Source organism: Eretmochelys imbricata, chromosome 6, assembly GCF_965152235.1.
Source record: "Eretmochelys imbricata isolate rEreImb1 chromosome 6, rEreImb1.hap1, whole genome shotgun sequence".
NCBI classification, from domain to species: Eukaryota; Metazoa; Chordata; order Testudines; family Cheloniidae; genus Eretmochelys; species Eretmochelys imbricata.
The window spans coordinates 19193501-19437293 of record NC_135577.1 but is presented as its reverse complement, the minus strand read 5'-3'; the positions used below and the strand labels follow the sequence as shown (position 1 = coordinate 19437293).

The window sequence follows — 243793 nt, the reverse complement described above, 5'->3', positions numbered from 1 at the left end:
GCTTGGCAAGGAATCTCTCCGGGGTGCTGCATTTACCAGCCCATTCCCTCCCCCCTCAAGCGTGACCAGGCCCAGGAAGCAGCGCCCTGAGCCTGAGCTGCTGTCTGGCTCACCCCCAGGAACCGCAGCGTCTCACTGTGCTCGAGAAGGGCTGAGCTGTGGGACACGAGCCCTTTGGACGTGGATGGAAGAGAAGGGGACAGAGGTGGGTTTGTAGCTCATCTCCCACACTGCCCCCGGGGGCGCGCTGAGGACGCCCCTCCCAGCCGGATTCATGAGGAGATGCCCGTTGAGAGGATCTGGGCTCCAGCCAGGGGTAGGACAGCTCCCAGCTGCTGGGCAGCTAGGCACAGTGAGCCTGGATCAGCCGCTCCGCCCGGCTCTGCCTCGGGCCCACCTCACCAACGGCTTCAGGAGCTGCCCGGGTTGTCGCATCCCACCTGTGTGCTGACTGCAGATCTGGGGCCGGGGGATTTCCTGACTGGAGAGCTTGGGGCCCATAGGGCACAGCACCCGCCTCTGAAGGTTACGGGGCAGCGAGCCACGAGGCACCGGCACCATACTAACCCCCTCACTCACTCCTCCCCTTCTGAGTGCGACAGGGCACGGGGCCGGCGAGCTGCAAGGCCCTGCTCACAGATCCGCCCCTCGCCTGCCCCCAGACCTCCCCAAAGCAGTATGTTCGTCCAACGAGCCACCGCGGAGGCACGTCCTCCAGTACCCAGCGAGGTTCCCGTCTCCCTAGGGAGCCCTGCACGGACAGTACATGCCCTGTGCGTTTGCCTCCCGGCCCCGCTACGGAACAGGGAGCTCTGCCTCTCCTGGCCACACCAAAGAGGGGTGCATGGAAGCTCGCTGCGACTCATGCTGCCCCCAAGGGGTGCCGCAGTGGTACAGGCAAGCAAGTGTGCCACCCTGTGAACCTGGGCACCTCCCCAGCGTTGCTTACCAGGGCTGGCCCCGGGGAGCCTGGCCCAGGAGGGAAACCTGGCTGCCAGGCTGATAAGCACCTTCTCCACCTCCTCTCCAGGGGATGGATCCTGTGTCGGTTCCCAGGGCAGCTGGACTGGGGCCGTTGCCTCCTCCCCTCCCGCCCCAACACTGCAGCTGAGCGGTAGGGTTTGCTCCAGGCCTTGTTTTACTGCCCCGCTCCCTGAGGGGCTGGGGGCAGCGTGAGGGGTTGGTTGGCTCCCTCCCTCTGACAGGATCCCTGACCCTCAGTGCTAATGAGTTAATAAACTGGTTTCTCACTAAGAAATTAGAAGCCTTAAGAAAAATCACAATCTCCCCCCCACCCCCCCCTCCCAAAGTAACTGCGGTTTGTTTAGAGAGCTCTGGAGAAATCCCCAGCTCCGAGGGCCTCTCGCTCCAGCGTGGCGTCTAGAGGCCCTGCCAGCGGCCTGGAGACGACTCCCACGACTGCGTGGGCTCCAGGGGGCAGAGCCGAGGCAGCTGGCTTCGCTGAACAGCCTCCTCCCGCCCCGGGGTGCAGAGGAGCCCTGGGCGTGGCTGGCAGCAGGGCCCAGGCCCTAGTCCTTGGGCGCCTTCTTGCTGCGGGCGTTCCACATGCCGCGTTTGGAGTGGTAGTAATGGTAAAAGTTCCTGAGACGCAAGCGGTCCACCTCCAGCCCGCTCTGCAGCACCCTGCGCAGGGAGAGGGAGACAAAGCTCAGGACAGAGGTGAAGAGGGCACAGCCACAGCAAAGCCTCTGGGGGTTTTTCCCCCCGTTCCTCAAAGGCGCGTGAAACCTGATTCCCTGAGAGAGGAAGAGGCTTTCATTCAGCGTCACAAGCGCACGGCCTTGGGGCTGTGCTTGCTAACACCCATTGAGCTCAAACACCTCAGGAACATGTCGGAGGAAAGCTCTCTTTGGTACAGTCAGCGCTCCCCACTCAGTACAATGTCCATCTCCGAGACTCCAAGGAGTCCTCTGACAAAGCCAGGGACGCCCCAACTTGGCCTTTCCGAAGTCTCCAGATGCTGTGCCCTCCCCACCGCCGTCGGGGTAATTTATATGTCAGCGCGGAGGGAAAAAAGGGGAGAGCACAAATCTATTTCCCCCCCTTTTAAAGGAAAAATGTACTGGAAATGTTTCAAGCAGATTTGTTCCACACAAGTCCCGTCTCTCCTGCTAGTGCGCCGGCTGCTCCTGGCTGCCCACGCCAAGCTCTATACCGAGAAACACCCTGCAGCCCCCCTCCATTGTGGGGTACCACGAAAAAGCCCCTCAGACTCATAGGGCCTCAGAGGGGTTAATCCCCCCGCCCCCTCAGCATCTTCTCTCCCAGGTCCCTGAATCAGCCACGTGTGTCTGGAGGGCATTAGGCCAGTCTCCATGCCCAGCCAGCACGCAGCTCCCCCTGGCAGGGAAGAGGCGCTGGGCGGGAGGCCCCACCAGCCGTACCTGTCCAGCAGCTCCCAGTCCTCCCCGCCCCAGCGGTCTCGGAACTCCTCCGTGTTCATGCCCCCGACGCGGTCAAAGTCCGACTTGTAGATCCCAAAGAGGCCGAACCCATTCACCTCCCAGTAGCCTGAGGAAGGAGGGAAGAGAGGTGACTCGCTAGGTCTCAGGCGGGAAGGGGGCTCCCTGCAAGAGGGGAGGGGAGGCCAAGGAGCGGGGCTGCTCCAAAGCCCAGCCAGGCGGTAGCACCGAGATTCCTCCGGGCTCTGCCATCCTTTGAAGCCACGCTGCCCTCTGCTGGAAACCAACAGCGGCACGCAAGCACGGAGAGGCCTCTGATCCCGGTCCCATAGAGGGAACCGGTCTCCCTGAAGGTGGGGCTGCAGTCCCATCCTTGCACACGAGCTCCTGAGTTCGCGGGTCCTGGCACTCGGCTAACTGCTCACTGCGGGGCTGCTGCACCTTCCTCTGAAGCAGCAGGTGCTGGGCCCTGTCAGAGGCAGGATGCTGATGTGGGTGGGCCGCGGGTCGGATCCAGCCTGGCACTGCTACATGCATGCAACCCCCGTGGAAGGAGAAAGGCTAAGCTGGCCATGCACTAAACACCCAGCCGGCTCTCTTCCAGAGCGGGCACTCGCCTGAGAGTGCAGCCGCCGAGATCCAGAGGGATCCAGTTTAAAGGAGCTGTCTCACACTCAGCCAAACGTACGGCATGGGACCAAACCAGCCCCCCAGCTCCCAGCCAGCATGCAGGGGCAGGCGTGCTGCGGGGACAGAGGAGGGAGAGCACTGCTCCAGCTAGCTCCCCAGGGGAGGCTCCGGAGGAAACCACTGCCAATCAGACCCTGAGCAGCTGACCGGGCAGCTAACCATGTGGGAAGGAGGCAGGTAGACCTCAAGCAGCTGGGATTTTTACTGGTGATGAGCCCTGCCCCCCAAGCAACTCCCTGGGAGCGTAGCGGCAAAACAGGCTGAGGAAGCCTGCGTGCGGGCAGGGCCGCTGTGTGGCTCCAGCCTGCTGACCAGCTGACCCGCTGCTCCCTACGTTGGGGTCCAGTGCCAGGCTCCCTGCACACACAGGCTGCCTGCCATCCTGCAGGCTTCTCAGTCCCCCACCCACCCACCCTGCAGTCCGGTCAAGGCAGCTTCTCATCTGCCACAGCGCTGCTTCCATCCCTCTCCCCGCTCGTCCCCCCCTGTGCTCCCCGAACTCAGCCCCAACCCCTCTCTGGACTGTCCCCGTTGCCTCCTTTGCTCACTCCACGTCTCCCACCAAGGTGCCCCCTTTGCTCAGAACAGCCCCCCTCCAACAACAAACGCCCAGCCCCTCTGTCTCCCCCAGGATCGCCGCTAAGAACACCTCCGATCGGAGAGTCTCTGTGCACCAATGACCACGCCCGGTGCCAGGGCTGGGCTGGGTTGTGCATTTAGGCCAGGAATTTCAGAAGGGGCTAGTAACTTGGGATGCCCGATGGGAGACACTTTAAAGAGGCTCGATTTGCAGACAGTCTGAAGTCAAACAGAGGCTCATGACTCCGAGCTCTTTGGGACCGAGATTCATTTTTCTGTTCCGAGAGAGGCTTCAACCTCCGTATAAAACCACAGCGCTGCGGCCCCCAGTCAGCACGGGGCTGACGCGCGGGCCTAACTAAACACATGAATAGTGCCACTGATGTCAGTAAGCACTTGGGTGCTTAAAGCTCCTGCACTGGGGGCTTGCTGAAGCGGAGCCTAAATAAATAATACCAGCATCGGAACGTGCTAGCACGCTAGAACTATGCCCTGAAAGCCAGCAAGAGGCATGGTTATGATCCCCAAAGCAAATCACCACACCCCGGTGGGCCTCAGTTTCCCCATCTGTCAAACGATAGCTGATCCCTTCCTCTGGAGAGCACGGTGAGATCTAAGGGGATCCAGTGCTAGATAAGAGACAAAGATTATTAGTCCTTGTGGCAGAGTTCTGGCAGAGCACTCTGGTCACTGTTTAATCAGTTAGGCTCCTGGGGACAGCCTGAGCGAGAAGAGGAGTTGCTGATTACCAGATCAGATTGGGACCGGGCAGCTAACCATCTAATTAGCCCATTAACAAGGAGAGTGGATAAAAGAGCCCAGGACGGCAGAGCAGGGCAAGGCAAGCTGGGTCTGATAAAGGGAGCTCTCTGTGTGGGTAGACCTCTTCCCACCCCCAGCCCTGGGAAAACTGGCTCTGTACACAGTACGGCTGCGTGAAGATGTAGAAGGTGGTGAGGGGAGGCTCTGTAAATAAACGACATGATGGTCTCTCCGAAAGGAAGGTCTCTGAGCCGACTGTGTGAGAGCAAAGATGATGGGGGTGGAGGGTGCCCCGTCACAGTGCTGCTCAGCTTCTGTGTGCCTCTCTTAACACAATGTGCTGGATTAAGCTACACACTGGACAAGGGGAAAAGCAACAGCAAATCCTACTGGTGAAAACTGTATCTGAACAAACCAGCAGCCTCCCCCCTCCACATTCATTGGGCGACTGCACAATCCAGTGCTGGGGAGGTCGGAGTCAGTTAAAGAGGCAGGGCTGGGCGGATTTACAGCAGGAGTCAGGACTCTGGGTTCAATTCCTGCCTCGCTGTAAGGCCTTGAGCAGATCACTCCCCGTAACTGGAAAGGGGGACACTACACTTTCCCTGCAGGGGCTGCGTGAGTCTTAGTTAAGGCTCCAGGAGTAGTCCGCCACCCTCCCTTAAGAAGCACCCAGCATTATTATTCCAGCTCACCCCCCGGCCCCCAGCCTTGGGGCATAGCAGTAATCGCAGAGGGGAAGGACGTGCAGGTTTAAGGAGGAGCAGGGAAGATGCTGAGTTTCTAACACCAGCGTAGCCCAGCTCCTTAAAGCACCCGGCCAGGACTGGAACAGACTTTAGGTAGCAGCAGGCTGCTCAGATAACAGGTTTCAGCAGCACCGGGCTGAGTGGCTGCGTCAGGAGCCTTGCCACGCTCCCTGCACCGCTAGCTGCCTCAGTCCATTAGCAGCTCCCTTCCTGGGGCTCTGGCTCCCTGCATTCGAAAGCCCAGTGCGTTTCCCGCTGCGAGAGCACCTGTGTGCGGGGGCGTTACCGTTGGGGTCCCGCGGAGAGCTCCCGCAGCCCAGCCTCATGACGATGGGCGCGTAGGCCAGCTTGCCCTCCACGCAGTGCTTGCGGATGCTGTCCAGGATGTTGAGGGGGAAGTGGATGTGCAGGTCGCACAGGAACACGATGCTGCGCCCGTCCTGAGGGAACCAAGAGCAGAGAGAGGCCGTGACCAGGGGGCACAGCCCACGGCAAGCCCCTGGGGGCAGGACGGGACAAGGCCAGCGGCTCTGGAGAGCCAGAGCCCTCCCGCCGTCTCTCACCTCGATGGAGTCCACCCCAGCCTGCAGCCCTGCCGAGCGCTCGAAGTTCCCCGTGCGCTTCAAGTACTGGTACCTGAGAACAACGTGGACAGTCAGCGGCAGCAGGGAGAGGGGAGCCAAGCTGTGGGCTTTGTTGGGACAGAGCTCAGTGGGCACTGCTGGGCTGAGCGACCGCAGGGAGTCTCCAGGCGGGGAATCGTCTGGAGGGTACCAGGGGCCACTGAGCCGAGGGAACCCAGCTGAGCTCCAGGAAGCCTTTCGCAGGCTGACACAGTGTGACTCTCTGTCCCCCTCTAGCCGGTAGCCCCCGGTTGAGCGTCCATTACAGCCTTGCGGTTCTTTAGCTCAGGCAGCAAAGGCTCTTGCTTCTAGATTGAAAGGTCTCGGGTTAACCCCCCCCCATGTCATCCCCCACCTGGGGGTGCTGTGTTACACTCATGGTCAGGTGGGCTCACGCCCCCCGACCACTGCTGGGGACACTCGCGTAGCAGCGGCTTTCCAAAGAGGGAGAGCACAGGGAGCGCTGGCTGCCCAGAGATGGGCTGGGGGTGTGGGGAGCCAGGCAGGGCATCCACGGGGTTCTGTGCACAGACTATTAGCAGCTACACGGCTTTCTTCCTCCACCCAGCGCGAAGGCCCCGCTTGCCCGCTGAGCCAGCTGGCTTTGGGGACAGCAGCTAGCCCCTTTGCAGCCTGCCTGGCTCCGAGATCACCTGCAGCATCCGCTGCGCACTGATGCAGTATCAGTCTGCAGGGCAGATCCCCCCTTAATCAACCAGACCCTCAATACCCAGAAAGGTTCAGGGGTGTCCCCTCCCACATCCGTTGGGTAATCACGGTCATGGCTCATCTCAGTGCCAGTCAGCAGGGGGCACACTCCACCTATGGGATGCTGTCTCCAGAAAAAAAACCCGATTGCTGTGCCAGGTCTGTGGATGGCAATGCGTCCTGTGGGTGCAAGATGCTGGGGGCTAAAGGCACAGGAGAAGGGAGGGCAGTGGGGTTGGAGACATGCACGACACTATAGATGAGTACAGCCGCAAGCAGCCAGCCTGCAGACTCACTGGGGCAGGGATGGTGTCTATCCGCCTGTTTGGATGGCACCTCGAATCCTAGAATCTCAGGGTTGGAAGGGACCTCAGGAGGTCATCTAGCCCAACCCCCTGCTCAAAGCAGGGCCAATCCCCAATTTTTGCCCCAGATCCCGCTACAGCCCCCTCAAGGATTGAATTCACAACCCTGGGTTTAGCAGGCCAATGCTCAAACCACTGAGCTATCCCTGCCCCCCCCCGACACAATGTGACCCTGATCTTCAGGGGGGCCTCTGGTCACCCCTGTGACACAAACAACAGCAGCAGCGAGAGTGTGTGTGTGTGTGTGTGTGAGCAGCAGTCTCACTGCCATGGCCAGGGATGCTAGAGACCAGACCCAGTTGGCTGGGTGGAACGAGGAGGCTCATTGCGAGGAGGGCACTCAGCGATAGCCCCCCCCGGAGCAGGCGTGCTGCTGGAACAGCTTTGCTGCACCACGGGGTGCGGTTCCACACAGCGTCTGGGCCTCGGGCTTCCACAAGCGCCAGGGAAACCAGGAACAAAGCTGCTGCTCTGTGCTCAGCTCCTCGGGCCGTGCAAGGACTCCGGGAGGGAGGAGAGACGTCACCTCCGTGCTGCCTGGGACTCCCTTGCCCAGCTGCTGGAGGGCTTTGCTGTGCGTGTCTGCCACAGATGAGGCCAGGAGTGGTGGGGGGCACTTGGGCCCAGGCTCCCGTTCCTGTGGGGCTGGGGATGCGGCAAGGAGAAGGTGCTGGGCTTGGCACTGGTGGGGAGGGACAGCGGCAAGGAAGGGCTCTGGGGCTCCCCGCTCCGTTACCGAGGCAGCCGGGCTTCCCGCAGCGCCTTCTCCACATCCATATCCTCACTCTCAAAGTCCACCAGGATGACATTGAAGTTGGTGTCCTTGGTGTCCCAGTAGAGGCCGGCCATGTCCGCGATGAACTGCTGAACCCAGCGTGCCTGGTTCTTCACTGCCACACAAGCAGACACCCCCTGGGTCAGCCCTTCCTCAGGGATCCACGCCCCGCCCCGGGGCTGAGAGCCAGACCCCCCCCGCAGGGATCTACTCCCCATCCCCTGGGGTGAGAGCCAGACCCCCAGCCACTCCCCAGGGATCCACTCCCCGTCCCCATGGTGAAGAGCTAGACCCCCAGCCACCCTCCAGGGATTGACTCCCTGCCCCCAGGGCCAAGAGCCAGACTCCCCAGCCGCACCTCAGGGATCCACTCCCCATTCCCAGGGCCAAGTGCCACCCCCCCCCACACACACACCATTCCACACCAAGTACCAGGTGGATTTAACTGGGTTGCTTGGGGGCTGGGTTTTTGTCCCCCCGAGTGGTGTCGTTATATTGACCTAATTTCCTAGCAGAGACCAGGCCTGAGTCTCTGCTGCTGGGGAGCCCTGGAGGAGCAGATGTGGCCTGTGTGCACAAGGGGACCAGGCCTCCCGGATGATCCCATGAGCTGCCACAGCCCGTGCGCCCCACGCAGCCAACCGCCACCCACTGGGGCCTGGGCTTTGGGCCCATCTAATGCTCTGAATGACCCCAGAGGTCCTGGTGCAGGTGGGAGCTTGGGAGGACCTTTGGTCCCTGGGAGGAGGGTGCGGATAACACCCCTTTCCCTCACCTGGCACCACGAAGTGCACCATGACGTCCTGCCTCCAGCTGAGCCGCAGGGGTTGGCACAGGATGGGCTTCCCGTAGAGCAGGCTCCAGGGGCTGGGCTGGGGCTCTGTGGCCAGGGGCGCGGGCCCCTCGGGGTTGGCCTTGGTGCTGTCGTCCGGCCTGCCCTGGTGCAGCAGGACGTAGACGTACTCCGAGAGCCGCACGGTCCTCTGGCCCCGCTCCAGCAGCTCCAGCTCCAGCAGGTACCGGTTCCCCCGCGCTGTGTCTCGCCGCTTCTCCACGTTGACTATGCGCAGCAGGGTGTAGATCCTGGAGGGAGGGCAGCGCCGATGCTCTCACCTTCCCAGGCGAGGCCCAGGCCCCCACCCCACACCAGGGACCCCTCCACCGCCTGGCTAGCTGAAGGACAATGGGCAGCCCCGCTCCCACCCTTCCAGGTGTCATCCAGGCCAGGAGAGCACCCCCTCCTCCCAGAGGGGAGGCCCTGTGGTGTGGGAGAGCAGGGTGGGGAAGCTCCTGGCTGCGTGCCCCCTCATCCCAGGAGGTGCAGGGCTGAGGACCTGTTGGGGGAGTGGCGTGCGTGTAGTCAAGGCTGGATGACCAGGGAGACCACCCTGCTCTCTTGCCTGCCCAGGGTGGGGCAAGACTGGGCAGAGCTTAGCCCCACTGGTCCCCCTGGCCCTGGTGGCAGCCCTGGGCCTAGCTCCATGTGGCATGCCCTGCAGAAGCGCAGTACCCCCCCCCCCCCCGACCCCGATTTCTCTCCCTACCCCCCATTCTTCTCGTTGAGTTTCTCCATGTACTGGGCCACCACGTCCACCACCTCGCTCTCGCTCAGCTGCAGGTTGCCCGAGACGTTACAGCGCAGGTCATTCCAGTCGGAGCGCAGGAGCTCAAAGTCCACCGAGCTGACGCTGAACGTCCTCTGCCAGTTGATGGAGTCCTCCAGCCAGCTCGGCTGCAGCTCCGAGTTCTCGTAGCTATAGTCCGACAGCTCCTCCTCCTCCTCCTCCTGGGCCTTGCCCGGGACCTCCTGCTGCAACGCAGTCACCTCCGACATCCTCAGGAAGGACGTCACCCGCACCCCGGCTGACAGGGCCGCCTCCGAGGAGTTGTAATCCAGGGCAGCCGCTGCCGCAGTCCTGACTGGGGTGGTGGTGGGGACCTCCAGGGCCTCCTTGCCGAACAGCCCCTCAGCTGGTGGCGGCTGTACGCTGGGCCGTGTCCTCCGCTCGCTCACAGCCTTGGGGTCCTCTTGCCTGTACAGCTGCTCCCACTTCCTGCTGCTGGCCCTGGGGCTCTTCCTCTTGGAGGGATACGTCTCCCTGGAGCTGTTGCCCGGGAGCCAGGGCACCCTGTGGCCAGGGACGGTGCGGAGCTTGGTGGAGGGGGCGGAGCGCCTCTGGGGGGCCCTCGAGTTCAGGTGCACCCTCCTGAGTGGCTTAGGGTAGAGGAAGACACTGGGGAAGGTGGCCTCCTGCACTGTGGTCTTGCGCTTGCCAGGCTGCAGCCGGGTCACATACACCTTCTCATGGGGCTTCTTGGCCTCCTTCTTAGCCTTCTTCTCCCCCACGGGCACCAGGAGCCTGCTTGGGCCCTGTGGCTTCGCTTTGCCCCCAAAGATGGGCACGGAGAGGTGGGGTTGGCGCTTTAGGACACTGCCCCTCCTTGACGGTGCCAGCAGCCCCAGCTCGTCTTCCTCCCCGGCGTTCGCCTGTTCCGGCTCCTTGAGCACCCAGCTGAGGGAGCGCCCCTGTACCAGGGCCTGCTCTCGTAAAGGGGGAGTGTTCTCATAGTCCTGGGAATCCCTGGCTGTGGCCGCGGAGCTGCGGCTGGCCCGGTTGCGTACATCCTGGGTTTGCGGCTCCCCTGGTGCAGCACCCTCATCATGAACTGGCTGTTGGTGGTGGCGGAAAGCATAGTAGTCTACGTCGCCCCCGTAATCCCTTGCAGCGAGAGGGATCTCTTTGCCTTTGGTCCCAGTGCCCTGGGGTGGGCTCGGCCCCCTGGGGCTCTTCTCCTTGGCGTCGGGAGGCGGGTCTGTGGGCTCAGGACTGTCTGCTCCTTCCTCCTCCTCTTCCAGGAAATCTGCAAAGCAAACACACCTTGGGTAGGCCAGAAAAACACATGAGATCCCTGCAGTGTAATAACCCCCAGCAGTGGTTCACAGCCAGAGCATTTCAGGCCAAAAGGGACCAACAGGCCCTCTAGTCTGAGCCAATGCGCATTGCAGGCCATCAAACCCCACCCAGCTAGCAAAGCAGACAAATTATTACTGCATCCTAAAACGTGGAGCCCGTGCAGGGAGGCACTGATCCTGGCAGCCAGTGTCCAACAGCCAGGTTGCTGTGGGGGCTCTGCGAGAACATGATCGGGGGGGGAGGGGGTGGCTGCCTAGCTACCCGCACAGGTGGGACTGTGTTCTCACGTTCCACCAAACCCTGCAGTCCCTGGGCTTCAGTTGGCTGACAAAGGAGCTCAGGATCCAGCCCCTTCTTGGGACGGCAAGGAAGGACAGTCCAGTGGCTGCGGCGCTATCCTTGAACTTGGGAGGCCCGCGTGCAATTCCCTGCTCCAGCACAGACTCCCTGCGTGACCGTGGGCACGTTACTTAGCCTCCGTTCCCCGACAAGAGCACTGCCCCGCTGCACAGAGATGAAAACATTACAGAATGGGAAGCACTTTGAGATCTCCCGCTGAATAGGGCTAGAGAAGAGCAAGGTGTTATTCATTTGTTAGCATTACTCAGGTATGTTTTATTGGCCAGAGAAGTGACCCTGAGATGTCCAAATCAGCCAGGAATATGGGATTGGACCCTTGATTGGTCTGCTTACAGTAAGTTCACTGGGGCAGCGACTGTCTCACTAGGTGTACGGACAGCACCCAGCACACCCTGAACATAGGTGGGGCCTCCCCTAAGACAAGTAATAAATCATAACAACAACTAATACTGTGTCCATTTGTCAGCGGTATCAATCTCTGGTTCTTGGATTGACTGGCAGCAACTCTGATGTGTCGGCTCCGTTCCCTTGTTTCAACCCCATCACCAAGGGAGAGAGTCTTGATTTCGCTACTGGACTAAATAACTGCAATGGTGTTTCAGTCTTTCCAGCAGAGGATCTGAAAGATGTTTCCACAAGCTAATGAACTAGCCCTCGCACCCCCCCATGGGCACATGTGAAAGGTTAGATGGGGAGGGCTCTGAGTTACTACAGGGAATTCTTTCCCAGGTGTCTGGCTGGTGGGTCTCACTCACATGCTCTGGGTCTAACTGATCACCATATTTGGGGTCAGGAAGGAATTTTCCCTCAGGTCAGATTGGCATGGGGAGCAGGGTTTAACCTTCCTCTGCAGCCTGGGGCATGGGTCACTTGCTGGTTTGAACTAGAGTAAATGGTGGATTGTCAGTAATTGAAAGCTTTAAATCAAGATTTGAGGACTTCTGGATCTCAGCCAGAGGCTAGGGGCTATTGCAGGAGTGGGTGGGTGAGGTTCTGTGGCCTGCGATCTGCAGGAGATCAGACTCGATGATCAGGTCCCTTCTGGCCTTAAAGTTGACGAGTCTGTTAGCGACGTGCTATAAATGGGGAGTGCGAGGTGTACAGTTGCCTCAGGGGTCCATTTGTGCCAAGCTGGACAGACAAACAAAGGCATCAAACAGCAACAGAGCCAAAGCAGAACAAAGCAAAGGATAAAATGATGCAATTCATAGGTGTTGATTTACACCAGCAATTGCATGGTTAAGACAAGCACGCTGGACCGAATTCAGCCCTGGCGGAAGACCCACTACAGGCTACACAGCATGTGCTTACATGACAGCTTGATTTGCCTTGCCATTCCCAGCTTTGATAACACAATGCTACTACCACCCCCCAAGGTTTTTATGATGCTCATTTACGATTTGTATGATGGTAGCAGCTAGACACTGCAGTTGAGATCAGGGACTCACTGTGCTGGGCACTGTTCAGCTCTACAATAGAGACATTTGAGGCAAGGACTGTCTACACAGCAAAAAACCCCAGCAGCGACTCTCAGAGCCTGGGTCTACAGCCTTGGGCTTGCAGGGCCCCCGTGTGGTGCTACGAACAGCTGTGTAGATATCCCGGCTCGGGCTCTGAAACCCATCCCTCTCTCCGGGCGTCAGAGCCTGGGCTCCAGTCCAACCCTGAACATCTACACTGCTATTTTTAGCGTTGCAGCAGTAAAGTCTGTAGAGTCGGGCTTGGAGACTCGTTGCCATGTGAACACACCCAAAGAGTTTACATTTTATACCACTTGGTATATCCCGAAAACGCTCTACAGACATGTACAAATTAGCCCTTACAACCCCCCCTGGGGATACGGATTATTATCTCCATTTTACGGTGGGCAAACTGAGCCTGAAAGATGCAATGACTGGCCCAAGAGCAGACAGCAAACGCGCGGCAGAAGTCGGATGACATCCTCCCTCCCATCCAACCCTGTGCCCATTTCTCAGACTGTCCTGCCTTCGTTCAGAACAGGAGCAGTTCCTCCTTGGGGAGAGCTCCTGGTCGATTGCTGCTCAGGAGGTAGATGAGTGGGAGGGCCCTGGCACCCCTGGGTATATAAATCCTACCCCCGGCACAGCCCACAGAAAGTTGGGCAGGAGGATTCATGCTGCTCCCAGCCACAGAATTCTTCGGTGAACTCACTTGGAGAAGCTGCAGATCAAAGGGGCAGCGAAGCTCTGAGTTACTCTGATTAACACCCTGCACTCACAAAGGGACTTGGAGGGGAAGGAAATGACCGACGCTGTTTTAAGGCAATTAAGTCTCAGCAGAAATCAGCTTTGGCCTGGTGCTGATTTTCCCTTCCGGATGCCGAGGACGCATGTGTGGGTGAGACGAGGGAGAGCTCTTGGGAACACACAGCACAGCTCAGGAGGGGTCGTGCGCGTTCGTGGGTGGAGATCAGCGTGGCGCTGCCAGTGCAACCTCCCCCACAATGAGATGGGGACCCAATACCGGCCCAGCCAGGCTGCCGAGACCGAGTGAAAGGCCCTTGGTGCAGCCAAGGGGAGGAGACCCAGAGGCATGTGCAGGAAACCCTCTTTTCCAGCTGCACTGATTGATTCCAGTGGGCTGATGGAAACAGTTCTACACAGGGGTTCACCACCAGCTCAAGGAGCATGCTGGGAAAGTCAGCCACAACGTGATCATGCTCAGAGGTGCAGGTCCGAGCGCCCCGAGGGGGCAGGGAGGGGGAATGCTCCCAGGGGTGTGTTGAAGGTGCAGGTCTGAGCGCCCCGAGGGGGCAGGAATCCTGCCAGGTGTGTGTTGGGGGCGCAGGTCCGAGCGCCCTGGGGACGCAGGTCCGAGCGCCCTGAGGGGGCATGGTGAGGGAATTGTGCCGGGGTGTGTTGGGGACACAGGTCCAAGCGCCTGGAGAGAGCAGGGTGAGGGAATCCTGCCAGGGGCGTGTTGGGGGCACAGGTCCGAGCGCCCCGAGGCAGCAGGGAGGGGGAATCCTGCCACGGGTGAGTTGGGGACGCAGGTCCGAGCGCCCTGGGGACGCAGGTCCGAGCGCCCTGAGGGGGCATGGTGAGGGAATTGTGCCGGGGTGTGTTGGGGGCACAGGTCCAAGCGCCTGGAGAGAGCAGGGTGAGGGAATCTTACCAGGGACATGTTGGGGGCACACGTCCGAGCGCCCCGAGGGGGCAAGGAGGCGGAATGCTCCCAGGGGTGTGTTGAGGGTGCAGGTCTGAGTGCAGGAATCCTGCCAGGCGTGTGTTGGGGGCGCAGGTCCGAGCACCCCGAGGCAGCAGGGAAGGGGAATCCTGCCACGGGTGAGTTGGGGACGCAGGTCCGAGCGCCCTGAGGGGGCATGGTGAGGGAATTGTGCCGGGGTGTGTTGGGGGTGAAGGTCCAAGCGCCTGAAGAGAGCAGGGTGAGGGAATCCTGCCAGGGTCGTGTTGGGGGCACAGGTCCAAGCACCCCGAGGTGGCAGGGAGCAGGAATCCTGGCCCTAGTGTACAGGGTGAGCAGCACTTGGAGGCTGGCAAGGCGAAGCCGTGAATCCGAGAGGATTCAGTGGCGCGGCAATCAATAAATGGGAACACAGATTCAGTCACCAGTGTCCAGAATTGCTGGGAAAGAGGCAGGAAGCCTCCATTCCCACACGGCCTTGCCCCAGGGACACTGACTGTCTAAGTGGGCTCACGCCTTCCTTTCAGTGTTGTGATCCTCCCAAGTCCTGCCTGACTTAGCAACTTCCTCCCCACCACCCGTCTGGTGCCCAATTCAGCAACCAGGGCTCCAGCGCCGAAGCACAGAGCCTGGGCGCGCCAGGCCGTGAAGCACCATCCCTGCTAGCGGGCGGCAGGACAGACTAGCACGGCGCACCGGAGCAAGCGGCGTTGGCTGGGCGTGCGAGGGCTGCTTACTGTCCGAGTTCAGGAAGAGAAAGGCTCTCCGGCGAGGATCCTCCTCTTCCTCATCCATCTTCATATACTTGTAGAAGCCAAACCTGGGGGGCGGGGAAAGAAGCAAAGGACAACGTTGCTGAGACGTGTGCACACAGCTGCACTGATACCGGCCCAGCCTCTGGCAAACCAAACCAAACCAGGGCACCTCTTTAGCTCCATATCGTCTCACCCGGCAGGACCAGAGATGAGATCCCCAGACTCGTTTTACTTTGGGGCTCGGGGGCGAGGCCTGATCTGCCCACCCACCGCTGCGAGCCCAGAGCGATGGGCTGCTCAGACACTGGGTGGCCCCCACATTTTTCCTCTCAATCTCTCGCTGTGAATAGGTTGGTAGAGGAAACATGCTTCCCTGCTCCTGGCGAGGCACCCTGCGGGGATGCAGGGGAGGGAGGGGCAGAGCTGATGAAAAGTGGGCATCTGCCCCTGGTCTGGCATTTCCTGAGCTGGCTCATGGGGCGGGAAGGCTTCTGGCTGGAAAGGAGCCTGGCACGGGATGCAGAGCCTGAGGAATGGGCTTGGTGGGTACAGTCTGGTTCCCTAGGAATCAGGGTCCATGTCTCAACCACCCTGTGGGAAGGCCCAGGCCGCCTCAGCACCCTGGCTGAGCCCCTGGCAGAGCAGGGCCAAGGCTCAGTGTCTGGTTCCTCCCTGCCAGCACCTGGGCTGGGGACAGAGATTCTCTGGGGCTGTCCCTGCCCTGGCACTAAGAAGCCCTATGCCCAGGGGCTCTCTCTGTCCTTAGCAGCAGTGCCAGCAGAGGGCCCCCACTGAACCTCCCTGCCCACCCCCCCCACTCACTTCTCCAGGTAGAGAGGGGACTCTCTGTAGAAGCACTTGTTCTCCGTCTCCATGTGGGTGAGGCGGGTGAAGTCGTTGGGGTACACGAACGAGAGGTAGACCTGGGGAGCCAAGCAGAGGAGTCACCAAGAGTGTTTGCACTCCAAGGGCCTGGCGAGGTACGCGCACGACCAGCGTCCCCCGGGGGTGGCAGGAGAGAGGGGGTCCAGGCGTGGGCACGCCTGGTGAGGGCTCTGAGGATGCGAGGTTGTTGGCGCAAGCTTCTTGGACTGTGGTGTCTCCTGGCAGAGAAGCCTGATGCTCATCAGCCCACGGCCCGAGCTGCCTCTATGGCATCTGCCAGGCCAGCGCTCAGCCGGCTCCATTGAGGGGTCCTAGAGCCAGCTTGGGGCAGGGGAGGGGACTGGAAGGAGAGGGCCCATTTCAGGGTTGGTGTCACGACTCGCCGGCACTGCAGCCGCCTGTGCCAGACAGGAACAGGGCCTGGATGGGCACTGCCTCAGAGGAGCAGCAGGCATGTGGAGCCAGCTGGTGCGTGCATTGGGAGGACTGGCAGGGGCCTGGCACCTCTGGAACAGGTGAGAGATGGGGGACTTCATGGGCAGGGCTGGAGGGCCGTAAAGGGATCTTTACAAAGGGACCCTATTGGACGGTGCCTCCCCTGTGTGTCAGAGAGCCCCACCCCTCTGCCAGCCTATCTCATTTCAGTCCCCAGAAGCGCCGACAGATTCGACAGAGAGAGAGCAAAGACCCCTTTTCTACCAGCCTCCTTGGCAGCAGAGCGAGCCCATCAGCTGCTGCGTGGGTGAGGAGAAGGCGGCCAGGCTGCAAGGGGCGCCAGGGGTCGCGTCACAGCCGGTCGGTGGGCGAGCCGAGGGAGGGGTGCTCCCCACGGAGCGCTCTGCTGGCGCAGGGAGCCTCCCACACCGCAGCAGAGTTACTGGGAGCCCGTAGTGACTGCAGAGCCGGCAGGATACAGAACAGGGGCCCTCGTGGCATGGCTGCTCCACGCACACCCGACCCCCCCGTGCTGCAGCTCTGCCAACCTGTGCTTGGCCACGGCTGCCTTAGTCAGGGCTGAGTGGTGGAGGCCGGAGGAGCTGTGCCCATGGGCCTGGTCCAGAGCCCCAGAACCAATGGGAGGTTTTCCACTGCCTCGGGCAGGCCCTGCAGCCCGTCCTGGGGGCACAGACACATGGGTCTCCCGGTGACCCCCACAGGGCGAGGGGCGGGAAGGGGAGCGGAGACATGGCTGAGCTGGACACTTACGAATTGCAGGCCCTGGTAGCGGGCGATAGGGAAGTCCTTCACCACGTAGGTGGGGCTGTAGGCGCAGGGCACCAGCACGTTCTCCACGCGGGATGCCTCGATCTGGGGAGCTGGGCAAGAGGAAGTCAGGGCTTCGTCTGTGTTGCGTGGGGGGCCCTCAGCCACACCCATATGCAGAGAAAACCCACATGGCCCTCTAGAGTCCAGCCCAACCTGGACGACTGACCTCGCCCACACTGTTCCCTATAGACCAGACCAGCTCCTATAGGCGAGCCCAGCCCAGACTATCCCCTATAGCTTACTGCAGCCTGGGCAACCACCCATCCCATCCCCTATAGTCCAACCCAACCTGGGCAACCGTCCAGCCCAACCCAGCCCGGCCTAACCTTTACAGCCCAGCTCAAACCCTATAGGCCAGCCCAGCCCATCCTATCCCCTATAGCCCATCACAGTCTGGGCAACTGCCCATCCTATCCCCTATAGCCCAACACAACCTGGGAGACCACCCAGTCAAGCCCCTACCGGCCAGTCCAGACTAACCCCTATAGCCCACACCAGCCCCTATAGCCCATCCCATCCCATCCCGTATAGCCCAGCCTGGGTCTGTGAGTGGCCACCAGGGCATGGAGCTGAAGGGGCACAGGGGGTCCCTGGGTACCTGATCCTATCCAGCCTCATTTCCTCGCCTTCTCTGAACAGACTAACAGTTCCTCTCCCAGCTTAAATCCCAGCCCCAATCTCCTCACGCTCCCCTGCCCCACTTACTGAGGAAGAAGGTGTCTCTGGGGTCAGGTTTGAGCATGTCGGCCCCGTGCTCATCCCTCTGTGCCTCCCACAGGTAGCTCCCGGCGTGACTGGCGAGGGACTGAGGGATGTGAGCCACGTGGTTCATCTTCAGAGGGGACTCGTCTGAAGGGGAGAACGAGGAGAAAGGCCACAGTGACCCCAGGCCTTGACTCAGCTCCCATCGAGCCAGGCCCAGGGCCAGCTGGTCATGCTCTGCGGGTGGGAGCACCTAATGATCCCATGTCTACTCCTGGGTGACGGGGCCAGACAGAGATGTTCCATACGGACCCTCCCTAACCACAGCTTTAGCACCAACCCCAAACCTCTTCACCCCACCCCAATCCCTCGACCCCAAACTAGGCCTCATGCCAATCCCCCATGACCTGCAGCTTTATCGCTGCCCTCAAACCCCATCCCCTGCACCCCAAACCCTGCCCCATCCCCCTGCCCTGACCCCACCCCAATCCCCCCGCCCCATCCTGATCCCCTCTGACTCGCAGCTTTAGCACTGACCCTCAAACCCCACCCCATCCCAATCCCTTCACCTCAAACCCACCCCATCCTGATATCCCCGCCCCGAACCCCACCGCATCCCGATATCCCCGCCCGGAACCCCACCCCATCCCCATCCCCTCCGACCTGCAGCTTTAGCACTGATCCTCAAACCCCACCCCATCCCCATCCCTTCACCTCGAACCCACCCCATCCCGACCCCCCGCCCCGAACCCCACCCCATCCCCCCGCCCTAAATGCCACCCCATCCCGATCCCCTCCGACCTGCAGCTTTAGCACTGATCCTCAAACCCCACCCCATCCCCATCCCTTCACCTCGAACCCACCCCATCCCGACCCCCCGCCCTGAACCCCACCCCATCCCCCCGCCCTAAATGCCACCCCATCCCGATCCCCTCCGACCTGCAGCTTTAGCACTGATCCTCAAACCCCACCCCATCCCTTCACCTCGAACCCACCCCATCCCGACCCCCTGCCCTAAATGCCACCCCATCCCGATCCCCTCCGACCTGCAGCTTTAGCACTGATCCTCAAACCCCACTCCATCCCCATCCCTTCACCTCGAAACCATCCCAATCCCCCCCCCACCCCATCCCGACCCTCCCCCAATCTGCAGCTTTAGCGCTGCCTCTTCAACCCCATCCCATCCCAATCCTGATCCCACCGGCCCCAAACTATGCCCCAGGCTAATCCCTCCTGACCTGCAGTTTTAGCACTGCCCCTCAAATCCCACCCTATCCCCATCCCCCTACCCCATTCTGATCCCCCTGCCCCAACCCCGCCCCTTGGTCCAGAGGCTTCCACTGGTGCCGTCACCCGGGCCCCTGCCGCCTCACACTCCTTCCTGCCGGCGGTTGAGATGTCTGGAGCAATGCAGTTCCACAGGGTAGGCCCCAGGCATAACATACCCGCTGGCCACCTTACAAATGTCCTGCATAGGCGCTTCTCGAGGAGATGCTACTGAGCTCTAGTGAACCGGGCCCTCGCCTTGTCCGGGGGGGAGGGAGATGTGCCACCTGATAGCAAAGGAGGATACAGCCAGAAATCCACGTAGAGAGTCTCTCAGCAGGCATCGTTTGTCCCCAGGCTTGTTCCGCTAGAGCGACAGATAGTCTAGCTGATTTTCTAACCGGTGTCATTCTTTGCGGGTAGTATGCCCGTGCTCGCCTGACATGGAGGGGGCGAAGTCTCCTCTTCTTCTTGGAGGTTCAGGAAGCATATCGGTAAGTGAATCAGTTGGCTTATGTGGAACTTGGAAATTACCTCCAGGATGAATTTCAGACGGAGGTGCAGGGATACCTTCTCTTGACAAATATTAGCATATGGCGGGTCAGCCATGAGGGGCCCCAGCTCACCCACTTTCCTGGCCAATGTCATGGCGACCTTCAGAGACAGGTGGGTCATTGAGCAGGTGGCCAGTGGTTCCAAAGGTGGCCTCGTAAGCATTGAAAGTAAGAGACTGAGGTCCCACTGAAGCGTTGGCTCCCCTACCGGTGGGAAGGTCCCAGGCCGACCCTTTAGGGACCTGGTTGTTACTGGGTGAGTAAGAACAGAGTAGCCATCTACTGGCGGATGGAATGCACTGATTGCCGCTAGGTGGACCTGCAGAGAGGTAACAGAAAAACTTGATGTCTTGAGAGGAGGTGGGCTAAAATAGCAGGACTACCTGCTGGCTCTGATAGCTGGTTCCATTGCACCCAGGTACAGAAACATCTCCATTTGGCTAAATAACATTTTCTGGTAGACTCTTCCCTGCTGTGATTAAGAATAGTTTGAATGGCCTGCGAACATGAATGCTGTAGGTCTGATGACCATCCAAATGCCAAATGGCAAGGAGAAGAGAGTCCGTGCTGGCATGTCTGATCCTGCCGTTCTCCTGAGTTAGCAGCCAGGAAGGGCTGAATACTGATGGGCTGACTTTTGCAGGAAGTCCGGAAAGCAAAACTGTCTGGGCCAATTGGTTGCAAAGAGGATAACTCATGCTTTGTCATGACAAATCTTCCCGAGACCCTGGGGGAGTAGTGGGATGGAGGGGAAGGCTCATCCAAGTCAGTAGGAGGGCACTGCCCCAGGAGTCCTGGCCTTGTGTGGCTCTGAAACAACACATGTTGAACTTCTTGTTCATCTGAGAGGCAAACAGGTCCCACAATGACGTCCCCCACTGAGTGCAGATGCCATTCAGCCCTGAATTGTCACTCCCACTCGCGACCGGTGTTGAAATACCCGCTGAGGCTGTCTGCCAGTGAGTGCTGGGCACCACCAGGGTACGTCACAGAAACTGTACCATAGGATGATGCCTCGATGCATGCTAGCAGGGATCTTGCCCCTCCTGGTCAGTGGGAGGAATCTGGTACAGGCCTGACTGGCTGCTCTTAGTTCCAAGAGACTGATAGGCATCTCAGCCCCCCCAGGGGTGGCTGCGATAGGTGATCCTGCCTTCTCCAGCGGAGTGTGTCTGTTACTGACTGGATTGGCCTGAGGCGACCATATTTTATCGACACAAATGGCCCTGCAGCCCCTGCGATCGGTGGATCTGGATCCCAGCCACGTGACAGAGGTGTAAACTTCTGCTGTGCCGTATGGCCAGGGGCGAGCACACCTGCCTGTCACGCGTTTAACTACAGGAGCCAGAGAGAGCCGGGGCGCCCTAGGTAATGCGAGGTCAGAGCTGCAGTGAAAACGCTGCTGACAAGCTGAGCCCTGTGTGCTGGAGCGGGGATTTTTCAGAATATTTTGGATGACTGGTGTGTGGGCCCCAGTTTCCCCTATGTAGGGCGTGGCTAACTAGGCGGTGGGAAAGGATTGTTTACTTCTTGCAGAGACCCAGAGATACAGGTGTGACCGACGCCTAGCTGCTTAGGTCACCATGCCCATGGAGAGTCTCAGAAGACAATGGCCACTCCAATCACCCAGACATTTGGCACCTAGCTACAAAAGACCATGAATGGCCCACCCTCCTTAGGAACCCAGCTGAGTGTGACCAGCTGCAGAACAAAGGACTGAGGAGGGGCCAGGTGAGGTTGTTAAGTGTAGGTTGTTAAGTGTGGCAGGGGACACTTCTGGACTGGAACTAATGAGGGGTCAGAGGGCTCTAGTCTGACCCAGATGGGCTAGGCTGTAGCTTTCTGTTCTCCATGTTAACAAAGGACTTTCTATGCTGTGTTCCAGATATCTAAGAAACCCTGCTGCTTTTACAGCGCTGGCTGAGAGTCACTCCAGAGCAAGGAAGCTGGGGGTGCATTGCTCCCTTTGGGCGTGCAAGTCTCCGGCAGGTGTCCCATCCAGGTGGACTTGCTGCAGGTCGGTCCCAGGTGGTGGTGAAGCCAAGTGGCTTGCCCCAGTGAACGAGTGTGACCCTAAGAAGGGGGTCTTACCAGGGACTGTTCCAGGACTGTACGACAGCACCAGACCTGTGGATCCGCGGCAGCCTGTTTGTTGCACTAGGAGACTGTCCTAGCCTTCATACCCAGGGAGGAAGGGCTGGTTTGTTACTCCACGATCAGTCATTTCCCTTCAATAACTCTCCCGCTTTCGCAACCCTGCCCCCTTCTCCCACCTTGCATTCTGAGCGCAGGCTGGCTGCAGTCCCAAACCGTGGGGGAGGGAGGGAGCACGGGGGCAGGAGACACCCACATGCTGACTGATAGCGTGCAGGAGGAAATACATGCGTGCACCATCTGTCTTGCCGGCACCTGTGTCGATATCCCAATTGCTCCACCATCCCTCTTCTCCACGTCGATCCTAGGTGTATCTGCACCTCCTGCCTTATCAACCCCTTCCAGGGGACACTTAATTACCAGCCCCTTATGTAAGGAGAGCTGGGCCAGGATCTATCCATCAAGAGGCTCCTGCTGCCGGGCTGGGTTGTGGGGGGAGCAGAAGATCTATAGATTTAAGTAAACTCCACACCGTCCATCCTTGCTTACAAGACAGGTCATCGGTGTTGTTGTAGGTTTCAGAGTCACAGCCGTGTTAGTCTGTGTTCGCAAAAAGAAAAGGAGGACTTGTGGCACCTTAGAGACTAACCAATTTATTTGAGCATGAGCTTTTGTGAGCTACAGCTCACTTCATCGGATGCATCCTGTGGAAAATACATGTAGCCATGTCAGTCCCAGGATGTTAGAGACAAGGCGGGGGAGGGAATAGCTTTTACTGGACCAACATCTGTGGGTGAGAGAGACACGCTTCCGAGCTACACCGAGCTCTTCTTTACGTCTGGCCAGGGCCTGGGCCAGGAGCTGCTCGGCTCCCCTGTCTCCCTAGGAAGCCAGGAGGAGTGAGGACAGGAGCTCTAGGGAAGGCACCTTTCCCCAGGCAAGGAGCTCTGGGATCGGCTGTCCTGTCCAGGGACAGGGCCCTCTTGCTGAGAGCCAGCCGTGGGAAAGACAGGGCAGATCCTGACTGGCTGAGAAGCAATGGCTGCCTGGCAATAGCTCCTTCTCCTCAAGCCCAGGGTGGGGGTGAGTCTGGAGGGGAGACCAAGCCGCTCCCAGCAGGGGTCCCACCATGGCTGTCAATGGAATCCGCCTGGCCGCGGGCGTCAGAGGGTGGGGCAGGCACTGGCATCTCCTCCCTTCCTGAGCTCAGCTCTTCGGCTGGCCCACGGAGGCGGCTCCTGGCTGGGCTCTCTGTAGCGGAGGGTGGGGTGCGCTGGAACCAGCACTGCAGGACACCGTCGCTGTGCTGGCATCTGTCCTGTGACGGCACCAGCCGGCCGGGCGCCGCTAACTCCGGGCTGCCTGCAGGGTTTGCTGCAGCACTGGGGGAAGATGAGGGGAAAAGCGCCGACAGCTGGAATTCCTTCCGACTCAGCCCTCTGTGGGAAGCACATACGGACACACGCTCCCATCTTACCACGGCCACACGCCGCTCCCCAGACACGTGCCACCAGCCCTGCTCTGCCCTAGGACAATCTGCCGCACCAGCCTGATCCATCCCATAGCACTGCGCCCGCCCTGATCCGCCCCACAGCACCACGCCTGCCCTGCCACACCCCACTGCCCCAGCCCTGATCCACCCCATAGCGCCACGCCTGCCCTGCCACACCCCACTGCCCCAGCCCTGATCCGCCCCATAGCGCCACGCCTGCCCTGCCACACCCACTGCCTCAGCCCTGATCCACCCCATAGCGCCACGCCTGCCCTGCCACACCCCACTGCCTCAGCCCTGATCCGCCCCATAGCGCCACGCCTGCCCTGCCACACCCCATAGCGCCACGCCTGCCCTGCCACACCCCACTGCCTCAGCCCTGATCCACCCCATAGCGCCACGCCTGCCCTGCCACACCCACTGCCTCAGCCCTGATCCACCCCATAGCACCACGCCTGCCCTGCCACACCCCACTGCCCCAGCCCTGATCCGCCCCATAGCGCCACGCCTGCCCTGCCACACCCACTGCCTCAGCCCTGATCCGCCCCATAGCGCCACGCCTGCCCTGCCACACCCACTGCCTCAGCCCTGATCCGCCCCATAGTCCCACGCCTGCCCTGCCACACCCCACTGCCTCAGCACTGATCCACCCCATAGCGCCACGCCTGCCCTGCCACACCCCATAGCGCCACGCCTGCCCTGCCACACCCCACTGCCTCAGCCCTGATCCACCCCATAGCGCCACGCCCGCCCTGATCCGCCCCATAGCGCCACGCCTGCCCTGCCACACCCCACTGCCCCAGCCCTGATCCACCCCATAGCGCCACGCCTGCCCTGCCACACCCCACTGCCTCAGCCCTGATCCACCCCATAGCGCCACGCCTGCCCTGATCCGCCCCATAGCGCCACGCCTGCCCTGCCACACCCCACTCCCCCAGCCCTGATCCACCCCATAGCGCCACGCCTGCCCTGCCACACCCCACTCCCCCAGCCCTGATCCACCCCATAGCGCCACGCCTGCCCTGATCCGCCCCATAGCGCCACGCCTGCCCTGCCACACCCCATAGCGCCACGCCTGCCCTGCCACACCCCATAGCGCCACGCCTGCCCTGCCACACCCCACTGCCCCAGCCCTGATCCACCCCATAGCGCCACGCCTGCCCTGATCCGCCCCACAGCGCCACGCCTGCCCTGCCACAGCCCACTGCCCCAGCCCTGATCCACCCCATAGCGCCACGCCTGCCCTGATCCGCCCCACAGCGCCACGCCTGCCCTGCCACACCCCACTGCCCCAGCCCTGATCCACTCCATAGCTCTGCGCCCGCCCTGATCCGCCCCATAGCGCCACGCCTGCCCTGCCACACCCCACTGCCTCAGCCCTGATCCACCCCATAGCGCCACGCCTGCCCTGCCACACCCCACTGCCTCAGCCCTGATCCACCCCATAGCTCTGCGCCCGCCCTGATCCGCCCCATAGTCCCACGCCTGCCCTGCCACACCCCACTGCCTCAGCCCTGATCCACCCCATAGCGCCACGCCTGCCCTGCCACACCCCACTGCCTCAGCCCTGATCCACCCCATAGCTCTGCGCCCGCCCTGATCCGCCCCATAGTCCCACGCCTGCCCTGCCACACCCCACTGCCTCAGCCCTGATCCACCCCATAGCTCTGCGCCCGCCCTGATCCGCCCCATAGTCCCACGCCTGCCCTGCCACACCCCACTGCCTCAGCCCTGATCCACCCCATAGCACTGTGCCTGCCCTGATCCACCCCACTGCCTCAGCCCTGATCCACCCCATAGCGCCACGCCTGCCCTGCCACACCCCACTGCCTCAGCCCTGATCCACCCCATAGCACCACGCCTGCCCTGCCACACCCCACTGCCCCAGCCCTGATCCACCCCATAGCGCCACGCCTGCCCTGCCACACCCCACTGCCTCAGCCCTGATCCACCCCATAGCGCCACGCCTGCCCTGATCCGCCCCACAGCGCCACGCCTGCCCTGCCACACCCCACTGCCTCAGCCCTGATCCACCCCATAGCGCCACGCCTGCCCTGCCACACCCCACTGCCTCAGCCCTGATCCACCCCATAGCACCACGCCTGCCCTGATCCGCCCCACAGCGCCACGCCTGCCCTGCCACACCCCACTCCCCCAGCCCTGATCCACCCCATAGCGCCACGCCTGCCCTGATCCGCCCCACAGCGCCACGCCTTCCCTGCCACACCCCACTCCCCCAGCCCTGATCCACCCCATAGCACTGTGCCTGCCCTGATCCACCCCATAGCGCCACGCCTGCCCTGCCACACCCCACTCCCCTGGCCCTGATCCACCCCATAGCGCCACGCCTGCCCTGATCCGCCCCACAGCGCCACGCCTGCCCTGCCACACCCCACTCCCCCAGCCCTGATCCACCCCATAGTTCTGTGTCCGCCCTGATCCACCCCACAGCGCCACGCCTGCCCTGCCACACCCCACTGCCTCAGCCCTGATCCACCCCATAGCGCCACGCCTGCCCTGATCCGCCCCACAGCGCCACGCCTGCCCTGCCACACCCCACTCCCCCGGCCCTGATCCACCCCATAGTTCTGTGTCCGCCCTGATCCACCCCACAGCGCCACGCCTGCCCTGCCACACCCCACTCCCCCAGCCCTGATCCATCCCATAGCACTGTGCCCGCCCTGATCCGCCCCATAGTCCCACGCCTGCCCTGCCACACCCCACTGCCTCAGCCCTGATCCACCCCATAGCTCTGTGCCTGCCCTGCCACACCCCACTCCCCCAGCCCTGATCCACCCCATAGCACCACGCCTGCCCTGATCCGCCCCACAGCGCCACGCCTGCCCTGCCACACCCCACTCCCCTGGCCCTGATCCACCCCATAGCTCTGTGCCTGCCCTGCCACACCCCACTCCCCCAGCCCTGATCCACCCCATAGCGCCACGCCTGCCCTGCCACACCCCACTGCCTCAGCCCTGATCCACCCCATAGCGCCACGCCTGCCCTGCCACACCCCACTGCCTCAGCCCTGATCCACCCCATAGCACTGTGCCTGCCCTGATCCACCCCATAGCGCCTCGCCTGCCCTGATCTGCCCCACAGCGCCACGCCTGCCCTGCCACACCCCACTCCCCCAGCCCTGATCCACCCCATAGCACTGTGCCTGCCCTGATCCACCCCATAGCGCCACGCCTGCCCTGCCACACCCCACTCCCCCAGCCCTGATCCACCCCATAGCGCCATGCCTGCCCTGATCCGCCCCACAGCGCCACGCCTGCCCTGCCACACCCCACTCCCCCAGCCCTGATCCACCCCATAGCACTGTGCTACCCTGATCCACCCCATAGCGCCACGCCTGCCCTGCCACACCCCACTCCCCCAGCCCTGATCCACCCCATAGCGCCACGCCTTCCCTGCCACACCCCACTCCCCCCGGCCCTGATCTGTCCCATAGCGCCACGCCTTCCCTGCCACACCCCACTCCCCCGGCCCTGATCTGTCCCATAGCTCTGTGCCCGCCCTGATCCGCCCCACAGCACCACGCCTGCCCTGCCACACCCCACTGCCCCAGCCCTGATCCACCCCATAGCGCCACGCCTGCCGTGCCACACCCCACTCCCGCGGCCCTGATCCACCCCATAGCACTGTGCCCGCCCTGATCCGCCCCACAGCACCACGCCTGCCCTGCCACACCCCACTCCCCTGGCCCTGATCCACCCCATAGCTCTGTGCCTGCCCTGCCACACCCCACTCCCCCAGCCCTGATCCACCCCATAGCGCCACGCCTGCCCTGCCACACCCCACTGCCTCAGCCCTGATCCACCCCATAGCACTGTGCCTGCCCTGATCCACCCCATAGCGCCTCGCCTGCCCTGATCCGCCCCACAGCGCCACGTCTGCCCTGCCACACCCCACTCCCCCAGCCCTGATCCACCCCATAGCACTGTGCCTGCCCTGATCCACCCCATAGCGCCACGCCTGCCCTGCCACACCCCACTCCCCCAGCCCTGATCCACCCCATAGCGCCATGCCTGCCCTGATCCGCCCCACAGCGCCACGCCTGCCCTGCCACACCCCACTCCCCCAGCCCTGATCCACCCCATAGCACTGTGCTACCCTGATCCACCCCATAGCGCCACGCCTGCCCTGCCACACCCCACTCCCCCAGCCCTGATCCACCCCATAGTGCCACGCCTTCCCTGCCACACCCCACTCCCCCCGGCCCTGATCTGTCCCATAGCGCCACGCCTTCCCTGCCACACCCCACTCCCCCGGCCCTGATCTGTCCCATAGCTCTGTGCCCGCCCTGATCCGCCCCACAGCACCACGCCTGCCCTGCCACACCCCACTGCCCCAGCCCTGATCCACCCCATAGCGCCACGCCTGCCGTGCCACACCCCACTCCCGCGGCCCTGATCCACCCCATAGCACTGTGCCCGCCCTGATCCGCCCCACAGCACCACGCCTGCCCTGCCACACCCCACTGCCCCAGCCCTGATCCACCCCATAGCGCCACGCCTGCCCTGCCACACCCCACTGCCTCAGCCCTGATCCACCCCATAGCTCTGCGCCCGCCCTGATCCGCCCCATAGTCCCACGCCTGCCCTGCCACACCCCACTGCCTCAGCCCTGATCCGCCCCATAGCGCCACGCCTGCCCTGCCACACCCCACTGCCTCAGCCCTGATCCACCCCATAGCGCCACGCCTGCCCTGATCCGCCCCACAGCACCACGCCTTCCCTGCCACACCCCACTGCCTCAGCCCTGATCCACCCCATAGCGCCACGCCTGCCCTGATCCGCCCCACAGCACCATGCCTGCCCTGCCACACCCCACTCCCCCGGCCCTGATCTGTCCCATAGCTCTGTGCCCGCCCTGATCCGCCCCACAGCACCACGCCTGCCCTGCCACACCCCACTGCCTCAGCCCTGATCCACCCCATAGCGCCACGCCTTCCCTGCCACACCCCACTGCCCCAGCCCTGATCCACCCCATAGCACTGTGCCAGCCTCGAACCACTCCACACCTCTACACCCGCAATGATTTAGACAAAATGCCAGAGTTGCAGAAAGCATAATGGAAAACAGAACATTTTGGGGGGCAATTTTTTGAGGGAAGTTTTGGGTTTCGGAAAAAAGGCCGTTTGTCGACAAGAAAACCATTTTGTGTAGAAAATTCCCACCGGCTCCCAGGCTCTGGCCTGCTTGCAGCTGTACCCAGCCATGCGGGCGCAGACATGCCAACGCCTGTCCACGTGGCACACCCACATGCACACGCCCAATCTCACGTGCTCCCGCGGCCATCCCTATCCCATTGCTCCCTCTGCTACGCGCTCTCCCCCACAAGCACACGTGCATGAGTACATGGTCCGATGCGGGATCGCGTCTGTTACACGCGCAGCCTGCCGTTCCCACGGCACATGCACTTCTGGGCACACGCTACCCCCAAATGCCCGGCGGAGGAAGGGTAAGCGGATCTGGGGGAGGGCAGCATGCTGGGGAATGGCTTCACCTGTGTAGAGAGAGATGAAGGGGGAGTCGATGACCTCGAACTTCAGGCTAGGAAGGAACACTCGCCACTGGAAGAGAGAGAATGAGAATCACAGCTGGGGCTGGGGGTGTCACGCTGGCCCCCCTGCCCAAGAGGGGTCAGGTGTACAAGCAGGAAGCCAGAGGCTGCCCCGGTGCCCGCTCAACGCTTCTTCCCTCTGTGTCTCCTCTCCTGGCTGCCAGGGATTGTCAGGGAGAAGAGGCTGCCCAAGGGAAGCCGAGTCCGCAGCTTGCTGCCCGCGCCTATCTGAGCCTTCCCATCTCTGGGTAGCAGGAAGTAGCCACTCCCAGTAGCCAGCTGCCAGGTAGCACGCCCTTAGGCCCCAGCCCTGTCCGTGTGGGGAGCAGGGAGGTGCCGTTCCAAGGTGGCTGCGCCAGATTGTGCAGCACTGATGCCCTCCAACTCAGACTGTGGCCTGGGACACACCAGTGTAAATCCAGAGTGACTCCAGACTGGCGCGCCGGCCTTGTCTGTACAGGGGCGGCTGGGGTGTTTGCACTGCTGTCGCCATACATGCATTGCCCCAAGATTGGGCTTGTACAGGTAGGACTCACTGGTAATTCACCAGGGCATCTGTGCACACAGCCTGCTTCGCACCAAGGCAGCCAAACCAATGGGGTTGCATTAGTGCTAGCCTCTGAAGTCTAGAGAAGCCCTTATACACCACAATGGCAGGAGCCTCCGCCTGAAGCCAACAGGAACATCTCCGGATTTACTCTGGTGTAAACGAGGGCAGTTTTTAGTGACTAGGAAATTGCAGTCTCCCATTGTGGGATTGTGACTCAGAACCAGGATTTCAGATGTGCAGAGAGACCTTTGTGATCACAGTTCCGACGGAACAGGCTTGCCACTCAGTCGCTTATTGTGTTGCGTGACAAGGGCAGTTTTAATCCATACCCTGTACTGCGTGCGTGTGCATCTCTAGAACACACACACTCTCCCCCGTGCTGCTAATCAAGCCAGGCTAAGTGGCAGCTGAGCAGAGAGACCCACCTTGCGTGGGTCTCTCTGCCCCTCAGGGGAGCTGGGCTGGTCCATCTCACACCCAAAGAGGCGGCAGCGCCCCGTGAGAAGTGAGCTTATTTTCACATTTCGTGCAAGCGTCTTCAGGAGTGCAAGCCTGCAGCTTTTGCCAGGGACTTCACAGCAGCTCCAGCTAGCTGAGCAAGGAGGGGAGGGGGCGGGGGAGCGTTTGCCATGAATGGCTCACCTCCCTTCCACTTCAGAAAGGGATGAACTGAACCTCTTTAAAAAGGCTAATAATATTTCACCTCCAGCGGCCCACAGAGCTGGAACGGCCTCCATGAAAGGAGCAAGGCTCTGCAGAGAGGGATCAAAATGAGATTGTTCAGAGTCTCTAGGAGACGAGGAACATTTTATCTCGAGGAGAAAGAGTTTTAGATGCCCTCCTGAAATAAGCACCCAACCCTGTTTGAGCGGATGGCTTTCTCAAGCACAGAGAGCTAGCTCTTCATTATTGCCTTTTCCCTCTTGGTATATTTTTGCAATACTAGCCAAGAAAGTAGAAAACAACTTTTCTCAGGGCCCCCTGCCCACCTCTACTGTTTGCCAAGCATGGATCCCCCAAACTGGGTTGATACCAGGACCTTTTAATTAACAGACCTTGAGCTACAGATGTCAGTGTAATTGTGCGACGATGGTGAACTGTGCCGCAGCACCAGCAGGGGGAGCACAAGACATTAGTGTAAGGGTGGGCAAACTTTTTGGCCCGAGGGCCAATCTGGGTATGGAAATTGTATGGTGGGCCATGAATGCTCACATAATTGGGGTTGGGGTGCAGGAGGAGCTAAGGGCTCTGGCGGGGATGCAGGCTCTGGGGTGGGGCTGGGGATGAGCAGTTTGGGGTGCAGAAGGGTGCTTCGGGCTGGGATCGAGGGGTTCGGAGGGCAGAAGGGAGATCGGGGCTGGAACAGTTGGTTGGGGCATGGGAGGGGCTCAGGTATACAGCCTCTTGGTGGTGCTTACCTCAAGCAGCTCCCGGAAGCAGCAGCATGTCCGTTCTCCGGCTCCTATACGGAGGCGTGGCCAGGTAGCTCTGCGCCTGCGGACGGAGCAATGCACGGAGCCCCCTGGCTGCCCCTAAACATAGGAGCTGGAGGGGGACATGTCGCTGCTTCCGGGAGCTGTGGCATGTGCACACTGAGTGGCCCCCGACCCTACACCCCAGCGGGAGCTCGAGGGCCGGATGAAATTGGCTGGTGGGCCGGATGTGGCCCGCCGGCCGTAATTTGCATGAAGGTGCTACCTGAATGGAGGTAGTTTCTTGTTTCATTGCTCAGCTTTTTAAGGAGCGCGGTGGATCTGAGACCAACAGCACCGAGTCATTGCTAGGGGCACCCCTCACAACATTAAACATCAGTTTGGAAGTCAGCCGCACAGTATTTTGTGCTTAAACTATTGAAATCAAAACGAGCCAGAAGCCCCACTGAGCAGCTGGGCACGTTTCCTTTCCTGAAGACAGCTCTTACTGACGTTGCCAACTCGGGACCTGATCCAAAGCCAACGGAAGTCAGCAAGCTTTGGCTCAGGCCCTAAAACAGTGCTCTCTTCCCCAGCCTCTCTTCAAGCCTGTCTATGCACAGAAGAAGCACTGCATCAACTTACATGGGTGATTATACCAAGGCTGTTATGTTGACCCAGAGCCCTGGGTCGATATTTCTATTGCTATCTGTGAGTGGCTTGTTTCAGTTGAATTTAAACCCCTTTCTAATCAACTTAAGCTAAGTTTTATATCACTTTGCAGCCAGGCAGCCTTGGGCATTGGTTTAACTAAAGCCACTTTAAATGATCACACCTGTAGCTAAATGGGTGCAGTTTTGTGTATGGACCAGCCCCTAAATCATAGCGGTACAGTGGGGAACTGCCAAGGGGAAGATACCCCAGGGTTCCTCCCTTCTTTACGATCCCTTCAAAGGGATCTCCCTCCCCAAAAGGCTTTCTCCCGCCCACCCCGCTTGTTTTTCCCCTTTGAAATTCAAAGTCTTGCTTGTGCTGAAGGCATTGGGAGACTTAGGGAGACGGTGCCCTCAAAAGTGCCAAAGCTGAGCCGCTAGGAGGGGGAAGGGAGGGGGGATTATCAGACTGTCTAGAACTTTGTGGTGTTTTGTCTGCACACATTTAACTCCAGTGCTAATAATAGTGGGGGAGGGATAGCTCGGTGGTTTGAGCATTGGCCTGCTAAACCCAGGGTCGTGAGTTCAATCCTTGAGGGGGCCATTTGGGATCTGGGGCAAAAATTGGGGATTGGTCCTGCTTTGAGCAGGGGGTTGGGCTAGATGACCTCCTGAGGTCCCTTCCAACCCTGAGATTCTAGGATTCTATGATTACACACTGTGGAGAAAGGAAACCTTTGCTGAAGACCCAACATCCAGCCGCGCCCATTGAGGCGCCTGTGTTCCCAATGCACACACTCCGAGTTGCCCAAGAGGTCATCCAGCAAAGACAGGAGATTGGATTTGACACTCCGGACATTCCCCAGGTGCACAGCAAGCAGGGAAAAGTGCCCTTTCCAGCCATCTTCACATGCCGCAGAGATGTGGAAAAGGGCACCCGCTCCGTTTTAAAAATCCCTTGGCAGGTCGCCTTTAATGCTCCTCCTCTGCTAGGCAGCCACCTGTTCTCTCCTGCCCCTGCAGAGCAGCCCTGTGTGAGCTGAGCAAAGGCCATGCTCCAGGGGAAACGGATGGGCCCAAATGTCCAGGTGGCAGGTGCTAGGGGAGACTGTCAGTAGCTGTCAGTGCTGCCATCGGGCCCTGTATCTCCTCACAAATGCCAGGTGTTGAGGGTGGCAGAAGGGAGCCCTGAGGCTGAGGGAGGCAGGTTTGAGGCACAGCCCCGGAGCTGAATGAGGCGGGGAAAGGGGAATCCAGGCTCCACAGGAGGGTCAATAGGCTCCCGTACGCTCTGCGTACTCTTTGTACGCAGCCAAAGCTTCCATCTGCCCCCGCTTGCTGGGACCCTGCCCAGGCCAGACCTTGCGAAGCGATGGGGCAGGAGAGGCGTTCGGGAGACTCCACTGCGGGTAACGCTCTGCAGGTCACTCGAAGGCACAGACACCGCTCGGTGGTTCTGCAGACAGCGCTGCTTCGCTCAGCACTGGCTTCCCATGGCAGGACAGGGGGGAAGGGATGCTGGCTGGCTGGGTGCTTGTCTGTCCGTCCGTCCCCACCTTTCTCGACAACTCACAGCAGACCAAGATCTCAACTGTATCAGCTGCTTTCCACAGTCTCCCACTGACAGGTACGGCCCCGAGCCCCCGGCATGGCTCCGGCTCCTGCACACCCCCGTCTCCCACAAGCAGCCCAAGCACCCCGATGCCCTGGAGAACGCCCAGCGGAATGTGGGGACGCGCCCCCTGCGGAGGCTCAGGGGCAAGGCAAGGACAGGAAGCCCAGAGCAGCACCCAGGGCTGGACGCACCAAGGGCAGCAGGTGTGTGTGCACCAGAGCCTGGCGACCTGAGGGGCACAGGCTGAGCACAGAGCAGCCCTCACAGCTAGGGAAGCGCCTGCCTGCCTTGCTCCCAGCCCCAGCGCATGTCACTGCCTAGCTAAGGCCCGGCCTTCCCCAACAGCTCCGAGGGCCTCAGGAGAGCACGTGGCCCCGCAGAGCCAGCGCAAAAGATGGCTGTGCCTAGAGGTGGGTTCGCCCCTCCTCCACCGGCCGCAGGGAGGTGCCCAGCTGGCAGGGAATGCCTGCTCTAGGGATGACAGATGGTCTCCAGGAGAGGAGAGAGGCAGTCCGGCCAGGAATGGCTGGCAGATTCACTGCCGAGTCCTGGAGCCAGGACTCCTCTCCCGGGGACGCTCAATTAGCGTTCGTTATGAGAGAAGCATTGAGGCCAGAGCAAGGCCGTTAGCACTGACAGTCCATCGGATGCCCAGCGTGTGAAGGGAAGAAACCGGCCAGCGCCAGGCTGGGAAGACGCACCCCGCTGACCCGCGCTCTGCCTGCTCATAGCATGGGCAGAGGGAGCAGATACCCCTTTGGGGCTGGCCCTTCAACGCACCCAGGGAGGCTAGAATCACAGGCTCAGCTGGTGTCACTCCACTGGGGTGTCTCTGAATGACACCCGCTGAGGTCTGGCTCTCGGAGCCTAGAGATGGGTGAGACCTATTAGAGCGCGCCCTCCCATCCCCTCCAGCCAAGGCAGGATTATCCCCCTCCACCAGTGCTTCGCTCACGCTTGGCTGGACGGTCTCAAGTGGAGGAGTCCCACCCTGTCCCACAGGGACCACGCCACAGCCAAACAGGGCGTCTGCACTAGCCATCCCTTGGGCCCTTTTGCCTTTTGGGGAGGGGCTGGCAAGCGACAGCTTTACTCACATCCCTGCCGAAGGCCTGAGATGCCCCCCTCTGACTGACCCGGGCAGCAGGCAGCGCTTCCGAGGGCAGTACACACAGCTCACGGTGGCACCCTCCCGTTGAGGCAGCAAGGCTGGCTAGGCGGCTTCTTTATCGAAAGAGGAGAATGGGCTCTGTGGACGCAGTGACCCCCCCTTGGGCAGGGCCAGGCCAGCCTCCCATGTGCTCCAGCAAAGGCCCTCTGCAGCCATCGGGGTTTGAACTGGATGAGGTGGGAGTTGGGAATTTGGAGGAGAGACAGGGGCAGGGACAGGGGGTCCCTGAAGACACACTGGGCTCCAGCAGTCCCCTCCCTGCTCCACCCCGAGCCTGCAGAGATTTCGGGCTAGCTCGAGATGCAGAGAACCTGATCGTCAGCAGTGCTGAGCAGCTGCCGATCCCACCGGCGTCAGCTGGAGACGTGGGTGCTCAGTGCTGCTGAGAACCAGGCTCTGGGCCTCTCACACCGAGCCCCCTGAATCGGGGGCCACCGCTAGAAGATTTGACCCTGATGCCCTGTAGCGTCTCAGTCCCGGAGAAGGCTGGGGCATTACAGTGCAATGCTACGAAGAGACGCCAGTCACGCACCATGTCCAAGGAGGATGCCCTACCCGGAACACACTACGTGCGCAAACAACGGGGGAGGATTATCTCTAGGGAAAGCTCCAGGGAGAGATGGGAGCCACAGGGCGCCCGGGAGTGTAGATGAGGCGGGAGGTCAGGGATCTGCCTGGGGGAATCTACAGGGTTCAGACACAAGTAAGTGGGCGGGGGATGTACTCCAGGGTTGCAGGGAAGAGATGGTAGGAGCTGGGGCTCAGGCCTCCCACAGGTTTTCTCTGAGCTGAAGTTGTGGGGGTGTGGTGGGGGAATGGGGGATTCAACTGCAGGTTTCCCATTGTCCTCTGGCAAACCTTCACCCTTGGAACAGATCCAAGTTGAGGCTTTGGCAAGGGAAGTAGCAGAGCCCAGCGAGGGGATGGAGGCCACTCAGGGACGTGCTCTTGATTCTCAGAGCGTTTCCCCGAAGGTAAGCAGCCGTGAGAGCCGGGGCCTGGCTAAGCCAGCACCACAGAGCAAGCCTGGCAGGGCCCAACCAGAGGTTACTCACGCCTACTTCCACGTGGTCCGACCCGCGGTCATCCTGCTTGTGGAGGAGCTCAAAGTAATAGCGTCTGGAGGACATGAGGCTGCACGAGAGGGAGAGAGGCTGGTTAGGAACCAGTGACCCTGACAAGGGTCTTCTAGCCCTCCTTCCGGGGGGAGCCCGCAGCCCTCCGGCCCCAGAAGTTCGGCTCTGGGAGCGGGGGAGCACTTGGAGACGGCGGCAGCAGCCGTGTGCCGAGGGGTTTTATCGCCGGCTGGGAGATCAGCGTGTGGGGCAGTTCCCTCACCCCCACTGCAAGAGCCTGACGCACTGGCGTGGGAGCAGCTCTCCCATCACCCACGCAGAGGAGACCTCTCCTGCATGGGACATGGCGACAGGTCCTGAGGGGATTTCACAGAGGGCGTGAAGGAGCTGTGCCCCCTTCCCAGCTCTCCTCCCCACCTCCCAGGATGGCCCCCGCAGAGCCCCCTGTCCCAGACATGCACTGTCCCTCCCAAGCAAGCCGTTGGCTGAGGGTCACCTAGGGATCTTCCCAGCTCTCTCTCCACCTGGGGCTGGGCCGTGCGGAGCAGCTGCCAGAGCTCCACGGCTGTGTGAGATGCCTAGGTTCCTCCCGCTGCCGCTGGGCATGGAGCGGGACGCGCGCTCTGACAGTGCTCACAAAACCCCTCTGCTATTGCCTTTCGGCTCTCCCCGACACCTCCTGGCTTACCATGGGGCAGTGTGGAGAAGGCTTCCCCGACACACGGTACCCCCCGCTCACCCCAGCAGGGAGACCCTCACTAGTCTGTGTGGCGGGGATCCAGCTGCTGCTACAGGTTACAGTGATTGATTCTGCTGCCTCTCTCGCATATGCCCAGGGCCTGTGCCTGGTTTCTGCCTCCCGGCTGCTCCTGGCATGGGAGCGGAGATTGACACGGTGTTTTGGCTCAGGGATACGGTGAAGGGAAACACGAAGTGATGCTGTCAAGCTGCAGGCATTCTGCAAACAACCTTTCTGGGGGGAGCGGTGTGCGGGGGGGCGGGCGTTGTGGGCGATGGGGGAAGGGAGGGTACGAGGACGCAGGAGGGGGATGGGGAAGAGAGCGCTGCTGACAGCTCCACTCAGGAGACAGCAGACCCTGCGCCGAGCCTGCTGCTCTCTCTGTGCTGCCTGTCAGTCCCCGGTAGCGAGCTGAACCCTCCCTCCCCACTTCCTGGGGGGCTGCGTGACACACTGCCATGGGAACCCTGCCCAGCGCCCAGCGAGGGGAGCGCTGTCTGCCCAGATGGCATGAGTCAGGGCCAGGGCCTGGCTCGCATTGCAAACGTCCTGCCTCAGGAGAAACACGGTGCTTCTGGGACACTCGGCTTTGGGATGTGCTGGGAGGGAAGCCAGGTTGTTAACCTCTTCGGCTGGCATCTCCTAGCCCGCCCACTGCCCTGGGCCCCGGAGACACCCCATGGACAGGAGAGGGGGCTGTTGTCCCCAACCCCTCAGCATTCAGTGTGATGACACTGGGATCACTGACCCCAGCTACTGGTGTTCAAATGCAAGGGTGGGAAGAGACCACCCGGAGACCTGCCTCCACCCTCAGCAGCCTCCGACTGAGAGGGAAACAGATGGACAGACAGCCCCGCTGCAGCTGCCTCCGACGGGTGTTCGGTGACCCCGTCGTGTAACGCCTCTGAGGGCCTGAGCTTCAGTAGCTCCAAGGCCAGGCTGGGGAGGGGGATTAGAGGGCACTGGGCAGGGCCGTGGCCCTCAGAAGGGCCCTCAGAGGAACTAAGGGACCCCAATGCCGGTGTTTTCTGGCTAGGACGATACAGGGGCAGTTTCCTGCAGCTGCTTGTGCCAGGGCAGGGACCCTACACGCTGCCTGGGAGAGACTGCGGTGGCAGACAAGGATGCAGGACAGGGCGAGGCACATGGAGGTGCAGTGGCTGTCGGCCAGTTCTCTCAGTTCTAGGGATACACAGTTCCTCTGGATGATGCCAAGCACGCACTGGGGCCCAGACATTTCAGAAAGAGAGGCTGCCAAGCTAGCAACCTCTGCTAAGGGGGGTTCCTGGACTGGAGTAGCAGGGGATGCTGCAGCTAGGAGATGGAGTACACTGGCAGAGCTGCGTGGGCCCCGGAGTGGGGATAGCAGGGGGGCTGAGGTGCCCTGCATAGGGGTAGCTAGCAGAAGCCGGCGTTACCCAACTCTGCCGCCTAGGTGACTGTGACACCCAGGAAGAGTCAGCACTGGGCCTGGTGCGGTCCCTGTGAGAACAGCACATTTACCATGCATCACAGGATTATCTGACCTCCCCAGGCTTTGGTTGAGTGCAACATGGTGCTCTGATTTCCCCTGAGAGCTCCGGGAGATCTCGCTCTCATGGCTCCAGGCTGGCCGGCCGCCCACCGGCTGGGTGTAATCACGTGTGGCCTGTGCGCCCGAATGCCCCTGCCACCAACGCTCCCCTCCCCCCTTCTTTCACTGCCATCCGAATTAGATTAAGAGGATCATATTGTCCCCGGCTAATCATCTGCAAGGGCAGCTGCAGCATATGACACCCGAAGCCTTCAGGGTGAAGGGACGCGGGCTGGGACTTTGGGCTAGCCCCAGGGTGGATGGGGGTGGTGAGTGGCAGGGTGCAACTGTTCCTGGGGAGGGGCACACGTTAGTCCCCTCCCACTGCACAGTCACTGGGAAAGCCCAGGGTTGGGAAGGGCCCCCCACGGGAGTGAGGGCAATAAGATCTGGTGTAAAGGAACCTGGCAGATCACCTGTCTGCGGGAAGCGGGGTACACACTCCTAAGCCCTTAGGTTTATTACCTCAGCAGTGGTACAGTTTCTGTGGCCACAGACCATGCTCTATGAACTACTACAAAGGGGAGGGGCTGTCACCACTCAGTTAAACCAGAGGAGCTCTTCCCTTTCTCCCCTCCTTCAGGAAAAATGAGACTGACAATGTGTCTTTGGACTGTGGAACTCATTGCCACCAGGTGTCACTGAGGCTAAACACTTAGCAAGACAGAGACTGGACCTTCATGTGGATCACAGGATATCCAGAGCTCTAATACTAAGAGAGGGCTTGGGAAAGGAGGTGAAGCATCATGCTTCAGGGCTTACGCCAACCTCTAGCTATTAGGGGTTAGGATGAGACATTCATAGGGGCCAGATTAGCCCACATCTGCCTACTGTGGGGTTTCCTGCACCTTCTTCTGCAGCATCTAGTGCTGGTCACAGGATGGTGAACTAGAATGGCCTGGGTCTGCCCCAGTCTGGCAATCCCTGCATTGCTGTCAGTACTGTCAGAGAGCAGAGTTAACAGCAGGGAGATCTATTCAGGTGAAATTAAAAGAGAGGAGAAGAGCCAAACACCTGATGCTACAAATCAAGCATTCCCAGGCTAGGAAGGACGGTCTTGTGGTTAGAGAACAGACTGGGAGCCAGGACTCCTGGGTTCTATTCCTGGCTCAACTTCCCTTCCCTGTGGCTCAGGTCTCCCATTTCCAGAGATAATACCTCCCGGGGCACTGAGAGGCTCAGTTCCTTAGCATCCCCCCTGTGCTGGCAGATTCCCCAGACTGATGCAGTACAGTTATTGCACACACAGGGGCCATGAGAAACAGAAGGGATGGAAGGAACTCACAGCCAGCTGCTACCAACGTGTCAGCAGAGAGGCTTGTCATGCCAGGAAAGGGACAGTCAGAGCAAGGGATGTGGTTGGATCTGTGGCCTCTAGCGCAGGGGTACCAGACTGTGAAGCCCATTTACCTACACACAATCTCCTGAACATGGAGACATGCTGAAATTAAAAGAGAGGCCACTGGCCCTGCTGAGCACTTGCTGAACTCAGGGGGGCCTGCGGGGCCCCAGCACCTCCACAAACAGGGCTACCTGTGACCTAGCACGTGCTGCTACGTTGGATCCTGGCAACCTTCCCTACTGGCCCCACCAACAGCTAATGGGGGAGGCTGCTTAGGCTGCACCCCCCGCAAGCAGAGGAGCAGTGCTGGCCAGCTGCCTGCATGGCTCATGGCCAGCCCTGGTTTGAGCGGCTCTGCCCTGCACGCAGGGTCCCTGCAATTCAGAGTCCTTCCTGCATTTGGACGGATTCCCTCTTGCTTTTGCTTGGCTCTCTTCTCCTGCCTCCTTGCCAGAGGGGGATGCTATAAGCAAGCCGAGTGCACCTCTGAGCATCCTGCACTGGCCATTAGTGCTATTGGCAGAGCAAGCTCAGAGTCCTGAGCCCTGCAGGAGAACTGCGTGTGCTCAGAGCTGCTGTCTGTACCTGTCTCTTCCAGCACCCCCCAGAGAGCCAGGACAGGGGCGAGGGTTAGGGACAGTGCTGGGGCAGGGACAGGCCCCTAACCCAGGACAGACCCTCCTATCTAGCACAGCTCCCCAGTCGCTGAATTCTACCTGGGCAGCCCCAGCGCCCCCTGATGCTGCCGGAGAGGGGTTGGGGCTGACCCAGGAAAGCTGTCAGCTCCGGGAGCCCTGGTGCAGAACAGAGCGAGCGTGGCTGTGACATGGAGCTGGAGGAAAGGACCCCCTCAGCCCAGGCGCTAACGTGCTGCCTGACAGCAAGCTGATGGAGCAGGCAGAGACAAGCCAGAATAGAGCTGTCAGCTCCAGCTAAAGCCATGTTGACAAGCAGCGCAGGTGGGTGGCGGGAGAGGAACCCCTCGCTGACAGAGCAGGATGACACAGCAGGACGTGGGTTGGTGGGCGGGTGTGGGGGAGACAGACACAAGGGGAGGGGAAGCAGGGCCAGATGGGAGGGGGAGGAAGGGAGCGAAGGAGAAAAGCTGATGGGGAAAACAAAGGAGTGGGGCTGGAGGCGGGGTTTGCTTGCAGTACACTGCCCCGTTTCCCCATTCCCTCCATCCCCCCATGACCCTGCTGGGGCTGAAGCTGGGCAAGGAAAGGACTGAGCAGGCGCAGGGAGGGTCCCACCTACCGGATAGGTTTGGAGACTTGAGAGCTGAACTTGGTGAATTCCCCTGGCGCCGTCCACTCGGAGCCCAGCTGGTGAGGGAGAGAGAGTGCATGAGAGCTAGTGATGGGCGAGCGCCAAGGCGGAGCCAGGGGGCTGAGGGACCCCTCTAGCCCCAAAGGCAGCACCCAGGGGACTTGGTGTTCTGCGTGCCCCTTCCCCAGCTGCTTTATCATCACCACCATCTAGCTGTGTTCGGGCAGGGCCTGGGAACCCGGCCAGGGATCAAGGCCCCTCCACGCTCAGTGCTGCGTCAGACAGGACGTTACCCACCAGCTCTCCCTTGCCACGGCTCCGTGCGGAACGAGCGCCACGGACAAGGGCTCCACGCAGGCTCAGGCAGCTTTTGCTCCCTCAAGAGCCAGCAGAGACCATTCCAGGCCCCCAACGCCCCAGCGAACATCACCACACCTGTCCTGCTGAGAAGGACAGCAGAACGCCCCTGCCTTGCCGAGGCGCATGGCTGAGCATTGGCTATGCATATGCACAAGGGCTTCAGGCCATACACTAATCACCCACTGGGAGAAATCAGGACAAGAGCTATGGCTGGGGGGTAGGGAGGGAGATGGTCCCACATCTGCCTACTGTGGGGTTCTTGCACCTTCCATGGAAGCAGCTGGCGCTGGCCACTTCTGGAGAGCAGACATGGGACTGGATAGACCCTTGATCTAAAACAGGGGTTCTCAAACTTTTGTACTGGTGACCCCTTTCACATAGGAAGCCTCTGAGTGCGACCCCCCCTTATAAATTAAAAGCACTTTTTTATCTATTTAACACAATTATAAATGCTGGAGGCAAAGTGGGGTTTGGGGTGGAGGCTGACAGCTCGCGACCCCGTCCGTAATAACCTCGCGACCCCCTGAGGAGTCCTGACCCCCAGTTTGAGAACCCCTGGTCTAAAACAACCTGACTGTTCCTGTGTTCCTAAGACACCGGCGAAGCCCTCACAGCTGGTATAATCAGCAGGGGTCCTTGCACACCCGTTGTTGGAGCCATTACGGCTGAGGTGCGTTTTAAGAGATTTGAAAAACAAAGTTGCCCGTGCATCTGACTGCCATTTCCACGAGCGCCGAACAGCGCTCCTTACCCTGTGCATCTTCCCAGGGCAGCAACGCAAAGCCTGAGCCGAGCGAGAGCACGGTTTCCAATCCACGCTCATCAGACAGTTATTAAAGGGCAAACCCCCAAAGCTTTCCAGGAAGGGGAAGAAAAGCCCCCTGTTCCCAGAGTTTCCTTATTCGCCTAAACAGCTGGCCAGACTCTCTCGCCAGGCTTGGTGCCCAAGAACAGATTCACTCTCCAGGATCAGAGCAAGGCAGAACCATTTCAGTCCCAGAGTTTGCGGGACATTTCTAAGGTGAAGAGCACAAGCAGCTGGTGTGAGAGTGCTGCTCCAGCCCTACTGCAGCGCTGCGGCCGTGACGCAGAGCCTGAACACCCATGCACGATGGCGTTTGGTATCCCAGGCTCTGGTCGTGACAATGTGGCCTCCAGATGTGATGGTCACAGCTGGATTTGCTCAGGTTTTCTATGGCAATTATCCCGGCTCCATTTGCACTTTAGCATCCCAGCACAGGCTCCTCCTCTCCCAGCAGATGGCATTAGTTGCGGGGAAATAATAAAGAGCATTGCTACCCAGAGGGACGAGCCCAGGAGCGTTCACTGCATAGGCTGAGTGCTGCCAGGGTATAGAGGAGTAGTTGAGAGGAGATCGGTACCTTGCCCACAAATGCCACCAGCCGGGCATTGGCTGGGATCTCATCAGAGCTGAGCCAGAACTCCGAGTTGTCGTCCGACGCTACAGAAAATTGGAAGTCCCCTGTGGAGCAAGGAAGAACGTAGTCGTTAATATAAGCCCAAAGAATGGCCATACTGGGTCAGGCCAATGGTTCCTCTAGCCCAGTACCCTGTCTACCGGCTATGGCCAATGCCGGGTGCTTCACTGGGAATTAACAGAACAGGGCAATTATTGTTGTCCCTTGTTGTCCAGGCCCAGCTTCTGGCAGTCAGAGGCTTAGGGACACCCGAATGTGGGGTTGCGTCCCTGACCATCTTGGCTAATAGTCATTGATGGACCTCTCCTTCAGGAACTTCAGTCATTTTTTCTGAAAGCAGTTATGCTTTCACAAGGCCTTCACAAAATCTCCTGGCAATGCGTTGCCCAGTTAGACTGTGTGTTGTGTGAAGAACTACTTCCCTATGTTTGTTTTCAGGCTATTAATTTCATTGGGTGACACCTCAATCTTGTGTTATGGGAAGGAGTAAATAACAATTCCTTATTCACTTTCCCCACACCAGTCACGATTTTATAGACCGCTTTTTTCCAAGATGAACAGTTCCTGCCTTTTTAATCTCTCCTCCTACAGAAGCTGTTCCAAAAGCTAATCACTTTTGTTGCCCTTCTCGGTATTTTTTCCAATCCTAATATATCTTTTTTGAGATGGGGCGACCAGAACAGCGATGGAGCAAAGTAGCAGCAGCTGCCCCTGACGAAAATCCCCAAGACCCACAGGTTACAGTGTGGAATGGCGGCAGGTGAGCAGGGGTGACGGACGTTCCCCGCACTGCGGGACAACGGGGAGGTGGGGTGGTGATGGTGGCTGGGTCAGCAACACCTGTGTAACTTGCTAAATTAGGGGTCCCTGCCAGGGCACTCTGCAGCTACGCTGCTGTCCCAGGAAGGATCGGAGGTTGCTCTCTGTACCTCAGAGCCGTCTGGGCTGGTGCGGGGAGTGGTATGGGATCCCTGAAGCTACATGGCTGCTCCTGCCTTGTGCCTGCGAGTGAGAAGGGGGCGTAGCTTTATGGAGCTCCCAAAGCTGCATGAATCATCTCAGGCTCTCTTCTGGCCTTCGAGTTTAGGAGTCTCTGAACACCCCTGCCCAAGAGGTAGGCAAGGGCAAAAGGTAAGAGGCAGTGGTTCGGTGCAGCCCCCAAGCCCAGCCCAGTCCTGATAGGTGGGGGGCAGGGGAGATGCTCACCATCCTTGAAGGGGTGGATGTACCCAAAGATCCGCAGCCCGTAGTTCTTCCACTTGGGCGACACAGCCAGCTTCTTCACCGTGGTGCGGGCCTGCACATGCCGGGATGAGGGAGAGAGAGAGAGGGACACATCACACCCAGGCCTCGCTCTGGGCCGGGTCACACAAGCACCCACACTCCTGGGGGAGGCAGAGGAGTGTGCCCCACAGCCCCGCCTCCGCCCCACAGCCCCGCCGGGTCCCTAGAGAGGGTGAAATTCCACCATCAGGGCAGCAGCCTCGGGCCCACTTCAGTCCCACACCTTTGACACCCCACATGGGGCTTGAGTGGGCCTCCTGATGGAGGGAAATTCCGCCCAGAGAGAGGTCCCATGGATCCCACAGGAGTTATCTGTCCAGGATCAGTCCCTAGGGGATCCCCGACTCACAGGCTCCCCCGCACTGCAATGGGCTTTGGGTCAGGCCCTCAGGAAGCCAAACACTCTGGCAAACAAAGGTACCGGCCAGAGCAGATCAGCCAGCAACCCCCAGCCAAGCCGAGCCGAGGGGAGGGACAGTGTGGCTGCGACCCAGTGAGGGGCCTGTACTCACGTGGGGAAAGAGTGGGAAGTGCAGGTTCTTCCTCAGGTGCCTCACGGCCCCTCCGCACCAGTCCTCGAAGACGTGAAGGTTCGCCTTCCCCTTGTACTGCAGAATGGACAGCCCCCACGGGGGCATGAGAGCACGTCCTGGGCCGGGCTCCTACCGGCTCACGTGCACCTCCCCATCGCCGGCCAAAGGCCACACCCAAATCCCACCCGAGGCCGTGGAGAGATCCCCATGGGCGCCAGATCAGACCCCGCTACACCAGGGCTCAGAGCTGCACAACACCAGACCAAGGCTGGGGCCAGCACACCGGGAGGGGAGCAGCTCAGGGGGCCGTGGAAGGGAAGGGGGCACGCAGCCCAGCAGCACATGCCCCCACCTGCGCTCCAGGGGAAACGTGGGTGCAGGTTGCTGTTTTTCTGGGGCATTGCATGTTTTTAAACACCCGTTACCTGCCCACCCGGCCAGGCTGCACCAGGGGTCAGAGCAGCCCCAGGTTCCTCAGCCAGCCCATGTTACTGCCAGCTCAAAGGAAGATCAGTTTCAGTTTAAGCCACGCCAGCTCCCCAGCCCTGGCGCTGTCTTCAGCCACTCCCGAGCTCTCCCCAGGGTGCTACGCAGCCACAGCAGGGCACAAATGCACTGGTGGCTCAAACCGGGGCAAATCCCCAGTCTACAGCAGGTCTTAGAAGTCTGCCCCCCGCGGATACCGCCAATCCCTGGCTGATGGGAAAGCCAGCTGCCAGCAACGGGCCTAGCACCATGTCCTAAATGCCCTAGACACAGCTCAAGTTCCAGAGATCAGACCCTGACCAGCCGTCCCACTCCTTCTGCTCCTTCCTGGGCCGGCTGGGCCCCACGGGTAGGGACCCAGGGATTGTTCCACCCTTGACCCCCATTTCTTTCCCCTCTGGCTTTGTATTTTTGGCCACCCCCTTCCTGTGAAGTGGGATGGCCGCCATCTTGGCCAACCCATCAAGGACTCAACTGGGGACCCCCAGAGCTAAAAGTAGGAATCTGAGCGGCAGCTCCCCCCTGGGGCTGTACCAGACTCATCACCTAATGAATAGGCCCTGCAAAGCAGACACCAGAGAGTTCCTGTTTACACCCCCAGGCCCAGGCCGAGAACAGCAGAGGAGCGAGCGAAGCAGAGTTCCCAGCTCCCGGTGGGCCTCCCGTCAGAGGCCACCACTAGCATGTGCCAGGGGGGCTGAAATCAGGCCCGTGCAGGGGGATCCCAGGCAGGGGTTCGAAAGGCCAGGATCCCTGGGCAGTGGCCATGCTCAGGAGGGCAGGACACACAGGAAAGTGGCTGGGAAGCTGGGTGCCGTTATTCCCTTTCCAAAGGCTCTGAGGAGAACCCAGTCGTTCCCTAGGGTGGATGCTGGCAGGGAGCAGAGGAGAGATCTGGGGCTGGTGCTGCCCACCACCCTGCCCATCTCCCCCATGCCGTGGCCTGGAAAGGCCTGTGGGTGGCAGAGCTCCAGAGCTGTGACTGATGGACAAGGCCGATGGCGGGACGGCTCATGTCACCGGGGTGACTCTGAGGCAGAAGAGGGATCCCAGTGTCTGCTGTGGGTTTACTGAGATGGTCGGTCAAATCCCCCAGCATCCCTTCATCCCCAACATGCTGCTATGGGGCACCCTCCCAGCTGGTGCCCCGGCCCCCAGGTGCCAGCTGCCTGCAGTGACCGCCGCTCCACACGTGCCCGCGGACACTGGCCAGGCCCTGCAGCTGGGGAGGAAGGAGAGGGGGTGGGGCCAAGGGCAGCTGAAGAGGCAGGAAGGCAGGGACGCAGTGATAGGCTTGGAGCAGGCCTGTGGACTAAGACACTTCCCGGGGTGGCGGGGGCACAGGGGAGGGGAAGGGGGCAGCGTCTCTGGGGAGCAGTCCCAGCAGTCTCCAGTCACTCCGCACGGGCACACACTGCCCTGGCCATGCACAGCCCCAGCCCTGGGCGCCTCGGGAGGTCTCGGCACCTGGCAGCACACTGAGACTGGGAATGGTGGGTGGGGAGACAGGGACCCCTGAGCCCTGCCCTGGAGATCAAAGGGAGCCAGCTAACCACGAGAGCCGGCACAGCCAAGGGCTCCCTCCCCCCTCTCCGGTCCGGTCGGCTGTGCAATGTCCCCCTCCCCAAGGGCTCGCAGCTCTCCTCCCTGCTGCTGGCTTTCACGTCAGGGCTGCGGTCGGGGTCAAAGCAGCTAAGAATTGAGTGCCGGGTCCCCGTCTCCTAGAGCTGCCCCCACTTGCAATCACTAGAGAAGCCGAATCTCCAGGCTGTCTGTGCGGCGGGGACGCAGCGGGACAATGGACTCCAAGGTCCCGGCTCCCATTAACACAAGCGGTGTTATTAATGCCTCCCCTCCCGCTCAGGCATAGCCAGGGGGCTCGCTCACTGCACAGCCCCCCCTTGCCGGGGAAGCGTGACCACTATCTGCTCCACCATCATCTGCCGCGTCGATCACTGCCATGGCTCACTGCCACCACCAGCTCCCGCGCCTGTCTGCTCAGTGGCCTCAGAAGAGCACCAGCAGGGAAAAATTCCCTGCCAAGAGCCATGTCCGCTCTGCCAACCCCATCACGCCCTCCCACCAGCCGTGCCAACCCCGCCGTGCCCTGCCTCCTCTGCCAACAGCCATGCCCTGCCACCAGCCGTGCCAACCCCACCGTGCCCTGCCTCCTCTGCCAACCGCCATGCCTTGCCATCAGCCGTGCCCACCCTACCATGCCCTGCCACCAGCCGTGCCAACCCCACCATGCCCTGCCACCAGCTGTGCCAACCCCACCATGCCCTGCCACCAGCCGTGCCAACCCTGCCACGCCCTGCCTCCTCTGCCAACTGCCATGCTCTGCCACCAGCCATGCCAACCCCGCCATGCCCTGCCACCAGCTGTGCCCACCACCACAGCCTCCCAGCAGCTGTGCCAACTGCCCTGACCTGCCAATAGCCACACCCCGCCAGCTCTAACAACCACATCTTGTGCCTTGTCCCTAGAACTCCACCAACCACGCCCTGCCAACAGCCATGCCATGCCTACTCTGCCATGGCCACGTCCCACCTGCTGTGCCAACTCCCACACCCTGCCAGCAGCCACCCCCACCAGATGTAACAACCACACCACGTGCCACGCCCCTACAGCTTCACCAACTATGCCCTGCCAAGAGCCACGCCAGGTCCACTCTGCCCACCGCCACATCGCACCAGCTCTGCCAACAACCATGATGCCCCAACAGCCACCCCACTACAGCGGTGCCGACCACGCTGGGCCTTCGATACCCGCTGAACCGCAGCTGCGGCACAGAAAGGGGCTTTTCGCCATGTGCCAACGAACAATAACCCCCAAAACGGGGAGCTCTCGCCGTCTGGGAACCATCAGGGGAGGTGTGCAGCATCAGGTGTGGGGACGCTTCCACACCCCAGGCAATGGCTGCCTTCGCTTGCAGGGCTGCCGTCCCAGAGGGTTTACTGCCCCTCACAGCCCTCGGGATCGGGTGGAACTAGAGCCTAGTCCACTTTGGCCCGTACGCCTTTGGGGTTATTGCCACGCTTGTGATCCAGGGCCAATCCTCGATCGGGGTAGCCCGGCTGGATGGGGATCTGACCCACGATATCGGGGAGCAGCAGAGACCGGCAAGGTGAGAGCCACTCCCCTCTCAGTGGCGGATGCCAGCCACAGCACCCCACCAGGTCACAGCGTGCTGATCTGCAGCCCCGGTTGCTCTCTCCAAGTTGTAGGAGCTCCCAGCAGAGGCCTCGCCCCCCCGCCCCCCCCAGGGTGTCGCTACATCCACCAAACACATTGCAGGACGCGGGACTAACCTCCCGAGGCGTCTAATAGGCCACTGGATCTGGTCCCGGAGCTCTCAGCATCCCCACTTCCTGACCACACTGGGCTAACAAGCCCCTCCCAGCTACAGCCCCGGGTCTCTCAGCGATTCCCCTGCCCCAGGGGGGCAGAGGCAGCGGAGACGCCGCGGGCATACGGCATGAGCTCGTTAGGCAGAGAGATGCCTGGCACAGGTTTCAGGCCCCGCTGCGGAGCTCTGGCCCGAGCCCTGCTCTTACTCCAGCTCTGCTGGAGGGCAGCGCAAAGGGAGCTGGGCCAAGCTGCCTGCTGGCGGCGTTTCCTACCCCGAGCCATGATGGATGAAGAACTCCACGGCTTCTGCTCTCCCCGAGCTGGGTGGCTGACGCGGTCACAACTGCCAGGCCGGGAGCTCACACGGAGGGAGGCCTTGACCCCCATGGAAAACGAGAGCGGCCGCCAGCTGCGCGCGCCTTTCCATTAACCCAGCACTGCGCCGGCAGAATCAGTCAGAGGGGAAAAGCTGTTTGATGATCCCGCAAGTTCTCCTACGCCCGTCCCCCTGCCCCAGCACCGTCTCCGCAGCTCCCGCGCAGTCAGCGAGGACGGCTTCCCCCCGCCCCTCGCGACTTGCCCCAAAGACGTGCCCTGCCCAGCTCACCTGCTCGTTCCACGGCAGAACACGCTTGGTCACGTTCAGCCTGGGGGGCCTCCCGGCTCCATCCGCCCCTGGGCCTCTGGAGAGCCAGCCATCAAAGCCCTGCCCTTCGCCCTGCTGGGGAAACCGAGGACAAGGTGAGAGAGCAGCATCCCGGGGAGGGGCCAGGGCAAGAGGAGGAGGGAAAATGGGTGACACCGACACCTAACGTGCCAACAGGCTTTGCGATCACCCGGCCCAATTCTCCACGGGTGTCCAGGACCAGCGGCGCTGCCATCGGTGGAGTGGGACCGCTTTCCCCCAGCAGAGCTTTTGGCCCAATGGAGCATTTCCCCGCCCGGAAACGCGGCCTCCTCCTGAGGCCGAAGGCCGCGCAGCTCAGTGCCCCAACGCCATGCCGCAGGACGGCTCAGGGCAGACGGTGAAGACGAATCCCACCTCCGGGGGGGAATTTCAGGCTGGTTAATTGGAACGACCCCAACGGGGCGGCTGGCAGGGCTGACTCATCTGCAAGAAGGGCCAGGGGATCTAAACATCTCTTGTGAGCGGCCAACACCCAGGTGACGGGGCCGGGGGCCCTGTGTGTGTGGGAGAGCAGAGAACTTTCCTGTCTAACCTAGAGATGGCCTCGGGCACCTCCCCAGCACCCCGAAACACGAACAACGGCACAGGACTGTTCTTGGGGATCATTTGTATTGCAGCAGCATGGAGAGGCCCAACTAAGGGATCCGGGCCCCACTGAGCAAGGTGCAATGTATCCCCAACAGAGACAGCCCCCACCCCACAGAGCTTACAGCCCAAGCATGAGACCGGAGACAAGCATGTAACTCGACAGGGTGATAACAGCAATGGTGATCGCTGTCACTTCCGGCTCAGCCAAGAGGAGGGAAGCAGACAGATTGAGCATGTTATGGTTACATGTATCCATTAAAGGAAAGGAAGCCAGAGGAGGGAGTTGTCCATGCTCTGTACTAGCCGGAGCCATCTCCTGGCATGTGGGTTCGTTCCCAGCGGCAGGGAAGTTGAGGGAGCAAGGGTAGCTACCCCTAGAGAGGGAGGAGACTGGCTAAGAGCAAATGGTATGTGCTCAGCGAAACAGGGGATGGGCCAATGGGACCAGGCGCCGTGAGGCCTGCTAATTCAAAGTCCGGTGCCAATGACCATCCGAAGGCTGTGCTGGCAGAGGTGGATTTCAAAGCAGGGGCAGGTCAAAGCAGGCGGACGGAGAAGAGGGCTGCATGGGGAAGATGAATGCAGACGGGGGTGCCCCCTGCTGCCCACTTTCCTGGCATGCGCAGGGATGAGGCAGAGGGAGGCAGGCGATAAACCAAGCCTGCCCCAATCCGCTTGTGCCATGCGCTCCTCATTACATGGAGACAAATTACCGTGGCGACTGGGGTACTCGAGAAGGAAACAAAGCGCCTCAGCCCATGATAAACGACTCCTTGTCAAGCTCCCTGTCTGGTGGAATTAATTCCCAGCCAGCTGCGCCCAGCGCGGGGAGGGAAGCAGGGACGGAGCCTGGAGCTGCAGACACTGCAGCGTGGCTGCCCAGCCAGCCCCGGAGCAGCGCTGTTTGGGTCCACGGCAGCTGGGGAAGGAATCTGGCTGGTGGCCTGCGTGGCCCAAGCTCGGGCGGCTCCAGGGGACACAGCGAGCGCTGCACCAACGTGCAAATGCAACGTGCAGGCAGGAGGGCGGGGAGACGGGCCCCTATGGCCCAGGAAGATCTTCACAGGCTCTGGAAAGAAGAGGCTCCATTTGCGGTGTGCAGCAGTGGTGAGACTAGTACAGGGCGTCATGACAGGGGGTCCCAGCCCTGATTCACAGTAACCCACTGCGCAAACTCGGAAAACTCACTTAACCGCTCGGTGCCTCGGTTTCCCCATCTGTAAAAGGGGCAAAGCACAATCCCGACCCCTGCTATCCAGCACCGGGTGAGAGGCCCTCTGATGAGAGGTGCTCTCTTTGTGTCGCTATATCCCCTGCCGCAGCCTGATGCTGGCGGATAGCTGCTATTTGATAGGTCTCAGGATGGGCTCACAGTCTTTGCTGTCCGCGACCTTTCCCCAGACACTGCTCTGGATTCCATCCCCCTCTCCCGAGGTGATCCGTCCGCCAGCAGCAGCACCGGTGAGCTTGATCCAGACGCTGGGTGTGGAGGAAGAATAAAAGCACAGGTCAACCCCAGCTAACCGCAGTTACTCTGAGCTGATCCCCATCCAATCCCAGCGTCTCCCGGCAGCGAGTGAAATAAGGGGTGGTCTTGTGTCTTGGAGGCCACAGGAAACCCGCGCAGGATATGGGATAAGATGAATAGGCTCAGTGGGTGTGAGGGGGAAAAGCTCAGAAAAGTGGGGGGACAGGTTACTGGTTTATGAGAGCTACTCTCAAGACATTAAATGTGAAGGGGGCAAGCAGGCTGTGAGTGACTGCTGTAGTGCATTCCCTGGAAGCGGAGCCCGGGAGACACCAGCCTGGTCACTACCCACGTTCTGTAGTTCACTGGTGTAACGCTCGTGCAAGGGCATGAGCATGGGGCCATCAGGGCTCCACGTACAAACTCTAGTTGGCTTTGGCGAGTGGCGTGGGTCCTGCCCCGCAGCACCAGGCGCCAGGGAGGAGAAAGCGTTTCCATCTGCTCCATGTCTCCCTTTTCTCCGGATACGTCACGTCAGTTTCACAGCACGGCAAGAAACGGACAAGGGCCGACAGAGCGCGGGATCCCAGGGCAGCAGGGGACAGAGCGCTGCGGCCTTCGGAAATGGACGCCCCCCCACCCCCCACCCCCGGGGCCGCTGGCGTTCGGGGCTGTAACAGGTAACGTACACCTGGGTCACAGAGACATAGATGCAGTCGTTGATGGAGCACACAAGCTGCTATTCACGAACTTGTCCTTGAGCAGCTTGGCTGACAGGGAGCTCAAACCCCGGGGCTGTCACTGGACTCCACTGAACATCTTTCCCAAGGCCAAAGGAGCACAAGGAGCCACCTGGACAAAAATACACAAGCCACCTGAGGCTTTTTGTGCACAGAGCTATTGATCTCCAGCTCGGGCGGTTGGCTACAGTCACTCCCTGTTCACAGAGAGTGACAACAATCCCTCATATACAGCCGCAGACCTGGAGAATCGGGAGTTGGTTCGTATATCGCAGACACCTCCAGTCTGTTTCGCTAGGGCGGGTCTAACAGCTATTTGTGACACCATCCCCACACCTGCGCCATAGCCAAGGCTGGCATCACGTTACTATAAAGGCACCGCTCCTCCGAGAGGCTGACCTCCAGGGCCGGGCTCAGCTGCTTCCAACCTCAGCTGTTTTCCCTGCTGCCTTGTTCAAAACAATGGCTGGTTAGATTTTTGTTTTACTTTAAACAAACATGCAGACGCACCCCCCCCCCCAATCCCCCTTTCTCCTCACTAGAAGGGATTCCACTCAACAATTCCCTGTCAGGCAGAGAACCGGCTCTTCCACCGTCAAGGCGAATGCTTTGAAAAGCTGACAAACAGGCTGGTCTATTGGAAACTGAGAGGGGGCAGGTGATCAGAACAAGAACAAGAACGAGGAGCAATGGTCTCAAGTTGCAGTGGGGGAGGTCTAGGTTGGATATTAGGAAACATTATTTCACTAGGGGGAGGGTGAAGCACTGGAATGGGTTACCTAGGGAGGTGGTGGAATCTCCATCCTTAGAGGTCTTTAAGGCCCAGCTTGACAAGCCCTGGCTAGGATGATTTAGTTGGGGTTGGTCCTGCTTTGAGCAGGGGGTTGGACTAGATGAGCTCCTGAGGTCCCTTCCAACCCTGAGATTCTAGGATTCTATGATCAGCATACTCTGGCTGACACCAATTCCAGCCAAAGAGATAGACAGGGGCTCTGATGTAACATCCTGGGCTAACTCGGGGGCTGGGAATCCCAGATGGGAATGTCTCTTTGCCAATCACCAAGTGAGGTGGGGGTCTTTGCTGGCTGGTGAGAGCAGCTGCCTGTGGGCGAAGGGTTAATAAGTAGCTAGTTTGTGCAGCCAGGAGAAGCAAACGGGGAAACTATTACCTGTGTAAACGTTAAGGCAGCTGGAGAAGGGGATGTGATTATTATTGATAGTTTCTCTGGCACCCGGAGTGTGAGGTGCTTGCTGGAGCTGGGCAGAGGCACCGATCTGTTTTATTCCCCTAGGGCAGCTGACGTGGATTTGCTGGCCAGCGTTACCCATAGGGCCCTGTACCCAGTGCCCTGCAATGGGGAGCTCAGCCCCCTCTGCCACAGCTACCCCCATTAAAGAGCCTCAGTGGCAATGAGAAGGTTTGAGTCATCATTACCGCAGCGGAGGGTTCGCGCTGCACCAGCCCAGGGCGCATCACCGACTTTCCCTGGCTGGGGGCCCAGCCTTATGAAGCCGGCGGGGAGCTGGTTTTGGGGACATTCCGCATTCCCACCCCGGGTCTCCCTTTCCGCTCTGTCTAAGCACTGATTTGCTCGATGAGCGTCTGGCTCTGAGGTGGGACTTATCGATCGGGCTCTGGCTAATTGATAGTGGGCAGTAAGTGGTATCGGTAATCCATCCATTCACCATTTCCACTCGCTGGCTGCTCAGCTGCAATCCCATCACAACCAACGTTCACCTTGGTGCGTCATTGCTGTCCCAGGCCCCAGGGCTGCTCCCCGCACCAGCCATTCCCAGCATCACGGCTTGGCTTGTATTTGTTTCTTGGCCTCCCTACGCTCCCTCGGAGGCTGGGCTCTCATTAGCCTCATTCTCCATATGAGGCAACTAGGGCCCAAAGAGGCCAAGTGACTTGCCCAAGGTCACACAGGAAGCACGTGGCAGAGCCAGAAACTGAACCCTGATCTCCTGACTCCCACTCCAGTGCCTTAATAACAAGCCCACCCTTCTTCCCCCCGGCTGGTATTGCCAGTGAATGCCCCACTGGGCTCAGCAAAGGCAGAGATACAGTCTGCCCAGCAGAACTCGGGGCGGGAGGAAGTTGCCAGCTCCTGATGCTGTATGAGGAGCTGCTTGCAGAGAGAAGGGGCAGGAAGTCTGAACGGTTGCTCCTGCTTGACAAGCCATGGGTTCTCTCAAGGAGACTCCCCTTTCCTTGGCACGTAAGGTCCCTGGGCCCTGCCTGTGATGCTGTTAGCCCTGCAGTGAACACAGCTGGTGGAGGAGTCCACTGGGACTGGAGATCTCGCCTGATACGGCTCACGCTGCCCCCATACCGGGGGTGACGCAACAGTGCTTCTGGGGGGGCTCTGTTATCCCCAAGGGACTGGTCCCCAGTGCTGGGAACAAGAGAAGCCCAGCCCACCCTCCATTGCCACGGAGAACTTGGCAGAGCAGAGCCAGGGCACCCAGCGGCTGGAGCAGAAGGGAGGCGCGGGGGTGACATTTGCCCACTGGCTGAAACAGGGCACGCCCCCCGCCCAGTCACCCCCGCGGTGAGTCGCTGGGCTATGGAACAGGCCACCCGGAGGCGGGATTCCTTTCTGGTTCTCCTCTTCCTTTTAAAGGGATCGGGCTAATTCAATTGCAGGTGTGTGTCTCACAATTTAGAGGGACTAGGCTGGCGCTCGCCTTCACGCCAGAACTCGGGATTGATTCAATTGTGATCGGCATGGACAGTGCAGTAATTCCTATGCCTCTCTCTGGGCCCGCCACACTGCGCCAGCAGTCTGTTATTAACCAGGACAGCTTGTCCTGGGGGTGTAACCCCACTTCTCTTCCAAGAGGGGCCCCCTGCAGCATCTCGCTCAGCCCTTTCAGCACTGGGCCATGCACGGCTTTTACTGCAAGCTGATCTCTCAAGAGGTATTCATTTCAGCAGAGCTGGGAGCTCCCCCCTCAGCAGCGCTAGCTCCCAGCCTCGCCCTTTCACCACAGCTTCTTCCAGCCCCGAGCCTCCAGCGGTAGGACCTCGTCAAGGTACACCCAGCCAAGCAGGGCCCACAGAGCCCTGCTGGCCAAGCGGAGCAGCATCTGGTAGAGCTTGCTGAACGGGTGCTTGTCATTAACCATGCCCTGTTGGTACACAGCACTGCCCTCCAGTGCACAGAAGCAGACCCGCTCCTGTGGGGGCAATTCTCTTGCTCTCTCATGGCTGACGGGAGTGCCACTGCCGCGAGTGTGCAGGAGAGTGGACAAAACGTCCCACACATTTCTTTGTTTCCATTTGCTCCTTGAAGTTTTCCACCTGCTGCCAGCGGAGGGAGATTCATCGGGTCTCTCTGAGCGGGGGACCAGAGTTCAACTCGTGGGCCTGGGGCTTGGGCTGGAGTCCAGCTTGCAACTGGGACATCTGCAGACGAGACCCCTTGTGGATCAGTTGTGCTCCCACCCTCCCCAGCTGGAGACAGAGGTGGCAGGTGCATACATATGGCACCTGCATGCCTGGCCATTCCCCGTGCACCATCTCCGACAGGCAGATCCTACAGCATCTCCAAAGGCACCTTGCAAAAATTAAAGCCCCATCCATGGTAACCGCAGGAGAGACAGAGCCACTGAAGGGACATCGCCCACAGAAACCTCTCTGGCACCAAACCTTCTGCCCGGTGCACGTTCAGTGAGCTGCACTGCGAAAAGAGACCAGAAGGTTTGCTATGGACTGGGGACTCTCTTCTGCATGGATGGACCTCAGGGGTGGGTGAATCCAGCAGCCAGACTGCTTCCCACGCAGGAGATTGCTGAAGTGAAGGCGGAGAGCGGGGCAGGTTTTTGAAGCCGGTTTCGTTCATATTACCCACTCCCGTCTGGCTCTGCAGTGATTTAGAAGCAAGCAGTGGAGCAGGGGATCCAAAGGCAGTGTGGCTCAGGGGATCAGAGACACTGGGCCTTGGAGGGAACTAATGATGGGAGAAGGGGAGGTCTAAAATGCTCTGAACCCTTCCCCTTGGATACCGGTGGTTTCTTCTTTCATCCTCTCTAGGGCCTATTAATCGCCTCCCACTTGGCATTTTCGGGGGCTTTTGGGAGACCCTGGCAGCTGGTCATTGTCCCCCGAGCCTTTGGAACACAGATTAATAGATTCCAAGGCCAGAAAGGCCCACTGCGATCATCTGGGCTGAGCTCCTGTGGGTCACAGACCAATGCACTGCCCCGGAATAATTCCTAGAGCAGAGCTTTCAGGATAACCTCCAACCTGGACTTTAAAATGGCCAGTGCTGGAGAATCCACCACAAGCCTCTGTAAATTGTTCCAGGGGCTAATTACCCTCGCTGGTAAAAACGGGTGCCTTATTGCCAGTCTGAATTGTCTAGCTTTGGCTCCCAGCCGAGCCACAGCCCCTCGTAATGATGGCCTGGGGGGAAGTCTGTCTAGACTTACCCCCCCCAGTGGCCCTTCAGTTGCTGATGCTGGCCCCTGGCAGGCTCCATGCTGTGGGTTTGATTTAATTACCTGGGCACCTGCGGTTCTAAGATGGCAAAGAAAAATGGACGGGACAGAAAAAATAGCATCCCACTCTTGAGTGCGACAGGGAAGAGGAAAGCTCCAATGACCCCCTCTCCAGAGCTCGCCCTGCTCCTGACACAACCCACCTTGGGGGAGACTAGGAACACTCGGGCCATCCACGGGCAGCACAAACATGGGCACGGAGGGGGAGAAGTGACTTGCCCAAGGTCACTGAGCGAGTCCCTGGCTGCATCCATCTGAAAGCCTGCATCTCCCAGCTCCCAGTCCTGTGTGCCAGGTCCTAGCCCATGCTGGGTGTCCTGCCCTGTTTACAGAGATACACCCACGCAGGTGCTGGGCATTTCACAGCTGGGGATGTGAGGTGTGGCGGTGGTGCCCTGGCACGGGGACTCAGACGCAGGAAGTTAGCGAGAGCAGGGACATGAGGGAAGTAGGGAGGAGGAGAAAAGATGGAGAGAGGGGAGGAAAAGGAAGTAGTGTGTGTGGGGGTCCTAGTCTTTTAATCTGTGTCTGTGCAGTGCCTGGCACAGCCGGACCCTGATCTTGATCGGGGCCTCCATGTGCTACTGGAATTGACAATGCTGAGCTATTCATTATTTGTAGGCAAGCCAAGAGCCCAGGCTGCCCTGGGAGCCCCATCACACCAGGCCCCATACACAGCACAGTAAGGGCCAGACAGACACTACAAACCATCCCCGTTTTACAGATGGGGAACCGAGGCACAGGGACACTCAGGGAGTCTGTGGCAGAGGTGGGAGTCGAACCCAGATCTCCCAAGGCCAGCCTTCCTCTCCAGCCCCGGCTTCTCCAGAGACCCCTGCTGCTGGGGGACAGTGAGCAAAGGTTCCCTGAGCGCATCGGGCCGCAGAGGCTGAAGGGACCAAGCAAGAGGGCAGCCCCTGGAGACTTCAGGGAGGGCCACTGCTGTGGCCAGCTGGGAAGGTAACAAGTGCATCACACGCCGGAGCGGAGACAGATAAATGCTGTAAACAAAGAGGAGCCTATTAGGATGCGTGGCACTACGGAAGTAATTAGCAAACTTTGTCTAAACGAACTAATTAAAGCCCCAGAGGAGGGGAACAATGCCCTCTGAAAACGTGATTAGACAGGCGGCATAATTAGGCTTTGATTGTTTGAAAGGAAGAATTCCTTCCGCTCCCTTGGAAAGTTTAGCCCGAATTCCGGAGCAGCCTTTGGAAGATGTGCTGCTGCGGGTGGGGGACGGGGGGGGGGGTCTGAAGGTGTCAGCGCAGGGCGGCGGAGGGGGCAGCTGGTACGAGCGCCGTCCAAGTCCCTCCCACGCGCTGGTTCCAAAACTCGGTGGCACTTCCGTGCCGACTTCTGGAGGATTCGCTGGGGTCCCCGGGGACGGTGAGAGCTCCGCGGTGCTACAAGCTCGGTGCCCCCCGCCCCGCGGCGCAGGCCCTGCGGGAGGGAGGGAGATGATGGGTGGGATCCGGCCACGTGGCGCTGGATTGATACACACCAAAGGGGGGAAGCCGCATCGACTGCGGCCCACGTCGAACGAGCCTATTTCTCGCCATCTCATGGCTGCCTAGCGTGCAGCTGGCTCTCATTAGCAGCACACGCTCGGGAAACCCAAATAAATGGCTCTCTCCACTCCGGGGCGGCTGAGCTGTAGCAGATAAAAGCTTCTCTGTCCCCTGCCACAGCGGGGCTGCGATGGCGCCGTGCCACGGCTAGGGAGAGCGAGGGGCTCTGCTGGAGGAGGGGCTGGGCACTGCCTTGCCCTAGCTATAAAGGAGCTGCCTGTGGACAGCAGCCTCTGTAATTAACACACCGCCGAGTTTCAACCGCTCTGGGCTCCAGTTTTCCATCTCTGGGTGTTTTTAGCCCGATTAGTTTGCTTTGGGTCCAGGGAGCTATTTCAGCCATGGCTGTTTGTCTTTCCAACCAGTGAAATTTCCCCCTCCCTGCACTGACAGAGGCAGCAATTCATAGCCTGGCTCCCCTGAGCTGGCAGCTGCTGGCGGGACAACTCTCCTGTTTGCTTACAGTGCTGGCGGGAAGACGGGGCATGTTAAATTCAGATGGGCCAGGGCTCCGGTAATCTGTGAGATGCCCCTCCCGGCCTTGCTCAGGGGGCCACCACCACTGAATTGATGGGATGATGGAGAACAGGCAATGGGGCTTTGCTTTGAGGCAGCCCCGCCCCACCCTGGCTGGCAGGGAGAGCTGCACCCCCCACATCCCCACCTGCCTCCCACAGGTCAGTAGGGCCTGCAAAGCGGTTTGAGACGGTCAGGTGACAGGGCAGGAGACGCTCAGGGTTTCTGCTCGGGAACACCCTGCGGGGGCACCCTACGACTGTGCCGATTCCGCGCTGGAGACCGGGTAGCGCTGTCTGATGGGCGGCAGCACTGGCAACCTTTGCAGCCAAAACCGGGGTCCTGTCTCTGCACCCAGCTCGGGAGCGATTTCAGTTCCCTCAGTAACCCCTGCAGGAGCCAGCCACCTGATTTTCAGCCAACCCTCCTTGTTCTCACACAGCCAGGGAGGACGTGCACCAAGAGATCACTCTCTGGCTGCCTCGGCTCAGCAGAGAGAGCTGGGGCAGGAAGGGGCTCATGCACAGCACCCAATCTATGCTCTGTAGTTCAATGCGTGGGGCTGGGGAAGGGCAGCACCACACAGATCCCCATGCCAGGGGCTGCAGCGTGGCGTGTAGAGAACCTGGCTGCACTGGGGGAGGCAAGCAGACAGGGGTGAGAAGCAGCTGCCCAGGGCCGCTGGCTGGGTCCCGCTTAACAGCCACCTGTGCTCCAGTGACGTCCCCGAGATGAGATGGGGGCCAAAGCCACAGAGAAGCTAAGTGTTCAGCTCTGGCCTCTCTCCATCCCCACAGGGAAGAAGAGCCATTAGTGCCCCAGGGGCGCTCCCCCCGCCAGCAAGCATGGGACAGAGAAGGGCACTGAAGCTGCTTCCATGGCCTGAGACCACGCGATGCCCGCACCTTGCCCAGTGCCGTCAGGGCTGGTCCTTCCTCTCTGAACAGCACAGAAGGGGAACAGATGCAGGCAGAGCCTCAGAGGGAAGGGGAGGGGTCACGCAGGAGGTGAGGGAGACAGCAGGGCTGGTCAGGGTGCAAAGGATGAGGGGAAATAGCTGGGATAGACCACGCCAAGCAGGCTTTCCTGCTGCCCCAACCCTAGAACACAAAGGGGGGTGCGATCCAGCGGAGGCAACACATGAAATGTGGCTAAAAGGAAATATCTCTGTTGTGCCATGATAAGAAACCTGTGGGACTCCCTGCAGCAGGGCAAGGCTGATGGCTTGGAAACCATGTAGGAACATCTGACAGAGGTTTACTTTGTCTAGTGGATACAGCAGGGAACTGGGTGTCTGGACACCTGGGTTCTACTCCTGTTCCCTGGTTGACCCGCAAGTCGTGCCGATCTCTCACTGTCTCCACTTCTCTGGGTGTGTCAGAGAGGATGCTACAGACCCACTTTAATCAGATGCTTTGGCAGCCTCACGTCAAGGGTGTGCAAAGGGCAGAAGAGCAGGCTGGACTTTTGCACCAGTATCAGCATTTCAAGAGCTCTCAATCCTCATGCTTCAGGGCAGCAGCTTGGCCAGGAAGAAACGGCCCCGGCCTGATTTGTCCAGATTAGCTGCATTCTGGAGGGAGATGGAGTTGGCTCTGATATCTAAACCCCCTGGAAGTGGCCTTGGCTGTAGACGGTCCATTGCTCTGCCCTGTACAGAGTCTGCAGTTAGCTGGGGCCAGCACAGGGCTCCATTAACCCAGGTCTCTGCGTGTGGCATGTCAGTCTTTCCACACGGTGTGCTAATTGCAGGCACGATTGCCATGCCAGTGCCGTGGCTGCCAACGCCTCAGGAAAGGGGCAGCAATCAGTTAACGTCACCGTTATCGCAGTGAGGGGAAATGAAGCATCACTGTCAGGCAGTGAAATATGAGCTTTCCTTCCGCCGGGCTCCCACGCTGCCAAGCCTGGCTCGGAGCCTGCCCGAGCCCCAATGGCACGGTCCTGGAGGAGCAAGCCAGCCCCAACGTGCTCCTTGCGCTGCCCTTGGCGAGGGGTGCTGCATGGCGCAGGGCAGGCCCCGGGAAAGGCTGGTACAGCAGCAGCGCCCAGGTACCCTCCAGCCCCAGAGGCCCACAGCCAGATCCCCCGGCCCTGACAGCCCTGGGGGCGGCAGGAGTGCAGGGCTCGGGCTGGGGTGCTCTCACAGCCCTCGACCGACACTCCTGTCCCCTGGGGGCAGGAAACACCCTGCATGGGCGACTGCCGCGGCTGCCCCCGCACACGGGCTCTCGTCGCTGAGGTCGAGTGGGACAATCCCAGCTCTGCCCCTAACCCCCTTCTCAGTGCCCCGTGCTGGGAAGTTCGCCCCACCCTGGGGACGGTGAGAGGGGAAGGCCCCAGAAGGTTTCTCTCTCTGTCCCTTGCGTCGCATCCTGAACCCGAGAGGGGTGCGGCCCAGGGGCCCCTTCCCAGGGCAGGCTTCTCTGGCCCTTGGGGAGGCAGGCGGCCAACTCAGCTGCAGCAAGAGCATCCATTTCGGGTTTCGGACGACCCCGCCCGCGGCAGGCTTCCAGGGAGAGGGGAGCAGCAGGGGCGGTACATCAAAGCCGCCATGGCAGCCCCCGCGCTAAGCACATCGGAATCTACGGAGCGGCAGGTGCAGCCCGGGGCTCGAAACGCCCCCTCCCCCTTCAGTAACGTCAGGAGCAGCTCACTGTGCTCAGACGACAGCCGGGCTCTTGGCCCCGGAGATTCCAGCGGGAGCAGGGCCACGTCCAGTTCAACCACCCCCAGCCCCGGGCTCCATCCGATGGGCCGGCCCCCACGGCCTTCCAACAGGGCAAGGCCACCTGGAGACCCAACCCCACTGCCACAGCCCCCTCCCTGCTCCCCACCTCGTGTTATCTCCCAGGGCAGGCTGAGCGGTGCCCTACCCCTACTCTGTGCTTCCCAACAGGGCGATGCCAAGCAGGGGCTGCCCCACACCTCCTGCCACGTGCTTGCCAAGAGGGCTCCTCATCGGGACCCCCGGACAGCGCGGTGAGCATTCCGACCCAGGGATCCCGTCAGAGATCCCCACACACATCGCCAGGGGGATGGACCCATACGAACCAACACACACGCGCCTACGTGGCTTCCAACAGCACAGTCCCCTAAGGACTCCTGTTTTTACTTCCCACCGAGGCCATCCTATGCCCCGCACTATGGGTTTCCCACCAGGGCTATCCCCCCTCCCTTCACAGGACCCCTGCCTCCCTCAGGGCACCCTCTGTGTCCGGGCAGCGTCAATGGGGAGACCCCTTTGCCAGCCCAGCTCCAGGAACCCATGCAGGGCGATCCCAAGGTGCATCGGCCCCCTCCCCCAGCACGCACACGGCTACAGCCCCTAGGCGCCTCCAGCCCAGAACTGGAGCCGCTAGGAGCTCATTTCCCGTTTAACAGAGAGAGAGAGAGAGAGAGAAGACAGGCCAGCCTGTGATTACCATCTGCTCATCCTCCCGGCTCTCGCTGGAGTCCTCGGCCTTTCTCTGCTGAACCGCTGCCCGGGCCCCGGCCACACGCCTGCCAGCATCTGTCACCTCACCCAGCCTCTCACCATCTGCAAACAACAAACAGACGCAGCGGGGCGCATGAGACTACAGCGCCCTGGCCGGCAAGCCAGCACCCACCCACCGCGGCCCTGGGGAGATGGGAAGGGGACTCTGCCCCCCGGCGCAGTGCCAAGGAGCACCCAGGTCCGAGCTACCAGCACCACCACCTGTGTCTGTCGTGGGCTCAGTCCACAGCCCCGTCCATAGCCAGGGCCAGTCTGTTCCTTCTGCAGCGGCCACCTTCCTCCCAGCACCACAGAAAAGCCCTGGCTGACATTTTCAGACTTGGGTGCTGCACGGAGGACGCCCAAATCAACGACCTGATTCTCAGAGGCACTAGTACCCGGGGGTCCCGCTGGCCGCAGGGGCCCATGGGAGGGTTAACTTTAGGCACCCAAGTTTGAAAAGCAGAGCCTAAACCTCTAGTGGCAACAGAGCTACACCCTGGCTCAGCCCTGACCAGGAAACCCAGTCACTGACGGGGACCCGTGGGGAGAGGAAGACATGCGGCGGTGTGTATCTGGCAGGCACCAGGATGCCGGATGGGACACTCTCCCAAACCAGAGTCTAATAGGGCAGGGACCATCCTTCTATTGTGGGTCTGTACAGCGCCTTGCACAACAGGGTTCTGGCCTAGGCCTGGGGCACTCCTAGGGGCTCCCGCAATAGAAACAGCTAAATCCCATTTCACCCCCCGTGGTGCTCTGCTCCTTGTACCCCCAGGGGGTAGGGCCTGGCATAGGTGATTGTCAAACGGCTAAGAGAATCCAAGGCTGCCAGTTAGGAGTGGGGGTCTGAAGGAACTGGAGAGTCCTTAGGATAAGAGGGAAGGTCCTTTCATGGATCAGTAACCGGTTAAAAGATAGGAAACAAAGGGTAGGAATCGATGGTCAGTTTTCAGAATGGAGAGAGGTAAATAGTGGTGTCCCCCAGGGGTCTGTCCTGGGACCAGGACACCGAATGATCTGGAAAAGGGGGTAAGCAACGAGGTGGCAAAATGTGCAGATGATACAAATTACTCAAGATAGTGAAGTCCAAAGCAGACTGCAGAGAGTTACAAAGGAATCTCACTAAACTGGGTGACTGGGCAACAACATGGCAGATGAAATTCAGTGTTGAGCAATGTGAAGTAATGGAAAACATACTCCCAACTCTACACCAACTGATCGGATCTACCTTAGCTGTGGATCTCTCCTCACGGGGAAGCTGTTCCAGACCCCTCAACATTTCTGTTGCCCTTCTCTGTACCTTGAACAATTCCAGTATAGCTCTTTGGAGCTGAGGAGACCAGAACCGCACGCAGGAGAGTTACGCAGCTCACGCCCTCTCTGAGCACCCAGGGGCATCAGTAAGAACGCTGCACAGTGGGACCCTGCACCAGGATCTATTGCCACAGCCCGTGGTGCCCCTTCACCATCCACCAGCAGCCTCCCGAGACACTCTCCCCCGCCCGCTCGGCAAGATGCACCGGCACCAGAGATGCCCCCCAGCACCCATCCACCCCAGCTCCCCTGTGTGACTGGCTGATAAAATCAAATGACATGTACCTGGGTGCCCAGAGGGAGCCCATGAGGGGGCACTAGCTAGAACCAGAGGCAGCTGAGGGAAGTGCTAGGACACGCTCAGGGCTGCTTCATCCATGACCTGCAGCTTCACCTGGGTGCTCAACTCAGCTCTGCCCATGAACCCCAGTGCTGACATGCAGCCCCCTGGTATCCCAGCCCCGGGCCCCACCCAGCTCTGCCCATGAACCCCAGTGCTGACCTGCAGCCCCCTGGTATCCCAGCCCCGGGCCTCACCCAGCTCTGCCCATGAACCCCAGTGCTGACCTGCAGTGCCCCCACCATCAGCTATCCCAGCCCCGGGCCCCACCCAGCTCTGCCCATGAACCCCAGTGCTGACCTGCAGTGCCCCCACCATCAGCTATCCCAGCCCTGGGCCCCACCCAGCTCTGCCCATGCACCCCAGCTGTAGCCTGCTCCCTCCCCACCACACAGCTTTGCCAGTGGCCCCCAAAGTGCCCCCAGGCTCCCCTGCTATTTCAGTGGTGGCCTCTCCTGAACGCAAGCTGCCAATTAAGTTAAATGGGACCAGGACACACGTCAGGCTGGGCCAGGCCAGGACGTGGTCTTGGGGCCCTGGGAACTTTTGCCAAGTTCTGAGATTATTTTTGGTGCGCAGCTGCTGCGTCCCGGCTGCTCTCTGCAGATGAGGTCTGAGCTCAGTGGCCACCACAAATGCCTCCTCAGACCACCAGCCGTGCTTGGGCCACCAGCTTAACCCAGCTGCCTTGGGCTCTCTCAGCCTTTGGGCTGGGTACATGGGGGGCACCAAGAGAAGCAGAATCTGGGACAAGTGGCAATACCCAGGCCCCACTGAATAGCTTTCAATGCCCCGCCCAGAGCAGCTGCTGTCACCTGCTGGCCCTGCCACAGCCTTGGAGGGGGAGCCCCCGGCACCTGGGACATCCTGCCTCACAGCAGACACTGCTGGGGGAGTATCAGGGCCAGGTGATGGCACGGAGCATGCAGCCAGGGCAGGGCTAGGGCAGCTGATGGAGAGAGGGGGCCTCCCCAGAGCCCAGGCAGTGTGGGGCAGAGAGCATGTGTCTCTGGGGGCTGAGCACTCGCCTGGAGAGGGGCTGCAGGGGAAGGGGTTGCCCTGGTCCCGGGAGGCACGTGCCGTGCAGACAGAGGGGCTGGCCCTGGCGCTGAGGGGAGGAGGCAGGGGAGCAGAGGGCACTGCTCTTTGGCCAGGGCTCCTTCACCACATCTGTGCCGAGCGGCTTGCAGCGGCTCATCAGTGTCAGCTTTAATTACACCTAAGGTAGCCCAGCCTGCAGCCCTGACGTAAGAGCAGGGATGAGCTGCAGGCTCCTGGCTCCATGGCTGAGCATCCAGCCCCAGAGATGGGGCAGCGGGGCCCCCGTGCACCCGGCTGGCCAGCCGCTGCCTGCCCCACAGCACTGCAGCACAGAGGGGGGAGCACTTCTTCTAACACTCCTGTTTCTCCCCCAGCTGTCCCCAGCAAGGCACACAGTGGATTCCCCAGCCCCGACGGCCCCTGGGTTCGCAGCATCCATCACCCCCCACGCCCACAGCCAGATCCCCGACAGCCCTGGGGGTGGCAGGAGTGCAGGGCTTGGGAGCTCTCAGAGCCCTCGACCAACACTCCTGTCCCCTGGGGGCAGGAAACACCCTGCATGGGCGACTGCCGCGGCTGCCCCCGCACACGGGCTCTCGTCGCTGAGGTCGAGTGGGACAATCCCAGCCCTGCCCCTAACCCCCTTCTCAGTGCCCCGTGCTAGGAAGTTCACCCCACCCCGGGGATGGTGAGAGGGGAAGGCCCCAGCAGGTTGCTCTCTCTGTCCCTTGCGTCGCATCCTGAACCCGAGAGGGGTGCGGCCCAGGGGCCCCTTCCCAGGGCAGGCTTCTCTGGCCCTTGGGGAGGCAGGCGGCCAACTCAGCTGCAGCAAGAGCATCCATTTCGGGTTTCGGACGACCCCGCCTGCGGCAGGCTTCCAGGGAGAGGGGAGCAGCAGGGGCGGTACATCAAAGCCGCCATGGCAGCCCCCGCGCTAAGCACATCGGAATCTACGGAGCGGCAGGTGCAGCCCGGGGCTCGAAACGCCCCCTCCCCCTTCAGTAACGAGCCAAACAAAGAGGAAACCAGCTGGGGACTAGAGGGGACTGGGCCTGTGGGATCCCACGGGGCTCCGGTCCTTTCTGATCCGCTTCCTTCCCATCCAGAGGGGGCCTCCTAAAATGGCTCCCATGCCCAGCGTCAAGACAGGGCCCCAAACTCCATCCAGGGCCACACCTTGGGCACCCGCCCTGACCCTTAACCCCAACAGGAGCAGCCCGTGGAGGCAACGCTTGCTTTCCCAGTATGCCATGCTCCACTGGGACACCAAGCGATCTGCTGCAGGAGGCTGAGCATGGCTGGGCAGGGCCTGTGGTCTCCATGGGTCCCAGATCTGCAATAGCGATGGGACTGAACCAGAACCCTGGATCCTATGGGGACGTTTGGATCTGATGCAGACGGGGCTCAGGCCCCTCCCTGGTCTGTGGGGCTCTCTGGGCAGCACTCGCTAGGCAACATGAGTAGCACTGAGGAGGGGGGGCAGTCACCCCAGCCAGGGTCTGGAGAGCGTTTCTCAGCCTGCTGGGGGAGGCTTGGCCACAGCAGCCGGCCCGGCTCTGTAATTGCATATTGGCAGGAGAGAGCTGTCCTGCAGGAGCCGAGTCTTTTTGCCGGAGAGCCCCCATCATTCAAGCTCACATTTACCACACTTGAAGGAGGGAAGGACTCAATCAATTGCTCCTGGGAGGAGGACTCTGCAAACACAGCTCTCACTCAGGCTAAGTGGCCTGGAAAGGGCTGCCCGCTCCGGGCATCAATCCTGGTCCCAACCCCAGCCTCGGAGGTGCTGGGAGAACAGCAGAGACTCTCTCTGAGCTGGGGATCCATGGGGGGCTGCTACCCAGGCCCCATTCACACCCAAAAACCAGACAAGCCCCCAAACTCTCTCTGAAGCGTCAAGGCTCAGGCTTCACACAGGAAAGCACAAGCTGCCCCCCGTGTCTCCTCTCACCAGCCCAGGTGGGCCTGGAGCTCCATCCCACTAGATGGGGAGGTCCCCTGTCCGGATGTGTGTCTAGCGGTCAGACCACGGGCAGGACTCTGGGGTTCCAGGCCCAACTCTGCCACTGGTTCCGCTTGAGTGGCAAAACAACCTTGGACGCTGGTTGGAGTGGAGAGCTTCGAAGCAGGCTCTCAAAGGAGCCCAGAGCCAGGTGTCCAGTTCCCAAGGCATCCCTGACAGCAGAGCTCTCAACCTGCTCCCTGGCAGCGTGGCACAATAATGATTTCCAAGGTAAAAATTTCCCTCCAGAGTTTTTTTTTATACTGATCCTTCTGCTCTGCTGAGCAAAGGGAGGTTTATACAAGTCTCTACTTACAGCATTAAAATAATCGGCTTCCCAAGAATAACATGGCAGGGATTTTGAAAATGGATTAGCTGTTCACTAATGCACCCTCTACCCCTCAGACCTGTGTAACTGACACCTCCGAGCCTTTCCAATGAACGGGAAGATCTGGAACCCAACCAGGGTTGCTAGGAGGGGGAAGTGAGGGATCACACCGGGCAGAAGGCAGGGGAGTGAGGAGTTTGTTTTCACATAGCAGAGTGGGCAGAGCCAATTGTGGAGCTGCCTGGGTGTTTTTGTGTAGAGGAACCATATGAGGCGGGTGCTTAGAACCCGTGATCGCCAGCATAAAGCTGAGTTCGATGCTCTGCTCCATGAATGCACCTGACGGGGAGAGAACTAAATGGCCATAAACTAGAGAGAGAGAGAGAGAGAGAGGCAGGTCATGGGAAACAAGCAGGAGGCACCATGCTCCCACACGTCACTTTCTCGCTCAGAGGTTCAGCTCCCCGGCCACCCTCAGAGTCACACTGGCAGGCTCTACCGGCTGCAGCTAGACCTCACTGCTTTCCACACCCCTTGCCCCTGCGGAGGGCGCTGGACCCTCTAGCCCTTCTTTTAAGTTATTAATACAAGTGCCAACCCAGCGCCCATCAGGGCCCCGTTCCCCGCTCTCCTGCACCTCTCTCAGCCCCTCAGCTGCCCCAGCGAGCAGAATGCCGCCACTTGCCCTGGAGCAAAGGGTGACACTGGGCACCCGGGAACGAGGGATCAAGCCCAACCGGTGTCACATTCGGCGTAGCTAGGCCTTGCAGAGCCTTTAGCACTGGGGAGGATGCCCTCGAGGATCGTGCCTGGCAAAGGTTGGAGGAGCGCAGCTGAATGGGGCTGACCCTCGCTGGGGGTCCAGTTCAAGGGCCGGGCAGAGGTTCAGGCAGGCCCGTATCCTGGCAGGCCTGCTCTGCTCCGGGAGAGGAGTGACAGGGGGGATGGATGGGCAGGGACTCCTTGGCTGCTGTAGGTTCCTAGCCCCCACCCCTGCACTCCTGAGAGAGAGACACACACACACACACACACACACAAGCGCAGCCTTGCTGCGACACGAGCTGAGGTGCCCAGAGCAGGGTGTGGGCGCTGCTCCAGCATTCCACCTCCAGGGTTACCCGAGCATCAGTTTTGTGGGTGAGAGAGAGTCTGGGTGGCAGGATCTCCTTCTGCATTGTACAGCATGGAGCAGAACAAGCCTGGCTTCCCCACATCTATGCCGGGCCCCCCGCGGGCATACCTACCCTGCAAAGACTTGTGGTGCCGAGTCTCAGAGCCTGGGTCAACTGACTCGTGCTACAGGGCTAAAAACAGCAGTGTAGATATGGGGCTCGGGCTGGAGCCTGGGCTCTGAAATCCCACCGGGGGAAGGGTCTCCGAGCCCAAGCAGGGACGCCCACATTGCTATTTTTAGCTCCGTAGCACCAGCCCCGCAAGCCCGAGTCAGCTGACCCGGGCTCTGAGACTTGCTGCCGCGTGACGGTGGAGTCTCCTGTCGAGTTCGACGGATGAGCGACAGTCACTTATTGCAGGTCCTGAGATGAGACCGAAGACCAATTTCGGACCTGCAGCCCCAGTCTGCAAGTGCCACAGACAAAAACAATGGTCAGCGAATAGGCACCTCGCACATCTTTCCTTGACTGCAGCAGCGCACCAGTTCTTGAAGCCTTTCAGTCCAAGTTTCAGAGTGGCTGCCATCGGGTCTCGGCGTGGCTGAGGGCTCCCAGGTGTTGAAGCCAATGCTGTAAGGCTGGAGGTTGGCCTTGAAAGTGTCTTTGTAACGGTTTCTTGTTCTATTCTGCGATGCTCCATAAAAGATGGCCTTCGGCATTCTGCCATCACACATACAACCCACAGGAGCGCACGTCTCAGCTGGGCGCTCGCCATAAAAGCTTCTATGCCGGCGATGTGACAGCACTCAAGAACCTCGGTGTTTGGAACCAAAACTTGCCATTCAATTCCCATTATCCGCCGCAGACATCATAGGTGGAACTGGGCCAAGCATTCCGCGTGACGTTGATAGCATCGCAGCCGGAGAGGAGTGCGGTGACAACCACGGTGTGGTAAACATCTATTTTTTTGCAGTCTGACACAATGTTCCTTCCAGAGACAACCCAGATGTATTCCAAAGGCACCGATGGCTGCCCCAGTGAGCTTCATAATGTTGCCAGCAATCCCTGCATTTTATGAAACGACACTGCCTCGGCAGCACAACTGGTCAATTACCTCGAGTGGCAGCTCGTCGATGGACACAACTGGAGGAGTTGCAGTACTTCCAGGTCAAGGCCGGACCATGGCTTCTGTCTTCTGCAGGCTGAACAGTTTGCTGCATGCACAAAGCAGTCAAGAAGCAAAAATGTCCCTGAGGTCATTGGCCAGTACAGCACAATCAGCAGCAAGCAGTAATTCCTGAATAATTATCTTCATAACCTTTGTCTTCACACGCAGGCAATGCAGATTCAAGTCACCTCCACTCATACGGTACTGCATATAAATGCCACAATCAATGTCTCTGAATGCATGTATCAGAACAGCTGCAAACACAATACTAAATAATGTCCATGCAAGAACACAGCCTTGTTTTCCTCCATTGGTGACAACAAAGGGAGCTGAGAAGCAGACTGGGTGAAGGACAAGAACCTGCATGGACAGATTTAATAATGTTGACAAACTCACCGGGGCAACCGAACTTGGAGGACAGTCCACAGGCTATCTCGAGTTACACAATCAAAGGCCTTAGTAAGAGCGACAAAAACAACATACAGCTCTTGATTCTGCTCATGACATTTCCCCTGAATTTGGAGGAGTGTGAAGATCATGCCTGAAGTACCGCACCCAGCACAGAAGCCACACTGGCTTTTAGGCAGCATCTTCTCCATGAGTTGATCAATTAACATGACTACGGCGAGTATCTTTCCTGCTTTGGCAAGGAGTGAGAGGCCATGATGGCTACTGCAAGAAGCATGATTGCCTTTCCTTTTGTCCAAGTGAACAGTGTTTGTTCCTGGGGCATAGCCTCCAGGCCCCAAACCTTAAGTAGAGGCCAGTGAAGTCCCTGATTAGCTTGTGGCCCCCACATTTGAAGATCTCCCCAGGAACACCCTCTGGACTTGTTGCTTTGCCGTTTGGCATTTGCTTGACAGCTGTCCATATTTCAGAGATGTTCGGCAGGATTGAGAGTTGGCCTGGAATTAGAAGTTGCTCCAGATCACCGGGCGCTGATGCTGAGGTGGTGGCCAGTGACCACTTTTAAACCTTGTTGAAGTGCTCAGCCCATCTTTTCAGAATTTGCCCACGACTGGTCAGTTGCAGCGATGCATCTGCACTCTAGACAGGGCTGGTACCGCTAGATAGTGGGCCATACGCAGTCTTCAGCTCAGCAAAAACCTGATTGGAGACTTTTTGGTCTGCTGCTTATGGAAGCATTTTCCACCAGCTCCCCTTCCCATGGCGAAGCTTAGCTCACACACTGCACTCCGTATGGTAATAAGCCATCTTTTTAAGAGATGAGTTTTTATTGTTTATCTAACAATGTGCGAAGAGGAGGCGTGGAGGTCAGCAGTTGCTTTATCTCATCCGATCAGTTCTGATTAGATCCTCTTCACAAAGCCGAGGACGTCTTTAGACACACTGAACACTATTTCCTTAAAAGACGACCAGGCAGAGTCAGTGTTTATTGTATCTGACTGAAAAAGTGCGTCAAGAACTTCATCAACTTTTTTAACAAGCCCTGCACGCTCAAGCTTGGCTACTGGAGATTGAGGATACCAGCACTGTTTTAATTGGAAGCTCAGTGTCATTTTACATCTCACAAGTTGACGATCAGACCACACGGACGCTCCCGGCATTGCATGGGTGGTCCTGACGGGGGCGTTGATGTGCAAAGACAGTCAGTTAAATGCCAATGACCAGAGCAGGGATGCATCCATGTTGCTTGGTGCTCTGTTGTTGTTTTGTGCTTTGTTGCAGTGTAGACGTACCCTGTATGACCAACACCACACCCTGGCCAGTCCTCGTTTCCTAGCCTGCTCGGCAGTCACAAGAAGGAGCTAGAAGGCAGCCTGTCCTGGGCGAGGCCCCCTGCTGTCTAATGTGTGCACTGCACCACTCACACAGTGGGATCAGAAGAGTCCCAGACAGTAATACTGAGCACCAGCCTGTTGGCACTTGCCAGCTTCAAAGCATTGTACAAACGCCAGTGGATCCTTGGGAGGAAGGCAGCCTCCCCCACCTCCCAGGAAGGGTGAAGTGATGGGTCCCAGCCACACAGCAAGGCAGGCTCAATGTTGGGATTAGACTTCGCCACTTGCTGGCTCCCAGCTTGAATTCAGACCGCCAGGGCCCACACAGCCTCCCAGTGGTGATGCCAACCCCTTGGCGCAATTCGCTTCCCTCTTCCCATACGGTTGCTGTGTGCTTGTCTTTTGCAAGCCTGATGCAACACACATTCCCCCTCGTAGAAAGCTCCCCCCACCTCTCCCCCTGCCACTGCCTGCCCCAGTAGGAGCCTCCCAAGTCTGTTTGAAAAGAGATTCTCTTTCTTCTCCCCTAGCAAACACAGCTGCAGCCAGTGCTGTGATTCTGTTGCGGCGGGGGAGATGTGCTGGTGTCCTTGGCGATCGTTCCTTGGCAGGGAAGGAGGGTGGGAGAGAGATCCCCCATGTCAGCTTCTCTTCCCATCTCTTCCCACCAAGATACCACCCCGAGGAGATGCTGAGGGAGCCCGGGCCTGCTCTGGATCTCTGCCTCAGAGTGTACTAGCCCCATTGGACCATCTCCCCAAACAGAACTCCATGCCGCAACCCGACCCCCCAGCCTCAAGGGAGGCGGCTTCATGTGAACATAACTGAAAACCCCAGGCCCTTCCCAATGGCAGGGGAGGAGGCACATGGCCTCTCCCCCTGAGATCATGAATGGCTCAACCAGAGCCTCGGTGAGCACCCAGGTACCACATGCAGCCATAGCAATCTAGGATACGGTGTTTTCATGGCACGTCAACGCACTTGAAATGTGACCCCTCCCCAAACATCAGATCCCGGCAGCTCCCAGCTGCCACCGGCTACCAATAAGGAAATCAAGAGAGGACAGACCATGCTTGGCAGCCATACTGAGATCGTTGGGCTTTGTTGCTGGCACAGCCAAAGTCAGGAGGCAGGTGCTCGGAGGGGCTGGTTGGGGGTGAAGGGACAGATGCTGCCCCATGCTGGTGTTTGCTGGCCCCTCAGAGGCACCAAGCCCCCCCCCCCCGGCTCATTCCAAAGCTTCCCTGCTGTTCTCAGCAGCCCCTGCCTCCCCCGCCCAGCTCCCCAGTGCACGGCCCTGCTCCCATTAGTATTCCAGAGGCAGCGCAGCCCCTTGTGTCTCCTAGGAGATGGAAGCAGAAATATCATCCACACCACATCTCAGGAACAGGAAATTAACTTCTAAAGTCCCCTTATCCTGCTCGCTGTCATTAGCCAGCCCTGACAATCCCATTCCTTTTCTCTTGCTTGGCACCTCTCCCCACTCCCCTCCAGCTCGCCACCCAGCCGCTCCCCCTTCCTTTTACATCGAGGCCGCGCGTCCTTTCACTCGGCGGGGCGGGCGAGGGACGATCAATGGACCCACAGAGCCAGGGGGGAGGTGCGAGGGGCACAGCGCACAGGCAGCCATTCAGAGCTGTCTGGCACTAGCTGCCCTTCAGAGGAAAGCCCAGAGAGCACAATGAGCCTTCTCAACTGGAGCCGTTAGCCAGGCAGTCCCAGAGTCCCCTCCTTCCTTTCATCGGCGCCGTAATGCCCACGCTCCGCTCCCCACGCGGCACTGACGTTCCTCTGCACCCCTGACTTCCGTCCAGAGAGTAATTAGCCACGGGTCAGGGGTGCTGCTGGCTCAGTGCTCAGCTAAAGGGTCCCCGGAGCGGAGGATGCTCTTGCAGTCCCTGGGGATGGGGATAGCCCGCGGAAGGCCAGTTTGCACTAAGCCCAGTTCCAGAGGCAGTGGGAACAATCACGGTGGGTCAGTGCCAAAGCCACGGGCTCTCCGCTGCCCAGACGGCCTGCGAGCCATTAGGTCACTGCTCAGCTCCCAGCCCTGGGGCAGTCTGGTTTCTCTCAGTGTCAGTTTTATTAATTAATAATGGCGCCTAAAGCCCGTGAGTCCTGTTCAGGAAGTTTAACAGGGCATGTGACATTCCTAAGGGTAGGAGTACTTGTGGCACCTTAGAGACTAACCAATTTATTTGAGCATAAGCTTTCGTGAGCTACAGCTCACTTCATTGGATACATCCGATGAAGTGAGCTGTAGCTCACGAAAGCTTATGCTCAAATAAATTGGTTAGTCTCTAAGGTGCCACAACTACTCCTTTTCTTTTTGCGAATACAGACTAACACGGCTGTTACTCTGAAACCTCTCCTTACAATGTGTATGATAATCAAGTTGGGCCATTTCCAGCACAAATCCAGGTTTTCGCTCCCCCCCGCCCCACCCCCCACCCCACACACACAAACCCACTCTCCTGTTGATAATAGCTTATCTAAAGTGACCACTCTCTTTACAATGTGTATGATAATCAAGGTGGGCCATTTCCAGCACAAATCCAGGGTTTAACAAGAATGTGGGGGGCGGGGGCGGGGTAGGAAAAAACAAGGGGAAATAGGTTACTTTAGATAAGCTATTACCAACATGAGAGTGGGTTTGTGTGGGGGGCGAGGGGGGGGGGGAGAGAAAACCTGGATTTGTGCTGGAAATGGCCCAACTTGATTATCATACACATTGTAAGGAGAGTGATCACTTTAGATAAGCTATTACCAGCAGGAGAGTGGGGTGGGGGAGGTATTTTTTCATGCTTTGTGTGTATAAAAAGATCTTCTACACTTTCCACAGTATGCATCCGATGAAGTGAGCTGTAGCTCATGAAAGCTTATGCTCAAATAAACTGGTTAGTCTCTAAGGTGTCACAAGTACTCCTTTTCTTTTTGCGAATACAGACTAACACGGCTGTTACTCTGATTCCTAAGTGTAATTCCCTTAGCTGAACACAGCAAGGGACAAGGGCTCATCTGCCCAGGACACACCTGGGACAGTCTGTGAATGCAGATACCTCGCTGGAGAGAGATCAAGTGCTCTCTGCACGCACAGGACCAGGGTCCCACTCATGCAACGGCATGCCAGCGCCTCTTGGCACATGCAGCTCTAGCCTGCAGTTACTTCCAAGGCAGCTAGCTGCTCTCCTCCAAGCAAACCCAGGGTGGGGCAAAGAGGCCAAGTTAGGCTAGCTCCTGAGCTCTCTCCTGGATCTCACACACACAGAGCTGTTTTCCTGTCCTGTTAACATCCATCATCCCTGGTTTCAGGCAGGGGAAATGAGACACAGAGGCTGAGTGACTTGCCCAAGGTCCGGAGGAGAATCAGTGCCAGAGGGGGAATTAGAACTCAGGAGTTCTTGCCTCCCGGGTCCTGGTGACACCACCCTGCCTCCGACACGGAGAGGGCATTGGAGCTGTGCTTTCCTGGGTGGGCTTTTTCTGTGCCAGGCTACCATTTAGCCAGGGGTGAAAGTAAAATTGAAAACTTACTGGTACAGGGGCTGGCTACACGTGCCCCCCTCCTACTCCACCCTGCCAGAAGGGGCGGGGCCTCGGGTGGAAGGAGCAGGGCTGGGGGCGGGTGGGGAAGGGGTCAGCAGCGGCTGGAGCCCCGGGCCCTTTTAAATCGCCGGCCCCGGGGCAGCTGCTCCTTTTGCCCCCACCCCTCAGGGCAGCGACAATAAAGCGCTGCCAGGGAAGTGCTTTAAGCAGGGTCCTTTGCCACGGCAGCGCTTTAACGTCATTGCCCTTTGTGTGCTCCCCCGGTGGCAGCCCTGCCACCAGGGACCCGGCAGAGCCGCCGACGGGGGTGTGTGTGCAAAAGCGGCAGCGACTTTAAAGTAAGGCGGAAGGGGCCGGTACTGGCAGCCGCTTGTTACCGGTATGCCGTACCGGCCCGTAACACCTTACTTTCTCCCCTGCGTTTAGCCCAGCAGAGGAGAGAGCATTCGCTCTCTCTCAGCAGGGCTGCTTGAGTCTCAAGGACAGAGCCAGTTCCCCTGAGGCCGGGCGGGCCTGCTGCTCCATGGCAGTCACTGTCTTGCCTGTGCAGCTCCCCGGGACTCCCGGGCACGCGGCAGCCCTGCCGCCGTGTCCGAGCGACTGGCGGCTCCAGCGGCTCCTTTCCCCAGGTTAGGCACCGCCACTAATGTAATGAAGCAGGCAGGGAGCGCCTGAGGGAGAAACAAACCTGTCTCTGACCCAGGGCCCCAGCTGGATTTTCCAGCTCAGCCACCATTAGAAACGTTAACTATGGCTCATAGAGCTGTGCAGCCTACCTGCCTGCCTCCCAGGCAGGGCAGTGGTGGGGGTGAACCAGACCTCACCCCGACCGATAGCCCCTGATCTCCCCACAGCAGAGTGCATGGCAGCACCCCGTGCTCCTCAAAGGCTTCTGAAACATGGGCATACAGTGGGGGATAACTCACGTAAGGAAACGATGCACCCCTGCAGAAGTGCCCGGGAGCCATGCAGCGGGGCGTGAGATCAAACCCCAAACAGAACAGGACACCCCCATGGCTGCTGCTGACCAGCTGCCCCCTCTGCTTTTCACCTCTGCCAACCCCACTGGGGGCCTGGTTCCCAGCCAAGAGCCGGGCACACTGGCCTCCTTCATGTGGGAGCCCACTGCCCACTCATGGCCATGCAACCTGCCCTGTCTGTCTTGGCTGGGCCTCACCAATGGCTAAGCACCGCCGCCATAGTTGCAGACCCCCTGGCCTTCCCCTCGGCCACCCTCGTGGACCCCACTGGCCGTGTCACGCGGTTGGATGACTGGTCCCCCCCGCCCACCCACGGCTCACTCTCCTTGGGGGCTCTCGCTACATTGCACGAGTGCTTTTCAGGCAGCCAAGGGGGGAGGGACCGAGTTCTGGAACTCCCAGTTCTGTTTCCTCGCCCATCCCTTTCTCTCCCCCGACATCCCTCTGAAAGAGCAGCATCTTCCCGCCTCCCTCTCCCCTAGAACCCTTCCGCAGAGGCAGGACCTTCTTATGAGCAGCAGCCCCTCTCCCTCTCCCCGACAGGAGCTTCCACCTCCCCACGCGTCACACCCCTGCCCAGCCAGAGCAGGCCCCAGAGCAGTAACGATCTCTTGGGGACCGATTCAAAACTTCTGTGCCCTGGAGCTTTCAGAAAGGAGCCACAGAATTCTTTCATTAATGGAACTGTTCCTTTCCCTCCCCTCCCCTCATCCCCCCCTTTCCCATTTTGCTACTTGAAAACAAAAGGAGGTGGGGGAAGGGGGCCAAAACAGAAACCAAAATCACGCCTGCTGCTTTCCCTCCAGCCAACTGCATAAGCACCAAGACAAAGCGCTCCCCAGGCGCCTGGTGGGACTTCATCCTCATCAGCACCTGGCGCTGGACACTGGCCATGGTTACACAGCCACGTCCCCTTCCATGCCACGCCTGGGGCTGCAGCACGCTCCACTGATTCACAGATCCCAAGGCCGGAAGGGACCGTTGTGATCATTTAGTCTGACCTCCTGTCCAGCTCAGGCCAGAGAATTTGCCCAGACTTCCCAGGATTGTGAGGGACACAGAACTCGTAAGTTACCTGGGAAAAATCTCATTTCACCAGTTGGAGGCACACAGAAAAAAAATTCAGAGATAGAGGAAAAAAACCCACCTTTGGTGGGAGTGTAAAATCCTTTTGAACGTGGGTCTTGGTCTGCAGGGTTATTCCAGCTGCCTTCTCACGCCTGTAAAGTGTGGGGACTTGGGAGTCGAGAACCTCAAAGGTATTTAGGTGCCTAACTCCCACTGACTTCAATGGGAGCATCTGAGCTGGAGTGCCCTGAATTTCAAAGCAGGGAGAAACGGGGCTTATGTGGAAGGATCACTTCTCCACCCCGCACAGGAGAGGACACCATCTGTCCAGGGTCAGGCTTAGGGAAGTGGGGAGACACCACCAGACTGACCCCCGTGTCTTGCTGAAGCCCCACAAACTTCCCTCTCCAGCTTGAGCCAGGGTCTCTGGGTCTGGCCCATGCAGGGAGGACGTGGGCAGCATAGAGCAAAGGGCCTTGGGGAGATGGAGTTTGATACCCTAATCCCTGGGCTCCCCCACACAGAATGAGCCCTTCCTGGCTCATTCCCTCTCCCACCGGGAGTGTGGTCCCCTCCCCTGGAACCCGCTTCTTGCAGGGCAATGCGCCCCTCCCACCCACGCTGCCCCTGTCCATCAGTAGAAAAGAGAGCTGGCTCCTCACTCACTGGAACAGAAGGTGCCTTCAGACCCCTTTGGATGCCTGCATCCCCACCCTGCGAAGCACTCAGCTGGAGGCCAAGGGTGGGGAGTGCACCCTTAAGCCATGCCCATGGGAACGGGGTCCCAGGTTGTGGGGTGAATGATGGACAGTCTGGGGATGCTCATCCACTGGCCAAAGAGCTTCACTGAAAGGGCTGGCGTTGGCTCCGTGCCGCCTTGCCCCGCATCCTCCGCAGCTCAGAGCGCGGCTGTTACAAAGCCAGTCGGGCAGGGTTAATGGTGCAGCTCGGCATCTCAATTCACACCTGCTGTGGCATTTCAGTCACACTGAGGCCATGACACTGATCAAATTAAAGGCCCGTCCCTCCAGAATCAGGGAGCCCCCAGAGAGGGGTGCTCAGAGGTGACGCCGTTCCGGGAGAGGGCAGAGTGCCACCACCGGAAGGAAAAGCCGCTTACTCTGTGCCACTACCATGATATTTGTTCTTAATCAGTTCAAACATTGGACAGGAAGCCAAGGACAATATTAGCCAAAAAATCAAACACTAATAGACACAGCTGCGACGTGTTAGAACTGAAAATTAACACCCCCTTCTGAGCACAGGACAGACACCATTGAATAGCCACGGAAAACATGCAGCGGTCTGGGGGAGAAACAACCAGCACCAGAAGGTATCAGCGAAATCCTGACACCCTCCCCAACTCGCCCCAAGTCTGAGCCTCACATGCTCCAGAGAGAAGCCTCCACTCAGCCCACCCGCTCCAGGAGGAGCAGAGAACCGACATCCTGCATACTGCAGCAGGGACAGAACAGTCACACCATTCTGTCTGTCTGCAGCCCTGTCACAGCGCAGGAGACAGACCCCCACAAAGATCGGGAGACTGGCATAATAAAAATCAGATTTTTTAAATATAATAAATCACAGGGTGGGGTAGATCTGCTTTCTAGGGTTGTAATCTTGAGCATTCACCTTGTGAAGCTTTTCTCCACAATCAGGAGGGCTAGAAACTTCATTTAAAGAAATATGAAAAGTAAAAAGGTCTGAGTCTCACATAATCCCCTGACTCCAGGAGCTGGATCTTTAAACACCAAATATCACAAGACTCATGATAATATCATGAGAGTGGGCAACACTACAGCTTGCTGAAGGACTTTGTGCTTTCGGAAACACCCTCCATTTCCACAGTGGGACGGTCCCACACTCTCACAGATCTCACTGTTAAGACAAACTGGTGTTAAGCCTACGTTTCTTTTGCTTGTTTCCGCCCCACGGCTCCTAATCACACCCGCATGGCTCATCCTGGACAGTTCCTCTCTACGCAATTTATAAAAGGACAGGATCCACAACACACAGCAGCATGGGGAGTCCCAGGGCTGGGATAACAGGGGCTGCAGGCGGGATCATGGTGCCTTGGCAGAGCTGGGTGGGAGCTGGGCCCTGGGATAGCAGAGGGGAGCTGGAGGGAGGATCACGGTGCATTGGCAAAGCTGGCTGGAGAATCAGAAGTATGGGCGTGCGCACACATGTGTGAGACAGCCTGCTCCCGATTCCCTAATCTGCCCTGCCAATCTCGGGCAGCAGGGGCTGGGATGTCCTTGAAGCCAGCAGGATGTTGAAGGAGAAGCCACTGAGCTGGAGGGGAGTCAGCGGGTGAGTGGTTCACGCTGCCTAGGAAGATAATAAATCCCCACCACCACTCCAACCCAGCTCCATTTAACACAGGGCCTCCCTCCAGCACTTGGATGGAGCTGCGCCACTCCCCCCGCGAGCTGCAAGCAAGCTGGAGGACGGGGCCAGGGGTTAATGGAGAGAAGGGAGAACTCATGATGACAAAGTTAACTTGCCGGGTAATTATCTGCGAAGCCAAGGAGACAGCAGGGAGATGGTTCCCAGCTCCTTAACTCCACAGCTGCTGACACACACACGCCCCTGCATGCAGCACCCCAACAGAGCCCCTGTGGCATCTCACACGCCATCGCACGCCGCAGCTCTGCCTGGCTTCCCCTCCCAGGCCTCCCCGATTCAAGGTCCATCCCCCCCACCCCCCGGGCATGTTAGCTGCAGCCCTTCCCCTCTGGCCAGCCCTCGTGCGCAGGGGGGAAGATCTAGTGGAAAGGCCCCCAGTGCGAATGCCCCTGAAAGCCGACAGCGCAGGGCAGAGGTGCCAAGATACCACAGGGATGAGTGCAGAATAGAGACTCCAGGTTGGAGCAGATGGTTGGGAAGAGCTCAAAGAGGGCAGGGAGGGCCAGTTTCATCCATCCCCCTGCTCCCCTTCCCCAGGTTTCTATCTGACAAGCAGCAAGGGTCCCGTCACTAGGATGCTCTGCCCCAGCAAGGGCGCCGTGAATGACTACCCCGTCCACATGCCTGAGGGTCAACTCTGAAACTAATCTCCGCTGTCCCAGCAGCCCCAATTCACAGCCATCAGGAACAGGCTAAGCAGGGGGCCGAGAAGCAGTTCAGGGGGACATGAGCAGGAGGTGTTGTGCAGTCCTGCCCTTGCACTGATTCCCTGCCACTCTCCACCCCTAGCGTCCCATCAGACATTAGCACGTGGCTCTGGAAGATCCCTACCCAGCACAGACTGCCCTCGAGAGCTGGCAATTATCCAAACCCAACCATGGCAGTGCCCCAGGAAATCAGTGTCTCAGCTCACAGATCCAGCAGCAAAGGGAAGGTCAGGGACTGCCATGATGGCAGGCCAGCAGGGTCATAATTCCTAACCAATTTTGTTAATCACCTGCCCCTTTGCTGGAGATGGAAGGAGATTTTGAATGCAGTGAGCACTCCTGGCTTTAAATCTTTCACTGTGAAATGCACCCAGGCCAACGGCTAATACCCTGCTGCAGAGTGGGACAGGCCCGCTGCAGCTCCTGTCTGCCACCCTTTATGCTCCAGCACTAGGCAAACGCCTAACCCAGCCCGTAATCCTCCCACAGAGGTGCCATCAGCTTCACTGAGCGCGGTCAGCACTTCCTACCCACCTCAGAGGAATTGTGGATTCCTCTCATCAGCTGAGCTCACAGCTCAGAGCACATGGGAGGAAGGGAATAAAAACATGTAACAAGAAGGAACTGGATCGCTATAATGTTTGGACACTGGGGGCAAGGTTTTCTAGGCATAAGAAAGCGAGCCCCATTGCTTAGCCTGGGTGAGCCCTAAAGGACACATAGAGCTTGCTTATTATAGCAACTTTTATTACTTTTGAAACTTAAGATTGGAACTCATTTATGCATGTTTACCTGCTTTAACCTTGTAAATAACTCTCGTTTCCTTTTCCTATTTAATACATCTTCAGATAGCACTGTCTCTGGGGCGAGATGTAAGGTGCAATTGACCTGGGGTAAGTGACTGTTTTTTTGGCACTGTGAGTAACCTGAATATTGCTGTGATCCTTGGTGTAAGAGACCATCTATCACAAAGACAGGCTCACCTGAGGCAGACTGGAGTACCCAACTGGACTGTCTATCACTCCATGTTAAGGCTGTTACAGTGCCCGAGGCGTTTACACTTGACAATTGGTTGGTGAAATCTACCTCACACCCCATTTGGGGTTTGTGCCCTGCTTCCTGATAGCCTGCCCTGACACTGGTACTCCCGCTCTCGAGCCACGGATGGCTTGACTACTGTATTTCCCAGCTCCGCCCACCCACTGTATTTCGCTGCTCACGCCTACCTCCCACTCCCAGATTGGCCACCAGAGAGTCCTGTCGGCTCTTAGCATAGAGCTGTGAACAAGGAGCCTCTGGGTTGTAATCCCAGCTATGCCTATAACTCGGTGAGCTTGGGCAAGTCACATCACCTCTCTGAGCACTGCCCCCTTTTCCCCCCGTAGAACAGGCATAAAAAACCTGCCCTGCAACTCCGTTACAGCACATCTGCAAAGCGCTGGGGCAGCACTAAACCCTACCGAAGAGCTCAGGAGTATTACAATGCAACACCACAATCCCTAGGAACTCCTGGCTGGAGGACATCCAGCCAGACCAGTGGGAGCATCCGGGAGCGTCCGCTCTGACTCGTATGCCTTTGCCACCAGCAGGCCGTGGTGGGAAGTCAGAGGCTCCTGCCTGTTTACTGCAGGTCATGACTCCAGGGCGAAGCAATGCTGCTTGGGAGCCAAGGCACTGGATGCCCTTTAACCCTGCTGGAGGGGGAGTGGATATCTGAAAGGCCCACGGCACCTGCTCTAGCCCATGGGCTTCCTGCAACATCTCGCCAGGCACAGCAAGCGCGGGGCACCCAGTCCAAAGCCCAGTGCTGAGCAAAGCAGCTTTTGTGGCGAGCTTCCTTTCCCACGCCATGCTGGCCGGCTCTCTGCTGGTTTCATTGTCTAGCCGGCTGCTAGCTCATAGCTGGGCTACGCAGGCTCTTAGTGGTTCGTGCGATGCGTACACCACCTTTGTGGCTTTTGCTTCTGCTTCCTGAAAGGACGAGAACAGACACACAAACAGAGAATCACTTGTGGTCAGGCCAAAGCACAGCAGGGGAAGTGGGAGGCACTGGGGGAGGGGACTCACCTACCCCAGCTGTTCAGCCTCCCTTGGGAGTTTACTAGCTGGGGATTCCAGCAGAGCTGCTCTATGCAGAGAGGGTAACAGTGAAGCTAACTCATCCACGGAGCAGTGACTGGGGTTTGCTCCTTGTCTATGCACAAGCTCTGCAAAGTGTGGCATGCACTATGGCCCAAGGGGAATGGGCCCGGCCAGCCTTAAACACATAACCTGGCTGAGAAATAGAGAACCCAGTTCTCAACAAGAAACAGAACTCAGAGAACATCAAACAGGCTGGAAAAGTTTCAGGGGGGCATGAGTACAATGGGGTTGGAAATGGCCAGTGGATGGTCCCTGGATGGTTAAAGCACAGAGCTAAGAGAAAGGAGATCTAGATTCTGTACCAGCTCTGCCACCCACTGCTGGGGCCCTGACCGAGGTTCTCCTTGGGCGGGGGCCTGCCAGGGGCAGTCATGGGCAGGTCACTTAATTGCCTTCTGTCTCAGTTTCCCCATCTGTCCACTGGGGACAATGCACCCCTTATCCCATAGAAGTGCTGTAATTTATTGAGGTATGTAAAATATTTTGAGATCCTGGAATGGAAGTCACTATAGAAGCATCATTAGTAAGACACAGTATTTTAGGGTCTTCGTTTGGATCTGTTCTTAGACACAAAATGTGAACCTGAAGGGTTGAAAAGGCTTATCATACCTCTCATAAAAATGGTCATATTCTCTGCCTAATGCGGATCTCCTGCTGGAAAAAAAGTCCAGCAGAAATCCAGTTCCCTTTGCTATCTTGGGGTGGAGGGGGAAGAGATCAAGATCTGAACCAAGTGATAATTTAAAAATCCTCCAAATGTGTTCCTTTTGATGAAAGGAACTACATGATCCAGGCTCTCTCAGGGCAAATGTGAGGGAGAACAGGAGATATTGAAACTGGATGTTCTCTGAGCTGGCACCAAGGCTGGGGCATCTCCAGCCAAATGAGGAACTAGCAGGAGTGCAATACATTAGATAATTTTGTATTACTACTACGATGCAGACCTGAAGTCAGAAATCACACATATGCATGCACACACTGAACAGCGATCAGAGTTTCCTTCAAGAAGTGAAATCATATCTACAATCCCTCCTTTATCTTTTCTTTCTGCTTTGCTAGATAAGGCTGCATACATTTGTCTTTAATACAGTCTCTCTTTGACCGGATTTTTGAGGGTGAAATTTCCTCTGCAGTTGCTGGATTCTTTCCAGACTTGTCAGTTTGTTTATTGACACTACCTGATTACATTTTCTTCTTTGTTTTCTAATTGTTCTTAATGCAATTAAGTGGTAGCTTGTTACATCTTCTCCCCCCCCCCCCCCAAGATATAAATTGCATGTATCACACCTCCTAGGGATAGAGATAGAAAAGTGCAAATCCTATTACATTAAAAAAAAAACCAAGGCCCCGATCCTGCCAACACGGACACATGCTTAATTGAACCCATGTGAGTAATTCCACCGAAGCCACACACACAAAGTTAAGCATGTGGTAAAGCCTCTACAGCAGGATCTAGGCCTTGACTGGCATATCAGCTAATCAGCTAACACAGCCCAGTGGGCAACTAGACTCCCCGTGCACACCTAATGCCGAAACCCATTACTGAGGGCTGGATCCAATGTCCAGACTCACACTGACTTCAGTAAGCAGTGGCTCAGCCCCTAAATCAGACTGTTCCTCCAGGTTATTAAGGATGCATGGGCACTGGTGCTCAGCCTCTGTTGAGATGGTTCAGATGCCCAATAGCCAAACGCTGGGATTTTCAAAGGGCCTAGGAGAAGCACCCAACTCCCAGCTGAATTCAAAGGGAGCAGGGTGCTTACCTGCCTCTGGTGCCTTTTGACACTCCTGCCATTGAGGAAGCGGATGGCTCAGGTGATGAGCAGCAGGTCACAGAGCCTTCGACCTCCAGCTCAGATCTGGCACAGGCTAAGGGTGCTCCAGAGTCATCACCAGCAGATGGCTGTTCAGTGGCCTACAAGCGTGGAGTGAGTGGGATTTCCCAACCCAGCTCCCAGTCAGCGAACATCCCCATCACGAGAAGCCACCCCCACGGGTGGTGTTAGCCAGTCCCCTGCTGCCAGCCTCTGATTCAATGAAGGAGGCTAAGCCCACCTATGGCCACTCCTGGCCAAGCCTCGCGGGGGGGATTGAGTCCCACCTCTCCCATGGCTGTCAGGAACTCAGGCCACCATGACCAGACCCCTCCTTCGGCTCCCCCCACATGTCCCACTGATGGAGTGACCCATGGATCTACCCCTGCTGGAATGGGCCAGAAGCCAGGGAGGTCACTGCACTCCCACCCCAGCTGGGAGCAGGGGGTCTGGGGCAGGATCTCACTGGGATTCGGTCCCACATCTAAGCACAGTGAGCACATGCAGCATCCCCGCCCGCGCCCCCCCATGAGTGCCCTGAGCTCTCCAGCTCCACCACAGCTGCAGCGGCTGCTCCTGCTCGAAGCTCCAAGCCCTTCCACACTAGGTGGCAGTGGGTCCACGCCCCACACTCCTGGAGCTCGGATGGCCCCCCTCCCGCAGGTACTCAGGATCTCTGGGGAGGGGGCCCGCCCATGGCTCTGTATGGCTGCTGCTGGAGGACGGGCTGTGGCCAAGAGCCTCCCTCATGCTGGGCTAACCCTGCTCCCCCCAGCACAGCCCGCTGGGGCAGGAAGCTGTCAGACAGTCAGGTAGGAGCGCTCAGCCTTCCTCCCTCTCCGAGGTCACAGCTGGGTCACTCTAATCTCTCCTGCTGCTTCAGGCAGGACAGACCTTGGCAGCCCTGGTGCCAGGGGGCTAGAAAACAAACGCAAGGCAGGTAAAGGACATGCAGGCTCCCTTCTGCTAGTGGGGAGAGGGCCAAGGCCACAGGCTGGATACATTCAGGCAAGGCCCACTGGGGGTCTCCAAACCCCACGCTCCCCTCCAGCTCATCTGGGTCTCTGCCAGCAAGTGACAGGCTCCCTGCGGCATGCTCATCGAGCCTGCATCTTCCCTCTCCTCCTCCCGACAGGGAATCCCTTGCAGTGCAAAGCCAGTGCCCCCCTGCAGCCCGCCTGACACTCACCCACAGCATCCTCCTGCCCCTAGCTCACCAGCAGCCGCTGGTGTTTCGTCCCCTCGGGCCCAGGGCTGCGTTCGGCTCACGGCTGCTCTCGACACAGAATCACCAGGCCAGCAGGCTCCCAGAACCACCTCTCCAAGTACAATGCACTGGGTGGCAGAGTCCAGGCCTCTGCCCACGAGCCAGCTGGCATGAGGACAGCCAGAGTAGAGGTAGTTATAAAGGGAGGAAGCAGGGAGCTGACCCAGGTGAATGGGGTGGAACGAGGGTGACTGGTGTTGGTTATAGGGAGGGGCAGAAGGGATGAAAGAACTCAGTGTGACACTCTATAACCCAGGGGAGTGCCCCAGACCCCCATATTCCTGGTTTTTATATAACCGTGATATTGCATATAAAGCAGGCCATGCAAGGTATCAGGGGAAAGGCTATGATCTGCTGAAAGTCATTTTTCTATCTAAAAATGTATATCATTAATGCATATGAAGTTATGAGAATGTGTTGTATGGTTGTCACTAAAATATGCTGTGGGTTTGGGAGGTGCCCAGATACTTGCTCTCCAGAGACAATGATAAGGAAGGTAACCAACATCCGGGTGGGTGCTGAACAGACATCAGCAGCCATCGTCCAGCAGAGGAGTTAGACACAACAGGTTATCCCTTCACCTTGGGACTCAGCCATGCCCACCAGACATGCCTGGACTTGTGTTCTCCAAGCACGTGGACTACGAGTATAAAGCAGAACACAGGGGGCCCCCGGCTTGGCATTTTCTCCTCCCTCCACCTATGCTGCAAGCAACAAGGACACTCAGAAGACTGAAGACTCCAGCAGAGGGGACTGGCTCAGGTTTCAATGGTGAAACCTGTGTACTATGAACTGCAATATCCAATGGGGTGAGAAAAACTGCTTAATCTAGATGTTGCCCAGTCTAATAGGGTTGAGAATTTAGACTGCGTGATTTTATTTTGGTAACTCTGACTTTTTGACTATCATAGAATCATACAACTGGAAGGGGCCTTGAGAGGTCATCTAGTCCAGTCCCCTGCACTCGTGGCAGGACTATCTATCTAGGCCATCCCTGACAGGTGTTTGTCTAACCTGCTCTTAAAAATCTCTAATGATGGAGATTCCACAACCTCCCTAGGCAATTTATTCCAGTGCTTAACCACCCTGACAGTTAGGAAGTTTTTCCTAACGTCCAACCTAAACCTCCCTTGCTGTGATTTAAGCCCATTGCTTCTTGTCCGATCCTCAGAGGTTAAGAAAAAACATTTTTCTTTCTCCTCCTTGTAACAACCTTTTACATACTTGAAAATTGTTATGTCCCCACTCAGTCTTCTCTTCTCCAGACTAAACAAACCCATTTTTTTTCAGTCTTCCCTCATAGGGCATGTTTTCTAGACCTTTAATCATTTTTGTTGCTCTTCTCTGGACTTTCTCCAATTTGTCCACATCTTTCCTGAAATGTGGTGCCCAGAACTGGACACAATACTCCAGTTGAGGCCTAACCAGAGCAGAGTAGAGCGGAAGAATTACTTCTCATGTCTTGCTTACAACACTCCTGTTAATACATCCCAGAACGATCTTCACCTTTTTTGCAACAGCCTTACTTACACTGTTGACTCATATTTAGCTTGTGGTCCACTATCACTTAATCTATCTTTTGTAGTCAATAAATTACCCATGAGTTTGCCTGAAGTGCGAAATCTGCTCAGGTTTTGCAAAGGCTGGTGTATATCCACTTTCCATTGATGAAGTGCTGAACTAATTAATAAATTTTCACTGCTCGTCTTGAGCAGTGCAAGACGGTATATTCCTGAAGATCAAGACTGGGAACTGGGGGGATTTGGCTGGTGCCATTCGCTTTGTGATTCATGAGTGGCTCTGGGAGCATTCATGCAATCTAGCTGGGCGTGGGGCTCCACATACTGTTGTGCTGAGTGATCACAGCGCCTGGAGGGGTTTGCTGCTGGTCACCAACAAAGTGCTGTGAGAGAGAGCCCAGGCTGGAGAGTTAAGGGGGCACAGCAGCCCCACAGTTCCAGGCTGCAACCTGGGGAATCCCATCACACTCAGGACTTCAGACACCTGGTCACTGCTAGAGCACACTGCCCCCGATTCCTTCCTGAGGACACTGGCCTCTGCCAGCTGGACAACTGCATAGGAGATGTAACCAGCCACCAAAGAGTTAAATCCCAGCGAGTAGACTCTGGGCAGCTACTACCACCAGCACCAACCCTTCTAAACCAGTTCTGCAGGGTCTCCGTCCAGAGGTTTGCAACACCTGGCTCTGGAACCAAGCAGCGCTGCATGGTAGGCATAGGAGGTTCTCCAACATGTCAGGGAGGGCTTGTTTTCATTTGTCCAGGAGGGGCAGCTCTGAGGGCTGCCATCCCATGCTCTCTTCCCTCCCCAGCCAGCCTGCCATGTGCCTTCTCAACAGGGCAGGATGAACCCATCCAGAGAGCTTTGCACACAGCCCTGAAAGCAGCGCCCCGGCCAGCGCTCACCCCAGAGGAGCAGGGCTTTGCAAGCAGGGTGTTATTTTAAGCAGCGAATTGTTTGGGAAGCAAACCTGCTGCCAGGAGCCAGCTGGCGTGCTGCATAGAGGCACGAGCGAGGCGCCGGAATCCAGGGTCTGCAGTGACCTTGTCATGCACGTGGGCTGCTCTCCCCCTCTGGAGGGAAATGTTCGGCTGCCCTGGGCCACACCAGGGCACAGCTCTGGACAGGGAGGGGGAGTCCTGCTCCTCTGAAGCACACTCAGCCCACAGCAATCCACGTGGGGACACGGGATAAAACCCTGTGGATATACACCAGACCTGCAGGTCATTTCTCTCTGGGCTCAGAAGAGGAGGGCAGCGCAGGTTCGGGGTGCTGGCACATGGCTCGGACCCCAGAGGGGGTCATCGATTACAAACGCACCAATCCACTGGAACGCAGCCACCTCTGAGGTGGAAGGCAGCAGCTATCACGTAGCCTGCTGCATAACATCAGGGCATGACCCGCTGCTGCAGGTGTCGTATACCTGCCTTAGCTCCCTACCTCGGAGGATGGGCATTCCCCGCCCGCCTCTTGCGCGTCACAGAACAAGGCAAAGGTCAGCAGGAAAGGCCGGTCGGGGATTCCCCACAGCAGCCTGGCCCACAGAGCAGGGGGCCTCCATCTTGAGTACTGGCCTGGCAAATGGTTAGAATCCAGCACAGCACTTCTGTGGCTGCAAGGAGATGAAGTGAAGCACTGCAGGCCCACCAGGGAACCCAGCCCTCCCTGCCCCCTCACCTAGCTTTGACCCAGAGAGCAGAGGGAACACGTACCTCGGGCCCTGCTAACAGACGCCGAGATCGACAGCCTGGCGGGCCCTATCCTCGACAGGGTACCAAGCTGCCAGCAAACTGCACACCTGTTGATGCTTCTTTTTCTAGCCAATACTTCTTGGGGAGAGGCATGGCAGAGCATGTGTGTGTCCTGTACAATCTCAGTTTTCATTAAAAGGAAAAAAAAAAACAAACAAAAATTTCTCGCCCTCCTGGCCGGGGGAAAAGATCCTTCCCAACGGGAATCCAGCGTAGCCGATGCCGTATTCACTGACTGAGTCTGCAACAGCACCTCAGACAACTCCTCTGCATCCCCCCGTCACCCCCGTTCATCTAGCTGAGGTGCTGACACTCAAAAATGACGACTGCACCAATGGCCACCATAACCCTCTTCCGGTGCTCATTGCTTGGGAAGTGGATGGGCTGGAGAAGAGGCAGGGAGTCAAGCCAGCCCAGGTGGACTGGATGCTGCTGCAGGGAAGGGAGGAGACAGGGAACAGGGAGAGAAACAGGCGAAGGCGGATGGGGAAGAAAGAGTAAGAAGGGTCAGAAATAGCCGTGGTCTAACGGTGAAGTATATTTCCCCACTGAGTGATGCTGAATGTGACTATAACAATGATTATAACCAAGGCTGGAACTTTCTTAAGTGCTGGAGGGAGCCAGGCAAATTCCAATGGGGTCTGGTGCCTAACTCCCTTGGGCTCCTTTGATGAACCCACCCTAGGAACAGTGTTTATCCACAAAGCCCATGTTTTAGCCTCAATCTTTGCGCAGACTCTCCTCCCCCATTGCTGGCGGGGGTAAGCCCTGCTATGGATCGAGGGGAGCACAGAGCCCATGATGCATCCCCCAGATCACTGTGAGGAATGAGGGCCAGCCATCTGCACAGAGTGCGTCTCACACCTCCGGCCTAGATGGGCCTCACAGGGCAGGGGAGCGGCTGGCTTTGTTTGGGGACAGAGCAGTGGGGAAGCAAGCTACCTACTCCAGGTCCCGGGCAGGACATCAATCTACATTTACAAAATGCGAAAGAAACAAGTAATTAATTATATTGTTAATGGAGTTTGAGTAATAAAACGGTGCAATCAAACAGCAAGCAATGGGCCGATGAAGGGCCATAAAATTAAACTCATTAGTGAGCTGTGGGTAGCTCCATTCCACAGAAAGCCGGACCTCAGCGGTGCAGACCTGCGTGGGGCAGGGAGTCCCTGCCCAGAGGGAGACCCTCTGCGTCCCAGCCAGCAAGGCGGGCACCAGCAAAGAGCCCAGCAGCAAGGAGCAGACACAGCAGGCCTGACAAGTGGGATGGAGATGAGCCACGGGCAGCTGGATTTACAGTCTATTCCACAGGGCTGGATGCAATCTCATGGTTTAAATCAAAACCAGAGCGGTCCTAGAGCTTCCCACTAAAGCTGCAGTTGCACACCCCACCCCAGGAGATCCTGGCTTGAGAGGCTCTCAGAGGGGCCCTACTTTAACTTGCCCCTTCTGCGGAGGGGCTGGGGCCCAGTCCAGCTAATCCAACCCTGCTTATGATCTGTCCGGTGCAGTTACATCCTCACAGCTGCTCCCCTCCCTGCCCCACATAGGGCACAGACCCCTCAGCGCTGGACCACGCAGCACCCAGGCTGGTGTGGGCAGAGACGTTGCACAGCACTGGAGGGCAAGAGGGAACGGAGGATGTGGCACGTGAGCCGAGCCCTCCTCTGCCTCGGTTTCCTTTTACAAACCCCTTGAGCGTATGTAGCGCTCCACGTTGTGTGTGGCCGTGATATCCACCCTGCCCCCTTGTACCAGCGAGATCAGCCAGGCGACCCGAGGGCAGCCACTCATGCCAATAAGCCAGGATTTAGTAACCCAGCCAGGTACCATATTGTTCCCATAGCTCGTGCCGCGTCACAGGGGCATAATAACCCAGCCTACAGGGCAGGGGAAAATCCACACACCCAGAACGCCTGTGTCATAACCATAAGGGTAGCCTAAAATTCCTCCTTACCTGTAAGAGGTTAGGAAGCTCAAATAACCTGGTTGGCACCTGACCAAAGGAACCAATGAGGACAAATGGGGGGGGGGGCAGAAGAGGAGAGAGAGGTTTTGTTTTGGGTTCTTTGTTTGTGTTCGTTCGCTCTTAGGACTAAGAGGGACCGGACATCAATCCATGTCCTCCAAACCATTCTGAACCAGTCTCTCATATTATAGAAATTGTAAGTACAGCCAAGCAAGGCGTGTTAGTTTATCTTTGTTTTCTCAACTTGTGAATTTTCCCTTTGCTGGAGAGAGGTTTATCCCTGTCTTGCTGTAACTTTGAAACTAAGGCTAGAGGGGGTTCCTCTGTGTTTTGTGCATCTTTTGTTACCCTGTATAGTTATTTTCCAACCTGATTTTTACCTTTTCTTTTTTTTTTTTTTTTTAAAAAAATTCTTCTTTTAAGAACTGATCGATTTTTTTTCCAGTGTCCAAAGATCCAGGGATTTGGGTCTGTGTTCACTTTGTAACCAACTGGTTAGGATATTATTCTCAAGCCTCCCCAGGAAAGGGGGTGTAAGGGCTGGGGGGATATTTTGGGGGAACAGGAACTCCAAGTGGTCCTTTTCCTAATTCTTTGTCTAAATCACTTGCTGGTGGCAGCATGCTGTTCAAGGACAAGGTGGAGTTTGTGCTTTGGGAAAGTTTTTAACCTAAGCTGGTAAAAATAAGCTTAGGGGGTCTTGCATCTGTACCCCAGAGTTCAGAGTGGGGAAGGAACCCGGACAGCCTGCGACCAAGAAATGCAGCCACTGAACCATCTCAACCCCATGAAGTGCTCTGAAGTGGAGAGCTCAGGTGTGGGCTTCGGCTTTCACCTCCCATCACTGGGAGGAACAATCTGGCCGCCAGGCCATGGTCCCTAAAAGCGCCCTGTGACTGGAGCCGCCATTTCAGAGCCCCCCGTGTCAGCGCAGGGCCCGTGTTTAGAACCAGGGTTGGATTGCTACTCCAAGCTCCCTCGGAACGGTCCAGTGCCTAATCCCCACCACCCCCATTCTCGCCCAACCGAAGGCCAAGATGCGAAGCCTATTTACAGAACGGCCGGCGGGCCTCACCTCAGAATCGTAGGCTGTTAAAAGCAGAATCCCGCCTGAAACAGGCTTGAGCCTGAATGGGGAGACAAAAGCAGCTTATGGGGGTATTGTTCAGTCCAGGCCTGGAGCCCCAGCTCCACAATGCCGGAGCAGGCAGGGCTGTTGAAAGGCCAGGTCCAAAGGACTTCAACGGAGAGAGAGAGACAAAGCAGATAATGCAGTATAGTGCAGAGAGAGATGAAAGGGGGATGCGGAGAACTCAGCAAGGCCCAAGGGAGCAGTCAGATAAAGAGCAGGACAAAATAAATGACTCATAAAGGTCTGGTCCCCCTAACATCTCAGAATGCCAGGCCTCTGGATTTGGGACCGGAGGGGAGAAGGGGAATAACTCCTCTTTCTCCCAGAGCCGACATCTCCCGCAGCCCAGCACAACGTCCTGATATGTATAAAGTTCTCTCAGCTCTGGGCGCATGGAGGTGAGGCTGGATCCCCCTCTCATCAGGCCGCCATGTCCTTCTCAAGGCCAGAATCAACTCTCCAATCCGATCAGACCTGCTGGTGCGTTACAGCTTCACTGCACCTTCCCCAACCAGCAGCATTACCCACCTCCCCACATGCTCTGGTGGGGAAGAGGAGCCAGCCACCTGCTCCTCTCCCCCACACCACGGCGCAAATGCTAATGAATCTACTTACCACCAGCAAACAGCAAAGCAGAGTTAAATGGCATCCAGAGGGTTAAGCAAGTGACTGCACAACTTACAACTCCTGGAAGAAACTCGTAGCTGAGGCTAAAATAACAAAAACCATAAGAGAGAGACTGCTCTCAGTGAAAAACCAAACCAGCCTGTAACTCCTAACCCAGACAGGCAGAATGGTTTCATCCCAGCCCCTTGTTAACCAATTTCTGCATCTAAAGCTCAGCAGTTCCTGGAGAAACTGGGGGTGTGTATCAAGGAGCAGATACAAGCAGCGTTTCAAAACACAACAAAGTCAGGCCACTCTCCAGTGCATTTACAAGCCCATTGTTCAGATACCACAGCAGCTCGGCTTTGCTGTTCTGTACCTTGTACAAAGCAGGAATCCCTTCCCCATCAGGAAGGCCACCTGTTCTCTAAAGGGCGGGGAGATTGCGGGTAAGCCCTCCGCTGGTGGTGATTTGTAGACACGTATCCATGCATCTATATGTATGGCCATCCTGAGCTGTGCTGATTTACATGAGCCAAGGGTATGGCCCAGGACACACATGGCTGACTCTGGACTAGAGCGGACCAGAAAATGGTTTTTATTTTCCATGGAAAATTTTGAGTTTTCAACAAAAAACCTGAAGCTTTCTGGCTGAAAATGGAAGTGTCAATTAGGAATATCACCACAGTACCTCCTGGTAGTTGTAGTTTGGATGCCTTGGGCCCCCATTTTTCCCTATGGGCTGGACTCCGTGGCTAGACTACATCTCCCATGATGCACTGTAGTTGCTCACCAAGAGGTGAGACATTATTGCATCATGGGAGAGGTCGTCTGGCCAGAAAGCTCAGTCCATAGGCGAAAGCGGGGAGCATGACGCACGCAAACTACAACTCCCAGGAGGAACCATGTTAGCATTTCCAAGTTGGAATTTTGGATTATTGGCAGAAATTTTTCAGGGTTTGATTGAAAACTTTTTGGTTTTCAGGTGTTTTGAGTTTTTTTAAATGAATAAATGGGAAACATTTTCCATAGGAAACAGACTCTATGCAGTGCCTCAGAACACTTTGGACTGACCCTGCTCTGGACAGGCCATTTCTTCCCATGAACAACTGCAACTTTGTAACCCACACTCTAAAACCAGCAGCAGCAGGTGGGGTAGGAGTTCCAGGTACGGCCATTTGCACAGACCAGGATTTCATTCTGCGTGCGCCAGCCTGGTGAAGAGGAGAGGTCAGCGGGCTCAAGAGATTGGCACTGGGCACTGCAGAGGTCTCCACAGCTAGATTTCCAGTTCCAATCCAGCACAGGCCAGCAGTGACCAGAGGGCTGACACCTGTTATGTAGCTTGCAATATGTGAGAGAGGGGAGGGGAGGAGAGAGAGCAGCTCTGTGTGTTCATTGAAGCCAAGCCCCCTTGAAGCAGGGAACGCATTTCTGACAAGGAAACAAGGAACCCCAAAGAAGTGAGAGAGTCCTCAAGGAAACAGCAGCACTAGGCCTGAAGCCCTGCAAGTCACGCCTGAGCCCTGGTTTGGGGTCAGAAGGGTGAGGCCCCCCGGGAGGCAGACTCCGGTGCGCTGGCAGGGGAGCTGACCCCTGGACATGTGGGTTGGGACAGCTAGGAGGGAGCCCATGCCCGGGCGCCATCACGTGGGCGGCTCCTGAACAAGGAGGCAGCTGTAGTGAAGCGAGCAGTGACCTTTCCCTGCAGTAAATAACAGCAGAGCTGGGCATATGGCGGCCAGCGTGCACAGAGAGTGATTATTTCCCGACCGAGGGGCGCTTTGGTTCTTTGTGAATGCAGCACCATCACACAAATGGGAGGCAGTATCAGCCCATCCCGAACTTCTCTGCCAGGACAAGAGAGCCCAGCACAGCCTGCCCAGCCCCCTGGGCAAGGCCGGAGGGGGGACGGGGGAAAACGACGAGACAGCCCCAGGGATCACTGCTCTTTCTTGTGCTAGGAGAGGCCTCCTCGGAAGATGCTCTGAAGATGCTGTAATTACGGATCCTGAGCCCTCCCAAGCTTGGATCTGGGCCTTGGCCGACACGGGAGGGCCACTCTCTGCAGCAAAGGCAGTGGAAGCTGGCCATCACTTGCCACCTCCACTAATCCCAGTCAGTCTGGTCCTATCTACCTGGGGAGTGGGGGACCCAACCAACTCATCCCTAACAAGAGGTTAACTGCTATCGAGTCCTGTGAGTCCGCTGCCATGAACCCAGTACTTTCAGGCAGGCAAACAGCTCAGGCTTCGGAATCAATCGAGAGCCGGGAGAAGGAAAACGCACCTCCTTGCAACTCCTCCTCCATGCATACATCAGGCCAATTACTTCTGGCTGGTGCACAGGGCCTCCAATGCGCTGAGGGAAGTGCGACCAAACGAAGGTTAATACCCTTGGCAAACTTACTTGATACCATGCAGGGGGAGCGGCTTTAATACAGCATTTGCACGCCACATCCATTTTATTTGCTGCACGCTCACCTCCTCACGCCACTGACACCAGCTCTCCAGGGCTTTCAGCAAAATGTCTCTGTCAGGAGGAGGTGGGGGAGGCAGAGAAAAGGCGAGATTCGAGGCTGGTGTTTCATGTTTCCCCACTGTCAGGCTCTCAAACGCTCTTAAACACGTACAGAACTGCTGAATATTCATTGGATCTGCTGACAAAGCACTTCCCACGGACTCAGCCTGGGCCAGGCGCGGGAGTGCAACATCTCATGGTCCCGCTGCTTTTCGCTGAGGCCTCCCCACCAGCCCTCCCTCCCCAAAACAAAGCCGGCACCTTTGCTCCTTCCAGGAGACAGGATTGTTCGGCGGAGATGGCAAAACTCCCACTGGCTTCAATGGAGCCAGGGCATGACCCACTACCCCGAGACAAACACCACCACCCCAGTAATGCTCTGGCTTTGTGCTTGCTCAGAGAACTCCACCTCTCACAGATGGGAGAGTGACGGCAAAGGGAGGGTAAGTGACTTGCCCAAGGTCACTGGCAGAGTCAGTGGCGGAGCAGGGAGTAGCATCCAGGATCTCCCAGCTGCTACACCTGGGCATTGCAAAGAGCAGAGACAGGGTTCCCAAGGGGTCAGGGAGCACAATCCCAGCGGCCAGGCATCATTCCGAAGTGCAAGATTCAAACACAAGTGCTGCAGCTTCACACCACGAAGGTAGGGCTGAGCTACCCACAGAAGCAAGGCCAATGCAGAACCTGGGTACAGGCTTTTCCCAGTACTCTCCCACTAGTGAGTGCATCACTGTGAACAGGCAGTAAGAGGGTCACCCAGGCCTCTTCTAAGCAGAACCGATGACATGGGGGCAAAGAGGCCGGTGAGTGGCCTGCACCACTGCGAGCACCAGGGCTAGCAAGAGTGAGGAACATTTACAGAACTATCTCGCATAGACCCAGGCAAAGAGAGTGGTTCCAGGGTGCCTGCTTTCTCACGGCTGGGTATCAGAAGGCATGCCCCCCCGCACGTCCCTGTTTTACCACGCCCACCTCAGCCCGGGCATTGAATTGCCGAGAAAAAGCTGCTTCTCACGCGTGACCGCAGCAGCGCTAGGTTTGCTGTTCCTCCAGACTGCACCATTTGTCACAGCGCAGTGCTGCAGGTCACCAGTCACCCTCAGCTAGGGTGGCGTGGGACCGTTTACAATCTCCACACTTGCTCCACTGTCTGGTTGAGGTTTGCCTGTCACCCTACCCATAACGCTTCCAGGTGTGTCACCACAGCGAGCAGAGGGCAAGGAGGGTCACCGTTCCTCCCTGCTACACACAGGAGCTTTTATTGCAACACCCGATACCCAAGCAAACAAGCCGAAGCCACAGCGATGCAAACAAGGAGGCTCTGGACAGATTTAGATCCATCCTCCTGCCACAAAGAACCCGAAGGGCTTCGCCATCTGCTCCTCAATACAGCCTCCGACCTGAGCCATGTGCAGCAGGGCACATTCTAATCCCTCCGGCGAAGCCCCTAATGAATTGGTGAGGCCAAAGAAAAATAAGCTACGCCTCACGGCTGGCAGCTAATAGCCCATCTACACCCCCCTGCATGCCAGGGGATCAGATCAGAGCCAGGACCAAACCTTGTTATCCCATTATAGAACCGCGTAATGGCCCCGCTTTGTACAGCAAGGCCCGTTCCGCCGAGGAATGCTGGCTAGGTGCCACTGTGTTACAACACAGCAACACGTGGGGCAGCCAGCCCCACACACGCAGCACCTGCCTCAGACCCGGTTCTAGATCTGAAGGCTGCCGCCAGCCAGAGGCCCAAGGTCCAAAGAGGTCAGAGATTGGCACATTCAGGGGACCCGGGGACTTTCTGTGAATTTTCTGCTTGCAGAAATAGAAGCCTTTGCCTTGCCTTGCTCTCTACTGTGTGCAAACCAACCCTTGGTGTGGTACATGTCAGCCAGTGACGTCCGATTAGCACAGGCCATCAGGGCCGGGGAAGGAATTACACCATCAATCTCGCCTGCCGGCCGATGACATACACTACTACAATGCGCAGGCACCAATTAATCCCAGCCTTTATTGGCCTCCAATGCTTGATAGCCGTGTCAGAGCCAGTGCCGCAGCCTGGCAATGCAGCAAGCCCGTCACTCCCAGAGCTGGGTGCAAGTACCCAACGCAAGTTCTGCCTCTCCTCGCCCAGCAGGGACCCACCACTCACAGACACTGTCAGAGCGCCGGTCTGTCTGCCATAAGCACCCTCTGTTAGTCCAGTCACCCTGACCACCAGCACAGTGGGTCTGCCCCCCTCCAGTCCTGGTCCCGGTGTGAGGTACAGGGGCTGTCACAGCTGCCTACTAGGGGAGAAGAGTTGAGTCTCAAGCTGGAAGTGGGAGTTGCCAAATTCAATCGCTGCTGGAGTCCCCTGCTGGCCCTTCATCACGCTTCCTCCCGCTGCACTTCACCGTCCCTCTTCTGGCCACGACCCGGTGCCCCTGCCCGCCCCGATTCCTGTAAGGGAAGGTGTCCATTCGAGTTGCACCATAGGCCCTCTTCATCTCTGCTCCGAGAGAGGGGGCCGGTCAGGAAGGCACTAGGTTTGGAAACGGGGCTGGGTACTTTTATTGCATTGCTGGGGATTGAGAGGGGTGGCTAGTTTATTGCTACGGCTCTCGCTCAAATTCCTCCTCCTCCATTTCGCTGCACCACAACAGGCATTCCAGAGCCCGTGAGCAGGGGGCCAGGGGCGATCCAGAGCAGAGGGACCCAGGCAAACCTGAGGCCCAGGTAAACAAACGGACTTGTGCTTGGGTCCCTCCACTGCCTCGGATTCCAGCTCAAGGTCTTGGTCCTAATTTTCTAAGCAATTAATGGCTCAAGCCCCACCTACATCAAAGACCAACTTTCGATCTCTGAACCACCGTGACGGCTGCGTTCCTCTGGCACAAGGCAGATCACAAAGCGTGTGGGAGCTGGAGCTGACAGGACCTGGCTATGGAAAAATCCTCCAGAGGCGACCAGGCAAATTCGGAGTCTGGTTATTTATGGGAAATGCTGCAAAAACACGCTGTGGAAAAACCCTTCCCACAGGCAAATGACATGGACAACATTGACACCCCTTCCACCAACCAACCAAAAATATGGGGGGGAGGCGCAGAATTAATCATACCTAAAAACCCATCTCATGCAGCGTTTTCCCTGTGCCCTCCATGCACCAGCTCCCTCACACCCATTCTGCAGGCCATAGGCCACGGCGTCCAGGAGGGCCACCCGGGCCATTGCCCAACCACTTTGAACAGGTACATGGGAAACTGTTTACACTGGGGCAGAGGCATAGGCCCCAACTTCTGCTGGTGCCAGTGGGTGCTCTGCCCTGACTCCACCCTTGCCCCGCCCACATTCCAATCCCTTCCCCCAAATCCTCACCCCAACCCCACCCCCTCCCTGCCCCTATTGGACTCCTTCCCCAAATCCCCGCCCCAGGCCCGCCTCTTTCCCACCTCCTCCCCTGAGTGCACTGTGTTCCCGCTCCTCCCCCCTCCCTCCTGGAGCTTGTTGCGCTGCAAAACAGCTGTTTCGTGCCAGCAAGCGCTGGGAGGGAGGCGGAGGAGCTGGGACGCAGCGCACTCGGGGGAGGAGGCGGAGGTGAGATGAGGTGGGGAGGGGAGCTTGGCTGCCGATGGGTGCAGAGCACCCACTAATTTTTCCCCATGGGTGTTCCAGCCCTGGAGCACCCACAGAGTCGGCGCCTATGACCAGGGGCGCTGAGAGACATTGAATCAAACTGTAAACCCCATATATGAGGGGAAGCACTTCAAGCCAGGGGGTGCGGCAGCCCCCTTAGTCCCACCACCCATGCACTGGAGGGCATCCATTGGGGTGTCTGGGTTTGGGCTGAGCTATGCATCCCTGGCCAGTGCCGGTGTCCTAGCCCAGCTGCCCCTGCCCACACCAAGTCCAGCCCATAAGCTGCCAGGGAGTTGCAGGGTAGGAGGACATGGCAGCACAGCCCGGGGCTCAGACTGCACAGCCCATAGCCAGCAGCTGCTGCCAGCAGGAGGAGCACCCACAGAGGGGGCAGAGTTCAGGCAGTGGGCAGAGTGAGTGTCCCCAAGGGACCCCATCCACCCTGCATGTGTCCCCTCCCCACCTACAATCATCTGTGTGTGGGGCCCCCACTTTTACTCCCTCCCCTAGATTCTACGCCTGCTCCCCCCTTTCCTTCCTCCTTGGACCCTGCTCCTGCCCCCTTTTCTCTCCCTGCCCCCCAAGACTGTACAGTATGGAGCATACTTAGGTGTCCCCCCCGCCCCACTTTAAATGGCTCGCCGCAGCCCCTGCTGCACATAAGAGCAGGAAAAAGGCAACCAGGGCCCCAGGGAGATGCGCTTCATGAAAATAAGCCAGATCCTTGACCTATGCAAGTTTCACTGAGGTCAATGGAGCCACACCGATTTAGACCAGCTGAGGATCTGACCTCTTCTTTCTACTGCCTCTGGGTTACCTTGTTTGGGTAATTTTGCAGGCCTGCCAGCTAGTTTGCAAATAATACAGTAGCTCTTTGTGTAACTCTGCACTTCAAGCACTCTGTTCTTTAACAGCTACGGATCAATTGCACTCCCACACCCAGCATCACAGCCCAAATCATTAACGGAGCTTGGGAATGACAAATGGACAAAACCATGAAATGTCTCCTCTCACCCCACCTCAAAACTCAGACAAGCACCTCTCAGCAGTGACCGCCCATAACTCCTTCCCCCTTGATACAACACAAATCAAACCCGCCCTCATCAAGTGAAGCAGGAGATCTGGGTAATTAATAGTGGTTACAAAGCAATACGGTAGGAGAATGCCTCCTCATAAAGAATGCAGGGTCATACTGAGTTCACATATCCATCCCCAGCTCCCCCCATCTGTGGGCACGGGTGCACAGAGCACTTTAATTTAGGCAGCATGCTGAACTAATAGGCAGCAGCCCCAGTTGCAACAGAGCTCTTTGCTATGTATCTGTACAGCTCCTAGCACATTGGGGCACTGGTACACGACTGGGGCTCCTGGGTGCTACCAAAACACAACAACAACAGTGTCCCTCTGGCTATGCACCAGCTGCTCCAAGTCCTGGCACCTACCCCTGGGTTGTTCATTAAGAATCTCATCTTTGCATTTAAAAAAAAAAAAAAAAAAACAATCAAGCACCAGCAGGGCAGACACTATGATCTATCTGTTACTGAACTGTTACTGCAGGTCAACGGACAGCTGCGTCTTGTGTTCAGTCGCCCTTAAGCATGCTTCAGCGCTCCTTCTCCCTGCATGGGGACAAGCGGAGTCAGGGTAGGTCTACCCTGCCCACGTTACAGGGAGGCCGCAGCAGCGCTGTGACGTGGGCAGGGTGGTCACGCTTTATCGCCGGGGGAGAGCTTTCCCAGCAATAAAAAATAACCACTCCGGACGAGGAGCAGTAGCTTGCTCCCGGCGACACAGCGCTGTCTAGATTGGCAATTTTCAGCGCTAAAACTTTTGTCGCTCAGGGGGCTGTTTTATCACACCTCTGCATGACTAGTTTTATCACACTCCTGAACGACTAAAGTGTTAGCGCTGAAAGTGGCCGTGTCGACAAGGCCTCAGCCTCTTTGCGTTTGTCTCATCTGGAGGATGGTTTCGTTAGGGAGGGTCCCTCCAAAGTGACAGCGGGGACGGAGGCACCATTTCATGGCAGCTTTTCCCTGTGGGAAGAGTCCCCCTCTGACCAGTCATGAAAAGTCCCGAGTTTTTGAATGTTCTTGTGTCATACACTTTGCCTGGCCTTGAACCTGCCAGCTTCCCCAACTCAGACCTGCAGCAACATTAAGCTGGTCCCCTCTTGGTTAATAACGCCCTCCGGGGCTTGCTGGGGAGCGCAACATGGACACACAGCTTCCATCCACAACTGCTGATCTCCTGTGTGGAGCTCAGACGCACCCATAGGTGCCGACTCTGTGGGTGCTCCAGGGCTGGAGCATCCACAGGGAAACATTGGCGGGTGCTCTGCACCCACCGGCAGCTCCCTGCCCCGCCCCAGCTCACCTCCGCCTCCTCTCCTGAGCGTGCCACGTGCTCGCTTTTTCCCCTAGCTCCCAACACTTGCCACCGCAAAACAGCTGTTTCACACGGCAAGGCTGGGGGGTAGGGAGGAGGAGGGGGAACACGGCATGCTCAGGGGAGGAGGCGGAGGTGAGCCGGGGGAAGGGGGTGAGCGGGGCAGGGAGCTGCCAGTGGGTGCAGAGCACCCACCAATGTTTCCCTGTGGATGCTCCAGCCCTGGGAGGAGGTAGGGACGGGGTGGAGATTTGGGGAGGGGTCCAATAGGGGCAGGCACGAGCCCCTGCTGGCTCCATGAGAAGTTGGCGCCTATGGACACATCAGCCACTTTGGTCACACGCCCAGACACACCTGGCCCACCTCTGCAACAGCAAAACCCACCATGGCCTTCCCAATCCCAAACTGGTGCCTGAGCCATCCTGGGTAGTCAGCTTCCACAGGGTGATCACTGCTCTCAGCCTGCACTCCCCCACCACAGGGTGCCACCATGGCTCCTTCCTGGTACTGAAGTTCTGTAGCCACTGCTGCTCACCCTAGGGCTGAAGGAAGACCCAGCTCCATAGGCCTGGGGTCACGGAGCAGACACCAGAACCAGCCCTTCCACCAGGGAACTTCCAGCTCAATTTGCGCATGGGAGCCGGCTAGCCCAGGGGTATGGGGGGCATTCCAGCCACTGCTGGGCTCCGACTCTGGCTCCCGGCAAGGCCTGCTCCAATGCCCTGCTGCTCAAAAGCCCCACTGTAAACCTCTCGTGCCAAGCAAGGAGTCATGGTGGACCACAGCCTCCATTTAGAGAAAAGGCCAAGGAGTGGGCCCCTGGACTTGGGGAGGTTCCCGGGGGACTCTGGGAGCGTGACGACTTCTACAGTTCCTGTGGCCTCCCCAAGGCCTTTCAAAATCTCCCAGAAGCCTTTGCTTCAGGGAGCGGTCTCAGGCCCATGGCATAGCCCAGCAGAAGCTGGATGAGGGATGAAATCTGTACCCAGACACGACAGCTAACGAGCTGGTATTTACATCCCTGCTATCCCACTGGTTTAATTACCAAAACAGCTCAGCTCTGCAGCGCCAACACAGAGCTTGAGTCAGCAGCCAGACAAGACCGAGACAACAGCACTCAGAGAAGTGCGAACGTCCTCCATTCATCTTAATGGGCTGTTAAGTGATTATAATTAGGCTTTAAGATTAAGTGTCAATATTATAAAAGCTTTTCACTGCTGACGGTTGCGCTAGAAACAACCCGCTGAATTCGAGTATAGCTGGGAAATCTCCATCACGCCTCAGGAATCTTCATCCTCCTCATTTAATAATTGCATTACAGGGGCACCAAGAGGCTCTGTCTGAGAGCAGGGCCCCATTGTGCAAAATGCGGTGTATACACATGAACAGCAATGGACGGTCCCTGCCCCAGAGAGCTTACAATGGTCACAGACAAGACAAGAGGGCGGGGGGGGGGGGAGAGAAGAAGCACAGGGGCTTGCCCAGAGCAGCCGGGAAGATCAGCGGCAGAGCCCAGAAACTCCTGAGTCCCAGTCGATTAGGAGTCAGTGTCCACTAGACCACACCGCCTCTGGTATTAAAACGAGAGCGGGGCCCATCAGAACAGACGGACGACTCCCCAGTGATTCCTGTGGGCGGGTGGGGGTTTGGGATTCTCTCTGCGGGCCGACAGCCAGAGAGCTCTACGATGCCAAGAAGGCAACAGCACGCTCAGCCCTGCCACCTCTCTCTTGCTCCCCAGCCTGGGAGACATTCAAAGAGCGCGGCTGAGGTCTGAGGAGAGGCTTGTCTGGGTCTGGCAGGGAAACGGTTCCAGTCTGCCTCATTCCCACTGCCTCAGCAGGACAGCCCGTGCAGCCCAGACCGGCGCCCCATTAGTGCCTCCAGGGACCAAGCCGGTTAAACAGGGGACGGGGCTGACGTGAATGGGGCTCTCCGCACGTACTGGAGGGAGGGGGACACATCGTCATTTGCCAGGCTGATCTTGCAGCGGGCACCCCAAGCGGAAAATATCCGCGCAGACCCAGGGAGCTGGGCGGAGTCCCCGGCAGGGCTAGGTAGGGTCTGCAGGTCAGTCACTGCTGTCTGCATGGATGGCACATCAACCGGCACAGGACATTTAGCTCCCAAGCAGCCCCCCAGCTGGGAGGGAACCCCCTCTCCAGAGGGAGGAGGCGGCATGACTGAAAGTCCAAACTGGGACTCTCCAGAAGAGGAATGGAGAGAACAGGTTCAGTTCAGATGCTCCCCCCAGGCAAGGCAGTGTCTATGCGGCTGTTACTGCCTATTCCCTGCAAGCCTCTGCTCCAAGCACAGACAGCTAGTGCAGGGGAGGTCAGCCCCTAGCCAACAGCATAAGAGAAGTCACCAAGGCCGGAAGCAGCACCTTGGAACATGCATGCTGTCTGACTCACATCCTCCCATGCCGCTAGCACAACAGGTACAAGCAGTGAGGCCTACTCATCTGACGTGAGCCCAGTGAGCACACTGCCAGTTCCAGCCTATTTCCATCATGGACTTGTACCCATCCCAGGGGAGAGGCAGAGTCCCGGTGCGCTTGATAACCCAGCAGCCAGAGTTAAGTCACCACTCCTCCCTGCCTCTCCCCACCGATCTCTCTTTACCTGCTAACTCCTGTATATTAAGGCAAGTACAGAGAATGCGTTCTCGTTTCAAGAAAGAAAGGTCAGCCAGCCATGCTCCTGGGCTGATCGCAGCTCTGGGAACCAGGAACACTGCCCCGTTCTGATCCCAGTGCTGACACCAACTCCCTCTGGTCTCATCTGCCCGCGGAGCCGGATGCTCAGGAGGGCTAAGCCACCATAATCCCAGCTGAAGGCAGTGGGAGCTACAGCCCTCAACTCCTCTGAAAGCCTTGGCCTTTCCGTACCCTTTGGCCAGCTTCACCTACACTAGCAATGGTGCAACGTTGATGGGCCTTTTCACTAGTGCGTCGTCTAGACCTGCTCAGATCAGGCTCTCTACCTCACCGGACCTCAGACCCCAGAGTGGGGTTGGACACCAGCGTGGCAAAGATGCCCGAGCCCTGTCTGCATTGCAGCTTCCACCACGGCTCCCATGGGCGGAGCTGCAGCAGTGGGCCCCAGGGAATTTTTGCCAGTGCCGACGCAGCCCTGGTACAGCCACGCTGAGTGGGCTTGGGCAAGTTACTTGGGCCTGCTTTTCAGAGATCCCACACGGCGTCCGCAGCCAATGGGAGTGCTGCACGCTCAGCACCTTCCAAGACCAGGCCCTTATTGCTCTGTGCCTAGTTCACCAGCCAAAAGGTGCTCACTCCTGGCACTGTTATGGCAAGGTCCTCATAGGGCATTACCAAAACCACTGCTGACACCAGAACCGGAGGAGGTGGTAAAATCCAATTCCCTTTTCACGATTTCTGCTGTTAACTCACTTCTGTCGTTTCTCTCAGGTGGAATGATGCCAATCAACCAAGTCCGTGTCAGTATTGGCTCTGGAGCTGCCATGTGAAAACCTTAGAGTTTAGAACTGAGCTAAGGTTGCATTTCTCAAACAAGGCACCCAAAGCCCTCTTCATTCTGCTCTGCGAAGATGCCTGCCTGCCATTCTCCCTCCTAGGCACTGAAAAATGCACCCCACGCAAACTCACTCCATACGTATGCATCTGTTGCCTCAGTAGCCCTTTCTCTGGTCAGGTCTGTGCTCTGGGTTCATAATCAGGGCGTAAGAAACTTGCATGGGGACCCCATCCTAACTGCTGCTGGTAGCAGCATCGTAGCATCCTTGATTGGACCAGAGCTATGCTGATTTACCCCAGCTGAGGATTTGGCCCTTCACATTAGAGACTTAGTTCTGGGTTTTATGATTTCCACGCGGCAGCTTGTAAAGGACCACGTGCCACCTGTAAGGGACAGTGAGCCTTCAGTGCCTTGCAAAATGAGGAGTGGTTTGGCAAGTCAGGAATTTGTGAGATATTTTCTGTGTATAAAGCAGCCCAGTTTTTACTGACCTACTGAGGTCAGAGATCTTTCTTTCCATTGCCTCAGTTCCTAACAGATTATGGCAGCGGCATTCTGATTTGCGGTCACTGATGAGGTGAGTCTCCTATTTTCTCAGGGCTTAGCAGCAGGGGCAGAGTTAAGGTGATTAAGTGCTTTGTTTGAGAAGCCTTAACTCTGCCTTTCATGGATTTTTGATCTTTTTTTTTAAAGCCTCAAAGGTTCTTGAAACAGAACGTGTGCTCAAGCCCCTGATTGGCACCTACAACCTCCACTGCCCTCTGAAGCATCTTGTGTCAGAGTTCACAATTTCACGTCCCAGTTTTCAGTGCTGCGATGTTCAGGTTTCAAATGCTGTAGGAAACCGGTTGAAAAAACACAACTGTTTCTACTTGCTTTTATTTTTAAGTTCCTAGAACCACTTCTGTTGGCCTTGGGTTTTGTAAAAGCTTCTTTAAAAAAAAAAATCTGAATTTTGGGGTAAATTCAAGTTGACGTTTTCCCTTTAAGAAGAATGTCAGACACAGAACATCCGCTTCCATTCCTCTCACTGTATAACCCTTAACATTCCCCAGCACTGACTTTTCTTGTGCATCACACGCACACGTCCATCCGTCAACACCCGGACCCCATCATGGTCAATCTCATCACACATCCAGTCAAATTTCCTTCTGCATTGCTGTCGCATAGATAACCAGCACACAAACAGGGATGGCGCACCGCAGAGGCAATCCACTGAAATCTCACAGGCAGCGGCTAATTCCCATGCAACCCTTGCAAGGAGCAGTCAGAGAGCCTTGTCTGGACAGACATGGGGGAAGCGGAGCTGTTTGCACAGAATTATGTTAGTTTAAGGCTGGAAGGTTTGGGTGCATTGTCTCTCTCGAATGTATGGTTGCCACAGATGCCTTTCCCCTCCCTTCCACCACCATGCTCAACTTCAATGCAAAGGCTGTCAGTACGCTGGAATGTACTGTACGGTATGCTCTGGAAAAATGTCCGCCCGCCCCCCAAGCACTTCCAGATGTATGGAGACTATGCCTTATAAGTAGATTCTTCACTAATGAAAAACAACATTCCTTCCTCTCTCCTCACATCTGCCATCACCTACCCGAACGACTGCATCACGCCAGCAAAAGACACGGGCTGCACACAGGTTCCCTGGTTCTCACCCCAGCTCGGACACAGCCTCGTGTCAGCTTTCTGTGCTTGAGTTTCCCTAGCTCTAAAATGGAGATAAGCACTTCTCAACCTCGCAGGCATGCGGAGAGGAGGGTCGGGGAGTGTAAAGAGCTCTGACAGGACAGGTGCTGCTGAATGCCAAGCATTAATAGGACTGCAGAGGATAAGCAGCAATTATCACAATTAAACATATTTGTGCGCACACACACAATACATACCCATCTGCAATTATCACAATTAAACATATACATACATATGCATGACATATATACACAGACGTGAATGTATACTGTATATTTATTTATATAGATATATAGATAGAGTACGCAGATATGTTTAATTGTGATAACTGCAGCTTATCCTGATGTTACAGACACCCACCCCTTCAAACATCACACCCAGCGTTTGCCCCAAAGCCACCATCCCCTCCCAGAAAACCTCAGAAATGTTCCTGCTTCTAAGTCACATTCCCTGGATTCCTCACTCTTTTAGAAGCAAGGAGCCTCCATAATAATAGAGTCCACCTGACATCTGAATCAGATGTTTGTGACATCAAAGCTAGCTGCCGTGGAAATGGTCTGCATGGCACAGAGAGGACTGTGACTACACAGACTTCGCTTTCACGCTGAGAGAGAGAGAGAGAGAGTACACACAATCCTCTCTGTGGACACACACAGGGAAGAGATAGGGGTCTGTGTGAAAGAAACAGAATGTACACTGGGGAAGCAGGATCACATCTGTTTCTGAAGTTTGCTGACAAGTGGCAGCTGCTCTGATTTTAAACTATGATTAAGCCCCTTCGTTTTCAGTTTAAACTGATTTTTACTGAAAAAAATCCTAGGTTTTACAAAAAGCATTAATCTTTTTTCCTCCTGATTTTCACCCTACTTTTGTATCATTCAAATACATAAAAATAACTTGTTTTATTAGGAAAATACATACATCTCATGCCGTGCATTGTATTACGATAATACATTAGTCTGTGTGTATATGCAAAGCTGCCTGTTGAAGTAAGGCCATGCATTAGTCTAGAAGATACATGCTACAAACAAACAGGCACGCACACAAGCTCTGAAGTACGTGTGCATCTGAACGTACTGATAAATCTCATGCCCACCACATACACATTTCAAGCTGTTAGCAGATAACGGTTTAAAGATTTGACACACTAAAATGGGAAGAAAACAAAAATCTTATCAGAATATGTATCAGAACATAAGGAAGTATTTGAAAGTTTAAAAAAACAGGAGAAAAGTATGAAGTTGAATGTATGCGCTGCAAATGGCGTGGCATCAAAGTTCTAGGCTAATAGTTCTAAGTCTACATCAGTAAACTGTTTATTCAAATGAAAAGCTTTATTTGGGGATTGGAGATCTATTGTTTTCTTAAACTCAGAGGTCACATTGTGTTTTGAGTTCTGTAGCAAGCCACACTGAATTCTGTTCATCAAAGCATTAATCTACTGAATACTTTTTCCCCCGTCCTTCCATCCACCAAAATAACCCCCGATATTTACCCAGACAAATTATGAACAGTTTTTGCACCAATTTTCACCTGTTTTTGTTGCGGTGGTAATAAACACAGATACATTCCTGGGAAAAATAAAATAAAATAAAATAAAATAAAATAAAATGAAATGAAGGGCCCTAACTATGATGAAAGTTGTGAAGAAACAGAGCCGCTGGCAGAAACTGTCGGATTTACAAAGCGAAGGGTGACTTCTTCATCCTGGCCCTTTCATGCGTATGGGGTGCGGCTGTAAAGCTCACTCCAGACCAAGGGCCTTATCCATGCTCAACTGGTTTCCTCATCCGTTTCCCTTGTGTTACTACACCTGGTGGGGCTGTTCAGGTGGGAAATTTGAGGAGGATGTGAGCGGGGAATGGTGGGGAGAGAGTCTAGGCCCAGGCGAGCCGTCCGCCTCTTCTGACGCCTTGTCTAGACTGGGGATTTCCCCCGGTTCTAGCCATCGGAGAAGCCCCAACACAGACAAGCAAACCTACCATCTGCAATAGTGCCACCGCCCCCTGCTTGAACCCAGGGCATGTTCCGTCAATGCAGACGGCAGCTTTGCCGGCCTACAATAGGGGTTTGCACTGGGGCAGCGAGGCTGGCCACTAAGGGCTGCCAATCCCCAAAGGCCTGAGTCCCGGGCTGTCCTATCACTGGTGCTGATCTCTGCTGCTTTCCCCTCTCCTGCCAGCTGTGACGGCCACAGCAAGTAAGGGGCTGACAATAAATGGACTGCTCAGCAGATCTAACAGAAGTGCAGCCACTTTGGCCCAGGCCCCTTTAGGTGGCCCCTGGAGGCAGAAGGTTGTCTGACAAGGGTGAGGTCATGTTAGTCTTACACAAGCAGGAGGAATCCGAACAACTAACAAGGGCGTGTCTCTGGTTAATCTTCCCTCCACACTGGAGCTTGCCAAGGCTGCATCCCGGGAACCGTCCTTCCGCCAAACAAGGACTCCAGCTGGTGCCCATCACCACCTTGACTTCTCTAGCAGCTCAGCATGTGTCAGGGACACGCAGGCCTCGCCTCTGTTGTTCACTTGTATGGAAATGGGTCCTGGCTCTGCTTGTTTCTTCTCTTGCTGTTCATTACTGATTCAATAAGAGCAGGTTTTAAGGAGGCTCGTAGGAGCCGTTTGTAACATGAATCCAGGTGACTGGACAGTTGCTCCGGTTCCAGCATCTCTGTTGCAGCCTTGCAGAGCTCAGGAGTAACATCTGGGCGGAAGAGGCTTTGGGAAATGACTGAGTGAGGAGACATAGGGGATCAGATTCCAGAGGAGGCTGCCTGCCTTTCCCAGCAACGGGGGCTAAAGCCAAGCCGCGGGGCTGGATTCTGATCTCAGCTGCGGCCAGGTAAACTCGCTGGAATTACACCACATTTACATGAATAGAACGGAGATCAAAATCTAGCCTTATTAATGGGACACCTACAAGCGGCTTTTGACTTCTGGAAGCGATGGAAAAATCAGGGCCAAGAAGTTCAGAACTATGGCTTTGGTTAAAGGGTGCCTGTGTCAAACCTCCAGGTCCAGCTCTGGGCTCCAGCAGGACCCATGACCGGGCAAAGCGGCGACTCATCACTTTCTCACCCCAGCTCTGGGGCTGGCTTCACTGTAGAGCATCTTCCAGGTTGCTCTAAATACCTGGCTGCCCAAGGGGCCATACCTGCAACCAGGAACAGACAGAGCATAGACACTAACCACTCCCCTTTCCCCAGGCCACTTGGCAGAAGTGGCAGGGATCTACAGCTGCTCCTCAGGCTCAATGCCACCTGGGGATTCCCCCCTGCAAGGAGAGTTGCCTGCTGCAGCACTGCGGGAAACATCCAGTGGAACCCAGGCAAGAAGCTGACGCCGCAGTGGGAACCAGCCAATGGATCGGTTTCCTACCATCAATCCCAGATGGGGCTCCGAGCAGCGTTGGGGCTATCAACAACCTATGGCGATGCTTCACCCCCACAATGCCAGGACTGAGAGTGACTTTAACACACTTCTGCTGTTATTACTAAGCACCAGGCTTTGCTCTGGGCAAGACACAGAAGGAGATGCACACCGCCCCTGCCCTGGAGATCATCTGAAATGCTCCTGGCTCTTGCCAGGGGTGCAGGGAAATGTTTTCAAGCCTCAAGCAGCCATATAACCTCAAGGTGAAACGGCCTGAGCCCTGCACAGCCCCATCAGCCCAGAGCGATGACACCACAAGAACATGACGGGGGGATGCTGCCCGGCTGGCGCCCGGCTGCACCCCCAAACACACAAGCAATTAGAAAGCAATTCGCAAAAGCCCTGGGATTTATTGCCATTCTGAAAACGCTCCCGACCCCAGTACAGACATCGCCACTCCCTGCACCGGCGAGTGGAAAAAACACAGGCAAACACCCTCCCTTCCCCTCCCCCACTGGTGGATGGTGATCCCCGTCTGTAGGCTGCAAAACTCTGCTTCAGACTCGGCCCCCAACCTTCACCAGACTGCCCCTCTCCCGCAGCCTCCACCCAGCGCGCTCACTGTTCTGGCCATGTCTGCAGCTCCGGCCGAGCCTGTCCCGGCAACGCCTTGCCCACACGAACAGCTTCTCTGCCATCTGGCTGAGAACACGCTGGGAACCTGCCGGCAACAAATGAGGGCGATTTCAGCTCCTCGCTGCTGCGGATCTGAGCACGGGGGAGAAGAAACAAACCATACCAGAGAAAACAACTTTAAGGGTAGACAAGGGCCATAAATTACTGGAACCGGAGCACTGCAAATAAGGGTCTGCAGATGCCTTCCAGATTGCTGGGGAGCTCTCGGTGGACTAATGCGGGGCCCTTAGTCCCCAGCAGACACAGGGCGGGGAGCTCAGGACCATCGCACACACGCACGGGGCAGACAAAGTGAGACATGAGGTGGGGAGGGGGGCAGGGCCAAGAGAGGGAAAGGCAGGGAGAGGAGCCCCGTCGATGCTAGCTCTGCTTGTCAGATTTCCCAGTCACAACTCCACCGGCAGTGGCAGGGGTGAGAGAGTCCACTAGCCTTTCAGCCAATTATCACCATAGCACCCAGACACCCCGATCAGGGTTCCATCGTGCTAGATGCTGTACAAATGCACAATGAGCCCCTGCCCCAAAGAGTTCACAATGCAAGTAGATGAGACAGGGCCGGAGGGGAAACTGAGGCCCAGAGTGGGTAAGCGACTTGTCCAAAGAAACTCCACAGGTCAATGGAAGGGACGGGAACAGACCCCGGGTCTCCTGATTCTCAATGCAGTACCCTATCCATTAGACAACGCTGCCGCCATGCGCAGAGCAGGTCTACACGTGGGGGCTGATATGAACAGTGTTGTTATGGAAATGTCTCGCCCCAACAGAGATGGGAGCCCAGTGATAGCGAATACTGCAGATCACCACATAATAAGAGACAGCCCCTGCCCCGGAGAGCTTACAGGCGACAGACAAGAGAGGCAAAGGGTGGGCGAAAGGAGCACCACACACAAGTGGAGCGATTGCTGGGCGACAGGCTCCATCCCCCGTCAGTCCCACTAGCGCTGCCCACTGGCAGAGCTACGCTGGAGCAACTGCAGCAGTGGGAGATCGCTAGAAAAACGCTGAGCAACTTGTCGGCCTCAGGTCCAGAGCTCAGCTCGTCAGGGTTTCCAGCCCTGGCCGAAAGCCCCTCTGCTTCCTTCTCCCGGCCCAGGACAGAGTATCGGGGGTGAACATGGGCCGCAGCAGACAATCTATGGCTCTCCAGTGGAGAGAGAGTCCAAATTAAACCCGATGAGAAGGGAAGCGCGGCAGGAAATTAACTGACACAAAACCCACATTTTACAGCTGCCAGGACTCTGAGGAGCCTATGGGGCCATGGAGCTATGACCTGCTCTCCAGCCCCCTGGGCAGCATGCACAGACCTCTGTGCAGTGGGGGTTGGTGGTCTGGAGAGATTCACTGCCCTTCCTGCCCCTGGGAGTCCTAGTCCTGAGCCCTCTCCTGTAATTTCCTGAGTCCCTGGGACTGACTGAGCCGTCGCATTGTCTCTTTTGGAGAGATGGTGAGACCCAGCCATTCCCCACACCCCCAAAAAGGTACTGAGTCCCAGCCAGCTCTGCCCATCCTTTCCAGCTCCAGCTTGCTTGCCCAGACAGGCCTTAGAGGAATGACACTGATGCTCACTTAGCAGCGTACAGAGAGCACACATCTGGAGACACCAGCACCGGCCCAGTGCGTTCCCTGTGCCAGGGGGGTGCTGGCTAGACAACAGGGGCTGACAGGCCCCCTTTCCACCAGCTCAGGATTCCTCAGCCAATCCTTCATCTAAGGGGTTTCTAGAGCACACATCAACACAGTATCTCGGCACCAGAGCTGGAATGGGGCGTGCATACACACAGCCTGCAGCATGACAGAGCTGTGTCCCATTTTCATGCCACACAATCCCTGAATCTGACACTCCCCCCCACCAGTTCACTGCATTCCCAGCCCTACTCTGCAATACACCCCCATACCGGAGTGACCCCCCTCAGCCCCGGCTAGCATGCCCTCAAATCCCCGACTTGTCCAAGGAGATGAGCAGCCATGTTCTGCAAGATCCACAGGCCCAAGGGACACAAGGCAGGATCCTCCTAGTGCAGAGGTAGGCAAACTACAGCCCACAGGCCACATCCAGCCCACGGGACCATCCTGCCTGGCCCTTGAGCTCCGGGCTGGGGAGGCGAGCCCCCAGCCCCGCCCCTGCTGTCCCCCCTCCCATGGCAGCGTGACTGCGAGCTCCTGCCACTCTGAGCAGCATGGTAAGGGGGCAGTGGCGCAAGCATGCAGTGGCAGTGGAGGGAGTTGGGTAGGGGGTCCCGGGGGGCAGTCAGAGGACAGGGAGCTGTCAAGGTTTCTTCCCCACTCTGAACTCTAGGGTACAGATGTGGGGACCTGCATGAAAACCCCCTAAGCTTATTTTTACCAGCTTAGCTTAAAACTTCCCAAGGTACAAACTATTTTACCTTTTGCTCTTGGACTTTATTGCTGCCACCACCAAGTGTCTAACAAATACATATAACAGGGAAAGAGCCCACTTGGAAACGTCTTTCCCCCCCACAAAATCCTCCCAAACCCTACACCCCGTTTCCTGGGGAAGGCTTGATAAAAATCCTCACCAATTTGCATAGGTGACCACACACCCAAACCCTTGGATCTCAAGAACAATGAAAAAGCAATCAGGTTCTTAAACGAAGAATTTTAATTGAAGAAAAAAGTAAAAGAATCACCTCTGTAAGATCAGGATGGTAGATACCTTACAGGGTAATCAGATTCAAAACAGAGAATCCCGCTAGGCAAAACCTTAAGTTACAAAAAGACACAAAAACAGGAATATCCATTCCATTCAGCACAGCTTATTTTATCAACCATTTAAACAAACAGAATCTAACGCATATCTAGCTAGATTGCTTATTAAGTTCTAAGACTCCATTCCTGTTCTGTTAGCAGCCAAAGCATCACACAGACAGAGAGAGCTTTTGTTTCTCCCTCCCCCCAGCTTTTGAAAGTATCTTGTCTCCTCACTGGTCATTTTGGTCAGATAACAGCGAGGTTATCTTAGCTTCTTAACCCTTTACAGGTGAAAGGGTTTTTCCTCTGGCCAGGAGGGATTTAAAGGTGTTTACCCTTCCCTTTATATTTATGACAGAAGAGGTTGGATGGGTCAGAAGTTCTGGGGCAGGGCAATCAGGGGTGTTGGATAGGGCGTTGGAATCCCGGGGGGCCTGTCAGGGAGTGGGGGTCTGAATAGGGGTTGGGGGGGCAGTTAGGGGACCAGGGAAGGGATGGATGGGTTGTGGGTTCTGAGGGGGGCAGTCAGGGGGAGGGTGCGGAGAGGGGGCGGGGGCCAGGCTCTTTGGGGAGGCACAGCCTTCCCTACCCAGCCCTCCATACAATTTCACAGTCCAATATAGCCCTTGGGCCAAAAAGTTTGCCCACCCCATCCTAGTGGAACTCTCTAGGGCTGGTCAGCAAGCACAGAGCCTGCTTCAGCTGTATCCAGGCAGATACCTTGGTTTGTCATGCACATCTCTCATGTTTGTTAAGGTTCAGGAGCGGATTTGCTGCTCTCTAGCACGGATCTTGGTTTACTGCACCCCATGTCCCTCACCCAGCTCTGTCAATACACCCCAGTCCTGCCCTCAGCACCCCCCTCCCACTATTCCGGACCTGCCCTCCCACCTCTGCCAAATGCACCCTAGTCCTGCCCTCAGCCCCAACTCACAACTCTTCCAGCCCCACTGCTGGCACTGATTTGAAGCCAGAGCTCAGGAGAAGCCAGAATTACGTGTCTATGGAGTGGGCACGGGGCTTTTACTAGAGAGGCAGATTGGGGTGGGGGATTAAGTACAAGTACAAATTGGAAGATCACTTGCATGGCAGAGGATACTGCAGCACCCCCTTATGCTCAGCAACAGGACTCCCAGAAATCTGATCCCACCCAGGCATCCCCCTTTCTGCAGCCCTGTAGCAAGGATGGCCACGGACACCCTGGACTAGCAGCGGCTGGCCTAGCATGCTCAGTGTTAGAAACAGCTGGACCCAGAGGGTCAAATCCCAGCAGGCTCGATATCGCTCTTCGTCACCTGTGCAAGGCTGAGGAAGGGAATCCGTGGAGTTTATGCCGTGGGGACTTGCAGAGATATTAAAAGCCAAGGGCCCACCTGCGCTGCATGAACATCAAATAATAAATAGTCCTGCGCTCTTGGGTGATGCTTTTCAGGAGGCTCTGTTAGCAAATCAGAGACGGAGCAGCACGATTATCCCCATTTGACAGTGCGGGGAGAGAGAGAGGCGCCCAGGAAGGAGGAAGTGGTCGGAGACCCCACAGGCGATCTGTGGCAGATCTGAGAACTGAACCCTACCTAGCTCCCCGTCCAGTGCCCTAGGCTGCCTCCCCTTGGCATGGCACTGCAGAACCCCTTCACTTTCCAGAGCAGCAGCTGTGTGCCCTGGAGTCAGAACTTCACTCCCCTTCCAGTATTGTATTGCATGGTGGCCGGTTACTGTGGGCCACCCCAGAGCTGACTGCCTGTTAGTGGGGCTGTGCATACATGCAGGGGAGCACTTCCAGTAGAGCTCTGCAGGTGAGTTAGGGCTGCGCGTCTGCTCTCCGAATGCCACCCGGGCTGTCCCCAAGCATGGCTGGTTGCTGGAGCACCCCAGAGGAGCCTGGCATCTGCCCTGGCCCAGGCCTCTCTAATCAGATCAGGGTCTTTCTATGGGGCCTGGAGCGAGCAATCCCATCGCTCCCCAGGCTGCCGCAGAGCGGATTAGGGCAGGGCTCCTGTGTGGCACAGGCACTGCAGGGGGTCTGAAGCTGTCCAGGGTGTGTGCAAGGGGAGAGGGGTGGGGGAGAGCTAGCTCTGGGGAGTTAGACAGGACAGCCCCTCCCTTCGCTATCAGAGAAGGTCACTGACGCTTCCATGCCAAGCTTTCCTCAGGTCCCCCCAAGGGCTGCCATGGAGCCCGGCTGAGCTTTAGCTGGGAGCACAGCTGCTTGCCTGCTGCCAGCTTCAACGTGCTTTAATGCATTTAGGAGATAGACAGGAGTGGGGCAAGATCCCCATGCCGCTAGCACCCCATGTGCCTGCCTTCCAGCGAGCTAGAGGCAGCACTAGCCCTGCCCAGGGACTCTCAGACAGTCACACAAAGCCCAAAGCTCCTGCTCCCTTGCATGGGGATGCGGATAATGCCAGGGAGCAAGGGCAACAGCCAGGGAGCATGGCGTGGCAGGATCAGCCCATCAAGGAACTGACCAGGGATGCAGCAGAGCCCAATGCAGCATGCTTCTCCCGTTGGCCCAGAGCACAGGATCGTTCAGGATGGTGTCTTCCCAAACAAAAAGGCTCCCAGAGTCCATGCCCAGCGTGCACCCGCCTTGGCACCACTGCTGGGAGCGCTCTGTCCCGAGCGCTCAGCCAGCGTGTGTATACCCGGTACTATGGTCCCCGCTTGATCAGCAGGGGGCGCTGCTTCAGGCTTGGCTGCATCAAGACCCACTCCTGGGCAACTGACCTGCCGCAGAGCAGAGTGGGGCTCTCCCCTTTATCCCATTGCATCTGCAGAGGCCTTTGCCAGTCCCATCCCCTCTTCCTGAGAGAAGAGATCAGCCACCCAGAATTGGGAGCCTTAAAACCTTTACTCCTGTCAGTGGTGGGGCTGGGTTCCCGTGCTGTTAAGCCAAGCACACGCCACTGCTTAAACCATGGTTTGAGACATTTGCAGCCCCAGCTAAGTGCTAGAATATACAGGATTTGAGCCAGCACCAGCCCCAGGGCTCTGATCCAACAAAGTAGCTAGAATTTAACAGGACAGTGGGCTCCAGTACTGCCAGGGATACAGAAAGGATGTGACGGAATGCACCCTGGTATTCACACCCTATAGCCCCCTGAAATAACCCTTGTACAAAATATGCCTGGTAAGGTATCCTCTGAACACTAAGAACTCACTGGTTGAGAATATCCTGGTGGAATACAGGGAGCAACCTTATATGTAAAGTGATGAATTCTCCCTGAATGATGCTCTTGGCCCATGTTCAAACTCACCCGAGTCCCAATTAGGCAGAACTGGTCAAGCAGGTCTTAAACAAAGGGATGTGTGTTTACCTCCATTTGCCTATACGCTGTAAACAGAGCCCTCAGACAGCAAGAGAGAGAAGACAAAGAAAAATCTCCATTTCAGGATACACAGGTGAAAAACGGCATGACCCTCCTTCCTCCATGTCTCCTTGCTCTGGGCTGGAAAGAACTTTAACGAGGGATCACTCTCAGGAAAATGCTTTTCAAAGGGTGACAGAGCTATAAAAATATGGGGCAACCTGCCAAGTGCTCTCTCTCCCTGTCGACCGCTCTGTCTTTCACCTAAGACGACAAAAGAAACAGCCGCCGGACCTTGGGAGCAGAACCTGGCCTGAGAGTTTGGTCAGCAATGTACTAAGAATCTGTGGTAAGAACTTCACTTTGAACCAAGTCTAGTCTGTTAAAACATTTCCTGGTACTAAATTTATCTTTATTTTAATCCAGCCTTGTGGTTAAACTGGGCTTTGTGGTAACTCCATTTAGAAGAAGCAAACTGTTGTATATTGTTCCCTGACAGGGACAATGAACCTAAAATATCTGAACTGTCCAGGGGATGGGGGGAAGACACAACACAGAACATACATTGTTTGAGGGGGGTGATTCAGGACTGGGAGTGTGTTGGGGTCACCCTGGAAGTAGTAACCCAGGCTGGTGGGAGCCAGAGTGTGGCTGGTGTTTGCTGGCAGGCTGCTGGGCCAGGGCTGTGACTACACACCGACACTCAGGGTGGGACCTGCAGGCTCACTGTGAGGAGCTTAGGTTTGGAGCTACGGCATTAAGGTGTTGTGAGGCACTCTAGGGGTGATACAGCCTCTCTCTGGTCTGGATTACACCCAGAATGTCATAAGGGTTAAAGGGTATAAATGGCACCCCTAGAGGCAGTGCAGTCCCCCTTGCTCCAGGGCCAAGACCCCTTTGTCTCCCCACGCCTGGTGCTATCCTGCAGTGTCACACACAGCATTGCTTCTGGGAAAGGACCTCATGGAATTAAAGCAGCAACAGAACATACAGGTGCTGCTGGGAACCAAACCGAACCCACTAAGGTTGAATCTAGGATAGGAAGATTCTCCCTGAACAGTGAAGGGGTAGACAACGTACGGTTCGGGGGTTTTGACTCCTGGCCAAATCCACCTTCGCAGGAGTCAAGGGAAGAAATGGACAGTTACTGGCGCATTAGCGCAGGGTAAAATGGTCATCTCCAGGGATCCCCACTCCTACCTGGGATTAGCCTTTGCGGAGCTGGGGAGGCATTTCCTGCTATAACCTAGGTGGATAAGCACATCGGACTTGGGGGACGGGATGGGAACAAGCGCCCCTTGCTCCGGCACGCTGCCTGAAAAATGGTCCATCAGGGTCATAGGGTCCATTGCCCAGGGCAGGGGAGAAGGATGTTGGGATTGGGGGAGGAGGGTGTCTGTGACATGCTGTCAGTCACAGCCGTTACATGCCCACCTGTGGAGAGAGCATTCTGGGGGGACTAATCCCACTGACAGAACAGAGACACGGAGCTGGGGGCCTGGGTAGTGCTGCTGAGAAGCTGGCTTTGGGCGGGGGAAACAGTGCAGCCACATAGGCTGGTAGATTATAAACCAGGACTGTTGCTGCCTTTAAACCGGTTTTGATTTAAACAGATTCAACGGCTCCTGAACACACCTGTGCGATCAGGAGCAGCATCAGCACAGCTCAGAGCATACTGCGGCCAGAGAGCCCAGGCGAGAAAGTGGGTAGAAGGCAGCCTTCAATAAGGACCCCTTTCCACACTACTCTGGCCCCGAATATCCCACTCCTGGGCCGCTTCTGCGATAAGCAGAGGGCTCCAGCACTCAGAGCCGTCAATCCAGCCCCTTTCTCCAGCCCTCCGTTCACTTTACAAGAGTGCAACTAAAGCCGCACAGAGGTAAGGCCACTGCTCAGGTTCACCGGCCAGAAGCAGAGACTGGCAGCCTTCCCCAGCATGGGCGCTACGCTACGCTGTCAGGGATACCTTACAGCGGCCTCGCTAGCTCCCATGCAACCCGTGCCACCGCTTGGGAAAGAGAAGCTGCCATGTGATTACCTTGTAACCCACAGCTCCCAAGCAGGGTCCAGAGACAGCAGCTTAACAAATCCCAGCACCCTCCTCTTTCCCAGCAGCTGTGAGGAAAGTGGGCTTCTCACTGGCACACTGCCCCACTACCATCCCAGCAGAGCCGCCTCCTCCTCCTCCTCCACTGCTGCACAGCATCCTCGGGTCAGCAAGGGCCGAGGTGGTTTTCCAAGTCTTGCTCCCAGCCACCTCTCCCGCCATGCGCCAACGTCCTTATGTGAGGGGGCCAATCCCCACGAGCAAATTCTTTCCTTCCCCACCACCTGCCTGTACTGCGTCCCACGGTCAATGGATTTCAGTGAAGTTCAAAGGGACCTCAAAGTTTTCCCCCCCCTCCAGGGACCCCATTTAGACTTCACCGCCTGTCCTCAAACACACGTGCCCGCCCCCTTGCCGCCACTCTGCTGCCCAGGGATGGAATATCACTACTGCAACAGCAAGTTCATTCAACCTGCTCTTTAAATCTCCTGACAAATAAACCTGTCGTGTGCTCGGCTCCTACAGAGCCAGCTCACCTCCCTCAGCACGACGCCTGCCAGGGAAGTCTCTGGTGGGCCCAGAGCTCCCATCTCCCATTATGAATCATTTCATTTTTTTTTTAATTGTATTTTTTACCTGGCGCGCTAACGTTTCTGCCCCATTGACTCGGAGCGGTTTCCAGCCGGGAGAACACCGTAATGGCCTCATTATTTCAGCTGAGGAATCTGTGTGTTAAATTAGGCAGAGAAGGGTAATTATCTACTTGTAGATGATAAGAAAGGGATTTATTTTATCAGGAACATAATGTCTTTCTGGTTCGGAGCCAGCTCCCCAACCCAAGCAGCCCCTGAACACGCCAGTCCAGGCTGCACCGTATCGCTGCTGGAGGGGGTGGGCGCCAGACGGAGCGCACAGGTACACATGTACCCCCCAACCACCAGGCATGACAACTTTGGCCTAGCACAGGGACACCGGGTTGCTACCCAGAGGTGCCAGATCCCCAGCTGGAACCACCTGCCGTGGGCCCATTTGCGGCACGGCAAAGGCCACCCTTTTGCCACTGTTAGCACAGCCTTTCGCGTGGAGCGTCTGGCAAGGGATTAGGCAGCCAGCAGGAGATACACATGCCCAAACCCTCAGCCTGCAGAAAGGGCATCTGCTTACAGCCAGTTAATTTAACATCCGCTGCCAGCCGATCTGGGATGGGGAGAGCGGCAGGCGCAGTCTAGAGTCTGAAGCCCAGCAGATTCGTTCCCCGATGCCCAGAGACCTGCTTTTGCCTATGCATTTATGGGGGGGGGAGGGGGGGGTTTGCAGGCTTCAGCAGAGGAGCTCCCTGCTGTTCCTGCCCAAGACCGCTCACGGCCTAAGCAGGGGAAGGGGCAGATTAACTGACTGTCTCCCCTCACTGCTTCCATGACATGAGCTTTCTCCTCTGTGCACTACCCACAGCAGGGTGCCCACCCGCAGCCCCGCGCCCTTCCTCCAGCCGCCCAGGAGGCCCTCACGCCCCCGTACCTCGTTTCTTCCTCACAACAGCACTCGCCAACCCTTCCCACAGCCCCCCGCATGACAGCACGCCCACGCCGGCAACCAACCTCCAGCCCCACATGACGGCACGCCCACCCCGGCGACCCTTCCCCCACCCCCTGCCACAGCACGCCCACCCCGGCAACCTTTCCCACAGCCCCACCCCCTCACGATGGCACGCCCACCCCGGCAGCCCCTCGTGACAGCACACCCACCCCAGCAACCTGCCCCCTGCCCCCACGATAGCACGCCCACCCGGCAACTCACCCACAGCCCCACATGATGGCACGCCCACCTCCAGCCCCCACGACGGCACGCCCCTCCCGGCAACCCTTCCCACAGTCCTCCGTGACGGCACACCCATCCCGGCAACCGGCCCCCGGGATAGCATGCCCAGCCCAGGCTCCTGCCCTAACCATCGAGCCCCCACAACAGCACATCCACCCAGAGCTCTCGGGATGGCATGGACATACCCCCGCAACCAGCCCCAGCCCCCCTGTGATGGCACACCCACCTGCCTGCAGATCTGCCAGTCACAGCCCCACACAGGGAGGTTTTCCAGAGATCCCAATGGGGGAAAATGCCTATGGCAAGTGGCCTGGGGCAGGCCAGCAAAGCTCTCTGCTCAAGGAGACAACTATTGCAGGCAGGGTCGAATGAGGCAGCGAACAGTCTCTGACTCAAAGAGCCACCCCAACATTGTAGGTTCCACAACACCCCCCTTCCTATTCTGAGTGCAGAACACTCCCTCCCACACTCAGAGAGGGCACCCCACCCCCAGTTAGAGCCAGATTGTCCATCACGCCGCACCCCCAGCCAGACCCAGGTTTCCAGCAGCTCTCCGCTCTCACTTAGGCACCTAACCACAGCCCAGGTTTCAGCCCTCAGCAGCTGCCACTGTGACACTCACAGGCAGGTTTTCAAAAGAGGTCACACCCAAGGGGCTTTTGAAAACTGGCCCTTAGAGCACCTTTCATCTGGGATGAAAGCAGAAGAACTCTGGAGTCAGCAGATTCCTCCCCCTACTGCTAAGCAGCCTCTGTCTAGCTGGCATTAGCCTCAGCTTGCCTACTGCCCCCCACAGCTCTCTCTCCAAGGGCTTTCCGCAGCACCTGTCACGGCAAGATCTAAGTGCTGGGAAGCAGCCTTTTCACATTGTGGAAGCTGATGTGCTACACCCAACCGCAGACACCAGGAGTCAATGAGACATTCTGGGGGAGCACCAAGAACAACTCACCGGAGTCTCACCTTACAGAGCTCTCCCCACCTCAACAAGCCAGAAGCAGCCTCTGGGGTCATCAATCCCATGAAGTTGGAGGCCGAAATGCTGGGCACTGGGACAGAGGCGCCTCTACACCGGGGTAGTCAAGAGGTAAACCACTGGCCAAATCCAGAAAGCTAGACGCTTTTGAACGGATCCCGAAATCTTTTTATTTACTAATATCATTATTGTTTTTTTAATTACTTTCTTCTCTGGAGTCTGGACCTTGACAATGCCTGGGCCAAGAAATTTGGACCTCGACACAAAAGAATTGACTACCCCTGCTCTACACAGAGAGCTGTATAAGACCAGACGAGACCCATGTGGCAGCCAACTAACTCTCCCTCCCGCCCCCTCTGCTTCCAGCCTATTAACACTAAATTAAATGGATGTCAGATCTGGAGATCTTCCCCTTCGCTGCTCTAGTCAGCTGACCACCGATCTGTCTGCTAGGCAGAGCATAGGACTCAGCTATGTGGTTGGTGCACCAGATGGTCTTCAGAATCTTTCCCCAGAGCTAGAGGTCAGGGGAAGGTTACTTCTTCCTCCTCTGTGCAGATTCCTTGGGCCCTACACAAGGTCAGCGACAGATGAAGGCACAGGGGAGCCCAGCAGCCTAGGATGTGCACTGAGGAGCAGGCTGCATTCCACCTGATCGCAACCGTCTCCTGCTTCCTCACTGCAGGACAGAGGCATCTGCTGAACTTCATGACCGAGCACACACCAGAGCAGGACGCAAGCAGCCATAAGTTAGTGGTGAGGCACCCAAAGCGGTCTTTCAGCAGCCTCAGCTTGCTGCGGCATTTAAGCCTCCAGCTGCTCCACAAAGCCTAGGAGGCAGAAGGGAAGTAGAATCTCAATCACTGGAAATACCCACAGGGCTACATGGCTGCCTGTCTATGCAGAGTATTTACAGGGCACTTAACACTGTAGCACAGACATTTGTCCTAGCACAAAGTCCAACCCCTAAAGAACCCTGAGCTTGCTGCCTCAAATGCGGCCACTTGGAGTAGATTTTTAATCAGACTGTTTGGTTTGACCTGACCCTTTTCTCTCTCTTCCTCCTTTGGCGTCTGCTCTGGCATGGCAGCTCACCCAACAGGCCTGAAATCATTGCAGCGTAGGGTTATTCAGATGTCACACAGCAGGGAGTTCCACAGGTAGGCAACTCCCACCCTCCCAGCCCTAATGCCCATGCTGCCAGCTCCCAGAAACCTCACCCTGGGTCTGCACAGCTCCAGCCGCCCTGCTAGAAGCTGCTGTCTGTGGGTCACACAGTCGGGAGGGTGGTCTCTCACAGCTCAGCCACAGCCCATGGTCGCATGTGGGACCCAAAAGCAAACAGGCAGCCAGTGCAGAGCATGGGGGAAGATGTTCTCTCGCCGTCTGTCATTCAACGGGTGGGCTGCCATGGTTTGCGCTGTTCGGCGCTCCTGTGTAGCCTTGCTCGTCAATCACACAGAGGGAGTTACAGTGATGAACATGCGCATGGTGGTAACTAGATCTCTGACAGTTCCCACGTCCCAGCTCACCTTCCCTGCCATGATACGCCGCCGGCTCCTAGACAGTGGCCGGAACAAACTGCCAGACAGGAGTACCACCCATTGCTGCCACCACAGCCCGGTCTTGGGTTGCAGTGACGTCTGTGCTATTAACGGCCGTGTCTATGCTGTAACAGAGTCACCTGGCACACAGCCACAGCGCAACAGCGTCTTAGACACATGGGTGTATGCTCCGGAACCTCCCCCTGCCCCAGCCCTTCCGTGCACTACCTACAACAGACCCTGTCCCCCATGGAGAGGCGCCATCTCCAAACAAGGGTCAGGTGTTGCTCCTTCCCAAACCAGTTTGAACAAGAGTTGGTTGGGCCCAAATCAAGACAAAAAATCCTTCTCTTTTCAAAGCAAAAAACACACTCCCCACTACCCCCATCTCCATCTATACATTGAAGCTTGGAAGAATGTAGTTTCCAATGTATGCTTAGGAAACAGTTTTGGATACAGTTTATCCCAGTAGCCAGAGCTGGTTAGAAAACAGCTTAGAGAAAGCCATGTTTTGAAATCATTTTCAAATCTCTCTCCCCCTCTCCCTGGAGAGAGCAGAACTCCTGTATTTAAACAGCAAGGCCTTGGGGGCAGTCTCTTACTGTGTGTTTGTACAGCACCTGGCGCACCGGGGGCCTGAACTTGACTGGGACCTCTGGTCACCACTGCACTGCAACAGGATGGAGCCATAGAACAGAACAAGGTGATAGCACGAATGGGAGAGACAAGAGAGACTAGGACAAGCGCCATGCCAGATTCTGCTCTCACATCCACCTTCCCAGCCACTCCACGGGCCTTTCCTTACCTGCTGCATCAAACATGAATGCCTTCCCCTCCCCGACACACATTCAGATCCCTCTCTTCCCGCATATCCCCACACCCTCCTGTTTGCTCAGTTGACTCCATCAGCCTCACCCCCCTTTCATTTCCTTCCCCCACTGCCTCCCAGCCCTCTGCTCCTCCAAACCCATATCACTCCATTCTTCTACAAGGCCTCCATCAATTAAAAAAACAGAAGTCAAGAATATCTGAAGAATCCTAAAATTACTCCTTCTGGGTCCCTCCCCACAGTCTGTTTTCTACATCTCAAGCTACATAGGGCACAGATGCCTTGACAGCTGTTCACCGTACAGTGCAGGGCATCAATACGTAATATCTGGGGCAGGGCTGTGATCTCCAGGTAAGCAGCAGGTGTTCTGTCAAGCCACCTTACGGCCTCCTTCAAACTCTCCTTTGCCATGATGCCTGCTAAAAACTTGACAGTGCTTAGACAGCTGGTGTGCTGATTGACAGCATCTCATTATCGTCTTGTGCTGTCTGTGCAGATCTGCTCTCGTCTTATAGTTCAATTATAAGCTCTGTGGGGCAGGGACTGTGTTTGTACAGCATCTAACACACTGGGGTCCTGGCCCATGACTGGAGCACTCCTAGGTGCTCCTGCAATACAAATAGCTAATAAGTGTGGATGACAGACCGACACCATTATAGAGATGGGGCCAGATTCACTGCCCCACCCCACTGGCTGTCACTTACACTAGGGCAGGCTAGGTATAAAGTTTTAGACTCAGATCAGTGGCTAACACAGAGAATTCCTAACCTGGCTGAGGCCTCTCAGTGCTACCATAATATAAATGTTAAATAATACTCTTATTCTGATCTGGTGGCATTTTACACTCCCTTCACACTAGTCTCGATGACAACACAAAGTACTGGGTATGTGTGAATCAGCACGGGTGCAACTTAAACTCACTGATCCTGGTCTTTACTTCATGCAGTTACAAGCAGCTCATTAGTTAAGGCTCAGCTCCTCAGGCTGGTCCTGGTACCATCACCTTTGAGCTCTGATTTTTCAGAGTTTGTTCAGCTGCATTGTGACAGCAGGGTTTTCTGCTGGGAGCCAGAGCGTGGCAATGCATTTCCTCACTGCTCTGGGTAACACTTGAAATAAATAGCCACATTCTATTTGGGGTTGGGAGATTTTGGGGAGTGTGTCCCAGATGGCATGTCAAAGGTTGCGTGCGCAAGGGAGGGGCAGTCATAGAAAAGACCAGACCCACATCCTCTTCGGCAGATATCGGGAATAGCCCGATCAGTCTGACCAATTGTTTCCAGAACACACCACCTCGGCTGGACAGGCAGGGCATTCTGAGCCTGCGGGGAGATCGATGCTATAGCACGATCTCCGAACTTCCTCTGGTCACACTGATGGGTGGGTACTTGGTTAAATTTAGGCTTCAAATGTTGCTATCCCACTATTAATATTTTCCACTGCTGATCACCAAACCCCGCCCCTGCAGCTAGTTAGCATGCTCACCCAGGGCGGCAGGAACAATCTGCCACAGTCTTACAGCCCGCACACTGCACAGGCTGAGGCTGCAAGGTCTGAGCAGACAACTAGTCAAACCTTCTTTGAACTGGGTCAATAGTTTAGGCAGTGGCTAGACTCTTGAGGTTAGGCTTACATGACAGGTTGGTTTTTTAGTGGGACAGCAGCTGAGAAGGCAGCTCACTTAAAAGAAAACTAACAGGTGTTTAATACACAAGCAAAGGAGTTTCATTTCCTGCTTTGTCACATTAGCTGTATCTTGACTTTCCTGTTTTTGCAGCATGGATAGGATATCACAGTGGATTGAAATATTGTCTTCCCTCATTCAAGAGGGAAGGAAATGTTTAGACGCACTCTTTAAAGCTATTGGTTTTAGTGGTTAAAAGCCATTTAACTCAAACATGTAACAAACAGCGCGGATAAAAGCTCTTTGTGAAAAAGTGAGTCATCTCCCACTCAGACTTCAGCCTGCATCTCCAACCCTGCAAACACTTGATATGTAGCTTTACTCTCATAAGTAGTCCCAGCAAAGACAACAGGACTATTCCAATGAGTAGCATTACATATGTATTCTGTTGGATTGGGGGCCTACATTATCCCACTCTAGCTCTCCAGAAACCATAGGTGCTGGAACTAGGGCTACAGGGGTGCTGCAGCACTCCCTGGCTTCAAGTGGTATCCATTCTATCCAGGGTTTACTGTTTGGGTAAATGGCTCTCAGCACCCCCACTATACAAATTGTTCCAGCGCCCCTGCCAGAAACCACAGATAAGTCAAGTCTCAGTGGCCTTTACTTGCTTCTCACTCACGTTGGCACTAATATGGAGTAACTTCCCTGACACCAATGAAGTTATATTCAGTTTACACTGGTGTAAGTGAGAGTAGAATCAAACCTGATTTTGCCATTCGGAAGAGTCTTTGAAACCATAAGCATGGAGCAGAAAGGGCACAAGCAAGAACTGGTTTACCCCTTTGCAGTTCTCTTTTTAAAGGAGAGAACAATTATTTTTAAATGGTCCGCATTCTCATAATAAGGGCACGGGATACAAATGAAAGTTAAGTGGAAATAGAAACATGAAAATCCCTGCTGATGTTCCCCCTCCCAAAGATTTCCAGAAGCCATGAGAATAACTTTCCAGTACTAGACCCATCACAACGCAGCGAATGAGAACAACAACATATCCTTCTACAGCACGGCTTCTCCACATGGGGGTCACAAACAGACGTCCAGGGAGCATAACCCCACTCCCCTGAGAGGGAGGGGATCCCAGCTAGATGGAAGAGGGTCCTGGTATGGAAGAAGAAAAGGAGTACTTGTGGCACCCTAGAGACTAACCAATTTATTTGAGCATGAGCTTTCGTGAGCTACAGCTCACTTCATTGGATGCATACCGTGGAAACTGCAGCAGACTTTATATACACACAGAGTATATAAAGTCTGCTGCAGTTTCCACGGTATGCATCCGATGAAGTGAGCTGTAGCTCACGAAAGCTCATGCTCAAATAAATTGGTTAGTCTCTAAGGTGCCACAAGTACTCCTTTTCTTTTTGCAAATACAGACTAACACGGCTGTTACTCTGAAACCTGTCGGTATGGAAGAAGTGTTTGTGGTATGGAAGAGTTTGAGAGCCCCGCTGTTCTGAGGCCTGGAAAGTGTACTCCTCAAATAACTGGTTTTATCTAAGCAGCCCCAGGTGTTGGGATATGCCTATTAAATCAGGGTTACCTTTCCACCCAGTTTTTCCTGCCCTTCTCCCTTCCTGCCTGGTGTGCTGCATCACAGGACTTTACAGCTTAGCCAATAGGAAGTGCCAAACAAGCTAAACAAAGAGCACCAGCCCATAGACTTACCAAAAACCCCTCCTTCACGGGAGCCAAGCCACCTCCAGCACCCCTCAGACTGCTGGCATGAAGGACTAACAGTCTCCAGACACTGCCAACAGGGCTCTGGACAGCTCAGCCACCGGCCCGGTTAGTTTGGTTTGTAAGCGATCTCTAGCATCTCAGAATTCTCTCTCTGATCCACACACTGGCGCTCTGTGCCCTGGACTCAGGAGCCATTATCTAGCTCTGCTCTAAAGAGGAATTGAATTGCTGCTAAAAACACTTCGCTGCCAAGACTAAAGACATGGAGAGTTTGGACAGCTTATTGGCAATGCAGCCAAGTGTCTGACCTGAGCTTTGCAACCCAGCCAGCCTGGGGGAAGAGTGTTCTGTACATGCATCTCTAATGTAACCGACAGTGCCCAATTCTTCCCGGCTCTTGCCAAAGGGAGCTATTCCAGTGATAGGGACACTTTCATCAGCTTCAGAGGCTCAGGGCTGCCTCTCTCCCACAGCCCTTCTTGGAGCACTCCTTGGATGTAATAAAGGCTCATTATTTCAGAAGATCTCAATCAGGATAGATAGTAAAACAGAAAATATCACAATGCCAAGATATAAATCCATGCTACACCCACACCTTGAATAGTGCGTGCAGTTCTGATCGCCCTATCTCAGAAAAGATATATTAGAATTTGACAAAGTAAGGAGAAGGGCAACAAAAATGATCAGGGTCTGGAACAGCTTCATATGAGGAGAGATTAAAAAGACAGACAGTTCAGTTTAGAAAAGAGATGATTAAGGGGGACATAGTCTATAAAACCATTAACTGTATGGAGAAAGCGCATAAGGAAGCATTATTTACCCCTTCACATAACACAAGAACCAAGGGTCACCCAATGAAATGAATAGGCAGCAGGTTTAAAATTAACCAGAGGAAGTATTTCTTCACAAACTGCAGTGCCAACCTGTGGAACTTTTTGCCAGGGGATGTTGTGAAGACCAAAACGACAAAAACAGGGTTCAAACAGAATTAGATAAGTTTGTGGAGGAAGCATCCCAGCAGCGGCTATTAGCCAGCATGCGCAGGGATGCAACACCACGCTCTGAGCATCCCTAAGCCTCTGACTGCCAGAAGCTGGGAATGGGCGAGAGGCGATGGATGGATCATTTGATGATGACCTGCTCTGTTCACTCCCTCTGGGGCACCTGGCACTGGCCACTGCTGGAAGGCAGGATACTGGGCTAGATGGACCATCGGTCTGACCCAGCAGGGCCAGGAGTCCTGGCTAGACCAAACTCCACCCTAAGAGAACCCACACGAGGGCGGAAGGGGGGGCGCTTCCTTTTGGCCTTACAAAGGGGGTTGCCTCCCCTCCACAAAGTACGGAGGGGGGCGCAGGCGACACCGGCAGCCCCGGAGGGCCTGCAGCAGGAACTTGGCTGCGCTCGCCAGCCCCTGCCCGGCTGTGGAAGGGGGCAGGAGGGGCGCGGGGCCCCCCTTACCTCGGCCGTAGGCGAAGTGCAGGCGCAGCGCCTTGCCCTGGCGCACCAGGCTGATGTGCAGGTAGGTGAACCACGCGGCCAGGGTGAGCAGCACCAGCAGCAGCAGCAGCTTGAACTGCTTGCGGATCTTCTTCACCGGGAACCACAGCATCCTGGAGGCCGCATTACCGGCCCGGAGCACGGCACCGCCGCCGGGCTCCGCACGGGACCGTCCCCGCCGGGCGGGGCTAGACGCCAGGCGGGAGCAGCGCCCCGGAGCTGGGGCACGTGTCGGGCAGCGCCGGCGAGCGCAGGGCGGGCAGCGGCCCCGGGACCAGGCGGCGGCGGCAGCAGCAGCAGCGGCCCCCGGAGCGGGGGTCCCGGCCGGCCGGCCCCGTCGCCCCCTTCCCCGGCCGAGCCCCCCGCCGGAGGGACAAAGGCATCCAGGCAGCCCCGCGCTCCCTCCCCGCCCGGATCCACTCGGCGGCGGGAGGCGGGCAGAGGGGACGAGGCCGCTCAGCCCGTGCCGCGCTGCCCCAGCCCGCACGGCAGCGCCATGGAGCGGGGAGCTCACACGGCGCCCAGGCGGCAGCGGCAGCAGCGGCGGCGGCTCCCTCCTCCTCCCGCCCGGTGCATTGCGCGCCGCCCGCCGCCCCGCTCCGCGATGAAGGGAGGCAGCCCGCAGCTCCCGCCCCGCAGCGCCCGCGGGGCCGCCGGCCCGCAGACCAGCCCCCGCCGCGCTGGACGCTTCGGCCGCCGCCGCGGCACCGTCCCCCCCAACCCGCCGCTCGCCGAGCAGCCGCCGCCGCGCTGCCACCGCTACCGAGCCTGAACTGGGGCGAGCGGATCGACAGCCGCCCCTGGCCCAATCGGAGCCCGGCGCTCCCTCAGACAGCCAATCGCCCGCCTCCGGAGGCGGGGCCCGAGCCAGGTTAGGCTGCGCGCGGCTTTTCATCTCCACGCCAACGTGCAAACATCCACCTGGTGAGTGGGACAGGCGGGTGCGGCCACTGCCCCGGCGGAGGGGGTGGCCCGGCCGGGGCGTACCCTGCCCGCCCCGGCGCGGCGCCCAGGCCGGGGCCAGGCAACAGGGGAAGGGCCGCGAGGGGCTCCCCTGGCCGGGGAGCTCGCTGGGTTGGCGGGCGCTGCTGCGCTGGTGCAAAGCCGGCACCAGTGGCAGCAGAGCGTCCCCCGCGGCAGGGATGGTGCCTTCCCGACAGCTGTAAGCTGATGCTCCGCTGGGCTTTGCCAAGGCTGCAAGGATGCTCCAGGAGGAGGAAGGCGGGTGGAGGAAGGGGGGGCCCCTGTTCCACTGGGGCCACAGGTACAATTGCACAGCTCGGCTCCTGCAGCTCGCCTGTGACAGCAAAGCTGCCTGGGGCTAGCTGCGTCCTCCCAGGGACAACACCAGATCCAAGCCTTCCGCCCACGGATCGCAACTGGCAGCATCTTATTCATCGCCAGCTCTTGTGCCCTGGGGTTCGGGCAGCCCTCTCCTGGAAGGCAGCAGGAGCTTAGCTGAGTGAGCCTCAATAAGTGGGACAAGCGTTTTCTATTCTACCCACTCTGGCTGGGTGACCTGGAGCAAGTCATGTAACCGCTATGGGCCTCGCTTTCCCCACCCATACCAAGGGGATAGAACGCCTTCCCTGCTAGGCTTAATGAAATGCTTAATGAGATGAGGTTTAATTCATTAATGACTGCCAAGTGTTTTCCTCGGGTTAGACAGTGCAGCGTGGCACTGCACTGTGGGGATTTAACAACTGCGCCATGCACAGGGTACATCCAGTGTTATAGCCCTAGACGTTCCAGTGGGAATGGAAACACGGCATGGGTCCAGAATAAGCCAGGCTGCTTGCGGTAACCAGCCACATGCTTCCGTGGTGTGGGCAGAGAGCAGCTTACCTTCAATGGGAGAAGGTCACAGTGACAGTCCTTCTCCTTGTGGAAGGAGCAGGGATTCTGCCTCAAGAAAGCAGATCTCACTCCAGGCTCTTGTCTCCACACTAGACGCTTTTCCCCTAAGATTTCCCACCCTAGTCTCTACCAGCAACTCTGCTCCAGTAGTAGCAACAGTGTGAAATGTTAGGAGAAAAAAATCTAGCACTAGAAACAGCCTTGAAATATGCCAGGTACCCCCATAATCAGCATCCTGGCCTGCAAGCAGTTTCGTAACCCTTTAGTAGTCACACTGAACAAACCTCTTCCATTTAACCCTTTCCAAGCTGCCAAAACCCTGCCATGTCGCCTCTGACTTTCTCCAACTCCCTGCTGCCAATTCCCCCACCCCCATCCCCTATCTCATCTGTGCCAAACTGGCAGCCCTAGTGACAAGCCACCCACCTAGAATCCTCTTGGGATTACTCCAATAAATGCAGGCTGAAAAGATGTCACAGACAGATGGGTATGTTATAAGCAACTGGCAGTGGAGTTTAGAAGGAGAGCGCTGACTGGGTCAAACCAATCATTGGTGCCATGAGGCTGTCATACACTGATGCAAAGATGAAAGGGGAAACCGCTTTTATTAATAACAAGTCTGGATTTGGAAGTGTAGCAGAGCAGGCTCCACCTGGGTTTTTCAGGTGACTGACTAGTGACTGATGGGTGTATTTTAAGCCCTGTGCCAAGGTACAACTTAGCCTGTTCAGGTTACATTGTTCAAATACTTTGAAATAGGAGCTCTGTTTTCCTTCAGAGCATCATGACATTATTTCCACCAGTCTGGGTAATGGTTTCCCACAACCCACTGGACAGCCTGTTATATCTCCGGGTGTGGTTAACCCACGCAGCAGAGGAGTCTCTCTAGGAGCCGAGAGCCAGTGGAGAGGACAGTCCCCCACATCTCTCTGGACCTATCTGCCTATAGAGTGCTGGTTTTAATGTGTCTCTGAGATTGGGTAGCCCACAGCATAGAGGCCCCGGTGGATTGGGGAACAGCAGTTCCAAGTCTCGCTGGGACCTGGAGAACCATTGTGCTTGGTTTTGCCTGATTGAGATCCTAGACCACATCCTTATCTGGAGCAGGTAGGCACAGCTCTCTGATGTCAGTGGATCTCCACCTATGTACACCAGCTGAGGAACTGGCTCATTATCTCCTCCCCTAATCAACTTCATCTTTCTGCTAAAGAAAACCTGGCAACCTCAGGCCTGTGTGCGTGTTTCCAACCAGGGTAGAGCGTGCTCTGGTCCATGGCAGGCATCACTGGGCTGGCATCACTTCTTCAGCAAACCTGGGTGCTGGCTCAGATTGGAAGGGGTTTAGCGCTTCTCAGCAAAGCAGGGCTGGCTTCCACCATCGGAGGCAGGAAGCATTGTCCTGGGTTGGGGAGCAGGGAATTCCTGACAGGCCTTGGGTATCTTCAGCATGAACCCAAGCTTTAGTTAAAACTTTCTCTGAGGAGTGATGGGAATTCAATAAGCCTCCTCGTTATTTTTGACAGAGAGAAACTGGGCCATGCTGGGGGCCACATGGCTGGACTGGAACCTGCTCAAGGTCTCCTTTGTTGCTGCGCCAGTGACTTCAGGGGCCAGGCCCACTTCTCTTCTTTCTCCTATTCTAGGGTTTTGTTTCCCCTTTCAAATGAATTGAGCACTCGCGAGAGGTGCCAGCCTGAGGGCCTTGGAGAAGGTCATCCTCTCTAATTACACTCAGCTGTGGTACCTTCCTACACCTACCACTGCACGTCAACCCCACTCTGGAGCCCTGCACCCCAGAAAGGAGAGGGGTGTCCAACCTCCCACGCTTTCCATCTCTGGCATCTCTCCTCAGGATGCCAGCAAGCCTGTAGCCTTTGTGACGGGGACACCTGTCCACTAGAAGCTGGACTGAGAACACCAGGGCTATTTCAACAGGCTCTTAGTAATGGATACAAAGGTAGTTGGCTAGAGGTGTGGGGCTCTCTCTCCTACTCCAGGCCTCGGAGCCAGTGAGTCTCCCTTCTGTTTGCAACTCTCGGGTACTCTAACCACCAGGCTACGCACTCATTTGTGCATTCTCACTGGCCCATTGACTGTCTGATACACAGGGGAACAGCTTCCACGGGGAGACCAAGGGAGGCCCACATCAGAATATCCCGTAACTCAGTGGTTAGCGTGCTCCTGAGAGGCAGGGGACCCTGTTCAAATTCTTTCTCTGGCAGGAACGGGGGATTGAACCGGGCTCCCTCACGTCCCAGGGGAGTGCTCTAACCAGGGCGGTATGAGTTATAATGTCGCCACCACCTCCTCCAGCAGAGATTTAATGGGGCTCAGGCCAGTTGGTGGCCTCTGAGTTGGGCTCTGCATGCAAGTTAGGGAGATGAGCATCTATCTTCTCCCCATTCATGGGTCTCACTGGGGCTTAGGCAGGAGACAGGCACCCAGACAGCGAGAGGGAGACAGCAGCACACATGCCCAGAGGCAGAAATTTAAGTACCTAGGGAATGTTTTCCCTGGAAACTTAGGTGCCGAGTGAGTTTAGGAATCTACAGGGTTTGGTGGGAGTTTTGTGGATCTCAGTGGAGCCTAAAATTGGGACTTGGGCACCTAAATACGTTTGCATCTCTGCTGCAGGAAGAAAATAGACACTGATCACAAGTGAACAAACCAGGTGCCTGCTAAAGGCAAGCTGCACAGGACAGAGAGTTAAGAGGGCGTGAGTTCACATCTACACTGCACCCCCATCTAAGCTGGATCCCAGGTGTCTGCACAGACCGCAGAGATCTCTTTGCCCACCCACCATAGAAAGGAAGCCACCCTTGGGCTGGGAATAGCAAGGCTACACAACAGTTTAGGTCGGGGAGTGAAGCAGACTACTTCAGCTGGTTGAAATGACAGGGGGATTAGATGGAACCAGAGTGGAAGGACCCAGAGGCAGAACTTGACCAAGACACAGGGACCCAGCTTTTGTAACAAGTTTCATGGGATTTTCAGTGGCCTCTGAATGACAGCCCCTGTAACACTGCAATGGGAAGAGCGCCACCTACTGACTCACCAACACATCCAAGAGCTGACCTGGACCAGCTCTTCTTCGCTTGCGAGATCACGCAGGGCGAGGGGGGCAGAGTTTCAGGGTAAAATCACAGCACGCCTCAAAAACAGGTGAGGACTTGTGAAGTTCGGCATTTAAGTAGCAAACCAATCGGAGGGTATTTTCTGGGCCCTCCATATAGCATGGTTTGCATCAGTTGTTTCACACTCTGCGTTCCCGATTGTCAGTGGTACGCTGCTCCCTAGTGGGGAATTGATTCCGAGAGCTGCAGCGTGGCAGGGAATGGGCGCTCGGGCACGCAGAGCTGAGATGACAATACGAATCATGATTAATAGCTGCACTTGGAAAGCACCACACTCATGGCCCAGGCACCGCACAGGTAAACCACCACAACAGGCAATCAACAGCAACAATTAAAACGGCATAAAAAGGGCCCTATAAAAATCAAATCACTGAGAAAAGGAAACGATGTAAAGCATACCATTGATCTTGGTGCATTTAAAGATCTATGTGTCGGAGCTTGTGGGGAGAGAGCTGGGAGACAGCGGTGGTTTGCCACGTGTTAACCCCAAGTTACTTACTTTGTGTGAACATTTCATTGGCAGGTGGGTGTGGCCAGGACTGGGCAGGGGTACTCAAGGGTACTTGAAGCAGGCAGGAGAGCAAAAGGCGCCCTGAGATGACGTGCGGGTGATTACAGAGGAAGCGTCTGTGAATCTGCTCCAGGGGCCTTTGCGACTGCTGATGTCAGGGGTAGTCAAGGGCACTCAGCACTGTCCCATCTCACAGGATCAGCCCCCAAAGCAGGCTCAGGAGTCCTTGATGTCAGGGCTGGATTTTCTGATTCAGCTACAGCTTCCCTTTTTCACTGCTTCACATTCAGAAAGCTCCTTGGACCCGGCTGGGACCCTGCATCTTACCATTGCCCAGCCCCCATCCGTCCCTCTGATACTGCGGGCTTCCCTGCCCAGAGTTCTTAGTCACGCCCATGGCAGCATCTGCTGGACACTGTCCAGGATGACTAACAACTGTGGAGCACTGCTCTCCCTGGTCAGGTGCAATGGATCTAAATGAGCACTTACCAGGGTCTGGAGAGCGTCCCATTGGAGGGAGGCAGAGCTGCGTTGTGCTGGTCCCTGGATGCTTTCTTCTCTGCACTGAATTGCTAGGTGATTTGAGCTAGAAAACGCAGACACTTCTCTCCTTCCAGAGCATCTCCACAGCATTTCAACTTCTCGGCCTCTCCTGAGGTGGAGGCCATCCCTGACTGGATGTCCCCTTTGGTCCTCCAGGATGCTGGGCCAGCTGGAGACTGGTTTGACTCTGAGTGGAAGCTGATGCAGCCCCCGAGGTGGTTCTAATTTATGTCCAGTCGGCAACCCCAAGCAATCCCTCTCTCAACATGCCCCCTCCTGCCCCTACGCCAGCAGCTCCGAGGGGCTGGTACAGGCTCAGGGGCTGTTTAACTGCAGTGTAGATGTTCAAGCTGGGGCTGGAGCCTGGGCTCTGGGACCCTGCAAGGTGGTTTCAGAGCTTTTCCTAACAGCCTCTCTATTGATTTCAGGGGTGGAATATCAGGAACTGGCCAAAGTCAAGAGCCTGAGTGGATTCTTAGCTTTTTCTGTAACAAAAGCCTGGCCTAGTTTACTAGTCTTTGCCCCAGATGCACTGCTTGTCCATCTGCATTGGGAGCTAGAGTGGGGCTGAGACTCCAATGGCCTGGCGAAAGCTATGCTCGCAAGGAGGAAAGATACCCCTGCAGTGAGAGCAAAGGCTGGGAGGCAGAAGTATGGGTTCTAGTCCTGGCTTGACCAGAACCTACCAGGCTGATGCTGGCTTAAGCCAACATGTCAGGCTCAGTCCTTGTGGGCCCTGGCTTTTCAGAGGTGCTGAGGCCCAGATCCGCAAAGGTATTTAGGTTCCTATCTGCCATTGCAATCCAAAGGACTTAGATGCCTCAATCCCTGAGAGATCCATGCCTGAGCACCCACAACTCCTATTGAAGTCTGTGGTGATGAGCAACCATAGAAATGCCAATCAGTGAAGTGTCACCTGACTACAGCATTCCCCTCCACTCCCGGCCTCAAAGGATGGCTGCTGCCTGCCGCCCCCAGGAAGGCTTCATTTCCGGGCGGATGAACTGATCCCAGAGGACCTCGTCTGTCATTATGCTGTCATGTGTTGCGGGCTTTGGCTGAAGGATGTGGGACAAGTGTCAGTCGTCGTTATTACTGTTGTTACTAATTTGGATGAAGTGGCTCTGTGCAGTCTCAGGCTCTTGGCATCCTGTAATCAACAGCATCTGCCTGGAGCTCATAGCCAGAGCCTCAGCCTGTTGGCGGCTTTCCTTCCTTGGTTCCAGCTCCCGCTCCAGACAGGCACCTGCGAGGCAAGCAGCAGACAAACCCAGCATCACATGGAGCCAGCCCCACTCCTTCATCCTCGATCCCACCATCAATGCAGAGGAAGGAACAAAAACCAAAGAGGCAGCACAGAGAGAAACAGAAGAAAGGGGGGAAATTGAGAGGCCGAATCCAGCTCTGATCTACACCCAGTAAAATCCCACTGAGAATAATAGTGTATCACTACTGGGAGCCACCAGCTGGCACAATTGCACATAGCGTTACATGTTCAGTGTGAGAAGTTAGTTCAAAGGGGAATGCTTATTGTCAGCTGTGGTGCAGTTCTCTTTAGATACCGATCACGTCGCCAGTATGTTAGTTCTGCCGTGGTCTCTCTCTGACTGAATCACTTCTTAGGGGCACAGGCGAAGAGCTACATCCAGGCAAGCAAAACGAAATAGGACCAACATCTGCTCAATGGCAGGGGCAGTCAAAAAAGCTAACAGAGTGATAGGGACCATTAGGAAAGGGATAGATAAGAAGACAGAAAATATCACAATGCTGCTATATAAATCCATGCTATGCCCACAGCTTGAATACTGCATGAAGCTCAGGTTGCTCTAGCTCAAAAAAGATCTGTTAGAATTGGAAAAGGTACGGAGAAGGGCAACCAAAATGACGAGGAACATGAACCCGCTTTCATTCGAGGAGAGATTAAAATGACCGTGGGCAGGTCTACGCTTCAAAGGCAGCAATGCCGCAGCTGCACCACTGTAGTGCGTCAGTGACGTCACTAGTGCGCCCAGGGGAGAGCTGCTCCCCTCGGCGTAGTTAATCCACCTCCCCGGGAGGCGGTAGCACCCTCCCGTAGACACAGCGGGATCTACGCTGCGGGGTTAGGTCAGTATAACAGTGTCGCTCAGGGGGGTGGATTTTTCACGCCTCTGAACAACGTAGTTGTACCGATGTAAGTTTATAACGTAGGCCTGGCCCAAGATTGGTCAGTTTAGAGAGAAAAAAAAAAAAAAAACAGTGAAGGGGGGATATGCTAGAGGTCTATAAAATCATGACTGGTGTCATAAACATATAGCTAAGGGTAGCATAAAATCCCTTCTTTACCTGTAAAGGGTTAAGAAGCTCAGATAACCTGGTTGGCACCTGACCAAAAGGACCAATAAGGGGAGAAGATATTTTCAAATCTGTGGGGGGGGGTGAAGGTTTTTGCTTTGTCTCTTTGTGTGTGTTCTCTTGGAGACAAGGAGAGAGACCAAGCAAGTAATCTAGCTCCCACTGAATGATCCATCTAACTTACAGAAATAGTAAGTAATAGCAAGGAAATGCGTTAGAGTATCTTTTGTTTTAGCTTGTGAATTTTCCCTGTGCTAAGAGGGAGGTTTATTCCTGTTTTTTGTAACTTTAAAGTTTTGCCTAGAGGGGAATCCTCTGTGTTTTGAATCTTATTACCCTGTAAAATTACCTTCCATCCTGACTTTAGAGGTATTTCTTCTACTTTTTTTTCCTTTATAATAAAGTTCTGTTTTTTAAGAATCTGATCGGTTTTTAGTGTCCTAAAAACCAAGGGTCTGGTCTGTGCTCACTTGGTTTACCTATTTGGTTGGTAGATTGTTCTCAAGCCTCCGCAGGAAAGGGGGTGAAGAGGGTTGGGGGGATATTTTAGGGAAACAGGAATTCCAAGTGGTCCTTTTCCTGAATCTTTGTCTAACTCACTTGGTGGTGGCAGCAGTACCCATCCAAGGACAAGGAAGGATTTGTACCTTGGGGAAGTTTTAACCTAAGCTGGTAGAAATAAGCTTAGGGGGTCTTTCATGCGGGTCCCCACATCTGTACCCTAGAGTTCAGAGTGGGGAGGGAACCTTGACAACTGGTGTGGAGAAAGTGAGTAAGTGTGGTGTTTAGATGTTGCTTGTAATTATTAGAATTGGAAGCACTGGCTGTTGGGAGTCTGAAAGGACAGGAAACAGGAAGGAGGGGGGAGGAGTTGAGAGGCTGGGAGAAAGTTACAGAGGGTGCAGCAGCATCTTGGTAAAGAGGTTTCCACTTTGAAAATAAAGTCCTGTTGAAGCTTGTTAGTACCTTGCCTGGTTGATACAACATTTTGGCGACGAGGATGGATCTTCTGCCTCTGAACCCACCTGCACCCTTTCTGCAAAGCCCAGGTGAGCGTCCAATTGTTTTTACTACCTGGATCCATATGTTTGAGACTTATCTGCTTGCAGTCAGTGCTACAGAGATTTCTGAAGTAAGAAAGTGTGCTCTGCTAATCCACTGCCTTGGAGCAGAAGGGCAGCGTATATTTTACACTTTTCCCCTTGCAGATGATAAATCTGAGACTGCACTCACTGCATTAAAGACTTTTTTTGTGCCAAAAGTGAATGTAGTAGCTAATTGCTACAGATTTCGCCAGCATGAGCAGAAACCAGGGGAAACTATAATGCAGTATATTGCTTCCCTTAGGAATCTGATTGTAATTTGTGACTTTGGGAATATGGCAGATGAGATGATTAGAGACCAGCTCATTGAGAAAACAACCATGTTTTGTGTAAGAGAACGCTTACTTCTAGAACCACAACTTACACTAGAAAAAGCAATAACCATTGCTACTCAGATTGAGTCAACTACAGCTGAAGCCAAAATAATGAGCATGGATACAGGAGGCACAGTCCAGGCTGTGACTCCTTTGCAGAAAAGTTCACTACCACTGCCCACACACATTTGCAAGAGGAAAACTAATGAAAAACCACCAAATCAGCAAATTCTAAATACAGTAAAAGCATGCTTTCGCTGTGGATCCCCACAACACCTTGCAAGCTACACAGGATGTCCAGCAAAAGTAGCTCAGTGCAATCATTGCAAAAAGATTGGGCATTTTGCTAAAGTATGTCGCAGTAGCCAGTTCAATCAACAGGTGCATGCAGTTATAATACTAGATGTTACTGTGCTGAGCGTGGACAAAATCACTACTGCACATATTCCAGAACAGATAAAGTGCACTGTAAACATTTCCGCCATACCCTCAGGCAAACCACACTCTATTCAGCTAATGTTGGACACTGACTCAGCAGTATCTATACTACCTGATTCCATCTAGATGCATTACTTTAAAGATGTGCCTCTTCCTGAACCCAAACTTCACTTGGTGTGCTATTTGAAAAACCATATGCCAGTACATGGCTGCCTGCCAGTAATAGTTACTTTTGGTGATCGCTGTGTAACTGCAGAGTTCTACATTGTCCACAAAGGCACTCCTATCCTTGGCAGAGATTTATTGGCTGCTTTAAATCTCAGGGTAGTTAATGGACGAATTGATCTTCCTCAGCAAAGCACTCTTGCGGTACACACACCAGTTTTATCTGGGACCCAACACCAAGTTGAGGAGAAACTCGGCTGTGCTTATGGGTTTCTGCATAAAGTTAAAATGTGGAATAATGTGATGCCTGTACGACAGAAGTTAGGGCGCTTACCATTTTCAGTCAGGGAAGTTGTTTCAGAGGAACTTAGAAAACTTGTTCAAAAGGACAATATTGAAGAGATCGACTCCTCGAAATGGGTTTCACCTATAGTAGTGACGCAGAAGAAGGGTGGAGACATTCGCCTTTGTGTGGACTTAAGGGAGCCAAATAAAGTGATTGTGATTGACAGCCATCCTCTTCCTTGCATAGAAGAAGTATTTGCAGAACTCCGTGGAGCAAAAATGTTTTCTACTCTTGATTTGCAGAGCGCTTACCACCAGGTTATGTTGCATGGAGATGGCAGAGACCTCACAGCATTTATTACACATGAGGGACTATTTAATTTTAAACGTGTTCCATACGGTCTCACATCTGCCCCAAGTGTCTTTCAAAAAATGATGTAATTGATTCTGAAGAATCAATATGGAGTTCAGTGCTGTCTGGATGATATTATCGTGTTTGGAAATAGTCCTGAGGAGCATGACAATAACCTGCAGTCTGTACTAAACTAGAAAAATGCAAATTTAGACAAACTGAACTCTCCTTTCTGGGGCATACCATTTCACAGGCTGGACTAAAACCTGATCCAGATCATATCCTGGCAATTTCAGATGCTCCTCCTCCAACAGATTTGCAAACCTTACATTCCTTCTTGGGTCTTACCTCCTGGTATGCAAAATTCATTCCCAATTATGCTTCTGTCGTTGAACCGTTACGGGAATTACTACGGAGAAGTTCAACCTTAGTGTGGACAACGGATGCACAAGCTAGTTTCGAAACGGTGAAAGACTTGCTTGTACATAGTCCAGTACTTGCACTATTCCAGTCCTGCACTGCTCACAATTTTAACTACTGATGCTTCTGATTATGGACTTGGAGGCTGTTCTCACACAACTGCATGAGGACAACACAGAGAGGACTGTTGCATTTGCTTCAAGGACACTAAGTAATGCTGAGAGGAAATATTCTACAGTCGAAAAAGAAGCACTTGCTTGTGTCTGGGCTACTGAAAAAATGGAGAACTTACCTGTGCGGCCGCGCGTTCAAGTTGCACACAGACCACAGCCCTTTGACAACGTGGCTCACCACGAAAGGACTGGGAAGAGCAGGATACCATATTGCTCAATGGCTTGCAAGACTACTCTCTTTCAATTATGAACTGCAATATACGCCTGGAAACCAAAATGTGGTCGCTGATTGCCTTTCTCGCCTGCCTTTGCCTTCACCAGATGGTCCACCGGAGGATGAGGATGTAGGGGTTGCGCTTATTACAAGCACTCTCACTGCAGTTACAAGAGAACAATTTCAAGCTGCTTGTTCAGCGTGTCCAATTCAACAAAAACTATGGGAATTTCTGACAAAGAGATGGCCCAGTTATCCTAAAAACCTTGACCCAGTTTTGCTGTCTTATTTTAGATTTCGGGATGAACTTCCTTTGTTTGATGGCTGTGTGCTACGAGGTACACACCGGCTCCTTGTGCCAGAAGAATTACAGTCAAAACTCATACACCTGGCACACGGTACTCATCAAGGAATTGTCCGAACCAAACAACGACTACGGGATCTGTATTGGTGGCCAGGGGTGGACTCTCAAACTGAAGCACTCATAAAATCCTGTGTCACTTTCCAAATGCATGATAAGATAGCAGTGACATGTACCCCTCCATTACAGCCTGTTCCTCTTCCTGAATCTGCATGGGAAAAAGTGGCAATTGACATTGTAGGACCCTTTGATACTGCTCCAATTGACTGTTGTTATGCCATCACCTGAATAGACTATTTCAGTAAATGGCCTGAGGTAGCGTTTACATCGCAAATCTCTTCAGCTACAGTAATTAAGTTCCTCTCTTCAGTTTTTAGCAGGGAAGGTAACCCCACAGAACTGGTTTCAGATAATGGCAATTTACTTCCCTGGAGTTTGAAACTTTTCTAGCACAGAGGAACATTTTACACAGAAGGTCATCCCTATATTACCGTCAAGCCAATGGGGAAATCGAACGGTTTAACAGAAGTTTGAAAGAGTTTGCAAATGGCTAAACTGGAAGGGCGATTGTGGATACCCTTCACTGCCGATTTCTTGCAAGCATACCAGGCTACATGACATGCCACAACGCAAAGATCACCCGCAGAGTTACTGCACGGGAAACAGATGAATACTAAACTGAACATTGCTGCGTTGTTAAAGGCACAACCTGATGCCCCAAACGAGGATGAAGTGATAAGAACAATTGAACAGAACCAAGCAAAGTCTAAGGCTTTCACAGACAAGCAGCGGGGTGCTAAGGAACCAACGTTTGAGAGTGCTTCCTTTGTTAAATACGAAAACCTGGAATTTTACGCAAAAGGGACAATTAATTCACAGCTCCTCTTAAAATCATAGGTGTAAGGTCCCTTCTTCTCTATCGACTTTCTAATGGGCGGATATGGAATGCTTCTTATCTTGCCCCTGCCTGTGCACCAATAGGAGATTATGCCAACACCCAGTCTGCATTGGATGACTTCACCTTAGTACCATCACAACAAAACATTGCACTGGAACCGGGGCTTGAGAGACGGCCTGTCAGACCCAGACGACCACCTGTCTGGACTAGAGACTATGTTATGTAGTATCTACAGTGTTTTCAGTGTAATATTTCTGCCAACAGTATAGTGTCTTGTTTCATATTTGTTCCTGTGATTAGAACAATAATGCTTATTTTAATTGGGAGAGTTTCTTAAGAAGGGAGGGAATGTGGTGTTTAGATGTTGCTTATAATTATTAGAATTGGGAGCACTGGCTGTTGGGAGTCTGAAAGGACAGAAAACAGGAAGGAGGGGGAGGAGTTGAGAGGCTGGGAGACAGCTACAGAGGGTACTGCAGCAGCTTGGTAAAGAGGTTTCCACTTTGAAAATAAAGTCTTGTTGAAGTTTGTTGTTAGGATATAGATATTCAAGCCTGTCGGTAAAGGCCTATAGTCTAAGAATTTAGGTGTATTCTTATCACTTGGCTAGTTATAGAGGTATAAAAGAAAGAATCAAAATCACTCTCTGCCGGTGTAAGGTCCTTCTCTTACTGTCAGGTTTCAGAGTAACAGCCGTGTTAGTCTGTATTCGCAAAAAGAAAAGGAGTACTTGTGGCACCTTAGAGACTAACCAATTTATTTGAGCATAAGCTTTCATGAGCTACAGCTGTAGCTCACGAAAGCTCATGCTCAAATAAATTGGTTAGTCTCTAAGGTGCCACAAGTACTCCTTTCCTTTCTCTTACTGTGACAGTCTGAGGCCCTGTTCTTCAGCTAAGGCCTTTGGCTAAGCAACAGAGGCAGCCATAAGCTGGGAAGCGACCGGTCACCTCCTCACATTCCAAACTAGTCACATTGAAAGAAGGTGCTATTGGGCTGTTAGGAATACAATCCTGTCCTAATCGTGCCTGTCACCTCCAGAGAAAGGGAAGTGCCTAGAAAATGTAAAAGGAAACTTAGTTTGATAGCATCCTGTCTGGCAAGAACTCACTTATCAATAGCTGGGATGTGAAATCCTCACTTCTGTATTGTTTTGTCATTAGAGTTCCCACTTTGCTATTGTTTGTCTGTATAATCTCTGTCTGGTTCTGTGATTGTTCCTGTCTGCTGTATAATTAATTTTGCTGGGTGTAAACTAATTAAGGTGGTGGGATATAATTGGTTACATAATCATGTTACAATATGTTAGGATCGGTTAGTTAAATTTCAGGAAAATGATTGGTTAAGGTATAACTAAGCAGAACTCAAGTTTTACTATATAGTCTGCAGTCAATCAGGAAGTGGGTGGGTGTGTGGGTGCGGGAAATGGGAACAGGGAATGGGGGTGGGGAAATTGGAATCATGTTTGGCTAAGGGCAGGAATGGGAACAGGGACACAGGTGTAAGGCTCTGTGGTGAAGGGGGATACTAAGGAAGGAAACTGGAATCATGCTTGCTGGAAGCTCACCCCAATAAAAATCGAATTGTTTGCACCTTTGGACTTCGGGTATTGTTGCTCTCTGTTCATGCGAGAAGGACCAGCGAAGTAAGTGGGTGAAGGAATAAGTCCCCTAACATCTTGGTGCCGGTGACTCGGATACATCGCATTGGATAGGTGAGTGGCAGCCTGTAAGTCCCCCTCCCCAACAGTCTGCGCAGCTGCTTGGAGGGGGTATCGCGAACTCTCGTGATGGTAGTTGCAGGTTCTGGCAAGCCAGGGTAAAGGATTTTTTGGATAAATGGATAAGGAAGAACCAGGGCCCATACCAGATGCAGGGGTCAACCTGGGATGAGATTAAAAAGGAACTGGAGGAAGTGTTAGGGGACCCAGAGGGATGGGGGGTGGCTGAGGAGCCCACCCTCCTTGGAAAATGGGTAGTGGAAGAAGGTCCCTGCCCCTGGGGCCTGGATGCCTTCCAGGGAAAGGAGGCCCTTCAGTCCGCTTGTGAGAGGTTTGAAGTAAGGGCAGCATTATGGGAAGCTGCCAGGAATCTTTCAAGTTTGGTGCTGCATCAGCAAGGACTGCTGAAGGGTTGTAAGTTAGTTAGGGGTAGTGAAAGATGGTTTGGCACAACAGGATTTAAAGTCAAAAGCAGAGTTCACAGACTACCTTTAGAGACTGGAGCTGAGACTTGATTCTGGGGGAGTGGTGAGAAAGAAGGGGAAGAAAAAAAAAGTTTCAAAGTGCATCTGATGAAGTGAGCTGTAGCTCACGACAGCTTATGCTCAAATAAATTGGTTAGTCTCTAAGGTGCCACAAGTACTCCTTTTCCATTTGGGAGTTGTGGACATGGTAAAAGGTAACTGTTGTGAAGTTGGTAAAAGGGTAACAGTTGTGGTGTTACAAGAAGGAAGTTTTGTTTAATGATAAAACCCAGTTATATAAATGTTTAACTGTATGTGCAACTCTCTGCAGTCACATTGGATGGAAGCTTGGTAATTTAAATTATCCAAGGGAGTCAGGTAGAGTGGCTATGCCCACCACTACGCTTCTGTCCCAGAAGCCTTTACAGCTATCCTGGAGGAAAATGGGCCCTTTTCCCACAGAAATGGTCTATAAGGGACTGCTGCAGGCAGCAGGCGGAGAGAGAATCTGAGCAAAATTATTTGACTTGGGTCATGTAATCAAAATCACTAAAGGATGGAAGGGGTTTCTATTGGAACTTAACTTGGCTGCCCCTCATTGTGTCTAGTTGTACAAATGGAAGTGTAACCAGGGTACAGTTGTCTAAAAGAGTAATCACAGTGCAAGGGATGTTAGGCAAAAGAGAATTTTGCGTGTGTGCACAAGAAAAGGAAAAGGGGAGGAATGATGGGAACACTGAGTCTTGGGGTGGCTCTGGGTGATCAGATTGTTGCTTTGGTGGGTGTGCATGAAAACTCTGTGGGCATGGGGGAGGCAGTTACACCTTGTGTAAAATTAATATGGCTAATATAATGTTATGGAGGTTAAACTATATGGAAGGAATGTGCATTTTCCCAGGACGTGTGCAGTGTATATTGGAGAAGGGTTAAAAAAAATGCAAATAAAACATGATACTTCATTAAAATCCTATTAAGACTCCAAGAGGAACCACAATAGGTTGTGCTTTCTTTTTCAGATCTCTGTGTGGTTCGGAGCAGGAGATGAAAGTCGAAAGTAATCAGAACTCTAGTGGAAGTGGAATGTTTCCCTTTTAAGACAGTCTTTGAGCTGCTAATAGCTTTGGATCCAGAAGCAAGCTAGTAAGCCTCTGTGTAAATGCAAATTACCTAGCTGGTGGGCACAAAGGAGCTGCAAATAATGAATACATCTGGTCAGCAAACAAGCTACTAAAAGACTCAGATTATGGCCCTCCAGGAAAGGGAGGTGAAAAAAAAAACAAGTCAAGCCTGAAAATAAGGGGAACGGGTTAACCCTAAGGGGTGTGTGTATACAGTGCTAAAATTTGAAGCTGTCTCAGCTGTTACCTGAGAATAAACTTAAAGCTTGGTACAGCAGAGAAACTATTGCAAACATGGTCTGTTGTACAAGAGGGGAAACTGAGGTACACCACCTCATGAATTTCATAAATGACCAGTGTGTGGGGTAATTCACTGGCCTGACTATAGAACAAAATAAGGACAGCCTGGAGGTAATTCTTCTGTTTTTCCTGCAATTAGCAAGGAAATTTGTAAAAGAAAGTGGTATTGTTATTAAGCAATAATCTGTCCTCACCAGGGGGGTGGAAATTGTTTCTTTTGTTTTTCAGACACTCTGCAAGCAAGCTGGCGCAAGCGGAAGAATAACTCAGAATACCATGGATCTATGTTTTGTGTTGTTTGCCTGTGGTGTTTGTCTTGTTGCTAGCATTGTTGTGTTTTAATGAACAGAAAACCTCATGACATGGGTGGGGGATGGTAATAGCTCATCCATATCCATATCCATAAGTGGTCAGTTTGGATGAGCTATTACCAGCAGGAGAGTGAGTTTGTGTGTGTATGGGGGTGGGTTTTTGGAGGGGGGTGAGGGAGTGAGAGAACCTGGATTTGTGCAGGAAATGGCCCAATTTGATTATCATGCACATTGTGTAAAGAGTTGTCACTTTGGCTGGGCTATCACCAGCAGGAAAGTGAATTTGTGTGGGGGGGTGGAGGGTGAGAAAACCTGGATTTGTGCTGGAAATGGCCTAGCCTGATGATCACTTTAGATAAGCTATTACCAGCAGGACAGTGGGGTGGGAGGAGGTATTGTTTCATATTCTCTGTGTATATATAAAGTCTGCTGCAGTTTCCACGGTATGCATCCGATGAAGTGAGCTGTAGCTCACGAAAGCTCATGCTCAAATAAATTGGTTAGTCTCTAAGGTGCCACAAGTACTCCTTTTCTTTTTGCGAATACAGACTGTGAATAATCAAACCAGGACATATGGCCTGATTCCATACCAAGTGGTCAAGCTGGTTTGGACAATTCAATGGACTTACGATATGGACAAAAGCAAGCAAAACTTGCAGGAGCAGCTTGTTGCAACTACCAGCAACTGGACACATAAGATCGTGACCCCGTCGAAGGAGGAGAGGCAGTGCTTTGGGGGTGTCTCGGATGTTGGACCATACTGCAGTGGTCAGGGCTCGGTGTTGCTGTGGATTTTGTATTGTTAACTGTACTTGTGTTACATTGCATAGGGAGATAACCTATAAGTAATGTAGTAAGCCCTCCAAACCCTACAGTGTACTAGACAACCCAGACCCAACCTTCTCGGGCCCACTGTAATGAGAAGTCTGGAACACTAACTGGAATAGGTGTGGTATGCCCGTACGAGAGAAGGTGCAGGGCACTATTCTACACAAGGGGCAGTGGGACAAATGGAATATCAACACCTTCCACCTTGATGCCTGGCCCTATCAGGAAATGTGTCGCCATATGTCCTATGCTTTTCCAGGGATACCTGGGCAGGAGGATCCCAAAAGAAAAAGAGGGGAAAAAAAAGGGGGTGGAGTGTTAGGATATAAGAAAAGGAGTACTTGTGGCACCTTAGAGACTAACCAATTTATTTGAGCATAAGCTTTCGTGAGCTACAGCTCACTTCATCGGATGCATACTGTGGAAAATACAGAAGATGTTCTTATACATACAAACCATGAAAAAATGGGTGTGTACCACTACAAAAGGTTTTCTCTCCCCCCACCCCACTCTCCTGCTGGTAATAGCTTATCTAAAGTGATCACTCTCCTTACAATGTGTATGATAATCAAGGTGGGCCATTTCCAGCACAAATCCAGGGTTTAACAAGAACGTCTGAGGAACGGGGGCGGGTTTAGGAAAAAACAAGGGGAAATAGGTTACCTTGCATAATGACTTAGCCACTCCCAGTCTCTATTCAAGCCTAAGTTAATTGTATCCAATTTGCAAATGAATTCCAATTCAACAGTCTCTCGCTGGAGTCTGGATTTGAAGTTTTTCGGTTGTAATATCGCAACTTTCATGTCTGTATATAGGATATAGATATTCAGGCCTGTCTGTAAAGGCCTGTACTCTAAGAATTTAGGTGTATTCTTTTCACTTGGCTAGTTATAGAGGTATAAAAGAAACAATAAAAATCACTGTCTGCCAGTGTAAGGGCCTTCTCTTACTGTGGCAGTCTGAGGCCCTGTTCTTAGGCTAAGGCCTTTGGCTAAGCAGCAGAGGCAGCCATAATCTGGGAAGCGACCGGTCACCTCCTCACATTCCAAACTAGTCACATTGAAATAAGGTGCTATTGGGCTGTTAGGAATACAATCCTGTCCTGATAGTGCCTATCACCTCCAGAGAAAGGAAAGTGCCTAGAAGATGTAAAAGGAAACTTACTTTGATAGCATCCTGTCTGGCAAGAACTCACTTATCAATAGCTGGGATGTGAAATCCTCACTTCTGTATTGTTTTGTCATTGGAGTTCCCACTTTGCTATTGTTTGTCTGTATAATCTCTGTCCGGTTCTGTGATTGTTTTTGTCTGCTGTATAATTAATTTTGCTGGGTGTAAACTAATTAAGGTGGTGGGATATAATTGGTTACATAATCATGTTACAATATGTTAGGATCGGTTAATTAAATTTCAGGAAAACGACTGGTTAAGGTATAGCTAAGCAGAACTCAAGTTTTACTATATAGTCTGCAGTCAATCAGGAAGTGTGTGGGTGTGTGGGTGGGGGAAATGGGAACAGGGAATGGGGGTGGGGAAATTGGAATCCTGTTTTGCTAAGGGCAGGAATGGGAACAGGGACACAGGTGTAAGGCTCTGTGGTGTCAGAGCTGGGAAGAGGGACACTAAGGAAGGAAACTGGAATCATGCTTCTGGAAGTTCACCCCAATAAACATCAAATTGTTTGCACCTTTGGACTGCGGGTATTGTTGCTCTCTGTTCATGTGAGAAGGACCAGGGAAGTAAGTGGGTGAAGGAATAAGCTCCCTAACACTTGTTAGTACCTTGCCTGGTTGATACAACAATAAGGAAGTGTTATTTACTCCTTCCCATAACACAAGAACCAGGGGTCCCCCAATGAAGTGAATAGGCAGCAGGTTTAAAACAAACAAAAGGAAGTATTTCTTCACACAACACACAGTCAACCCATGGAACTCCTTGCCAGGGGATGTTGTGAAGGCCAAAACTACAACTGGGTTCAAAAGAGAGTTAGATACATTCATGGAGGATAGGTCTGTCAGTGGCTATTCTCCAAGATGGTCAGGGACGCAACCACAGGCGCCCTGGAGCACCCATGGGAAAAAAAATTAGCGGGTGCTTAGCACCCTCCGGCAACCATCTCCCCCCCTCCCTCCCAGCTACTCCCACCCATAGGCGCCGAATTCTGCGGGTGCTGGCGGGTGCTCGACCCCCCTCTGACCCCGGCCCCGCCCCCATCCTTTCTCCAACCCCTTCCCCACATCCCCGCCCCAGCCCCGCCTCCTCCCCTGAGCGCGCCACGTTCCCACTTCTCCCCACCGGAGCTTGCTCCAGTTGTTTGGCGGTGGCAAGCGCTGGGAGGCAGATGGAGAAGAGGGGACGTGGCGCGCTCAGGGGAGGAGGCGGAGGGGGTGGGGTAGAGTGGGGAGGGGAGGGGAGGGGAGCTTGGCTGCTGGTGGGTGCAGAGCACGCCCTAATTTTTCCCCATGGGTGCTCCAGCAGCGGAGCACCCACAGAGTCAGCACCTATGTTCACCTCAGATCAGTTGTTCAGCGGCATGCAGGAGGAGCGGGGACAGGGCACGCTTTGGGGAGAGGGCAGGAAGAGGCAGGGCGGAGGGTGGCCTTGGGAGAAGGAGTGGCTCGAGGGCGGGAAGAGGCGGGGTGGGGGCTTAAGGGAAGGGGTGGAGTGGGGGCGGGGCGTGGGGCGGAGGGAGGATCGAGCTCCCCTTCCCCCCCCCGCCCAGGGTAGAGAGGAAGCTGGCGCCTATGGACGCAACCCCATGCTGCAGATGTCCCTAAACCTCTGACTGCCGGACGCTGGGCCCGGTCGACGGGACGGATCGCTCCGCCATCGCCCTGTTCTGTTCACTCCCGCTGAAGCAGCGGAGAGCCGGCACTGCTGGCAGACAGGAGACTGGGCCCTGGAACTGTGTTCTCTGGGCCGCGCTCCACCCAGCGGGGAGAAGTCAACAGGAGGCTTCTGGGAGCAGCTTGTCTTTGATCTCTTGAGTCTGTGGCTGCTGCAGTGGGTTGGAGTCGGCTCCTGGCCATGGTCTAAGGCTGGCTCCAGGGAGAGGAACTGGCTCTTCCGTTCCGCCCCCTCTGTAGTCAAGGGGGATTCTCTGGGGAGCTGCTTTCAAAAGGGCACAGGGAACCGCCCCTCACTTCTAGCCTCTTCCCAGCTGGATGACAGGATCCTTGGCTCAGCTGCCGAGTGTTGGCACCACCTGCTGGGGAGTTTGGGTAGTAATCCATGTTTGCAAATGTCCCCCTTCATCTGTTTCATGACACAGGCCAGGATAAACCCTAACATTGCTGGTACCATATCTGAGGAGCTGGGTAGGGGGTCACTGTGGCTCTCTTTGCTGCTGCGAGACCGATGCAGGTTATCTATCCCATCTACAAGTGGGGAGCCCTCTCACGTATGGATGAGCCTGCAGAGATTCAGAAGCTGAAGAGAGGAAGGACTGATGTCCATCATTACCAGTACCCAGGAGTAGCAAAAACTTGATCAAGTAGATTGTGCCCGTCTGATCCTTAAAGACGGGGCACATGGGTTAGTTTTTCAGGTCAGTGGCTGCATCTTCTGCAGGCTGCAAAGTAAAAGAAAGTCTAAAATCAAATGTTCTTTTTGTTGTCGTTTCTCTTGATTCCTTTTTTGTGCGTCCCTCAGCCTGAGCCGGGAACACAGACGAGTCAGTTTCACTTTTGCTTAGTCAGTTTCCAGTCTGTTTCATGCTGGGGTTCTGGCACAAAGCTACCCTGTTGGGGCTGCAAACACCCAAGGCAAACGTTTAAAAATCTAAATGAAAGAAATGAAGTGCTGTGCATTGAGAACACACTGCTGTTGCTGGTAGACCCGTGCAATCTGTCCAGCCACCGTGTCTCAGTTCTGTACAGAAATTAAAGCCAATGAAAGCAGCATTAGGGAGCAGCTGACTTTCCATCTCACGGCAGGTGTATTTAGGTTCTTAATCTGAGCACAGTATTAGTTAGTCCCCTGCCCGGTGCTCAGTTTAGTCATGGCTGTTACCTTGAGCAAGCTGTCCCATTCTCCTTGGTTCTGGAGCTTTGAGGGAGGCAATGGTGAAGGGATACAAGGTTTTAAACCAATCGTACATTTGGGGCCTGATCTCCCAGGCTGCATCTGGTAAGTGACAAACTGAAAGCACTTTTGTTCACACTGGGTGAAATTCTCCCCTGTGCAGAGACTCAGCACATGGCTCATGCACCACTCAAGTCCCAGCTGAGCCCTTTCTGCACAGGGGAGAGTTTCACCAATTTCCAGTGTGGAAAATCCTTCTCTGTAAAATCTAAATGCTGGCCTTAAAACAAGGCCCTGGAATGTGCTATTTGTGCAATAGCCCTCCAAAGCTCCGAGCAGGGCCGCTTTTAGGGGGGGAAGCAAGGGATCAAATTTCTACTGTTATTAAAACACATTGGATGGCAGAGCTGTATGGAGAGACTGAGGGGGAAATGATCTGTATTTTGCTGAAAGGTGGGGATGCTCACTTTGAATGAGGGCCCACTGGCGTGTCTGCTCTCTGGGGAGCACAGGAGGGTGGTAGACTTCTCCTGCTGCACAGAAATAACTCTGTGATGCTCCGCAAGGGTCCCGGTGTTGTGGGGCATCTCGCTACCACCTTGTCTGTGCCTGCCAGGGATCAGCTCCCTGACTCCAGCAGCCCTGAGCAGCACAAGCCCTCCCCTTCCAGCCTACCGGCTCCACTGTCCCTCTGCAGGTTAGAGTTACGCACACCCCAACCTTCCAGCCCTCCGAGCATCCCCTGGAGGGTCCAGCCCCTGGTCCACTGGACATTCTCAGGAGTCACAGATCCGCTGTTCCCAAAGGACCAGCGCTTCCCAGCGACACCTGAGCACGCACAGCGCTTGGGTATGCTGAGAGTGAAAACACATACACGTTTCCTTAACAAACACAAAGATTCGAGCCAGAGCAAGTCGGTCAGTGCTGGGTTTACAGTGGGGCCAGTGGCACCAGGCCCATGCTCAGAAGGGGCCCCGACCTGCTCTGCTTGCTGGCTCCCCCCACCCACCACTTGCTCCTCTCGGCCTGCAGGGTCGTGCCGGGCGCTCTGCATTTGTGGGGAGGTCTTGGGGAGACTCTGACTATAGGGAGTTGGGGGAGGGTGTTGCAGAGGTGCTGAATTTCTGATCTCCCCATGGGTGCTTGACCCCAGCTCTGTCCCAAGCCCTGCCCCCTCCACCCTTTCCCCCAAGGCCCTGCCACCCCCTCTTCCTGCCCCTGCTCCTCCCCTCCCCCCCAGAGCCTCCTGCCCGCTGCCGAACAGCTGATCAGCGGCAGGCGGGAGGCGCTGGGGACGAGGCGGGGCATCTGATCCGCGGGGCTGCCGGTGGGTGCTGAGCACATACTTTTTTTTTTTTTCTGGGGGTGCTCCAGCCCCGGAGCACCCACAGAGTCGGCACCTGTGGGGTGTTGGGCGGGGTGCGGGGGGATGTGTGGAGTGGCGCGGGCCGACTCCTGAGGGGAAGGGGCATGCTGGCAGCACAGGTCTGGGCAGGCCACTGTGCGTCTGCCAACTGCCGGTTTGTCAATAGTGCCCTCGCACTGGTCTGGGCAGAGCGGGGACACTCCTGCCATGCCATTCCCCATTGCCCCTGGCTGGCCCCTCGCTCTGGGGACTGACCTCCCCCGCCATGCTCCACTGCCCCTAGGGGGCCCACAAATATGTTTGGCGCCGGGCCCACAAAATGTTAATCTGGCCTTGAAGTCGGTAGAAGTACGGGCAACAATTGGCTACATTGTAAAACCATAATACGTTTTCTAGAGCCTAGACTTGCCTAACAAGGCACTCTCCTGTCTCATAAAGTTGAGCTCACCTATATCTTTCTCCCAGCACTTCACAACCTTGCTGGCTGTGACCTTCCATTCATAAGACAAGCCAGCTGGCAGCGTGTCTTCTAGGTGTGTGACTCCGTGCAGTCTCCTGATATACCGACTACTTCTTTGCTCTTAGTCACAAACAGGAGACTCTCCTGCTGTGGCCTCCTTCCTGGAGATTTTGTGATCTTTGTCGACTTCGCAGTCTCGATGGGCTCTGTATGCAAACAGACTTACATTGTAAGACACACGCTACGCAATGACCAGCCAGGGAGCTAACTCTCTCCTACCCCCTGCCTGGTCAGAACCCGGGGATCACCTTCTGGTGACCTGTCTTCACTTACAAACCTTAAGAACACAGAAAGAAAAGGCGTACTTGTGGCATCTTAGAGACTAACAAATTTATTTAATCACAAAATTACAACAGAAACTTAATGCAACCAACCATTCATGATAAATAAACCAAAAGATTGAATATCTGAGAATAAAACTGTTATAAAGGCTGGTTTAAAAGAAAGAGTTCAACTGATTCTGTTTTTCAACCACAATAGTCTCCCCAAGGGGAGGTGCACTGTTCCTGGAGGTACTGCAATACCAGGTGGATGCACGGAGTGGACGGAGCAAGCTCCTTTTCCATCTCCCTGTTCCAAAAATCCATTGGAAAGCGTCACGGTTCCGGTGGTATCTGGTGAGCTCTTGCTGGCCCTTGAAAATCTGGGGGAGATGGTGTACCCATATCTGCAGCAGGTCTCCAAGGTGAACAGCCTCTGGCGTGTTAGAACAATGTAGCTAAGGGAAGTCGGCAAGCCGGATCCGTAACTTCGGGATAAGGATTGGCTCGAAGGGCTGGGTCGCTCGGGCTGGGGGGCGAAGCCGGGCTGGGCATGCATCCGATGAAGTGAGCTGGAGCTCACGAAAGCTTAGGCTCAAATAAATTGGTTAGTCTCTAAGGTGCCACAAATACTCCTTCTCTTTTTGCGAATACAGACTAACACGGCTGTTACTCTGAAACCTGTCCTTAGTTTCCATATAGCTCTACAACCATTTAACTATTATCCTTACATACGTTTTGCAATGATTGTGATGGCTACTGGCTTTCAGTAGAGACCTCACATGCCACCTTTGGGTGAAATACTATGCAAATCCCTGACACTAGGGGATACTGTAACCAATTCTCCCCCCCCCCCACCCCCACCGCATGCATGCACCTGCACACTGTGCCCCCTCCCAGTTGGTATCAAGGGATCCCTGGGTCACAAACTCCCATGCTTTTCAGTGGGAGTAATGCCTCCCATCCGGCCAGCTGACAGGCGGTCAGGAATGAGCCTCGTCCGCTTGCAGCTCATGCTCGGCTCCCTCAGGTCCACTCTGAAGGTGCTCAGCTGTTGTTTTAGAGGCAAAGGAAAATGGACGACAGCTCAGTGGGTGGAGAGACCTGGCGCCTGCATGGAGACAACCCAGGTTGTTTCAGAACCTGATTGCGGCTCCGTCGAAAGACCGCTGTGGTCATCAGTGGGCTTTAGAGCAGGCCCTACAACTAGGGTGACCAGATAGCAACTGTGAAAAATCGGGTCAGGGGCTGGAGGGTAATAGGCGCTTATATAAGAAAAAGTCCCCAAAAATGGGACTGTCCCTATAAAAACAGGACATCCGGTCACCCTACCTACAACAATAACATATACAAGAGGGCGGGAGGGATAGCTCAGTGGTTTGAGGATTGGCCTGCTAAACCCAGGGTTGTGAGTTCAATCCTTGAGGGGGCCATTTGGGATCTGGGGCAAAAATTGGGGATTGGTCCTGCTTTGAGCAGGGAGTTGGACTAGATGAGCTCCTGAGGTCCCTTCCACCCCTGATATTCTAAGAGTAAGAAGGGGACTGTGGGGGGAAAACAAGCTCATAAAAGTGCTATGACCTTAAATGGGCAGAGGGTGGCGTTATAGCATAAGAAAGCAGATTGGCGTGCAGGGCTTTGTAATGGTCAGGTCTGAGAATAACCACAACTCATTTCATCTCAAGCTATTTCTTTCTTCACCACCGCAGCAGTGAAGGGGTGGAAGGAAGCCTTTTAAAGCTGCAGCAGCTGCTCCTATGATTAAATACGTTCTCTGGGAGGTGGGCAGGTGGGTTCCCGGCTACTGTGTTAGATCCACCATTGAAACAGACCAGAGAAATAGGACAGAGGGTCAAAAAACGTTAATGATTTAGAACACTAAGAGGCACCAGAGATCTGCTTTGTGTTTATTTTCTCATACTCTCTCTCTAAAATTCCCTTCTGGATCTAAACGTCAGACAGCTAATTAGCTAAAAAGTAAGCCTGATTGATACAGATACACACAAAATACACAGCAGCAAATCCTGGAAGTTAAATAGTCATTAAAAACTCCTTGTGAGTGATCTGAACAGGAAAATACTGAACACATCAGATGCTTGTTCTAGGACTTCCACAGCCCACGGGGGCTAATTTGATTTGCTGGCAAAAATGGAAATGTAATTTCCGTTACCAACCCCTCCACAAAGGCCGAGCACAGGATGGAAACTAACGTCTGATGATGATACTGGGGATGGAATGTGCTACAGCCTCCCTGCCCGCCCATATTGGAATTAAACTGTTGCTACTTTTATGCATCTTGAACTATGGTTGAGCCAAACCCTGTTCCCAGTTACACCTGTGTAGCCTGTTTGTTGTGACAGCTCCTGTCTGGGAACCTGCCAGACGGTGCCCATGGTTTGGTGAGTTGACTGTGGGTTTGGATCTCGCATCTCTTGGGGAGCCTGGCCTTGTCTGGGACTCAGGAGACCCATTTCCCAGCTCTGCCATAAACTCCCCATGTGACCCTGGGCAAGTCACTTGATCTTGCCGTGCTTCAGTTCTCAGTTGTCCGCTTGCATTCTGAGTCCCTTTCTCCCACCTTGCCTGGTAGCTCTCCAGGACAGGGCCTGTCTCTTCCTGTCTGTGCAGTGCCCAGCAATGGGGCCCTGCTGCTGAGTGGGGCCTCTGAGAGCTGCTGCAATGCAAACAAATAAAACCAGAAGAAAGCCATCTGATTCCAGCAGCCAAGTGCTTCAGCCAACTGGAGGAGAGGGTGGGGTATCTGAGGGAAACAGGGAAGACAGAGGTTCTGACCCTGGCTTGGGAGTGCCTGCATATCTCCATGAACAGTCTGGCCGGGTTGTGGGTGAAATAGCCCAGTGTTCATTAACATTAACACTCGCCCAACATACGTCCCTGTCTAGTTGCCTCCGTAAGAGCCCCCTTGGGCCCCTGGCCTGAACGTAGCAGTGAAGCGGAGGGCTGAATGGAAACAAGACATCACGAGAGGGAGGCAGAGGGGAGAGAAGAGGGAAAGGGAAAGAGGGAAGGAAACCAAGCAAGGGAGAAAGAATGGACTAAAGCAATGGGAAGAGGGAGGTGAGCCAGAGGAGGAATCTGCTGGCTCCCTGCATGGTTGTAGGGGGGAGTGAATGGTTCTCAGGACCAAGCTGTCGCTTTGTCTAACCCGCCCCTTGGCGCGTCTGCCTCGGCCTGTATCTGCACTGAGGGCAGGCAGCACCTGGCCCACGGCTGCCAGTCCAATGGTGCAGCACTAGTGGGGATGGCAGAGGGGGAAGCAGTTGTGGGAAAGCGTTATGCAGACAAAACCACACAGGATCGTTTCAGGGCACAAGACAAGAGGTCACATTTATTATAACACAATTTGATTTCTGACCAATAACAAATATCTAATACCTATGTATACATCCCCCCCGCCCCCTGAAATATTCTGCAGCTGCTGTGTAGTTACCAGTCCTGAATGTAGCTTGAGTTCGTGGCCTGGGCTCGTAGCGGCTCACTGGCCAGGAAAGCCGGGCACAAGGAAGAGCTGGGTCTCCGATGGGCATGCACTGATGCCCTTCCATGTTGGCAGCAGAATGTTACCCTCCAAAGTCTTCCATCTCACCCATCCTTTTTGTAGGCTTCAGTTTGAATCCAGAGTCTATAGGTCTTGCTGTGTCAGGCTGCCTCTGGGTTCGGTGTGATTGATCACCCGTCAATTGCAGACATGACTTTCAGCCTAGGACCTGGCTTTGATGTTTCTTCAACTGTACTTTTGTTCTTTTCTTTTGAGGGTGGACTCTTCTTGCTTTGTCAGGGCTGTTGTCTGCATCTTCAGCCCTTGGTGTTTACACTTTATTTCATCAGGACGGGCTGGGGCTGGAGGATGAGTCCATCATCCATCCATACCTCATTCACACATCTAAACTAAACTAATAAGATTACAGCAGGGTTTTGCAAAATGGAGTGAGCATTTTAAAATGGAGTTTGAGTTACAATATGGACAAGTGTAAGGAATGGCAAACAGTGAGCAGAACTTACAGTGTTGAAACAGTGCAAGTTTCCGTGATTTAAGCAGCAATTAGATTGAAAGTGAAACTCAGTTAGCTAGTTATTGGGGTAACCGGTTTTATGAATGAATATTGTTTCATTCATAAAACTTTGCTTATGAAGTTATGTTAATAAAGTGAACAATTAAAAACAATTTCATTGATCAGTTCTACATTGTATTTATAGCCTTAAAAGAACTACATAAAGTGCGACCCATTCAATACCCCTGGATTGAAGGGTCAAAAGGGGGAATGTTGAATGGATCAATGACATTGTTTTTAATTGTCCACTTTATTAACATAACTTCATAAGCCAGCCGGCTGCCAGTAGTGCAAACTGCAGAGCTTGGAGGAATTTCCCCTCTGCGGCTGCTTGTAGATGGCAGGAAGGAAGAGCCAGGGGGTAGAGTAAATAGACAGTCCCTCTGACATTGCTGTGATTGGCACTAGGCCTGATGAGTCAGGTCTGTTTGCACCGGGCCCTGCTGTGGTGCAATTACCGAAGAAACAGCAGCTTAAGGAGGCCACATGTTGTGTGTCAGACTCTTGCAAGAGGGCCCAGCTCCCTTCACGCATCCTTCCAGTGCTTCTGCCCTTTGAGGAGGGATGAATTCCAGGAATGGGGGAGGAGAACATGGAGACAGGTAGAGTCTCCACTTGATCTCAGCCCCACTATCCTAGTTAGCCTTGTGTAGATCAAGGGAGTTGTCTGGAATCAAATGATCCCATAGCCTGCTTTTACCAGGGCAGGCCCACTTTCACATAAGATGGCTCTGTTTCCCAGAAATTTCTTCCAGGACACCTGCCAGATCCTGGTTTTTCATTTCACCAGTTAAAGAGTCTGGGCAGTGGGGGTTGGAGTTGAACTGTACCGAGCAGAATTTGCTGAGTGTTTACCAGGAACAAACAGGCCAGAGGGTGCACACAGAAAGAGAAGTGGGTTTTTGCCTGTGTTGGGGAAGGGAGGGCGAGAGTGTGTGTGAATGGATTTGGGGGGAGGGGAGGAGGGAGGGAAGGTCATGTCCCGTGTGGATTACGGTTGGGGGCAGCCTGCATGTGGGAGAGGATTCTGGGGGACCTGCCTGTGTGTGTGAAGGGAAGGCTGTGGCATGTGTGACAGAGCCGTTGGGCTGTGAGACAGAGCAGCGTGGGTGTGACTTTGTGAGCGGGAGGAAAAGCACCAGATAGTGTTTGGTGGTGGAGAGAGGAAAGCCTGTGTGAGACAAGGGGCGGGGGAGAGATTGCGGTCACCATCTGTATCAAGGTTCTGTTTATTCAGAGATTCCAAGGCCTGAAGAGATCATTCTGATCAACTAATCTGTCCTTCCTTAGAAGCCAGGCCACAGAACGTCCCCAGGCTAGTTCCGAGAGCAGAACTTTTAGAAAAACATCCAATCATGATTTAAAAAACCATCAGAGATGCAGAATCCACCATGACCTGTGGTAAATTGTGCCGATGGTTAATTAGCCTCACTGTAAAAATGTGTACCTTCTTTCCAGTCTGAATATGCGTCTAACTTCCAGCTATTGGCTTGTGTCACTCCTTTCTCTGCTAGATTGAAGAGCCCATTACTGAGTATTTGTTTCCCTTGTAGGTACTTATAGATTGCAATCAAATCACCCCTTAACCTTTCCTTTGTTAAGCTAAATAGTTTGAGCCCCTTGAGTCTGTCACTGTTAGGCATGTTTTTCCAACCTGAAGCCTGTCCAACTTATCAACATCCTTCTTGAATTGTGGGCATCAGAACTGGACATGCTATCCTAGCAGCAGTTGCACCAGTTGCCAAATACAGAGGTAAAATAACCTCTCTACTGCTACTCGAGATTTCTCTATGCAGTCCAAGATTGCATTACCTTTTTATCCACCACGACCGCCAAATCATTTTCAGAGTCATTGCTTCCCAGCATAGAGTCTCCCATCCCTTAAGTATGGCCCACATTCTTTGTTCCCAGATGTAGACATTTCCATTTAGCTTTAGCCATATTAAAATGCATATTCATAGAATCATAGACTATCAGGGTTGGAAGGGACGTCAGGAGGTCATCTAGCCCTACCCCCTGCTCAGAGCAAGACCAATCCCCAACTAACTCATCCCAGTCAGGGCTTTGTCAAGCCTGACCTTAAAAACCTCTAAGGAAGGAAAAACAAGGAGAAGCCCTTGTGGCACCTTAGAGACGAACAAATTTATTCAGGCACAAGCTTTCGTGGCCTAGAACCCACTTCATCAGGAGTGGAAAATACAGAAGCAGGTATAAATACATGAAAAGATGTGAGTTGCCTTACCAAGTGTGAGGTTAGTCTAATGAGACAATTCAATTGAGCCCAAATAAATTTGTTAGTCTCTGGTGCCACAAGGACTCCTCGTTGTTTTTGCTGATACAGACTAACATGGCTACCACTCTGAAACCTGTCACAATCTAAGGAAGGAGATTCCACCAACTCCCTAGGTAACCCATTCCAGTGCTTCACCACCCTCCTAGTGAAATAGTGTTTCCTAATATCCAACCTTGACCTCCCCCACTGCAACTTGAGACCATTACTCCTCGTTCCGTCATCTGCCACTACTGAGAACAGTCTAGAATCGTCCTCTTTGGAATCCCCTTTCAGATAGTTGAAAGCAACTATCAAATCCCCCCTCATTCTTCTCTTCTGCAGACTAAACAATCCCAGTTCCCTCAGCCTCTCCTCATAAGTCATGTGCTCCAGCCCCCTAATCATTTTTGTTGCCCTCTGCTGGACTCTTTCCAATTTTTTCACATCCTTCTTGTAGTGTGGGGCCCAAAACTGGACACAGTACTCCAGATGAGGCCTCACCAGTGTCGAATAGAGGGGAACGATCACATCCCTCAGTCTGCTGGCAATGCTCCTACTTATGCAGCCCAAAATGCCGTTAGCCTTCTTGGCAACAAGGGCACACTGTTGACTCATATTGTTTGTTTGTGTCCTGTTTACTAAGTGATCGAAATCACTCTGAATCAGTGACCTGTCCTCTTCACTATTTACCACTCCCCTGATTTTTGTGTCATCTGTAAATAATGATCTTATGTTTTCTTCCAGGTCACTGATAAAAATGTTAAGTAACGTAGAGGCAAGTACCAATCCCTTGGGACCCCCCAGAAAATACACCCACTCAATGAAGATTCCTCATTTACAGTTAAATTTTGAGACCCATCAGTTAGCCAGTTTTTAATCCATTTAATGTGTGCCATGTTAATTTTGTATTGTTCTAGTCTTTTGAATCTAAATGTTGTGTGGTACCATGTCAAATGCCAAGTATATTACATTAACATTATTACCTTTATCAACCAAACTTGTAACCTCATCTAAAAAAGATATCAACTTAGTTTAAGAGGATCTATTTTCCATAAAACCCATGTTGATTTGCATTAATTACATTATCCTCCTTTATTTCTTCATTAATTGAGTCTCATATCAGCTGTTCTATTATCTTGGCCAGAATCAAAGTCAGGCTGACAGGTCTATAATTACCTGGGTCATTCTGTTTGCCCTTTTTAAAAATTAGCTTTCTTCCAGTCTTCTGCAAGTTCCTCAGTGGTCCAAGAATTATTGAAAATCAACATTAATGGTCCAGCAAGCTTCTCAGACAGCTCTTTTAGAACTCTTAAATGCAAGTTATCTGGACGTGCTGGTTTAAAAATGTCTAAATTTAGTAGCTTCTGTTTAGCATCATCCAGAAATACTAGTGGAATGGAAAGAATATTATCATCACCATATGATGTGAATATATCATTTGTTTTTTTCCCAAACACCTAACAGAAATATTTATTGAACACCTCTGCCTTTTCTGCATTATTATTGATAATTTTACCATTTCCATTTAGTAATGGACCAATATCATTGTCAGGATTTTTTTTGTTTCTAATATATTTTAAAAACTCCATCTTATTGTCTTTAACTCTGCTAGTCATAGAGTTCTCTTTGTGTCCCTTTGCTTCCTTTATCAATTTTCTACAATTCCTAACTTCTGATTTATGTTCATTACTATCAACTTCACCTTTCTTCCTGACATCAGGAATCATAACATTCAAAAATGAGTAGGAAAATACTTCAATCTCTCTGGTCACTCAATAACAGAGCTAAAAGTGGCAATTCTTCAACAAAAAAACTTCAAAAACAGACTCCAATGTGAAGCTGTGGAACTGGAATTAATTTGCAAACTGGATACCATCAGATTGGGCCTGAATAGAGACTGGGAGTGGTTGGGTCATTACAAAACCTAAACTTAATTTCCCCAATACTAATTTCTCCCTACTGTTACTCACACCTTCTTGTCAACTGTCTGTAATGAGCCACTCTCTTACCACTTCAAAAGTTATTTTTCCTCCCTTGCTATCCTGATGTTAATTGATTTATCTCATTAGCCTGACCTCACACTTGGTAAAGCAACCCCCGATCCTTTCATGTATTTATACCTGCTCCTGTATTTTCACTCCATGCATCAGATGAAGTGGGTTCTAGCCCATGAAAGCTTATGCCCAAATAAATTTGTTAGTCTCTAAGGTGCCACAAGGACTCCTCGTTGTTTTTGCTGATACAGACTAACATGGCTACTACTCTAAAAACTGGCAAAGTTGGGTCCCAGATAATGGTGTTTACTAAATATACACAACACACAAGCCTAGCTATATACTTACTGCTGCTCTGGCAGCTTCTAAAACATACAACACAGTGAGCACCACTAGAGAGTTCACAAACTATTTAAAGGGATAGTCCCCTATTCCTGTACACTACATCTTTATACATGGAACCTTAATATAAAATGTGGGAATGAGGAATACAAGCAAGAAGAAAGGCGTGACAGAGGGAGAGGAGAATGAGAACTTGGAGGAAGAGAACACAGCATAGGAACAGGAAGCAGGAGTAAGACAGACCATTAATGTAGAAACACAGACAACAGGACAGAGACAGAAAGCGGACAAGAGATGAGATATGGGAGGAAAAAGGAAGAGAGCTGAGCAGGGCAGTGGACCAGAAAGGACCAAAGGGAATTAAGCTAGAGAGTGGGGTGGGGAAGGAAGAGGTTGAACCGGGGAGCAGGAGACAAATGATTCAAGAAAGCTGTGGGAAAGGTCATCATCACAGGCAAACCCCAGGGGTCTATGTCAGGAAGTGGGTGTCAGGAGAGAGGGGGCAGGTTCTTGTTCACAGATGCACACAAGCTACTGGGCTCCGTACTGCTTTGTCTTGCATTCAGAGTGCTGCCAGGCTAACTCCGGAGACCACACATTCATATGACAAGTCTGGGCTCTGAACTCCTGGATGTTCACAGATGGTTTTCTTCAAAGCTGGTTTGCATTCCTTTTTCCAGGGCACTGGGAAGAAGTGAGCGGATAGATAAACCTTCTGGGACACCTGATCCTCCAAAAGGACTTCACTTGCTCCTTGGAGCTGGACTCTCTAGAATAATTTGCACCTTTTCTAGCTGAGTTTTCACAAGCCCTCCCCCAGTACTGGGCTCAGCAATCTGGCTTCTCTTTTTCGGCCCAGACATATTCTCCTGGCTTTGCTGTTAATCCTGTTTCTTGAGCCACTTCCAGATGCTCCCTGCAGGGGGCACTGTAGATAGCTGCAGCATCCCAGAACACTGAGCCCTCACGTGCCTTTGGATTAAGAGCATCGATTAACCTCTGATAAGTGGCTGGAGCCCTGGGTAGAGCCCTGAGACTCTATGCTGGGAAGCAATGACTCTGAAAAAGATTTGGCGGTCGTGGTGGATAAAAAGGTAATGCAATCTTGGACTGCATAAATAGAGGAATCTCGAGTAGCAGTAGAGAGGTTATTTTACCTCTGTATTTGGCAACTGGTGCAACTGCTGCTAGGATAGCATGTCCAGTTCTGATGCCCACAATTCAAGAAGGATGTTGATAAATTGGACAGGCTTCAGATTGGAAAAACATGCCTAACAGTGACAGACTCAAGGAGCTCAAACTATTTAGCTTAACAAAGGAAAGGTTAAGGGGTGATTTGATTGCAATCTATAAGTACCTACAAGGGAAACAAATACTCAATAATGGGCTCTTCAATCTAGCAGAGAAAGGTGTAACACAAGCCAATAGCTGGAAGTCTGAATGGAAGGACTCTGACTTGATACAAAAAGAAAAGGAGTACTTGTGGCACCTTAGAGACTAACCAATTTATTTGAGCATGAGCTTTCGTGAGCTACAGCTCACTTCATCGGATGCATACCGTGGAAACTGCAGCAGACTTTATATATACACAGAGAATATGAAACAATACCTCCTCCCACCCCACTGTCCTGCTGGTAATAGCTTATCTAAAGTGATCATCAGGTTAGGCCATTTCCAGCACAAATCCAGGTTTTCTCACCCTCCACCCCCCCACACAAATTCACTCTCCTGCTGGTGATAGCCCATCCAAAGTGACAACTCTTTACACAATGTGCATAATAATCAAGTTGGGCCATTTCCTGCACAAATCCAGGTTCTCTCACTCCCTCACCCCCCTCCAAAAACCCACCCCCATACACACACAAACTCACTCTCCTGCTGGTAATAGCTCATCCAAACTGACCACTCTCCAAGTTTAAATCCAAGTTAAACCAGAACATCGGGGGGGGGGGGGGAGGAAAAAACAAGAGGAAATAGGCTACCTTGCATAATGACTTAGCCACTCCCAGTCTCTATTTAAGCCTAAATTAATAGTATCCAATTTGCAAATGAATTCCAATTCAGCAGTTTCTCGCTGGAGTCTGGATTTGAAGTTTTTTTGTTTTAAGATAGCGACCTTCATGTCTGTGATTGCGTGACCAGAGAGATTGAAGTGTTCTCCGACTGGTTTTCAGAGAACACTTCAATCTCTCTGGTCACGCAATCACAGACATGAAGGTCGCTATCTTAAAACAAAAAAACTTCAAATCCAGACTCCAGCGAGAAACTGCTGAATTGGAATTCATTTGCAAATTGGATACTATTAATTTAGGCTTAAATAGAGACTGGGAGTGGCTAAGTCATTATGCAAGGTAGCCTATTTCCTCTTGTTTTTTCCTACCCCCCGCCCCCAGATGTTCTGGTTTAACTTGGATTTAAACTTGGAGAGTGGTCAGTTTGGATGAGCTATTACCAGCAGGAGAGTGAGTTTGTGTGTGTATGGGGGTGGGTTTTTGGAGGGGGGTGAGGGAGTGAGAGAACCTGGATTTGTGCAGGAAATGGCCCAACTTGATTATTATGCACATTGTGTAAAGAGTTGTCACTTTGGATGGGCTATCACCAGCAGGAGAGTGAATTTGTGTGGGGGGGTGGAGGGTGAGAAAACCTGGATTTGTGCTGGAAATGGCCTAACCTGATGATCACTTTAGATAAGCTATTACCAGCAGGACAGTGGGGTGGGAGGAGGTATTGTTTCATATTCTCTGTGTATATATAAAGTCTGCTGCAGTTTCCACGGTATGCATCCGATGAAGTGAGCTGTAGCTCACGAAAGCTCATGCTCAAATAAATTGGTTAGTCTCTAAGGTGCCACAAGTACTCCTTTTCTTTTTGCGAATACAGACTAACACGGCTGTTACTCTGAAACCTGACTTGATACAGCCTACCAGAGGTTTTAAATGCAATGTACTCCTTTGATTCTCAAGGCAAAGGGAACTGCCATTAACTCCAACTTAGATCAAGTGGAGATAAGTCCACCTCTTACAATGCACTCAGTTAACTCCCACCTAATGCTATTTCCCATAGCATTCAGTTAGAGTCTGTTTTTCAGTGGGCCCCAGATTCCTCCCACTCCAAGCATGCTTTCATAACATATGAATCGCCCCATTCTCAGCAGCTGAAGTCAGCTGGACCACATCCTAGTTCTAATCCTGAAGCAGACACAAACGTTCCATCACCGGCTTCCTGGCTGAGTCCAGCTTCGGATGAAATGTGGGTTTTCCCTTTCTTTTTCCCTTGTGGCAGTTTACTCTGGCACAGAGGGAGACACATTGAAATAGACAGAGAGGAAGATAATCTTATAGACTTACATGAAAGCGGGAGACATGCAGGAGAGAGCCAGTGGTTCTTAACCCCCCCCAAAAACTTTTACTCAACAGAGGAGCTGCAAAATGAGGCCCTAGATAAAGTGACTTTAAAAAGGATGGGGCAAGATGTACCATAGGGTCAGAAAATCAGCTGTGTTGCCCTTGTCCCAGGTCTGTCCTTATGCTGCAAAACTTCCCCCTCCTGCTCTCCCCAGCTTTTCCTCTGCCGCGCTCATGTCCCAGCTTATGAAAATCACCTCAGACTGGAATGAAGCTGGTGGGGCTATTGTTGCTTTATGGCACCAGAACAGGCTGAGGCCCAGGACTTAAAACATGTCACCGCTCCCCAGGGATGGAGGGTTTTAATACTCCCCCTGTCTCCCTCTGTATGCGCACACCTCCTCCTACAGGGCTTTAATCTATAAGGCTCATCTCTCTGCGGGGAGGAGGACAGCATTCACACATCTTTGAGACAAGTGTAACCCTTCTGCCTGTCAGAGTTGGGAGCAACAAGGGCCGGGTTCAGTATCTAGGGGTTCCATTCCAATAACACAATGCAAAACCGGCTCGAGCCCCCAGCCAGTGAGCTGGGACAAATATATACCACCCCCGCTGGGCGCCTCCAAGAGGCAATACTTCCCCTCTCGCAAGCACAGAGTCTGAGTGTAGCAAAAAGCCTTTTAATAACAGATTTCAGAGTAACAGCCATGTTAGTCTGTATTCGCAAAAAGAAAAGGAGTACTTGTGGCACCTTAGAGACTAACAAATTTATCTGAGCATAAGCTTTCGTGAGCTACAGCTGACTTCATCGGATGCATACTGTGGAAAGTGTAGAAGATCTTTTTATACACACAAAGCATGAAAAAATACCTCCCCCCACCCCACTCTCCTGCTGGTAATAGCTTATCTAAAGTGATCACTCTCCTTACAATGTGTATGATAATAACAGAGAGAAACACTGTTTTAATAACAGAGAGAAATAATGTGGCATTATGTTGGGGAAACACCACCAACAGGATTCATAACACAACCCATGAGCAAAAAACCCACCCCAAGCAAATTGGGGCGTGTCCTTTCCCTTTGGTTCTTGAGTCCAGCAACCCAAAATCACCCAAAGTCCCAAAAGTCCAACAACCCAAAAGTCTCTGTCCTTAGTCAGGGCAGCCCCAGAGTTCAAAAGTTTATCTGCAGAGCTTTACCTCCCAACCTGGGTAGAGATTTGGGGGGGGGGTAGGGGGGTTAAGGGGCACCTTACATGGTCCAAAGCTGATGGCCCCACCTCTCCATGGGGCTCCGCTCTGCCAGCCACCCCATGAGCAGTTCTAGGCATCCGACAAACTGCTCTGCTTCACCAGCCGCTCTGCTTGCCGTCCCACAAACTGCAATACTCTGCCAGCCGCTCTGCTCGCCAGCCCGCAAACTGCTCCACCATATAGCTTCAGGCTCCCCCACTACTTAACACAACACTCAGTGATTTCAGCTCTTAGTAAGTTTAGCTCTTTTGTGATTTCAGCTTGTAGTAGGGGAGCCTCAGTGCTAGTGCACCATTAGCCCAAAATCAATTCAGCTCAGCAGCCTATAACTAGACTCCTCATGGAATCAAAATTAGCTCTGATATTCCACAGTGGACAGAGAAGGAAGTGCAATTAGCATGCAAAGCCCTCACCAGGTATTAATAATACTTCATACCTGCTAATACCCATTCTCTCCCCCCCCCAATTCACAGAGTTTTGGAACCCATGTCCCTTGCCTAGCGAGTGCTACTTAGTTGATGGCGAGTCCCTCCATCATAACAAAAGGCCAAGTACAGTTCCACTGTCCTTGATTCCCATAATCAGGGTAATAACAATTTATTCTTCCTGCCCCAATAACAGAGACACTGGGGATCCCACAGCAGCCAAAGTGACCATTTGGGCAGCTATGGCCTCATTCTAGGCGGGGTGGGTGTGCCTATGCAAATGAGATCAGCCCCTGAAGTTCTTTTCCACAACTTGCCACACTTCACCACCAGATGTCAGGGTGGAGCCCATCCTGACTCTGCTTACACAAGTGTGATTGGGAACCAGAGATTTCACATCTGTACAGCTGCTGTGGTTAAGCCGCAGAATGGTTTTTTGCATGGCTGGGCTAAGGGCCTGTCTATGGAGGAAAGTGGCCAGTTAAATCACTCTGGTTATACTGTATAACTCCAAGTGTGGACATTCCTCTTCAGGGATCAGGGTGCCGTTTGTCAGTTTAGCTTTAACCCCTTCCAAGGGACACAAGCTAAACTGGTGCCAAAATAAGCCACTCATGGCAGTGCCCACAAAGGGAGTTATAACTACAGCGGTTTCAATTCACTCCTTAGATGATACCAAAACAGGTTTCCGCTGTAGAGAAGGCCTAACCTGGCCAGCCGCGTGTTTCTTTCCTCCCTCTCTGCAAACGAAAGAGCTAGAACGCTGGGCCAGAACCTCATGTGATGTGAATCGGTACAACGCTGAAGCTACCTGATATACATCAGCTGCATATCTGGACCTTCCTTTTTTTTAAATGTGAGCTCAGCAGCTGTGCTCTTTGACTGGAAGGGAAGCCCCACGAAAGTCCCAGTAGCAAGGCTACATCAAATCCCTTTGGGGGAGGGAACGTCACAATATGTTTGTACAGCGCCTCGCGCCATGTGGCCCTGTCTGACTGTGGCCTTTGGGTGCTACCACAATAGAAATGTTAAGTAACAATCATTTAAAAATTACTACCCAATGGGGTTGGATTTGAAGCAGTCTGCCGTCTCCTTGTTAATCCGGAAGACTCTCTGCAGTGTTAAAACTCCCCATGCCTGCTCAGCAGTAGTCTCTGAGCAAGGAGCCCCCAGCTGCTGCGCTCCTGATGATCAGTGTAAACTGGGCTGTAGGAAGGACAATAGAAGATCTGTTGCAACACTTTCCTCCCCCTAGAGGACAGAGCAGCCTGCAGCACACCCAGAGCAAAACCCAGCGAGAGCAGCTGGTGGGAGGGACACACACAGACACCTTGATCCAAAGCACTTCAAAGTCACTGGAACTCTTTCCACTGACTTCGCTGGGCTTTGGTTATGGGCCAGAGAGAGCAGAAGTGGCATGGGAGAGGGGGACGGTAACGCACATGTGTACACACACACACACAGCTTGTGGCTCCTAAACAGAGAGCAAGAGACATCGCCAAACTAACATCTCAGATCCAGAGTTGCAAAATTCTGTGATGTTTATTGTGAGTCACGGAAAAATATGTGTGTGTGCGTGCCCTGTGTTCCCCAAAGCTAAGCTCCTAGCACTCTTGGTTGTGGAGGAAAACCTTGACAATGTGACCCAAGGGAACCCTGATGGCTCAGAAACCAGTAGGCAAAAGAAGAGCCCCAAACATTTTTTTAAATAAACTGACATTTGATCCTGATTCTTCTGGGGTCTGACTCATGATTTTTGAATGCCTGGGGCTGACAATGCTGCAGCTCCACACACCCTATGACTGGGGTGGGTTCTGAAAGCTGGCTCTGAGTTTAGCAAGGAGCCCCCAGTTTTATAACGGGCTAAACCAAAACCGATGGATGCTAAATGCTGGGCTGTTAAAAGCCCAGATCCAGCCTTGCTCCTAGATCCTCTCCCTCATGAACACACACACACAGGCTCTGTGCCAGGGAGAGGGTGTGAGAGAAGAGGCCTGTGGTCTGTGCCAGGGAGAGGGTGTGCAGGGGCTTTACTGGAAAGAGTAAGAAGGAGGATGCGGGGGCCGTCCCAGGGAAGGAACAGAGGTGACGCAGCTGGGGCAGCCGTAGCTCGGAAGAGGCCCAGTGCACAGCTAGGTCTATAGTCACTGCATGTCTCCAGGTTCTTCCCCTCCGGCCCGCCCCTGCATTAGCTCTGTCGCTTGCTCTTTCCTTGACACCAGAAACCTAACCGGCAGGAAAGGAGGGTCCTGCTGTCCAAGTCAGGAAAGCGAGAGCTAATGGGCCACGTGATTTCTCAGAAACCACGGCTTCAGGGGCCTGCTGAAGCCAAACACGGTGCTGCCCCTTCCCCTGGCACGAACATGCTCGCTGGCCTGTTTCCAGCACCCGGCTGAGCCCTGTTCGGCTCCAGCTGCAGCCATTTGCATCCCGGCCCCTTTGACTGTTGCAGGGAAGCTCTGTGCTGCTGCCCAGGGAGAGGTTGTTTGAGCAGAGGCACAGATGAGAGATTCCTGAGCAGGGAGGGCTCCCCGGCCCCAGGGCCAGCGGAGCAGCTGGGATGAGGGGAGCGAAAGGTGCAGAATCACATCTTCATGGGAAACCACATAACTGCACCACTTCTGCTGCCTTTTGACCAGTCACTCAGGAGGGGGAAACAGCTGCCACTGCTTTGTCTCCACCGCGTCTCATGACAAAGAAGGGGGGCTGCGGCCAGCAGGACAGTGGGGATCGGTGACTGTCACCGCCCCCGCACCTGTGCCGGATCACTGGGCAAACGTTGACCCAGTCCCAGGTCGCCTCCGCTGTCGGGTGGGCTCAAGGAGATGGGGAGCCCCTCAGAGCTCCTAACTGAGCCTGTGGCCCTGGGACAGGAGAGCCAGGCGTGTACGTGCAGGGTCCCCTGCGGGGGTATCTCCACGAGCTAACTCTAGCTTTAGTTCACCCCCCCGGGCAGCTCCACCCAGGGTAATCATGGCGGGAGCAGTAGCGTAGACCTTTACCGTCCCATTCTCTAACCCTGCTGGGGCTGGTGAGAACCGCCCCATGGCCTGTCTACCCTAGCGCTCCCGCCATTGCCGACCCTGGTGGGGCCAAACTGGGGGAGAACTACAGCGCCCCTGTTTGCTAGAGAAGACGGCACTGGCCTAGGGCCTGAGCAACAGCAGGGCTTGCACAGACAGCTCCCCTCAGCAGAGCTACCCCTAATCCCCACCCAGCAGGGAAAACGTGCAAACCGGCTAATCCCCCAGCAAACAGACAGCTCCAGACTTTCCCCAGGCCTGCTCACGCATCACTGATGCCCGGCCTCCAGTGAGCTGAAGGAGGAGCAGCTTCCCTGGCTGAGCCTCACAGCCCTGGCCTGGCTCCTAGAGAGGCCTTCTCCGTCTGCCAGACTGCTGCTCCCCAACCCACCTCCTGGCCACAGGAGTCACTTGGACAGACCATCTCCCCCCCTCCCCGCCCCATTTAAGTGGGTTGCCACCTTTGCTCTATTTTGCGCAGGACCAATAAGTGTAATGCATGAGAGTGCATCGCAACATGGCTCTGCTACCTTGTGATAGGACACCGCCACTTCCAGTCCTGACAGACCTATCTGTCGTGGGATGGGAACTCAGCACAGGCCCGGGAAGGGGGCAGATCCATGGAAACAAGGACAAGCCTTGGAAGACCAAGATGGTGGCAATGCTCCTCCAAGTCTGCCCGCTACCGGGATTCCCATTAGCCCAGCGGCATTTGCCATCACTGGTGTTTGTGCGCTGTGTGTCAGTGTTATAGTTGCACTCCTGCCTGCAGTTAGAGGCAAGTTTGATTCAGCAGCATGGGCTGGGAATCAGAAACCCTGAGTTCTATTCCGAGCTCTGCTACGGACTCATTCGGTGACCCTTGGCAAGTCACTTCACTGGCCCATGCCTCAGTTTCCCCATCTGTAAAAGGAAGGCAATGATAACGGATCCCTTTTTTGTAAAGAACTTTGAGATCTATGCTTTGTAGGGGCTTCTACTGTATGGTGCAAAGGGAAATCTACGGTATATAGGGTCAAACTATTGTTACGCACTGGTCTATTTACTTCCTGCTGTTCATGGCTGCATCACATCTGCGCTAATCTGTTCCATACATGTGTCGTGGAGTCTGAGATGCCTGCTCCCATTTTTGGACTGCTTGGTGGGAAGCTGGGTGCCTAAGTCCCTTGGGCTCTCAAAAATCCCAGCCTGTATTTCTAGACCTCCATGTGCTAGGAGCAGGAGCCTGGGTAAAACACCTTGAGCGGGGTCTTGCACATCTACCCCAGCTATTGGGGTGCAGTGCCCTCAACCCACTGGGCCTGTCTTTCTGTGGTCCCATCCCACCCAGCGATAGCAAACGGGGGTGGGGGTGGGGATAAAAGTGATGGTAAACAGTGCAGCAAGAGCTGTACTCTCAGCTGTTGCCCACTTCGTCGGGGTGGACACTCCAGGGTGTTGGCTGAGCCGCTGGGAAAGCAAATACCAGGGAAGAGGGCTGAGGCCCATAGGTACGGTGACCAGAGAGCAAGTGTGAAAAATCAGGATAATACCAGGGTAATAAGGTCCTACACAAGACAAAGCCCCTAATATCGGGATTTGAGTGACCTTACCCACAGACCTTTTGTGGTTGCAGGGCTTGGGACGCCAGCTGGCAGAGGAAACCTTTCTGTTCTCCAGATTGCTCTCAAATGGCTGAGAAATTGAAACTTACAGTGGGAAGGTGGGGAAATACAAAGAGGGCTGCACACAGAGCAGAAACCAAGGGCCAGCCCTCTCCTGCAGCTCCACCTCCTCCCTCCTTGCTCTGAGCTCCAGGCTGCCCCAGTCCTGAGATCTGCCTGGGAGATTACAGCAGATTCCTCTTTGCCTAGGCTCTGCCAGCAGCTGTCGGTCACCCGGAGGGAAGATGGACAACACCCCGTACACCTTCCCGGCCCGCAGCAACCAGCCCTTCCCAAACCACAACTATGAGCACCTGAAGGAAGAGAGTGAGATCGGAGTGGTCCCTCCAGGGGCCACCGTCAGCTCCACGGTTATCAGCATGCACCCGTACCTGCCCCCTCCCAGCGACCACATCATCTGGTCCATCTTCAGCACCCTCTATGTGAATTTCTGCTGCCTCGGCTTCATGGCTCTGGTTTTCTCCGTCAAGGTGAGAGGGGCCAGTGCCCCGCTCTGCCCTGCGCATGCATGCCGTGCGTCCACGGGGCCTGCCCTGCGCTTGCATGCCGTGCGTCCACGGGGCCTGCCCTGCGCTTGCGTGCCGTGCGTCCACGGGTGAGCCTGTGGCGGGGCAATCGCCTGCGGCCGTGGGCTGCGGTGGCATGAATGTGTTCGCGTACACTTGGCTGCGGCTGAGGTGAAGCTCTTCCCTTGACGGGATTAGCCCTTGGTCTCAGGCTGACCTAGACGTGGCCGCTGTAGCCTGTCCCTCTGCCCCTGGAACGGGTGTCTTCTCATTCCCCACCCTGCCGCTTACTTTCCCCAAAGGGGGTGACCCGAGAGCACCTGGGCATGAGTGTCTGAGGCTACACAGGCTGGGCTGAGGGGTCCCCCCACTGGTGCCAGGAGTCTGTGCTGCCCCGTTAAGTCACCCTCTGGCCCTGGGAGCGGACAAAATTTAGTAGCAACTTTCCAGCTCTGTCAGCTTCACAACCCCCCGCCCCACCCCCCTCCCCAGCCTTGATAAAGCGTGCGGCGCTCCCACGCTGGGCCTCTTCCTGCCACAGCCCGGCTCTGGGGCCAGAGTAAGGGGATAATAAACAGTTGCTGGCCAAGTATAAGAGACAACTGGAACCGCAAAGGAGGCCCTGAGTGTGGGGGCCGTTGCTGGGGGCTGAGCACTAATGGTGAGGGGCTCGGGGGTGGGAAGGGGAGAGCGGACGTCCTACAGCTGTGTGGCTGGGGCAAGGGGATGCTATCGCTCACAGAGCTGCGCTAAAAGGGAAGAGAACCAGAATCAAGGGGCTGAGCCCCAGACGTAGGAAACCCCACTGCTGGGAGAGAGAAGGGCGCTGAGTCTAAATGCTCAGGGACCTCAGGGCTGATGGGACTGCGCCTCTCCTGTTACAGACTCGGGGGTCACAGATAAGCCCCCGTGCAACTTTGTAAGGCTCTAACTCAGGCCCTGGGGATCCGACAGGTCTCCAGCCGCTCGCACTTAGCCCGTCTGTAACAGAGGGCATAGCAATGCTGCAGGAACTTGCTGCCCCTCCCAGCCCTGGCCTTCTGGGGAGTTTCCTGGTTGTTTCTCTCTACCCATGAAGAACACCTGTTTCCTGCAGGCAGTTGATAAACACACAGCTTGGTCCTAAATCCAGTCCCCAGGGCCCCTGCGTTCAGACACACCCATCCCCCTGTGGGCTCAGCTGCTCACCCACAGCCAAGCTCTGAGCGCCCCTGACATCACATCCACCATCGCCCTAGGGCAGGGGTTCTCAAACTGGGGGTCAGGAACCCTCAGGGGGTCGCAAGGTTATTACATGAGGGGTCACAAGCTGTCAACCTCCACCACAAACTCTGCTTTGCCTCCAGCATTTATAATTGTGTTCAATTAAAAACACTTTTAAATGTATTTATAAGGGGGGGGGGGTTGCATTCAGAAGCTTGCTATGTGAAAGGGGTCACCAGTACAAAAGTTTGAGAGCCACTGCCCCAGGACCTTGAGATTCTCCCACGTGAGCCCCCCAAGATTCCCACAGGCCCATTTCCCGAAATTCATACACCGCCGCCCACGCCCCCAAGGGGGGGCCCTCTGAGACTGGCACACCCCAGCCTGAGTGCAGGGAAATTTGAGGCCCTGGGACTGCGAGCCCAGAGGTTCACACGCCCTGTCCCCAAGCATGAGGATCACACGCTGTATTTGCCTCCCTCCCTCCCTCCAGGCCAGGGATCGTAAAGTCGTCGGCGACCACAGTGGCGCAAGCAGCTACGGCTCCACTGCCAAGTGCCTGAACATCATGGCCCTGGGCCTGTCCCTCCTCTTGCTCGTCCTCGTCATCATCCTCGTGGCAACAGGGGTCATCGCTGTCACACACGCAATGCATCCTGGAGACTAGACTCGCCGCAGCCGGCCGGAGAGGGGGTGTCCTGGCTGTTATATCGCCCCGCAGGCAGGGCTCCCCCGCCACACTTCTTACACTTCCGACCTCCCTCTCCAGCTCCGCTTGCTCCCTCACTACCAGTGCCTGGCCGCCTCCTGCTGTTTGGGGAGCTGGGGAAGGAGCAGTGCTCTCCTCCTGGCTGCAGGGTGGCACTCCAGCTCTTGTCCTACACACAGCGGGCAGCACTCTCATCCTCAGAGATGCTCTCTCCCCTGTCCTCCTTTCCACCAACACGCTGAGGCACAGGGGTTCATGCCAGGGCCCTGCTGTGCCACCTCCAAGGGACTCTCCCCATACCACTCTGCTTCACCCACCACCACCCTTCCTCTGAGGGTGACTGGCCTACTCTCCATCCACAGCCCAGCAGCTGGGCTGCTCACTGGCTGCCCGGCAGGGCACCGTGCAGTGGCGTGATGTGAGCCAGCCCTTCTTGGCACAAGGCGACCGGGCGAGCTCCAGGGGAAGGGTGGCAGCTCTCCTGCGGGTGACGTACCACCTGGTGTCTCCGCGGAGACGGGCGCTCATAGAGTGATTTGGAGTAGAACCGCAAGCTGGGGGAACGGCTCTAATAAACTTTCCTTTCTCTCTTGTAAACCGGCTTATTTTTTTCGGCCAAAATTCTCAAACGCCTGCATGGCTCCGAACGGTGGGTTGGGGAGGAGTGTGGGGCCTCTGGCTACCCCCAGCATTTCTACCAGGGCTCTGCTAGTGGGGCCAGTGGGCTCAGCCTGCCTGGGGGGACCCAGGCGTGTGAGCAGGCCAGGCGGGGCGTGAGATAGACACGGGGTGCTCACCAGGAGGGACTGGAAGGCCACACAGCAGCTAGCCGGAGGCTGCCCCGCCAGTCCCAGCGGAGGTGCAGTGAGCAGGGCAGGTACAATGGAGACACTCGAGCCAGCAGCCATTGGCGAATCCAGCACCCCAGAGGCTGCTACAGACCGATGAGAGGCGCACACCGTAAGAGTGGGGCTATGCCTACGAGACCAAGCGAGCGCGTGCTGCCACCGAAGTGTGCTGGGAGGGAGGGCAGTGATGGGGAGGGCTCACCCCAGGGAGCAGGGGGAGAGGACTCACAGTGGGGGGGGCCCAGCAGCAGAAAGCCATATCCTCTGTAGGCCTGCAGCAGGAGTTGGCAAGAGCATGGCACCCAGCCATTGCTGTAAACTAGGCTGGGAGGGAGAGAAAATGGGGGAAGGAAACTGGTTCTTGGAGGCCAATCAGGGTCCCTAGAAAGGCAGCCTCCCCTCCCAGCTGGCATTGGCCCCATGGCCCGGGCAGGCTGCTGGGGGAGAGGTGGGAGAAGGGACCCGGGGAAGTGAGGAGATAACTCACTTAGCTACAGCGAGGAAAGACGCTGAAAGCAGCCAGAACATCCAGCCTGTTAGTGACAGGCAATATCCATATCAGCCTCATTCACTGACCAGCAGGCTGATCCCAGGCTCTGCTGCGCCAGCGAAGCACCAGCCTAGGGGCGGGCAAATGTTTTGGCCCTGAGGGCCACAACGGGGCTGCAAAACTGTATGGAGGGCCGGGTAGGGAAGGCTGTGCCTCCCCAAACAGCCTGGCTCCTGCCCCCTATCTGCCCCCTCCCACTTCCCGCCCGCCTCAGAATCCCTGACCCATCCGACCCCCCCTGCTCCTTGTTCCCTGACTGTCCCCTCCCGGGACCCCCCCCAACACCCCACCCTCTATCCAACCCCTCCTGCTCCCTGTCCCATGACTGCCCTGACCCCTATCCACACACCCCCAAGACAGGTCCCCTGGGACTCCTATGCCTATCCAACCCTCTGCTGTTCCCCGTCCCCTGACACTGCCCCCAGAACCTCCACCCCATCCAACCTCCCCTTGCTCTCTGTCCCCTGACTGCCCCGACCCCTATCCACACCCCCACCCCAACTGCCCCCTGGGACCGCACCCCCTATCCAACCCCTGTTCGCTGTCCCCTGACTGCCCCAAACCCATCCACACCCCCGCACCCTGACAGCCCTCCCCAGGACTCCCACGCCTATCCAACTGCCCCCTGCTCCCTGTGCCCTGACCGCTCCGGGGACAGCCTGCCCCTCATCCCACCCCCTCGCTCCCCACCCCGTTACCATGCTGCTCAGAGCAGCAGGAGCTTGCAGCCCCGCCACCTGGCTGGAGCCAGCCATGCTGCCCAACAGGAGCAGCGGGCCAGAGCAGGACAGGGCCATAGTTTGCCCACCTCTGCACTAGCCCCTGTATGATGTCCCACGCAGAAGAATGGCCTTACTGGGTCAGACTAGTGGGCCAGATGACAGTGGCCAGTGCCAGATGCTTCAGTGGGAATAAACAGAACAGGGCAATTATGGAGTGATCCCCCTATTGTCCAGTCCCTGCTTCTGGCATTCAGAAGTTTAATGACACCCAGAGCATGGGGTTGCATCCCTGACCATCTTGACTAATAGCTCTTGATGGACCTATCCTCCATAAACTCATCTAGTTCTTTTTTGAACACAGTTATACTTTTGGCCTTCACAACATCCCCTGGCAATGAGTTCCACAGGTTGATGGTGCGTTGTGTGAAAATTTTTTTTCCTTATGTTTGTTTTAAACCTGCTGCCTATTAATTTCATTGGGTGAGGGGTGACCCCTGGTTCTTGTGTTAGGTGAAGGGGTCTGATGCAGCTCCCATGGACTGAAATGGGAGCAGGCTCTAGAGCACCTCCTCCTGCTCATTGCTTGGCTCACTAGTCCAGATCCCGGCTGAAACCCTGCTCTTGCCCACTGGGCAACTGACTAAGGCTGGTGGGGGGTGTTTGTGTTTTTTTTTTTTAAAAAGTTTTGCTAGTTGTCTCTTCGCTTTCCGATGGAAACAGCTTAGCCCATCCAGCCTCTGCCCTGTTACCAGCTAGCCCTGCTTAACTACAGCCAGTCTTACAGAGTCAGTACCTTACATTCAAGCTTTTTGCAGCCGTGTGTGTGTGTGTGTAAGATTAAGGCTCTCTTTCTGTCTTCTTCCCTGTGACAAGTCCCATAAGAGATGGGAGTGATGCATTGCCCACATCCCTGCAGGTGAGAGTAACCCATGGTCATTCTGGGAAAGTTTAAATCCACAGCTGAAGTCTCTTGCTTGAGGCCCTTCCATTCCAAAGTGCTTCTCTAGAGCCATGTTTATTCTTTTACTGCAACTGGAGCAACCACGCCCCGGGAGTGCATCATTGGCAGCTGGCCCCTTAAAGAGATATCTCCCTATTAGGCACATGGGTTATACACGTGCATCTGAATGTACTGATGAATCTCAGGCCCACCATTTCACGCTGTTAGCAGATAACCGTTTAAAGATCTGACACACTAAAATGGGAAGAAACTGAATGTCAGTATCAGAATACGTTTCAGGCCACAAGGAAGTATTCAAAAGGTAAAAACCAAAACTCGAGAAAAGGATGCAGCTGAGTGTATGCACTGCAAATGGTGTGGCCCAATTATTAAATATAAATATTTATAGGCTAATACGTAAGTCTACAACAGTAAACTGCTTAGACAAATGAAAAGCTTTATTTGAGGATTAGAGATCTATTGTTTTCTTAAACTCAGAGGGGGTATTGGGTTTTGAGTTCTGTTTTAGTTCTGCAGCAAATTACAATTAATTCCATTCATCAAAGCATTAATCTACTGAATACTTCCCTCCTCCTTCCATCCACCAAAATAAACCCAAATATTTACCCAGAAAAATTATTAATAGCTTTTTGCACCAATTTTCACCTGTTTTTGTCATTGGGGTAATAAACAACAGTACAGTCCTGGGAAAAATTAAATAAAATAAAAACCAAAAAGGGCAAGCCCTAAAAATGGAGCAGATCTCTTTTAAAAAAAGCTGATTAAAATATTTTGTCCTTCAAACAGAACTATTGTGGAGTTATTTCCCTCACACAGGCCCTAATCCCAAGTTCAATGAGTCCCTTCATCTTCAAAATACTTCCCTGGACAGCAGCGTTTTCCTTAAGAGTTCATATTACTCATGGGAACAAGGCCCCACCAGGTGTACATTTTGGCCTCATACTGATGTGCCTTGGAGTTACTGGAACGCCGCTTCTTGCCTAACCCTCACCAAGTACACGTGCCTGCCAACTTTCCAGCATTGTCCTAGTCCCCAGAAATTAATTTTTAATTAAAGATTATGTCATGTGATGAAACCTCCAGGCATATGTCCAAACAAACTTGGCAAACCTCTCACCACCGCATGTCTTATCAGGGCATCACACATCCTGCTGCATCTGATTGTTTTAATTCATGCTAATTCCAAGCCTGCACTTACTGGCAGATCTGGCCACTGGCGTTTCCCAGAAGGGCTCGTATTGGATTCAATTATCTTTGTCCTGTTTACAGCTGCTGGGTGGGTTGACTCTCCCCAAGCAGTTCCGCAGCTGAGGCTCAGTGAATGAGGCAGGGATCTCATCTATTTTTAATATGATCGTCCCCAGGTCTAATGCTCCATTGCCCTGTCCCTTAGGCAGTCATGTCCACCCAGGCCAAGTGGGGATAAAATGCTACCAGACAGGATTAGGAGCCAGGATTTTGATTTAGCCCAGTAGAGAGAAATAGGGGTCAGGGCTGCAATGGGGGAGCCCAACCAAACTTTGGGATCCCAGGCTTCAGTCCAGACCCTTGGAGATATCAGAACCAGCCATGAAGTTTGGCCCAGATCCAAACTTCCTTAAAGTTCAGGGAGCGTTTGCACCACGGCTCAGGTTCTGGCCCAGCTGAAAGCCAAAGCCAGGCTGCTAGCAGGGGGAGGAGGTAACTGATCCCTTGTCCAGATGGTAACAGTTGACTGCTTGGCTTCAAAGCTGAGGGAACTGTGAGAGGAGGTGGCTGGCTGGGCCCCCGCATTCCTGCAGGGAGGAAGCTAGCTCTGTGCTAGCCAGAGACAAAGGCTCAGAGCAGCTCGCTGTCTCACGCGAGTCCGCCTGCATTTCCCAGAGCGGCTGGTTTAGGAAGCTCAGAAATACTGAGCACCTAGAGCTCCCACTGACTCCACTTGGCGTTGCCAGGCACCTCACGCGGGGCATACAATCCTGGCGGCCTTATTTTCAGGCACACCAACACCTGCTCAGTGAGCACAGAAACTGTGAACAGCTGGTTAACCCCCCCACACCCCCTTTGAGCTAGATTCCATCTGTAGTCTAACCCGCACTAAGGGGCACATCACTGCTCTGCCCCTGGAGCACCACAGCCCTTGGGGATTCACAATCCCCCTCCCAGACTCCCTGCTGCCCCAAGGAGGGAGCAAGCGGGGCTGAGTCTTTACCTGTCACAGCACATGCCGGCCTAGCTACTCCGCGGGGCACAGTGTGGAGGCGGAGCCAGACTTTGCCCACTTCCTGCCCCCTCTTCCATTCACCTGCATGAGACGAGCGGGGAACCAAGTGGAGCTGCAGAGCCTAGATTCCCCCAGTGCTCACAAAACAGCAGTGAGCGTCAAGGGGTGCATTACACCTCCCCTGCTCCCTTGTGCTGGCATAAAGGGGAGGCCAGGATCTGGCCCTTTGAGTGCAAGCAGGACAATAGCTGCTGGCTGCTTGAGACTGGAGGGGGGTGGTAGTGGTGGTGGGGAGGGGGGATGTTGAGAAAACAATCAGCTTTAAAGAAAGAAATTGTTTTCCTCGTGGGATTAAAATTTAGAGAGTCTTGATCCCAACCAGGAAAATATTCCCGTTGTAGAAAAGGCAGGATGGCAGCTGTAAGAGGAGTAGCACTGTTCTCTGCCACTTCGTGACCTGTTTTGGCATCTTGTCTGATCTAGGATAAATCATGGTTTCGACTCATTTGTTGATAAGGCGCCTAGAGCCCCCTGGATACGTGTGCATTGAAGAAGAGTTAGTAACTTCCCCAGTTTGTTACAGAACACTGACATTCTGAGATTGGATCAGCCCATTGAACCATCGGTTCCAGTTGTTATTCCCCCCGCCACAGGAGAAGAAAGCAAGTACACCCAGAAACACTGCTCCAGCCTAGCTAGGTGGTTGTTGCTTTCCTGAACCCTGCGGGCAGCTCTCCCGTCGGCATAACAACTCCACCTCTGTGAGAGACGGTGGCTAAATTGACAGGAGAAGCTCTCCTCCCAACATAGTACTGTCCACACCATTGCTTAGGTCAGTGTAACTTAAGTCACTCAGGGAAGGGCTTATTCACACCCCTGAGTGACATGAGTTATACATAAGTGGGCGTATGTACAGGGCCTTTGAGTGGAGGAGATTATGGTAATAATGCCAGGGATTGCAAGAAAGGGGTGGGCATAGATGTAACCCTTCTGCCCGTAAGAGTTGGCAGCAACAAGGGCCGGATTTAATATCTAGGGGATTCATTCCAATAACACAATGCAAACCGGCTCGAGCCCCCACCCAGTGACCTGAGACAAATATATACCACCCCCCTGGGCGCCTCCAAGAGGCAATACTTCCCCTCTCGCAAGCACATAGTCTGAGTGTCGCAAAAAGCCTTTTAATAACAGAGAGAAACAATGTGGCATTATGTTTGGGAAACACCACCATCAAGATTCGTAACACAACCCATGAGCAAAAAACCCACCCCAAGCAAATTGGGGCATGCCCTTTCCCTTTGGTTCTTGAGTCCAGCAACCCAAAATCACCCAAAGTCCCAAAAGTCCAATGGCCCAAAAGTCTCTGTCCCTGGTCAGGGCAGCCCCAGAGTTCGAAAGTTTATCTGCAGAGCTTTACCTCCCAACCTGGGTAGAGATGGGGGTGGAAGAGAGGTAAGGGGCACCTTACATGATCTGAAACTGACCTCCCCACAGCTCCATAGGCCTTCGCTCCACTCCGCCAGCTGCCCCACAAACTGCTTCGCTCCGCTCTGCTCTGCTCTGCACAAGCAGCTCCCGCCGTCCCACAAACTGCTCCAGCAGCCGGTCCACGAACTGCTCCGCGTCCCACAAGCAGCTCCCGCCGTCCTATGATCTGCTCCACCAGCCTGTCCACAAGGCACTCCAGCCGTCCCACAGACTGCTCTACAATATATCTTCAGGCTCCCCCACTACTTAACACAACACTCAGTGAATTCAGCTTGTAGTAGGGGAGCCTCAGTACTAGTACACTATTAGCCCAAAGTGAGCTCAGCAGCCTGTAACTAGACTCCTAATAGAATCAAAATTAGCTCTGATATTTTACAGTGGACAGAAGAAGTGCAATTAGCATGTAAGACCCTCACTAAGGGGCCCATACCACCAAACATTAATACTTATCCCCAGCCTCTCTCCCTTCACAGAGTTTTGGAACCCATGACCCTTGCCTAGTGAGTGCTACTTAGTTGATGGTGAGTCCCTCCATCATAACAAAAGGCCAAGTACAGTTCCAAGCACAGTTCCCATAATCAGGGTAATAACAATTTATTCTTCCTGCCCCAATAACAGAGACACTGGGGATCCCACAGCAGCCAAAGTGACCATTTGGGCAGCTATGGCCTCATTCTAGGCGGGGTGGGTGTGCCTATGCAAATGAGATCGGCCCCTGAAGTTCTTTTCCATAACTTGCCACACCTCACCACCAGATGTCAGGGTGGAGCTCATCCTGACACTGCTTACATCGAGTAACAGGGCTGGGGAGAACTGCAGAGGTAGGACTGCTCCTCCTCACTCATGCCCTGCTTCCCTTTCCTGTTATAGATCCTCTTTCTTCATACTGAAAACGAAAAGGGGTGGGAGGAGAGAGAAGAGCAGCAACACTTCTTCCTGCCCCTCAGGGTTTAGCCTGTCCACACCAATGGGTGACACCCCTCCCAAGGCTGGGGCTGTAGCAGGAAGCCCTTTAGCACTGTAGCAGGAAGCCCCTGGGGGTGAGGGAGAAGCAGAGATTAGCTGCGGGAACAGGATTGCTTTTCTTATGCTGACAAAGCTCCTTGTTCAGTGTCAGAAAAAAACATTTCTCTTCCTGCAATTCTTCATCCTTGTCAGATGGTCCCTGGGCACCTTGCACATGGCCAGTGCCAGGAGTGACACTGCCAAATTTAGCAAGAGCAGAGGGGGTGAGCAGGGGGTTGGACTAGATGACCTCGTCAGGTCTCTTCCAACCCTAATCTTCTCGGATTCTGTGCTATGAAGATGGCTGCCCCCATTGCATTATGCTCTGAGCATCATTGGGCACTGCAGAGACCATTCCTTCTATAGCTGGCCAGCGGCGGTGGCTGGCGGGGAGATTGGAGTGTGTGGGGGTGAGGGTGCAATGGCCCTGCCTGCTCCTTGCCCCTTTTGGAGTGGCTAACACGGAGGTTGCAAGGGGAGGCCAGGTCAGACCGTCTGTCCATTGCTTTTCCAAGCCAGCCTGTGTTTCCCCTTTGCTGTGAGTGGTGACATATAACCAGCTCACCCCCCTTCCCGTTTTGTCTGTGCTCCTGTGACATCTGAGACACTAAGGAAACCGCCTTTTTCCATCAAGCATTTTTTATATTGGTTTCCAATTGGTTAAGGTCTCGATTCAGAAAGGTCAAATATGCCTGAAAACTGTTGAGCCCGCTGTTACGCTGGAAGGCGTTGGTAGCAGCTACTATCTAGTGGGTCTTTGGTCTGTAGACAACCCCAGGCCTGGTTAGAGCTGGTGGTTGTGCTAAGCACCTTTCAGGCTAAATGGAAGGAGAAATTAAGCCCATTTACTGTACTGATAGCTGGAAACAATAGAACCCACCGCCCAAGGTCCTGGGTCACATGGAAAGGCCTGAGAAGTGAATCTGTGTGGGCTGTGGGGTTTCCCTGAGACAAGTTACAAATACAGGGGGTAGGGAATTGTTAGACAAGCTGTATGTGTTAGGGATAAGAAGCCAGGAGGAAGACAAAAAAAAGCCTATGGACAGCAAGGGAAGCAGTCATAATCATGGCCCTGAGGCAGAGCAGAGACAGAGCTCCTTGGGGCACAGGACTGGCTGGAAGGATGGACTTGGGGATTTCTGAGCAAGGAAATTGCCTGCTGTTTGGTCCTGCTGCATTCAGGGACAAAAGATCATGCATTTTATAAATAAACAGGATTGAACCGAAGAATATTCCTGACTCCTAACAGCAAATTTTCCACCTAAAAGAAACAGCCCCTGAATATTGGCCAGCGGAGCAGCCCTGCATGGCCTGGAATCAATCCCAGACCCGTCCACGCTGCCAGCTGGGCTGGACCCCACAGGATTTGGTGAGGTGTGGACTCTGCTCTTAGGTACCACATAGCTCTAACACTCCTGCTGGGGCAGGCTTGGATAGTCCTCTGGTGTCTCTGACGTAGGCCCCTCCCAGCTAAGCATGCTCCCCTCTCCTTTGAGATCAATAAGCCATTTGCCACCAACATCATTGACAGCAGCACCAGGCTGTGTGGGCGCAAGGCTAGGGCCACTGAAAGCCACTTGGAGGCACATGGGGCAGCAGCAGGAGCAGCCCTGCTTGGGGAAAGCATGTGGGGGGCCCTTTAGGGGCTCCGTGCACTCACAGGGGTGCATGGAGGGACCAGTCCCTGCACAGCACCTGCGACTGGCCCGTGTGCAAGGGGGAAAGAGGTTTCTTCCCTCTCCCACCAGCCTCCATGCCAAAGCTGAGTCTCTGTGTGGCCTTTGAAACATGTGTTTCTTTGTTCAGCGCTGGCTGTTCCATATCAGAGAACAGACAGATCTGGGTTTGCAAGAGCAGTTCTGGGAAGCCACCTCTGCAGGCTGCCAGAACACTGATCTGTCCTCAGTCAACCCACACACTGGGAAATGGATGAGTCAGGCCTCCCCATCTGGCCAGCCTGCTCCCTTTCCTCTTTCCCCTGGTAAATGCAGACTCCAGGCTGCATCTGCTTTATGCCATGGCACTAGCGCAGGGCGCCCCAGCGCTGCTGCAGCCTGCCACAGAAGGCTCCCTGCAGCGTCCAGGCTCCCCTCTGCTAGACAGGGCTATCACACTAGCTCCTATGCTCCCTTATCCCCCATAGACGGTGTGGGGGTGCAGCTGTGGAAGAGGGGACTGTGGCCAGGAAAGCTCTGTGTCCCAGTGATCCCCGCTGCATTAGCTCCTTGGGGCTGTTTGAAACCCAAGGAAGGCTGCTGTGATTCACGCTGGAGGAGCGGATGGCCGCACAGCCAGAGAAAGAACTTGGGAGCCCAACCAGGTCCGAAAGCAAAGCTAGGAACTGCCATTGGTGTGTTCGGCTCCCAACAGACCCTTCTAGGGGGACTGGGCCAGGCAGGCTCCCCTGTGTGTGACAGCACTAGGCTGGGATTATCCTTCAGTGTGACTGTACCTGGAAGTAGAGACTGGCCCTGCGAGGAGCTTCTGGGAACAGCCATGCTCTCACAAGCACTAGAGAAAGCTGGGAGAGGACCCAGAAGGACACAGACCCATTTCTGGAATGAGGGTGGACAAGCTAACAAGAAACACAAACCAAGCCCATCTCACAGCTGCCTGAGGGAATAGTTCTAGCTGGACAGGAAATAAAAGGAGCCCAGGCGCCTCCAGGCATAAATCTGTCGGGTCTATCAAGAGAAGTTGCTACATATGAGATTTTTGTACACAGGATGTTGTGTCATACCACGACAGAGCATGCTCAGAAATACTAAGCGTACATCAATGTTCTATGCACTGAAATGTGTAAGACCAGAGACCAGAGAGTTTTGTTCTTTCTAGGCATGAATGTGGTGTCCAGGTGTGAAATCTGTGATCAGTCCTGGTAGCAGAGTGCAAAAGGGCTACTGAAACCATACAAGACTCCTGATAGGTGTTGGTACATGGCTAGCCGAACTAGGAATTAAACAGGGCAGATTACTGTACAGATGGTTTTGCAGTAAACAGTTGCACAACACATCAAGTAGCAAATGTAACAGACACTGTAAAAATCAATCAGTTTCCTCATCAGGGGATTCCAGATGAGTTTAACTCTGGTCCGCTCTTTCTTAATGAGAGGCCCAGAGTTAATGAGTAAGTCATTGCAACATTTCTCTTTGATATATCAACTTAATCATGTATTGTCAAGCACTCAGTAGGCAGAACCAAAGGAGTTAGAGGAGTCAGCACAAACTAAAAAACAACAACCTTTGATTAAGAAAGTCCTGGTAGATTCAACTAACCCTGATTTAGTATTGTTGGAATATTATGACACATCTCACAGTGATCTAGGAGGATCTCCAGTTCAAATACTTATGGACAGAAGCACAAAAACCATAGTGCCAACATCTAACAAACTTCTTGAGCCAAAGACCCAAACTAGTCACAAAAGAGCAATAGGCCAGGAAATGAGAAAAGGAGGAACACCATGGTAAAAATGCCAAAAAGTTGTCTCCATTGAAAATGGGGGGGGAAGGGGGGGAAGAGTGTCAAACGGAGAAGTGGCTGGCAACCTGCCAAGTTAACAGTGATACCGTCTGTCAGGCTTTCTGGAATGACTCACGACCAAGTGTGTCAACCTCAGATCAGACTGTCAAAAAGCAGGGCAGACACCCTTCTTGGTGGTATGTTCTAGCATTAGATTTCACCAACCCAGTAACAAGTACTACATTATTCTTATAATGGAATCACAGACACTTCCCCGAGACACTCCAGTCTATCTTGCTGTCCAGACAAGCTGTACTATGTAGTAAGTGGTCACTTACACCAAAAGTCACAAAATTTTCAGGTTACACTCAATCCCAAGAGACTAGTCATTCACCCAGGTTGATTTGCATCCTAGATCTCACACCAAAGATGCTGGTAGCCAATTCTATAGTAAACTAACTAAAGGTTTCATAGCTAAGAGAAAGGAATGAGAGTTAAAGCAGGGTCATATAAAATACGTACAGGTGAGCTACATATAAAATACATACAGGTGAGCTTCTATAATTTCAAAAGTAGCAGAGATGTAGTAATGAGCCAGTTTCCCAGAAGTCTTTCAGGGCTACCCAGAAAACTCTGAGGATCTCTGTCTTCTTTCTCGGTTATTCTACCTGTTAGAATCCAAACAGTTCAGAGATGAAGAATTTTTCCTTGTGTCCATATTTACAGCTTCTGCTCACAGAAACCAAGCTGATAGCACGGCCCCCCCATGTGGGTCTTCTCTTTCACGATGGGGAAGAGAGATGCACCTAGAGACTCTGATCTCTCACACACTGATCATTTGCTTTCCATGAGCAGGAGTTAGCACTTTCCTGTTAAAGGTCTTCATTTGCATTACATACAGCTTCTCTCTCATTTGATGGGTTATTTAGTTACAGAGGTATATACAATGCAAATGTTTGCTATTGCATTATAACAGGGTACTGACATTTTGTTAGTTCTTGGCTGATGCCTGCAGCCTTGGCCAGAGCTGGCACTTGGCTTGCCAGTGTCACACCATCTGCACTAAGGTCATATGTCATAACCACCTTTGACAGTCAGACGACAGCTAAAGAAAACCCACATGGATGCCAGCTTTCAGTTTCTCAAGGACATCCAGCATACCGTGGATAGTATTTCCTGCCATCCCATCCAGTCACCGTATGGAAGAGACACCAAGAGCAGCAACTACAGCCAAGGAGCGTCAGTGGGAGAGGTTACAGACAAGTGTCCAATAAAAGGCAGAAGAATCCTTGCCTGTATCAGGGGGCTGAGCTCACCTGACTGTACCCGCTAGTGATGTGTGTGTTTTGATAATTGACTGGATTAGTCTGAGGTGGCTGGGTTGGGTCAAGATTATATTTATTAACATTTGATTTTCAAAATAAAGGCAAGATGTAGCAGCAGCTATTGGGATCCCTGGGAATGGACCCCTGCCATGCAACAGGGCTATCAACTTTTGTAACCCTGACCTAGCCTCCCTTATTACCCTCTGTCACGGATCCACAAGATGGTGCAGTGACCCCAGCTTTGGAACAGTCTCTGGGAGGACCTCTTCAGGGACCCAGACCCCCTGGGGGTCTCACTCTTCCTTCAGGGCCAGCCATGTGACTTCACCACCTCCTTAGGTTGGTCCTCTGGCCCTTCAGCACCCCTGTTTCACACTGTGAGCTCCGTTCAGTGAGTGCAACTGAGGCCAATCCCTAAGGGAGACTTGCACAATCTTAGGGAGCAATGCACCCCCCACCCCACAGCATCTGCAGTAACACTCAGCCTGCACTGTAAATCAGAAGAGGTTGGAACACAGCATAGGAAGTCCTTGGTTAGCATAGAGAAAAGAAAGTTACAGCATAGTCCACCCTGGTCAGCACAGAGCCCCAAGTCCTGTCCCACTGACCTTTCTTTGTCCCAGTTCAGGTGTGCCCCAAGAAGGCCTCAGCAGCCAACCTTTAACCACCGCCTAGGTAACCCTGCAGCATATAAGGGAAACTGAGGCATACATCTCATTCATAACAAATACTACAGAAATTCCCACTTCATCACACCCTCCCTGCCTCCTCTCTTGCCCCTTCTTTGGTGACTGCTGTCCCCCTCTCATCCTGGTTATAATAAGGAATAAGGGGATAGCATTTAGAAAAGGAAATTTTAGATTGGACAAACCAGGAAACATGTTTTAAAAAGAAGGGGTCTCCTTGTAGAGAATGACGCAATGAGTGTTCTGTCTTTACCCTCTACGATATCCCACCACAACAGATAAGCACAGAAACTGGAGGTTTCTTTGAACATGATCAGCTGTGACTAGTAACAATGTTTGGACTTTGCAAAGCAGCATCTCCTCCCCATTTCAGCTAAGTGAAATGACTGACGTCAGTGGGAGGCGGGAGCTGAAGGCTACTTGGCACTTGGGCAAGTCAGACATCTTGTTTAATCTAAATATGGATTTAGGAGCTTAACATGAAACTCCTATTTGTGTAAAATCTTGGCCATGATGTTTGGGTGTTAATTCCCCATGGGTGAGAGTTCACAGCCCGTAGAACCTTTTGATTCAGGCTGTCTGCAGACTCAGGCAGATCACACTGTTGACTTCAGGTTCTCATCGCCATCAGAGGGCTAAAAGGAAAGGATGCAGTTTTCAGAAGTGCTCAGCATTGCCTGCTGTATATTTTTTGTTTTGTCTGTTTGTTAAGCCATTTATTTAAATGGCAACAGAGTTAGTCAGCGGGGGAAGGGATAGCTCAGTGGTTTGCATGTTGGCCTGCTAAACCCAGGGTTGTGAGTTCAATCCTTGAGGAGGCCATTTAGGGATCTGAGGCAAAAATTGGGGATTGGTCCTGCTTTGAGCAGGGGGTTGGACTAGATGACCTCCTGAGGTCCCTTCCAACCCTGATATTCTATGATTCTAGTCTAGCTCTGAGTGCTCTTGAAAATTACACTTAAACAAACACACAGAGTGTGTGGAATATTCTATTTTAAAGTTTAAATGTTATCAGAACAGGAAACTCTGAATCCAATATAAGAGAATGTCCACATGGACTTGCACCAAAGTAACCAACACAGTTGTTTAACAGGGTCTTACCTCATCCGGTGTCAGAACCTGTTTCTGCCTCAGTCAAGGGAAACACCACTCTCCTTTTCTGCAGCCTGGTTTATTAAGAGTTTGACTCAACACCCCACTTCCCTCTTATAAAAAACCCCATCCCTGGGCTACCTTACCAATAGGTGATGCCTGGTCTCTGGCCCAAATGCAACCCATCACCTGGGAGGCAGATGACCAGCAATAGCTGGGGGGTGAGCCCAGTTCCCCATAAAGGGCCACTTCCCCATCCCCACAGACAGATTGAGAGTCCCTCCCTTTGTTATTTCAGCTCCCATTCGTTAGACAACATGAGACTAAAAGTTGGTCCCTTGTTCTTTATTCAAAGGCCAAAATTTCCTAAAAAGTCATCAGTTCAATTCTTAGAAACGTCACCAAGATAGGCCAGGTTGATTTTTTAACCTATTTAACATTCACTAATAATTATTCAAATACAGAACTGGGTTTTGACTGCCTATATTTTAACCTCGCACTGCTGAAATTTAAAAAAAAAACAAACAACCCATCCGCTTTTGATTAAAGAACGGGTAGTAAGGAACCCGCTTAAGCCTCACCTTTGCCATGGTTTCTCTTAGCCACATTCTATTCTTCCCTCCTGCCTGAGGCGATTTAGCTGGGAAACCTGAAGACTCAAAGCCATTCATGCCAGCCTGCCTGAACTAGCAAGAGAGCCTGGGCGTTGACTCCTTTTGTTCAGCTGCTCTGCTAGCACAAAGGAGCCTCCGGGCTTGAAATACTACCATGGTGCAGCTGCTGTGCTGTAACGGTTCCGGGAAAACACAACTGATGCCAAGGGGAGACTCCATCTCCCCAAGAGGCAGTAGCTAGGTTGATGGAAGAATTCTTCTGCTGACCTCGCACTGTCTACACCAGGGTTAGGACGTCTGAACTAAGGCCATGTCTACACTACAGACCTTACAGCAGCATTGCTGCAAGGTCTCCCGTGTAGCTGCTCTACGCCGGTGGAAGAGAGCTCTCCCATTGGCATAATTAAACCACCCCCAATGAGCCATGTCAGGAGGAGACCATCTCCTGCCAACATAGCACGGTCCACACTGGCGCGTCTGTCGGTGACACTTATGTTCATCAGGGGTGTGTCTGGGATATAACTGGTCAACCTAACTTTTTCCACATAGACCAGGCCTGAGACAGGTTGGGCTAGAGCCAGCTCCTCTGCCAGTGCCCCTCCAGACAAAGGAGAGAGCTTACAGCACAGAACCCTTTTAGGGTGCTGTCTGGGTTGGGGTTACTGTTCAGGGTCATTTAGGGGCATGCCTAGTGTGCTGAACTCTTTCTGTGCAGAGAGTTTTATATTGAGGCTGTATTAGATATTGCCATATCAGGGTGTCTGAATGGAGGAGGGGAAATCACGTTTGTCTTTAAAAAAACCAAAACCAAAAACAAACAAAAAACGATTTTGAAGGCAGAGCCCTCACACACAGCAGCATCTGGCTCCCCTCCAGATTTCATCACACCATACCCAACCATCTGCACACTTGGTTTCATTTCCCATTTCCCAGGCTTCTCTCAAAGGGGAGGGGAACCACCCTTATACCCTCAGGGATCGTGACATGCATTTTCAGTGTAACCAACCCCAAGTGCTCAAAAATTATGAGATCTTTAAAAAAATACAATACCTTTGAGGCTCTTTTTCTTTGCCCACTGAATTGCAAGCTTGTCTATTCCACTCAGGCCACATTTTCAATCTTGTCTCCCCAGTTATGACACCCAGTTACTGAGAGTCACAGCTAACTACAAGATTCACAGAGTTGGAAGGTTTTTTTGTTGTGTTTTAAACCCACCAAATTTCATGAGACTTACAAGAACTGGCAACATTGCCTTTGTCTCAATGTAGCTGGTCAAGGTCAGGGTCCTCTCCCAACTCCCAAGGTCAGCTCCAAGCAGTTAGATCAACTGAAAGGGTGTCAACCTGCATCTATGCTAGATAAAAGGTTGTGGTTAAAATGGGGTGATCTAGTTCTGACCTAGGGTGAAATCCTGGCCCCACTGAAGTCAATGGGAGTTTTACCAGGAGTGGGGCCAGAATTTCTCCCCTAGTCTGGGCTCCTTTAAAAATAAACAAATAAAAATCCTAATATAGACAAACGCCAGGGATAGTGCAGTTCACACCTTGCACAGCACTGTGCCTCAAATCAGTGTGCCTTTCACACCTGTTAAAGTGGTCAAGTTAAAGCCTAGGCTCACTGCCTTGTCTATAGCAGGCTGCTAACACAGAAGCTAACAGCTTCCAAATCCAAGTGTAGACAAGGCCTGTAAGGCTGAGACTTGGTCTGCATTTCATAGTTATATTGGCATAATTATTAGGGCTGTCAAGTGATTAAAATTAATTGTGTTTAATCGCACAGTTAATTGCACTCAAACAATAATAGAATACCATTTATTTAAATATTTTTGGATGTTTTCTACATTTTCAAATATATTGATTTCAATTACAACACAGAATAAAAGTGTACAGTGCTCACTTTATATTTATTTTGGATTACAAGTATTTGCACTGTAAAAAAAAAAGTATTTTTCAATTAACCTAAGTACTGTAGTGCAATCTCTTTATCATGAAAGTTGAACTTACAAATGTACAAACAAAACTGCATTCAAAAATAAAACAATGTAAAATTTTAGAGCCTGCAAGTCAACCCAGGTGTATTTCAGCCAATTGCTCAGACAAACAAGTTTGTTTACATTTGCAGGGGATCACGCTGCCCACTTGTTTAAAATGCCACCTGAAAGTGAGAATAGACGTTTGCATGGCACAGTTGTAGCTGGTGTCGCAAGATATTTACGTACCAGAGACACTGAAGATTCATATGTCCCTTCGTGCTTCAGCCACCATTCCAGACGACATGCATCCAGGCTGATGACAGGTTTTGCTTGATAACAATACAAAGCAGTGCGGACCGATGCATGTTCATTTTCATTGCCACCAGCAGGAGGTTGATTTTCTTTTTTGGTGGTTCAGATTCTGTAGTTTCCACATCGGAGTGTTGCTCTTTTAAGACTTCTGAAAGCATTCTCCATACCTCTTCCCTCTCAGATTTTGGAAGGGCACTTCAGATTCTTAAACCTTGGTTTGAGTGCTGTAGCTGTCTTTAGAAATCTCACATTGGTACCTTCTTTGTGTTTTGTCAAATCTGCAGTGAAAATGTTCTTAAGATGAACAGCATGTGCTGAGTCATCATCCGAAATTGCGTTTATAGCACGAAATATATGGCAGGATGTGAGTAAAACAGAGCACAGGACATACAGTTCTCCCCTAAGGAGTTCAGTCACAAATTTAATTAACACATTTTTTTAATGAGTGTCATCAGCATGGAAGCATGTCCTCTGGAATGGTGGCTGAAGCATGAAGAGGCATAAGAATGTTCAGCATGTCTGGCGTGTAAATACCTTGCAATGCCGACTACAAAAGTGCCATGCAAACGCCTGCTCTCACTTTCTGGTGACACTGTAAAGAAGAGGAGGGCAGCATTATCTCCTGTAAACATAAACAAACTTATTTGTCTTAGCGACTGACTGAACAAGAAGTAGGACTGAGTGGACTTTGTAGGCGCTGAAGTTTCACATTGTTTTGTTTTTGAGTGCAGTTATGTAACAAAAAAATTTTAAAAAAAATCTACATTTGTAAGTTGCAGTATCACAACAAAGGGAGTTCATTACGGTACTTGTATGAGGTGAATCAAAAAATACTATTTCTTTTGTTTGTCATTTTTACAGTGCAAATATTTATAATCAAAAATATACACTTTGATTTCCATTACAACATAACACAGAATACAATATATATGAAAATGGAGAAAAACCATCCAAAATATTTAATTAATTTCAATTGGTATTCTATTGTTTAACAGTGTGATTAATCGGGATTAATTTTTTTGAGTTAATTGCATTAGTTAACTGCGATTAATTGACAGCCCTAATAATTATATAGGGTGCTGGCATTCTCTCCCAAGCCCAGGAAGGATTAATATCACACCCAGAGTCAGTTCAGGCCCTTCCTTCTTGGCACAGTTTTATTATTTAAACCAGTAATACTCTGACCTCAGTGGTTCAGGAGTCAAAACAACATTACCCAAAAGGGCCACAGCCATGAGAATTAATTGTTCCACTTACTATATATTCATATTTAAACGGTATGACAGGGAAGCTGGGGGGCCTGGCAGGGGTGCTCCGAAAAAGCGAGGCTTAAACGCGGCAAAGCAGCGAATTATTAGCTTTATTGAAGGTAAGTGACACACCCGCAATGGGGACTCCAAGCGTTGCTGTCACGAAGGCGGAGAGCCCAGCGCACCGGAACAATGCCTGGGACGGAGTCCAACGAAGGGGCAGATAGCAGGCATTAATATACACTTAACATTATCAGCTCATGTATAATTACTAAGGGGTCATGCTCCTTTATTGGCAAGGGGCCACACGAGGCACTCAAGGCCGGTTGAGGACCGGTTTCGACCGGTTCCTCATGTCCGACACTGACCGATAGTAACCATCTGCACGAGAAAGCATTCTTCCCTAGCTAGGCCATCACAGAGTCTTCTGAAGTCTCTTACAGAAACATTTAGTGTATATATATTGTGACAAAGTTCCTCCTCTGCCTTGGTGGGTCCTGCACTTATTGGCGGATTTGCTCGCCTCAGAGGTTCATGGCAGCCCTCAGTTTGGCCACTTTCGTGGCTCAAATCTGCCGTTTACTCACTTAGCCTCATCACTGGCCAGCATGGGGAAAAGGAAGAAGAACAATCCCCGCAGACTCTGCTGATCCACCTTGTGGATCGGGGAACAGGCCAGAGACCTTCCCCTCTGGTGGGACCCACAGTCCAGGTTAACTCCTCCGGTATCAAGTAGGGAGTTGGGGGGATGGAGGGAACCCGGGCCTGCCCTCTACACCGGGTTCCAGCCCAGGGCCCTGTGGATTGCAGCTGTCTACAGTGGCTCCTGTAACAACTGAGTGAGAGCTATAACTTCCTGGGCTACTTCCCCATGGCCTCCTCCCAACACCTTCTTTATTCTCACCACAGGATCTTTCTCCTGATGTCTGATAATGCTTGTACTTCTCAGTCTTCCAGCAGTACGCTTTCTCACTCTCAGCTTCTTCATAGAATCATAGAATATCAGGGTTGGAAGGGACCTCAGGAGGTCATCTAGTCCAACCCCCTGCTCAAAGCAAGACCAATCCCCAATTAAATCATCCCAGCCAGGGCTTTGTCAAGCTTGACCTTAAAAACTTCTAAGGAAGGAGATTCTACCACCTCCCTACGTAACGCATTCCAGTCTTTCACCACCCTCCTAGTGAAAAAGTTTTTCCTAATATCCAACCTAAACCTCCCCCACTGCAACTTGAGACCATTACTCCTTGTCCTGTCCTCTTCTACCACTGAGAATAGTCTAGAACCATCCTCTCTGGAACCACCTCTCAGGTAGTTGAAAGCAGCTATCAAATCCCCCCTCATTCTTCTCTTCTGCAGACTAAACAATCCCAGTTCCCTCAGCCTCTCCTCATAAGTCATGTGTTCCAGACCCCTAATCATATTTGTTGCCCTTCACTGGACTCTCTCCAATTTATCCTCATCCTTCTTGTAGTGTGGGGCCCAAAACTGGACACAGTACTCCAGATGAGGCCTCACCAATGTCGAATAGAGGGGAATGATCACGTCCCTCGATCTGCTCGCTATGCCCCTACTTATACATCCCAAAATGCCATTGGCCTTCTTGGCAACAAGGGCACACTGCTGACTCATATCCAGCTTCTCGTCCACTGTCACCCCTAGGTCCTTTTCCGCAGAACTGCTGCCTAGCCATTCGGTCCTTAGTCTGTAGCTGTGCATTGGGTTCATCCGTCCTAAGTGCAGGACCCTGCACTTATCCTTATTGAACCTCATCAGATTTCTTTTGGCCCAATCCTCCAATTTGTCTAGGTCCCTCCGTATCCTATCCCTGCCCTCCAGTGTATCTACCACTCCTCCTAGTTTAGTATCATCTGCAAATTTGCTGAGAGTGCAATCCACACCATCCTCCAGATCATTTATGAAGATATTGAACAAAACCGGCCCCAGGAGCGACCCCTGGGGCACTCCACTTGACACCGGCTGCCAACTAGACATGGAGCCATTGATCACTACCCGTTGAGCCCGACAATCTAGCCAACTTTCTACCCACCTTATAGTGCATTCGTCCAGCCCATACTTCTTTAACTTGCTGACAAGAATACTGTAGGAGACCGTGTCAAAAGCTTTGCTAAAGTCAAGAAACAATACATCCACTACTTTCCCTTCATCCACAGAACCAGTAATCTCATCATAGAAGGAGATTAGATTAGTCAGGCATGACCTTCCCTTGGTGAATCCATGCTGACTGTTCCTGATCACTTTCCTCTCATGTAAGTGCTTCAGGATTAATTCTTTGAGGACCTGCTCCATGATTTTTCTGGGGACTGAGGTGAGGCTGACTGGCCTGTAGTTCCCAGGATCCTCCTTCTTCCCTTTTTTAAAGATTGGCACTACATTAGCCTTTTTCCAGTCATCTGGGACTTCCCCCGTTCGCCACGAGTTTTCAAAGATAATGGCCAATGGCTCTGCAATCACAGCCGCCAATTCCTTTAGCACTCTCAGATGCAACTCGTCCGGCCCCATGGACTTGTGCAGGTCCAGCTTTTCTAAATAGTCCCTGTCATAAATATAAAGGGAAGGGTAAACCCCTTTGAAATCCCTCCTGGCCAGGGGAAAGCTCCTCTCACCTGTAAAGGGTTAAGAAGCTAAAGGTAACCTCGCTGGCACCTGACCAAAATGACCAATGAGGAGACAAGATACTTTCGAAAGCTGGGAGGACGGAGAGAAACAAAGGGTCTGTGTGTCTGTCTATAGTCTGTCTTTGTCGGGGATAGACCAGGAATGGAGTCTTAGAACTTTTAGTAAGTAATCTAGCTAGGTATGTGTTAGATTATGATTTCTTTAAATGGCTGAGAAAAGAATTGTGCTGAATAGAATAACTATTTCTGTCTGTGTATCTTTTTTGTAACTTAAGGTTTTACCTAGAGGGGTTCTCTATGTTTTTGAATCTAATTACCCTGTAAGATATCTACCATCCTGATTTTACAGGGGGGATTTCTTTATTTCTATTTACTCCTATTTTTATTAAAAGTCTTCTTGTAAGAAAACTGAATGCTTTTTCATTGTTCTCAGATCCAAGGGTTTGGGTCTGTGGTCACCTATGCAAATTGGTGAGGCTTTTTATCCAACATTTCCCAGGAAACGGGGGGTGCAAGTGTTGGGAGGATTGTTCATTGTTCTTAAGATCCAAGGGTCTGGGTCTGTAGTCACCTAGGCAAATTGGTGAGGCTTTTTACCAAACCTTGTCCAGGAAGTGAGGTGCAAGGTTTAGGAAAGTATTTTGGGGGGAAGGACGCGTCCAAACAGCTCTTCCCCAGTAACCAGTATTAGTTTGGTGGTGGTAGCGGCCAGTCCAAGGACAACGGGTGGAATATTTTGTACCTTGGGGGAAGTTTTGACCTAAGCTGGTAAAGATAAGCTTTGGAGGTTTTTCATGCAGGTCCCCACATCTGTACCCTAGAGTTCAGAGTGGGGGAGGAACCTTGACAGTCCCTAACCACCTCTTTCTCCACAGAGGGCTGGCCATCTACTCCCCATGCTGTGATGCCCAGCGCAGCAGCCTGGGAGCTGACCTTGTTCGTGAAGACAGAGGCAAAAAAAGCATTGAGTACATTAGCTTTTTCCACATCCTCTGTCACTAGGTTGCCTTCCTCATTCAGTAAGGGGCCCACACTTTCCTTGGCTTTCTTCTTGTTGCCAACATACCTGAAGAAACCCTTCTTGTTACTCTTGACATCTCTTGCTAGCTGCAGCTCCAGGTGCGATTTGGCCCTCCTGATTTCATTCCTACATGCCCGAGCAATATTTTTATACTCTTTCCTGGTCATATGTCCAACCTTCCACTTCTCGTAAACTTCTTTTTTATGTTTAAGATCCGCTAGGATTTCACTATTAAGCCAAGCTGGTCGCCTGCCATATTTACTATTCTTTCGACACATCGGGATGGTTTGTCCCTGTAACCTCAACAGGGATTCCTTGAAATACAGCCAGCTTTCCTGGACTCCTTTCCCCTTCATGTTAGTCCCCCAGGGGATCCTACCCATCCATTCCCTGAGGGAGTCGAAGTCTGCTTTCCTGAAGTCCAGGGTCCGTACCCTGCTGCTTACCTTTCTTCCCTGTGTCAGGATCCTGAACTCAACCAACTCATGGTCACTGCCTCCCAAATTCCCATCCACTTTTGCTTCCCCCACTAATTCTTCCCGATTTGTGAGCAGCAGGTCAAGAAAAGCTCCCCCCATAGTTGGCTCCTCTAGCACTTGCACCAGGAAATTGTCCCCTATGTTTTCCAAAAACTTCCTGGATTGTCTATGCACCGCTGTATTGCTCTCCCAGCAGATATCAGGAAAATTAAAGTCACCCATGAGAACCAGGGCGTGCGATCTAGTAGCTTCTGCGAGCTGCCGGAAGAAAGCCTCATCCACCTCATCCCCCTGGTCCGGTGGTCTATAGCAGACTCCCACCACTACATCACTCTTGTTGCTCACACTTCTAAACTTAATCCAGAGACACTCAGGTTTTTCTGCAGTTTCGTACCGGAGCTCTGAGCAGTCATACTGCTCCCTTACATACAGTGCTACTGCCCCACCTTTTCTGCCCTGCCTGTCCTTCCTGAACAGTTTATAACCATCCATGACAGTACTCCAGCCATGTGAGTTATCCCACCAAGTCTCTGTTATTCCAATCACGTCATAATTCTTGCGCCTCTTGCTCCCAGCTCCTCGCATGCACACCACAAACTGAAGTGAGCTCCTTTTTAAACCCAGGTGCCCTGATTAGCCTGCCTGTCTTAATTGATTCTAGCAGCTTCTTGATTGGCTGCAGGTGTTCTAATCAGCCTGTCTGCCGTAACTGTTTCCAGAAAGTTCCTGATTGTTCTGGAACTTCCCTGTTACCTTACCCAGGGAAAAGGGACCTACTTAACCTGGGGCTAATATATCTGCCTTCTATCATTCTCCTGTAGCCTCTGGCCTGACCCTGTCACTATATATATATATATATATATACACACACACACACACAGAGCAAAATGATTGACCCAGTATTATTATATCAACTTCAGCCGGTGTTGTGACAGAAATCTTAATGTTATTTAAACCATGATTATTCAGAATTATGTGCTATTCAAACCTCAAATGATGATCCTTACCTGCATGGCCATCAGGGAGAGATGTAACACTCCTCTGAAGCAAGTGCTGGGACATTGGGCTCTATTGTGGAGACAGTCATTCGAAAGCACTCTTTTGTGTGTTGCAGACTGGCTAATTGGTTGATAACATAGTAAAAGTGTCCTGATTGGTTAATAATCAAAACCACACCGTGTTTTAATATCATGTGCTGCAAAGAGCCACAGGGGACACATTAAAGAGCCACTTGTGGCTCCCGAGCCTTGGTCTGAGTATCACTGCTTTAAACACAAGCAAAGCTATTCTCCTGAGCAAAGCAGGCTACAGGGGCCCTCTGCAGCCCTTCCCCACCTGCTCCAAGACTTACCTCATCCTTCCTACAGCTCCTTCTTCAGCTGCGCTCTCTCAGCTCTTCAGAGCAATCACCAGACCCCTTCCCAGCTGGCTCTGATAACTGAACCCCACTGGCTGACCCCTGGGCCCATGGCCCTTAAAGGAGAAGACCACCCTGCCACAGGCACTTGGGAGCCTGAAGTCTCATGGGACTTGGGGGGGGCGGAAGGAAATGAATTCCCTCTCCAGTGCCAAAAGCCTCAGCTGCCCCTTGTGCTTTCCTAGGCCCCCAAAGCCCATCGAGCTGTGAAAAGCTTCCTTTCAGTTAACTCCTGCAATACAGTGACCTGTCAGTCCAGACATCTGCAGCAGGGACTGAACTTGACTCCTGAGTGCCAAAGGCTCTTGTTGGTGCTGCCACATGTCCAAGAGCAACTCTGGCGACGGGTAGCATAAAAGTAGCTTAATTTGATATATATAAAAAACAGGCCCCTGTCACAAATGTCTTAGTTATTTGCCAGTTAAATACAATAAACTCTCTGCTTTCAAATTTACTCAAAGGGATTGCTGAATTTCCAGTCCGCCACCACCTTAATCACCAGAACACCACAGAAACCAGCAGACCCCGTGTTAGAATTTAGTCCTGTATGCAGCAGGGGTTTCTATTCAATACAGGCTCCTATGCCATCTCCACCCCATCATCTGAGCACCTTCCAGTCAAGCATTAAGCGATGTGCCTAGCATCTGACACGTGGTTGATTCGCTCATCCTCTCCACAGGGCATGTGCAGTGCTGGGTTTGATTTTGTTTTCCGTATACATGCTGCTCTGGGTTTATATCAGAGAGGCAGGTATGTGCTTTGCCCTTGGAGAGGAAGGTGGTGAGGTTTGTATGGTACTTAGCTCCTGAGGGAGTTTGTCCCCCAGTCTAGGGCCAGCTCCAGAGAAAGCTGAAACAACGAGGAGTCCTTGTGACACCTTAGAGACTAACAAATTTATTTGGGCATAAGCTTTCGTGGGTTAGAACCCACTTCATCAGATGCATGGAGCAGAAAATACAGGAGCAGGTATAAATACATGCAAAGATGTGAATTGCCTTACCAAGTGTGAGATCAGACTAACTAGACAATTCAATTGACAGCAGGATACCAAGGGAGGAAAAATAACTTTTGAAGTGGTAATGTTTCCTGCACAGACGAGCTTTACCCTTGTGGTAGAAAGTTCCACTGAGCCTGGGGTGAGGAGTTTCCGACCACAGCCCTTTCCTTTGAACTGTGGGCAGACGTTTAGATACCCTGGGCCCAGGGCTCTGAGTGCCTTGAAGAGAACGACTGAGATTTCTATTTAGGGGTTTGGCCCCATCACCAGAGAGTCTATCCAAGGCTGTATGTGGCCTTTATCCGTGTCATTTCTGCACACCCCACAGACATGAATGAATCTATCCTCCCAGCACCCCTGCGAGGTGGAGAAGTGGTACTGCCATTATTAGAACCCCCAATTTACAGTCGGGCAAGGGAGGCGTGGAGACATTAAGGTCTTTATTTGCCAAACTGGCCCCTGACGTTGGGGCTGATTTTTCAGAGGCACTGAGCACCCCCACCTCATTGGCTTTGGTTGGATTTGTGTGTGTTCAACACTTCTGAAAATCTGACACCAGGGCAGCTCAGCTGGGCAGTGGTGGATTAACGCACAGGCCCATGGGGCTTGTGCTCAGGGGCCCCAGCCAATTTGGGGGCCCCTGTAGGAGCGGCAGAACCTGTATAGAAGTGGGGAGACCACTGATGTGGAACTGTGACTCCTCCTCCTGCCGTTCCTCCTCCTCCCCCAGGGCCCCGCGCCCTGCTCCTCCTCCTCCCCCTGCGATCCTGCTCCCTGCTCCTCCCACTCCCCTGGGGCCCCACCCCTGCTCCTCCTTTTCCCCCTGGGCCCTGCCCCCTGGCCAGGCAGGAAGCCAGAGCTGGGCAGTAGTAAGAACCAACCAGGGAGCCCAAGCTGCTGTGGGGAGCCCCAGACTCTCCACCTGCTTTGGATGGGGGCTGGGGTGCCCGGCCCATGTCCCCACCCCCCAGGGCCACTGGGAAGAGGCTGGCACTGCTAGCTTATCAGCTTCCCTGCTGCGAAGTACAGCCCCTGCCACTGACCCACTGTGCCTGAATGAGACTACTATGCCCATGGTAAAAAGTGCGGCGGGTTGGGGGGGGGGGGGGAGGGCATGGCCTCCCTGGTCCCTCAGTTCCAGTGCCTCCAGGATGTGGGGGCACAAATCTTCTTTGTGGCCAGAGCCCCAATAAATCTTAATCCGGGTCTGCAGTTGTGGAACCTGAAGCACCAATCCTGGCCCCAGTGACTTGCACAGGGTTACCCAGAAACTCCCCTGGTTCTGCTGAGTCCCAGTCTGGAGCCTCAGTCACAAGGCGGCCCTGGACTGTGGCACCTGTCAGAGAGAATCTATGGGTTAAGAGAGAGGTTTTGCCCAGAGGCTGTTGTTGCTGGGTGGTTTGTAATTAGGTTTGTTAGATGCTGCCTACTGAAGAACAGAATGGCGGAGCTCTGAGACAGGCAGCTAGTGACTAGAGGGAAGGCCCTCAGCGGTGGGGAGGATGGTGCATCACTCTCTCAGTGCTGAGAGGGGGGGAATTTCCACAGTGGGGGGTCAGAGGTATTATTTGTAATTCTATTTTTCCCCGGCTCACTGTCTCTTTTTAAAAAGAGCAGCTTAGCATTAAAGAAAAATACCCTGGCTGGTGGAATTATTTGCCCATCTTCTCACTTTGAGGTTTTGTCAGGGTGTTCAAACCATGCACTCTATGTTTATCAGCTCATCGCAGAGGTGTCTGTGAGGGCGTTCAGAGAGGTCACACTGTGGTTCTGAAAAGCTGCCATCTGCACCGCTGAGTGGAAAGATCAGAGCAGTGAAAACATGAGAAGATGTGGTCTGTTTCTTGACTAGGAGATTCTTCAATCACACATCCCATCTTATTTTGTAACAAAAATTTATAAGGCCAAATTTATCCTGGTATATCTCCATTGACTTTACTGTATTTAGCCCATAAAGTGGAGTCACTTTATAGTATTGTTACCCCTTTTTGACCCAGTCATTTAGCCAAAGCCAGGGAGTTGAGGGTTGTTTCTGCTGGGAGAAACTGACGTAGGAGTCAGGTGTTTCTTTGATGCAATTTCTGTGTATTTAGAAGAATTTACAAAGTCCTGTTTTCATGAATACAGCACAAATCACACAACAAGAAACAGTGTCTTTGCTCACAATGCGGAGCCCCTTTCTAGCCAGCACTTATCCCCAAAATTCTCTCTTACTTTTTCTCAGGGCCACATTCAATAGCCAAATTCCCATTGGTGTTATTCAACTGCTCTCATCTAAACGCAAATTTTGGGGCTGATCCTTTACCCCCAAACCTTGCCCCTTCAGCTTGGTGTCATCCCATTTCCTCCACTGTGAGAGGGACATTCACTAGGCACCTTAGGATGCTCTGTCCAGGAGTGCCTTAAATTCATAACAAACCTTCTTGTGACCGATTTTTTTCCCACAGTACCAGCATTTAACTGAACTGCTTCCCTTAATTTGTGTTATTGCCAATTCCTCTTGTTTTACGAACCCAATGTATCGCCCTTTCTAATCCTTCAAAAGTGTCATGGACCAGATTAGACATCAGACCTACTAGGCCGCTTCTGTCTTCCTCACTCCCAGCTGCTTTCTCCTCTGGTGAGCTGCTACAAGGAAAGATTCAAGTTCTGTGGCAAGTTCCACAATCTCTGAGGCCCTGTCTACACTACAGGGGAAAGTGGATCTAAGCTATGCAATTTGAGTTACGTGAATAGCGTAACTCAAATCGACGTAGCTTAGATCTACTTACTGTGGGGTCCACACTACGCCATGTCGATAGGAGACACTCTCCCGTTGACTCCGCTTACTCTTCTTGATCAGGTGGAGTACAGGAGTTGACGGGAGAGTGATCCGCAGTCGATTTAGCGGGTCTTTACTAGACCCGCTAAATCGACCGCCAATGCGTTGATTGCCATGTGTCGATCCCCCAGTAAGTGTAGACAAGGCCTTAGAGTGTCCTTGGCTTCCTTTCGCTCCCGTCGGTTTAACTACTTCAGCCCCCATGGGCGGCGATTGCTATGTCAGCGGAAGAAGCTCTCCGGCTGACATAGGGCTGTCCATGCCGGTACTTAGGTCGGTGTCACTTATGATGCTTGGTGATGGCTTAGTCACACCACTGAGTGATGAAGTGAGCTGTAGCAAGCCCTGGCACAAATTAAGCACTGCACCAAATATCATGCTGTGTATGAATGGCATCTTCTCACTCAGCATATCTGCATATTCAGAGTCCTGATGTTAGTGCCAAAGGTACATTTTTACTGCTTTTTACTCCCATTACATCTGCTGCGGCATCAGCACAGCGAAGGGAGACTGGGACGCATCCTCTCCCTTCTTCTGCAGAACAGTTTGCTAAGTTCCACCCACACTTCTGCAAACCTTTTGAAGGCAATGGGATAGCACAGGGGTAAGTAAAGGCAGAACGGGTCCTGCAGAATCTTTGTTCCTGGGGATGGTGCTTGAGAGGGAAAGCGTCTAGCTTGACTCTCAGATCCCAAGGTGAGTTTGTGAGGCTGGCGATTTCTTTTTAACTTATACATGATCTGGAACAAACACGATCTGGAAATATGTGAGTGGCAAGAACAATGGACCCTTCAATGCAGTCTTATAATCACTTTTCAATCTAGAACTTCACTGTAATACAAATCTATTATTATTAGGTATTGTTATCCCTATTGTATTTGGTTGTTCTTTGAATGGATTGAATAAGGAGCAATTACACATTTACCGTGAGAAGTATCTACACTACCCCACAAAGAGGCATCTGAATGCCAGGGTATCAAACCAAGAGTTCAGAGTTACTGGAAAGGCTGGACAAACGGAGGTTCCTTGCAGCAAATTCTGAAAGTGGATGGACTGAGGCTCATACACGTTTCCGGGGGAGTGAATTGGTCTTTGCTATTGAGATGCCCCTGCTCCCCTCAAGCTTCACCCTGGAAGTAGCTAGCTTAATGCAGATGGTTTGGAGAGTCAGAGAAAGGTGGTCTGTAAGGCTACTAGGTCCTAGGCTACTTAGGGATGTGTAGATCATAAACCAGCACCGTTGAAGACCAGACACTGTAAGCATGTGATCTGCTCCTGCTGATGATCCCTGCTCACAAGGTGGGCAGTCACACCCTGCATGAATTGGAGCTAGTGCTGCAAGGAAGTGGCAGTGGTCTTTCTAGCCTAATAATAACTGTGGCATGTAGGAGTGAGGTATGGTCTGAGCACAAGAGGGAACTCTCTTAGGGCTTGGCTGCATTGCAAGTTAGAGCGCATTAAATCAGCCCCGGGTGCCCTAACTCCTGAGGTGTCCACACTGGCAAGGCAATTAGAGTGCCTGGACTCTGCAGCTGGAGAGCTCCTGGTAATCCACCTCCACAAGAAGCATAAAGCTTGCTGCTCCCCGGCTGAAACGCCCGGCTGTCCGTGTAAACAAGGTGTTGCATTACTGCACTGTGATCGGCTGCTGAAAACGTCCCATAATCCCCTGAAGGTCAAGTGGCCACTCTGGTCATTGTTTTGAACTTGGCTGCAGGCATGCGGATATCCCCTTTCAGAGCTCTGTTTTTGACAGCCGGCTGCTTATCTGCTCCAGGACAAAGCAACCGATTACTGTGGAATGCTGCTGCTGTGAGTGTGTGTGAGAGAGAGAGACTGTGGTGTGTATGTCTGCTGCTGTCTGAACTTCCAAGACAGCATGCTCACACACTCCCTGCCCCCCAAAACACACTGGAAGGGGCCCAATGGGTCCAGTGGCCTTTCTCTTGGAACCTTACTCCAGCTGTGTTACAAGTTCTGGCCCTCTAGGATGCCAAGCCCTAGAAGGTGTGGAAGTTGAATTGGATGTGTGACCTAATGATGACATGTTCTCAAAATCCTGACCTCAAGAGGATTCAGGGAAGGGACACCTAGCTGGAGTGTAGGAGAGTCTCTCTGTGGGTATGTGGCTATGTGCATCAAGGTGGCCACTCTTGGTGCAGGCTTAAGTAACTGATATAATAATGTACTCAGCATGTGCACTATGATATCTTCAGATCTTCTTGTCTTCCAAGAATTTTCCTGTGGAATTGAGGTCCAGCTTTCAGTGCCATGCTCAGCCTTGCCCATACTCATCAAAAGTCAGCTCATGCCTGGCTCCTCTACATGCACAATGGCCAGCTATTAAGTGGCCATTCATAAGCCCAGGGAATGTCCTATATATTTTGTGGCAAGCCGGACCTAAATTCTGCTGGTGAGCAACGTGTGTGTATCTGATGGTTAAGAAAGAGGTGTAGAAAGAGAGAAGCGGGAAAGGAGAGAACTGAGAGACAGGAAGAGGATAGAAATGAGGAAAATGGATAAGGAGAAGTATGGATGTTTGGGGAGTGAGGGGATTGTAGGTGGTAGGTCACCTTAGTAGGTGACACTGATGGACTAGGATATCCTATATTGTAGAAGCTCCCAGAAGAAGAATTCATCCAGGTGATTGCTTCTTGAGAGAGTAATTTTCTCCCTGGTAAGTATTGAGCTATTTCCTGCTTTCATTTGATTAAAGAAGGAGGGTCTTGGTCTTTCCAGTGTTGTAGAAGTGTTTTCTTCTAAAGAGGGACATTAAGATGCTTCTTAATAAGTGAACAGAGATTTAGCCATCAGAGATATATATGATTGCAATAGGTCTCTGTTAAGCACCAGTTAGTGAGTCCCCATTATTGTGAGTGATCAGGGTACCATGACAGGTAGATGATAAAGAGGTAGATCCTAACCCTAACCCATAAATTGCCATAGCTCTGTTGAAGTCAATGGAGCAATAACAATTTGTGCCACTGAAGATGTGCTCCAAAGAGGGCTTGTGGCTCCACTTCTTTCAAGAGTCTGGCAAGGCTTGGTTTGCTCGGGTGCAGCCACACCTAGTCCCACCAAAGCCAATGGGAGTTTTGCCCGATGACTTCAATGGAATCAGAATTTGACCTTTGCTCAGGGGGCTTGCTTTCTTTGGGGCTGGTCAGGCTGGCCTGATGGGGTCTAGGCTTCCTTCTAGAGTCTCCCATGAGAGAAGAAACCAGATTCCCAGGAAAGAGTGAGCAAAACAAACCCCTCTGTCTTGTGAAAGTGCTTTCTAAGCCCTCAGGCTCAGAACCACAAAGGTATTTAGGCTCCTAATTTCCATGGACGTTAGGAGCCTAAATACCTTTGAGGATCTGGGCCCTCAAGCCCACCAGCCATTTCCCTCCTGTGTGGGAGGGATACTTCATCACTGCTCTCCACTGGGCTACTCACATACGTGTTCATGCTGCCCTTGTGTGTTTAGCCTTATTTGGAAATCCTTGAAATGCTGCCCCAGCTACTGGCTAATTATAGATGCAACTGTTTCTACATAAAGAGAAACTCGTTGGCTTGTTATAATTATTATAGAGTGTGTCCAGAGGATGCAGCTGTTCTTATCTCCCCTCTTGCCTTCATCGGAGCTGGGGCTTGAGACTAGCTCGATACAGGAATAACACTTTTAACTTTCTGCATGCATGGCCGTTGTTCTTGCAGGACTGTATCACCAGTGAGCTCCTACTCAACAATAGCCAAAGCAATTGCCCCTCTCTACAGCCCTCCTAAATTCCCCCCCACCCTGCCACTTGGTGTAATTATTGGGCCATCAAATTTACCCAAATATTACTGTGAGCTCCATTGTAAAGGGCACATGAAAGTTCCTCAGATAGCACAATGGCCTTGTAGCAAAGCATCACCGGTGCAGCGCCTCCCGCTGGTCATCTGGGAATTAGCTCTTTTCCAGTACATGGAGCATCCTCTGCAGGCTGGTGTCTCACCTGCTGCTGACCCCGTGTTCCTCCCGGACCCCGGTGCCCTTTATGTCGGGGTTCTGCCCCAGCAATACCCCCACTCTCTGGACTCCCCTCCCAGGGGAACCCCCAACCCCACCTTGCCTCAGTGGTTACTGCCAGTGATCAGCTAGCCCCCTTTCACAGGGGCAGACTGCAGTCTGCAATGGCCACTCATCATTGGCAAGGGGTTAGGACCTGCTGCCTTTGCCTATTCCCAGGCTTTATCTCTGCAGCCCCAGTACCTCTGTAGGCCTTCAACAAGGCCTGCAGCCTGAGGAGTTGCCAGGCTGGAGCTCCCCAGCTCCCTTGCCCTATTCCCCGGCACTACGCCAGTTCAAGTACCTTCTTCTCAGAAAACTAGCCCTTCTCTCTCCAGGGCTGGAGAGAGACTCCTTCAGCTTCTGGCCCCCAGCCCTTTTATAAGGGCCAGCTGGGTCCTGACTGAGCTGGCCACAGCTGTGGCTGCTTCCCTGATCAGCCTCGCTTGGCTGCTTTTAACCCCTGCCTGTCGGAGAGGGGCAGCTGTCCCACTACAGGCCTATAATAACAAAAGGTGATGGGAAAAGGTACGAAAAGGAAAAAGAAAAATGGAATTAGCCTAAATAAAAAGGCCTACTGATATAATTTAAGAACTATGTTGAAATCATGCTTGGTAGCCAAAAGACACGGGGAATTGGAAATTAATGACCCCAAATTGGTGTGTTGGATATTAGGCCTAATTGATGGACAAAATAATGAGGGGGCGGGCTATTCTTTAAGTGCTGGTCCCTAGGTGCACTCCATATGTGGGTACGCATGCGCACCACGTGCCTGAGTCTGGAAACTCTTCAAAGCAGCATCCATTGGCCTGCACATCCACAATAGTTCTCCTCATGCTGCTGACCAAGGGTATAACAGGCAGTTCCTTCTTACCACCACATGATCTGAGTCGGAATTGTGTCCTCCTTCACTCAGTTGTATAATCCGCAAAGAAAGAAAATATTTGTAAACAGTGATATATTTTTAGCTTAGTAGTTAAAGTTATAGCTAGCAGAGTATTTCTTTTCCCCAGCTGGGGAATCCCCTCCCCAGCTCAGGGACTCTGTCCAGAGTCCCAACATTCAAGAATTGCATCTCCTACCCATAGCTCTTTCTCCATCAGTGATGAACATCCCCAGTGCCTGTACTATCTGGGTGAGGTGCATATCTCTGCACTGTGCAGTATCTGTCACTCCTTCCCACCCAGAACTTGGGAAGCCCAGGAGCATAAGTGCTGACTCTGTGGGTGCTCCAGGGCTGGAGCACCCACGGGAAAAAATTAGTGGGTGCTCTGTACCCACTGGCAGCCAAGCTACCACACCCCCCCGCTCCACCTCTTCCTCCCCTGAGCGTGCAGCATTCCTGCTCCTCTGTCTACCTCCCAGCATTTCCCACCTGGCTGCCACCAAACAGCTGTTTGGCAGCATTAGCATGCTCCAGGAGGCAGGGGATGAGTGGGAATGTGGTGTGCTCAGGGGAGGAGGCGGGGAAGAGGCGGGGCCGGGGCGGGGATTTGGGGAAGGAGTTGGAATATTGGCAGGGAGGGGGCAGAGTTGGGGCACGGACTTTGGGGAAGGGGTTGGGAAGAGGTGGGGCAGGGGCAGGGCCTCATGGAAGGGGTGGAGTGGGGCCGAGGCTAGGGGCAGAGAGGGGGTCGAGCACCCACACGAAAGAGGGGAAGTCGGTGCCTATGCCCAGGAGCTTCACCTATGGAGAAGGGTATGAGGGCCCTCTCCAATCCAGGTCACAGAGATCCCCCCCGGTCATCAGCCTCAACTGAGCAGCAGGTCCCCCTCCAAGCATGTGCCTTGGAGTGGAGTTTCAACATCTGAGCCCAAGGACTCTTCTTGTAGGGCTCCCCATGAGAGTAGAGGGCAATCTCATGGGCACAAGGACAGATCCCAGTCAAGGGCTGTCCGTAAGAAACATGCTTCCTCCCTGAGCCTGTCCAGGTCAGATTAGAAGACACATATGGAGCCTAAGGAACCAGCTCTGCTGAAGACCCCCAGATTGGAGTGCAAGGCATGTAAAAAGAAAGACCTGCTGGTTCTTTTTGTTACCTCAGTACCACAGCATAAGGACAGTCATTCGCTGGTTCTGTCTATGGGCGCTGGCCTGGCCCCACCATCGGTACCACCTCGTTCATCTAAAGACTGTCCAGCTGCCACAGATAGACCAGGTCCTTCAGACTAGACTGCCAGAACCCCTTGGACAGCAGGGCATATGGAGATGTACATAACGCCGGAGGATATGTTCCTCCCTTTTCCACAGTCTGCACTCCTTTCCAGCTCTGCCCTCCTGAGAGATGTCCTTATTCCAGAGGAGGAGTCTATATCAATGTCCCAAGTGTGGTCCCATGTCCAACCATCTGGTAGGAGTGCACTGGTAACAGAGGTGGCAAGAGAGCAGATGCTGCAAGCATCTGGGTACAGACCTGGGTCTTATGCTGCTATGCTCTGTACCACAATGATGCCAGCAGAGTTAATACTGGAGTGGCATGGGAAAGTGTCCTACCATGGTGGAAGAAATAAGGCAGCCCTCGTCAGAAACCTTCTGTAAAAGATTGCAGAGTACCTCCATGAAAGTTTCCTGGAGATCTCCGTGGAGGATTCCCAGGCCATCCCTGGGCACCTAAACAGTCTTTTCCAGGGGGCACCCTCTGCAATAGCTGGAGTGGCCACTGGGAATCAGATACCTACTGCACCTCAGTTTTTCTTCATATTAAACATAAAATATAAGAGCATGTGATCACTACAGTTTGATTGGAATTGCATACTCACCAGTGGTACCTTCCCCGGCATCACGCTCGGCCATGATGCTGCCCTGCGACTGGTTAGACTGCTCCGGGGCTAAAAATAGCTCCTGGCTCTTGAGGAGAATGGATCCCCCCGCTAGCCTGTCTCCCATTCGCCTCCTCCTCATTGTTGCCTGCAGTGGCCCGGGACTTTGACTTCTGCGAGGTGTCCACGCTGTGGTTGGGGGTAGTGGTGGGGTTACCACCGAGAATCGCATGCAGCCCATTGTAGAAGTGGCACATCTGCGGTGCAGAACCAGAACTGTTCGCCTCCCTTGTCTTCTGGTACTCCTGCCGCATTTCTTTGATTTTCACATGGCACTGCTGCGTGTCCCAGGTGTAGCCCTTCTCCCCCATGCCCCGCGCGACCATTCCATAGATGTCAACGTTTCTATGGCTGGATCGGAGCTATGCCTGCAAACACACTCTTCTCCTCACAGACCAATAAGATCCACCACCTCCTGTGTAGTCCAGGCTGGAGCGTGTTTGGGGTGTTGAGTCGCCATGAACAGCTGGGCTGCCGAGCTCTCCACGCTGATCAAACAGGAAATGGGAATTCAAAAGTTCCGGGGGCTTTAATGGGGAGGGGCTATTTCCTGCGTACCTGGCTGCTGTGCAGTGGAGTTGAAAACGATCACCAGAGCGGTCACAGCGGAGCATTGCGGGACACCTCCTGGGGGCCATTTCAGTTGACTTAAACAATGCTGTGTCTACATTGCCTCTCTGTTGATCCATCAACATCAAATTAAGAGCTCAGCCTCTCGTGGAGGTGGAGTAATTAACAGGTAACAGGTAATCTATGTAACAGGTGAGGTAGGTCAGTGGAAGAGACCTGGTAGTGTAGATACATACGTTATTAGGTTGATGTAAGGGGGCTTCCATCAACCTAAGTTTGTAGTATAGACCAGATCTGAATCTCTCTTCTCACAAATGACTCATTAGTAGGGTGACCGGATAGCAAGTGTAAAAAATCAGGAAACTTTTTTTGGGGGGCAGAGGTGGGAGGAGGGGTATAGTTGCATATATAAGACAAAACCCCTAACATCAGCATGGCCCTACTCATGAGCTGCACACAGATCTCTCTTCTGTAGGCAGGGGCTGAGGCACAGGTCTCCGGCTGGAACAGATCAAATTGTTTTCAGATGTTGTAAAACAAACAGGGCCTATCAGTGTGCATGAGACATTGGCCTTGGCATTGATTACTCTTTATGTCAGCTGCAGCACTGTCAGTTCCCAGCATGCATGGGGAAACTACTCAAGTAGAAACCACATCGTTTTCAATTTATTCAAAAGATTTCAGGGCTCATTTAGAGGTGTTGGGGGCCGTTAGATGTGGTGAGTGAGTGTATTGCAACGGAAACTGTAACTTACGCAGAAATAGCAGGAAGGCAAAGGCCTAACAGGAAGTAGCACACACCTTATAAAGCAACTCTCCTCTTGCTTTGTTCTTACATGTGCCAGGGCTGGCCTGGAAGGGGGTGGGGGGCGCACAAAGGAGCCCTGGGACTTTGCCGAAGAGGAGGTGGTCACAATGGGGACCCTAGAGGAGTTCTCCAGGCTGCCAAAGGGGAAGCTGCAGGAGGAAGACCCAGAGGTAGAGTTGCTGACTTTCTACTCGCACAAAACCAGACATCCTTGTACTGGGCCTCTCAGTAGTGCTTGTATTCATCATCCTGTTATCAATAAAATGTCAGATCTTCACAGAAGCAGTGTCTGTGGAGAAGATCAGGGACTACTGCAGCTAAACCACCCCTCAGGATTCTCTCCAGTTGGAGGACTTCACCAAGCTTCCATTACTCCGCTCCGCTTGCCTTTGTACTGCTGTTTAAATTGTCAACGGCTGGAGTGCTCAGTTGCTGAGTGGATGAAGGGGCAGTGCTCTCCTGATGTTCCAGTTGTTCTATAATTGGAATCCAGAAATTCTCTTTGCGATGTGGAGATCTACACTCCACCACCACCCCCTTACAGCCACCACCCTTCTACTGAGACTGACTGGCTGATCCTCCTTTTAAAGCGCCACCAGCCAAGTCCTACCTTAACAGGATGGAGGGGTCACTATAGAGATAGGGGTGATCTCAGATCACTCTGTTTCCCTCACCCCAAAAGCAGACTGTGGCTTTCAAAGCCCTCTGAGATCCAGCAACTGTTGGGGAGGGTCAACGTTGTTCTGCTTGTGATTATTCAGATTTTTCTCTTTAGAGAATTATTTTTGTGGAGCTCTTCTTGGCATAAATGTGAATTGTAGAGGGACTATTTTCAAATAAAAGTTTTTTTCCTCTTGTAAATGGTTTATACTTTATTCTTTTCAAAAGAGGCAGTTGAGTTCCTTCAGGACCTGACAGATCCTGGTCCCCAAGCTCTCCATCCCAGGGTCAACAATCCATTTTTAATCTGGTAGCACCTGGCTCTTGGGAACACCAGTACTCCTATTAATGCTGATCTTGGGAGCAGCATGGATGTGGGGAACGTGGAAGAGGAGACCAACAGAGTCCTGCAGGGGACTTGGTGCATAAGCCCTGCTTGGTGCCAGCCCCACAGCTTTCCTCCTGGAGACCTTAAACTCCAGAGGAGCAAGCAAACTTTCTAGTCTTCTCATGGGCCCCTGGTCTGTGGTGAAATCCCACGAGACAGAGAGCCAAATACCAGAGGTAGAACCCCACTGATACACAGGAACATACAGACCTTAGAAGTCTACGTGTGCCTGCAGAAAATCCTGAGGCCCCCAAGAGAAATTTTACATAGAGGATTGTGGGAGGCTCTTTGTCCTTTCCCAGGGGAGCCAAAGAACAGCACTTTTGCCTTGTGAAAGAGGGATCCTCACCATGCTAGTTGGAGATGCTGGGAGTTTGCTCTAGGTGAGAATAACTACTTGAGACAAGGGTTCAGCCTGTTAAGTTTAGACTCTAGGAGGCATGTTCTACTTCTGTTTTACATATAACCATTCTGTCTCCATTGCCCTTACTCACTACCCACTTGAACCTCTGATCTTTAATAAATCTGGTCTTATTTTCACTCCCCACATATTTCAGTGCTGTGGTATTAAGCAGAGGAGATCCTGAGTTGAAATAATTCAGGCTGGTGTGTACTGACCCCTGGGGGATGGCAACCCTCGTAATTCTGTGTGTGTGCAGTGAAGGGCCTAGGCACTGCAGGGAGCACTGTGCAGATTCAGGGGTTGGTGTGTGCCTATCAGTAGCCCGCACACAGAGAGCGAGGTCTGCGGCGGCCTGGCCGTTCATGCTTGTGCTGACAGAGGCTGGTGGTATCTGGGAGCTGATGCACAAAAAGACTTCCTCATGCTAAGGACAGGTGGTGGTGAGGTGCCTCACAAATGGGCATCACAGAGTCCCAAACCCTGTCCTTTACCCCCTGATGTCTCTCTCTCTCCTTCAGCTCTGTGGAGCTCCACAGGACTTGATACAGGAGCTTTTTCAGCTGCTCTGTGCTGCGTAAGGAATCCAGCACTAAGAGCGCTGGGCTGCCACCACTAGCTGAAGCCGGGAGAAAACGACATTCAACTTGGGTAATTTAATACCAAGGAGAGTGGTGCCAGTGAAGCCTAGTGTTTGGCTACACTTAGATATGGGTAGTTGTTTATAATCATAGAGGTTTAATATTTTACAGTTTAGGTGGTTGTGGCTGGCGATAACCAAATGGCAGTCACCAGCAGTCACAGAGAAATCCAAAATGGAGGTCTGGGAGCGATTCGGCCAATAGCAAGCAGGCAGGCTGAAGTGAAACAAAGGTCACAGAATCCTAGAATCCTAGAATCTCAGGGTGGGAAGGGACCTCAGGAGGTCATCTAGTCCAACCCCCTGCTCAAATCAGGACCAACCCCAACTAAATCATCCCAGTCACTCCCAAACCCTGAAGAGAGGGGTCAGTTAAAGCATAACACAGGTCTTTAATCAGGTCCAGCTTTGATTGACAGATAGAGGGCTTAAACCTGATTGGTGGTGGGACTGTAAAAGTAAGCAATCCCAATAGGTCAAAATCTGTGTAGAAGGAAGGTAGCTGACAGGCTTCATTTAGTCTGTGTTTGCCTGTCAGTGTGAGTGGGAGTAATAGAAGCATCATCAAAAGAAAAGACCAAAGAGGTAGAAAACAAAAAAGGGCTAAAATCGCTGAAGGAAAGGCAAGCAGTGGCAACGAAGCAGCCGTGGCAATGATACCATTGACAGAGCAGGACTATTCAAAGGGAAAGGAAGACAGCGGTCAGGTAAGCATGGCGATTCTAATATAAAGTATAACGTATGCATGGGATAAGAAAGCTGGAGGTTTGTTATAATGTCAGTGTTTAAGGATTTGCTGTCAGCATTCTGTGTGTGACTGGCCATTCCATATGGAATGTAACCACTCGAAGCTCTTGTTTCAATGGTCTGATATTACAATTTGGAATACTTTGGTATGTACCTGTGCTAGCAGAAGTTATGCCTTGTTAAGAAAATGTATGGATTCTTTGTTCGTTTAATAAATTTGTTGTATTAAGGAATATTGTGCTAAATAAAGAATAATTTTGTTTTCGAAGAATACTGGCTGGATGTCAATCCTTTGAGTGGAATGCTGTATCCATGTCCTTCCAAGGGTCAACAGAGGTAGTCTGTTCCAGGGAGTCCTCCAAAGGGCGGACAGAAACCCGCGGTAAAAGCCTGGCAAATCCTCGAGAGCGGGCCACCCCCTTTTACCTACCAAAACAGACGAATTAATAAATTGAGTTAAGCAGGCTATGGCGGGGTGTCAAAAGTCTAATTTTGGGGGTAACAGACTCAGCCCCTTCACTGCAACTTGGTGGTGGTGTATTCATTTAGATGGCATATAGGGTCCCAAAGGTGTTAACATGGCCCCACTTGTGTCTAACTCAACACAAGGTTTATGGTTTGGCATACAGAGACCACGGCCAGCTTGGCACCATGGCAACCAAGGCCGTCCCTACCCATATGCAAAGTACACAGCTGCATAGGAATTTCCTGGTGCCCTACGCAGCTGTGTGCTGCTCCAGCCCCTGCTCCGCTCTTCCCCATGGCCCCCGCCCCTGTTACGCCTCAGCCCCGCCTCTTCTCGCCCCTGCTCCGCCCCCGCCCTGCCCCCACTCCAGCCAGCCCTTCCCCTGAGGATTGCAGCAGGGGTCGGGCTCCCTGCACTTACCAGCGGCGGTAAGCAGAGAGACCCGGCCCCAGTCTGCTCTGCTCCCCTGGCTACCAGCCACGCTGCTGGCGAGTGCTGGGGGGCCGTTTCCCCCGACCCCCACCTTAAGCCTGGGAGCCAGGGGAGCAGAGCAGGCTGGGGCCAGCGCCCCTTTACCGCCCCCTGCGGAGGCCTGTGGCCCCACACAGCCCACCCCCATGGGGGGGCTGCGTAGGGCACCAAAATGGCTAGGTACGGCCCTGATGGCAACACATGCTTTTAACACTTTATTGGAGATGCAGCAAAAGAAGGACAAACAATTAAAATGTAAAGCATTAAGTAAGGCTTTCGTCCTAACAACATCCCTTGTTCCCTTTAGCAGGAGAGTCTTTAGAAGGACCACCTCCCTTTTCCTAGCCCTTGTCTGACAGTTACTCAGATCAGCATTTCTCAAATGCAGCCGCTGAGGCTTTACGGGGGGGGGGGTAGCGGCCCCTCCCCGGAGGCTACCAGCAGGGGTTGGACCCTGCCCCCCTTTGGAGACACAAACACTGGAGGAGCAGGCAGCCAGTGAGTTCCCCACCTTCCAGGTGTGGTGTGGTCAGGTTTCCATCGTGGGGTGGCGGGCTTCAGGCTCCATCCAAGCGGCGGTAAGCTCCATCCCCCAGCCATGTGGTGGGGGTGCCAACCCCGGGCTCACCCCCTCCCCCATTGCCCCGACCCCTGCTGCCTCCCTCCCCACCTCCACATCTTGGGCTTAAATTGTCGCCAGGAGTTGGGGCTGAGAAGTCTGCTGTGAAAATTGATATTTGTATATTTGTTAATGTCACTTTTCACAGCAGACCTAGTAGCTAGCTGGGAGGCTGTGAAAAGAGATATTAACAGACAAGGATCACTTTTCACAGCAGCAGACTTACTAGCTAGCCAGTAAAATAAAAAAATGCAAAAGAACCAACAACAAAAAAGACGCACCTTCTTTGTATTTCTATTCTCGATACGTCCAGTAAAGAATAGAGACAACTGTACATTATCTTTGAGTCTTCTAAAACAAACAAACCAGTCCCAAACCCTACATTAATTACAATGATTTGGATGTGTATATGTGCATATTTATTTGTTTCTCCTAAAGTTCATTAAGTACTTTAGGAAAAATTGTCAGAGCAGCCACCAGCAAGAATGGATGGCTGCACTCTGAGGCCACCAACATTTTTATTTTGAGAACCCCTGGTCTGGAAAATAATAACTGAGCTCTGTGGAAAAGAGAGAAAGTTAGCTGACATGAGCTGGAGCTCTTGTTAATGTCAGATCCTGTTTGCTTCACGACAAAACAAGTCCCATGCAAGGGGAAAGAGAAGAACAGCAGAGAGAGAAAATGCAGCTTTGGTTGCTGCTGTTGATTTTTCACTTTCAACCTCACTGCTGGAAAAACACAGCACCTGGTCTCAGCAGCCATTCTGAGACTTGGCAAACTTGTACCTTATCCGGCTGTTCAGGGCACTGCATTTAGTAGCCTCTGTCTGGTCCCAGCGGTGTTGTGAACAGGCAGGCCTCGCAAACGAAGTCAGGCTTCCATTAGACAGAAGGAAAACGGAGAGGGATTGGCAAGAGAAGACATAAGGTAGGGAAGGAAAAGGACACATGGGAGGAAGGGGGAAAGACAAAGTCTCACACCCAGGTGAGGGACGGGATTTAGCCAAAGCCCATGAAGGTGATGGTGTCAGCTGGGTCCCTTCTCTGTGGCCTGCTCTGGTCAGAACGTCTCAGAATGAGGATGAGAATGGAACAAGGGTGTCAGGCTGGGTCCCAGGAAATGGTGGGGGTGGCAGCCATCTGGATGAACCCTGCACCTTCCCTTTTGTTCAATCAGTGAGTGTGCTTGCCTCACCTCTACTCAATGCCCCCCTCCCTAGCCCCATTGGGAGGACGCCAACGGGGTGTGATTGGTGGGATCGCCCATCCCCTCGTTATTCTGCCCAACAGTTCGGTTGGATGTCTGACCTGCCAATATTGGGGCATTGATTTCCAGTTCCACACTCCTCTTGTTTACCAGGCATGATCTTCGCACTCTCCTTGAATTACATCCCTTTTCCTTTTCCTTTGAACTAGTTTGGTCTGGCTGTCTCCCTCTGGCACCTTTTCCCACCAACATTTATTATTCTAGGCTCACTGTGACATTTAATGACCTTTAACTCACTTTTCACGGTGGCGCTCACAAGTGGGGTCAGTTTGTCTGCCCAGTTATTACACTGGTGGTGACAAAAAGGAAACTCTCTGGAGTGTGGGAGCACCGCAGGAGCAGCTGTGGCTGACGGCAGCCGGCAGAGCTGTCAGATCAGTGGGTTGGTGTGCTGGAGGGTGAACTTGGGATGAGTGAGTGTAGAAGCCATGAGCATGGCTCAGAACTATGGCCCTCCCTTCCTCATGGATTTCATTAGGAAATATAAGGGGGAGGGGACGAAGAACATTTGGAGCGACAAAGCTCTGCAGAGGGCGGGAAGCAGTGACCCAGCTGTGACGACACACTTCCTGTCAGTTCATGAAAAACTAAACAAATTCCTTGACCAAAATTTCCTTAAGATGGAGTTAAGGGTCAGAGCATGTTACACTTGGGAGCATGTCAACATCCTGGAAGAACAGTTCAGTTCTCAATGTGGAGAGCCAGGACATTCCGAGTTAAGGTTAAACTGAAAAAGATCGCCCAATGTTTGAATAGATGATTTGTGCAGCAGCTGTTCCCAGAAAGCTAAATTGGAATTCCCACCCCCCAGCCAAAGAGTGGGGAGGGGAGCTTGCATGCTGACTGGAATTTTTTGTCTGGCCCTCCTCTATAATGGGTTAAACCAAATCCCTAGATCCATCATCCTTCAGCTCTTGGGGTTCTGAAATAAGAGCTTATTCTTGTTCTTGCCTGGCTCCAGCTTGATTAAATACTACCCTGTAATGAGTCCAAGTGGCCTCCCTCCGGTCCTGAGAGGGAGGGACCATTACCCGCCCCATGGGCCCTGGGTATTGCAGGCCAGGGGAGACTGAGCCTCCTCAAACAGGCGGTTCACACGCTGCCTTTGACCTACCCCCCTGGTGAGCAGAGCCAACCCCCTCCCTCCACACTGGAAGCACAGAGGGCAGGACAGAAAGTATAAAAGGTGGGCCCTGTAACTCATCTGTGGCTGAGACAGGGGAGGAGGCAGACTTGCTGTGCTCTCTGTTGGATCCCAGACCAGCCATTGAGCTGCGTAGTGCATTGCCAACTGAGGAGGCTGAGGGCAGCGAGGATTTGCTAGGGCCCTGGGCTGGGACCCAGTGGAGTAGGGTGGTGTGACATTCTGCACCTCGTGGGAACACCCTACACCCCCATGTTCATCCTTATAATATGTTTGTGTGATGTCTAATGCAAAGTTTGTCATGTCAGGTGTCTTCGAAAGGCTCATGATGCACTGAGCATTGTTATTATAGTAATGTTATAGGTTGTAATTTCATGTATATAGTTATGAGGCTGAAAATGTGTCCTCATGGCTTAAAAAGATGCAGGCAAAATTCTCCAAGAGCAGAGGGGCAGTTCACACCTCATCAGGGCATGTATGGGACAAACCCAGCCTAGCCTCACAGGAACAAAGGACACTGGCCTAGGCAGCAACAAAAGATCTGTTGGGCTCTCAAGTTAGTCACCGCCCTTACCTTGGTCAGAAGGGACTACAATGAGGTAATGCTCACCTGACCCTGAAGGGGGGGGCAAAGGCAAGAGGGAAGAAAGGACATGATAAAAGGGAGAGACGTTTGCCATGCTCTTCCTCTCTCTTTCACCTACATCTACAGACGTTACCACCAAGTGACTGAAGTGCTGATCAAAGGGGAGAGCCTGGCTGAAGAGCAACCAGCCAGCCTGTCGTGAGAAGCATCTAAGTTTGTAAGGACATTGAAAGTGTTAAGATCAGCTTAGAATGCGTTTTGCTTTTATTTCATTTGACTAAATCCGACTTGTTATGTTTTGACTTATAATCACTTATAATCTATCTTTTGTAGTTAATAAATCTGTTTGTTTATTCGACCTGAAGCAGTGCGTTTGGTTTGAAGCATGTCAGAGACTCCCCTTGGGATAACAAGCCTCATAAATATCAATTTATTTGTTAAATTGATGAACTCATATAAGCTTGTAGTGTACAGCGGGTATAACTGGACACTGCAAGATGGAGGTTCCTAGGGTTGTGTCTGGGGCCGGAGATATTGGCTCGTGTCATTTGGTTGCACAATCCAAGGAGCAACTTACATGCCAGATGCTGTGCGTGAACAACCCCAAGAGTGGGGGTTCTCACAGCAGAGCAGGGTAAGGCTGGCTCTCAGAGTCAAGGACTGGAGTGACCTAGCAGATCACTGGTCCGGATAACACCAGAGGGGAACATTACACTCACTTCTGGTTTATGGCCTATGTTCCTATAGCTCATACCTCAGGATTTCAGCCAGCCACTGAGGAAGCAATTCTCCCCCACAGTGTATTCTGGGAGGCGTTATTAATTTTTATTATTATTATTATTATTATTATTAATTTTGGATCTCCTTCCTCTGAAGGGATGGCCCCAGTTGGAGATGGGACACTAGGTAGGTTGGAGGTGAAATCAAGCATTCTCTCTCTCAGATCCTTGGCTGGGTCATTTATATCCAGGGTCTAACAGACTGCCATATCTGGAATTGGGAAGGAATTTTCCCTCAGGTCAGATTGGCAGAGACCTTGCGGGGTTTTGACCTTCCTCTGCAGTGTGTGGGTGCAGGTCACGTGCCAGATTATCTGGGTATATTTCACCTCATCAATTCCCTGCCATTGTGAGGGCCTCTGGCATTGGTGCACCTCGGGTCTTCTGTTCTCTGCCTGTGGCCAGCCTATTAGGGGTGGATGGGTGGAGCAGGGGCAGGTCTAGCTGGGGAAGGGAGGAGGAAGATCCCTCCTGGGGGCAGTAGGGGTATATAGGGCCTGGTTCTGTTTAGTTTCCTGACCTAACCTGGGCTCCACAGCCCCTCCTCCAGAGCTGCCTGCACTCTGCCCCCACACCACCCCTGCATGGAGTCCAAGGTACAGGCCGTGAGCAGCTCCAGGGCCCGATTGCGCCCTACCCCAACCCCGCGCAGGGCTTCCAACTTAGCAGACCATGAACTTTGTGCTCTGGTCCCTCTGCAATGTCCTGCTGTGCCATGAGACCACCTGCCTGGGCTGCCCTGCACTGACCTGCTCCATCAAGGTGAGACCCCCCCTTACCCCAAATGCCCCGATCCTGCCAATCCAGCCCACTCTGGATCCCCAGGGCCCATTGCCACACCCCACCTGCGTCTCCCCAACTCTGGGCATCTCTTCCTCCCCCTTCCCCCCTCATTCCCCACCCCACACACATCCTGAGCCTTCAGCAGAGTTTTGTTTCCTCTGCTCCACCTACCGTGGCTCTGCCTTGCATTTTCCTGATCTGCTGCCATCCCCCGGAGCCTAGGGTGACCTGATTTTTTCACACTTGCTATTTCTAGACACTTTTTTGGGGGTGGGGTATAGTTGCATATATAAGACAAAACCCCTAATATGGGGATGGTCCTGATAATATTGAGATGTCATGTTACTCTACCGGAGCCACCGGCTGGCCTCTGTCTCTGTCCGTACCAAGGCAGAACTGCATCTCCCCAGGGGGGGCCAGCTGTGCTGCCCCATACCTAGGGCTGCCCTGTGCTGCCCTCTGCAGGCAGCCATGTGGGGGGGCCATGCTGTATGTGGGTTTGGAGCTAAGGATGTGGCCGGGGCGGGGGAAGGAGCAAGAGTCCAGCCGAGCCCATTAGCTCTGGGGGTAAACCCCGAGGTGGGACTTGTGGGGGGAGAGGGGAAGCAAAGGGGGTTCACTTAATTCAGTGAGCACATGCTTATGCAAAACTGAGAACTGAGCACAGCACCTGGAAAAAGGATGCATTGTTCACGTTTCCCTGGAGAAAGGGCCCAAACTCTGCCATCTGTAACGAAGAACAATAGATTTAGCAGCTCAGACTAAACAAGAACTTACTGAAAATGCAGCCCACACATATCCCTGCGACGCTGCGCCAAACCCCCTGCCTTCTCTATTTCCAGGGCTTGGACTTCTCTAGCTACAAACTCTGAGCCATTTGGAGGGCTGAGACAGAAGGGGTCAGATCCTCAGCGCTAGTAAATCAGTAACACTCCATTAAAAGCAGTGGAGCCTTAGCAATTTACACCAGCTGAGGATCTGGCCTCAGAGGCTTGGCTCTCAGACACAGTTTATCCACTGATATTTCAAGAGGCTCTGATGGAACCCACTGACCTGCCCATTCAGTTATTCTTGGGGTGGAATGAGGGCTCCTTCATATGCATTTAGAGCCCCCAGGGTCCCTTACCCTCCTCCAGTTCTCATACATCCTTTCAGGGGAATGAGAATGAGCTGGATTCTCCTTGGAGCCCAGCAGGGCTGTGTTTTTAACTATCTAGGCAGCTCTAGCCCTTCTTTAATCATTATCAGTTAGCCAAGATAGATCTTCAGCCGGTGCCAATTGGTGAAGCTCCAACAATTTCTATGGAACTGTGCTGAAGACATGGCCGATGACGGTGTTTCAACCTCTCCTGATCAATCAGTCCATCCAGCACGCTAATCATTCCTGACGTGCTTCTCCAATTCCCTTCACTTCTGGGGGGGGAGATTTTTTTCTATTTTAACTTTTTACCCCTTTTCTGAGTCTCTCTTCTGACAAATGACTCCCCCTGAGCTGCACATGGCTCTCACTTCTGTCGGCCGGCCTGAGGCACAGGTCTCTGGCTGGAACAGATCAAATTGTTTTCAGATGTTGTAAAACAAACAGGGCCTATCAGTGTGCATGAGACATTGGCCTTGGCATTGGTTACTGTTTAGGTCAGCTGCCGCATTGTCAGTTCCCAGTGTGCACAGGGAATAACACTCAAGTAGAAACCATGTGGGTTTCAATTTATTCAAAAGATTTCAGGGCTCAGTTAGAGGTGTTGGGGGCTGTTAGACATGGCAAATGAGCGTACTGCAATGGAAACCGTAACTTATGCAGAAGTAGCAGGAAGGCGAACGCCTAGCTGGAATTAGTACACACCGTAAAGCAACCCTCCCTTGCTTTGTTCTTACATGTGCCAGAGCTGGCTTGGGGTGGGGGTGGCCACAAAGGAGCCCTGGGACTCTGCTGAAGAGGGGGTGGTCACATAGATAGGGTGGCCATATTTTTCCCAGAGGGCCAGCCGGAGCCTCTCCCCTCATGCCCCCCACTTGGGCGGCCTGAGCCCTCCCTGCCTCCCACCAGCACAGTGCTGGCCTGAGATCCCCTTCCTCACCAGCATCTGGGGCCAGCCTGAGCCCACCCCCATCCCGCCACCTACCCGCAATCCCCCTCCTCCATGCAACCCCCTTACCCCCTGCATATGGGGCTGGTCCTCCAAGCTCCCCCGCTGCTCGTGCATGCGGAGCGGGTGATCCAAGCCCCCCACACTGCCCAAGGCCCCCAGCACCTGCCTGCACACTAGGCTGCTCAAGGCCCCCTCTGCCCCCTGCATGTGGGGCAGGTCAGCCCGAGCCATTCCCCCCAGCCTTCCTTCCACCACAGGGCTGGTGTTGCCACTTGCCCCCTCCCACACCCCGCACATTCCTCTGCGGCCTGCTAAGGTTCCCACCCCACTTTTTTGGCAACACCGGGCATTTGTCCCATTTGCTCTTGCCAACTGATGATCAGTTGGCAGAGCAATTGGAAACAAACGCTCAGTTTTGTTAAAAACATTGGGAAGCCTGGGACAGGGCCTAAAAAGGGACTGTCCCGGCCAAAACAGAACATATGGTCACCCTTACCCTAGAGCAGTGGTTTTCAAACTGCGGGTCGCGACCCAGTACCGGGTCGCGGAATGTAAGGCACGGGGTCGCGGCAGCTCTGGTCAGCACTGCCGACTGCGCCGTTAAAAGTCCCGTCGGCGGTGCTGCCCGGCTAAGGCAGGCTAGTCCCTATCTGTTCTGACACCGCACTGCGCCCCGGAAGTGGCCAGCAGCAGGTCCGGCTCCTAGGCGGGGTGGGGCACGGGGCTCCGCGTGCTCCCCCTGCCGCCAGCACCAGCTCCGCACTCCCATTAGCTGGGAACTGGCCAATGGGAGCTCGGGGGAGGCGGTGCCTGTGGCCGAGAGCCACGCGGAGCTGCTTGCGTGCCTCCACCTAGGAGCCGGACCTGCTGCTGACCGCTTCCGGGACACAGCACGGTCCGCGGTGCCAGGACAGGCAGGAAGCCTGCCTTAGTACCCTTCTGCGCCGCTGACCCGGAGCCGCCCAAGGTAAGCCCATGCCCCAAGCCCACACCTTAATCCCCTGCCCCACCCCTGAGCACCCCCAAACCCAGAGCCCCTTCCTGCACCCCAAACCCCTCGTCCCCAGCCCTACCCCAGAGCCTTCACTCCCCAGCCCAGAGTCCTGACCCCCTTTCGCACCCCAATCCCCTGCCCCAGCCCTGAGCCCCTCCCACACCCCAAACCCCTTATCCCCAACTCTGTTGGGTCACAGGCATCAACAATTTTCTTCAACTGGGTCGCCAGAAAAAAGTTTGAAAATCACTGCCCTAGAGGAGCTCTCCAGGCAGAGAGATGCCTGCAAAGGGGGCAGCTGCAGAAGGAAGATCCAGAGGGGGAGAGGCAGTCACATAACCCAGGGCAGAGCTCCTCCTTAGCCCTGACTGGGTTCTCTTGTGAATTCACAAGAAGGAGAGAGTCTGGATGCTAAGGAGTCAGGCTTTCCTAGAACTCAAACTGAATTTCACACACAAACGGAGAGCCACGAGCTCCTAGCTTTTGTGTCTGGTCACACGAGAGCCACTAGCAGCTTCCCCTGGGTTCTCACTTGCCCCGGTCTAGTTCCCTCTAACATCTGCTCTGCTCCTCCTGGCAGAGCCCCTACTCCTAACGCTGACCACTGGTGCTTCCCCTGGAATCCTTGCTGCCCGCTCTGCATGTGAGTTGCAACTTACTGTAGTATCTTTTACTTCTGCATTTGACCTTTAGCACCCCAACAAGTGGGTACTTCAAAGGCTGTGCAGCACCCCAACAAGTGACTGGTCTAAATGATAAGGCTCAGCCCACAAAAATCAGTGTGTCTGAATGTTCCTCTGGCTTGGAGTCCAATGAGGGCGAGAGAGTCACAACAGAGAATGGAAACCAACTCGGAGCCCCCAGATGCAGAAGGCCTCCGTTGCAAAGCGGCTGAGATACTGGTAGAATGATCATCCACCGTTACCCTGAGCTGCACCTCAGCAGGCCAGGGTGAGTGGGTGCAACCAGTTACATGCTGAGGGGGTGGAAAAGCAGGGTTGGTCTCTCCCTCCCCTTACCTCTGTGCTTTGGGCTTTTGGCCTCTTGGAGAGCGGACACCTCCAGTCACACCCTACCCATAGCCTGTTGCTCTCACCCAGAGCCTGCCCCCATGATAGTCCCACTGCTACTGTTCTCCATTGCACCTACTGGCTGCTCCCCCTTGGCTAATCCCCTCTCGGTCTGCCTGCCGAGTCTGCCCCCCTCAGCCTGTCCCCTTTCCCTGCAGCTCCCTCAGCCTGTACCCCATAATGACAGTTCCAGCTCCCCCAACCCACCCCGCCCGCTACAGCTCCCCCAGCCTGTACCCCATAGTGACAGATCCAGCTTCCTCAACCCACCCCGCTCCCTACAGATCCCTCAGCCTGTACCCCATAGCAACACATCCAGGTCCCTGAACCCCCGCAGCCTCTACCCCATAACAATAGATTCAGCTTCCCCAACCCGCCCCCGCCAGCTCCTCCTCCACTGATCTGTCCCTATCATACCCTCTTCCTCTAGCCTCTACCCCTACAGCGAGCTCCCCCTACTTCCCCCAGCCTGCCCACTACAGCTCTGCCTCCCCTAGCATGTCCCTACAACAGGGTGGATTTGATTTAAATCACTAGTCAGGAAGACTCGATTTAATCATGGATTTCTAAATAAAAGTGCATTCTTATTGGTTGTTATAACCTTAATACATATTCTTCACAACTCAGAGATAGATGTAGGTTTCATTTTTAGAAGGTACACACTATACATTGTTAATGTAATTTATTTTGAAAACTTTTCAGATTAGTTTTACAGCTATATCAGAAAATGAATGATTGTTTGATATTTCTTTTACCAAAGGTAATTGAAGCAGATATTTATGAAGTCAGTGGGAGGTGAACTATCTCCAGTTCAACAGGTTAATTATTAATATTTGGAGGATTTTCTTGCCACGCTGTATTAAGAGGAGAACATCACCAGACAGACATTTAAATTGTTTTATTTAACTAAAACAACAATATTATGTATTCTGAATTTTTTTCTTCAACAGCAAACATATCATATTTTAACAAAACAAGCATATGATTTTTTGAATTTAAACATTTAAGTTTTTTAAAATCAGGTTTGTTTTTGTTAAAATTGTTTTTAACCGAAATAGTTAAACGAAATATTAAAAAAAAAAATCAACTATATCCGCCAGATCAACATGAGAAACTTACAATATTGGCTTCTGCAGCTAACTCAGTCGTCTTCACCTTCATTTTCCTGTTTGTTCATAATCTGGAAAAGAAAAACAAGCTTTACTGCTTTTTCAGGTCCCAAACGATTTCTCAGTTTGGAATGAATATATTCTTTCTACACCGGCAGAAGAAGCTACTGCTGTTAAAAGTGAGATTATCACTTCAACAGTTTCTGAACCCATGTGCTTAAGTGACTTCCACCAGTTCCACCAGATGGGATCCACCTAACGAAGAGAGGGAAGAGCATCTTTGCCGGCAGGCTGGCTAACCTAGTGAGGAGGGCTTTAAACTAGGTTTGCCAGGGGATGGTGACCTAAGCCCAGAGGTAAGTGGGGAAGTGGGATACCAGGAGGAAACACAGGGAGGAGGGTACAAGATGGGAAGCCTCCTGAATCATACTGAGAAAGTAGGGCAATTTGCTAGTTATCTTAGGTGTATGTACATGAACGCAAGAAGCCTGGGAAATAAGCAGGAATAATTGGAAGTCCTGGCACAATCAAGGAACTATGATGTGATTGGAATAACAGAAACTTGGTGGGGCAGTTCACATGATTGGAGCACTGTCATGGATGGGTATAAACTGTTAAGGAAGGACAGGTATGGGAGGAAAGGTGGAGGAGTTGCATTGTATGTAAGAGCGTGGTATGATTGTTCAGAGCTCCAGTGTGAAACTGGAGAAAAGCCTATTGAGAGTCTCTGGGTTAAATTTAGAGGTGAAAGCAACAAGGGTGATGTTGTGATGGACATATGCTATAGACCACTGGATCAGAAGATGAGGTAGATGAGGAGAGCAATACAGCAATGCACAGACAATCCAGGAAACTTTTGGAGAGTGTTGGGGACAACTTCCTGGTACAAGTGCTGGAGGAACCAACTAGGGGCCACGTTCCTCTTGACCTGCTGCTCAGAAACAGGGAAGAATTGGTAGGGGAAGCAGAAGTGGGTAGCAACCTAGGCAGCAGTGACCATGAGATGGTTGAGTTCAGAATCCTGACAACAGGAAGAAAGGAGAGTAGCAAAATATGGACCCTGGACTTCAGAAAAGCAGACTTAGACTCCCTTAGGGAACTGATGGGCAGGATCCCCTGGGAGGCTAATATGAGGGGGAAAGGAGTCCACGAGAGCTGGCGGTATTTTAAAGAAGCCTTATTGAGGGTGCAGGAACAAACCATCCCAATGTGCAGAAAGAATAGCAAATATGGCAGGCGACCAGCTTGGCTTAACAGTGAAATCTTCGGTGATCTTAAACACAAAAAGGAAGCTTACAAGAAGTGGCAATTTGGACAGATGACTAGGGAGGAGTATAAAAATATTGCTGAAGCATGCAGAGGTATAATCAGGAAGGCTAAGGCAAAGCTGGAGTTGCAGCTAGCAAGGGATGTGAAGGGTAACAAGAAGGGTTTCTACAGGTACGTTAGCAACAAGAAGAAGGTCAGGGAAAGTGTGGGACCCTTACTGAATGGGAGAGGCAACCTAGTGACAGGTGATGTGGAAAAAGCTGAAGTACTTAATGCTTTTTTTGCTTCAGTCTTCAGAGACAAGGTCAGCTCCCAGCCTGCCTCACTGGGCAACACAGTATGGGGAGGAGGTGAGCAGCCCTCAGTGGTGACAGTGTTGTACCAATAAAATAAAAACCAGCAGGATCTTATTAAAGGGAAAAAGGCAAAATACCACATTTATTGTGAATACAGAAAGAATCATAGTAAGCAGTTAGTTATAGTTATAACATTCCATTCAATCTCATATTTATTCACACATTCATTCATACAAACACACACACACACACACAGAGGTTCTGCAAGGTTGTTATCATAGTTACCAGCCTTAGAGTTGCTCATGCCAAGCCACTGGCCATGTGGCCTGGACATGAGGAGGGAGCAGGGCCTTGTCAGATGCTCATCTGGTGCTCCTGGAAGTTGGTTTGCAGAATCAGACCCCCAAAGTTCTCATTTTTTAGAGTCTATTTTTATAGGAATTTCTTCCTATGCCAGTCTATGGGAATTGCTGCTTCATGCTGTTGCTGAATCAATCAGCAGATAGCACATTCCTGACGGCTCCAAGATGTTATCTTGTTCTTTGGTTCTCCCATTCTTGAGGCTGTTGGGTGGATTCCAGTCTGCCCTCCGGGGGGGTCCTCTGGTTATTTCCACTTGACGCCTTCTTCAGCCGATGGACACTGGATTCTTAGGCTGGCACCTCCCTGATCATTCAGTTATTATCCACACCAAGCATCCATCCACATACATCCTCTATCTCTATTTTAATCACAATTGTTAATACAACAAAAGGGTGGGGAGTCTCTGGGTGCTGTTTCTGTTGTTAGAGTATTGCTTTGAGTCTCTCTCTCTGTGAATTGCTTTGAGAATAGACTCTGTCTTAGAATGTACTAACACAATTAGCAGCTTGCAAGTTTCACACATAGAGGGAGAGAAACAGTACCAAAAACCAAGAGACCTCTTAATTAGTAATACCCTGGAATTTAAACTCTGGAGAATCAAACTCATTTGTGATTTTAATACAGAACTTCTTTAATATGATCCAACATAATCCCCCTTTTGACACTAAGATTTATAATCGTCAGTGTCACTTTCTATGTAGCCTATTCAAGAGAAAGTACTGTGAGGCAATTTGAGTTTGTGATTCCAATTCATGCCACATACATGATCCTAGTGATGTATCTTTACTACAAGGTTCTGGGGCAACAGGCAAGGTGAGGCACACCCACTTTTGAGGAGTCCATTCGGTACAACCTCTAGTGTCCAATAGCTTCCCTCCCTCCCCAGCCCACTGGCTCAAGGTCCAGGGTAGCCAAAAGGATCCCATGTGTAATATGGGGAGTGGGTTAACCTTCAATACCTTTGCCTCCAGGGACTGTTGGTGTGCAATTTTGACAACAATTTCTCCCATTAACAAGTCTGGTTTACAATACTGGAAACATATTGCATCCATTCATATTGATAAGTGTCAAACAATGATCTCTTTCTTTTTTAACAAATGCATCAAACCCTTAATATTTCCCAATATGACCCAGAACATTTTGTGTTCCAAAGTAGCTAGTGCAAGTATCTGCATTTCAGTGCATCCCATAGCTATGGCTGTGTAGTTTCCTATTTCTAATATTTTTTTTTTCTTATGGATAAGCCATGTGGTAGTATTAAGCCATTACTAAAGATTCCATCGGCCTTTTAGGTTACCCAGACCAATTTGGACCAAGTCTACATTGGCATGTACTTGTTTTTGTATCAGGCTGTCCTGTAGCTGGGACAGAAAGCTTAATTTATTTTTAAGTTCCTGCAGGTCTTCAGCATTTTTTTTTTTTAAACACACAACAGTGCTAGCAACAAGACAAAATACAAGACAAAACATAGAACACAGAACACAATTTCTATTGTGACAGTAGATTCATGGTATTGGGTTGCTTTTCAGCTGGCATCAGCTTTTCCTGATTTTCTGAAAGACAAAAAGAACATGTTTCTACCCCTTTTGGGGTGGCAGATTATTGCTTAAAATCTTTCTTTTACAAATACCCTTGCTGATTGCAGGCAGAACAGAGAAATTGCCCCCATATTTTCCTGTTTTTGTTCTATAGGCAGGCCCGGTTTCAATGGCTTTTATCTTTTAAGGGTTATGGGGAAATTATCCCACTGTTTAGTCATTAAATCCCTGAGTTTTCCTTCTTATACAGCAGACCAAGTTTATAATGTTTTTCTTGCTGTGTTAAGTTTTAAGTTTTATTTACAGGTAATAACTGAGAAGCATCATTACCATACGACCTTAAAGGATTTTTCCAAAAATCATACACACTATACGTTGTTACAGGGATACTTATTATCATTAAATTTATTAAAATTATCTTGTTATCCCATGCCTTTTATTTAGACAATTTGTTTGCTGACCAGGTATGTCCTTTATCTGCAGCTCCTTTGTGCTGCTAGTTCTTTCCTTCCTTTATCATTTAGGCAATTTGCATTTTCACAGAAACTTCCTGCTTTCGGATTTAAAGCCATCAGCAGCTCAGAGACTCTATCTTAAAAGGGACACAATCAACTTTCACCAGAGTTTTGATTACTCTTAACTTCTGCTTCCAAAACACACAGCAATCTGAAAAAGAAAACCCAACCTATTGTGGCTCCCTTTGGAGCCCTAATAGCATTTTAATTAAGTAGCATGGTATGTTTGCATTTCTTTTGCCCCTTCTACAATATACCCTGCACATGTTCTGGGGCAAATGCACATTCCTTCCATAGTTTAACTTCTATAACATTATCCAGATCCATTTTTACATAAGGTGTCACTATTTCTTTTTTTTTTGCTTACAGAGTTTTCATGCACCTTTATCAAAGTGACAGTCTGATTACTCAGAGCCATTTTAAGACTCAGTGTTTCTAACATTGCTTCTTTTTGTTTTGTGCACCTCACCCCTGCTGTTGCTTCAGAGAGGCACAGTCATTTTTTTAATTTTTTTTTTTTTACTACAACTCTCATCTGCTATTTTGTTACAAAAACAAACAAACAAAAAACAAACAAACAAAAAGAATCCAAAAAAATTTTTTTTTTATATTCTCCTGATTTTGCCTGCCCTGCTGCAGCCACAACTTAAAAACATTTTAAATTTTGTAAAGCATTGAGTTACCTTTTAAGGGTTAAATGCCAAATCCCAAAGCCAAACAACACTAATTACCTGTGTCTAGCAAAAAGGTCTGTCAGTTTTGCAACTTTGAATTAAAGAGTCAAATGGATTTTTAGTGGCATTATTTAAAACAAAAACAAAACTAACTGGTCCTTAGAACTTTATATATTTACACACACACAGACAGATACATACACGTTTAACTGCTTAATTCCCTCCAGCCTCTGCAGAGTTAACTTTTTCACTCTTTTTGTTTTCCTGGAGTGCCTCTTTCACTATTTTCAGCTGGCTTTGGGTATTTGTAACCAGCACCTTCCAATTGTCTGCTCCCTTTTCCGTTTGTGCCTTTTCCTCTTTACATGAGGACAAGCGGAGGGAAGAATCCTTACATGCCTCCCACAACAACCAAATTGTTGCTGCATCTCTTTTGGCAGCACTAGAAGGTTTGTATATGAGGATATACTGAGCCAATCTATCCTCTAGGTCCGAAATAGTGCAGACATCAGCTAGGGCTTGTTTAGTCCAAGGACTGTGCCCAAATTTTTGAAGGATTTGTTTAAAAGGTGTAATTTCTTTAACAAAAGGTGAGATTGGAGTTCATTCTGACTCCATTCTTCCCTCTGGTACTGGCTTACCCTGTTTTCTTTTAAACATCTTAACATGGATATTTCAATCTCTTTGTCACTGCTGGTATTACTTAGCAAGTGACACAGCCTAGATTCTGAAATCATAGCTTAATGTATGCGTTTTTCCCCTGCTACCTTCCCGGAGGCCAGCAGGTCCCCTGCTACCTTCTCGGAGGCCAGCAGGTCCAGTTAACCTATTTCTCCCTGCTACCTTCTCGGAGGCCAGCAGGTCCGGTTAACCTATTTCTCCCTGCTACCTTCTCGGAGGCCAGCAGGTCCAGTTAACCTATTTCTCCCTGCTACCTTCTCGGAGGCCAGCAGGTCCGGTTAACCTATTTCTCCCTGCTACCTTCTCGGAGGCCAGCAGGTCCGGTTAACCTATTTCGCCCTGCTACCTTCTCGGAGGCCAGCAGGTCTGGTTAACCTATTTCTCCCTGCTACCTTCTCGGAGGCCAGCAGGTCCGGTTAACCTGTTCTTTCCTGCTACCTTCTCGGAGGCCAGCAGGTCCCCTGCTACCTTCCCAGAGGCCAGCAGGTCCAGTTAACCTATTTCTCCCTGCTACCTTCTCGGAGGCCAGCAGGTCCGGTTAACCTGTTCTTCCCTGCTACCTTCTCGGAGGCCAGCAGGTCCCCTGCTACCTTCCCGGAGGCCAGCAGGTCTAGTTTAATCTGTTTTCCCTGCTACCTTCTCGGAGGCCAGCAGGTCCGGTTTAATCTGTTTTTCCTGCTACCTTCTCGGAGGCCAGCAGGTCCTCTGCTACCTTCTCGGAGGCCAGCAGGTCCCCTGCTACCTTCTCGGAGGCCAGCAGGTCTGGTTTAATCTGTTTTTCCTGCTACCTTCTCGGAGGCCAGCAGGTCTGGTTTAACCTAATAGAAATGCCTAGCTCACTAGAGCTGGTGGTGTGCACACCAATATTTACAATAACTGAGGTTTTTTACCAATATTCCCCCTTTCGCAATTCTCCACCAAAATGTTGTACCAATAAAATAAAAACCAGCAGGATCTTATTAAAGGGAAAAAGGCAAAATACCACATTTATTGTGAATACAGAAAGAATCATAGTAAGCAGTTAGTTATAGTTATAACATTCCATTCAATCTCATATTTATTCACACATTCATTCATACAAACACACACACACACACACACAGGTTCTGCAAGGTTGTTATCATAGTTACCAGCCTTAGAGTTGCTCATGCCAAGCCACTGGCCATGTGGCCTGGACATGAGGAGGGAGCAGGGCCTTGTCAGATGCTCATCTGATGCTCCTGGAAGTTGGTTTGCAGAATCAGACCCCCAAAGTTCTCATTTTTTAGAGTCTATTTTTATAGGAATTTCTTCCTTTGCCAGTCTATGGGAATTGCTGCTTCATGCTGTTGCTGAATCAATCAGCAGATAGCACATTCCTGACGGCTCCAAGATGTTATCTTGTTCTTCGGTTCTCCCATTCTTGAGGCTGTTGGGTGGATTCCAGTCTGCCCTCCGGGGGGGTCCTCTGGTTATTTCCACTTGACGCCTTCTTCAGCCGATGGACACTGGATTCTTAGGCTGGCACCTCCCTGATCATTCAGTTATTATCCACACCAAGCATCCATCCACATACATCCTCTATCTCTATTTTAATCACAATTGTTAATACAACAAAAGGGTGGGGAGTCTCTGGGTGCTGTTTCTGTTGTTAGAGTATTGCTTTGAGTCTCTCTCTCTGTGAATTGCTTTGAGAATAGACTCTGTCTTAGAATGTACTAACACAATTAGCAGCTTGCAAGTTTCACACATAGAGGGAGAGAAACAGTACCAAAAACCAAGAGACCTCTTAATTAGTAATACCCTGGAATTTAAACTCTGGAGAATCAAACTCATTTGTGATTTTAATACAGAACTTCTTTAATATGATCCAACAACAGAACACTTTAAGGACTATTTAGAAAAGCTGGACATGCACAAGTCCATGGGTCCAGATCTAATGCATCTAAGGGTGCTGAGGGAGTTGGCTGATCTGATTGCAGAGCCATTGGCCATTATCTTTGAAAATTCATGGCGATTGGGGAAGGTCCCGGACAATTGGAAAAAGGCAAATATAGTGCCCATATTTAAAAAAGGGAAGAAAGAGAACCCAGGGAACTACAGACCGGTCAGCCTCACTTCAGTCCCCAGCAAAATCATGGAACAGGTCCTCAAGGAATCCATTTTGAAGCACTTGGAGAAGAGGAAGGTGATCAGGAACAGTCAACATGGATTCACCAAGGGCAAGTCATGCCTGACCAACCTGATTGCCTTCTATGATGAGATAACTGCCTCTGTGGATATGGGAAAATTAGTGGATGTGATATATCTTGACTTTAGCAAAGCTTTTGATACGGTCTCCCACAGTTTTCTGGCCAGTAAGTTAAAAAAGTATGGATTGGATGAATGGACTATAAGGTGTATAGAAAGCTGGCTAGATTGTTGGGTTCAATGGGTAGTCATCAACGCTCGGTGTCTAGTTGGCAGCCAGTATCAAGCAGAGTGCCCCGGGGTCAGTCCTGGGGCTGGTTTTGTTCAACATCTTTATTAATGATCTGGATGATGGGATGAACTGCACCCTCAACAAGTTCACAGATAACACTAAGCTGGGGGGAGAGGTAGATACACTGGAGGGTAGGGATAAGGTCCAGAGTGACCTAGACAAATTGGAGGATTGGGCCAAAAGAAATCTGATGAGGTTCAACAAGGACAAGTGCAGAGTTCTGCACTTAGGAAGGAAGAATCCCATGCACCGCTACAGACTAGGGACCGAATGGCTCGGCAGCAGTTTTGCAGAAAAGGACCTGGGGATTACAGTGGACGAGAAGCTGGATATGAGTCAACAGTGTGCCCTTGTTGCCAAGAAGGCCAACGGCACATTGGGCTGTATTAGTAGGAGCATTGCCAGCAGATCGAGGGAAGTGATTATTCCCCTCTATTCGGCACTGGTGAGGTCACATCTGGAGTACTGTGTCCAGTTTTGGTCCCCCCACTACAGAAGGGATGTGGACAAAATTGGAAAGAGTCCAGCAGAGGGCAACAAAAATGATTAGGGGGCTGGGGCACGTGACTTAACGAGGAGAGACTGAGGGAACTGGAAAGGAATACTTGTGGCACCTTAGAGACTAACCAATTTATTTGAGCATGAGCTTTCGTGAGCTACAGCTCACTTCATCGGATGCATACCATGGAAACTGCAGAAGACATTATATACACACAGAGACCATGAAACAATACTTCCTCCCACCCCACTGTCCTGCTGGTAATAGCTTATCTAAAGTGATCATCAAGTTGGGCCATTTCCAGCACAAATCCAGGTTTTCTCACCCCCCCCCCCCATACACACACAAACTCACTCTCCTGCTGGTAATAGCTCATCCAAAGTGACCACTCTCCCTACAATGTGCATGGTAATCAAGGTGGGCCATTTCCAGCACAAATCCAGGCTTTCTCACCGCCCCCCCTTTCCGGGGACACACACACACACACAAACTCACTCTCCTGCTGGCAATAGCTCATCCAAACTGACCACTCCCCAAGTTTAAATCCAAGTTTAACCAGAACGTCTGGGGGGGGGGGTAGGAAAAAACAGGGGGAAATAGGCTACCTTGCATAATGACTTAGCCACTCCCAGTCTCTATTTAAGCCTAAATTAATAGTATCCAATTTGCAAATGAATTCCAATTCAGCAGTTTCTCACTGGAGTCTGGATTTGAAGTTTTTTTGTTGTAAGATAGCGACCTTCATGTCTGTGATTGCGTGATCAGAGAGATTGAAGTGTTCTCTGACTGGTTTATGAATGTTATAATTCTTGACATCTGATTTGTGTCCATTTATTCTTTTACGTAGAGACTGTCCAGTTTGACCAATGTAAATGGCAGAGGGGCATTGCTGGCACATGATGGCATATATCACATTGGTGGATGTGCAGGTGAACGAGCCTCTGATAGTGTGGCTGATGTTATTAGGCCCTGTGATGGTGTCCCCGGAATAGATATGTGGGCACAGTTGGCAACGTTTTTATGGCTGATTTAGAACAACGCTTCCTCAGCTCTCGTCCCCTAAAGCCCCTACTCTACTTGTGCTATATTGATGACATCTTCATCATCTGGACCCATGGAAAAGAAGCCCTTGAGGAATTCCACCATGATTTCAACAATTTCCATCCCACCATCAACCTCAGCCTGGTCCAGTCCACACAAGAGATCCACTTCCTGGACACTACAGTGCTAATAAACAATGGTCACATAAACACCACCCTATACCGGAAACCTACTGACCGCTATTCCTACCTGCATGCCTCCAGCTTTCACCCTGACCACACCACACGATCCATCGTCTACAGCCAAGCTCTGCGATACAACCGCATTTGCTCCAACCCCTCAGACAGAGACAAACACCTACAAGATCTCTGTCAAGCTTTCTTACAACTACAATACCCACCTGCGGAAGTGAAGAAACAGATTGATAGAGCCAGAAGAGTTCCCAGAAGTCACCTACTACAGGACAGGCCTAACAAAGAAAATAACAGAACGCCACTAGCCGTCACCTTCAGCCCCCAACTAAAACCCCTCCAACGCATTATTAAGGATCTACAACCTATCCTGAAGGATGACCCAACACTCTCACAAATTTTGGGAGACAGGCCAGTCCTTGCCTACAGACAGCCCCACAACCTGAAGCAAATACTCACCAACAACCACATACCACACAACAGAACCACTAACCCAGGAACCTATCCTTGCAACAAAGCCCGTTGCCAACTGTGTCAGTCTGCAGAAGAGAGGAATGAGGGGGGATTTGATAGCACCCTTCAACTATCTGAAGAGCGGTTCCAAAGAGGACGGAGCTACGCTGCTCTCAGTGGTAGAAGATGACAGGACAAGGAGTAATGGTCTCAAGTTGCAGTGGGGGAGGTCTAGGTTGGATATTAGGAAACACCATTTCACTAGGAGGGTGGTGAAGCACTGGAATGGATTACCTCGGGAGGTGGTGGAATCGCAATCCCTAGAGGCTTTTAAGGCCCGGCTTGACAAAGCTCTGGCTGGGATGATTTAGTTGGGGATTGGTCCTGCTTTAAGCAGGGGGTTGGACTAGATGACCTCATGAGGTCTCTTCCAAGCCTCATCTTCTATGATTCTAAGAGTTCACTGGTGTGACTTTCTTTAAAACACCATCAGCAAGCACATATTTCTTGAACGGTTCTTATTCCCAAACTGCTGCCCGTACCATTATCGGTTTTCCCCTCTAGCGAGAGAATGGTCTGGTAGATCTCAAATCAACGAAGGCTACCCTCAGAAAGACCTCAAGACTTCTGGAATATGCAGCTCAAACAGTTTCACTTTTGTTTCTACTGCCTGTCCCTCCCTTCTCACATTTATCTCCAGACTTCTTCTCCTTGTCCAGATCTATTCTGCCCCCAACAATCTTCTATTCGTTGAATTTTTTGAAACTTTGCACTTTCAGAGAGAGGTCAGGGATTGACTCTGTGTACACAGATTTGCAAAGGGACAATAGGGTTGAGGTCTGTTATTCCTCACCTCTCTATATTGTTTACTTATTTTAAAACATTTTTGCTGGTAAGAAGCATGCTACCTCTGGAGACACAAATCCACAGTTTGAGAACCGCAAAACTAAGCATCTCTGATGGTATCTTCTACACTGAGCACTGAGTCCCATTGGGTAGGTAGAAAGAGTAACCTAAATAATCTATACAGAAGCCCCTGGCACCTCATAAGATTGGTTCCCTAATCCATGAACTATTGGAACTCATTTATAAAAACTTTTCTTAAACATTACACGAATATATTGTCTCCTCTGAGAGACTCAGAATTTAGAATCCCGATTCCATGATGAGATCTCTTTGAGCTGGAATGTACCTTAATTAAAACTGTCTCGAGATAGGGTTTTTCCCTCAAAAAGGATTTTATCAAAAAACCAAAATCCGAGTTAAATAATAATAATAATAAAAAAAACAACCCCAGCTGTTTGGATGCTTTTAAACGAATCGCGGCTTGTTCTCCACCCTGCCCTACAACAGCCTTCCCCCAGCTCGTGCCCCTGCAGCGCCCGCCTTGGGGCGCCCTTCCGCAACCTGCCCCGGGCTCCAGAGTGAGTTTCGTTTCCCCTCTTTTCTGCCCCCGGCCCCCGCGCCGGCCCGGCTCCGCCCCCGCCGGCCCCACCCCGCGCGGCATATCTGGAGCCCCCGCTCCGGAGCGGGCAGAGCCCTCGCCATGGATCCCGGTGTGAGCCTCGACCTGCAGCCCCGCGACGGCGGCAAGATGGGGCAGGGCGCCTCGGCTCCCCCGTACTCCTACCCCTACACCGGCCTCGGGCAGAGCGGCCCCGGGCAGAGCGGCCCCGGGCAGGAGCCGCCCCGCGACTTCGTGCTCTGGTCGCTCTTCAACACCGTCTTCTGCAACGTCTGCTGCCTCGGCTTCATGGCTCTGGTCTTCTCCTTCAAGGTGAGCCCGGGCGGCTCCGGGGCCGGGGGCGCTGCCCGCGAGTGACAGGTGCCCGGCCCGGGCCGGGGGAGGCGAGTCCCCAGGTGCGGGGGCAGCCAGGCAGGGCTGGGCACCCGCTTCCCAGGGCTGTGATCTTGAAGGCTGCTCCTCCCGCTCGGAAGCCGTGGATGGAGCGGCCAAAGGAGACCTGGATCAGAGACGGATTTCACAGGCGTCCCCCTGCGACCCCACCCGAAACCTTACCATTTTTGCCGGGCCTGTTAGCAGCGTCTCAAGTGATCCCTTCTCGGCGGCGTGGCTGCAGAAAGCCTCCTAGCGGTTTGCAAAATTGTCCGCCCCAAGGGTGTGAGTCCCTGACCTGGGCTCCTTTTCTTGTAATCCACTGGGAATACAGTTTCACTCCTGTACGTTTATTTGTTTTTTTTAAAAAATGCCCTTTTTATTACGGTCAGCACCGTCTGTCATTTTCCCTCTGGTAACGTTGTGCGGAGGGATGTCATTGCGCTGTTTAATTTGTATTTTTAATGGCAAATAAGCTTTGAAAATAGGAACGGTTGCTCGGAGCTTCAGCAATCACATTGTACAGAGCGTCTAGCCCGGGGTGGGCAAACTTTTTGGCCCGAGGGCCACATCGGGGTGCGAAACTGTATGGAGGGCTGGGTAGGGAAGGCTGTGCCTCCCCAAAGAGCCTGGGCCCCACCCCCTATCCGCCCCCTACCATTTCCTGTCCCTGATTGCCCCCTCCCGGCACGCCCTGCCCCTAACTGCCCCCCTGAGACCCTACCCCCATCCAAGCCCCCCTGCTCCTGTCCCCTGACTGCCCTGACCCCTATCCACACCCCTGACAGGCCCCCCGGGTCTCCCACACCTATCCAACCCCCCCCACGACTCCTATCCACACCCCTGACAGGCCCCCCGGGAACCCACCCCCTATCCATTCCCCCTGTTCCCGGATTGCCGTGACCCCTATCCAAACCCCAACCCCTCTTGCCGTCCCGCATGCACTGCCGCTTCCCCCCCCCCCCCCGCACATGCCACTCAGATTGGCAGGAGCTCACAGTCCTGCTGCCCAGATGGAGCCAGCTGCACGTGACTGCAGGGGAGGGGGGACAGCAGGGGAGAGGCCGGGGCCTCCCCGGCTCGGAGCTCAAGGGCAGGGCAGGACGGTCCAACCCGCGGGCCATAGTTTGCCCACCTCTGGTCTAGTGTAACATTTCCTGTGTGTATTGCAATTTTACAGTTAATTTACAGTTTTTAATGCCATTTTGTTTTTATAACACAAGTTTATTCTGGGATCATATGCCTGCAAGGCTGACTGGTTCCTGGGGTTGGTGTAAAAACTTCTTCAGTGGCCTTTGATCCTCCAATGGGGATTGCCTTTGTCAACTGTTGTTTTACCTCTATCAAGCACCCTAGTTCTTGGAAAAGGGTCCCCACTACTGGCCAGATTTTTCTTAAGATTGAAAGCACCCACATGCGTCTGAAAATCCCACGAGTCGCTGCAATATTTTTAAAATTCAGGCTCTAAGGGCACTGTGGTACCTTGCAGGAAATCCTTCTCAAAGGCAAACTTCTACTGTAACTTGTTTAAACCTAGAACCCCACGATAAGTTGACAGCCAAGAATGCAAAAATCATGAGTTATGCACCTAAACTTGATTAAAAGACCCCAAAATTGTTCTTTTTTAATTTAATGTGCTTTTCAGTTAGGACCGTCCTTAGGATTTATGGGGCCCTACGCTGTATTATTAAACTGGTGCCACTATGCCGGACCAGCAGCCCAGGCTCACAGCCCGGTGGGGAGGGGTAGGGATGAGGCAGGAAAGGATACTGAGCCGCCCGGCCCGCCTCACGGTGACGGAGTCACAACGCTTTAACATTGCCAGTGTAGACTAGCCCTAACGCAGTCTGAGTAAATATTACCGTAATGCATAACTGGTTTTGTCAGTAAAGTCGGAAACTGACAGTATGTACCTTGGGGTTGGCAAATGCCTGTAAATTGGCTTCATTACCACTTGAATGACTCTTTAACAGTTTCAATGTTGTGCTAATAGGTCTGGCAGGCTGGAAGGCTTTTTCACTTTTAAGTTACTAGATCCCCTCCAGAGGAAGACTCACCAGGCTGCAGCAGCTAGCTGTGGGAGCCTGCAGGAAGGGTCAGAACAGGGATAGGAAGGGTGGGAGGGTGGACTCTAAGACCCAGGGGTGCCCCAAATTTTCATGCCCTCTGCAGCTGCCTATGCCTAAGGACAGCCCTGCTTTCTGTTTCAGAGCCTTTAGGTTGCCCTGGCTTCATATTTTTGCTGTTACCTTTCTCAAGGAATCCATATACTTAAAATGGTTGTACTTTGCTATAGCGTTCAGTACCATTTTGGACTTCCAGTAACATGGGATTTCCCTGACCTCCCACCCTTTGTAAATTGCAAATTTATTAAAAAATCCTTATTTCTGTAAGTAACCCCCCATCCTGCAAACACTAAAGCGCACCCTTTACACATCTGGTACTTTGTTTGTTGCATACTTAAATGTTGACTTTTCAACTGAATTGTTTATACTTCTAATTGCATATTTTAATTTCAATCCACCTTTTAGGCACGTTGCATATTTCGTTCTGCTGCACTTTGGGGCGGTATTTGTATCTAAATGTCTGCAACCCCCTATATGTGTGGGTGTCATGGGAAAACCAGTTAAAGCATTTTAAACTAAAGGCATTAAGAGGCCTCCCCCCGTAATTTCCCTTAGTTGCTTCCCTTTACTAATAAGGGCTTGTCTACACGGTGTGATGCTAAAGGTGTGATGTTAATGCACACAAGTTACACTGCCATAAACCCATGTATGGATGCTCTCATTCAGAAGCACAGTGGGCCTTAATTTTGACAACAGTAGCCAGGTCCAGGTCAACCTCAGAAGATTGCAGGAATTCTCCCTCCCCCCGCCCCAAGACAATTAGTCATCATGTCTTTCACCGGTCTTGAATGTTTTAAAGTCTTGTATAGTCCAGATGTAAATTACATTTATTTTATTTTAAGTCCAGAGAGGAGGAGGGAAGCAGTGGAGTACTCATCTTAACTGGTAGGGCCTGTGCATGCAGAAGGTGTTGGCCTAGCTACACAGTGATGCTCTCTATAAGTAATGTATATAAAGTGGTGACATTGATGTCCCATTAGAACTGACTGATTGAGTTACATTTTTGGTGCTTTAAACTATAAAGATTCCTCTTTAATCTCCGCCTCTACCTGCTCACTACCCACACATAATATACCCCTTACCTTCTACTAAGTATGCACTCCTAGGAATATTTACTTTTACAAACACGACACTGTCCCTTACACGTTTCTTACACCATGAATCCACGATGGCAAATATTCTGAAATAAGAGCATGTACACGGAGCTATTCCACTAGAACTGTATTGCTTTAAAGTCACACGCTACCTGATTCTGGAATCCTATCCCAAATAGATAAATCCCTAATAATGGAAAGAATGCAGTTCTGAGAGAACTGGGAAGTAGGGTCTATTTCAACCACAAGTTGTTGGTTAAATGCAGGGATTGTTGGGTGAAATTCTCTGTGCTGCAGGAAGCTGGACTTCATAAAGGCCCCTTCTGTGATTGAATTTACTGGTTGCCTGTTTTTGCCTGGCAGTGCTGGAGCTCTGCTGGTTCTCTTGGGCAGTGCAATTAACATGTCACTGGACTTCTCTGTCCGAATTCTGCACGCCTTGACAACTGTGCATGTCCAGGCGCTCCATGGAATAAATTAAACAATGAGATAAAGACATAATATACAGTAGTGAATAAATGGGTAATTCAGCCATAAGGATTCTCCCTACTGAAAATGTCCAGACTGTGTGTAAATGTGGTGTAGCTCTGTTGGTCCCAGGATATAAGAGACAAGGTGGGTGAGGTCATATTTTTTTAATGGCCCAACAGAAGTTGGTGGAATGTACAACTTTGTCTCTTTTGGCATCAGAATTTGGCCCAATAAAAGGTATTACCTTACCCGCCTTGTCTCTCTGCAAGGCGAAAGACAAGCTGCTAGAAGACTGAAAGGAGTGGGCAGGATGAGAGGGAGCGAGAGAGCTGGTGAAATTGGCTACAGCAAATCTACGGAGAGACTTAAAAACAAGGAAGGCAACTTGGAACTTAATCTGGAAAGAGAGGGGCAGTTCTGAGGGTGCAGAAGATCCATGTGTGCTTCTTGGGGCATGTGAGCAGGCAGGTAGGGTGGTTAAACACGTGTTGGCACCTTGAGGGATGGGGCTAAGGGAGGCCACAGAGGAGTTGCTGGAAATCAAGGTTAGGGGAGATGAGAACCTCTGGGGAGGAGGATTTCAGCTGAGGGGCTGTAAAGGCAGTGGATCACATGGGCGAGGTCGCAGAGAGAGCGAGAGGCAGTTCCATAGGAAATATGAAGAGAGGAGAGTTCAGGGCCCAAGGGGAAGCTAAAGTCACAGAGTGGGGAGGTCTCAGATGTGCAGAGTGTCAGGAGTCACTCTGTTCATTTCCCCCCACACCTCTGCTTGCCAGCAGCACTGGCTAGTTGGAGCCGGATATTGAGAGTTGATGAGCACCCAGAACTTCCACCAAAGTCTTGAGAGCCGCAAGTTCACAGCCGCCCTGAGAAGCAGGCCTTGGTGCCTCAAGCATTTCACTCTTTACCCTTATTACTTCCCCTTCCTCCCCCCAGGCCAGAGATCGCAAAGTTCTGGGTGACGCCAGTGGAGCAGGAAGCTATGGCAAGACTGCCAAGTGCCTGAACATCGCGGTCCTGGTACTGAGCATCTTGACAGTGATTCTGATCATTGTCCTCGTGGCAACAGGAGCTGTGGCCGTCTCGCAAACAATTCAACAGGGGAACCAAAACAAGAACAACTATGGCTTTAACTACGGCAACTAAACCACCCCTCAGGATTCTCCCCAGCTGGATGACTTCTCCGCAAGTTCCCTTACTCTGCTCTGCTTGCCTTTGTCCTGCTGTTTAAATTGTCAAGGGCTGGAGTGCTCAGTTACTGAGTGGATGAAGGGGCAGCGCTCTCCTGATGCTCCAGTTGTTCTGGAGGGGTCACTATAGTGACGGGGTGGGGTGGGGGGGGAGGTTTCTCACATTGCTCTGTTTTCCCCATCCCAAAAGCAGACTGCGTGGCTTTCAAAGCCCTCCGAGATCCTGCAGTTTTTGAGGAGGGTCAATGTTGTTCGTCTTGTGATTATTCAGAATTTTGTCTTTAGAGAATTATTTTTGTAGAGCTCTTCTTGGCAGAAATGTGCGGGGACTATTTTCAAATAAATGTTTTTTTCCCTCTTGTAATTGGTTTATTTTTTATTCTTTTCAAAAGAAGCAGTTGAGTTCCTCCCAGAACTGAAAGGTTCTGGTCCCCAAACTCTCCATCCCAGGGTCAACAATCCATTTTTAATCTGGTAGCACCTGGCTCTTGGGAACACCAGTGCTCCTATTAATGCTGATCTTGGGAGCAGCATGGATGTGGGTGTTAGGGAGCTTATTCCTTCATCCACTCACTTCCCTGGTCCTTCTCGCATGAACAGAGAGCAACAATACCCGAAGTCCAAAGGTGCAAACAATTCGATGTTTATTGGGGTGAACTTCCAGCAAGCATGATTCCAGTTTCCTTCCTTAGTATCCTCCTTCCCAGCTCTGACACCACAAAGCCTTACACCTGTGTCCCTGTTCCCATTCCTGCCCTTAGCCAAACATGATTCCAAGTTCCCCACTCCCATTCCCTGTTCCCATTTCCCCCCCCCCACTCCCACTTCCTGATTGACTGCAGACTATATAGTAAAACTTGAGTTCTGCTTAGCTATACCTTAACCAATCATTTTCCTGAAATTTAACTAACCAATCCTAACATATTGTATCTGATGAAGTGAGCTGTAGCTCACGAAAGCTTATGCTCAAATAAATTGGTTAGTCTCTAAGGTGCCACAAGTACTCCTTTTCTTTTTGCGAATACAGACTAACACGGCTGTTACTCTGAAACCTGTCATATTGTAACATGATTATGTAACCAATTATATCCCACCACCTTAATTAGTTTACACCCAGCAAAATGTATTATACAGCAGACAGAAACAATCACAGAACCAGACAGAGATTGTACCGACAAACAATAGCAAAGTGGGAACTATAATGACAAAACAATACAGAAGTGAGGATTTCACATCCCAGCTATTGATAAGTGAGTTCTTGCCAGACAGGATGCTATCAAACTAAGTTTCCTTTTACGTTTTCTAGGCATTTCCTTTCTCTGGAGGTGATAGGCACTATCAGGACAGGACTGTATTCCTGACAGCCCAGTAGCACCTTATTTCAATGTGACTAGTTTGGAATGTGAGGAGGTGACCGGTCACTTCCCAGCTTATGGCTGCCTCTGTTGCTTAGCCAAGGCCTTAGCCTAAGAACAGGGCCTCAGATTGTCACAGTAAGAGAAGGCCCTTGCACTGGCAGACAGTGATTTGATTCTTTCTTTTATACCTCTATAACTAGCTTACGTAAAAGAATAAATGGACACAAATCAGATGTCAAGAATTATAACATTCATAAACCAGTCGGAGAACACTTCAATCTCTCTGGTCACGCAATCACAGACATGAAGGTCGCTATCTTAAAACAAAAAAACTTCAAATCCAGACTCCAGCGAGAAACTGCTGAATTGGAATTCATTTGCAAATTGGATACTATTAATTTAGGCTTAAATAGAGACTGGGAGTGGCTAAGTCATTATGCAAGGTAGCCTATTTCCTCTTGTTTTTTCCTACCCCCCCCCCAGATGTTCTGGTTTAACTTGGATTTAAACTTGGAGAGTGGTCAGTTTGGATGAGCTATTACCAGCAGGAGAGTGAGTTTGTGTGTGTATGGGGGTGGATTTTTGGAGGGGGGTGAGGGAGTGAGAGAACCTGGATTTGTGCAGGAAATGGCCTAACTTGATTATCATGCACATTGTGTAAAGAGTTGTCACTTTGGATGGGCTATCACCAGCAGGAGAGTGAATTTGTGTGGGGGGGTGGAGGGTGAGAAAACCTGGATTTGTGCTGGAAATCGCCTAACCTGAAGATTACTTTAGATAAGCTATTACCAGCAGGACAGTGGGGTGGGAGGAGGTATTGTTTCATATTCTCTGTGTATATATTAAGTCTGCTGCAGTTTCCACGGTATGCATCTGATGAAGTGAGCTGTAGCTCACGAAAGCTCATGCTCAAATAAATTGGTTAGTCTCTAAGGTGCCACAAGTACTCCTTTTCTTTTTAGTGAGAAGAATACACCTAAATTCTCAGAGTATAGGCCTTTACAGACAGAGCTGAATATCTGTATCCTAACAGTGGGGAACGTGGAAGAGGAGACCAACAGAGTCCTGCAGGGGACTTAGTGCATAAGCCCTGCTTGGTACCAGCCCCACAGCTTTCCTCCTGGAGACCTTAAACTCCAGAGGAGCAATCTGGTCTGTTGTGAAATCCCAGGGGCCCCTGGTCTGTGGTGAAATCCCACGAGACACAGAGCCAAATACCAGAGGTAGAACCCCACTGATACACAGGAACATACAGACCTTAGAAGTCTGCGTGCGCCTGTAGAAAATCCTGAGGTCCCCAACAGAAGTTTTACATTGGGGATTGTGGGAGGCTCTTTGTCCTTTCCCAGGGGAGCCGAAGGACAGCACTTTTGCCTTGTGAAAGAGGGATCCTCACCATGCTAGTTGGAGATGCTGGGAGTTTGCTCTAGGTGAGAATAACTACTTGAGACAAGAATTCAGCCTAAGTTTAGACTCTAGGAGGCATGTTCTACTTCTGTTTTACATATAACCATTCTGTCTCCATTGCCCTTACTCACTACCCACTTGAACCTCTGATCTTTAATAAATCTGGTCTTATTTTCACTCCCCACGTATTTCAGCGCTGTGGTATTAAGCGGAGGAGATCCTGAGTTGAAATAATTCAGGCTGGTGTGTACTGACCCCTGGGGGATGGCAACCCTCGTAATTCTGTGTGCGTGCAGTGAAGGGCCTGGGCACTGCAAGGAGCACTGTGCAGATTCAGGGGTTGGTGTGTGCCTATCAGTAGCCCGCACACAGAGAGCGAGGTCTGCGGGAGCCTGGCCGTTCATACTTGTGTTGACAAAGGCTGATAGTGTCTAGGAGCTGATGCACAGACAAGACTTCCTCATGCTAAGGACAGGTGGTGGTGAGGTGCCTCACAACTAGGGTGACCATATTTCTCAACAGAAAAACGGGACACCACATGGAGCTAGCCTTCGGCCCCCTCCCCATGCAGGGCTCAGCTGAGCCCTGTCCCCCCTCCCAATGTGGGGCTGGGGGTCGCTGCTTGTCCAAGCCCTGCATCGGCACTTGTGCCCTCCCTCCGCCCGAGCACGTTCATCTGCACTTGACTTTCTTGACAAAAATGGGCATTTGATCAGTTGGCAAGAGCAAACAGGACAAATACCCACTTTTGCTAAAAACCTCAGGATTGCTGGAGTAGGGCTTAGAAAAGGGACTTGTCCTGGCCAAAATGGGACATATGGTCACCCCACTCACAACCCTGGGTATCCCTGGGGGGGCATCACAGTCCCAATCCCTCTCCTTTACCCTCTGACTTCTCTCTCCTTCTTGTAGATCCACAGGACTCAGCCCCTTCACTCTAATAATTTAGATGGAACATAGGGTCCCAAAGGTGTGAACACGGCCCCACTTGTGTCTTAACTCAACACAAGGTTTGTGCTTTGGCATATAGAGACCACAGTTGGCTTGGCACCATGGCAGCACAATTAAACATTCTTTTAACGCTTTATTGACGATGCAGCAGAAGGAGGACAAACAGTTAAAATGTAAGGCTTTCATCTTAACATCCCTTGTTCCCTTTAGCAGGAGAGAGTCTTTAGGACCCCGACCCTCTGCTCAGCCCTCGTCTGACATTTGCTTAGAACAGTGGGAATAGCTGTCCTGTGTGGGGGAAAAGCGAGAGTTAGCTGAGATGGGCTGGAGTCGGATCCTGTTTGCCTCAAGACAAAACAAGAGCCATGCAAGGGGAAAGAGAAGAATAGCAGAGAGAGAAAATGCAGCTGCTGTTGTTTTTTTCACTTGCAACCTCACTGCTGGAAAAACACAGCACGTGGTCTCAGCAGCCACTCTGAGACTTGGCAAACTTGTACCTTATCCGGCTGTTCAGGGCACTGCATTTAGTAGCCTCTGTCTGGTCCCAGCAGTGTTGTGAACAGGCAGGCCTCGCAAACGAAGTCAGGCTTCCATTAGACAGAAGGAAAACGGAGAGGGATTGGCAAGAGAAGACAAAAGGTAGGGAAGGAAAAGGACACATGGGAGGAAGGAGGAAAGACAAAGTCTCACACCCAGGTGAGGGACGGGATTTAGCCAAAGCCCGTGCAGGTGATGGTGTCAGCTGGGTCCCTTCTCTGTGGCCTGCTCTGGTCAGAACGTCTCAGAATGAGGATGAGAATGGAACAAGGGTGTCAGGCTGGGTCCCAGGAAATGGTGGGGGTGGCAGCCATCTGGATGAACCCTGCACCTTCCCTTTTGTTCAATCAGTGAGTGTGCTTGCCTCACCTCTACTCAATGCCCCCCTCCCTAGCCCCACTGGGAGGACCCCAACGGGGTGTGATTGGTGGGATCGCCCATCCCCTCGTTTTTCTGCCCACCAGGTGTCTGACCTGCCAATATTGGGGCATTGATTTCCAGTTCCACACTCCTCTTGTTTACCAGGCGTGATCTTCGCACTCTCCTTGAATTACATCCCTTTGCCTTTTCCTTTGAACTAGTTCGGTCTGGCTGTCTCCCTCTGGCACCTTTTCCCACCAACGTTTATTAGTCTAGGCTCACTGTGACATTTAATGACCTTTAACTCACTTTTCACGGTGGCGCTCACAAGTGGGGTCAGTTTGCCCAGTTATTACACTGGTGATGACAAAAAGGAAACTCTCTGGAGTGTGGGAGCACCGCAGGAGCAGCTGTGGCTGACGGCAGCCGGCA

General features: G+C 53.3%; 3 protein-coding genes and 1 pseudogene across 3 annotated transcripts; 2 read left to right on the top strand and 2 right to left on the bottom strand.

Annotated features, from left to right (window-relative positions):
• Positions 1-1529: 1529 nt before the first annotated feature.
• B4GALNT4 (beta-1,4-N-acetyl-galactosaminyltransferase 4) lies at positions 1530-127040 on the bottom strand. Its single transcript, XM_077819861.1, has 20 exons — positions 126890-127040; positions 61052-61167; positions 48157-48270; positions 43692-43787; positions 43102-43192; positions 41839-41939; positions 40085-40152; positions 35153-35231; positions 28640-28706; positions 17726-17869; positions 16961-17070; positions 15692-15792; positions 14852-14934; positions 9219-10536; positions 8450-8757; positions 7636-7789; positions 5767-5839; positions 5490-5643; positions 2406-2532; positions 1530-1644 (listed from the first exon to the last, which is right to left on the bottom strand). The coding sequence occupies exons 1-20, from the start codon at positions 127038-127040 to the stop codon at positions 1530-1532; spliced, it is 3570 nt and encodes a 1189-aa protein (XP_077675987.1).
• A 24130-nt stretch (positions 127041-151170) lies between these two features.
• LOC144267176 (U2 spliceosomal RNA) lies at positions 151171-151334 on the bottom strand (annotated as a pseudogene).
• Positions 151335-169439: 18105 nt separating this feature from the next.
• LOC144265526 (interferon-induced transmembrane protein 1-like) lies at positions 169440-172345 on the top strand. The gene is made up of 2 exons (XM_077818172.1): positions 169440-169800; positions 171533-172345. The coding sequence occupies exons 1-2, from the start codon at positions 169555-169557 to the stop codon at positions 171704-171706; spliced, it is 420 nt and encodes a 139-aa protein (XP_077674298.1). The 5' UTR covers positions 169440-169554; the 3' UTR covers positions 171707-172345.
• Positions 172346-233533: 61188 nt separating this feature from the next.
• On the top strand, positions 233534-239742 carry LOC144265525 (dispanin subfamily A member 2b-like). The gene is made up of 2 exons (XM_077818171.1): positions 233534-233807; positions 238495-239742. Exons 1-2 carry the CDS (start codon positions 233577-233579, stop codon positions 238702-238704), a joined length of 441 nt encoding a protein of 146 aa, XP_077674297.1. The 5' UTR covers positions 233534-233576; the 3' UTR covers positions 238705-239742.
• The last annotated feature ends 4051 nt before the right edge of the window (positions 239743-243793 follow it).

Excerpts from the sequence above, each read along its gene's own strand:
- B4GALNT4 (XM_077819861.1), bottom strand. The coding sequence starts at position 127,040 with ATGCTGTGGTTCCCGGTGAAGAAGATCCGCAAGCAGTTCAAGCTGCTG. Across the intron at positions 41,940-43,101 it reads CATCCACCCCTTCAAGGATG|GGGACTTCCAATTTTCTGTA; the intron begins GTGAGCATCTCC and ends CTTGCTCCACAG. Across the intron at positions 17,870-28,639 it reads CTTCATCTCTCTCTACACAG|ACGAGTCCCCTCTGAAGATG; the intron begins GTGAAGCCATTC and ends TCTCCCCTTCAG.
- LOC144265526 (XM_077818172.1), top strand. The coding sequence starts at position 169,555 with ATGGACAACACCCCGTACACCTTCCCGGCCCGCAGCAACCAGCCCTTC. Across the intron at positions 169,801-171,532 it reads CTCTGGTTTTCTCCGTCAAG|GCCAGGGATCGTAAAGTCGT; the intron begins GTGAGAGGGGCC and ends CCCTCCCTCCAG.
- LOC144265525 (XM_077818171.1), top strand. The coding sequence starts at position 233,577 with ATGGATCCCGGTGTGAGCCTCGACCTGCAGCCCCGCGACGGCGGCAAG. Across the intron at positions 233,808-238,494 it reads CTCTGGTCTTCTCCTTCAAG|GCCAGAGATCGCAAAGTTCT; the intron begins GTGAGCCCGGGC and ends TCCTCCCCCCAG.